The 288,358-nt window shown below is 39.4% G+C and overlaps 5 protein-coding genes, 7 long non-coding RNA genes and 1 pseudogene across 28 annotated transcripts; 9 read left to right on the forward strand and 4 right to left on the reverse strand.

Annotated features, from left to right (window-relative positions):
• The first annotated feature begins 7,529 nt into the window (after positions 1 to 7,529).
• On the forward strand, positions 7,530 to 22,292 carry LOC309505156. The gene is made up of 2 exons (XR_014208334.1): positions 7,530 to 7,762; positions 21,685 to 22,292. It is a non-coding gene; the product is annotated as an uncharacterized lncRNA (long non-coding RNA).
• Positions 22,293 to 47,911: 25,619 nt separating this feature from the next.
• LOC309505166 lies at positions 47,912 to 220,364 on the forward strand. The gene is made up of 3 exons (XR_014208345.1): positions 47,912 to 47,961; positions 147,804 to 148,487; positions 220,221 to 220,364. It is a non-coding gene; the product is annotated as an uncharacterized lncRNA (long non-coding RNA).
• Positions 87,070 to 88,455, forward strand: LOC309505147. Its single transcript, XR_014208327.1, has 3 exons — positions 87,070 to 87,286; positions 87,852 to 87,989; positions 88,253 to 88,455. It is a non-coding gene; the product is annotated as an uncharacterized lncRNA (long non-coding RNA).
• Positions 98,115 to 98,755, forward strand: LOC309505128. Its single transcript, XR_014208305.1, has 3 exons — positions 98,115 to 98,247; positions 98,538 to 98,583; positions 98,703 to 98,755. It is a non-coding gene; the product is annotated as an uncharacterized lncRNA (long non-coding RNA).
• LOC309505103 lies at positions 109,647 to 113,360 on the reverse strand. 7 transcript variants are annotated; one of them, XR_014208266.1, is made up of 5 exons: positions 112,851 to 113,360; positions 112,466 to 112,522; positions 111,793 to 111,955; positions 111,146 to 111,314; positions 109,647 to 110,824 (listed from the first exon to the last, which is right to left on the reverse strand). It is a non-coding gene; the product is annotated as an uncharacterized lncRNA (long non-coding RNA). The 7 variants fall into 7 exon arrangements; XR_014208267.1 differs by having other exon boundaries at positions 109,647 to 110,235; positions 110,394 to 110,824; positions 111,146 to 111,955; XR_014208268.1 differs by having other exon boundaries at positions 109,647 to 110,526; positions 110,605 to 110,824; positions 111,146 to 111,955; positions 112,851 to 113,359.
• LOC309505016 (zinc-binding protein A33-like) lies at positions 123,106 to 131,985 on the reverse strand. Its single transcript, XM_082178368.1, has 6 exons — positions 130,736 to 131,985; positions 129,498 to 129,593; positions 129,117 to 129,347; positions 128,979 to 129,001; positions 128,777 to 128,895; positions 123,106 to 124,058 (listed from the first exon to the last, which is right to left on the reverse strand). Exons 1-6 carry the CDS (start codon positions 131,129 to 131,131, stop codon positions 123,514 to 123,516), a joined length of 1,410 nt encoding a protein of 469 aa, XP_082034494.1. The 5' UTR covers positions 131,132 to 131,985; the 3' UTR covers positions 123,106 to 123,513.
• LOC309505089 (uncharacterized protein) lies at positions 132,529 to 137,447 on the forward strand. Of its 8 annotated transcripts, none has more exons than XR_014208256.1 (10): positions 132,529 to 133,273; positions 133,718 to 133,859; positions 133,981 to 134,799; positions 134,900 to 135,019; positions 135,104 to 135,151; positions 135,218 to 135,301; positions 135,522 to 136,680; positions 136,810 to 136,866; positions 137,196 to 137,224; positions 137,308 to 137,447. XR_014208256.1 is itself a non-coding variant. In XM_082178482.1 (7 exons), exons 3-7 carry the CDS (start codon positions 134,713 to 134,715, stop codon positions 135,561 to 135,563), a joined length of 381 nt encoding a protein of 126 aa, XP_082034608.1. In that variant the 5' UTR covers positions 132,529 to 133,273; positions 133,718 to 133,859; positions 133,981 to 134,712; the 3' UTR covers positions 135,564 to 137,447. The 8 variants fall into 8 exon arrangements, 1 of the variants encoding a protein (XP_082034608.1); XR_014208257.1 differs by having other exon boundaries at positions 135,522 to 136,530; XR_014208260.1 differs by having other exon boundaries at positions 135,522 to 136,402; positions 136,486 to 136,530; positions 136,625 to 136,680; positions 136,810 to 137,447.
• LOC309505099 (E3 ubiquitin-protein ligase TRIM35-like) lies at positions 140,829 to 147,796 on the reverse strand (annotated as a pseudogene). Its single transcript, XR_014211817.1, has 6 exons — positions 147,187 to 147,796; positions 146,597 to 146,692; positions 146,163 to 146,393; positions 146,023 to 146,045; positions 145,823 to 145,941; positions 140,829 to 141,608 (listed from the first exon to the last, which is right to left on the reverse strand). The product of XR_014211817.1 is annotated as an E3 ubiquitin-protein ligase TRIM35-like (transcript).
• On the forward strand, positions 148,972 to 150,101 carry LOC309505106. The gene is made up of 4 exons (XR_014208276.1): positions 148,972 to 149,046; positions 149,210 to 149,487; positions 149,759 to 149,827; positions 149,958 to 150,101. It is a non-coding gene; the product is annotated as an uncharacterized lncRNA (long non-coding RNA).
• LOC309505171 lies at positions 155,866 to 156,754 on the forward strand. Its single transcript, XR_014208349.1, has 2 exons — positions 155,866 to 155,970; positions 156,006 to 156,754. It is a non-coding gene; the product is annotated as an uncharacterized lncRNA (long non-coding RNA).
• On the forward strand, positions 162,831 to 172,239 carry slbp (stem-loop histone mRNA binding protein). 2 transcript variants are annotated; one of them, XM_082178442.1, is made up of 8 exons: positions 162,831 to 162,987; positions 163,682 to 163,795; positions 164,524 to 164,628; positions 164,786 to 164,848; positions 167,264 to 167,413; positions 167,503 to 167,643; positions 168,662 to 168,773; positions 171,743 to 172,239. In XM_082178442.1, exons 1-8 carry the CDS (start codon positions 162,932 to 162,934, stop codon positions 171,800 to 171,802), a joined length of 801 nt encoding a protein of 266 aa, XP_082034568.1. In that variant the 5' UTR covers positions 162,831 to 162,931; the 3' UTR covers positions 171,803 to 172,239. The 2 variants fall into 2 exon arrangements, with proteins under 2 accessions (XP_082034568.1, XP_082034569.1); XM_082178443.1 differs by having other exon boundaries at positions 164,792 to 164,848.
• Positions 174,689 to 190,868, forward strand: ccdc142 (coiled-coil domain containing 142). 2 transcript variants are annotated; one of them, XM_082178285.1, is made up of 14 exons: positions 174,689 to 174,969; positions 175,069 to 175,097; positions 175,180 to 175,236; positions 178,712 to 178,770; positions 178,908 to 178,971; positions 179,713 to 181,149; positions 181,503 to 181,589; positions 181,674 to 181,817; positions 183,094 to 183,257; positions 185,357 to 185,476; positions 186,629 to 186,743; positions 187,552 to 187,729; positions 188,484 to 188,695; positions 190,471 to 190,868. In XM_082178285.1, the coding sequence occupies exons 3-14, from the start codon at positions 175,185 to 175,187 to the stop codon at positions 190,725 to 190,727; spliced, it is 2,889 nt and encodes a 962-aa protein (XP_082034411.1). In that variant the 5' UTR covers positions 174,689 to 174,969; positions 175,069 to 175,097; positions 175,180 to 175,184; the 3' UTR covers positions 190,728 to 190,868. The 2 variants fall into 2 exon arrangements, with proteins under 2 accessions (XP_082034411.1, XP_082034412.1); XM_082178286.1 differs by having other exon boundaries at positions 174,689 to 174,960.
• Positions 191,957 to 198,643, reverse strand: LOC309505012 (zinc-binding protein A33-like). Its single transcript, XM_082178363.1, has 6 exons — positions 198,050 to 198,643; positions 194,421 to 194,516; positions 193,987 to 194,217; positions 193,847 to 193,869; positions 193,647 to 193,765; positions 191,957 to 193,263 (listed from the first exon to the last, which is right to left on the reverse strand). The coding sequence occupies exons 1-6, from the start codon at positions 198,443 to 198,445 to the stop codon at positions 192,719 to 192,721; spliced, it is 1,410 nt and encodes a 469-aa protein (XP_082034489.1). The 5' UTR covers positions 198,446 to 198,643; the 3' UTR covers positions 191,957 to 192,718.
• Positions 220,365 to 288,358: the final 67,994 nt, after the last annotated feature.

A 288,358-nucleotide genomic window follows, 5' to 3' on the forward strand; every position in this document is an offset into this window, starting at 1 on the left:
TGAAAAAGATAGCTTATGTTTTAGATGTATGATTGTTTTATAGATTCAAGTGTTTTTATGGCTCTGTATTCCCCTATTGTTAACTCAATAAAAAATGTTTCATCCTAAATTCTATCTGTTCATCATCAATATATATATATATTTTTTTTAAAGTGCGTTGATATAAGAATGGCTGTATTCCCTAGTTGCTTGAAACTGTCACGAACTGCTCCAAGACACGAAGGTTAGATCCAAATGCAGCTTTATTGGCTGGGGAAATCCAGAGGCGTAATCCAATGTACAGGCTAGGGTCATACACAGGCAGGCAGTCAAAACAAAGAAAGAAACAAAACAAACAGGCAGGGACCAGAGGCAAGAGAGTAATCCAGGGAACAGGGCAAGATATCAAAAACCAAGAAACAAGAAAACCAGGGAAACGCTCAGAAATGCAGTGTAACACTTAACAAGACTTTGCGGTGAGTGACTGAATAAACATGGTATAAATAGACTGAGACTAACAGGATGATGTGACACAGGTGAATGCAATCAGTGAATGAGGTACAGGTGAATGTGATCAGTGATGATGAGTCCGAGCAGTGAGTTATGGGAAATGTAGTTTGTGAGTGATAATAGTCTTATGTGGAGTGCCCTCTGGTGGCTCTCAAGGGCACTCCAGCTGGTGACCGTTACATAGCCCCCCCTTTAAGGAGCGGATTCCAGACGCTCCTAAAACTGTCCAGGAGGGAGGTGGAGCGGAGGCGGACCCGGGGGCGGGATGGAGGGCCAGGCCCGTGCAGCGGAAGAGGACCTGAAGACTCCGGCAGGGCGGAAGGCCAGGGCGGAGCAGGCTGTGCAAGCGACCAGGGCGGAGCAGGCTGTGCAGGCGACCAGGGCGGAGCAGGCTGTGCAGGCGACCAGGGGGGAGCAGGCTGTGCCGGCGACCAGGGCGGAGCAGGCTGTGCAGGCGACCAGGGCGGAGCAGGCTGTGCAGGCGACCAGGGCGGAGCAGGCTGTGCAGGCGACCAGGGCGGAGCAGGCTGTGCAGGCGACCAGGGCGGAGCAGGCTGTGCAGGCGGCCCTTCAGGCGGCCAGGGCGGAGACGACCTTTCAGGCGGCCAGGGCGGAGACGACCCTTCAGGCGGCCATGGCACAGGAACAGACACCGGCTCAGGAACAGGGACAGACACAGGGACAGGAACAGGAACAGACACCGGCTCAAGGACAGGAACAGACACCGGCTCAGGTACAGGAACAGACACCGGCTCAGGAACAGACAGCGTGACAGCGGCCATCTCTGTTGAGGGCTCAGGTTCAGGCATGTCAGCGGCTATCTCTGCAGAGGGCTCAGTCGACGTGGCAGCGGCCATTTTGACCAGAGACACTGGCTCGGTGGTGGCCATCTTGTCTGGAGACACTGGTTTGGCGGCGGCCATCTTGTCCGGAGACACTGGTTCAGCATACGTGACTTGAACAGACTCTGGATCGGCGGCGACCATCTTGTCTGGAGTCACTGGCACGGCGGCGGCCATCTTGTCCGGAGACACTGGCTTGGCAGACGTGACTTGAACAGACACTGGATCGGTGGAGGCCATCTTGTCCGGAGACACTGGCTCGGCGGCGGCCATCTTGTCCGGAGACACTGGCTCTGCGGCGGCCATCTTGTCCGGAGACACTGGCTCGGCGGCGGCCATCTTGTCCGAAGACACAGGCGTGGATTCGGCCATCTTGTCCGAAGACACAGGCGTGGAGTTGGCCATCTTGTCCGAAGACACAGGCGTGGAGCCGGCCATCTTGTCCGAAGACACAGGCGTGGAGTCGGCCATCTTGTCCGAAGACACAGGCGTGGAGTCGGCCATCTTGTCCGAAGACACAGGCGTAGAAAGAGGAAGAGGAACAGATTCAGGCTCAGGATCAGGATCAGATTCGGTCTCAGCGGGACGAGACTCTGGACGGGCGGACGTGACGTGGAACTCTGGCTCGGGCTCGGCAGGACTGTCGTGAAGCTCTGGCTCTGGCTCGGCAGGACTGACGTGAAGCTCTGGCTCGGCAGGACTGACGTGAAGCTCTGGCTCTGGCTCTGGCTCGGCAGGACTGACGTGAAGCTCTGGCTCGGCAGGACTGACGTGAAGCTCTGGCTCTGGCTCGGCAGGACTGACGTGAAGCTCTGGCTCGGCAGGACTGACGTGAAGCTCTGGCTCTGGCTCTGGCTCGGCAGGACTGACGTGAAGCTCTGGCTCTGGCTCTGGCTCAGCGCGCTCTGAGCTTGACGGGACCAGCATCAGCGAGGGCTTTGAGCTGGGTAGGACCAGCGGCGAAGAGGGCTCTGAGCTGGGCAGGACCAGCGGCGAAGAGGGCTCTGAGCTGGACGGGACCAGCGGTGAAGAGGGCTCTGGCTTGGCGGGCATGTCGCTTGCTGTCTCAGGGGCGGCGGGCATGACGCTCTCAGTCTCAGGGGCGGCGGGCATGACGCATACTGCCTTGGCTTCGGCAGATTTGGCGTGAAGTGCGGGCTCGGCTGGACTGGCGTGAAGTGCGGGCTCGGCTGGACTGGCGTGAAGTGCGGGCTCGGCTGGACTGGCGTGAAGTGCAGACGGTGACATGGCGTGCCACGGAAGGAAGCTCTCCAGACATCTGGAGAGTGCCTCTCTCCAATCCAGACCGGAGAGATCAGGGAGCTCCCTCGGGTCGACCTCCTTAGCCCCCAGCCGGTAACACAACTTAATAGCCTCGTCACCCAGAGAGCAAGAGGTAGCGAGAGGAACAAACCCCCAGGTGTACTGGAACAGATCGAGGCTATTCAGGGCCAAGGCCGCGATCTGTCCAGCGAACTCCCGGCTCATGCTGGGAAGATCAGGCGAGATCCGTACTGCTGGATTTCTGGAGGTCATAGCTGCTGGATCTGGGTGTGGCAAAGTCTTCTGTCACGAACTGCTCCAAGACACGAAGGTTAGATCCAAATGCAGCTTTATTGGCTGGGGAAATCCAGAGGCGTAATCCAATGTACAGGCTAGGGTCATACACAGGCAGGCAGTCAAAACAAAGAAAGAAACAAAACAAACAGGCAGGCAGGGACCAGAGGCAAGAGAGTAATCCAGGGAACAGGGCAAGATATCAAAAACCAAGAAACAAGAAAACCAGGGAAACACTCAGAAATGCAGTGTAACACTTAACAAGACTTCACGGTGAGTGACTGAATAAACATGGTATAAATAGACTGAGACTAACAGGATGATGTGACACAGGTGAATGCAATCAGTGAATGAGGTACAGGTGAATGTGATCAGTGATGATGAGTCCGAGCAGTGAGTTATGGGAAATGTAGTTTGTGAGTGATAATAGTCTTATGTGGAGTGCCCTCTGGTGGCTCTCAAGGGCACTCCAGCTGGTGACCGTTACAGAAACATTGTTGTTACTCATAATTACTTTCAATTAATTCAGTTTCCAATTCTAGACATGCCCCTGTGTCTGTGTATGCTGTGTCTCTTCATATTCTACGCAGATTTATGCCAGTAGAGATCCACTTCCAGTAGAGTTTAGGTGTAAGAGATGTATTCATAACAACAACTTGTAAACGTGGAATTTTCTGAGAGCTCCGACTTGTACCATGTGATCGCTGTACCACCTGACCATTTTGTAAATGATAGTGTTGCCATAGAAACACTCATGCTGAGTAACAAATTTGCATACTATCCATCCTAAATAGTATGCAAAACTAGAATTAGTACGTCCCAAATCGCAGTATGTTGAAATGAGTATTCCAAAGATACCCGGATGGTCTACTATTTCCGGTTAAAATTCAAAGTGCAGATCAATGCACACTCTAACGGCTAATATTGCCCACAACCCATTGCGTGCGGGAGGGAGGAGCTTTGCGGTGATGTAAACATGGCAGTCGGATGCAGCAGCGGAGATGCGCCCTCAGTTTTTAAGTGTAAGAATTCAAATGTTTAACCCTAATTAAAGTAATATTTTATTGTCTCGTAATATTAATGGGTTTATCTTGTGCCAAAAAAGTACCGTGTTTATCTTGTAGGGTCCGATGAAGATACTGTGGGGTTCATTGGGGTTCATTTAAGCCTCATTTGGGGTTATCAGGTGTTACGACCACTTGGCTCATACAGTGATCGCAACATAAGAAGGGAGACCACACCGCTTGCTACATTTAACAAAGAGTGTTTATTTAACAGAAAATAGAAGTGTATCAGTAAATGTAATGGTTAACCAAAAGTGTAATGTTCATCAGTAGAATGGAACGGGTGGTGAGAGGAGGTAAGTGCGATAGGGATGGCTGACGCGAAACAGTCGTTCCGAAGCTTTGCGAGATCCCGAAGCGCAGATGTTTCGAAACACTGATCCGAAGCGTGATTCAAAAGACCCATGTCACGTGACTATGGCCAAACGAAGCCTCGAAGTGTTTCAGTAAGTGTTTCATCAGGTGTGGTCCGCCGAATCAGCGTTTGATTGACAGGGTCAGGAACAGACCACACAATCGCACATCTGTATAAAAGTGAAATCAACGCATATTGACCTCGTGGGTTTTTGTGAGAGAAGTTTGATTTTGAGATAGCGGATTTATGGTGATATAGTGACATAGTGCGATTTGATTAGTTATAGGCTATTAGGCTTACATTTAAATTTACACAACACATTGACTGATAGGCTAGAGACAGACAGAGTATACATATAGTGACACATTAATAGATACATAGATATAAATATATATAGACAGTTAGATTAATAGATAGATACATATATGGATAGATTATAGATACATATATAGAGACATAGATTATAGATAGATACATATATAGATAGATTATATCTAGATACATATCTAGGTACATATCTAGATACATATCTAGATACATAGATAGATTATAGATACATATCTAGATACATAGATAGATTATAGATACATATCTAGATACATATCTAGATACATAGATAGATTATAAAATACATATCTAGATACATAGATAGATTCATATAGATAGATAGATAGATTTGGATAGATAGATAAAATGGAGGCTCCCCAGAAGAGATGCTGTACATCTGTGGTGTGGGAGCATTTCCGTTTAGAAACCCCAAATAAAGTGAGATGTTTGTATTGTGATCGGCAGCTGGCCTACTGCAACAATACATCATCCATGATGCGCCATTTGAGGAGAATTTGAAATTTGCGTATTTGCCCAGAACTCATGATCCACTAACTTACTGGAAAGAGAGAGCAGTAATCTTTCCTCATTTCTATGTCCTAGCTAAAAAATATCTTTGCATGCCAGCAACAAGTGTCCCTTGTGAGAGGATTTTTTCAAAGGCTGGAGAAATTATCTGTAAAAAAAGAAGTAGGCTAAGTCCTTCCACAGCAGAGAAATTAATATTTTTTTATAAAAATCTCTAAAAAAGTGAGACATTGTGGCTTGATTTATTTTATTAATATTCATTTTGCAGGACCAAAATAACATTATGCACAGTGAGGAGCCTATAGGTTACAAGCTTCACATAGGCCTATTAGAAAAATACAATAATAAAAAAAAAAATAATAAAATAAATTAATGGCCCGTCAAGGTTGTTTCAGATCAACACCTGCAAGTGACCACTAGGTGTCACCGTTGAGACGGGTGTCGGATTGATTCGAAGCCTCGAAACAATATGGCCCATTTGGTTCAACTGTTTCATTGCTTCACGAAGCCTCGATCTGCCCATCACTAAAGTGCGACAAGCGAGGCAGCCCCCAGCCACACGGACCGACGGCCCGAAGAGGAAAGAGACCCGCGAGCATCCGGAAGGCCTCTTTTAACAGGTCATCCATTAACCTTCAAGACCAGCCTACAGCTCCACCTGTAGGACTCAGACAGACAGACAGACGGCAACCATAAAACACAGACAAACAACAAGCTGCCCAGCAGCACGGCAAAGCCGGTCATGACACAGGCTACAAAACAATAAATAAAAAGGCTCTAGTAACATTACAGTTTCATGCAAGCGTTTTTTTATTTTTTTTTATGTATTTCTTTTGATGTTTCTGTCTTAGATTTATACCTTACTATAAACCCTTATGAAAATAAACACCTTTTACTACAATAACCATAGTTTAACCACACTGACTTATTTGTAATAATACTGTGGCTGTACAAATGTTAACTTTATCAGTCCAACCAAAGAAACATGGTTACTACACTTTTACTATAGTAAAAGCATGGTTCATTTTCATCGGGGTATTTTTGAGTATTATACATAAGTATAAAATACGTTAAACAATAGTTATACTATCAACTTTAAATATTTTAACTCAGAAAATAAGTAGCTTTCGTTACACACATTGCACATGAATGTCAGAACCAACCGCCTCACAAACGACCTGCGTTTGGTTGATCTACGACGACGCCCTGCTTCACTCCTCAATTTGGTAAAACACATTGCAAATGTATTGTGGAAAAAAATATGGGAATAGTAAATAAAATCATATTGGACATATAAGAATGAATGAAATGTAAAATGTTTTGTTAACAGTCGCGGTGTGCGTAACTAGGCAACCCCATGCTCGTTCATGTTGCATGACGTCATCGCAGTATGTCCCAGAACGTGCATACTCTTTTGCTACACACTCAAAAGTATGTACTTTTTCCTCACAAAAAAAGTACATACTTTTAGGTCGTAGTATAAGTAGGCGAATTGGGACTCAGCCTCAATCTTCTAATTATGTAATCTGGGTGACCGCAGTGCTCCACTCCTCCAAACCTAATCAAACACACCTGAACAAGCTAATCAAGGTCTTCAAGATTAGGCTACTAGAAAGCTACACGCAGGTGAGTTTCATCAGGGTTGGAGTTACCCAGACCTCCTTGGATCTATAAATCTTTGGACAGCACTTTATGTTAAGGGATTCAGCAACACATGTTTTCAGTGTAGTTTTGTGTGCCTCACTGTTCCTACTGACTGACTAATTCAGCGCGTGTTCCAGTAGAGTTGATTGTGAGATCACAGGTCGAGAGGATGATAGCTCGAGTGTACTGCTCGTTGAGTGTTGTTTTATTGTGTCTGTCTGCATGTTTGAGCACAAACCATGCTGGAGTCATAGGTGAGAAGATCTTTTAGCTTCATTACACCACCCGAAGAAATGCATAAATAAATGCCTTACAAAATATGATGTACAGTACAATTAGTTGTAATAGTAAACTTATGAACAACATATTGATGGATGTCGTCTTTCTGCATTGTGCTTCTATAACACACCTCACCAGTAGTGGGGTAGGTTGTAATGGCACTCTGTGTCTTTGAAACTAATTGTCAGTTTAGTTATAAATGGTATTTCTACTTGATTTGAAGCTGATAAATGTATGAATATTTTCAAGTTTGAGACGCACACTGCGAAACCCCTGACTTATAAATACTGAAACTATTACAACAACACTCATGTGGTGTCTGGTAAAGCTGACGGTCGTGCTGTGGAGGATGTACTTGTGATCGAGACTGCTCTGGAGGACATTGTTAATTCAACTGAACTAAATGTGAAACTATAAAGTAGAAAGACTGAACTAGTATTTTCTTGTAAAACCTACTCTGATCTTTGACCACTCTTTTCATATCACTGAATGCTGAAAGTCTCATTACTGTATCTTTCTGTCATGTGTCTCTATCACAGAAAAGCCAGGACAGTGTCCAAGCACAAAATCTGGAGGAGGAACGTGTGCTGAGTTGTGTTCCTATGATAGTGACTGTCCGAAACATGAGAAATGCTGCAGCAATGGATGTGGACGTCAGTGTATGGCTCCACTTACAGGTATTTATGTTCTATTAGTGTTTGAGTCAGCCTTCTCGTTATTTCAGTTGGACTTATTTTATCGTTCACCGTGTATTGAGCCGATAGCACAGTTTCAAGCACAGGATTGCTTTACAAATTTAATAGATGATGAATAATAATTAAAATAAAATTATTTCTGTATGTACAACTTGCTGTTCATGCTTTGCGTGTTTTGTGCTGTACATCTAAGACTGAATGTTGTTAAAGGACTGATTAAAGCTGACTATCTGAATCCATGCAGTGAAGCCTGCGTCTGAACCGGCAAAGCCTGCGGTGTGTGCCGAAAACTGCCAAAAAACTCACCCTGATGGCCAATGTCCTGGCCCTAAGGGGGGTCCTCCAGAGCCTCCAGTGAAGTACGTGGCCGAACCAGCAAAGCCTCCAGTGAAGTACGTGGCCGAACCAGCAAAGCCTCCAGTGAAGTACGTGGCCGAACCAGCAAAGCCTCCAGTGAAGTACGTGGCCGAACCAGCAAAGCCTCCAGTGAAGTACGTGGCCGAACCAGCAAAGCCTCCAGTGAAGTACGTGGCCGAACCAGCAAAGCCTCCAGTGAAGTACGTGGCCGAACCAGCAAAGCCTCCAGTGAAGTACGTGGCTGAACCAGCAAAGCCTCCAGTGAAGTACGTGGCCGAACCAGCAAAGCCTCCAGTGAAGTACGTGGCCGAACCAGCAAAGCCTCCAGTGAAGAACGTGGCCGAACCAGCAAAGCCTGCAGTGTGTGCCGAAAACTGCCAAAAAAGTCACCCTGATGCCCCATGTCCTGGCCCTAAGGGGTGTCCTCCTGGCCATAAAGAATGTGGCCATGCATGCAGTTAACGGTGTTGATGTTTACCACTGATGTATGGGATGTTTTTCCTGTCTAACAAATAAATCTCCTACTTTAAGTCTCGATTTATTTTTATTTTCCTGAAGAGTTTCATTTTATATTGCAACAGCTGTTGCCCAAAGTGGTTCACAATAACTAAAAACAAATAACAGTAACAGCAAAATTGTGACATCTTATAAACAAGTAACATGATCTTATAGATAATTCTATCGAAACGGTGACCATTTTAAAAATAGTTATTGGCTCATTTCTTTTGGCTGACTTGAGCATTCTCGCCAGCATTCTAGTAGTATTTGTCACACATACATCACTGAAGCTGATACACACACACACCTTATTAGGGATGCACCGATGCATCGGCTGAACATCGGTAACGGCCGATATTTGCCTCGTTAACTGCCATCGGCCATCGGGAAATAAAAATGACATTCGCCGATGTCACATGGGCGTCAGTTTGGTTTGATATGCTGGGGACAGAGACGCATTCGGAAGTGCATTTTCAGAAGTGCTGGGTACAATGACGCATTTATTTATTTATTTTCTATGAGAAAACTCCTTTTCTCGAGAAAAGAACGACCATGGTGTGTAGCAGAAGAAGCGGCGGAGTATGCACGATCCGCGAGTGCTGAAGACGTTCTGCACGGCTTTGATGGGTGCGCAGGAGGACACAAATGGGCGGCGACTGCTTCTTCCAGTGGCGGGAGCTTTTCCCTCAGCGCCGTCAACAGATAGAGCGTTAACTGTACACACCGCCGCCGACTTGAGCTGCAAAGAAACTCTGGCCTCCCTGTCAAGGACTCTTGTCAAAAAGTACGGGGAAGCTTGACCGCTCTGAATAGTGAGTGAGAGCGCGCGCGCGGTCGGGGCTCTCTCTCTCTCTCTCTCTCTCTCTCTCTCTCTCTCTCTCTCTCTCTCGCAGAAGAGCGCGTGCGCGCTTAAAATTTAATATTTTGGTATGAACATTCACCCGTGTTTTTTCCCTCATAAATGCGAACACGAAAAATAAAATGAATATTATAATGTTTTTTTTGTTGGGTCAGACAATGATTACCAAATTTCTCTCTCATATTGCTCTTCATAACAACTGAAAAAGAACTTATAAATAAGGTTATAACTGTCAACCAGAAAGTGACATTAAAGGTTTTTTTTGTTTCATAAATTGGTCTGATTGAATTTGTGCTCATTCTAGGATAGTGTGATCAAGAGCCGAAAGACTTGTATGTTTCCGTGGCACAAAAGAAGGAATAAATAACAAAAAGAAAAAACATCGGCATCGGCATCGGCCATCAGCCAAGTTGTTATGTTAAACATCGGTATCGGTATCGGCCCAGAATTTCCCAATCGGTGCATCCCTACACCTTATCTATTATTCATTCATATAATTGAAAGTGGCACAAATGAGAATTTATATCTGTTAAGCTTGCAGTTTGGTAACCTGTACCTTCTGCCTGAAGGCATCAGCTCATACTCACAAAACAGGACGTGCTTTGGGTCGTTGGTGATTTTGAAACCCTGTTTCCTCACCGCCTTCTCGAAAAGCTCCTGAAGAGTAGTAGGTGGCATTTGGCCAATTATTTTCCCAGCCCTTTTTATCAATTTTTGGAGCTGTGATTTTAATTCAACGGACAGGTTACCAAACCAAGCCACAATACCATACCGCACAATAGATTCAATGGCTGCCTTCAAGTGCCTTGTAAAACAGTAACATGAACTCTAACGCCGGTTTCACACTGCACGCGTTAGCAGAGCATAAGCAGCGCAGGAGCAGTGCATATGGTGAGCGGGAGCAGGACACGCGCGTTTTGCTTTCACACTAGTAGCGTTTGTCACGCGCGGCGTGTGTACAGACAGAGTACTCTATAATGGGTAAGTTGGCATTGCTTTATTTCGTTTTCAAATACATTTAAGAGAAAAGACTTGTCAAGAAGCTTATTTTATTAAAAATGTCATTTATATATCTTTTGGTTCATCTTTGTTTTTATTGTTCTGGCAACAAGTTTGTTTTTGGACATTTGTTTTCTTTTTAAATTGCTGTTGGTCATTTGATTGACTGTTTAAAACACAATAGATATCATGAATGCACTTTTTGGATAAAACCGGTGTATTTTGGCCATGATCAATGCATTGTCATTTTAATTCAGCGTAAGCAGCGCAGCAAAAATAGACTTGGCGCCGAAACCCCCGCTGCACTGCTGTTCACGCGATGCTCCTGCTTGACGCTCACGCGCTGCTCCTGCTCCCGGTGTGAATGCACTCATTGATTAACATGGACGCCGAAAAAAATACGCGCTGTTCACGCGCCGCTGACGCTTGCGGTGTGAAACCGGCGTCAGTCGTCTTCAGAAATATAGACGCTCACATATCTTTGAGCAAACATACTCCACATGATGGGACCACTGCAACTGACAAATCCAATTGTATACCTAAATACTTAAATGTTGTTACCTGCTTAACGAGTACACCTTCAATTTGAAGTGTGCTGTGATCTCCTAAAGACCTGGGGTCAAATATCATTTCTTTGGTTTTATTTACATTAAGCTAATATTTAATTTAATACAATAATCCTTCCAGTGGTTTGTTTGTCTCCTTTTAGTGGTACAGTACATCTCATTCTGGGTCTCCAGTAGCTCACAGAATATAAGAAGCATATGTTAGGTTGAGTGTAGTGGTAAGGATTATTATGTGCTGCCTTGCAGCAACAGAAACGTTCCCACTGTGAATCCAAAGGATCTGTAGCTGTACGTACATTTTATTTGTGCCTGACATACATGAGTTATGTAGTGGGAAACTGCCGCCAGGCATGTTTGCTGTCTATAAAGTCCATTATATCAGGGTTTGCTATTGTTGTTTTCTCATGTGAGTAACATGTTGTAAAAAAGAAAAAGAAAAAAAAAAGAAGATGATGTGCACAAATTAATTATTTATAATAAAAACTGCAATTTTCCATAAAAAAAAGAAGAATCATCAATTTTGATTTTATGCTGATAGAAGATGTAAAGATGCTATGTATATAAGGCACACCAATCTAAATGTAAATTAAAGTATGAATAAAGATTACAATAATTTCCATATGCAATCACTATATAAAGAGTTTTGTGAGCACTTATCAAATCCATCAGTTTACATGTCAACTTTTTCAGACATAAAACATGATGACGTTGACGTGGCAATGAAAATGACCTATTAATTGTAATTTAAGTGAAATTACTGAACTGAAATATACGAGCTTGATAAAAATGATCATTCTAGAATAAAATTTCAGATGGCACTTAGAGGCTTTTGCATCTGAACTCTTCATATATATATATATCAGGTAACATTTACATGCTGGGTAAGATTAATGGTATAAGTTATCATCATCTCATACATCTATTTTGTAACTATTTTAAGTGCAACCATAACCATATTTTGTCATTAAACCTTTTCAATTACAATATAATGTGCTAACTAGTTTTGATTTGGTATTGACTTTGAAGTGCTACACATTGTAATACAATATTGTCACTCTCTATAGCAATGCTCTCCCACATATTAAGCTATTGTAAGTGCGCTTATTTTCGTCGTTGGTATAAGTGGCAGTGGGTGGAATAGACAAGAATTGTACAGTTTTCAACCATCTTGCTGACAACTTTTTTTTAGTCATTCGGCAGTCTTGTAGCTTGAATCTCTGCAGGAATTCCACCCTTACAAGCTGGACTTCCCCTCATACATTTGTCAGATTTTACTGTCTGGATGTCACTGCAACCTCTATGGCTCATGAAGTTCTCAATGTTGGTTCTTTGGAGAATCGAAAGGTTATCTTTCATTCTTGCTGGGTCTGTTCCATAGAGAAATACAGAGTGTTTGTTTCAAAGAGAACGTTAGGTCACTTGCGTAACTCCGGTTCTCTGGGAACAGAGCAAGGTATCTGACCAAGCTTCCCTACTCGCATAACACAGGGGAAAAGCGTGCTTAGAATGCCGTTTTGGGTTTCATAGCTGTATATATAGAGAGGGGGTGGGCTCCTTATCATGAGCTGTGATTGTAACTTTGAGCTGTGGTGTAATTGGTGCTTCCAAAGTCTACCACGCCTGGGGATGTATAGTGAGATACATCGCACTGTTCACAGAGAATCAGGGTTACACAAGTAACCTAAGGTTTGCTAATAATGTGCATATTTACAGATTTTAACCCTCTGGGGTCTGAGTGGTTTTTGGGGCCCTTGAGATGTTCTGACATGCCCTGACATTTGTGCTTTTTTCAGTTGCATATAAACATATTAATGGCAAAGGTGTAAATTCACTCTATATAGCACAAACAGGGCTACCATAATATGTGAGCCACGTGTATGTACATGTTTTCATTTTTGAGAGAATAATGTTTATGCATGGTTATTGAAAAAACTAAAAACTAAAATTTCTGAAATAAGGCCACAAAACACATAGTAAATATGTGTCAATAAGACTTGACTAATGGATGTCCTCGCCTAGAGTTTTTTCTTCAAAATTATGTGAAAATAGTCTTTCTTTATCGTTCACATAAAAACATACATTGATTTAAATTGATGTAAAACAGGTTTTGCTTGGAAAGCCAATATGCGAGGGGGGCGTGAACGAGGAGTGGTTTACACCTTAGAATACAATGTCCCACCCACTCTGCATAATGATGAGCCATTCACTCAGGTGTGACACAGTGACTGAGCCACAATGCAAGGACAAAAGATATATTTAGAAGAAGACTTATATTGACCATTTAAGATTTTGCTTACATCTATCTTGTAAATATGTTTTGCTATTTTATTAAAAAGGTTACAATTACAACAATAATTACAATTTCAACAATATTTCAAGTGTACTCTTTCTTTGTAAAAAAAAATGATTATAGGCCTACATTTTACCTATGTATTCATTAGTTTGAATATAGTCAACATTGGAACAGCTAACATCTTAGTTGATGACTTTATTTTTGACAAAAATAGATATAGAAATTGCTAAACAAAAGCTTATTTGACGTGGCAGTATATTCTACAGTAAAAACTGTACCCAAATCTAGTCAACAAGATGTTGTCTTTCATATTTCGCCTGACTGTAACGTTGTTTTCATGAAATATTAGGGCATATTGTTAATTTGCAGTTTAATACGTTGCTTATACAAATAGCCTACATTTTATTTCAACATATTTCAGTCGAATTTTCCTTTCCTCAGTATAGCAATACAGTTTGCTAAAACATCATCATTCATTCACACACGCAATTTAAATTTAACTTCCAGCAAAGATGAAGTTGACGATAGGCTATTGATCTTCGCAGTAGGCTAGTGAACGCACCGGAGAAATGCACATTTATTAGGCTACATAGTTTTTTTGTTTTGGATGGTTTTGTTTAGAACCAGCTTTCTGTAAATATATTTCAAATTTTTTAGACATGTGAGGCGAGTAGGCTACGGTCTGGTTAATGATGATCTCCAGTTCAAGCACCTTATGTTGTGATTGCTAGCCTATATTTACTTTAAATCCAGGAAATTTGTTAATGAAAAAATTATAAAAATTAAGATACAATTGATACAAAACGAAATTCGTTTTAAAGAAAGGATTTGTAGTTTCTGTTTTGAGGTCTCTGTGAAAGTTTGAAAGTCTTTTAGTGTGCTTTCAGAGCGCTCGCGTCCATAATGGAGAACTGTCACGTAATATTGTTTTTTCCTCATAAATGCGAACACGAAAAATAAAAGACAAAAGACTTTTAAGTAAAACTTACTCCGAAATTGTGTCCTCGGCGGAATTCGCTCTTCAAAATGCTGCCGTTCGTAGTCTGAGTTACAATCTTCCTCTGAGGAAAAAACCCGGTATCATGCATTCTTCCTCGCTGTCCAGAATCATCTGAAGGGCGTCTTTACTGGAGAAGCGTGCCATACTCAAAACGCGATGAACTATCAGTAAGTCTGATGAAGAAACTGTGTTTTAATGGCATTGATTGGGGGGCGTATGCGATGCATTCTAGATCACCTAAACTATTTACCATTTGAATAGCGCCGGGGGCGGGGCGGCCTCAACTCATTATAGAGATAATGAGGCAGAAGGAAAAACGGTACCTCTCCTTGCTTTCAAACGGATTACATGAGTTGAAAACATTTGTTTTTTATATAAATTACTTCATTTAAAAGAAGAGATTTCAAGCTTCATAAAGACATATCTCACGTGTCTGTGTGAGAAGTATTCGGTGAGTTATTGTTCATTTTCGGACACGTTTCAGAATGGACTACACTGACAGAGAGAAGGCAGAACTCGCTTCGTGTTTATTTTTCTTTATTTGGTGAAAAGCTCAACACTTTGTTTTTATTATGAGTATACACAAAAATAATACACATTTAACAGAATCGATTGATGTACGAAACTCCTATGAAAAATCAAAGTCAACAGAGAATTTATGAGTTTATTTTACACTGATAAAAAAAAAAGCGAGCTGGTATCGCCGGCGATAAATATTAATGAGAGATGACAGAAGTGTTGCCATTTATGATAGATACAGTGGGGAGAACAAGTATTTGATACAGTGCCGATTTTGCAGGTTTTCCTACTTACAAAACATGTAGGGGGCTGTTTACACCTGGCCACTTCATGCGTTTTCTCAGATCGGATAGCTATCTGATTTATCAAAACGATTCCATTTACACCTGGTCACATAAATGTGTTTTTGCGAAACGGATTTAAATCCGATCTTCAATTCCCGCGCTATATGCAGATTTAATGGAGTGCACGTCAGTCACAGTTTCATTTTATTGATCATCAGCTAAAATTTCAAAATCAAAGACCGCATAAGAGAGAGCGGCAACAGCCCTGGTAAGATCATTTCGTTTTTTAAGTATTTACTTAATGATGATGATTGTGTGTTAAGCGTCTACGACTTACTTTCACTTTGATTTGCGATAGTTTGCACGTTGGCTTAATGACGTTGGCTCAGCTTCTCATATGCGGTGATGCGTGTTCCATAGCGTCGTCATATCTGGCTATAACATTACATATAGCCTATAACACGCTCTCACACGTTTATTTTTTTAGCATATTTGGGAGGAGTACAATTTACATATGTGGTTTCAACAACCAGATGCATTTACACTTGTCCAGTTTCGTCTGGAATGCGGCCCAGACCACCTCCTGAAGTGGTTTGAGTGATCGGATTCAAATCCGTCTCGAATGCGTTTCGGAGGGCATTTACACCTGGTCTTTTCACGATCGGATAGTTATCCGATCTGAGAAAACACATGAAGTGGCCAGGTGTAAACAGCCCCTAGAGGTCTGTAATTTTTATCATTGGTACACTTCAACTGTGAGAGACGAAATACACTGTGAAATCACATTTTATGATTTTTAAATAATTAATTTGCATTTTATTGCATGACATAAGCATTTGATCACCTACCAACCAGTAATAATTCCGGCTCTCACAGACCTGTTAGTTTTTCTTTAAGAAGCCCTCCTGTTCTCCACTCATTACCTGTATTAACTGCACCTGTTTGAACTTCTTACCTGTATAAAAGACACCTGTCCACACACTCAATCAAATAGACTCGAGAGCTGTGTAAGGACATCAGGGATAAAATTGTAGACCTGCACAAGGCTGGGATGGGCTACAGGAAAATAGGCAAGCAGCTTGGTGAGAAGGCAACAACTGTTGGCGCAATTATTAGAAAATGGAAGAAGCTCAAGATGACGGTCAGTCTCCCTCGGTCTGGGGCACCATGCAAGATCTCACCTCGTGGGGCATCAATGATCATGAGGAAGGTGAGGGATCAGCCCAGAACTACATGGCAGGACCTGGTCAATGACCTGAAGAGAGCTGAGACCACAGTCTCAAAGAAAACCATTAGTTACACACTACGCCGTCATGGATTAAAATCCTGCAGCGCAAGCAAGATCGCCCTGCTCAAGCCAGCGCATGTCCAGGCCCGTCTGAAGTTTGCCAATGACCATCTGGATGATCCAGAGGAGGAATGGGAGAAGGTCATGTGGTCTGATGAGACAAAAATAGAGCTTTTTGGTCTAAACTCCACTCGCCGTGTTTGGAGGAAGAAGAAGGATGAGTACAACCCCAAGAACACCATCCCAACCGTGAAGCATGGAGGTGGAAACATCATTCTTTGGGGATGCTTTTCTGCGAAGGGGACAGGACGACTTCACCATATTGAGGGGAGGATGGAAGGGGCCATGTATCGTGAGATCTTGGCCAACAACCTCCTTCCCTCAGTAAGAGCATTGAAGATGGGTCGTGGCTGGGTCTACCAGCATGACAACGACCCGAAACACACAGCCAGGGCAACTAAGGAGTGGCTCCGTAAGAAGCATCTCAAGGTCCTGGAGTCTCCAGACCGGAACCCAATAGAAAATCTTTGGAGGGAGCTAAAAGTCCGTATTGCCCAGCGACAGCCCCGAAACCTGAAGGATCTGGAGAAGGTCTATATGGAGGAGTGGGCCAAAATCCCTAAACCTGGTCAAGAACTACAGGAAACGTATGATCTCTGTAATTGCAAACAAAGGTTTCTGTACCAAATTTTAAGTTCTGCTTTCCTGATGTATCAAATGTCATGCAATAAAATGCAAATTAATTACTTAAAAATCATACAATGTGATTTTCTGGATTTTTGTTTTAGATTCCGTCATTCACAGTTGAAGATTAGCTATGATAAAAATTACAGACTTCTACATGCTTTGTAAGTGGGAAAACCTGCAAAATCGGCAGTGTATCAAATACTTGTTCTCCCCACTGTATATCCAGAAACATATATGTTTCCAAGGTGCAAGATCTATGGTCTTGTTTATGAAATGTGATACCGGTTTATTGGAAATTGACAATTCAATTAAATTCTTATTTTATTTCGGAAATATAATATACATAAAGCAAAGTACGCAGGCCCGGGGTGGGTAATCGGGAGAATCGGGAGAATTCCCGGTGGGCCGCTTCACTTCTGGGCCGGTCGAGGATTTTTATTTTATTTTATTTTTTACATTTGTCACGTTAGTTACATTAGGCTACACACGTCCCGCATTCTGACACCGCAGCGCGCAGCCTTTGCATGGGTTGTACCATGTGAGGGAGTTCTCCCCTCCCCTCCTATAGAGTTGGTTGGATCCATAGCCCGTCTTTTCCAAAACGTTTTCTCAGGTAACGTTAGGCTACCGCGGCACCGCCGGCGCCTACCGATAGCTGCCTGGGCCGGCCCTACCGTAACGGTACGCGTCAGGGAGGATGGATGGGAGGAAGAGGCCAGGAGGTAGAGTTGCCAACCGTTCCGTATAATACGGAATCGTCCCGTATTTGACACATAAAAGTCTTGTTCCGTATTGAACTGATACGGAACGCACTTTGTTCCGTTTTTTTTTTGAGAATCAGTGCAAATCCATGACAGACACATAGCCTCTAATGTATGTCAGACTATGAACGAAGACATTTGTAATTTTTCCCATGTTTGTCTATGATCAGCGTAGCGTTTTTAACATCATGGAACATCATCAGAGAGAATGCCCTTTTAATTGGTCGTTTCAGTCATTGTGAGACACGTATCGTAGCAACGATGACGACAAGTGACAACAGCGGGAAATGCAAAAATGACTTGAATTGCTTGAATGCAGCATTTGAGTGAATATTTTATATTTTCTTTATTAGCAGTTTTTTTTATGTATTATTGTTTTGCACTGGAAAGAAAGTTAACTATAATGGAAGTATAATTATAGATATTTGCACTACACGTCCTTAAAATGTTGTCTATTTAAATTAAAAATATATATTTTTTGCACTGGAAAGAACATTCTAGAAGTCTAATTCTATTGAATAAGTTCGCACAAGGCTACAGAAAACTGTTGTGTTTATTTTTCATCTATGTGGTTCAGTCTTGTATATTGATTAGGCCTACTTTGCTATTCTATAAATATAGGCCTAATAAGTTGTATTATAATATGCTATAATATATGAAATATATTTATCTAAATGTATCAATTAGTTTCCACAATATTCAGAATTGCAAGATATAAAGTCAGAATTGTGTGAAATAAAGTCGCAATTGCTTCTTATAAAGTCTAAGTGAATTATTATTTAACCTTTACATTATTTGTTGAACCATGGCATTAATACAAACTACACAATAGTAAGAGCTGAACTGTTGCTTCATTTATCCAATTTGGAAAAAGTGCTAATATTTGGAATTCCACCATGGAAAAAGTGGGCCGGTCTTGGGCCTGAAACTCCCGGGCTGAAAAGTGGCCCCACTCCGGCCCTGAAAGTACGTCAACTGTACCGAATGGTAGACAGTTTTCCACTGACTTAAAGATCTTTCACAATTCCCTAACCTCAATAGAGGACAATTATAAAGTTGTTAAGACATACAGGCTGTTGAAAAAGATAGCTTAGGTTTTAGATGTATGATTTTGATACAAGATGCAAAATTTTGATTTAATTGTTTTAAAGATTCAAGTGTATTTTATGGCTCTGTATTCCCCTATTGTTAACTCAATTAAAAAAATTCTGCCTAAATTCTATCTGTTCATCATCAATATATATACAGGTATATATATATATATATTTTTTTTTTAAAGTGCCGTTGATATAAGAATGGCTGTATTCCCTAGTTGCTAGAAACATTGTTGTTAGTCATAATTACTTGGATCCGCATTGCAAGTCAATCAGCAATTGTAATTCAGTTTCCAATTCTAGACATGCCCCTGTGTCTGTGTATGCTGTGTCTCTTCATATTCTACGCAGATTTATGCCAGTAGAGATCCACTTCCTGTAGAGTTTAGGTGTAAGAGGTGTATTCATAACAACAACTTGTAAACGTGGAATTTTCTGAGAGCTCCGACTTGTACCATGTGATCGCTGTACCACCTGACCATTTTGTCATTGATAGTGTTGCCATAGAAACACTCAATCTTCTAATTATGTCATCTGGGTGACCGCAGTGCTCCACTCCTCCAAACCTAATCAAACACACCTGAACAAGCTAATCAAGGTCTTCAAGATTAGGCTACTAGAAAGCTACACGCAGGTGAGTTTCATCAGGGTTGGAGTTACCCAGACTTCCTTGGATCTATAAATCTTTGGACAGCAATTTATGTTAAGGGATTCAGCTGCACATGTTTTCATTGTAGTTTTGTGTGCCTCACTGTTCCGACAGACTGACTAATTCAGCGCGTTTTCCAGTAGAGTTGATTGTGAGATCACAGGTCGAGAGGATGACAGCTCGAGTGTACTGCTCGTTGAGTGTTGTTTTATTGTGTCTGTCTGCATGTTTGAGCACAAACCATGCTGGAGTCATAGGTGAGAAGATCTTTTAGCTTCATTACACCACCCGAAGAAATGCATAAATAAATGCCTTACAAAATATGATGTACAGTACAATTAGTTGTAATAGTAAACTTGTGAACAACATATTGATGGATGACTTCTTTCTGCTTTGTGCTTCTATAACACACCTCACCAGTAGTGGGGTAGGTTGTAATGGCACTCTGTGTCTTTGAAACGAATTGTCAGTTTAGTTATAAATGGTATTTCTACTTGATTTGAAGCAGATAAATGTATGAATATTTCCAAGTTTGAGACGCACACTGCGAAACCCCTGACTTATAAATACTGAAACTATTACAACACTCTTGTGGTGTCTGGTAACGCTGACGGTCGTGCCGTGGAGGATGTACTTGTGATCGAGACTGCTCTGGAGGACAATGTTAATTAAACAACTAAATGTGAAGCTATAAAGTAGAAAGACTGAACTAGTATTTTCTTGTAAAACCTATTCTGATTTTGACCTTTTTTCATATCACTGAATGCTCAAAGTCTCATTACAAGTTTCTGTCATGTGTCTGTATCACAGAAAAGCCAGGACAGTGTCCAAGCACAAATTCTGGAGGAGGAAATTGTGTGGAGTTGTGTTCCTATGATAGTGACTAAGGGTGTCACGATTTCGATTTTAAATCGAAATCGATCGAAATTAATGCTCAATCTCGATTATCGAATCAAAAAATGGAATCGTCGATGCTGCCACGCCCCATATGTCACGTCAGCTCGGCTTGCCTGTAATAGGTAAAACTCCTTTTCTCGAGAATATTGAAGCCTTTATTTTAAAACGCATTGCAGCTGCACAGCGAGAGCATCATAGCTCGTCTGAGCGAGCTGATTGGCTGTGCTGCGGCAACTGCACGAACCTATGGCGAGTAGGAGCGCTTGGCGCCCTGCCAACCTCGAGCGCGCCAATTTGGACGCGGCTGAAGTGTATAAATTCAGAGAAAACTCGCCAAAGGACTTTAGGTTTAAATCGACTGAAGCGAAGTATCTGATATGAGCGAAATAGCACGGCAAGGCAACGCAGTACTCGTTCCCTTATCTCTAAGGGAACCGAGGTTACGCAAGTAACCAAGTACGTTCCCTTACGAGAACGTTCTCTCGTACTGCGTTGCAAACGCTGTGGGAACCCAATTTAAAACGCCGTGCTATTCGCCTGTGACTGCTCTGAGGAGTCCAGGGAGCCCCAGGACTATAATAGGTAATAGGTTATATTGTTTAAGTTTCCAATTGACTGAAGATATAAGTTATTGTTACATTATGTTGTTAATAAACGTTTTAAATATGACGATGTAGTGTGTGGTACATTGCGAACAAAGGTCAGATATTATTATATTGCATAAAAGTCTAAAAATGGCATAGCTTGTGCTTTCAAAAAAAATTTTTTTTTTAAATCGAGAATCGAATCGAACCGTGACTTTAGAATCGAAAATGTAATCGAATCGTGGATTTGGAGAATCGTGACACCCTTAATAGTGACTGTCCGAAACATGAGAAATGCTGCAGCAATGGATGTGGACATCAGTGTATGGCTCCATTTACAGGTATTTTATATTCTATTTCAGTTGGACTTATTTTATTATTCACCGTGTCAAAAGTATTGAGCCGATAGTTTCAAGCACAGGATTGCTTTACAAATTTAATAGATGAATAATACTTGAAATACAATTCTTTCTGTAAGTACAACTTTCTGTTCATACTTTGCGTGTTTTGTGCTGTACATCTAAGACTGAATGTTGTTAAACGGACTGACTATATCTGAATCCATGCAGTGAAGCCTGCAGTGTGTGCTGAAAACTGTCAACAAACTCACCCTGATGCCCCATGTTCTGGCCCTACGGGGGGTCCTCCAGAGCCTGTAGTGAAGCCTGTGGCCGAACCAGCAAAGCCTGCATTATGTGCTGAAAACTGCCAAAAAACTCACCCTGATGGCCTATGTCCTGGCCCTAAGGGGAGTCCTTCAGAGCCTGTGTTGATGCCTGTGTCTGAACCAGAAAAGCCTGCAGTATGTGATGAAAATTGCCAAAAAACTCACCCGGATGCCCCATGTTCTGGCCCTAAGGGGGGTCCTCCAGTGACGCCTGCGTCTGAACCAGAAAAGCCTGTAGTATGTGCTGAAAACTGCCAAAAAACTCACCCGGATGCCCCATGTTCTGGCCCTAAGGGGGGTCCTCCAGTGATGCCTGCGTCTGAACCAGAAAAGCCTGTAGTATGTGCTGAAAACTGCCAAAAAACTCACCCGGATGCCCCATGTTCTGGCCCTAAGGGGGGGTCCTCCTGGCAATAAAGAATGTGGCCATGCATGCAGTTAACGGTGTTGATTTTAACCATTGATGTAAGGGATGTTTTTCCTGTTTAACAAATAAATCTCATACTTTAAGTCTCTTTATTATTATTTTTTTATTAATTTGCCTGAGGAGTTTCATTTTTATATTGCAGCTGTTGCCCAAAGGGGTTCACAATAACTAAACACAAATAACAGTACAGAAAAAAAAAAAAAAAGAAAAAAAAACATAGACAAGGTAATGATCAAACACCCTTCATGAAGATGCCCAGGAAGTCTTAAAAGATGTGCTTTTAACGTAGCCTTAAATTTCGGTAGTGACTTTACTGACCTTACAGAAAGTGTGAGTTCATTCCAAAGCTTGGTTCCAGCATGAGAACTCTGTCGCCATTATCTCAAGCTGGATTATAAAGTGCCAGCATACGAGAAAGATAATGGTGCGTTCTATTATTGTCAACGAACTGACTCGGCCCTCGGATATGACGTTACTTCAAGCGTTCTGGTATGTTTTGCGCGTCCGAGTCGGAGAAAAAACATGGACGCCACCTGGAAAGCTGTTGCTATGGTAGCACTGGCCGAGTACCAGGCGCTCAAAGTATGTGCTTCACCTACACCACACACAGGAAGAACTCCAAGAAGAGTATGACACAAGACGCTGAAGGTATGCTCATATTTCAGTATGTCTGGTCAAGTTTGAGCCACGTTATAGTAGATCATTTTAGCTAGCACGCCAGCTAGCAGGAAATGAGCTAAAAACAAGACAGAACGCTTTTTGTCGTCATAAATAGATGCACTTAAAAGCTAAAGGTAATGTTTCATGCATGTTTTTGACAACTTGTGCAAGATGCAAACTTTGCTGGCGAACGCAGCGAAAAGTAGTAGACGCACTGTTGCATGAGTTAAAAGACATGTATTAACGGTAGGTTTTTTTTAATCTATTTCTTTTTCTCATTCACGTAGGTCTGTGGTATCAGCTGTGCTGCTGTCCAGACAGCAGATCATCCTCAAGTCTGGAATTGAGTGGGAGGTCATGCAGGATATGGATGACAATACATTTGCCCGTCATTTCCGGATCAGAAGAGCCAGGTTTGAGCAGCTCCTTCGACTGCTTCAGGAGGGGGGCCTGCACAGCGAACACAGCCATGGAGCCCCCCCCCCCCCCCCCCCCCCCCCCTTGCCTGCTCCCAAAAAGGTCCTCATGTTTCTCTGGTATATGGCCAACCAGAACAGCTTCAGAGAGATGTCTGATAAATGTAATGCTTCCCAGTCAGCGACGCACAGAGCCATCCTTCAAGTGCTGACCATCATGTCAGGGATCGGCACAAACTTTGTGTCTTGGCCAAGCGGCTGTGAGAAGAGGATGTCTTAATAATAATAATAATAATTAATTACATTTATATAGCGCTTTTCTCTGCACTCAAAGCGCTTTACATAGAAGGGGGGAATCTCCTCAACCACCACCAATGTGCAGCATCCACTTGGATGATGCGACGGCAGCCATATTGCGCCAGAACGCCCACCACACACCAGCTTACTGGTGGAGAGGAGACAGGGATGAAACTAATCAGTTCAAGTTCAAGTTCAAGTGGTTTTATTGTCGTTCATTCATATACAATTACAGTATACTACAAAACGAGATGACGTTTCTCCAGGACCTTAGTGCTATATTAAGAAAACAATAAAAACAATCACAAATCACAATAAGCTACACAGACTAGATAAAAATTGCACATAAAAACGGGCAATATAATAATTTACTAAAAGACAAGACAAATGGCACATTAAAAAGACAAAGCAGCGCCGAACAGTTCATGGTAGTGCCAAGGTGTTGTTGTGCTTGCTAAAGTGTAAAATGTAAACATACCACTCTCTGAATTAAAATTAATAAACAAAGTTCCCTTAAGTGCAATTCCGGGCATGTGCAAAAAGTTCAATACCACATAGTAAACACACAGAATGTGTGTTTATTTTATCAGTTATTGGGTATTTAAAAGTCTAACTGCTTCAGGGTAGAAGCTGTTACCCAGTCTGGTAGTGCGGGCCCGAATGCTCCGGTACCTCCTGCCAGATGGCAAGAGATTGAAGAAACTATATGAGGGGTGAGTGGGGTCTCCCACAATGCTGGTTGCTCTGCGGATGCAGCGTTGTGTGTAAATGTCTTTGATAGATGGAAGAGAGACCCCGATGATTTTTTCAGCTGTTCTGACTATCCTCTGTAGGGACTTTTGATCCGCAGTGGTGCAAGTCCCAAACCAGGCAGTGATACAGCCACTCAGGATACTCTCAATAGTCCCTCTATAGAAAGTTGTTAGTATGGACGGTGGGAGGTGTGCTTTCCTCAGCCTTCGCAGAAAGTAGAGACGTTGTTGAGCTTTCTTGGTAATTGAACTGGTGTTAATGGACCAGGTTAGATTCTCCGTTAAGTGAACACCAAGGAATTTGATACCTCTGACAATCTCCACAAGGGAGCCATCGATGTTCAGTGGGGAGTGGTCACTCTGTACTTTCCTAAAGTCAACAACCATCTCCTTAGTTTTGTCCACATTCAGCAACAGGTTGTTGACTTTACACCAGTCCGTTAAACGCTGCACCTCCTCTCTGTACGCTGACTCGTCGTTCTGGCTGATGAGACCCACCACGGTCGTATCATCAGCGAACTTGATAAGATGGTTCGAGCTGTGCTTTGCTGCACAGTCATGAGTCAGCAAAGTGAACAACAGTGGGCTGAGTACACAGCCCTGTGGGGCCCCAGTGCTCAGTATGGTGGTGGTGGAGATGTTGTTCCCAATCCGGACTGACTGAGGTCTCCCAGTCAGGAAATCAAGGATCCAGTTACAGAGGGAGGTATCCAGGCCCAGTACTTTCAGCTTCCCGATCAAATGCTGAGGAATGATTGTATTGAATGCTGAACTATAATCAACGAACAGCAATCGGACATATGAGTCCTTTTTTTCTAGGTGAGTGAGGGCCAGATGAAGAGTGGTGGCGATGGCGTCATCGGTTGAGCGGTTAGGACGATACGCAAACTGCAGTGGGTCTAGTGTGGCGGGCAGCTGGATCTTAATGTGGCCCATGACGAGCCTCTCGAAGCACTTCATAATACATGATGTGAGTGCAACGGGACGGTAGTCGTTGAGGCAGGACACTGAAGACTTCTTAGCTATGGGGACGATGGTGGTTGCCTTGAAGCATGTTGGAACGACGGCGCTGCTCAGAGAGATATTAAAGATGTCGGTAAGAACATCCGCCAACTGGTCTGCACATCCTCTGAGCACCCTGCCCGGAATATTATCTGGTCCCGCAGCCTTCCGCGGGTTGACTCTGTATAAGGTTTTCCTCACATCGACCGATTTGAGACAGAGCACCTGATCATTGGGAGCAAGGGTGGTCTTCCTCGCCACCACGTCGTTCTGTGCCTCAAACCGAGCATAGAAGTTATTCAGCGCATCTGGGAGGGAAATATCCCTGTCACAGGCAACTGATGGTGTCTTGTAGTTGGTCACGGCCTGGATTCCCTGCCACATACGCCGCGTGTCGCCGCTGTCCTGGAAATGAGTTAGAATTCTCCGACCGTGCATGCGCTTTGCCTCTCTGATGGCCCGAAACAGTTTGGCCCTTGCAGTACTAAGGGCCGCTTTATCACCTACTCTGAAAGCGGAGTCACGTGTGTTCAGCAGGGAACGCACCTCCGCAGTCATCCACGGCTTCTGGTTAGAGCGTGTGGTGATGGTCTTGGAGAAGGTAACATCATCAATGCACTTACTAATGTAGCTGGTCACTGATAATGTATATTCTTCCAAGTTGGTAGAGTTGTCATATGTTGCAGCTTCTTTAAATATATGCCAGTCAGTAGACTCAAAACAGTCCTGGAGAGCATAGATGGCTCCTGCTGGCCAAATTTTCACCTGTTTTTGAAGTGGTTTTGTGCGCCTGACGATCGGCCTGTATGCTGGAATAAGAAAAACAGAGATGTGATCTGAATAGCAGAGTTGGGGGCGGGGCTCCGCCCGGTACGCGCCTGGGATGTTTGTGTAAACAAGATCAAGCATGTTCGCCCCTCTCGTTGCAAAGTCCACATACTGATGGAATTTAGGAAGCACTGACTTGAGATTCGCATGATTGAAATCTCCAGCGACAATAAACAATCCATCAGGGTAAGCATTCTGCAATTCGCTAATAGCCCCATAAAGTTCACCGAGCGCTTCCTTGGCATTTGCGCTTGGGGGAATGTAAACACCGATTACTATAACAGAGGTAAATTCCCGTGGTAAATAAAAAGGTCGACTCCTGACAGTCACAATCTCTACCAGCGCTGAGCAGTAGCTAGAGACTAGCACAGAGTTATTGCACCATTCCGTGTTAATATAAACACACAAGCCACCTCCGCGAGTCTTACCGCACAGAGATGCATTTCTGTCGGCACGAAACGAGGCGAGCCCATCTAGCTGAATGGCGGCGTCCGGAACTCTGTCGCTGAGCCACGTCTCTGTGAAAATAAAGACGCAGCAGTCTCTAAACTCCCGCTGCGAAGTTTGCTGGAGCCGAATAATGTCCAGTTTGTTGTCCAAAGAACAAACATTCGAAAGCAAGATAGATGGGATAGCCGGCCGGCTAGGCTTTGTTTTTAGCCTAGCATGGACCCCCGCTCTCTTGCCGCGCTTCCGTTTCCTCGCGCACCGCTTACGTCGTCCTTTCCCCCGGCTACCGGCGTTATGCAACACCGAGGGCTGGAATTCTGGCCTCCGCAGCAAGCCGAGGTTGCGAAGCTTCTCATGCAGATCACCATCCAGCTTGGTTATAGTATGAGTCTTGTATTTAAGCAATGTCTGGCGATGGTAAACACAAATGCTGGTCGCTACGATATCCATAATGCCGTGAGAAAATAGACTAAGTAATAAAAATAGCACATTGAGGATCTGGAGTGGCCGCTGCGCACTACCGCGCCGCCATCTTGGATCGCAGTTCAGTATATGAGGATGATTAGGATATACGTCTTCAGGCAAACTCTTCAGGCAAATTAATAAAAAATAATAATAAAGAGACTTAAAGTATGAGATGTATTTGTTAAACAGGAAAAACATTAGGATATGCGTCTTCCAGCGCATCTCTGGCCTCGATGGAGTCATTGGGGCGATAGATGGTTGCCACATCAGGGTCCAGAGCCCACCCATCAGAGGAGGGGATTACATCAACAGGAAATCCTACTACTCTGTCCTCCTCCAGGGAATTGCCAATGATGATGGCTGTGATGAACACCCATAGGATGGCAACGAGTAGTTGTGACTATGGTTATCTAATGAATGTCTATTGTCTTTTTACACCTTTTAAACAGTTTCAGTGTCAATTTTCTCCCCTTTTAAGTCATACCTAGAACTATCCTAAACCTAAAACCCACAGAGTTAGTCTAGATAGATAACACTCTTTTTTCTTAGTAGAGTAGAGTGGTGCTACATCATGTGATGTAATGTTTATGTATTTCTAGGTGTTGTAATACAAAGTGTTAAACCTTAACTTAATGCTTCATTGTGCTTCACAGGCCAGTGAGGTGTTTTTTGTAGCTGAAAAGACTGGTAACATTCAACCATGACAAGGCTTGGTTAATATCAAAACAATATTTTATTGAAATGACTTGAGATAATTTAAATTGCACAGAACTGTGCTTTGTTTCCTTTTTTTGTGGTCATTCACAAACAGCATCCTGGCAGTCTGGGCCACTGACAAAAATGTATTAAATAAATAAAATGTATAACGGCATGTAAACAATTCAACCCATACCAACATACATTAACATGAAAATAAAAATAATAATTTTACATCTTCTCCACCATCTGGGCAAGAAACCTCTGGAATCCCTCCTGGGATTCCTTCATTTGTGCCAGGGTCTCAGCGTGGCGTCTTTGGGAGGCCCCTTGGGAGGCTGCCTCGGACTCCCTAAGATATGCCAACAGCTCATCCTACCTCTGGTGCTTGCGTGGCCTTCTTGGGGTTTAAGGAGGCATGGTGGAAACAGTGGGATGAGGAACACAGGAGGACGGAGGAGGTGATGGAGGGCTGGATGAGGAGGGGGAATTGGTCAGACGCACAGGTGAGGGAGCACTAGTGCAGTGGTTCCCAAAGTGGGTGCCGCGGCACCCTGGGGTGCCGTGACAACTGGCTAGGGGTGCCGCAGAATCGCAGCTTTATTTTCCAATTTAAACAGCCTAAAATAACTATCGTACCATATAATAACCTTTTACAGCCACGGTTATAATCGTTAACGAAAACGAACGAAAAAAACGAAAACTAGGTGGGAAAAAACGCTATTTAAAACACGCAGCGTATTCGTTCAGCTGCATTTCCTTTCCCTGCTCTCTCTGTCACTCATGCGTCTCTCACATACACACACACACACACACACACACACACACACACACACACACACACACAGCTCCTCCCCTCCGTGCACACCGCGTCTCCATGAGAACGAGTGTTCGTTCGACGTTGAAAGCAAGTTCGCGAAAGGTTGGTCTCTCTATCTCGTGAACACCTTTACACAATCACACATTAAAAAGTGGTATAAAAATATTTTAAATTCTGAATATAAATTTGTCAGTGTGTTATTGTCGACCCGAGAAGCGATTGCGCCTTCTTTAGAAAGTTAACTAGTCGCAAGTTTGAGGAAAAATGCACTTTTTGGTTGTGGTTGTCGATGTCAAAACACTATATAAGCTGTGATTCAAATATTAAATAACCCAAATTACAACAAAAAAAAGACTAAAACTAACACTAAAACTAATAAAAACTAAACGAAAACTAAGCATTTTCAAAAAATTAAAAATAAACTACACTAGCAAACCCACTTTAAAAACTAATTAAAACTAAACTGAATTTGAAAACAAAAAGTCAAAACGAAATAAAAATTAAAACTAATGAAAAAATGCAAAACTATAATAGGCTAACCCTGTTTACAGCATATTTTAAAATCATATCAAAACACCAACATATGCAAAAATATTTGGAGTTGTTTATTATTATTTAAAGAGTTAAGTATCTTTAAATCTGTTTTATTCCAATGATTCTCACATACAGTAGCCTTATTGGTTAAAATCAGTCTGTTGACGTGTGTCCAGACTGATGATTCATCTGAAGGGGTTGTTTCGCCTCATATTATGTCTGTTGTAATGCATTCATAATAAATTCATGCTGCTGTTTATGCTTCATTGGTTGTTTGCTCATCTGGATATAATTGTATATATGTATGCACATATGTTCGTTTAGTTTAATTGGGTTAGGGTGCCGTGGAAAAAAAAAACACTACAAAGGGGTGCCATGCTTTCAAAAAGTTTGGGAACCACTGCACTAGTGGACTGTGCAGGTGAAATGTCTGGTGCAGACACATTGACCTGTAGTGCATCTGGCCTGCGCACATCCAGGCCCATGGTTGTTCCCACAACAGGGAAGACGATATCATGGTGACCTCCCAAGAGGTCATCCATCTCAGCAAAAAAACTGAAATTTACTAGGGCCCCTCCCTGTGGACGAATTATTGTCCTTTACTTTTTTGTAGGCCTCCACCAACGTGTTCCATTTGCGAGCCACCTTGTCTTGCACAAAGGTTTGCTTGAAATGGTGGCTCAGCTTGCCAGTAATATCCTCCCACAGCAGCTTCTTGGACTTCCTGGCCAGCTTCAGGCGATGGTTCAGGTCATGGAGGGACCTGGGAAGGCCCTTACCCTCTGCCTCTGTTTGCAGCCGCATGAGGTCAATTAGGAATAATGTTTGGTCCTTCAAGAAAGTCTCGTTGGCGACAAGTGAGGCAGTGGCAGGCAGTGGGGCGTTTGAAGGCAGTGGGGCAGTGGCTCCCACCTGGCTGATATCTGAATCAGAAAAGAAAAAGAAAGAAAGATGTTAGCACAGCCCTCAGGGTTTAATAACAGTGCTTGTGCATTAGTATCTCACCTGTGCTTTCAATGCACACCAAGTTAACCGAGGTCAAGTAATACGTAATAAGTAATAAGTACAAGTAATAACCAGCTGCTGGGTTGGCTTGTTGTTGAAACAAGGGCCCATGAAAGGGCCGGGTCCTCTCCTGGTCCCAATACAGATCCATCTTCCCATCAATAGACACTAAAAATGAAACACTGTATATTACACTCTGTATCTTTTGGGCAGTATGCTATAATGTACAGTTATCATTCTATCACATTACAAATTGAAATACCAGTTTAACACGTAACATTGAGATTTAACCCACATAAGGCACTTTTCTAGTAAAACCATAGTTTATTTATGTAGGCTACATATAACTATTGTAACGACTGAGACAAGTCAGACACAAGTATTTGTTATAGTTTAACAAATGATATTTAACCCCCTGAGGTCGGCTGTATCGCCGGCGATACCAGCTCGCTTTTTTTTTATTAGTGTAAAAGAAACTCATAAATACTCTGTTGACTTTGATTTTCCATAGGAGTTTCATACATCAATCGATTCTGTTAAATGTGTATTATTTTTGTGTATACTCACAATAAAAACAAAGTGTTGTGCTTTTTGCCAAATAAAGAAAAATAAACACGAAGCGAGTTCTGCCTTCTCTCTGCCAGTGAAGTCCATTCTGAAACGCGTCCGAAAATTAACAATAACTCAGCGAATACTCAGTCAAACAGACATACAGACAGACAGGCATGAAGCTTGAATTCTCTTCTTTTAAATGAAGTCATTTATATAAAAAAACAATTATTCTCATCTTGTGAAATCTGTATTAAAAGAGAGCGATTCCAGTCGAGCTCATCTCATCTCATTACGTTATAATCGGCCCCGCCCACGGAGAGCGCGCGCTATTCAAACGCAAATGGCTGAGGCAATCCTGTGAACGCCCCCATCAGCTCGAGAAAACACACACGTTTATTTAGATCATTACTTGTTTACACCGTCTTGCAGCGCTGTGAGGAATAATACTAATCGAAAATGTCCCTCAGAAGTGCGGGTATATCGAGGAGCGAGCTGAGGAATACAAGTAAGTTTTTTCCTTCTCACGTGAATTTCTTCACGTGGGTTTCTGTTTATGAATGAATAAACGGCACAGATGCGCGCTGTTTACCACAGCTGGCAAAGACAGTTTAAATTTAAATCGCGTGTGTGAATGAATGATGATGTTTTAGCAAACTGTATTGCTATACTGAGATAAGTAAACATCGACTGAATGTTGAAATAAAATGTAGGCTATTTGTATAAGCAACGTATTAAACTGCAAATTAACAATATGCCCTAATATTTCATGAAAACAACGTTACAGTCAGACGAAATATGAAAGACAACATTTTGTTTAGTAGATTTGGGTACAGTTTTTACTGTAGAATATACTGCCACATCAAATAAGCTTTTGTTTAGCCATTTCTATATATAAAATACGATTTTTGTCAAAAATAAAGTCATCAACTAAGATGTTAGCTGTTCCAATGTTGGTTATATTCAAACTAATGAATACATAGATAAAATGTAGGGCCTATAATCATTTTTTTTTTACAAAGAAAGAGTACACTTGAAATATTGTTGAAATTGTAATTATTGTTGTAATTGTAACCATTTTAATAAAATAGCAAAACATATTTACAAGATAGATGTAAGCAAAATCTTAAATGGTCAATATAAGTCTTCTTCTAAATATATCTTTTGTCCTTTCATTGTGGCTCAGTCAGTGTCACACCTGAGTGAATGGCTAATTATGCAGAGTGGGTGTATTCTAAGGTGTAAACCACTCCTCGTTCACGCCCCCTCGCATATTGGCTTTCCAAGCAAAACCTGTTTTACATCAATTTAAATCAATGTATGGTTTTATGTGAACGATAAAGCAAGACTATTTTCACATAATTTTGAAGAAAAAACTATAGGCGACGACATCCATAAGTCAAAAGTCTTATTGCCACATATTTAGTATGTGTTTTGTGGTCTTATTTCAAAAATTTTAATTTTTAGTTTTTTCGATAACCACGCATAAACATTATTCTCTCAAAAATGAAAACATGTACATACATGTGGCTCACATATTATTGTAGTCCTGTTTGTGCTATATAGAGTGAATTTACACCTTTGCCATTAATATGTTTATAAGCAACTGAAAAAAGCACAAATGTCAGGGCATGTCAGAACACCCCCAGGGCCCAAAAAAACGCTCAGACTCCAGAGGGTTAAAACTCACTCTGGGATCTGTGGCCCCATCCCCCCAAACAGGGCAAGAAAGTCTTAGTTACCATGACCACAATCAGATAATTTGGTTTTATGACTGTTAGCAATGTTAGCAATTCATTTATCGATGAACTGATTAACATGAAATTAACATGCATCCCAGAACATTTTGTGAATGATTCACTGTCTTGTGTTGTCTTTTAATACTATTATCTTTTGATACTATTATCTCTTTGATAATATGTATTTTATTATAGAACCAATGGTCAATGTAACCTCACCTATACCATGTTTGGTCTCTATAAATTGGTGCTTTGAAGATCGGAATGATTGTGTACATGATATGCCGATAGCTGCGCAACTTATTAGTATTACAAGAATCTTTCTTAGTTTCGTCATCAGAAACCAATCCAGCTGCACATGCAAATGAACAAAGATTCATCAATCAACCACAGAGGAATTTTCCCGCTTGGAAATTCTACCCTTCTCATTGGTCAAGCAAACCCGGAGAGGTGGGGCCTTTCTCAGGCTTTATTAGAGACAAATTCACAGTGACCCTCCTCTTTCTTCTTCTGGATCTCTACTGCTGCTTCTTCAGGTTGATGTCTGTGGGGACACCCCACTCCCCGGCAGGCTGTGACTACCGCCTGCTATGCTTTCACTTTACCAAAGGAGTCAGACTGTATTTTCTTCAGTCCAATTCAGAAGAAAACTGCAACCTTACCATCACTGAATGGGCAACGATCAACTCTCTTGGCCTTCTTGATACGTTCAGGGTGCCGTGCTGTCCAGCGTGGCCTCAGCAGGCCCCAGGGCAGCAGGCCTCGACTCACAACCAGCCATGTGCTCACTCAGGAGAGAGAGGACTCTCTCAACCACAACAGCATCAAGGACAACCTCAGGAGTTCAACGTCTTCATTCAATGCAGAAGAAGTCCATCGCAACTCCCATCATTTGCCCTGCGTGCTCTCTCCGGCCCAGGGCCGGCAGGCCACAATCTGCCCTCCAGCCATGAGAACAGCGTCGAATTAACCATGCAAATTCATCATATCTTCTCCATCCAGCGGAGAAGAAAACAATTGCAACTTGTACAGTAACATTTTACACTCACGGACCCATCAACGACTTAAATTTTCAACCGCTTCAAAAATTGTGTCCACTGCACAGACCATGCAAGCATCAATTTAATGAGGCGCTCTGAAAATGATAAGCTGATGGTTCTTTTTATAGTTAAATAGATCTCTTCCATAGTTACATTTCCTGCTTCCGGTTCCATTCTATCACTTACCATTTTACCTATGCATGTATGTATGTATGTATGTATGTTTGTTTAGTTTAGTTATGTTTGTGATTTAGTTAATAAAACTTGTGCACAATATGTATTTGGTTCTGATTCTCTGCTTGCAACAAAGTCTGTTTTTCGGTGGCAATGAAAGATACGCTTTTCTTAGAATAAATGAATAATCAAAAGAGTTTGTTGGATGAACTGATTAATTGATTGTAATATTAATTTAGCTACATCAAGTTAATCCAATTAACTGACCCAAATATTAACAATATTTTTTGTTATTATTAATATTTCCCCTTTGAGCTAAATCTATATTACACTATATCGGTTATATGTAGCCTAGTAAATTAGGTGCAAGCCAATCTGTAATAAGGTAACACCTTATCAAAACGCAGCCATTTGAACTTCTAAAATTTTCACTTTATTTCATGTTTTAGTTTATCTTCTGTTAGCATCGCTAGCCACGTTAGAAACACCCGTTTGAAACAAGGCTTCATTCAAATTTGCACTCACAACAAGACCGATTCCCATACCCACAGGCAGTGATACAGACGCAGTAAGGTATTGCAGTAATACGAGTGATTAAAATCGTCATTTAAACAACCAAAGCGGTCCAAAAACAATGAAAACAATTCATACTTACAAGTCACACAGGGCGCAGCCATCTTGGATTCTGTATCGGAATTCTTGCTCAGTGTCCTCACGGTTGTCCGACTTCCGAGCTGGGAAATCTGAGGAAAGTGGGCGCGTTGGTGCGTGTTGCGAGGCAACGTCTGTCTTCCTAGTCGGAACTCCGACACAGATAAATAATAGAACGCACCATAAGAACTGGCAAAATTGTGACACCTTATAAACAAGTAACATGATCTTATAGATAATTCTATCGAAACAGCAACTGTTTTTAAAACGGAGTAATTGACTCCAGCATTCTGTACTTTGAAGACGTGCCAATGCTTTGTTATCAATTCCAAAGTAAAGAGTTGCAGTAGTGATACCAGCTCTCAGTGATATGTTTTGGGTTCCTGCTATGATAACAGTAACTTTCTCAAATGTTTACAGAACAAGCGGGAACCCAGTGTGCCTGTATCTTTCTCTATTGCTGTTCTATTACAAGATAGAAAGTCTAAGGCCTTCAATAGCCGTACAGCAAACCCAACTAATCTGGTGCCTATTACATGTCAAACTAAGATTGCTGTGGGGACAAAAAGTAAGACTGTTAAGTTAGCACTTTTAAACATTCGCTCACTCAAAAATAAATCACTTCTAGTCAACGACTTAATAACCACAAACAACCTGGACTTTATGTTTCTAAATGAAACCTGGCTAGAAGACAGCTGCAGTGCAACAATCCTCAATGAAACAGCCCCTCCTAACTTTACTTTTATGAGTGTCTGCAGAGCTGTTAAGAGAGGTGAGGGTCTAGCTGCTCTTTTTAAAGATATCTATCAATGTAAGCAAATATCATTTGGGAATTACCCGTCTTTCGAATATCTGGGTACTGTGTTAAAAGGTGCTCCTCGAATTTTACTTATCATTATTTACAGGCCTCAGTGCCGGCCCGAGCCTTTTGGGGGCCCTAAGCAGAATTTGATTTGGGGGCCCCCTCCCACCACGCAGAGTCACCTGTGCTTGACGATTATTGACACAAATGTCACGCTATAATGTTACATTATAAATTAATACAATGAGGTTATGTATTAATACAAAATAAATACTTAATAAAAAATAGATACTTAAAGTATTAACTTTTTCTTTACTCTTTTACTAACTCTTGGAAACTTCTGAAAACAAACTGTCACAAAACATATAAAAAAAAATATTTGCAAAATGTCCTCCAACGTTTTGCAACACTTTGCAGTTTGAATGATGTCTTGTATGAACATGACGGAGTATGTTTTTATGTTTCCACTGTTCGATCGCGCCCGCGACTCACACACACACACACAAAACATATTCCAGCTTTGTAATCTTCCACTGTGATGTTTCCAAGCACATTTTTGCGCGGGTGAAGAGGATGATTTTTTCCGTCGATATTGGAACGTTACGTAAGTGAAGTACAAAGCCTATGATAAAGAATAGTTTACCATCCAAATCCATCGCGAATGTTGAAACATTTTGATTCTAATGAGAGAGATACGTGAGCCCAACGCCGCTTACTTTCACTTTCGCTTTAAATTATTTCGTTTTGGCTTGTTCATAGTTATTTTTTTTATTCTTGTTCTGTTCTGAATATCATTACATTTAAAGGATAAATCATTGATCAAATCAAATTTTTGTGACATGGCTTAACATTACCGTGACTTTGCGCACGAGTTGTCTATGAACGCGAGGTTATGCGCATGATTCAAACACTGGCAGACACAGCAGCAGTTGTAAGCAGGTATATTGATCATGAAATCAGAATTTTCTTGTCTTCAATTATTAATCCTTTTATTCATTTATGTCACTTGTTTAAGTTAATTAATATGTAAAAAATAAAAAAATAAAAAAAAACTCGATAGGGGGCCCCCTGGTGGCGAGGGGGCCCCAAGCAGCCGCTTAGTTCGCTTATGCCTCGGGCCGGCCCTGACAGGCCTCCAAAATATTCTCCAGCCTTTGCTGAGGAATTTACAGAACTGTTATCAACAATTACCTCAGAGTTTGACTGTTTTGCCATTGCTGGAGATTTTAACATTCACATAGATAATGCAGAAAACAATATGGCAAAAGAAATCAAAACTGTTTTAAAAACTTTTGATCTGACTCAGCATGTACATGGACCCACACACAATCATGGACACACTCTAGATTTACTTATCAGTAAGGGTCTAAACATTTCATCGATTGTTATTAAGGATGTAGCACTGTCTGATCATTTCTGTATTTTCTTTGATATATTGATCTCTCCTGCCACTGAAGCTAGATCTGTGTCTGTCAAGAAGAGATGCTTAAATGAGAACACTAGTGTACGAAGGCTATTTATGAAGGCTATATCTTTAACACCAAGCATATCTGCTGACTCTGTTGATTTTCTCCTTGATTCTTTTAACTCAAAAGTTAAAAATATAATTGATGATATTGCTCCTGTTAAAGTCAGGAAGAAGAGTGGCAGACAAAAAGCACCTTGGAGAAACTCAACAGCAGTGCAACATATGAAAAGACAATGCAGAAAAGCAGAGCGCATGTGGCGGAAGACAAAACTTGTAGTCCATTATAACATCTACAAAGACAGCCTGCATGCTTTCAATATGGAACTAGGCAAAGCTAGACAGACTTTCTTCTCAAATGTTATAAACAGCAATTTAACCCTCTAAGACCGGCGGGGGCGCCGGCGCTCCCGTTTGCGTGTGTCTGTTTAAGAGCCTATAGAAACTGAAACCAAATGGCTAGCTCAATAATTCTTTTTGCATATAAAACCAGAGATGTAACATGTTCAGATCAAGCCTCCAACATGCTCCTGTTGCGTTGTTTTCACCCTCTAATCAGTCTGTACAAATTGCGTAATATGCGTTTCCAAAAAAAAACACAAAAATGCATTGCACGTCTTTGCACACATGTTCTGTAGATCTGCGATTGATAGTTACGTCTTCCGATGGCTCATTGACGTAGCACGTTCTGTGCACTATGACCCCAGCGTGTGTCGCATGTTGTGACGTCACAAGCTGCGTCATTTGACCATGCGTTTGACTCCCGTTTGACTCCCATTTGCTGTATGTTTCATTCTTATCGTTATTGTCTTTTTGTCATTGCTTCATTTGATCATTTCTTTCACAAATACACTTTTACAAATACAAGCACATTCACACACACACACACACACACACACACACGCGCCCGCGCGTAACGTTATGTCTAAACGGAAGTACACGGACGCGGAGGTTTTGGCAATACTAATTGCGTCCGATGACGATGAACTCTCCGTCTGCTCATCGGCTCCTGATTCCGTTTCAAGTGGGGACGAAGCTGACTTTCTTGACGGTATAGATCCGTCCCAGGACATGTAAGTATATATTTATGAAATATACTTTGCTTTTGAGTTAGAGAATAAACAAAACAAACATAGAATGAACTTGAGCTTATGACGCACCATTTACTCATTTAGTCAGTTCTATATTGCTATATTCTATATTACATTTCTACATTTCTATACAAAAACATTACTTACCATTTTACTTACCTTTTTTGTTGTAGTGTTGAAAATGTTGGAGAGCCATTGGAGCCCTCTGAGCCACCCTGCACCTCTGAGTCACCCAGCACCTCTGAGCCATCCGTGCCAGTTTGCAGAGGGAGAGGTTATGGTCGGAGGGCTAACACCAGAGGCTACAGAAGTCGGAGCCAAGGGTCCCGCCGTGGTAAGGGCTCTACATTAGAGACTGCACCTAATCAATCTGGTGGGTGGAAAACAGAAAAGGACCCTGACCAGTTGCCTAGACCCCCCCATCATTTCCTGCCCAAAAGAAAGCCAGGTGTGCAGCCACCTCTGTCAACTTCTGTGGACAGCCCAACACCCACTGAGCTTTTCAAAATGTACTTTGATAAGTCCACTATCAAAACACTGTGTTCCAACACTAATAAAAAAGCAGCAATAAATATTGCTGCAGGGAAAAAATTCAAGTGGACTGAAATCACTGACGAAGAACTTTACAAATACATTGGCCTCACACTGTACATGGGCATTCTAAAGCTTCCAAAGCTCAGAGATTTCTGGCGTGTTGAATCCATCTTCCATGTTCCCTTCCCTCAAAAGGTTATGTCCAGAGACCGGTTCCTCCACATCACGTGGAATATGCACTTGAGCGACCCTGCAGAAGATGCTGCCAATGACAAAAAAAAAGGCACTGCCGATTATGACTGTCTGCATAGAATACGGCCTCTATATGACAGTTTGCGCGTAGCCTGCAAAGCTGTCTACCACCCTGACAGAAACCTTTCCGTGGATGAGCGCATGGTAGCCACCAAAGCCAGAATCAGCCTGAAACAGTACATCAAAAATAAGCCTACAAAGTGGGGAATAAAACTTTTTGTGCTGTGTGATTGTAGTGGCTACACAGTAGATTTCAACATCTACACAGGGAAGTCCAATGTTGCAAGTGGGAAGGGACTTTCGTTTGATGCTGTGATGTCGCTGGTCAGGAAGGAGTTCTTGGGATCTGGATATCACATTTACTGTGATAATTTTTATACCAGCCCAGTACTCTTTCAGCACCTTTACGACCTGGGATTTGGAGCCTGTGGAACCATCAGAGACACAAGAATTGGTGTCCCAAACACCAAAGTAAATGCGATGTCAAAGAAATCTCCACGGGGATCGATAAGGTGGATCAGACAGGGATCGCTCCTTTTCACAAAGTGGATGGACACACGAGAAGTGAGTGTGTGCACTACTCTGCACACTGCATACTTGGGAGACACAGTGAAAAGAGTGTGCAAATCCAGCAGTGAGTACAAGAAGTTGGATGTTCCAATTCCACCGGCTGTGAAAGACTACAACCGCTTCATGGGGGGAGTTGACCTATCAGATCAGTTGATTGGCTACTATTCCTCGTGGAAAAAAAGCAAGAAGTGGTACATGACTGTACTGCACCATTTCATTGACATTGCTGTCACTAACAGCTACTTGCTGCACAAGCTACTGTGTAGCAGCAAGGAGGAGCAGCCCATGACACACCAGGCCTTCCAAGAACAGTTGTCAGCGGAGCTGTGTGGGGTGTCCTTACAACCAGCACGGGAGAGCTACCAGCACTTACCTGTTGCCATTTCTGGAACAGTTGGCTCAAAAAAAGCCACACAGGGGCGCAGGAAATGTAGGCTGTGTGGGAAAAGCACTCCATTCATGTGCGAGGCATGCAAAGTGCCCCTCTGCGTTATTCTGGACAGGAACTGTCACAAGAATTATCGCAGCTAGAGTTGCCTGTGTTTATGTAGGGATGTTGTTTAGGTCTGAAAAGTAAAGCACAGTTTATTTATTTTATATTTATTTTATTATTAATTGTTCTGACAGGGTCTATTTATTTTATATTTTATCCATTTCAATGTTCAATCAATATTCAAAAGAAAAATGTTATCTGTTTGACCACAAATGAAATTGAATATTTTACATTGCATTTTTCCCCATTTTTTTTTTTTTTTGAATGAGTGTAAAAATGAGTGTATCTTAAAAACGAATGTATGTAAACAGTTCAAATCAATTCTATTTAGTTTTAAATTGTTTTATGCACGTTTTCCACATTGACAAGTTTGAGGTTGAGATTTATCCAATTTTTGTATTGAATAAAATATGTGGGAAAAAAAATATTAAAATTGTTTTTCTTTTTGTTTATTGCACTTTTGATATATTTATCTAGTTACTATTGATTTATTACAAACATAGCCTTCAAATTGGGACAGTAAGGATTATTTTGATGTATGGCATTTGAAAATGCTCAAAAGAATGACAGCACAGCATTTAAAAATACAAAGATATACTCTGGTGGAATTGTTCTATGGCAGGTCATAAAGGGTTAAACAACACACGCACTCTTTTTGCTACTGTAGAGAGACTGACAAACCCCCCAAGCCAGATTCCTAGTGAAATGCTCTCAAACAGCAAGTGCAGTGAGTTTGCTTCTTTCTTCTCTGAAAAAATCAATAATATCAGAAAGGTGATCAGCACATCCTTGAGTTGAACTGAGGTCAGACAGATCAGACCACCTGAGAAAGTAGTAACTATGTCTGACTTCAAAGAAATTGATGGCAAAATTTTGGAAGAAACCGTACAACACCTCAAAACATCAACATGCGCTCTTGACACACTTCCCACATCTTTTTTCAAAAGTGTGCTAAACAGTTTAGAAGCAGATCTTCTAGAAGTGGTAAATGCCTCACTTCTCTCTGGGAGTTTTCCAAACTCCCTGAAAACTGCAGTTGTCAAGCCCCTCCTGAAAAAGAGCAATCTGGATAAGACCATATTAAGCAACTATAGACCGATCTCAAATCTTCCTTTCATAGGCAAGCTCATTGAAAAAGTTTTCTTCAATCAGCTGAACAAATTCTTAAGCTCGAATGGATACTTTGACAATTTTCCGACCGCACCACAGCAGACAGCACAGAGACAGCGCTCATAAAGATAATAAACGATATTCGCTTAAATACTGATTCAGGAAAATTATCAGTGCTGGTATTACTCGACCTTAGTGCTGCATTTGACACTGTCGATCATAACATACTTCTTGACAGGCTGGAAAACTGGGTGGGGCTTTCTGGGATAGTCCTAAAATGGTTCAGGTCATACTTAGATGGGAGAGGTTATTATGTTAGTATAGGAGACCATAAGTCTGAGTGGACATCCATGACATGCGGAGTCCCTCAAGGCTCAATCCTTGCACCACTCCTGTTCAACCTGTATATGCTCCCAATGAGCCAAATAATGACAAATAACCAAATTGCTTACCACAGCTATGCAGACGACACACAGCTGTACTTAGCCCTATCGCCTAATGATTACAGCCCCATTGACTCCTTGTGCCAATGCATTGATGAAGTCAACAGTTGGATGTGTCAAAACTTTCTTCAATTAAACAAAGACAAAACTGAAGTTATTGCGTTTGGAAACAAAGATGAAGTTCTCAAAGTGAACGCATACCTTCACTCTAGGGGTCAAACAACTAAACATCAAGTCAGGAATCTTGGTGTGACACTAGAGTCAGACCTTAGTTTCAGTAGTCATGTCAAAGCAATAACTAAATCAGCATACTATCATCTGAAAAATATTGCAAGAATTAGATGCTTTGTTTCCAGACAAGACTTAGAGAAACTTGTGCATGCTTTCATCACCAGCAGGGTGGATTATTGTAATGGACTCCTCACTGGCCTTCCCAAAAAGACCATAAGACAGTTGCAGCTCATACAGAACGCTGCCGCTAGGATTCTGAGCAGAACCAGAAAATATGAACATATCACACCAGTCCTCAGGTCTTTACACTGGCTCCCAGTTAGATTTAGGATTGATTTTAAAGTATTATTACTGGTATATAAATCATTCAATGGCCTAGGACCTCAATACATTGCAGATATGCTCACTGAATTATAACCCAACAGATCACTCAGATCATTAGGATCATATCAGCTAGAAATACCAAGGGTTCACTCTAAACATGGTGAGTCTGCTTTTAGCTATTATGCCAGCCACAGCTGGAACCAGCTTCCAGAAGAGATCAGATGTGCTCCTACAGTGGTCACATTCAAATCCAGACTCAAAACACTTCTGTTTAGCTATGCATTTACTGAATGAGCACTGTGCCGCTGTTCGTCCGACTGTTTTTACTGTACTGTATTTTTATTCTATTTTTCTAAACTGTTTTAATTATTCTTATTTCTTTTAATTATTTTAATTTCTCCTATGTCAGCAGGGCATTTAGCCCGTAACTGTAAATGCCCACTCAGAAGGTGATAATGTGAAAGTGACGTGTATTAATGTGGGTCTGAAAGTAGAACAGTATTTAAATGACGATATTAAAGTTTTCGTCTGAGAAAGAATGTGAACGCAGTGCTACAGAAAGTGAAAAGAACGTGTGAGTAAATGAGGGAGAAAAGAAAGTTAAAGGAAAGTTGATAGATGGAAGTCGTAAGAAGATTGAAGGTTAAAAGAAGGTTGAAAGATTTAAGTCTTAAGGGATTCCTTTGAAGGAAAGATCTATAATAATATTCTTTTATTTTTTTATTTTTTTATTTTTTTTAAAAGTACTGTATTTTATTTTATTTTTCTAAACTGTTTGAATTATTCTTATTTCTTTTCATTATTTTAATTTCTTCTATGTAAAGCACTTTGAATTGCCATTGTGTATGAAATGTGCTATATAAATAAACTTGCCTTGCCTTGCCTTGCCTTAGTGCGTACAAAGCTCTCGCTCGCACAATCTGCAGGGGCGATCTCAAGGATGCTTACTTTAATATAAGCATCTACCCAGCGCACTGGGAAATATATCAGTTTTTCCTTTCAGAGCGAAGTGTACACATTTTTTACTCTTCTACTGCATTCCCACTGCTGAGTCTAATTTCTCCCACCCTGGACAGAGTTAGAGAAAACGAATGATCTATCCTTCTGATAGCCCCTCGTTGGCCGGGGAGGCTGTGGCTGGCAGAGATTGTCCAGCTGGACCTGCACTGTCAGACACACTGCACTGGCAAATATTTTACCCACACCCGGAACAAGTCGATCGTTGTGTCTACGCCCGTGAAGGGTTCAATTTAAACACTTTTGGGCTTCCGCAGAAAGTTATAAACACTATCCAAAGCGCTAGAGCCCCATCAACTCTATGGCCTTAAATTGCGTTTGTTTGAGGACCGGTGTACTCGTAAAGGAGTCATTACTGTTCAGTGCGCGGTGAGTGATGTACTCTGCTTTTTGCTAAGCTTGATGAACAATGGGAGAGCGTTTTCTATTATTAAACTTTACCTGGTTGCTATTTCGGCTTGTCATGTAGGCTTCGAAGGAGTTTCAGTGGGACGGCACCCTCTTATATGCCGTTTTATGAAGGGAGTGAAGCGTTTGAGACCCCGCGCGACTTTCCAATGTATACAGTTATTAATAAATAAAGTGCTCATAGTGTTATTTCACATAAATTGTCTTGTATGTCAAGAATGTGTTGTGGTGATTTTGGGGATGTGTTTTCAGTTCATAGTTAATTATAGCTTTGGAATAGAAGCGGTTCATGAATCTCGTTGTGCATGATTTGATAGACCTGTAGTGTTTTCCGGATGGCAGTAGTTCAAATAAATGATGGGCTGGGTGATACGGGTCCTTCAGAATGTTGTGTTTTCTGCAGACAACGAGAGGTGAAAATGTCATCCAGGGCAGGTAGCTGTTGATTTGTAATGTTCTGTGCGCTCTTTAGTACTCTCTACAAAGCCTTTTTATCAGCTGCCTCCATACCACACCAGCATACGATATGTGATGCGATCTGGGAAAACCCGTCAGATGTCACGCTGGTACGTTTTCAGTAAGATCTAAAAATAGATCCAATGTCAGTTGTCAAAATTGGGTTTTTATTAAATTATTCTATAACATCTTGACAATCATCTCGGCAAAATTCACTAGTTTAGTGCAGAAAAAGAGCAATTTATAGTGGGAAGCTGAAAAGACCAGGGGCCTCATTTATAAAGCTTGCGTACGCACAAAACGGGGCTGAAAACATGCGTACGCATGTTCCTGCGCAAAAGGTGGGATTTATAAAGAAAAACTTGACGTGAAAATATGCGCACCTACACGCAAACTCTGACCCATGCGTACGCACATTTTGAAGACAAAGCAGTTTGGCGACACTGATGGTGAGTTGAGGAACTGACTGCGGATAAAGGGAATTAACCCTTTGCAAAATGGCAAAATTTACTTTGACATATTTAAATATTTACAAAATTTACAAGTTGCTCATAGGTCCCGGTTACAACAAAAAATACAAATAACATTAAATCACCATTATGGGTCCTAAAGATACATACATGCATGTTTAGTTTAAAGACATAAAAGGAACTATATGCTGAAAGTACGTAAATTAAATTTCTTTCACTTCCATTCTTAAATGGATGTAGGCCTATCACTCATTATGTGATTAATGTGATAAGGTGTAAATGATTAAATCTGATCGCTGAAAACATAAATAGCCTACTGCAGCAACACTTAAGTGCATATTGTATGATGGATGCGCTGGCACTGCTGGAAGACTATGCCAATGGCAGACTTCGGAGGGAAAGAGTATTCAGGGACCGTGAGGATTTCCTAGCCCATGATGATGAGTGGCTAATAAGCCGCTTTAGATTTCCTAGAGCCATGCTCTTGGATCTGTGTGCTGAACTTGGCCCAGCATTACAAAGACCAACAACACGGAACCGCGCCATCCCGGTACCAAAGTACTTTCAGTTTTAGGATTTTTGGCAACCGGGACATATCAGCGGGAAATAGGCGACAGGTAACTAAGTGTACTTTTTTTTTTAAGCAAAACCTTATTGATTTTAACATTCCTATTAATTTGTCATAGGTCTGGGATTTCACAGCCATCCCTAAGCTCATTAATGCCTGCAGTTTTGAAAGGGATTATTCATATGACGAATCGATACATAAAGTTTCCTTTCACTGTTGGAGAACAGGCCAATATCAAAAGGCAATTTGCAGCAATGTCCGGTTTCCCAAATGTAATCGGCGCAATCGACTGCACTCATATTGCTATAAGGGCTCCATATGTAGATGAATTCATTTATGTGAATCGCAAACATGTGCATTCAATAAATGTGCAAATTATATGTGACGCCAACTTGACTCTAATGAATGTTGTGGCACGATGGCCTGGTTCTACACATGACTCTTTTATTCTAGCGCATAGCAGTGTAGGGAATTGACTTAGGGCAGGTGCCGTTCGCGATGGCTGGCTTCTGGGTAAGTAAATGCATATAATTGTTTTTACATACAGATGGTGGACAACCAGAATGCCTATTACCGCCGCGCCAGCTGCCGCGGCGAAATCACCGCGGCAAAAATAAACCAGCCGCATTTCAAAGTCGTTCCCGAAATGACCGCCAGGTGGCGCAAAGGGACATTGTGCAAAACAGCAGCAATTGCCGTATTTTAAAATGTAAGTGGGTTAAATATAAAACCCTAAGCCTAATAGGCATATTGTTCATATATATAAATAGGCCTATTAGGCTACAACAGAATAGAACCAAAGATAGAATCAATTTTAGAACTGAAAAAATAGAATCAAAAGTTAAAAATAGAGACAATATTAGCAGCAATGACGCTGAATATTTTTACTATTCTATTGAGGAATTAGATAAATGAAGAGCTCTCGTGAGCGATACAATTGCATAGTAATTTATAGTGATTTCAAAAGCAGTCCTTAAAAAAAAAATACATGGAGTAGTGTGGCATAATTTTTGAGAGATTACGCGGAACGCGTTTTAGTTAAGATCCTGGTTTCAATGCCCTTATATAGGCTAGGCTACTGCTTAAAAAAATGTCACAACGCGTTTTGAGATTGTTTTGAATTAAAAATTGAAGTTTAAAATGTAGTGTTTTGGCACACCAGGCCGAGTGGCGTTACACATTGTTAAAAAATCAGGTTTTATTCTGGCATGTTGAATTGGCGTTAGAATTTTTTTTAGATTTTAGATTTCGTTAGATTTTTTTTCTCATAACAGCTAAAATAACTTAATATATGCCTTGTCTTAATATGACTTAATATAGGCAATAGGCATATAATAGCCTATATAATAAATTAGCAAAACTTGGCCACTAAATATTTAATTTTCAATTATTTTAATTATCACAATTAAAGTTTTAATTTTATTAAATTGAACAAGCAGCATTTAATCAAATATTCTAAAAGATGTATTATTAATAATAATGTTATTTCAACATAATATTTCGTTTTTTCGACATAATATGTGCGTGCAACAAGCAAGATGTGTATTTGTAAATCCGGTGATGCGTGCATTGATTTTTATCAATAAACTAGTGTTTTCTGACAGTGTCGACTGCAAAGATGAAGTTGACGATCGCCATATTTGTAGTGAACGCACCTAGAGAGAAATGCACGTAAAGACATAATCAGAGAGTAGCCTTTTTCTTTTCGTTTTGAATTATTTCGTTTGAAGACATTTCAAGCTTTGTGTATTTGATGTATTTATCATGTCTGTGTGAGGCATACGCTGAGTTTCGTTAAGTTAGGAGGATGAGATGCGCTCCAGCTGACGTGCAATGCAAGTGACCGCGCGGGCGCCTCCATGATTAGTGTCTGTTATATTTGCTTCTCTTACTTATCTCTTAAATCCAGCAATTGGTTGATGAAAAATTTATAAAAATTAAGATACAATTTATAGAAAACGAAATTCACTTTAAAGAAAGGTTTTCTACTAAACAAAACTTAATGAAGTGGTCAAAATCATGTCTGACCCACTCCATATCCATCTCTCGATATAATGCATCCTATCTTACTCGTGCTGTTCACTTTTCATATTCAACATAGATGGAAAAAAGTAACATTATAATATTTTAACAAATATGATACTAAATGAGATTATTTAATGGCTACAACAGTATAGTAGGCCTATAGACTCTATTTGTACAAATTGCTGCACATTAATTTAATTAAATGAAACCTTGTAACGAATTCACACTGTAGGGTAGACTGTGTACAGTTGAGACACCTTAAATAACTTGCGTTCGCAGCAAGCACAAGTTGTGATTTTTGCTGTGCACTTGCATATTAGTGTCAGCTGGGAAGGAAATATAGAGACCAGACCTCTTGGAACTTTAATTGAATACATAGCGTTGGTAAAGCATACTGAAATTACATCCCTACAAATGTATTAGGCCCTACTGAAAATAAATGTATCGAATTTAAGCAAAGTAGCCTAAATGTTAAGACTGTAAGCCCTTTGCTTTTTTCGTAGCCTATAAAGGATTCTTATAGCCGACTTTGTGTTAATTTAATCTGTAGAGGATTTTTTTAACTCAAACATTAACACTGAAATAAATGAAACAAAAATTTTTTAAATTTTTTGGCACACCACGACGAGTGGCGCTATGCATTGTTCTAAAGCCAGGTTTTATTCTAGCATGTTGAATTAGTGTTCGACAAACGCGGCGGCGCTTCTCGCTCGTGTGAGCGAACACACACTGGAACGTTAGGCCATATCGGAACGTGTGAATCGTGGCAGAGTGGTTGAACTTACGTTACGATCATTTAGATGACACGGGTTCGAATCCCGAACTAACTTAGACTACTGATATTTTTATATTAGCCTATTAATGCATTTTATAGTCTATTGTTGATGCAGAGAGATTTGTCTATAGTTCTAAAACATAGTTTTTTGCTTATAGCCTATTTACAAAATAAAATCACCATGCATTTCCATTTTACACTAAGGAACAAATATTATACATGACTTTACTTCTGTAGCCTATAATAATTCCAATCGTAATTTCAAAAGCAGTTCTGTTAAATATATATATATATATATATATATATATATATATATATATATATATATATATATATATATATATATATGACGTTTAAACAACAAACAATAAAATCAGAACCAGTATTCTGTTGCTTTCATGGTTCCAGTGGCAGTAATGCATCCACGGCTTTTCAAAATGTCACAAAGCGTTTTGAGATTGTTTTGAATAAAATATTGAAGTTTATAATTAAGTGTTTTGGCACACCACGACGAGTGGCAAACTCTTTGTTTTGTTTTGCAAACTCAGCTAGCCTGTGGGGGGTTTGGAGAAGGCAATAGTTGCTTTATCGTGGGGGTGCAGGACAGAGGTGTTAATGTTCCGTCTTTCATATGGAGAGTGTAGGAGCCAGCCTGGGGTGCGTTTCCCGAAAGCATCGTTAGCCAACTATGGTCGCAAGTTCCGTCGTTATCAGCATAGTTCAACGATTTGGTGTTTCCCGAAACCATCGTTCAAACGAACGTTCGCAAACATCATCGCAAACTTGTGTGGTTGGAACGACAGCTCTCGAGCTGTCGTTAAAAGCATAGTTTCTAGTTTACATTAGATGTAGACTGAATAAATCCTTATCTTTAGCAAAATAAGCAAGCTGACATTCAGTACAACCCGTGTTATTTATTTAGAATACATACAAATGTAATTTATGTCTTTTAGTTTGTCAAGAGATTTAAAGCACCGTTTTTGAAGACTGCGCATGTGCGAACGTGCTCTACTATGTAAGAACGAGCCAAATATTGAGTCTGGTAATAAAGCAAAATAACTGAGAAAAAATAGAAATGGTCTTCAGATGCCATGTCTGTAACTTATATGACAAAATCTAGCGTTAATTCGATCTCAAACAGATTAATTAAAATAAGTTATTAGTCCACCACGTGCGAGACGTCATAAACCAACGTGGTTGAACGATACTTTGCGACAGACGGTTTCGGGAAACAGTCGTGACTAGCTAGTTGATTTCTCCAACGATGCATCGTACTATGGTAGTTAAGCAGCGAGCTATATAGTTGTACGGGAAACGCACCCCTGATGAGCAGGCAAAGGCAAAATTCTAAGGATTAATCTCCAAATCTCCAAAAGTCCATAGCCTATGTACAGTAGGCCCTATATCTTATACAATTTTATATTGTAGTTTTATTGATTGTATTTAAAGGTTTTCCACAAACAATTTCAATTTAGCAGCTCTTTAATTCGCGACCCACCTCGTTTTATTGTAAGGTGAATTCAGCAAGGCATGTTGTATCTTTGAAGGAACAAAAGCTATTTGTTACAGTTTTTTCTTCGTGATTTGTGTGGATGACACACAGCGACATATGTATTATCAGCTGTATGGTGTTTTTTTACGCTGAAATGCTTAATTTCGAGAAAGACCCGCCGCGCGCAGTGAGGGAGACCAAACTTACTAAAAAAATATCCAGCGCGAGAGAGGCAAAGAAAAACGCCTGTTCTTAATTTATGTTGCTTTGAACTTTTTTCGTTTTGTACCTTTTTAATTTTTTAATTTAGCTGCAATTTCTTTGACAATAGAAATTTAAAATGTTGCAAGAATAAGATTCTGTGTTTCTTATTTTGCATCACAAAGGGAATAAACTATCGATGCAACCCTGTTTAAATAAATAAACTGTCCCGAAACTTTATTCATAGCCTACCTTGAAATGTGCGATGGGTTTTCAAACTTAATTAATTTTCTTTTACATTTTCATTGTTTATTTTTTAATTGAAAGCAATACTGTATTGAAAGTATTTTTCTGATTTGTTCGATCTGTTTTGAAAAATGTCTTCCGTTGCTATGGCCGGGTATAACTGTCAGTCATCTCAATCTCGTGAATGATTCACACACACACAAAAAAATAATTTAGCAGATTTATATTTTTACATATTCAATCAGTCTCATTTTTGTTCAAATAATGATATATATATATATATATATATATATATATATATATATATATATATATATATATATATATATATATATATATATATTATAAACAGATAGGAAACTTATCTTTTAAAATGCCGCAGTTGCTGCTGTTTTGCCCTGTCACTTGCGCCACCCGGTATAGCCTATTGTCATTTCGCGAACGACTTTGAAATTCGACTGGTTTATTTTTGCTGCGGCAGTAATAGGCATTGTGGTTGATTATTTATTAAAGAATTCAATTGATAATCATAACAACAAGTAAGCCTATTTAATTCTGAATATAACAAAGAATGCTTAAACCGACTAACATCGGTTAGTAGCCTAACTGCAAGTCCTGAAAATGTTTTAATTTTACGGTAAATTATTTTAATTTATTTCACTGTTATGTTTCAGTTAATAAATCTACAAACACATTAAAATAACACGAAGTAAATGACAAGTAACCTATTGACATAGCCTTTCTAAATTATAGAAAAACTGGGCACACAATGTTAACGTGTGTCTACTTTTTTTTAATTGAATGAATTTGAATTCGTTTAACCACAAGATTTATCTTAAATTTATCTGTGACCTCAAATCAGATTACTGCCGCTGCAGATTACGTCATTAAGAGAATAAACTGACACTTTTCAAAGTCTGTGATTACAGCGCCACTCAGCGGTAAAAGGCTGCAAATACACATCCCAATTTTGCCGCCGCGGGAACGGCGGCGGTAAAAGTCTCATTCTGGTTGTCCACCATCTGTAACAGTTAAAGCCTATTGTACAAATAATCTGTTATACTTTACAGGTGACAGCGGTTACCCGCTCAGGCGCTGGCTACTCACCCCATTCTCAAACCCTCAGAGCGCAGAAGAAGTGCGCTTTAATGATACCCACGCTCGTGCGCGCTCAGTAGTTGAGAGAGCCATTGGCCTCCTCAAGTGTAGATGGCGTTGCCTTGATGCTTCGGGTGGTAGACTTTTATATCAACCAAAAAAAGTATGCCAGATCATCATGGTGTGCGCTATTTTACACAACATTGCACTGATGAATGGTATCCCTGTTCCTCCCGACCTACCACAACACCAGCATGAAGAGCCTGACCCACACCCCCCTCCCCAACAACAAGGACATCATCAGGGAGCAAGGCTCCGTCAGGAAGTAATGCGCCATTTGTGAAGAACAACAGTGCAAAGGTTCATTTTTTAACAAGATCTTTTAATGTAGATGCAATGTCACCCAGCACAACCCTTATTTGCTTAAGCTCATCTGCGATTACAGTAATTGCATTAATGGTGTCTCTCTGTGTCTGCAGAACAGCCTCAGTCAGCACCCGGCCACTTCCAGCCGTGCCATACGGTCGGGACGCACTTGTGCTGGGGACCTCGGGAAACTCCATAGCCCCTGCAGACTCTGCGCTGGGAGTTTCGTCACACTGGGCTCCCGCAGACTCTGCAAGAATAAGGACTAAACCAATTGTGTAATTTATTTTGTTTAATTGAGCACACAAGCAATAAAGTTCTTTACCTGGTTCCCCTGTATCCAGCACATCTGTGTCTCCCTCCCTCTCAGACACAATGCCACACACACTGGTTTGGCCGAGAATCGAGGCCATTCGGGTCTCCATTGGGGACAAATCGGGGGCGCCTTTGCCCCCACCAGTCGCACACACACTCTGTCGGTGAGAGGCAAGCCGTTTCTTTGCTCCCACCTTAAGATCGGACCACTTCTTTTTTACATCTGGAACCGTCCTGTTTGCCGAAGCAACTGCGTTTACCGCAGCAGTGATGTGTTGCCACTCTAAATAAATTTTTTTATTGGTATTTCCACTGCTGTGGCCACCAAACAAAATAGCCTTCCTTTCATCCACCTCACTCACAAGAACCTCTATTTCTGCCTCAGAGAAATTTCGCTTCTTGCCCTTGCTCTCCATTGCTGCCATGATTTTGTTTTTAAAAAACACAAATTTCCTTGCTCCTTTTAATATGCATGGCCAATGAGGTAATTTGCATTGTCTATATATGGTTGAATGTGGGCGGATAAAGGGCGGTAAATGATTTTTTTTTGCGTGCGCAAATTATCAGGTAGGCTGTGATTATAAAGTGAAAATTGCGTGCAGGTGTGCGTACGCATGGTCTGAATCTGAATTTTTTTTGCGTACGCTATTTTTGGCTTTTGTGCGTACGTAGATTTTTAGTAAGGATCCGACGCACAGTTTTATAAATGAGGCCCCAGGTCTTCTTTTCACTTGATTTTTCAGTTGTTGGAGATTAACATAGCATTTCTTTTAACCTTTGTGATGTTTTCCTGACAGAGGATAAAACACCTTAACCCTCTGAGGTCGAGAAACGCGCCGACGCGTTTTGCTGGATTTTTTTCACATAGCAGCAACATAAACTTAAATTACTCTGTCATTTATGGTTATACAGAAAAAAGAAATATAAAAAAATAATCTGTGATATTTCTACTTTTGTATGTGTCCACTTACAATCAAATCAAAACATTGTGCTTTTGTAAAATAAAGAAAATAAACAGGGTGTGCGTTCTGCCTCTCCGTCGCGGTGAACTTTTTTTTCTTGAGCACGTCTATAAACTGAAACAAAACTCAGCGAATACTTCTCACACATTTATGAGCCATATACCTTTATACACATTTAAGTGTGTACTTTTAAATGATCGGATTCAAACTGAAAACAAATATTCTCTGTTTAAGTAATTTGTATAAAACCAACAGGATGTCCAGTATCTCAAACGCTTGCTAATTACTTTTTAATTCGACACGCCCACTCGCGCAAAAGTGATTCACATGCAAATCTCCACATGCAACGCGAACGCCCTCGTTACCTCAAACACAAAACACCAAAAAACTTCACAAGTCTCTGCTTTTCGTCGAGTTTGGAAGACACGTCTGAGCTTACATTGGATTTACCTAAGAAGAAGAAGAACGCGATTTGAAGACAAGAAAAATGTAAGGTAAGAAATTCTTACTTATTAGTTTATGGTATTGTTGCATAAACTTCACATTGCAGTTGAACTGTTGCTAGATATATGGTGAATATTATACTATTTAGACCCGTGTTTACTGTTAAATACTGTTTGTGGATATCTGCTCAAACATAGATATGTATAACCATAATGTTTAATATTTTGGAGCGCGCTGTGGGTTTGAATGTATCATATTTTGGAGCGCGAGCGCGTTTGAGTGTATCCTATTTTGGAGCGCGCTGTGCGTTTGAATGTATCATATTTTGGAGCGCGATTGCGTTTGAATGTATCATATTTTGGAGCGCGCTGTGCGTTTGAATGTATCATATTGTGGAGCGCGCTGTGCGTTTGAATGTTTCATATTTTGGAGTGCGCTGTGCGTTTGAATGTATCATATTTTGGAGCGCGCTGTGCGTTTGAATGTATCATATTTTGGAGCGCGCTGTGCGTTTGAATGTTTCATATTTTGGAGCGCGCTGTGTGTTTGAATGTATCATATTTTGGAGCGCGATTGCGTTTGAAAGGAAAAATGCACCAAACATTAGGCTTTATGTTTTTACTATTATCTCATTTCATATCATCATAACGAATGGAAACATTTGAAGTAACATATGATAATCAATACATTTTTCTCTAGCGTAGTTGTTCTTGAAATCTTTTGGAAGATTTAATTTATTGTTATTATTTTATGCAGCACTGCGTAGCCTATGCCTACAAGGCACAACAAACCTGGTGTTCATTATATATTGTTGGAAACGTGTGTGTGTGTGTGTGTGTGTGTGTGTGTATTCTGTGAATTTTAAAAAGAAATTTTAACCAGAAAAATCTAAAATCTATTCCCAAAATCGTGCAGCCCTATAGTTTCTCTTGATATCAGTATGTTCACAGTTCTTTCTTTTTTTTTCTTTTTCTTTCAGGGACCAGATGCAACTGAGTCCTGCTGACTTCAACATTCACATGAGTCTCTGTACATGAACATGGTAAAGTGAAAATCAAACACCTTGGAAATGAAAGGTATGTACAATGTTTTTAGGAATGGCACAAAGGTCTCTGTCTTTGGATCATTGTTTTCAATGTGCTCTTTTGTCATTTGTTGTGTATTTTTGGATTATGTTGTGTTGTAAATAAATCCAAACAATCTAAAAGCCATTCTTTTTTAAATCTCATTCTTTGTGCAAGGTTGCTCTGAATGACAGGGCCTGATCGCTCCTAATAGGGCAGTTAGGGGAGTGTCTTTGTCTTTCTCAGGTGTTGAAGGCTTACATAGCCTATTCATGAGATGATCACGCCTTTTCGCATAAGGCTTTTTCACACAAAACACGTCTTAGAAATTTAAAATCAATATATTGTCTTATCTGAATGAGCAGTCAGGGTGATTTTCACATAGTTTTGGAGCAAATATTCTAGGCTACGTCATACAATTTTCAAAAGTCTTGTGAAGAAATAATCAGTATGGGTTTCATGGCCTTGTTTCAGTGAGAATTTTTTTGGGTATTTTCACAAACCACGCATAAATGTCATTATCTCAAAACTACAAACTTTTACATACATGCTGCTGATATATTATTGTAGCAGAGTTTGTGCTGAATACAGTGTAATCAGACTTTAGCCATGAAAATGTCACAAGTAACAGAAAAAAACACAAATGTCAGAGCATGTCAGAACACCTCCAGGGCCAGAAAACAGCTCAGACCTCAGAGGGTTAACATGAACTGTAAAAGCAGTTAACCTTCCCTGATTGAGCAGAGGATAAATCTTCCCTTACTTTACAGAGAATGACTCTTCTCTGGCATTGCAGAGGATAACATTAACACAACCTTCCCTGATTAGAGAGGATAAACCAACTTCCTTGACTATATGGAGGATGAAACACTTCTCTGTCGACACAGAGGATAACCACATGTAGTCAACAGAAAGAGAAATACTTTTACCAAAAACTCCAATCAAGCAAAAATATTTCATTAAACGATTTATTTGGTGATAAACAGGGAACATTCCATACAAATAAAGCACTGAATTGATCTGTAAAAGAACTGCAGCATAGGTTCGGCAAAATCAACGTCATGACTTAGATTGGCCATCATGGTGACCGTGACCGCGACCACGACCACGACCGCGGTGACCGTGATGGCCGTGATGACGGTGGCCATCATGGTGACCGTGACCGCGGTGGCCGTCATGGTCTCCGTCCCACTCAGGCTGCTTTGGCGGTTCAGCCGCAGGCTTCACTGCAGGCTTTGGAGGTTCCGCCGCAGGCTTCACGGCAGGCTTCACAGGTTCCGCTGCAGACTTCACTGCAGGCTTTGGCGGTCCCGCCGCAGGCTTCACGGCAGGCTTCACGGCAGGCTTCACAGCAGGCTTTGGAGGTTCCGCCGCAGACTTCACTGGAGGGATATAGAGTCATCTTTAGTCTGTCCTTTCTCCAATCATGAATATCAAGTATTACAGAGTGAATTGTATTTTAAATATTTATCATCTATATTTGTGTAAAGCTATTCTGTGAAACTGCTATATGTGCTAAATTTCAGGTATTTTTGTCATGGAGTAGGATGACAAAAGAATTATAGAAGACACTTGTGGCGGGGGCTTGAGACACTTCTCAAACTTTATAGGTCTCAAACTTGAAAATATGCATATTTATCTGCTTAAAAAAAAAACATAAAGAATACATTTATCACTAAATTGTCAATCAGTTTTAAAGACAAAGAGTAGCGAGGTGTGTAATACAAGCAGATAGGAGACATGGACAGTTAATATGTTTTTCATAAGTTTACTATTGCAACTAAATATACTGTAGCTACATGTTCAAAAGTCATATTTTGTAAGGCATTCATTTATGCATTTCTTCAGACTGTGTAATGAAGCTAAAAGATCTTCTCACCTGCGACTCCGGCGTGTGTTGTACACAAACATGCAGACAGGCACAATAAAACAACACTCAACCAGCAGTACACTCGAGCTGTCATCCTCTCGACCTGTGATCTCACAATGAGCTCTGCTGGAAAACACGCTGAATCAGTCAGTAGCGACAGTGAGGCACACAATACTCCAATGCAAACACGTGCTGCTGAATCACTGTATACAATTTTCTGAAAACGCGTTTTTAAAGATCCAAGGAGGTCTGGGTAACTCCAACCCTGATGAAACTCACCTGCGTGTAGCTTTCTAGTAGCCTAATCTTGAAGACCTTGATTAGATTGTTCAGGTGTGTTTCATTAGGTCTGGAGGAGCGGAGCACTGCGTTCACACCAGATGTTGTAATAATAACCGTAATTAGTATTATGACTAATGCCTTGTCCAAATACCCACACTTACGGTCTTTGCACTTGACCACTTGTCTACTTGCATGACATATTCCTCTATTTGGCCCAAGTGTTCAACTTTTGATTACTCGATTGAACACACTTATAGGCTTGCAAAAAATTCAAGTGTTTATAGAGTTTTTATTTATTATATTTTCAATACTTTGCATAAAAAAATAATAATAATAAAAATAAAAAACGTATGTACATGTCTGTTCAGTAGTCGCTATGTAACTAACATAAAACACAAATTTTAAATTGTGATGCTTCTAATTAAGTGATGAAAATAGTTGCAAATGTTGTACAAAATAGGCCTACACATATCATACTCATCTTTGCACCAATAAAATGTGCAACACTATGTTTTTACTACCAAATTATATGTATCTAATTAAATTATAGTGGACTGTTTACCTCGACATCTTGCGATTTCGGGGCACATGAGCCTCGAATACCTCGAATCAGTGTGGGTTTCCAATTCATTCTCTTTTATTTACACATTTAAAGTTGAATAAAAATAAATAATGTACAGGATTTTCTTTCCTTTTAAAAAATAAGTGAAAAAAGTTCAACAAGAATATATCATTCTCATTCTCTCAAGAAGAGAAAACAGCCTGTCCATCCTCTTCCTACTCTCCTGTGCTCTCCTCGCCTCTGCCACCCTCTGTAGTTGCATGTCTTCTCTGATCAAGTCCAAAAACTCGTCCTCTCTGTCTCGCCGCCTTCGTGCTAGTGATGCTGGTGTTCCTGGTGCTGATGCTCCTGGTGCTGCTGGTGCTCCTGGTGCTGGTGCTGGTGCTCCTGGTGCTGGTGCTGCTGCTGCTCCTGGTGTTAAGTACAAGGAAAGATTCCGACGAGAAGAGTTTTCTTGATGCATGAAATCAATTTATTGCCTATTACTATACAACTCTAAGTTGCGCGGGGAAAGAGGAATGGGAACAAAGGCAGTAGGGAGTCTCTTTGTGCGCGCACACGCTCCGCATCCATGGTTCCTTTATCCTGGGGAACCCCAATGAACCACGCCCACTTCAACAGGGTATGTCCATATATGGAAACGTGCTTCACACTATATAATGACCCCTTTACTGACTGGGGGGACGTCTCCATTTGTAGAGCTAAATAAGCTGCAACGACAATTGTTAGGGACATGCAATATAGCCATAACATACTCCAGCCCGATGAACTTGTCGTTAGTCAATGTTCATCCACTTCTAACGGGTAGAGTAATTGTACAGGTCTCCTAAACACAAATCCAGACGGCAATCGGACAGCACATGATCTGATTTTACCGTCTCTTCCCATGAAAGTCTCGTCAATCCGTCCCATCTTCCACATATGCTTGAGTTGTTTATAATCATGAATCAATACAACATCTCCAATTTTAAATGTAGATTGTTTAAATGTGTTACTCACATGGTGTGCAGAACGAAGTTCCATCAAATACTCCTTCTTCCATCGATTCCAAAAATGAGTACCCAACCTCTGCTGATACTGTAGTCTCTTGTTGAGCTGAATGGCAGTCGTTTTCAACAAACTGGAATCATGTAACGGATAGGAAGGAAGGGTAGTAATCCTTTGTCCGGTCAGGAAATGAGCAGGTGTGAGGGGCGAAGGTTCACTGCTATCTGTGTGCAGGTAGGAAAGAGGGCGGGAATTATCACAGCCTCCACTTCACAGATCAGGGTTTGGAGTTCCTCAAAATTGACCTCCCCAGTACTTTACGTAGGCACGTCTTAACCGATCTCACCAAATGCTCCCACATGCCACCCCACCAAGCGGCGCGCTCCACGATGTACTTCCATCTAATCCTCTTGTCTGCAAACAATTCCTGTATTTCTTTCCCGTTTACAGGAATTTCAAATCCTTTTCAGCTTTCTTTAAGGTCTTAGCGTTATCAGAATAAATAACACTGCAGATACCACGTCTGGCAATAAACCTAATGCATTATCCTATTCATTTCCTGGATCCTCAGCTTTCGGGGATGTCCCCACCAATCTCAAAATCAAACCTACACCTATGCTTGAACGTGATGTACAACCATCCACCTCTTTTGAGAACACAGCTCTGTCAAACAATGAACAATGGAGGTCTGCTAATGTCTCACATCAGTATGTCCAAGATCCGGTTCAACAACCATCTGAGACTACCATTAATGAAGCCTAATCCACTAATGATCAAGCCCACTTGACTTATCAAGATTAAATGGACGTTCTAACTACCGTCGCTCAGAATCAAGACCGATATAAAAATTTACCATTCAGTGAACCTTCTCATGGCATGCTGTCACAGGATCAATTGCCATTGTCAGCTCCAAATCACCAATATTCACAATCGACAATCAAGCAGACAGAAAAACTGAACAAGACTCGGAAGCGAAAGGCTTACTGTAAAAAAATGGCACAAAGAAATGGTTCAGAGGCAAGGTGTTTATGACAAAAGAAACTGGCTGTACGTAAAGTCTCATGATGGAAACAAGAAACCTTTTGGTGGCTTATCTGTATTAGCTGTGGGAGATTATTATCAATTACCACCTGTGGGAAGAGCAAAACCACTCTGTGTGTATGAGGACCATGTGCTGGACTTCTGGACAGATCATTTTCAAATGATAACTATGACTCAGATCATGAGACAGAGAGATGATCTTGCATACGCTGAGCTGCTCAACAGACAGAGTAAAAAAGAAGCACGAGAAGCTGAATGATGCAGACAGGTGCATGTTAGAAACTGTCATAAGATCCTTCCCTGAAGAGTGTCCAGCTGATGCATTGCACATCTATACAACCAATAAAGAGGTAGACAATCACAACACTGAAGCCATATCCGCTCGCTTTTCAAATATCATTACCATAAATGCACATGATTACAAAAAAGATCCCCGAACAGGAGAAATGAAAAGACAAGCGGCACCATTTAAAGGAGACAGTCGTGACCTTATTGACACACTACAGATTGCTATTGGTGCACGAGTGATGCTAACCAGAAATATTGATGTGGAAGATGGACTGGTTAATGGCACTTTTGGCCAGGTGGCCAAAATAACAGCTCCGACCCGAGATGGATTGGTTAAATTAATTGGTCTTCATTTAGATAATGTGACTGCTGGAAAGAAACATCGCATTCGAAGACAATTTCCCATGAAGCTTGCTTTAGCATGCACCATCCATAAAGTGCGAGGAATGACAACTGATCGCGCTGTTGTATCTCTGAAGCACATATTCGAATCAGGCATGGCATACGTTGCACTCAGCAGAACAACATCACTCAGTGGACTGCACATTACTGACTGAATAAAATCTTCTGTAATCCAGAAATAAGTGCCTCCTTGGAGAACATGCCAAAAGCGGATTTTCATAGTATCCAGCCCATCCTACATATTGTACAGGATTCCAAACTGAATTCAGCTCTTAAAATCATTCATCATAACACTTAGGGACTGGAGTGTCATATGGATGATTTAAAATGCCACCATGAGCTTCTCTTGGCTGATGTTTTGTGCCTCACTGAAACACACCTGTCAGGCTCAGCTGTTCCTGCTCATCTACAATCTACAAACGCAACAGGCATGCATCCTACACAAACTATGTACATTTGGCAAACAAGAATGGTGGTGGAGTGGCCATTTATGTGAAGAACAGCTTTCAAGTTTGTCCTCTGATGTACAGTATATACAGAATGTTACTGACTTGGAATATTTGGTTTTGAAGATACAAGCCCCCAAACAAGCACTTCTTGCAGTAATCTACAGACCACCAAGTTATAATTTTGCAGAGTTTTTGGCACATCTGAACGCCCTCTCGACATCTCTGGAGATCATCGATTTCAAGCCTCTATGGCGTAATGATATGACGCAGCGCCTGAAAATAGTCAACCCTATAGTCTACCGAGCTGGGGACTATTTTCAGGCGCTGCGTCATATCATTACGCCTGCTGAACTCATGGTACGGCAGCAAAGTTTCTTGATTATTACGCAGGAATGAGAGTATAGTTCCTAGCCATATCAGCCTAGAAAATCGCAACTTTTCATTTTCCGTCGGTCTTAGTACATGATGTAACTACAGAAGAGTCAAGTTTTAAATAGGAAAAATATCTAAACTCTTTGGTCATTTTTTTGAGAGAGATGCTAATGGTCTTGTCCCATTCAATGATCTATGCTAAGCTATGCTAAAAGTGGTACCACCAGAGTTGTAAAATGAGCCTATTTCCAAAAAAAGTGGAGTATCCCTTTAATATACAATTTAAGAACGCCACCTAATGGACAAATATATAATTTAATGAAAATGGATCCTACAGGTCAGTAATGTGAGACACCCCCTATATCTAGGCAATGGAACACAATTGTGGTCATATGACCATTATGTTTTCAAGCCCCTTCCATTTCCCCTTGGCCATGAAGGAGAGGACCTCATGGTGCTGTCGTAAGCATGTTTTTTTCACCCAAAAATTTTTTTTGCATGTAAAAGTAAATTTTCTTGCTTTCAACTTAATCAACTGTTGTGCCAAAGCAAATTGATTCAGGTAAAAAAACGTATATCATACATGTTGATGAACTACCAACATATAAAACCATGTGATGATGCTAGCTGAAGATAAGCCTGAATTGCTAAGAGAGATCGTTTTTTTCTAAAATGTGGCGGTGGGGTAAAGTGAGACAAATGCTGTGGGGTAAAGTGAGACATGAGGCACAAGTTAAGTTTAGTCTTAAACATATTTTAATGTAATATTACATGACATATGTTTTATTTTTAATGTCATAAACATAATAGAAAAGCCATCATGCCAAGGCAATACACCAGGAAGAAAACCTGGGGCAAAACTGCCCTCGAGGAGATGGAGAGTGCAGCCGCTAAGGTCAAGGAAGGAAAGAAGTCTATAAGAGCAGCTGCAAGAGAGAGTAATATTGACAAGTCAAGCCTCCTAAGATTCATAAAGAAAAAAAAGAAGGGGGGAAGTAAAATCAGTAGCCTGGGGTGCAGTAGCTTAGGCAAAGAGGTGGAGCACCTTCTCCGTCTCACCTTGTCCGAATGGAGCTTTTGTCCCCTCCTCGACAAAACCCCCAAGGTCCGTTTTAGGACCGAGGTCGCTCCGACAGGAGCTTCGCACTCTCCCTGGGAGCCTGCTAGGGAGTAAAGTCAGCATGGGAATCTCGTCCATCTGCAACCTCACGGACACTGTCCATTTTTGTTTTCGGAGGAGGACCTTCCTCCACCGCTTTTTCTCCAGGGGTGTCTCAACCCCCTGGAGTCGCTTCGCCGTTTACCCAGACCGACTGTTCGACATGCATATGTTTTACCTTTGGGATCAACCGAGAAGCCCCGGACAGTGAACCGCGATGCGCAGGCTCCCTACACACGGGTCTCACTCCACTCGGGCCTAGGCTCGAGACAACACGGCCACTCATAGGGCGCATGAGGAACCATCCACCGGGGGCAGGGGCAGGAGGCATCTGGATCGAGGCCGTAACCGGGAAGGGTGCTTTCAAAGCGGGGGGAGGCGCAGAGCAAAGTTTGGCTCTTAAGACATGCCAGGGGGGCCCCAACTAATCCAAGCCTCCCGACGCGCCCGCTGCCATCTTTGCGGACATCCGTTTCAGATGGGCCATCTTAGTCTCCCGAGGTCAACGCGCAAATCGGGGAGGAGCAAGCTGCTCCATCCCCGGGTGCGTCCGAAGCCCCAACCGACTGGGCACCCCGACTTGACGGCCCGAAGGAGAGGGTGTGCTCCCCTGGGCCCCAGGCAACCCGGAGGCGCCTGTTTTCCATTACCTAGTCCGATAAGAGTGTCGTCTCCCTCCTCTACAACACCCCGAGCGTCCGTGGTTGCCAGCAGGTGTACGGATCTGACTTTGACTGGAGATGACCCACCCTCCCTGGGGCTGGCCCGGGAGGTCTGCGAGCATGGAGCTCTTCTTCAAATACAAGATATTTTTGGACATTTTTACAAGGAGGAATATCCTCCAGTGTGTCTTTCACCCCTAGCTCACCCAGGACGGTGCACATTCACCGGTGTGCACGCCCTGGCACCGAGGGACTGGGTGTCCAAACCAGACCCTATTTACTGGAAGTTTCGCCCGCACAAAGTGCACTTTCCCTGGGCTGGGTCAGGCTGTTTCCCCATCCGGTCTGACCACCACGTCTAGTCCATGTTCCTTGTCTGAGCGGAGCATTGTCCCTCCTCCACAAAGACCCAAAGGTCCGTTTTAGGACCGACTTTGCTCAAGACGGAGCTCCAGTGGTGGCGGACAAATCCGAATCTGGCTCAGGACGGGCCACCCTTCCTGGGCTGGCCAGGGGAGGTCTGACTGCATTGAGTTTTCCAAATGTATCACAATAATTTGGACATTTTTTAGGAGGAATTTCCTCCAGTGTGCCTTTCACCCTTAGCACGCCAAGGGCGTTGCACCTTCACTTGGATGCGCACCGGTGGGTCATGATTCTGTTACTAGTCCGACATTAGTTCTGGAATGTGTGGTTGTCAAGCTAGCTGTCAAGATTCTTACTGTTACAACATGTGTTGTTATGGAAGTTTCAGAGTGGAAAAAGTAAGTGGATCAGTTTACCCCCAGCTGGTTCACTTTACCCCCTTGATTTCTCTGGTCTGTCTCAGTTTACCCCTAAGCTGGGGTAAAGTGAGACACAAGACCACTTTTTTAAAAACAATCATATTTTCACTGCCCTTCGTCCTGAATACATTCTAATAATTTCCATTGCTAGGAAACATCCTGAATTAATGGGAAATGTGTAAATTTGACTGATATATCATTTTAGCTCGCTTAGAGGGGAACAAATGTAAAAAATGTCTCACTTTACCCCACTCTCCCCTATTCATGAGATGATCACGCCTTTTCGCATAAGGCTTTTTCACACAAAACACGTCTTAGAAATTTAAAATCAATATATTGTCTTATCTGAATGAGCAGTCAGGGTGATTTTCACATAGTTTTGGAGCAAATATTCTAGGCTACGTCATACAATTTTCAAAAGTCTTGTGAAGAAATAATCAGTATGGGTTTCATGGCCTTGTTTCAGTGAGAATTTTTTTGGGTATTTTCACAAACCACGCATAAATGTCATTATCTCAAAACTACAAACTTTTACATACATGCTGCTGATATATTATTGTAGCAGAGTTTGTGCTGAATACAGTGTAATCAGACTTTAGCCATGAAAATGTCACAAGTAACAGAAAAAAACACAAATGTCAGAGCATGTCAGAACACCTCCAGGGCCAGAAAACAGCTCAGACCTCAGAGGGTTAACATGAACTGTAAAAGCAGTTAACCTTCCCTGATTGAGCAGAGGATAAATCTTCCCTTACTTTACAGAGAATGACTCTTCTCTGGCATTGCAGAGGATAACATTAACACAACCTTCCCTGATTAGAGAGGATAAACCAACTTCCTTGACTATATGGAGGATGAAACACTTCTCTGTCGACACAGAGGATAACCACATGTAGTCAACAGAAAGAGAAATACTTTTACCAAAAACTCCAATCAAGCAAAAATATTTCATTAAACGATTTATTTGGTGATAAACAGGGAACATTCCATACAAATAAAGCACTGAATTGATCTGTAAAAGAACTGCAGCATAGGTTCGGCAAAATCAACGTCATGACTTAGATTGGCCATCATGGTGACCGTGACCGCGACCACGACCACGACCGCGGTGACCGTGATGGCCGTGATGACGGTGGCCATCATGGTGACCGTGACCGCGGTGGCCGTCATGGTCTCCGTCCCACTCAGGCTGCTTTGGCGGTTCAGCCGCAGGCTTCAATGCAGGCTTTGGAGGTTCCGCCGCAGGCTTCACGGCAGGCTTCACAGGTTCCGCTGCAGACTTCACTGCAGGCTTTGGCGGTCCCGCCGCAGGCTTCACGGCAGGCTTCACGGCAGGCTTTGGAGGTTCCGCCGCAGACTTCACTGGAGGGATATAGAGTCATCTTTAGTCTGTCCTTTCTCCAATCATGAATATCAAGTATTACAGAGTGAATTGTATTTTAAATATTTATCATCTATATTTGTGTAAAGCTATTCTGTGAAACTACTATATGTGCTAAATTTCAGGTATTTTTGTCATGGAGTAGGATGACAAAAGAATTATAGAAGACACTTGTGGCGGGGGCTTGAGACACTTCTCAAACTTTATAGGTCTCAAACTTGAAAATATGCATATTTATCTGCTTAAAAAAAAAAAACATCAAGAATACATTTATCACTAAATTGTCAATCAGTTTTAAAGACAAAGAGTAGCGAGGTGTGTAATACAAGCAGATAGGAGACATGGACAGTTAATATGTTTTTCATAAGTTTACTATTGCAACTAAATATACTGTAGCTACATGTTCAAAAGTCATATTTTGTAAGGCATTCATTTATGCATTTCTTCAGACTGTGTAATGAAGCTAAAAGATCTTCTCACCTGCGACTCCGGCGTGTGTTGTACACAAACATGCAGACAGGCACAATAAAACAACACTCAACCAGCAGTACACTCGAGCTGTCATCCTCTCGACCTGTGATCTCACAATGAGCTCTGCTGGAAAACACGCTGAATCAGTCAGTAGCGACAGTGAGGCACACAATACTCCAATGCAAACACGTGCTGCTGAATCACTGTATACAATTTTCTGAAAACGCGTTTTTAAAGATCCAAGGAGGTCTGGGTAACTCCAACCCTGATGAAACTCACCTGCGTGTAGCTTTCTAGTAGCCTAATCTTGAAGACCTTGATTAGATTGTTCAGGTGTGTTTCATTAGGTCTGGAGGAGCGGAGCACTGCGTTCACACCAGATGTTGTAATAATAACCGTAATTAGTATTATGACTAATGCCTTGTCCAAATACCCACACTTACGGTCTTTGCACTTGACCACTTGTCTACTTGCATGACATATTCCTCTATTTGGCCCAAGTGTTCAACTTTTGATTACTCGATTGAACACACTTATAGGCTTGCAAAAAATTCAAGTGTTTATAGAGTTTTTATTTATTATATTTTCAATACTTTGCATAAAAAAATAATAATAATAAAAATAAAAAACGTATGTACATGTCTGTTCAGTAGTCGCTATGTAACTAACATAAAACACAAATTTTAAATTGTGATGCTTCTAATTAAGTGATGAAAATAGTTGCAAATGTTGTACAAAATAGGCCTACACATATCATACTCATCTTTGCACCAATAAAATGTGCAACACTATGTTTTTACTACCAAATTATATGTATCTAATTAAATTATAGTGGACTGTTTACCTCGACATCTTGCGATTTCGGGGCACATGAGCCTCGAATACCTCGAATCAGTGTGGGTTTCCAATTCATTCTCTTTTATTTACACATTTAAAGTTGAATAAAAATAAATAATGTACAGGATTTTCTTTCCTTTTAAAAAATAAGTGAAAAAAGTTCAACAAGAATATATCATTCTCATTCTCTCAAGAAGAGAAAACAGCCTGTCCATCCTCTTCCTACTCTCCTGTGCTCTCCTCGCCTCTGCCACCCTCTGTAGTTGCATGTCTTCTCTGATCAAGTCCAAAAACTCGTCCTCTCTGTCTCGCCGCCTTCGTGCTAGTGATGCTGGTGTTCCTGGTGCTGATGCTCCTGGTGCTGCTGGTGCTCCTGGTGCTGGTGCTGGTGCTCCTGGTGCTGGTGCTGCTGCTGCTCCTGGTGTTAAGTACAAGGAAAGATTCCGACGAGAAGAGTTTTCTTGATGCATGAAATCAATTTATTGCCTATTACTATACAACTCTAAGTTGCGCGGGGAAAGAGGAATGGGAACAAAGGCAGTAGGGAGTCTCTTTGTGCGCGCACACGCTCCGCATCCATGGTTCCTTTATCCTGGGGAACCCCAATGAACCACGCCCACTTCAACAGGGTATGTCCATATATGGAAACGTGCTTCACACTATATAATGACCCCTTTACTGACTGGGGGGACGTCTCCATTTGTAGAGCTAAATAAGCTGCAACGACAATTGTTAGGGACATGCAATATAGCCATAACATACTCCAGCCCGATGAACTTGTCGTTAGTCAATGTTCATCCACTTCTAACGGGTAGAGTAATTGTACAGGTCTCCTAAACACAAATCCAGACGGCAATCGGACAGCACATGATCTGATTTTACCGTCTCTTCCCATGAAAGTCTCGTCAATCCGTCCCATCTTCCACATATGCTTGAGTTGTTTATAATCATGAATCAATACAACATCTCCAATTTTAAATGTAGATTGTTTAAATGTGTTACTCACATGGTGTGCAGAACGAAGTTCCATCAAATACTCCTTCTTCCATCGATTCCAAAAATGAGTACCCAACCTCTGCTGATACTGTAGTCTCTTGTTGAGCTGAATGGCAGTCGTTTTCAACAAACTGGAATCATGTAACGGATAGGAAGGAAGGGTAGTAATCCTTTGTCCGGTCAGGAAATGAGCAGGTGTGAGGGGCGAAGGTTCACTGCTATCTGTGTGCAGGTAGGAAAGAGGGCGGGAATTATCACAGCCTCCACTTCACAGATCAGGGTTTGGAGTTCCTCAAAATTGACCTCCCCAGTACTTTACGTAGGCACGTCTTAACCGATCTCACCAAATGCTCCCACATGCCACCCCACCAAGCGGCGCGCTCCACGATGTACTTCCATCTAATCCTCTTGTCTGCAAACAATTCCTGTATTTCTTTCCCGTTTACAGGAATTTCAAATCCTTTTCAGCTTTCTTTAAGGTCTTAGCGTTATCAGAATAAATAACACTGCAGATACCACGTCTGGCAATAAACCTAATGCATTATCCTATTCATTTCCTGGATCCTCAGCTTTCGGGGATGTCCCCACCAATCTCAAAATCAAACCTACACCTATGCTTGAACGTGATGTACAACCATCCACCTCTTTTGAGAACACAGCTCTGTCAAACAATGAACAATGGAGGTCTGCTAATGTCTCACATCAGTATGTCCAAGATCCGGTTCAACAACCATCTGAGACTACCATTAATGAAGCCTAATCCACTAATGATCAAGCCCACTTGACTTATCAAGATTAAATGGACGTTCTAACTACCGTCGCTCAGAATCAAGACCGATATAAAAATTTACCATTCAGTGAACCTTCTCATGGCATGCTGTCACAGGATCAATTGCCATTGTCAGCTCCAAATCACCAATATTCACAATCGACAATCAAGCAGACAGAAAAACTGAACAAGACTCGGAAGCGAAAGGCTTACTGTAAAAAAATGGCACAAAGAAATGGTTCAGAGGCAAGGTGTTTATGACAAAAGAAACTGGCTGTACGTAAAGTCTCATGATGGAAACAAGAAACCTTTTGGTGGCTTATCTGTATTAGCTGTGGGAGATTATTATCAATTACCACCTGTGGGAAGAGCAAAACCACTCTGTGTGTATGAGGACCATGTGCTGGACTTCTGGACAGATCATTTTCAAATGATAACTATGACTCAGATCATGAGACAGAGAGATGATCTTGCATACGCTGAGCTGCTCAACAGACAGAGTAAAAAAGAAGCACGAGAAGCTGAATGATGCAGACAGGTGCATGTTAGAAACTGTCATAAGATCCTTCCCTGAAGAGTGTCCAGCTGATGCATTGCACATCTATACAACCAATAAAGAGGTAGACAATCACAACACTGAAGCCATATCCGCTCGCTTTTCAAATATCATTACCATAAATGCACATGATTACAAAAAAGATCCCCGAACAGGAGAAATGAAAAGACAAGCGGCACCATTTAAAGGAGACAGTCGTGACCTTATTGACACACTACAGATTGCTATTGGTGCACGAGTGATGCTAACCAGAAATATTGATGTGGAAGATGGACTGGTTAATGGCACTTTTGGCCAGGTGGCCAAAATAACAGCTCCGACCCGAGATGGATTGGTTAAATTAATTGGTCTTCATTTAGATAATGTGACTGCTGGAAAGAAACATCGCATTCGAAGACAATTTCCCATGAAGCTTGCTTTAGCATGCACCATCCATAAAGTGCGAGGAATGACAACTGATCGCGCTGTTGTATCTCTGAAGCACATATTCGAATCAGGCATGGCATACGTTGCACTCAGCAGAACAACATCACTCAGTGGACTGCACATTACTGACTGAATAAAATCTTCTGTAATCCAGAAATAAGTGCCTCCTTGGAGAACATGCCAAAAGCGGATTTTCATAGTATCCAGCCCATCCTACATATTGTACAGGATTCCAAACTGAATTCAGCTCTTAAAATCATTCATCATAACACTTAGGGACTGGAGTGTCATATGGATGATTTAAAATGCCACCATGAGCTTCTCTTGGCTGATGTTTTGTGCCTCACTGAAACACACCTGTCAGGCTCAGCTGTTCCTGCTCATCTACAATCTACAAACGCAACAGGCATGCATCCTACACAAACTATGTACATTTGGCAAACAAGAATGGTGGTGGAGTGGCCATTTATGTGAAGAACAGCTTTCAAGTTTGTCCTCTGATGTACAGTATATACAGAATGTTACTGACTTGGAATATTTGGTTTTGAAGATACAAGCCCCCAAACAAGCACTTCTTGCAGTAATCTACAGACCACCAAGTTATAATTTTGCAGAGTTTTTGGCACATCTGAACGCCCTCTCGACATCTCTGGAGATCATCGATTTCAAGCCTCTATGGCGTAATGATATGACGCAGCGCCTGAAAATAGTCAACCCTATAGTCTACCGAGCTGGGGACTATTTTCAGGCGCTGCGTCATATCATTACGCCTGCTGAACTCATGGTACGGCAGCAAAGTTTCTTGATTATTACGCAGGAATGAGAGTATAGTTCCTAGCCATATCAGCCTAGAAAATCGCAACTTTTCATTTTCCGTCGGTCTTAGTACATGATGTAACTACAGAAGAGTCAAGTTTTAAATAGGAAAAATATCTAAACTCTTTGGTCATTTTTTTGAGAGAGATGCTAATGGTCTTGTCCCATTCAATGATCTATGCTAAGCTATGCTAAAAGTGGTACCACCAGAGTTGTAAAATGAGCCTATTTCCAAAAAAAGTGGAGTATCCCTTTAATATACAATTTAAGAACGCCACCTAATGGACAAATATATAATTTAATGAAAATGGATCCTACAGGTCAGTAATGTGAGACACCCCCTATATCTAGGCAATGGAACACAATTGTGGTCATATGACCATTATGTTTTCAAGCCCCTTCCATTTCCCCTTGGCCATGAAGGAGAGGACCTCATGGTGCTGTCGTAAGCATGTTTTTTTCACCCAAAAATTTTTTTTGCATGTAAAAGTAAATTTTCTTGCTTTCAACTTAATCAACTGTTGTGCCAAAGCAAATTGATTCAGGTAAAAAAACGTATATCATACATGTTGATGAACTACCAACATATAAAACCATGTGATGATGCTAGCTGAAGATAAGCCTGAATTGCTAAGAGAGATCGTTTTTTTCTAAAATGTGGCGGTGGGGTAAAGTGAGACAAATGCTGTGGGGTAAAGTGAGACATGAGGCACAAGTTAAGTTTAGTCTTAAACATATTTTAATGTAATATTACATGACATATGTTTTATTTTTAATGTCATAAACATAATAGAAAAGCCATCATGCCAAGGCAATACACCAGGAAGAAAACCTGGGGCAAAACTGCCCTCGAGGAGATGGAGAGTGCAGCCGCTAAGGTCAAGGAAGGAAAGAAGTCTATAAGAGCAGCTGCAAGAGAGAGTAATATTGACAAGTCAAGCCTCCTAAGATTCATAAAGAAAAAAAAGAAGGGGGGAAGTAAAATCAGTAGCCTGGGGTGCAGTAGCTTAGGCAAAGAGGTGGAGCACCTTCTCCGTCTCACCTTGTCCGAATGGAGCTTTTGTCCCCTCCTCGACAAAACCCCCAAGGTCCGTTTTAGGACCGAGGTCGCTCCGACAGGAGCTTCGCACTCTCCCTGGGAGCCTGCTAGGGAGTAAAGTCAGCATGGGAATCTCGTCCATCTGCAACCTCACGGACACTGTCCATTTTTGTTTTCGGAGGAGGACCTTCCTCCACCGCTTTTTCTCCAGGGGTGTCTCAACCCCCTGGAGTCGCTTCGCCGTTTACCCAGACCGACTGTTCGACATGCATATGTTTTACCTTTGGGATCAACCGAGAAGCCCCGGACAGTGAACCGCGATGCGCAGGCTCCCTACACACGGGTCTCACTCCACTCGGGCCTAGGCTCGAGACAACACGGCCACTCATAGGGCGCATGAGGAACCATCCACCGGGGGCAGGGGCAGGAGGCATCTGGATCGAGGCCGTAACCGGGAAGGGTGCTTTCAAAGCGGGGGGAGGCGCAGAGCAAAGTTTGGCTCTTAAGACATGCCAGGGGGGCCCCAACTAATCCAAGCCTCCCGACGCGCCCGCTGCCATCTTTGCGGACATCCGTTTCAGATGGGCCATCTTAGTCTCCCGAGGTCAACGCGCAAATCGGGGAGGAGCAAGCTGCTCCATCCCCGGGTGCGTCCGAAGCCCCAACCGACTGGGCACCCCGACTTGACGGCCCGAAGGAGAGGGTGTGCTCCCCTGGGCCCCAGGCAACCCGGAGGCGCCTGTTTTCCATTACCTAGTCCGATAAGAGTGTCGTCTCCCTCCTCTACAACACCCCGAGCGTCCGTGGTTGCCAGCAGGTGTACGGATCTGACTTTGACTGGAGATGACCCACCCTCCCTGGGGCTGGCCCGGGAGGTCTGCGAGCATGGAGCTCTTCTTCAAATACAAGATATTTTTGGACATTTTTACAAGGAGGAATATCCTCCAGTGTGTCTTTCACCCCTAGCTCACCCAGGACGGTGCACATTCACCGGTGTGCACGCCCTGGCACCGAGGGACTGGGTGTCCAAACCAGACCCTATTTACTGGAAGTTTCGCCCGCACAAAGTGCACTTTCCCTGGGCTGGGTCAGGCTGTTTCCCCATCCGGTCTGACCACCACGTCTAGTCCATGTTCCTTGTCTGAGCGGAGCATTGTCCCTCCTCCACAAAGACCCAAAGGTCCGTTTTAGGACCGACTTTGCTCAAGACGGAGCTCCAGTGGTGGCGGACAAATCCGAATCTGGCTCAGGACGGGCCACCCTTCCTGGGCTGGCCAGGGGAGGTCTGACTGCATTGAGTTTTCCAAATGTATCACAATAATTTGGACATTTTTTAGGAGGAATTTCCTCCAGTGTGCCTTTCACCCTTAGCACGCCAAGGGCGTTGCACCTTCACTTGGATGCGCACCGGTGGGTCATGATTCTGTTACTAGTCCGACATTAGTTCTGGAATGTGTGGTTGTCAAGCTAGCTGTCAAGATTCTTACTGTTACAACATGTGTTGTTATGGAAGTTTCAGAGTGGAAAAAGTAAGTGGATCAGTTTACCCCCAGCTGGTTCACTTTACCCCCTTGATTTCTCTGGTCTGTCTCAGTTTACCCCTAAGCTGGGGTAAAGTGAGACACAAGACCACTTTTTTAAAAACAATCATATTTTCACTGCCCTTCGTCCTGAATACATTCTAATAATTTCCATTGCTAGGAAACATCCTGAATTAATGGGAAATGTGTAAATTTGACTGATATATCATTTTAGCTCGCTTAGAGGGGAACAAATGTAAAAAATGTCTCACTTTACCCCACTCTCCCCTATTCATGAGATGATCACGCCTTTTCGCATAAGGCTTTTTCACACAAAACACGTCTTAGAAATTTAAAATCAATATATTGTCTTATCTGAATGAGCAGTCAGGGTGATTTTCACATAGTTTTGGAGCAAATATTCTAGGCTACGTCATACAATTTTCAAAAGTCTTGTGAAGAAATAATCAGTATGGGTTTCATGGCCTTGTTTCAGTGAGAATTTTTTTGGGTATTTTCACAAACCACGCATAAATGTCATTATCTCAAAACTACAAACTTTTACATACATGCTGCTGATATATTATTGTAGCAGAGTTTGTGCTGAATACAGTGTAATCAGACTTTAGCCATGAAAATGTCACAAGTAACAGAAAAAAACACAAATGTCAGAGCATGTCAGAACACCTCCAGGGCCAGAAAACAGCTCAGACCTCAGAGGGTTAACATGAACTGTAAAAGCAGTTAACCTTCCCTGATTGAGCAGAGGATAAATCTTCCCTTACTTTACAGAGAATGACTCTTCTCTGGCATTGCAGAGGATAACATTAACACAACCTTCCCTGATTAGAGAGGATAAACCAACTTCCTTGACTATATGGAGGATGAAACACTTCTCTGTCGACACAGAGGATAACCACATGTAGTCAACAGAAAGAGAAATACTTTTACCAAAAACTCCAATCAAGCAAAAATATTTCATTAAACGATTTATTTGGTGATAAACAGGGAACATTCCATACAAATAAAGCACTGAATTGATCTGTAAAAGAACTGCAGCATAGGTTCGGCAAAATCAACGTCATGACTTAGATTGGCCATCATGGTGACCGTGACCGCGACCACGACCACGACCGCGGTGACCGTGATGGCCGTGATGACGGTGGCCATCATGGTGACCGTGACCGCGGTGGCCGTCATGGTCTCCGTCCCACTCAGGCTGCTTTGGCGGTTCAGCCGCAGGCTTCAATGCAGGCTTTGGAGGTTCCGCCGCAGGCTTCACGGCAGGCTTCACAGGTTCCGCTGCAGACTTCACTGCAGGCTTTGGCGGTCCCGCCGCAGGCTTCACGGCAGGCTTCACGGCAGGCTTTGGAGGTTCCGCCGCAGACTTCACTGGAGGGATATAGAGTCATCTTTAGTCTGTCCTTTCTCCAATCATGAATATCAAGTATTACAGAGTGAATTGTATTTTAAATATTTATCATCTATATTTGTGTAAAGCTATTCTGTGAAACTACTATATGTGCTAAATTTCAGGTATTTTTGTCATGGAGTAGGATGACAAAAGAATTATAGAAGACACTTGTGGCGGGGGCTTGAGACACTTCTCAAACTTTATAGGTCTCAAACTTGAAAATATGCATATTTATCTGCTTAAAAAAAAAAAACATCAAGAATACATTTATCACTAAATTGTCAATCAGTTTTAAAGACAAAGAGTAGCGAGGTGTGTAATACAAGCAGATAGGAGACATGGACAGTTAATATGTTTTTCATAAGTTTACTATTGCAACTAAATATACTGTAGCTACATGTTCAAAAGTCATATTTTGTAAGGCATTCATTTATGCATTTCTTCAGACTGTGTAATGAAGCTAAAAGATCTTCTCACCTGCGACTCCGGCGTGTGTTGTACACAAACATGCAGACAGGCACAATAAAACAACACTCAACCAGCAGTACACTCGAGCTGTCATCCTCTCGACCTGTGATCTCACAATGAGCTCTGCTGGAAAACACGCTGAATCAGTCAGTAGCGACAGTGAGGCACACAATACTCCAATGCAAACACGTGCTGCTGAATCACTGTATACAATTTTCTGAAAACGCGTTTTTAAAGATCCAAGGAGGTCTGGGTAACTCCAACCCTGATGAAACTCACCTGCGTGTAGCTTTCTAGTAGCCTAATCTTGAAGACCTTGATTAGATTGTTCAGGTGTGTTTCATTAGGTCTGGAGGAGCGGAGCACTGCGTTCACACCAGATGTTGTAATAATAACCGTAATTAGTATTATGACTAATGCCTTGTCCAAATACCCACACTTACGGTCTTTGCACTTGACCACTTGTCTACTTGCATGACATATTCCTCTATTTGGCCCAAGTGTTCAACTTTTGATTACTCGATTGAACACACTTATAGGCTTGCAAAAAATTCAAGTGTTTATAGAGTTTTTATTTATTATATTTTCAATACTTTGCATAAAAAAATAATAATAATAAAAATAAAAAACGTATGTACATGTCTGTTCAGTAGTCGCTATGTAACTAACATAAAACACAAATTTTAAATTGTGATGCTTCTAATTAAGTGATGAAAATAGTTGCAAATGTTGTACAAAATAGGCCTACACATATCATACTCATCTTTGCACCAATAAAATGTGCAACACTATGTTTTTACTACCAAATTATATGTATCTAATTAAATTATAGTGGACTGTTTACCTCGACATCTTGCGATTTCGGGGCACATGAGCCTCGAATACCTCGAATCAGTGTGGGTTTCCAATTCATTCTCTTTTATTTACACATTTAAAGTTGAATAAAAATAAATAATGTACAGGATTTTCTTTCCTTTTAAAAAATAAGTGAAAAAAGTTCAACAAGAATATATCATTCTCATTCTCTCAAGAAGAGAAAACAGCCTGTCCATCCTCTTCCTACTCTCCTGTGCTCTCCTCGCCTCTGCCACCCTCTGTAGTTGCATGTCTTCTCTGATCAAGTCCAAAAACTCGTCCTCTCTGTCTCGCCGCCTTCGTGCTAGTGATGCTGGTGTTCCTGGTGCTGATGCTCCTGGTGCTGCTGGTGCTCCTGGTGCTGGTGCTGGTGCTCCTGGTGCTGGTGCTGCTGCTGCTCCTGGTGTTAAGTACAAGGAAAGATTCCGACGAGAAGAGTTTTCTTGATGCATGAAATCAATTTATTGCCTATTACTATACAACTCTAAGTTGCGCGGGGAAAGAGGAATGGGAACAAAGGCAGTAGGGAGTCTCTTTGTGCGCGCACACGCTCCGCATCCATGGTTCCTTTATCCTGGGGAACCCCAATGAACCACGCCCACTTCAACAGGGTATGTCCATATATGGAAACGTGCTTCACACTATATAATGACCCCTTTACTGACTGGGGGGACGTCTCCATTTGTAGAGCTAAATAAGCTGCAACGACAATTGTTAGGGACATGCAATATAGCCATAACATACTCCAGCCCGATGAACTTGTCGTTAGTCAATGTTCATCCACTTCTAACGGGTAGAGTAATTGTACAGGTCTCCTAAACACAAATCCAGACGGCAATCGGACAGCACATGATCTGATTTTACCGTCTCTTCCCATGAAAGTCTCGTCAATCCGTCCCATCTTCCACATATGCTTGAGTTGTTTATAATCATGAATCAATACAACATCTCCAATTTTAAATGTAGATTGTTTAAATGTGTTACTCACATGGTGTGCAGAACGAAGTTCCATCAAATACTCCTTCTTCCATCGATTCCAAAAATGAGTACCCAACCTCTGCTGATACTGTAGTCTCTTGTTGAGCTGAATGGCAGTCGTTTTCAACAAACTGGAATCATGTAACGGATAGGAAGGAAGGGTAGTAATCCTTTGTCCGGTCAGGAAATGAGCAGGTGTGAGGGGCGAAGGTTCACTGCTATCTGTGTGCAGGTAGGAAAGAGGGCGGGAATTATCACAGCCTCCACTTCACAGATCAGGGTTTGGAGTTCCTCAAAATTGACCTCCCCAGTACTTTACGTAGGCACGTCTTAACCGATCTCACCAAATGCTCCCACATGCCACCCCACCAAGCGGCGCGCTCCACGATGTACTTCCATCTAATCCTCTTGTCTGCAAACAATTCCTGTATTTCTTTCCCGTTTACAGGAATTTCAAATCCTTTTCAGCTTTCTTTAAGGTCTTAGCGTTATCAGAATAAATAACACTGCAGATACCACGTCTGGCAATAAACCTAATGCATTATCCTATTCATTTCCTGGATCCTCAGCTTTCGGGGATGTCCCCACCAATCTCAAAATCAAACCTACACCTATGCTTGAACGTGATGTACAACCATCCACCTCTTTTGAGAACACAGCTCTGTCAAACAATGAACAATGGAGGTCTGCTAATGTCTCACATCAGTATGTCCAAGATCCGGTTCAACAACCATCTGAGACTACCATTAATGAAGCCTAATCCACTAATGATCAAGCCCACTTGACTTATCAAGATTAAATGGACGTTCTAACTACCGTCGCTCAGAATCAAGACCGATATAAAAATTTACCATTCAGTGAACCTTCTCATGGCATGCTGTCACAGGATCAATTGCCATTGTCAGCTCCAAATCACCAATATTCACAATCGACAATCAAGCAGACAGAAAAACTGAACAAGACTCGGAAGCGAAAGGCTTACTGTAAAAAAATGGCACAAAGAAATGGTTCAGAGGCAAGGTGTTTATGACAAAAGAAACTGGCTGTACGTAAAGTCTCATGATGGAAACAAGAAACCTTTTGGTGGCTTATCTGTATTAGCTGTGGGAGATTATTATCAATTACCACCTGTGGGAAGAGCAAAACCACTCTGTGTGTATGAGGACCATGTGCTGGACTTCTGGACAGATCATTTTCAAATGATAACTATGACTCAGATCATGAGACAGAGAGATGATCTTGCATACGCTGAGCTGCTCAACAGACAGAGTAAAAAAGAAGCACGAGAAGCTGAATGATGCAGACAGGTGCATGTTAGAAACTGTCATAAGATCCTTCCCTGAAGAGTGTCCAGCTGATGCATTGCACATCTATACAACCAATAAAGAGGTAGACAATCACAACACTGAAGCCATATCCGCTCGCTTTTCAAATATCATTACCATAAATGCACATGATTACAAAAAAGATCCCCGAACAGGAGAAATGAAAAGACAAGCGGCACCATTTAAAGGAGACAGTCGTGACCTTATTGACACACTACAGATTGCTATTGGTGCACGAGTGATGCTAACCAGAAATATTGATGTGGAAGATGGACTGGTTAATGGCACTTTTGGCCAGGTGGCCAAAATAACAGCTCCGACCCGAGATGGATTGGTTAAATTAATTGGTCTTCATTTAGATAATGTGACTGCTGGAAAGAAACATCGCATTCGAAGACAATTTCCCATGAAGCTTGCTTTAGCATGCACCATCCATAAAGTGCGAGGAATGACAACTGATCGCGCTGTTGTATCTCTGAAGCACATATTCGAATCAGGCATGGCATACGTTGCACTCAGCAGAACAACATCACTCAGTGGACTGCACATTACTGACTGAATAAAATCTTCTGTAATCCAGAAATAAGTGCCTCCTTGGAGAACATGCCAAAAGCGGATTTTCATAGTATCCAGCCCATCCTACATATTGTACAGGATTCCAAACTGAATTCAGCTCTTAAAATCATTCATCATAACACTTAGGGACTGGAGTGTCATATGGATGATTTAAAATGCCACCATGAGCTTCTCTTGGCTGATGTTTTGTGCCTCACTGAAACACACCTGTCAGGCTCAGCTGTTCCTGCTCATCTACAATCTACAAACGCAACAGGCATGCATCCTACACAAACTATGTACATTTGGCAAACAAGAATGGTGGTGGAGTGGCCATTTATGTGAAGAACAGCTTTCAAGTTTGTCCTCTGATGTACAGTATATACAGAATGTTACTGACTTGGAATATTTGGTTTTGAAGATACAAGCCCCCAAACAAGCACTTCTTGCAGTAATCTACAGACCACCAAGTTATAATTTTGCAGAGTTTTTGGCACATCTGAACGCCCTCTCGACATCTCTGGAGATCATCGATTTCAAGCCTCTATGGCGTAATGATATGACGCAGCGCCTGAAAATAGTCAACCCTATAGTCTACCGAGCTGGGGACTATTTTCAGGCGCTGCGTCATATCATTACGCCTGCTGAACTCATGGTACGGCAGCAAAGTTTCTTGATTATTACGCAGGAATGAGAGTATAGTTCCTAGCCATATCAGCCTAGAAAATCGCAACTTTTCATTTTCCGTCGGTCTTAGTACATGATGTAACTACAGAAGAGTCAAGTTTTAAATAGGAAAAATATCTAAACTCTTTGGTCATTTTTTTGAGAGAGATGCTAATGGTCTTGTCCCATTCAATGATCTATGCTAAGCTATGCTAAAAGTGGTACCACCAGAGTTGTAAAATGAGCCTATTTCCAAAAAAAGTGGAGTATCCCTTTAATATACAATTTAAGAACGCCACCTAATGGACAAATATATAATTTAATGAAAATGGATCCTACAGGTCAGTTTCAAATGAGTGTGAAGTTATCATTTGCAGCTGTTTTTTTATTTATTTCAGATACATGTATTTCACTGATTCAGTGAGATAAGGGACACAACATGTTTTAGATGTTAGTTTTTATTAATTAGTAATACATCATCACTAACTGATATATTTATAGACAAAGGTCTCAGCTAATGCATGTAAAGGAACAAGTTTTTTTGAAAATGTTTTTTTTTTCAAAAAATGTGCATGTATTCACTTCGTAACTTAAATGGTCAACTCTGTCAGACGCATTAAAAAGCATGCTATTTCAATCTGATTCATGCAACAACTGTGTAAAGTCTTGAATTATGTAATAATGGTGCTCAGTAAAAGTGAAAAAAAATTTTTTTTATTATTTACTGGGTTAGGGTTATTATGAACAATCCAGTTCCTAAATTACTTAATTCCCTATCCTCCTTTTTAATATTAAACATATAACTAAGGTTCTTAGGTAAATCAGACATATCATGTAGTTCAGTTGATGTTTAAATATTTTAACACAATAAATGGAAAATAATAAAATATATTTCTTTCACAATTAACAGAAACCTGTGTCTGACAGTGTTAAATATTCACGGAGTTGACAAAGGTTCAACTGAGGTTCCAACAACTGATTGACAAGACAACAAACTAAGGCAACTAACAAATTTTTAAGCTAATATTTAATTTAATTTAATACAATAATCCTTCCAGTGGTTTGTTTGTCTCCTTTTAGTGGTACAGTACATCTCATTCTGGGTCTCCAGTAGCTCACAGAATATAAGAAGCGTATGTTAGGTTGAGTGTAGTGGTAAGGATTATTATGTGCTGCCTTGCAGCAACAGAAATGTTCCCACTGTGAATCCAAAGGATCTGTAGCTGTACGTACATTTTATTTGTGCCTGACATGCATGACTTATGTAGTGGGAAACTGCCGCCAGGCATGTTTGCTGTCTATAAAGTCCATTATATCAGGGTTTGCTATTGTTGTTTTCTCATGCGAGTAACATGTTGTAAAAAAAAAAGAAAAAGAAAAAAAAGAAGATGTGCACAAATTAATTATTATGACCGCCGCTAGCGTAGCTAGCCGGTCATATAGGGATTGTCAAAGTTTTTTATTTTTTATTTTGGTGGGCATTTTGGTGGGCATGTAGCCCCACTAGACTTCTAAGGAAAAATTTCGTTTGGTCCCCCCCCGCGCTGGGCCCCCCCAAACCCCCAAAAATGCAGTTTTTCCTAAATAACTACCTGAACCGTGGCACCGAGGATGAAGACATTTTTATGGTATGTTGGTCTACTAGACTTTTACGGAAAAATTTCGTTTGGTCCCCGGGGGCCACTTCCCCCCCCCCGCGCTGGGGCCCCCTTAAATTTTTCGTCAACGATACCAGGGACACCGAAACACCGGGGAACATGAAATTTGGTGGGCATGTAGCCCCACTAGACTTCTAAGGAAAAATTTCGTTTGGTCCCCGGGGGCCACTCCCCCCCCGCGCTGGGCCCCCCCAAACCCAAAAAAATGCTGTTTTTCCTAAATAACTACCTGAACCGTGGCACTGAGGATGAAGAAATTTTTATGGTATGTTGCTCTTAAGGGCCCACATCAACCTAGCCCATAATCACTCATTTGTGATTTGCGCCCCTCCCATAAAAAATGAAAATGCAATATTATTCTGCTTTAATCGCCCCTATCTTCAGTGGAGATGTTCAGAACTGCACCATATTTCATGTGTATGATTAACTTGACATCCTCTGGGGGTATCCTCTGCTAAGTTTTGTAGAATTTCATCCATGGGGTGGTATAAAATAAATTCATTTATGTGCACATTTAGTGACTGTACACTCATCGGCCTGTAGATGGTGCTGTTGAGCGAAGGGTTGCTGGTTTAGGATGATACTGTCACACACACACATGCAGGAATACAAACAAACGCAAGCATGCACACACACTGACATCCACACGCACAGACACACACCCATTCACACACATACAAATCCACACACACACAAGCACGCACGCACGCACAATTACTTTTTTTTAGGTATATACATAAACACGCAATACAGCCAAATTACTCCACGTCATTTATTTTTGTGGAAAGCCAGTGCAGGCCTGAGTGGCGGTCATATTTTGTACCGCGATGCGGTACATCTAGTTTATAATAAAAACTGCAATTTTCCATTAAAAAAAGAAGAATCATCAATTTTGATTTCATGGTGATAGAAGATGCTATGTATATAAGGCACACCAATCTAAATGTAAATAAAAGTATGAATAAAGATTACAATAATTTCCATTTGCAATCACTATATAAAGAATTTCACGAGTTCACATCTACATATAATAAGTACAATAAGTTTATGCGTATTTGCCGTGCTGTCCGGGGGGGAGGGCTCCGAGCTCGGAGTTAGGCTCGAACCCAGAGTACTCCCCCCAGTTGGTAAGTGTAGATGGAACTGGAAGTGAGGAGATGGGGTGGAGGAGGGATGCTGACAAACTTTCAATGAACAGAGATAGGTCTGCTGTGAATTTATACTGTCATTGAGTTGATTACTGATTAATCTCCAGCTGAGCATAATTTGGTTAATTATCTGAACCTGCTCCTCCCGAACTTTGTTAATAAAACATAATTTCACGAGTTCACATCTACATATAATTAGTACAATAAGTTTATGCGTATTTGGCGTGCTGTCCGGGGGGGAGGGCTCCGAGCTCGGAGTTAAGCCCGAACCCAGAGTACTCCCCCCCCCATAAAAGCCAGGTGAGCGCAGGACAGCAATCGTAAAATGTGGAATTAATCCCCCCAAAAAGTGCAGGGCATGAGAAGGTATTTACTAAAAACGAGCTTGACTGTTCGACCGGGAGGGCTCTCGCGACATCCGACGGGAACTTGGATGCTCACGGCATCGGACGGATAAGCCCATTCGGCAGTTGAACTGTCAACTCGATGACGCAAGATTTTTACGAGCATGATTTGAGAAAGAGTTTAGCCATTCAACTGGGAGGGCCCTCGTAGCGCCCGACGGGAACTTGGATGCTCACGGCATCGGATGGGTAGGCCTCGCCAGCGGAAGGGAGGGCGCCCGCTGGACTCTGTCGGGGGGCTCGACCGGCGCTTCGAAGGGGGCTGGGATACGGGAACAGAACCCTCGCGGCCCGACGAATGGGGAGTCCACACAGCGACACGAGCGCGGCCGTCCCACGACGACTAAGACGGGCAGACTCTCACTGCGATTCGAACGGAAGGGCTCGATCAGCGCTTCGGAAGGGGGACAGAGCCCGGCCCTTGAACGAGGAGCCGTTACGTGTGCGAACGGGGGAGCCTGCCATTGTTTGTAAAAATACGCTGTATTGTAGATGTTTATTGTATCGAGCTTGAACGCAGTGAACCAAATGATACTGGAAGTGGGTTGGAACTTGGTACTGGTACTGAGAGTGATAATGGATGGAGCGCAGCAGGTGATGGAAATGAATGATTTAATTATGGCTTGGTGAGCGTTTTGATGTGGAAGCGGCTGGATCTGATGTAGGTTTTGAACGCTTCTGATGTGGGCCGAGTGGGGATTTGAACATTGAATGTTTATACTGCAGTAAATAAAACGAGTTGTACAGTTGGATGGGGGTTGGCGGATTGAAAATGTAAACGAAGTGACCTTTTTGCTCGATCAGTTTACTACTTGTTTAATGAAGAAAATATGGTTCCGATATCTACGATCTGTAAATCTGAGATTGAAGGATGGGTATTTGAGTCGACGTTAGATGTGATAGTCAATTCAGAGCGGTGGAGAAAACCGAAGACAGCTAGGACAGACGTGCTTCCAGTGCGCAGATGGAGTTGGTGGAATGGTATGCGAGACAGTGTTGGAATACATTTGGTGAGTATGTCAATTGCAATAGATTGACTGGTATCCGGACGAGTGGGATAAGTTCTTGAATCCTTTAATGAGCAGGGATGTTTGAGATTTATTTATGGCGGGGGCAGGCTTACCGTAGACTAATTTATTGAAAACTGAATGCTGGTTAGATAGCTCTTTTAGCTTTTTTATGCTTCTGACACCAACGTCCTGAATTTCTGGAAAGAATAATGGGAGAGAGTCAGCGATTTGATTTTGTGCTCCTGGAACGTGTTTGGCAGTTATTACCAACTGATCAAGCGGAGTTCCAGATGAGGCATCTGAGGAGTGGCAATTAACGCGGATGAGTAAGAACGACTTTTGTTGATGCAGTGCATAGGTTTAGTTTGTCGCGATGGACCAGGATTCTGTTAGTTGACCACTTTCCCCCCTGGGAAAGCCGTGACGACGATTGGAAGGAGCTGTCAATGGCTTAAATCAAGGGGGAGAGAGATGTAATCGTAGAAAAAGGTTAAGCCATTACGCTGATTAGAGTAAGTTATCCATAAACTTAGGGCGAGGAGGTGCGTGATGAAAGGGTGGCCTTGCGGAATTGTGTATAGCATGGTTTAGGTGGCTGAGCGGCGAGAAGAATTCACGTTTGGAATTATTTGGGCAGTCTATGAGGTTGGACGGAAGGACTGCCTCCGCTGTGAGACCGATGCTTGCAGAGAAGAGAAAACAGATGCATGCAGTGTCCGCTGGGAGACCAATGCTCGCTGGACAGAAGAGAAAACTTAGATTCATGCTACAGTACATCCTCTGGGAGACCGAAGCTCGCTGGACGGAGAAAGGCTGAAGCAGAAGACGAGATTAGCCAGAGAAACAGTTCTCCTGCTGGAGCAGACGCATCCCTGCTAGCAGTAGAGAAAATGAACTGGAGTAACAAATCCTGTGGGAGCAAAGGAAACCTCACTGCTGTGGCAGTAGAGAATTAGCCAGAGAAACAGAGCTTGCGGGAGCATAGGAGACATCATTACTGCGGCAGGGGAGAAAGTAGCTAGAGTAACAGAAATCCTGAGGGAGCAAAAGGAACCTCATTGCTGTGGCAGTAGAGAATTAGCCAGAGAAACAGTTCCTGCAGCCTTGTTACAGCAGTATAGAAAATTAGCCAGAGAAATAGAGTTCCTGCGGGAGCAGAGGAGACATCAGTGCTGTGGCAGTGGAGAAAATAGCCGGAGTAACAGAAAACCTGTGGGGGCAGAGGAAACATCACTGCTGTGGCAGTGGAGAATTAGCCAGAGTAACAGAAAACCTGCAGGAGCAGAGGAGACATCACTGCTGTGGCAGTGGAGAAAATAGCCGGAGTAACAAAACCTGTGGGGGCAGAGGAAACATCACTGCTGTGGCAGTGGAGAATTAGCCGGAGTAACAGAAAACCTGCAGGAGCAGAGGAGACATCACTGCTGTGGCAGTGGAGAAAATAGCCGGAGTAACAAAACCTGTGGGGGCAGAGGAAACGTCACTGCTGTGGCAGTGGAGAATTAGCCAGAGTAACAGAAAACCTGCAGGAGCAGAGGAGACATACTGCTGTTGCAGTGGAGAAAATAGCCGGAGTAACAGAAAACCTGTGGGAGCAGATAAGACATCACTGCTGTGGCAGTGGAGAGAATAGCCGGAGTAACAGAAAACCTGTGGGGGCAGAGGAAACATCACTGCTGTGGCAGTGGAGAATTAGCCAGAGTAACAGAAAACCTGCAGGAGCAGAGGAGACATCACTGCTGTTGCAGTGGAGAATTAGCCAGAGAAACAGTTCCTGCAGGAGCAGAGGAGACATCACAGCTGTGGCAGGGGAGAAAAATAGCAAGAGAAACAGAAATCCTGTGGGAGCAGGGGAGACACTGCAGTGGCAGTAAACAAGATTAGCTAAGGGAACAGAGCTCCTGCGGGAGCAGAGGAGACATCACTGTTGCGGCAATGGAGAAAAAGCCGGAGTAAGTTAAAACCTGTGGTAGCAGAAGAAAACATCACTGCTGCGGCAATGGAGCAAATAGCCAGAGTTACAGAGAACCTGTGGGAGCAGAGGAAACATCACTGCTGTGGCAGAGGAGAAAATAGCCAGAGTAACATGAAACCAATGAGCTCCTGCAGTGTGTGGATGAGCAAAGGGAGGAGGAGAGTGGGGCTTGGAGAGCCGATGGTCATCTTTTTTGTGCGTTAATCTAAGACGCGATGAAGAGGAGGTTAAAGATGAAATCCTTGCAGGATTATGCATTTCTGTTGTTTAAGTGGCAGAGCACAGATATCAGTTTGCTTAGAACGATATTGACTGTCTGAGAGGTGGACGAGATCAGAAAGTCCCATTCATTCATTCGCCGTGAGGACTGGAGATCAACTGTGTTCAAATTAATGGCCAGGATTCGATGAGGCTGAACGCATGGATTTAACCTGCGTTTGGAATCCAGAGCTTAGCCAAACTGTGCAGGGCTGAAAGATCAATTATTGAACGTTTGATGATTAACAACGTCAAAGTACACTCTGATTTAGATAACGACTGTTCGTTTATCTGTTGCTGGTTTCTAAGGAGACAGCTTACGTAAAAGACGACGCTTTGCATGAATTTTGTTTAGGCACTTTGTGTTTGTTTAATTTAAGGATCACTAAACTATTGGTGTGAAGCACATTGCTTGTAACCATGTATAAAAACATTTATGCTATAACTAAGTTTCTACGCGATTTATGCAGATAAATTGCAGGACATAGTTAACGATATAAGTTAGGTTAAAGATTCTGAGCGCATGCGTTCAGCACGTAATGCGCAAGGCCGCGAGCTACTGTAGGCCTACTTGTGAGTTTTAGCCACAAGAAAGCAGCGCATTAATGACAGAAAATAATTTGGACCGACACCATTTAAAACGTGTTCCCCTCATTATAACTGAACAACTGAATGCGATGCGAAATTTAACCACGGAGCGGAGCGCTCGCGGAGTTCAGCCAATGGGGTTGAGAGCGTAGGCTGGCCGACCGGTACTGAATCTGCGGCGCTGCTCTTTGAGGGCCTGCGGCTTCGGCCTAGAGCTGCTGGAGAAGCCCGTTCTTTCGCGTGAAGAGGGCGGCATTGCCCGTAACGCGAGCATGGTGCTTTGCAGGCCTTATAACCAGTCTCCATGGCAGGAAAAACATTACTTGAATGATCTGGTTTAGAAAAAATAAAAATGCGGAAGAAGATCGCTGGTATTTCGCCCGTGGCGGCAATGACCCGTTTATTTGGCTTGACGCCCGCAATATAACACCCGAGGATTCTGGCAAATATTCCAAAAGGACAGAAAATTCATTCATTGGCTGGGAGCGCTTGATTCAGACATGTTGGGAAGATAGAGCGCAGCCAAATGCTGACAAACTTTCAATGAACAGAGATAGGTCTGCTGTGAATTTATACTCTGTCATTGAGTTGATTACTGATTAATCTCCAGCTGTGCATAATTTGGTTAATTATCTGAACCTGCTCCTCCCGAACTTTGTTAATAAAACATCATTTTGTGAGCACTTGTCAAGTCCATCAGTTTACAAGTCAACTTTTTCAGACATAAAACCTGATGGAGTTGACGTCTGACGGAGTTGACTAAACTTGAGTCCACCTTAACCACGTTTTATATAGTGGAGCAATTTTGTTTTCTTCCTCTGTTGTGACTGCCTTTATAAACATTTTTTTTAAAATTGCATATTTAACAACTATTTACAGAAACTACACCAGGATGATGGAGTTCATTCAGCACGCAAGCTCCACTCATTTAGAGGGGAGGGAGCCACGTTCAGACATTTCATAAATGTACACATAGTTTGTTCATTTGAACATTTGGTCACTTCGGTCGGGTACCAGATCTAGTTGAAACACGCAGAAATCTTGCTGGTAGAAAAGAGGGCATCTTCAACACCGTCCTACATACAGTCGAGCAACGTTGGACTAATGAAATGCAGAGCGTGGTAATAATAAGCAACAAGCATATTGGTGCATACAACATTAAACCAGTTTTTATGAGTAATAGATATTCACAGCTGCCTCCTTATCATGAGCTGTGATTGTAACTGTGAGCTGTGGCGTAATTGGTGCTTCCAAAGTCTATCACGCCTGGGGATGTATAGTGAGATAAATCGCACTGTTCACAGAGAACCAGGGTTACACAAGTAACCTAAGCTTTGCTAATAATGTGCATATTTACAGATTTTAAGATAATGACGACAGGAGTGAATGAGATGAAATATTATTGAGAGATGATAGAAGTGTTGCCGTTTATGATAGATATATCCAGAAACATATATGTTTCCAAGGTGCAAGATCTATGGTCTTGTTTATGGAATGTGATACCGGTTTATTGGAAATTGACAATTTAATTAAATTCATATTTTATTTGGGAAATATAATATACATAAAGCAAAGTACGTCAAATGTACCGAATGGTAGACAGTTTTCCACTGACTTAAAGATCTTTCACAATTCCCTAACCTCAATAGAGGACAATTATAAAGTTGTTAAGACATACAGGCTGTTGAAAAAGATAGCTTATGTTTTAGATGTATGATTTTGATACAAGATGCAAAGTTTGGATTTCATTGTTTTATAGATTCAAGTGTTTTTATGGCTCTGCACTCAATAAAAAATGTTTCAGCCTAAATTCTATCTGTTCATCATCAATATATATATGTGGGTGGTAGTGGCGCAATGGATAAGACACATGCCTTTGGTGTGAGAGACCCGGGTTCGAATCCACTGTGAGACACCAATGTGTCCCTGAGCAAGACACTTAACCCCTAGTTGCTCCAGAGGCGTGCGACCTCTGACATATATAGCAATTGTAAGTCGCTTTGTATAAAAGCGTCAGCTAAATGAATAAATGTAAAATGTAAATATATATATATATATTTATTTTTTTTTATTTTTTTTTAAAGTGGCGTTGATATAAGAATGGCTGTATTCCCTAGTTGCTTGAAACATTGTTGTTAGTCATAATTACTTGGATCCGCATCGCAAGCCAATCAGCAATTGTAATTCAGTTTCCATTTCTAGACATGCCCCTGTGGCTGTGTATGCTGTGTCTCTTCATATTCTACGCAGATTTATGCCAGTAGAGATCCACTTCCAGTAGAGTTTAGGTGTAAGAGGTGTATTCATAACAACAACTTGTAAACGTGGAATTTTCGGAGAGCTCCGACTTGTACCATGTGATCGCTGTACCACCTGACCATTTTGTCATTGATAGTGTTGCCATAGAAACACTCAATCTTCGAATTATGTCATCTGGGTGACCGCAGTGCTCCGCTCCTCCAAACCTAATCAAACACACCTGAACAAGCTAATCAAGGTCTTCAAGATTAGGCTACTAGAAAGCTACACGCAGGTGAGTTTCATCAGGGTTGGAGTTACCCAGACTTCCTTGGATCTATAAATCTTTGGACAGCACTTTATGTTAAGGGATTCAGCAACACATGTTTTCAGTGTAGTTTTGTGTGCCTCGCTGTTCCTACTGACTGACTAATTCAGCGCGTTTTCCAGTAGAGTTGATTGTGAGATCACAGGTCGAGAGGATGACAGCTCGAGTGTACCGCTCGTTGAGTGTTGTTTTATTGTGTCTGTCTGCATGTTTGAGCACAAACCATGCTGGAGTCATAGGTGAGAAGATCTTTTAGCTTCATTACACCACCCGAAGAAATGCATAAATAAATGCCTTACAAAATATGATGTACAGTACAATTAGTTGTAATAGTAAACTTATGAACAACATATTGATGGATGTCTTCTTTCTGCATTGTGCTTCTATAACACACCTCACCAGTAGTGGGGTAGGTTGTAATGGCACTCTGTGTCTTTGAAACTAATTGTCAGTTTAGTTATAAATGGTATTTCTACTTGATTTGAAGCTGATAAATGTATGAATATTTTCAAGTTTGAGACGCACACTGCGAAACCCCTGACTTATAAATACTGAAACTATTACAACAACACTCATGTGGTGTCTGGTAAAGCTGACGGTCGTGCTGTGGAGGATGTACTTGTGATCGAGACTGCTCTGGAGGACATTGTTAATTAAACTGAACTAAATGTGAAACTATAAAGTAGAAAGACTGAACTAGTATTTTCTTGTAAAAACCTACTCTGATCTTTGACCACTCTTTTCATATCACTGAATGCTGAAAGTCTCATTACTGTATGCTTCTGTCATGTGTCTCTATCACAGAAAAGCCAGGACAGTGTCCAAGCACAAAATCTGGAGGAGGAAAGTGTGCTGAGTTGTGTTCCTGTGATAGTGACTGTCCGAAACATGAGAAATGCTGCAGCAATGGATGTGGACGTCAGTGTATGGATCCACTTACAGGTATTTATGTTCTATTAGTGTTTGAGTCAGCCTTCTCGTTATTTCAGTTGGACTTATTTTATCGTTCACCGTGTATTGAGCCGATAGCACAGTTTCAAGCACAGGATTGCTTTACAAATTTAATAGATGATGAATAATAATTAAAATTAAATTATTTCTGTATGTACAACTTGCTGTTCATGCTTTGCGTGTTTTGTGCTGTACATCGAAGACTGAATGTTGTTAAACGGACTGATTAAAGCTGACTATCTGAATCCATGCAGTGAAGCCTGCAGCTGAACCAGCAAAGCCTGCAGTGTGTGCCGAAAACTGCCAAAAAACTCACCCTGATGCCCCATGTTCTGGCCCTAAGGGGGGTCCTCCTGGCCAAAAAGAATGTGGCCATAAAGAATGTGGCCATGCATGCAGTTAACGGTGTTGATTTTTACCACTGATGTTTTTCCTGTCTAACAAATAAATCTCCTACTTTAAGTCTCTATTTATTTTTATTTGCCTGAAGAGTTTCATTTTATATTGCAACAGCTGTTGCCCAAAGTGGTTCACAATAACTAAAAACAAATGACAGTACATAGACAAGGTAATGATCAAACACCCATCATGAAGATGCCCAGGAAGTCTGAAAAGATGTGCTTTTAACATGGCCTTAAATTTCGGTAGTGACTTTACAGAAAGTGGGAGTTCATTCCAAAGTTTGGTTCCGACATGAGAACACTCTGTCGCCATTATCTCAAGATGGATTATAAAATGCCAGCATGCTAAAGAGATAAGAACTGGCAAAATTGTGTGACATCTTCTAAACAAGTAACATGATCTTATAGATAATTTATACCGAAACGGTGACTATTTAAAAAATACAGTTATTGGCTCGTTTCTTTTGGCTGACTTGAGCATTCTCGCCAGCATTCTGTACTTCGAAGACGTGCCAATGCTTTGTTGTCAATTCCAAAGTAAAGAGTTGCAGTAGTGTGTACAAAGCTCTCGCTCGCGCAATCTCAAGGATGCTTACTTTCATATAAGCATCTATCCTGCGCACAGGAAATATATCAGTTTTTCCTTTCAGAGCAATGTGTACACATTTATTTTTTTTACTCTTCCATTCAGGCTCAGCCTAACTCTGCATGGGTTCAGCAGGTGCAGAGAGTCAGCGCTGAGACACAATGAGCTCAGAATATTTGCTTATCTGGACGATTTTCTCTTATGCGCTCAGTCACATGAGTGTGTAAGAGATCACAACGTCCTCCTGTTCCACCAGTCCAGGACTGCAAAAGGTGTGGGGAAAGCAGTCATTCGCGGCGGCTGCAAAGTCCAAGTCCGCTAACCATCCAATGTCAATTTATTTGAATGTGGCCAAAGCCACTGAACCTATTAGTTCCTCTTACCACCCTGAGAGGTCACTGTGGCTAAATCTCTGGAGCATTGGGGACAGGGATAAATTCCACTCCCGATTCCACCACATTTGTTTCCCCACCCGCGAAGAAGCGGAGGATGTGGAATTTGGCCGGGCAAATGGTTCTAAGTTGTGTTCGGCCCAGTTCAGCTTCCCCTCAACACACAATGTTCTGTGGATTGCTGACAGTCCAGAATACTCATCCACCAAAAGAATGTGGTCTGATGGGCACAATCACAAGTTCTCAAGTGTATTGTCACAAAGCACATCTTTTACATGGGTTGTTTGGGACGCTTACATGCTACAGCCTCACATGTGAGCCACGTCTCTGGGTGTAACCGCCCGGAGTAAACTAGTGTTTTTCCTTGATGCCTCGCCACAGCCAATCACGCTTCATGATTATTGGCTCACAGATATTGACGAGATTGACCCCTTAGGTATTGAAATTTGGTACGAACAACAAGCCGTTTTTTGATACTCAATGGTATCGAGTCAATTCGGTCGGTGCCTAAAAAGTATTGAACTCGATACCCAGCCCTACTTTTACCCCCCTCCATTTTCTTCAGAGGAGCAGAAATTGCACACTTTGTGTCCTGTTCAAGTGCTACGGCATTATGTAAACAGGACACGATCATTCAGGAAGAATGATCAGTAATTCGTTTCATGGACCGATCTCATAAGCCGATCTCCTCGCAGCGCCTTTCCCACTGGATGGTGGAGGCGATTGAATTGGCCTATACTTCTATGGGTCTTCATTCCCCAGTGGGCTTAAGGGCTCATTCTACAAGGGGTATGGCTACCTCAGGGCAGTGTTCAAGAGGATTTCGGTATGAGATATTTGTGCAGCGGCAAGCTTGTAGAATTGAAATAATCCAAGATATTCGAAACGAACAAAGACATTTGCTTGACTGTTTTTCTACCCCCTCTTTCCAACACAAGGGCCATTTGGAGTTCCCAAAGACACAGATAGTGATCAAAGCCTGTAGGGCAATATGTGTGTACAATATGTGGGTCGATGAATTGTCACACCTTTAGTAAGGTGGGGGAAGTGTAATTATCTGATTGGTCAGTTTGAATGTCTCACAATTGGGTTTTAGTCACATGGTCGGGAAAGGATAAAAGAAGATTGAAACTGTTGCTCTGTCTCTTTTATGCTCTGGCTCTCTTCTTCTCTGGATCCCTTTATTGGGGCTCTCTCTCTTTACATCCTCTTTCCTCTTACTCTCTCTCTCTCTATCTCTCAGGTAACATTTACATGCTGGGTAAGATTAATGGTATAAGTTATCATCATCTCGTACATCTATTTTGTAACTATTTTAAGTGTAACCATAACCCTATTTTGTCATTAAACCTTTTCATTTACAAATAATGTGCTAACTAGTTTTGATTTGGTATTGACTTTGAAGTGTTACATATTGCAATGCAATATTGTCACTCTCTATAGCAACGCTCTCCCACATATTAATGCTAGTGCTCAGTTGTTTACATAACGTAATACGGCAGGCGTACCCCCGTGCGTCATAGCGTAAAGCATCACTGTCGTAAACCTCATACAGCACATCTTAAACACTACATCACTCCTTTTTTTTTTTTTTTTTTTTTTTAACAACTAGATCCATTACTGTGGACATACGCGACTGCCTGTAACAACAACATTAATACAAATGTAAACATGTAATTCAAACCTGCGCTAGAACAGACACATTCAGGTAATTTATAAAGTGTGCTTAGACTGAACAGTATCAAAGTGCAACAGTACTTCATAATCACTGAAGTACAATCTTATGCATTGTGCAACTGGTTCTGAAAAAAAATAAAGAACAGTCATTAGGGGACCTTTAGATTGGTCTTTAGACAGAACAGTCATTCAGAAACCTCTAGTCTAAATCTATTGCTGGATCGGGTGTGAAAATTCTTCACACAAGCTCATAGTCATTGAGGTATGATGGACGCTGACGGTTAACTCGAAAAGGATACCTTGGTTTCACAGCAACAGTGTCCTCATTATCAACAATTCTCTCATTCTCTTCATTCTGACCTGTGGGCGCATCTTTTGTCTTTGAGGTTATTTTTTTAAAGAAAGATGAATTCCTTGTTATGGAATGTCCATCTCTGGTTGCTGTGACCATGGAGCCCTTGACTTCTGCCACAGCATATGGCTTGATGTTGTATGGGGTAGTGAGTTTGTTTTGCTTGGGTTGTTGGTAGAGTACCTTGTCACCAGGGGTGAATGTGATTGGCTTGGCACGACGGCGCGTGTCTGAGTGTAACTTCATCTTTGCTTTTGCATTAGTGTCCCGCTCTCTAATGATGTGATCATCATTGCATTCGCAGGTCGTGGTGATCAATGGGATTTTGGTGTGAATTTTGCGCTTAAACAACAATTCAGCAGGTGACGCCTCCGTGGTGCTGTGTGGTGTGGCGCGATACTCACGGAGAAACGTGTTAAGTCTCTGTTTCCACGGGGTGCTCTGTGTCTCTGCCACACGGATTGCTTTTCCAAGCGTGCGCATGAAACGTTCTGCTGTTGCATTTGCTTGAGGCCAGAGAGGTGTTATTTTTCGAGGATGGAAACCTAGATGGCCTGCAAACTTGGAAAACTGCTCACTGTTAAAAGGGGGCCCGTTGTCTGTTTTTAGAACTCTGGGAATACCAAACATCGAGAACACTTTATCGATGATTGGGATGACTGTGTTGGCTGATCTTACAACTTTAACAACTGGGTAGCGAGAATATTCATCTATGACAACTAGTAGATATTCTCCAGTTGGAAGTGGCCCGTAGAAATCTGCACTGATGTTCAGCCAGGGGGCTTCTGGCAACTCAGACATTCTCAGTGGCTCGGACTGTGTTATGGGCGTGTTGGCTTGACATGCTAAACAGCTCTTGACCGTCAGTTCTGCTTTCTGGTCTATGTTAGGAAACCAAACTTTTGACCTGAGCAGTGTCTTAGTCTTTACAATGCCCTGGTGTCCTTCATGGGCTAGCTGTAATACTCTGTGCTCGAGGGATGCAGGGATGACAATTCTCGTACCTCGCAGGATGATGTCATTGGTGTGGGACACCGTGAGCTCCCCGCTAATCTGTCTGTACTTCTTCAGTGTTTCAGCATGTTGTGTGTCACCTGTAATTTTGTGCCATGTGTTGTCTCTGATATGGGCACTAACCTTTTGCAGGATTGGGTCTTTAAGTGTTTCGTCTTTTATCTCATGGAGAGTCATAGCTTTTGGTGTGGCATGCTCAGCTACAAAGTTGACATATTCCTCTGCCACTTTCACAGCTCTTGTGCTTTCGCTCGTCTGCGTCATGATGGGGTGACGAGAGATGTAATCGGCAGGGTTGTCTGCACCTTTTCTGTATTCTACCCTGAAGTTGTAGGGCTGTAGTCTCAGTCCCCATCTCTCGATCCTTGCAGGTGGTTTTGAACGAGGGTTGTTCCATATGACCTCTAGAGCTTTGTGGTCAGTGACAAGGACGAATGGGTTGCCATACAGGTACAAATGAAAGTGTTCACAACTCCACACAATAGCCAGTGCCTCCTTTTCTGTTTGTGAGTACCGTCTTTCTACGTCGCTGAGAGCACGGCTGGCGTATGCTATGGTATGCCTCTCTCCCTTTCCATCCTTTTGGTAGAGAACAGCTCCTAGACCGACTGGACTAGCATCTACTACAAGCTCTGTGTTTTTAGCTGGATCAAAGTATGACATTACCATGTTGCTGGTCAGGCTGTCTTTGATCGTCTGTAGTGCTCTGGCGTGCTCAGGGGTCCAGTGCCATGGCGTGTCTTTTCTGGTCAGCTCACGTAGTGGTGCAGAGATGGAAGCGAAGTCTTTGATAAAACGAGCGCTGTAGTTCGCCATGCCCAGCAGGCTCCTGACTTCAGTCTGGTCTTGTGGATCACTCGCCTGCTGGATGGCAGCAATTTTTTTCGGGTCAGCTGAGATTCCACCAGCTGAAAAGATAAATCCAAAGAATTCAAGTTTGCTTTTGTTAAACTCACATTTCTTTCTATTGAGTGTGAGCCCTCGGTCTTTCAGTCTCTGGAACACAGCTCTGAGGCTGTCGTCATGGTCTTTCTGTGTTTTACCATACACAATGATGTCATCACTCAGATTCTTTACTCCTTTGATGCCCTGCAGCGTCTGGCAGATCGCATTCTGGAACACCTCTGCTGCTGAAGATATCCCAAAATTCAGGCGCTTGTATCGTCTCAAACCAAGGTGTGTGGTGAAGGTCGTAATGTACCTGCTGTCAGGGTGAAGTTCTAGCTGATGGTAACCAGCAGTCAGGTCAAGCTTGGAGAAGACTGTAGCTCCATTCAACTCGTGAATTACGTCATCCATGGTGGGAGTGATGTGGCGTTCACGTTGTATGGCGATGTTAGCCTGTCTCATGTCGACACAGACTCTAACCTTGTCCGGGTCCTTTGGCTTGGGTGGTGTCACAATGGCGGAGACCCATGGCGTAGGGCCTGTGACTGTCTCGATGACATCGTCATCCTCAAGACGTTTTAGCTCCTCTTCGACCTTCTGTCGGATGTGAAAAGGCACTCGCCTATGTGGCTGACAGGTTGGGTGAATGTCAGTGTTGATGTGGAGCTTCACCTGTAAGTTTTTCAGCATGCCAATGCCCTCAAACAGCTCTGGGTGTTTCTGCACCAACTCATCTGCTACTGTTTGGCCGGTTGTAGTGGACACAGTGTTAATGATCTTGATGAGGCCTAGCTCTTTAGCTGTGTTGTATCCTAGCAGAGAGCAGCTATCACCCTTCATTACATAAAACTCAGCTGTGGTTTCCTTATTATCTGTCGCTGTGTTACATGTGAATGCACCGGTTATGGGCAGTGGTTCAGTGTTGCCATATGGGAATATCTTTATATCAGCTGGGCTGAGCTGTGGGCATGGCCTCAGTGTACGGAGGACTGATTCGCTAATAATGTTCACTGCAGCCCCGGAATCGATCATTACTGCAATGTTTACACCATTAAGCCAAATGTGTGTGCGTGGTTGAGTGGTGTTCTTGTTGCTACTGGCAGCAAATACATACGCTTCATCACTACTAGACGAGTCATGTGTGGTACTTTGTGTTGTGCTGGTGATGTTATAGACTTTCTTGTGCGTTTTGTGGTGCTTACTGTTGTCTTTGTGCTTTATTTCAAAGTCTTTTCCAGGTGTCCGTTGTTTTGTCCTGCACTGTTTGGCGAAGTGATTTAGTTTACCGCAAGCTTTACAGTCTTTTCCTTTTGCTGGGCAGTTTCCGTCATGTGGATCATTTCCACCGCAATTCCTGCACTGGACGTTAGGCTTAGCTCTCCCGGCGCGTTGGCTGGTAGCTGTTCGCCCGTTCTGATGCACTGCATTCACTGATGCGGCTACACTGTGCTCCATGCCGGCTGCTTGTTGCTCTGACAGTTCTAAAGCTCTTCCGTATTCGAGAAGGTCATCTAGGCTGTTTTCGGGTTCTCTGAGCGCTCTTCTACGCAGCCTGGTTGAACTGCAACTTTGGATCAGCTGTGCTTTTATTTCATGGCTTACGTCGGCAAACTCACAATTCTTTGCTAGCATGCGTAGTCTGGTACAGTATGTATCTAAGTTCTCGCCTGGCTGCTGTACTGCCTTTCGGAATATATATACTTGATACTGGGCATTCTTTTTAGGCGTAAAATACGTGCTTAGCTTCAGCTTAACATCAGCAAACTTATCTTCCTCTGCTGCTAGCGTGTCATAGATGTCATGAACGCGCTCTCCCGTCAAGTGCAGTAATAATGCTTTCTGTCTCGCATCTCCGGTAATGTTCACTGCTGTATTATAGTTTTCAAACCTTTGCATCCATTTTGTCCAGCGTGGTCCTACTGAGCTCGGATCCGTTTCGGTATTTCGGTATTTTTTTTGTTGTTGTTTTTTTTAATTTTTTTTTTATTTTTTTAATCTTTTTCGTTGTTTATCCTCGTTGCCAATGTGATGTTCTCGTTCAAGTATTTGACAAGAAGCAGACGTGTGCACTCAATATACTTTACTGTGATATCAGACAGGTATTACACAGACAGCCATCGTTCCTCGTGGGCTTAATGCTAGTGCTCAGTTGTTTACATAACGTAATACGGCAGGCGTACCCCCGTGCGTCATAGCGTAAAGCATCACTGTCGTAAACCTCATACAGCACATCTTAAACACTACACATGGCTCTTGTCTTTGTTTTATAGGTTTAAATTCCCTCCAAACATGATTTATAATGTTGATGAAACAGGTGTCACAACAGTGCAGACACCAAAGCCAGTTGTGGCGGAAAAGGGAAAGAAACATGTGGGGGCCATCACATCTGCCGAAAGAGGAGAGCTTGTGACTGTGGTCTGTGCAGTCAATGCTACTGGGAATGCAGTGCCTCCCATGTTCATCTTCCCAAGGGTTAGATACAAAGACCATTTCATTACAGGAGCACCTCCAGGATCAATTGGTTCCTCCACCAGATCTGGCTGGATCAATGAAGACACCTTTGCTGAGTTCCTTGAACATCTGGTTCAGCATACCAAGCTCTCCTCTGACCATCCCATGCTGCTCCTCCTTGATAACCATGAGGCCCATATTTCACTGAGGGCACTGGATTTAGCAAAGAGTAAGGGGATTGTCATGCTCACAATTCCACCCCACACATCTCATCGCCTGCAGTCTCTGGACAAAAGTGTCTATGGTCCATTCAAGACCTATTACAACAGAGCTCTTGATGGTTGGATGAGATCTAACCCAGGCAAAACAGCCAGCATATACACATCCCTGTATGTGTGAACGAGGCTTTCATGTCGGCAATGACACCACGGAATATCTCTTCTGGATTCAGGTCCACAGGGATTTTTCCTTACAACAGAGATATTTTCTCTGATGCAGAGTTTGAACCATCCATGGTGTCAGACAGGCCGAACCCTAATGTGCTGTCTACTTCTGAAGAAGATCCACCCATGGCTTCAACTTCCACCTCTGCTGAGTTGCCTTCACAGGCATGTTCAACATGTGGGACAGATTCACTCCTCACCTCCCCTGGATATGTGTCTCCCACTGAAATTATCCAAAAGTCAGCAGCCTAGGGCACAGACAAAGAGAAAGCGGGTGAAGACAAGGATCAAAAGAAAAAGAAAAAGTCCAAGAAGAAACAAACCAAGAAAAAAACCCCAGTGTACAGCAGCTCTGAGGAGAGTGATGTTCCCATCCAACTTGATGACACTTCTGAGTGTGAGAGCTCCCAGGATCAGAGTAGTGAACCAGACATCTCAGATCTGTCAGTTGGTGACTTTATCATTGTGAATTTATCATTGCGACCAATGCAACAGCTACCATTATATCGGCTTGGTTGAGAGCCTTGAGGGAAATGAAGTTAATGCAAGATTCCTTAGTAGAATCCGAGGGAGCACTGGCAAAGACAAAGCCACCTTTGCATTCAAAGAAAATGATGTGGGATCTGTCCCACTGAATGATGTGCTGAAGAGGCTTCCTCAATCTCAAAAGGTTGGAGGAACTGCAAGGAGGGAGCAACAACTCATAAATCCCAGCAACCTTGATGGATGGAATGTTTTTTCATTGTTCTGAGGTCTGGAAGTTCAAACTGTTCCTTTCTTCTCACAAGTTCAAAACTGTGAAATTGTTTAACAAAATTGTAAATTAGAACTGAACACACTGGAGGGACGCTCTTTCTGCCAAACACATTTATATATATATATATATATATATATATATATATATATATATATATATATATATATATATATATATATATATATATATATGTGTGTGTGTGTGTGTGTGTGTGTGTGTGTGAGTGGACATGACTTGATTTACAGAATAAGAAATACAGCATATAACCATATTTCTTGCTCCTGAAAAAATATGCTGGCCGTCCTTGTTTGAAAGGTTTGAAACTATTGTTCACCAATACAAAAAATAAAAGATTAAAGGGAAAATTAAACTTTAATTGGTTTGTTTTGTGTTATTTGAGGTAGCTTTAAAAAAAAACACACACACAAAAAACATTGTTTGGAAAGGTAAGTGTATTATTATTGTTTTTTGTTTTTTTAAAGAGGCAAGTAATTTTTTTTTATTATGCTTGCATTAAAACGTGAAAAATAGTATGGTAAATTTGCCCCCAGATGGCTCAATTTACCCACTGACTGGGATCAACTTACCCCTAGCCTGGGGTAAGTTGAGTCACATGAACACTTTTTTTCTGAGGTCATATTTTCAAGGCTCTTTGTCATAGGTGCATTCTTATATTTTCAGTTGATTGGCAACATCCCAAATTAACAGTAGATGTCTTCATTGTACTTCTGTCTCAGTTTCCCTTGCCTGGAGATCCACATAAGTAAAAACTGGGTCATTTTACCCCACTCTACCCTACTGATTGGCTGCCATGAAATGGCAGGTCCCTCCTAATGTAGCAGGGTTTCCGGCTGTCAACGGCAGCTACTTCTTGCTGCCAGCTGCTGATTTTTTCGCTGAACCCCTACTGGGATTACTAGTGTTGATGCAGGGACTGTGTGACTCGGATTTGTGTCTGAAAATATATTTGTACACCTGAACTACTGAATGTACTTCACCAATTTCAATACATAATGATATCTATATGGTTATCTGGACGTTGGTAAAGTCATCGCTACAGTAGAGAGCGCGGAAAAAAAATTAGTTTGCGAATCGATTCAAATGAATCAGTTCATGAGACTGACCGAATCACACGTCACCGCGTGACATCACGCTCGCTCTTCTTCGCTGGTATGGAAGAGCGCTACAAATAGCGGCGCACTCTTTAGTTCGCTCCCTCACTCCGCGATGTCTCAGTGGAAGAGAGCCAGAACACATGAAGATGAGAAAGTCAGAATGCTACAAGAAGGTAAAACATAAATAATTTTTTGCATACAATTTGTAGAGTTACATAAGTGTTCGGACAGTTTTACAGTTTAATCTATGGCGTCTGAAAATGCTGACGTGAGCAGGCGCGGGTTTCAGCAGCACGTGGTTGGTTTTTTCCTCGAATTTGATTTGAAATTTGAAATTCAACAACTTTAAAACAGTGTTTTTGAAGTGCCAAATCTCCCGTGGAGCTTGTAGTTAAAACTCCTGTGTGAAACCAGCACTACTGAATATGTATTGATCATGTATGTTGGTCTTTTGTTATTTCAGGTGGCTGAGTGTGTTGTGCGGTGACCCCAGATGAAGCGTCTCTAATGTAAGTGTGTGTGTGTGTGTGGACCCAGCGGTAGTCATATGACAGGCCAGCCCGTGCCTGAGCCAGTGTTACTCTGCTCTGTGTGTGTGTGTGTGTGTGTTACAGACCTGTTGTTACAGGTCACAGTAGACCCCAGAATACCTTCTTCCAAATTGCCAGTTGTGTTGAGCGGTAAGTGTTTAGTTGTCCATCCATCCATCCATCTTCTTCCGCTTATCCGGGGCCGGGTCGCGGGGGCAGCAGTCTAAGCAGGGATGCCCAGACTTCCCTCTCCCTAGACACTTCCTCCAGCTCTTCCGGGGGGACACCGAGGCGTTCCCAGGCCAGCCGAGAGACATAGTCCCTCCAGCGTGTCCTAGGTCTTCCCCGGGGTCTCCTCCCAGTGGGACATGCCCGGAACACCTTCCCGGGAGGCGTCCAGGAGGCATCTGGAAAAGATGCCCGAGCCACCTCAGCTGGCCCCCCTCGATGTGGAGGAGCAGCGGCTCTACTCTGAGCTCCTCCTGAGTGACCGAGCTTCTCACCCTATCTCTAAGGGATTGCCCAGCCACCCTGCGGAGAAAGCTCATTTCGGCCGCCTGTATCCGGGATCTTGTCCTTTCGGTCATGACCCACAGCTCATGACCATAGGTGAGAGTAGGAACGTAGATTGACCGGTAAATCGAGAGCTTCGCCTTGCGGCTCAGCTCCTTCTTCACCACGACAGACCGGTACAGCGACCGCATTACTGCAGAAGCTGCACCGATCAGTCTGTCAATCTCCCGTTCCATCCTTCCCTCACTCGTGAACAAGACCCCAAGATACTTGAACTCCTCCACTTGAGGCAGGAACTCTCCACCAACCTGAAGCGGGCAAACCAACCTTTTCTGACTGAGAACCATGGCCTCAGATTTGGAGGTGCTGATTCTCATCCCAGCCACTTCACACTCGGCTGCAAACCGTCCCAGTGCATGCTGAAGGTCCTGGTCTGATGGGGCCAGCACGACAACATCATCCGCAAAGAGCAGAGATGAAATTGTGTGGTCCTCAAACCTGACACCCTCCGGCCCCTGGCTGCACCTAGAAATTCTGTCCATAAAAATTATGAACAGAACCGGCGACAAAGGGCAGCCCTGCCGGAGTCCAACATGCACCGGGAACAAGTCTGACTTACTGCCGGCAATGCGAACCAAGCTCCTGCTCTGGTCGTACAGGGACCGGATAGCCCTTAGCAAAGGGCCCCGAACCCCATACTCCCAGAGCACCCTCCACAAGATGCCGCGAGGAACACAGTCGAATGCCTTCTCCAAATCCACAAAGCACATGTGGATTGGTTGGGCAAACTCCTATGAACCCTCCAGCACCCTGGAGAGGGTATAGAGCTGGTCTAGTGTTCCACGACCGGGACGAAAACCACACTGTTCCTTCTGAATCCGAGGTTCTACTATCGGCCGTATTCTCCTCTCCAGTACCCTGGCATAGACTTTCCCGGGGAGGCTGAGAAGTGTGATCCCCCTATAGTTGGAGCACACCCTCCGTTCCCCCTTCTTAAAAAGAGGGACCACCACCCCGGTCTGCCAGTCCAAAGGTACTGTCCCCGACCGCCACGCGATGCTGGAGAGGCGTGTCAGCCAAGACAGCCCCACAACACCCAGAGACTTGAAGTACTCGCCAGATCTCATCCACCCCCGGTGCCTTGCCACCGAGGAGTTTCTTGACTACCTCAGTGACTTCAGCCCGGGTGATGGACGAGTCCACCTCCAAGCCCTCAGCCTCTGCTTCCTCAATGGAAGACGTGATGGTGGGGTTGAGGAGATCCTCAAAGTATTCCTTCCACCGTCCGATGACATCCCCAGTCAAGGTCAACAGCCGCCCACCTCCACTGTAAACAGCGTTGGTAGGGCACTGCTTCCCCCTCCTGAGGCGCCGGACGGTTTGCCAGAAACTTGCCAGGCCGACCGGTAGTCCTTCTCCATGGCCTCACCGAACTCCTCCCAAGCCCGATTTTTTGCCTCCACAACCACCCGGGCTGCAGTCCGCTTGGCCTGTCGGTACCCGTCATCTACCTCAGGAGTCCCACAAGCCAGCCAGGCCCAATAGGACTCCTTCTTCAGCTTTACGGCATCCCTTATTTCCTGTGTCCACCACCGGGTTCGGGGATTGCCGCCTCGACAGGCACCGGAGACCTTATGGCCACAGCTCCGAGTGGCCACGTTGACAATGGAGGTGGAGAACATGGTCCATTCGGACTCAATATCTCCAGACTCCCTCGGGATCTGGTCGAAGCTCTGCCGGAGTTGGAAGTTGAAGATCTCTCTGACAGGGGATTTGGCCAAACGTTCCCAACAGACCCTCACAGTACGTTTGGGTCTGCCGAGTCTGTACAGCTTCCTCCCCCGCCATCGGATTATGCTTGAACAAGGTGTTCGTTATGGACAAGCTGTAACTAGCGCAGAAGTCCTATAACAGAACACCACTCGGGTTCAGATCAGGGGGGCCGTTCCTCCCAATCACGCCCCTCCAGGTGTCACTGTCGCAGCCCACGTGGGAGTTGAAGTCCCCCAGTAGAACGACAAAGTCCCCAGTCGGAGCACTTTCCAGCACCTGGAGGCCCGACCACCAGGCACTCGCATACGAGCCCCAACCCCGGGCCTGGCTCCAGGGTGGGGCCCCGGCTGCGCCTTGCTGGGTGATGTCACGGTCCTCAAATTTATAGGCATCATAAAGAGTTTTTGATTATTTGTGTCCATTTAAAGTCAGCATGAAAGTAAAGTGGCCCCTTTCCTTAATGCACAAAATATAGCGGTCACAGTTAGGGACAGTATACATTTCATTAAAGTCTATTACTTTGCATAAGACAAAATATTAATAAATAACTGTAAACAAATGCAAAACATGAAAATAATCCAATACATTGGGATTATAAACAGGTGAGATGCCTTTCATTCTTATATATTTATAGTATTTGTACTTCACATTAATACACATTGAAAATATAGTCCCAAGGCCTGTTTTCACAGACGGCTTAGATTAAGACAGGGTTAAGCCTAAATTCAATTAGGATATTTAAGAAGCTTTTATAACTGTGTCATAGAATAAAAACATTACTGTTGTGCATCTTGAGAGAAAATGGTGGCACTAACATTAAGATGTACTTCCGTACTTCTGTACTTCCTTCGCCAGCTGAAGAAGTTCAATCTGCCACAGGAGCTGCTGATCCAGTTCTACTCAGCTGTCATTGAGTCTGTTTTAAGCACTTCCATCACTGTCTGGTTTGGTTCAGCTACCAAATCGGACATCAGGAGACTACAACGGACAGTCCGGACTGCAGAGAGGATTATTGGTGCCCCCTTGCCAACCCTCCAGGACCTGTACTCTTCCAGAGTGAGGAAGAGAGCAGGTAAAATCATCACAGACTCCACTCACCCTGGTCACCCCCTGTTTGAACTGTTACCGTCAGGACGGCGACACAGATCACTGGCCACAAGAACATCCAGGCACAGGAACAGTTTCTTTCCACAGGCCATTTCCCTTCTGAACACTTAACATGCCCCCCAAGGCATATGCCTGTAAGTGCAATACTCCCACTGTCTAGTGCAATATTCTCTTAACTCAGGTGATATTTATATTTATATTTATATTATTCATACTACTCAAAATACTGTAAATATGTTCATAATCTGTAACATGCACTAGACTCCCACTGTCTAGTGTAATATTCTCTAACTCAGGTGATATTTATATTTATATTATTCATACTTCTCAACATACTGTAAATATGTTCATAATCTGTAAATGTTTATTCAGACTAAACCCAACTGTGACCCCTTTTTTTACTTTTTATTTTTTTTAATATATTTTATTCTTAGAATTTGTATTACTATGTTTCTTGTTGTATTTGTATTTGTATATGTGCACTGGAAGCTTCAGTACCAAGAAAAATTCCTTGTGGGTGCAAGCACACTTGGCAATAAAGCTCTTTCTGATTCTGATTCTGATTCTGAAGATGCATCAGAGCAATAAGGTATTTGGCAAGCATATGTTTGTAGTTGTAATATGAAGGAATATTGATGCTACTAAAAGTTGTATGTCTCTAATGTTTGACTCAAACAAATCCACTTTTGTGTTTTGTTAAATTTTTCTACAAATAGCCTTCACTGACACGGATGACGAATATGGCATTAATTTCACTGTTTTCACTGAAAATCACTGTTACGTTATTCCAGCCATTCTCAAACTGTGGTCCGCGGACCACTAGTGGTCCGTGAGGGTACTGCAGGTGGTCCGTGGAAAGGCTAAATAAAATATAAAATAATATTTTACCAGGAAATTCCCATAAAAAAAGAAAAGTAAAAAGAATATGTAGGCCTATATTGATATAACATTTTAATTAAATTGTCAAGTTATTGTGTGATTACTAAAATAGCCTAGTGGTGTTCGGCCGTGACATTCAAGTTCAGTGCCGTTAGAACCACAACATTGGTTCGGTGGATAGCAACAGGTTCTCTGAAGAGAAAAGGGCAGAGGCAAATATGTTCTCATTATCACATCACACGCATAGCCTTTAATGGTTCGTTCACAACGGACGAAATTTCGCTTCAAACTTTTGTTTTTACGCGCGTCAATTTCGCTCTCGACGCGCGAATTGATACAAAGTGGTCAAGCGTATCACTAGACGCGGCAGGTGCGAATTTTACATAATCCCTTTTTGAATTTGACGCGCTATTCGCGTCCGGTGTGTGAACGCACAGTTAGGCATAGGCAGTTTATATGAAACGAAATGTTTATAAATGGAATGAATAAGGCCTGTTATTATTTAATTTCCAGTTAGTTTCTTGATCTCGCGTTTCTGAAATGTTTTGCAGATGTGCTGTTAAGTGGACAAACTTTTTGAGGACTTGTAAAACTCTGAAGATTAATAATAATAATCCCCTAAAATCGCCAAAGGTTTTGAAATGTTGACTATATTCCAGTGTTCTTATTACTGTATAGATTTCATACTACATTGCTATGGAAATAAGCCTGTTGTTCAAATGAACCTGATTATGCCCTGGGCGCTTGAGTAGCCTAAATAAATAAATTAAATATGTGGCAGCCGTTGTGTGCAGTAAACTTTCCTTTAACAAGCCTGTGATGTGATGACCAGTTATAGTTTTAGTGCTAGTAAGCCTATTTAGAGGTGCAGATTAATTCAGGTAGGACTGTGTGTAGACATATTTTATTATGTGTATTATGAGGTGGTCCGCGAAAATTCTTGATTACAAATAGTGGTCCACACACTCAAAAAGTTTGAGAACCCCTGCGTTATTCGAATTGTTCAAAATTTGAGTTTTTAGTTAGAACGTTCACATGTTCTGAAATAGTTTTTTCTTGTGTGGTTTGGTGGGTAGAGCAGTTCTGAATTGCTATACATATATGTAGTGTTGACTCATGTCATTTGGTTACCAGGTGTCTATTTGGAGTCTCCAAATGGCCTTTAAAAAACAAACAAAACAAAAAACACCTAGACATTTCTTGAAATAAAAACTTACAGAAACTACATTTTTGGGAGTATCATCCTCAAATTTGAATCAAAACATGGTCAGACATTCAGTTTTATATTTATGGTAGTTTCAGGCCTTTGACATCAAAGTCTCATACATTTTACCCTAAGTGAAGTTCATTCAAAGAAATTGTTTGTCACGTTCATGTATAGTTTACCTTGTTTTACTCTGTTCCTATACTACTTTGAGTTATTATGACTCTTGGGTAACAAAATTTCATGTGTCTAGTTTAAAAAAGACCAGTGTTATGAATATAGACCATAGGGTTTAAGAGCTGCAGACATTTTTATTTGGGTATGTCGTTTTCAGAAAATTCTCAAAAATAGGGGTGCATATTTAGAGGAGAGAAGCAACTTTAAGGATATTTACCACCGGTTACATTAGGACTCACGTCCACATCACTGATCCAACTGTAAATGAGCAGACAGACCCGCATTCACAGCATCAATGTTCAACTTGTGTTTGAAATGCTGCGTCTACAGTGATTGATTTCTGACACTGAAGTCAAAGCTTAAAACTTTATTCTGAAGAGCATTTCTGAGAAGTCTTACACATACAGCTGCGATTTGTAATCAGCTGAATCAAGTATTTTGCTAAGCATGTACAGTGCGTGCAGAATTATTAGGCACGTTGATTTTCTGATCATATTTTATTCCCAGGAACATTTTGCCAATTCCAAACCATATTAATCTTAATAACTACTTTTAATTTTGTATTTAATCATTTACAAGTGATAGGCTGGAAATGAAAAACACCTTTAACCCCCTGAGGTCGGCTATCGCGCCGGCGCGATAGGCTTGTTTTTTTCCTTATCAGTGCAAAAAATAAAAATATTTTTTAGCTTATATGCTTGTGTTATACATCAATCGATCCTGTTAAGTGTGTATTTTTTTTGTGTATACTCATAATAAAAACAAAGTGTTGTGCTTTTCGCCAAATAAAGAAAAATAAACATGATGCGAGTTCTGCCTCCTCTCTGTCAGTGAAGTCAATTCTGAAACGCGTCCGAAAATGAACTGTAACTCAGAGAATACTCAGTCAAACAGGCATACAGACACACAGGCATGAAGCTTGAATGCTCTTCTTTTAAATGAAGTAATCTTTATAAAAAAACTAATATTCTCAGTTTATGTAATCTGTATGAAAAGAGAGAGATGTCAGTCATTCTCTTCTCAGCTAATTATTTTTAATGTGACTCCGCCCACGGAGAGCGCGCGCTATTCAAACGCAAATGACTGAGGCGATCCCATACAAACTGTGAACGCCCACATATCAGCTCGAGAAAACACATCAAGTTTATTCAGATCATTGTACTTGTTTACACTGTCTCGCGGCGCTGTGAGGAATAATGGAAAATGTACCTCAGAAGTGCTGGTATTTCGAGGAGCAACGGATCCTGAGAATACTGTAGTAAGTTTTTTTCATTCTCAAGTGAATCGCGTTTTCTGTGTGTGAATGAATGAATGGCAGAGATGCGCGCTCGCAAATATGTCGAAATATGTTGAAATAAAATGTATTTGTATAAGCAACGTATTAAACGTATATATTTCTTATATAAACGAAAGACCTATGTTACAGACATATGAAAGACAACATTTCGTTGACTAGTTTTGGATAGATTATACATTTTTACTGTAAAATATTTGCCACCTCAAATAAGTTTTTGTTTGCCAATTTTTGCTCATATGTTAAATATAGTATGTTTTGTCAAAAATAAAGTAATCAAATAATATGTTATTAGTGTTTTTCCCAATGTAGCCTAGGCTATATTCAAAGTAATGAATCCTTAAAGGGATACTTCACCGTTTTTTCATATTAAACTATGTTATTCCCTTAACTAAGACGAGTTGATACATACCTCTATCGTCTCAGTGCGTGCACTAAATCCCTCTGTCTTGCGGCGAAACTTTGTTAGCCCAGTTCATTTAATATGGGCCAAGCAGAGAAGCTACCAAACACCTCCACGTTTTCCCTATTTAAATACAGTTACTCGCGAAGTGTAACTCGACCTAGGACGGTGACACAAAACAAAACGTTGCGCTTTTCTAAGCGTGTAAAATGGATAACTATTTTGTATGGCGGAATACCATAGCAAGTGCTTGTAAGCACTTCGACTTGGCGCAGTAATATCTTCACTCGTGAAAAATCCTCTCACCGGCCCCCGCTCCCTCTAGTGAAGATATTACTGCGCCAAGTCGAAGTGCTTACAAGCACTTGCTATGGTATTCCGCCATACAAAATAGTTATCCATTTTACACGCTTAGAAAAGCGCAACGTTTTGTTTTGTGTCACCGTCCTAGGTCGAGTTACACTTCGCGAGTAACTGTATTTAAATAGGGAAAACGTGGAGGTGTTTGGTAGCTTCTCTGCTTGGCCCATATTAAATGAACTGGGCTAACAAAGTTTCGCCGCAAGACAGAGGGATTTAGTGCACGCACTGAGACGATAGAGGTATGTATCAACTCGTCTTAGTTAAGGGAATAACATAGTTTAATATGAAAAAACGGTGAAGTATCCCTTTAAAGAGGCTACATGCGATTTTCTGAAATTTAAACTCGCGACTGACACCTGTGGCCACCTGACATCTGCTCGCTCTCGTACGTGCACACTTCACAAGTCATCCGCTGCAAAGAAGTCAACATTATGTTTACAGAGGTAAGAACAGTCAAATACATATATTGTTTGAGAAACTAAGTTTGTTTGCTGACTAGCGGTGGTGGCAGAGTGATCTGAAACATTTAACATGAACACGCTTGACGTCACATCCGCAGACAGCGCACGAAAAATCCGACCCGACAGAAAATAGGAAAAATAGGATACAGGCTTATAGGTGCACCCACTGTGAGCTGACAAGGTGTCAGTATGCTCATCAGGAGATGTTTGAGTCATAAATGGTCAAATAAAAAGGCTATTGTTATGTTTATTTTGGGGAAAAAGTTGCATGTAGCCTTTTTAACTTTGAAATATGTATGATATAAAATGTATACTTTAGTTTTTACAAAGAACGATTGCACTTGAATTGTTGTTGTAATTGTAACCTTTTTGATAAAAAATATATTTACAAGGTAGATGTAAACTTTTCTTTAAATAATTTTTATTGTGTTTTATTAGTGACAAATTTGGGGAGAGGATACATATTCCAAAACTGAAAATACAGTATGAGAATTAACTGCACAATTACTAGACATGGAAAAATAAAATGAGATGCTTCCAACTGTGAACCTATATATATAAATATATATATATATATATATATATATATATATATTAGGGCTGGGAATCGATTAAAAAAAATTAACTAATTAATTGCACAATTTCTGTAATTAATTGCAATTAATTGCGCTTCCCCCAAGCTTGTAATCATCAATATTTAAACTTAGAATCACCTAATTAAACAACACAGGAAAAAAAGGGAACAGAAAATAGCCCTATATTAAAATATTAAACATCAATATATCAATATATTATTCTTTTTCAATAATCAATCAACAATCAATTTAACAGATTATTATTATTATTATTATTTTATTAATTATTAAAACAAAATATAGTCCTACAAAGCTATTATTACCAGAGCATGTGATCAGAGCAGGTCATTTTACCATTGTTGCCCAGCATGGCTATACCAGCTCAGCAAACAGAAGTCAACAGAGAAATTTCACGTTACTTGAGTGGACTTTACTTTTCCAGTGCTTAGTACATGATTGAAGCCTTTGGGCCGTTAACGACAGAGCCGCCGACACACACACACACACACACACACACACACACACGGAACGGAGAGCTCGCCGCTGCTGGGCCATTAACGACAGAGCGAGCCGACACACACACACACACACACACACGCGCGCGCGCGCGGAGCACAGAGCGCGCCGACCGACCGACACACACACACACACACTCACGCGCGCGTGCGCGCGGAGCACAGAGCGCGATGCACATACTGAGCGGAAAAGACCCGCTCATGAAAGCAGCCCGAGAATGAAACCTGACCGCCGAACATGGAGGGGCGGGACGGCATATTTCGGCCTTTTTAATAGCAGACGCAACAGGAAATCATTAAAACGAGGCAAAAAAAAAAAGTGCTGCGTCAATTGCGTTATTTTTTTTTAACGCGTTAAACATTTCAAATTAATCGCAAAGATTAACGCGTTAATTCCCCCAGCCCTAATATATATATATATATATATATATATATATATATATATATATATATATATACAGTGGCGTAACTTTGCTTTGAGAAGTGGTGGGGACACCGCTCAACTCCTTTTGCTATTTATTTATTTAATAACCGAATTTACTTGGGGACTGAGTTCAGAGTTGGAAATGCACTTAATTTTCACTTTGATGTAGGCCTACACATGCATCACATTCACAAATGTGTCTATAAACATCCGAATAAGCAAAACGTAACACATTCAGAATGTGAATGTTACGTTTTGCTTATCACACAACACAACACATAGGGTAGCTAAAATACGCAAGATAAATATGGTGAACTTACCATTACATGGTCAGCTCAGCTGCAGGCTGCAGCGTTTTCATTATTGCACAATTGTGTGTGTGTGTATTACGATTCATTCTACTTTGCATTACTTACATATTTTCTCAATACCAGCCGGACAACTTGCTAAAAGCAGGTGTGATCGATGCACGCGCTGAACATGGAAGAATCAACATTACGTCAAGAGTCAAGACAAGCCCACAAAATGTTTCCTCATCCAATCAAATAATTGAACCAATCCTGAACTACGCAAAACCTTGTGTAAAACATGAATGAGAGTTAAGTTGTGTTTAAAATGGTTAAACTATCTTTATTAATTAAATAATTAAATAAATGAAATTGTTTTGACGAATCTTTTTTTATTACGTTTTTATAAAAGCTCTATTTTTTCCTCCCCCACCCCACATGTAAAGGCTAGTTAACGGCAGATGTTGCAACCTATAGCATAAATGTTAAAACATCAACAGAATGTCCAAAAGAAAGTGTGGAAGTGATATAAGAAGCTTTTTAGTGAAGCAGCCACGCACAGTAAGTTACTTTGCTTAACACGAAAACATTATTTAACTTACGTGAATAGACATACTGTCGCTAATGTTTTTTGGCGGCCACTGGAGCGCGCTGTGATTTAATACAAAACTGAATTAAAGGACTATGAACTAAAGACTTGTATACTTAATTGTTTTAATTGTGGAAATCCCAGTCATAACATAGAATTGTCCTATTGCCTAAAAGTGATTTAATTATTATTCTGCCTTCAATGATGGACAAATGCAAATATATTGCTTATGATTTGCAAATGTAAACATTTAGATCCTGGGTTGAACTAGTAATTTCCCCCCCAGAATCAGACAAATGTGCCTACTGACAATGAACAAGAACAGGGAGCAGAAAATGTAGAGGTAAGGATAAGACTAAAATACAGTATTAACATTGTAGACTACAAATACATTTTAAATAAAATCATGTTGCAATACATATTTTTACTTTAATATTACTATAAACATTTCACATAGTTCACATAAATTAGATTATTAAAACTATCCCCCCCCCCCCCCCCCCCCAAAAAAACAATAGAAAATCATTCACATACTCATTTATAATTAGTCATGTATAAATTAAATTCATATTGCATTTTTAAATAGCTATAAATAATTAGAAAACACTTAACTATGTAACACATAACAACTATTTACAAAATATGAATTCATCAATGCTCATGTAAAATTGCTAAAAATGTAATGAACTATCTACAGAGGCAGGCAGCTGATAGCTTGGGTGAGGCAGGGCAAAACTTGACTGTGGAGATCACACAGTTGCAGCAATCAATACAGCCAACTCCTTCCATAGAGCCAGGACAGCAGGCACCTGAAATATACAGAACAACTGAACCATTTCAGCCTGATCCCAAATTCATTGAGGTTCAGAAGTTGTCAAACAAAACTCTTAGATTTCAGGAGAGCTGGTTTAAGAGCTTCTCATGGCTGCACTACTGCTCTGAACTTAAAGGGGTAGTGTGTTTTTACTGCTTCAATGCCTTTTCCGAACAGACATCCACACTGGCCAAAAATACAGAGCAAGCATTCGTCTCTCAGGGTTTCAGGAACTGGAAACATGGTCCAGAAGCTTTCGAGAGACATACAAAAAGCAAAGCTCACAACATTGCTGTGAACACATTCATACACTCTGAAAAATCTATAAAAGTGCAACTGTGCAGCATTTCATCAAAGGCACAAGAGGAGGCCAGGTTAAATTTGTCAAAAATAGTAAATGCTGTTAAATACCTGACCCAACAAGGCTTGCCTCTGAGGGGGCACAACCAAGAGGAAGGAAATTTCCACCAGCTTCTCCTTTTCATGGCAGAGAGTGATCCTGGTCTGGCAAGCTGGCTCAAACGCAATCACTGCTACACAAGCCCTGCAATACAAAATGAAATAATGAATTTAATGAGCAACACCATAATTCGTGGAATTGCACAGGAAATTTCTGCTTTACCAGTAGTGCAGTATTCAATAATAATGGATGGGACGCAGGACATTAGTGGTGTTGAGCAAGTGTCTATCTGCATACGTTATGTTGACACAGACCTGGAACCTAGAGAGGAGTTTGTTGGCCTTTATGAAGCTTCTTCTACAACTGGTGAGCAAATAGGCAGGATTGCCTCTGATGTTCTCCTCCGTCTAAACCTTCCCCTTTCCAGTCTGCGTGGTCAAACCTACGATGGAGCAGCAAACATGTCTGGGCATTTGTCAGGTGTACAAGCTCACATCTGCAGAGAGCAACCACTTGCCACTTTTGTTCACTGTGGCCCCCACTGTGTGAACTTGGTCACACAAGCAGCCTGTTCAGCCGCACCAATAATTCGCGATTCTTTGCAATGGATACATGAGCTGGGCTGTTTGTTTGGCCAGTCAGGCAAATTTAAAACCATTTTTAAGTCTGTGGCAAAATCTACATCTGGCTGCTATACAACACTGAAACCATTGTGCCCAACTAGATGGACAGTGCGAACACCAGCCATCAATTCTGTCCTCACCCAATATGAAGCTGTCTTGACAGCACTGGAGGAAATGGCATCATCCGGCACACATGACACTGCCTCCAAAGCCAATGGCCTTCACGAGCGTTTCCAGAGAGGGAACACTGTCCTTGGACTGCTGTTGGCACAGGACATCATGATAGGCCTTGAAGGCCTGAACACCTCACTGCAAGCGAGAGGAGCAACAGTCGGAGGCATGCTAAGTGCAGTTGAGTGTGTGAAAAATGGCTTTCAGAACAAAAGATCAGATGAAAGTTTCAGAGAGCTCTACACAAAGGCATCTGAGGTGGTAACATCACTGGACCTTGAGGCGATAAAAGTACCACATTTTAGAAGGCCTTCTGCAAGACACGCTGGTCCAGCTCAGCCTTACAGTCCAAATACAGATGAGGAGTACTATCGTGTGCAGTTCTTCCAAGTTCTTGATACAGTGATGACACAGCTGACACGTCGATTTGAGCAGGAGGGTCTGCGCAACATTGTCATGCTTGAAAACGTCCTGATCTCTGGGCAAGTCAACAACACTGTTGAACTGTACCCTGAGCTGGAATCCCGGTCCCTAAAGGTGCAGATGGCCATGTTTCGCACAAATTATAAATACCAAAGTTGTACAGAAGTGGTCAATATTTTGAAGAACATGGTACCTGAGGTCCGTGGACTCTTCAAGCAAGTGGAGACTCTGGTCCGCTTACTTCTCGTAGTTCCTGCATCATCAGCTGAGGCAGAGAGAAGCTTCAGCGCTCTCCGGCGCCTGAAGACATGGCTTCGATCAACTATGTCCCAGAACCGTCTGAACAGCGTTATTGTCTGTCATGTTCACAAAGACAGAACAAATAAATTAGACACAACAAAAATAAGCCAGGGATTCATAAAGGCCTCAGAGAGACGTGCTCAGGTTTTTGGTTCATTTTAGTGGACAAAGCTAACTAAACCTAAAGAGATTTAGTTCCTCTAGAGTACTCTGATACTCTGCTTTTTTTCCTGCTTTTTTTTTACATCCATTACAATATTATTTTATTTCTTATTACAGTTCATTCTGATGTGTTCATAAACATACCGATGTTATTGTTTATTGTTAATAAACAAGATTACTGTTGACTTCTAACAAAAGCATGTATCTTTGTTGCTCAACATTTTGTCATACTATACATTTTCATCTTTATCACTTATTAAACACTTAAAATACTATGTAGCGTTACCTTAGAAGCAAACATATATAAAATGATATACCAAAAAAAGTAAATACAATTGGAAATAAATAATAATAATAATGAAATAACAATAATAACATTCTATGGTAGCACAAACTTAGCCTACCTCTTTAGTCCGCACTTGTGATGGAATCGTGGAAAAGGCTGACATCAAACGGTTTCACTAAAACGATGTTACAGAATTAAAACATTAGTTAACAATAAAAGCCAATTCATTGCATTTTTACTTTCAAGAGGACTGACACCTATATGAATCTGTATATGATTCTTACCACCACTAAATCGCATTTGCTAACGTTAGCTAACGTCAAGCCTAAACTGCTTCACGTGCTCGTTCGTTAGTAACGAACGAACCGTTACTAACGTTACTGAATTAAGACGAGTTTACAAAATGAATTATTTACTTCTTACATAACTTAATTTTTTCATATAACACTTCATGACTTGTGATAATAACCGTGACTTTTTAATAATGCCTCAAGTGAACTCACCTCGCTTCGTGGTTGAAGAAGAACTGTCGTCCACCTTCTAGTCATCACTTGATCACTTGATGACTAAAGTGAGTGATGATTTGACTTGTGGACCAGAGATATTGTCCAATTAATCTTCTCAAAAATCTCAAATAAAATATTTCAACCTTGAAACAGACCTTGATACGAACATCGTAAAAAGAAAGGTACAGGAATCTGTAGACTTAGGAAAGGAAACTACATATCCCAGGACGCATATCGCGTGTCTCGCGATAGTTTCACAACGAGACTTAATATTCATCTTTGAGGACGTTGAAAAGCTTCTGACCGGCGGAAAAATGTGTTAATTAAATGAATGAATTAGATTACGAAGAGTGACGATTTGTAGATGGTGCTTTTCCTTTAATACATACCTTACGCAATCTATTTTTCAGTTACTTTTTAAAAGTGGTGGGGACAATATCGAGCCTGGTAAAAAGTGGTGGGGACATGTCCCACCCGTCCCACCCGTAAATTACGCCTATGTATATATATATATATATATATACATATTACTCTTGCATTTTTTCTTGTGGCTCAGTGACACACCTGAATGAATGGCTCATTAAGTATGCAGGCCCCATTGTCTCCTCAGGTGTGAACCACTAAATATGCATGATCGTTGACGCCCACTCGCATATGGCCTTTCCAAACATAAAGTGTCTTGCAAAATTTTAATCAATGTATTGTTTTATGTGAATGATTAGGTAGGATGATTTTCACATCATTTTGAAGAAAAAACTCTAGGCGACGACATCCATTAGTCAAAAGTCTTATTGACACATATTTAGTATGTGTTTTGTGGCCTTATTTCAGAAACTTTAGTTTTTAGTTTTTTCAATAACCATGCATAAACATTATTCTCTCAAAAATACAAACATGTACATACATGTTGCTCACATATTATGATAGCCCTGTTTGTGCTAAATAGAGTGTAATTACACCTTTGTAATTACGCCCCCGCGTTTTGCTCGTTTTTTTTTTTTAGCAATGTAAAATAAGCTCAAACTGCTCTGTTAATTTTGATCTTTCATTTTCGTGTTATACATCAATCGATCCTGTTCAGTTTCTATTTTTTTTCTGTATACTCGCAATAAAAATAAAGTGTTGTGCTTTTTGCCAAATAAAGAAAAATAAACATGATTCAAGTTCTGCACTCTCTCTGTCTCTGAAGTCCAATTTGAAACGCGTTCGAAAATTATCTGATACTCCGTGAAAATTCAGTCAAACAGGTAAACATACCCACGGGCATAAAGCTTGAAATCGCTTCTCTTAAATTAAGTAATTTATATAAAAAACTAATATTCTCAGCTTGTGAAATCTGTATTAAAAGAGAGCGATTCCAGTCGAGCTTATTAGAGCTCATTCAAATGTAATGTAACCACGCCCCGGAGTGCGCGCGCTATTCAAACGCAAATTTTGAGAACCATTTCAGACCTGTGAAACGCCCACATCAGCTGTAAACACATGCAGCGCGCCGCGAGTGAGGCATAGCCTACCTAATAATCCTGGAGAAAAGTTTCCTGAGAACAGTGCTGATATGAGGAGCAATAGATGAGGAGTAAGGTAGGCTAGTTATCTTTTCTCAAGTGTTATGTGGAATAACGTTATAGAATAACGTTATGGAATAACGTTAGTGTAGGCCTATGTAAACCGCAAAAAGATGAATCGCGTTTCTATAATATGAATCGCGTTTCTGTGAGATGAATGAAGGGTACATATTTGTAAAGACTGTCTAGCCTAAATATGAATCGCGTGTCTGTGTGTGAAAGAATAAACCGCTTTAATCAACTAAAATGCTTTGCTATAGCCTACTGAGATGAGTCAAAATCGAATTGCAAGTAATTAAGCATAATGGGTGGGACATTGTATTCTCAGGTGTAAACTACTCCCCCTTTACGCCCCCCTCGCATATTGGCTTTCCAAGCAAAACCTGTCTTACACAATTTAAATCAATGTATTGTTTTATGTGAACGATAAAGCAAGACTATTTTCACATAATTTTGAAGCCAGAACTCGAAGTGAAAACATCCATTAGTCAAAAGTCTTGTGGACACATATTTAGTATGTGTTTTGTGGTCTTATTTCAACAACTTTCATTTTAATTTTTTTCAATAACCACGCATAAACATTATTCTCTTAAAAATACAAACATCTACATACATGTTGCTCACATATTATGCTAGCCCTGTTTGTGCTATATAGAGTGAATTTACACCTTTGCCATTAACATGTTTATAAATAACTGAAAAAAGCACAAATGTCAGGGCATGTCAGAACATCTCAAGGACCCCAAAAACACCTTAGACCCCAGAGGGTTAATATGTTTATAAGCAACTGAAAAAAGCACAAATGTCAGGGCATGTCAGAACATCTCAAGGACCCCAAAAACACCTTAGACCCCAGAGGGTTAATATGTTTATAAGCAACTGAAAAAAGCACAAATGTCAGGGCATGTCAGAACATCTCAAGGACCCCAAAAACACCTTAGACCCCAGAGGGTTAATTCAGGTGTGCAGAATTATTAGGCATGTTTTCTTTTACAGATAAAATAAGTCAAAAAAGAGATTTAACAAAAACTGAAAAGTCAAAAAAAGTTAAATGCCCATGATAAGAATGCAATACTAATGCAATACTAGAGATTGCAGTTAAGGCATGACCATTGTAAAGTGAAATGCTCATTGGGTCAGCAGGGTCAGACAAATACAGGTGGAGAAGAAAAGACACGTTAACTGCAAAATAATTAAGAATTAAGGTGAAGAATTAAGTGTGAAACCATCAGGAACCCTTTAGTCTCCACTGCCACCATTTTCCAGAACTCCAACCTACCCGGAGTCTCCAGAAGTGCAAGCTGTCAGGATCTCAGAGACTTGGGTTAGGTAAAGAATCCTAAAAATGACCCCCACTTAATAAGAATCACAAGCTGAAGTGTAATAAAATACATGAAGACTGCTTTTTTATAGCAGGGGTCGGCAAGTACGGCAATTTTTTTTAGCCAGTAGATGGCGGGCCAGCTACACAGAGTAGGCCTATGGATACAAATTAAATACTTTTATATAGGCCTATAATCGCGGAATATGATGGGTCCGTCACCGTCCGTGGATCATTCGTTCGATCGTTTTTTCAAATTAAAACCAAAAATAAAAAGATGAAAAACGACTTGTTTTTCCATTATTTATTTCCTGAACTAAAATTAAAAAACGAATAACAATGGGTTTTCTGATTTTCTGATTGTGCTCAGATCAAAAATAGAAAAAATTAATTACTGGATTAGACAAATTTAAATTTTGATTTTTAATTTAACACCTTAGGCATATATCAAGGAAATCATTTTAAACAGATCAAGTACTATTGTGGTACCAGATTACAGCCATTTTAATAAAGGTGTGAATAGCAATCATACTCATTCGCTTACAGTCCGACTTTTGAACTTTATTCCTTTTTTTTTTTGTATTATTATTATTTCGGTTCCTTGCCACTGTTGCCTTTGGATTGCTCAGTTGGGGATATTTTGGGGATATTTAAATTAATTTTATTAATTAATAAATTCCTCTTGAAACAAACTTTGTTGTATTATTTTAATTGAATACTGTGAAGCTGCTTTGATACAATCTGTATTGTGAAAAGCGCTATACAAATAAACTTGACTTGACTTGACTTGACTTGACTATTCGGGACACACACATACACACCTAAGGTTTAAGGAGTTCTGCGCGGGACCGTTTTTTTTCTGTCCCGCTCCCACAAGGTTCTATTCAGCAACCGCTTAAAATACACTTTTTCGCCCGCTTTATTTCCCGACCTGACGGTTCCGCAAAATTTAGATCTTGTTTCCATAATCTCACATTCAAATGTCTCTAACGGCAAGAATGAGATTAAGTAGCCTATAATAAATGCTATACAAAAATTGTGTTCGTGTCAATATAAATATTAGGCTATTTTAACATTGTACTGTCAGCAGAGGAAAAAAAATGCCACAGAAAAAAAAAATGAAATATAAATAGCCTAACATAAATTAAATAGGACAAAGCCTATATCACTCAAATTTCTAAGCAACATAAACGAAAATCATATTGCCCTACTGACAAATGAAGTAGGCTATTTTCTGCCGAACTATTTCAAACATCCTTGCAAAAAAAGAATGTTGTTGACTGACAATGGTTTCTCCTCAGACACCTACAGGTGGTCAGAATTAAGTGCGGATACGCTGTCAAAAGATGTCGGGAGTGGGCTATTGTCAGTCAGACCGCCCGCTCCGTCCAAAGTACACCAGAGTTCTGACCGCTACCGTCTTTTGACGCGCGAATGGACACAAAGTGGTCAAGCGTATATAACTAGACGCGGCAGGCGTGAATTTGACGCGCTATTCGCGTCCGGTGTGAACGCACAGTTATACTTTAAAATGTAATCCCGCGCCGCATGATTCCCTATGGGTGTTTCACACAGTATGCGGCGGTGAAATCGCCGCGCGACTACGGCTTTTCTCAAGTAGTGGAAGAGTTTTGTGCAGCATTTAGGACTACCAAAATAATCCGGCGGGCCAGAAAATATTGCTGGCGGGCCAGTTTTGGCCCGCGGGCCGCCAGTTGTCGTTCCCTGTTTTATAGGCTTTATAGACAGACAGATTGAGAGTAGCCTAACTCTTGAAGGACCAGCACCACATCCTCTTGTACCACTGTTTGAAGAATTCATCTTCCAGAATCTGACAGTAATTTTGGGAGTTCATTTTTAGTCCATCTCTGCAAAATGGACTTCAGGGTAGGAGATGGACTAAAAATAAACTCCCAAAACTTCAAAACGAAGATGAATTCTTCAAATAGTGGTAGAAGAGGATGTTGCTGCTTATATATATACACTCTAAACAAAAATGGTGCTAAATAGCACTAAAAGTGGTTCATTGGCTTGTAATCATAGGGGAACCACTTTAAGTGCCATATAGCACCTATCTTTAAAGGTGCTATACAGCACCTTTGTCAAATGGTGCTATGTAGAACCATAAGAGGTGCCATATAGCACCTTGATTGTTTATAATTGCTTCAACAAAAATGGTGCTCAACAGTACCCAACAGTGGTTCTTTGGCTCGTAATAATAGCGGAACCTCTTTTGGTACTATATGGCACTTAATTTTCTTTGAGGAATGCGGCGCTCGCGCTCGCTCACGTGCACCTGACATCAGGCCCGTCGCCAAGGGGGGGCATTGGGGAGGCAGTACCCCCCCAAATGACTCATTGTACCCCCCTAACGACTACATAATCTTGATTTATTCATTCGTTATTATTTGTGATCATTTTCACTTTCTTATGGCTCGTTTCCACTGAGCAGTACAGTACGGTACGGTACGGTACGGTACAGTACGGTACGGTTCGGGTCTGTTAACCATGATCTGGCTAGCGTTTCCACTGCCAACAGTACCCTTACTTGATAGGCGTGGTGTTTCGATCGACGTCTTTTTCGCGCGAAGAAGAACATAGTAAACTACAATGGATGACATATACAGCAGATCTTGTTCTTGCTCCTCGACATGTTTGTCACAAGAAGACAAGCGCCGACATTAGGCTTTTCTCAATATTAAGTACGCAAAGTTTGTACTTGCCATGTGCGACTCCTATATGCAAATGGTACAGCGCGTTCTTAAAAGCGTCACTCAGCTCGCTCTGCTACTCCGGTTATCTCTGTTACTCTGTATGTACATTTTAAGCAACAATAAAATGAAATATGTTATAAAACACTACTCTGCCTCTTTTCGTTTTCATTTAAATAAATTAAACATTATAGGGACACAAATGTGGTTCATGCGCAACGCATATTGATTATTCACTGCACGTTATACGTTATTCTATTTATAACAAAACGAAATTTAAAACACAACCCTAACGTTACCTCTTTTCGTTTAAATAATAAAAACAATTACACATATTACAGGCAATATATGCATTTGTACAAATGTTGCAATAAACATCAGTGATAATCTTGTAATAAGAAAATGACAAGAAACCATATTTCTTTTTGTAAAATTTCAGTTTTATCAATAATAGCCAATATAAAAGTTTAAGTAAAAGGTACAAGAAGCTATACAATAAGAAATAAAGCAAACAATTCAGTCAAATGTCCAAATGCTGCGCTCTAGTCTAACATTACAACAGTAAAGTTAAATACAAATAGCCTATAATATGAAACTAAACTTAGCCCTCAGCCAAAACGATTGACAGGGAACGAATTATATATTCACGAGACCAAAGATCGCCCGTTAGGTCTGCACAAGACGAATTATATCTCATGTTTAACCACTACCGTCGGAGTCATCGGCGAACGTCAGAAGAACTAACTTAGCCGAGGAAAGGCTCATCCAGCCGGGAAACATGAGCGCCGAGCGCCCGCTGATCGCATGGATCTCACAACCGGGGAAAAACAAATCATCTTTATAAATAAACCACAGATTTGAGTTTTAAACAACTACATTCTCGCCTGAAAAACTCTTAAAATTACATTTCGTGACACAGTAACAGTAGTATTATATTAAACTGTATATTAAAAAATGGCGCTACTTATGTTGTCATTCCCCTGGTAGCACGCGCAAGTGACGATTCTCTGTCAACCAATCAACGTTCTGCAGTGAGCCTAGCTCCACCTTTAAGTACCGTACCACTGTGCTAGGTACCCCAACGAAAGGGTACCCAAAAAGTGGTACCATTCTCAACTTTTGGCAGTGGAAACGCAAATAAAAGGGTACCTACCCGTACCGTACCGTACCGCTCGGTGGAAACGCGCCATTATAAAATGATTTCAGCAGAAGTTAGCTCACAGGAACAGTAATCTCTACAACGGTAACACTAGAAATGCATAACACATTATCTTCAGAAATGATTCAGAAAATTAATTATTCAACGCATTATTGCACAGAAGGTAACTTGAAAGATAATTATATTCATAAAGGACTGTTAAAACATCCCAAAACAGCGCCCAAACCTTGCAAAGACCTACCTCATCAATTATTCAAATACAACAGCCAATGGCAAGTCTCCAGCAGCACACCTTTCAATATGTTATTTTTGTGTTAGTACTTTTATTTATTCAAATAAAATATGCAGTTGTGTGTAAGTATATATATATAAACTAATTCTCAGCTCTTAGATTCCGTCAATTTTATTACGAAATTCCGACAAAAATACGTTTTGGCGCTTGTAAATGTGACGTGACAGATCACTGAGCGCCTCAGTTCAAGTGCACGTGAACCGATCATCTGTTACTTTTTTATAAAGTAGGCCTATACATAATATCGACCACTTAGTGTTTTTCAACCACTGAAAGAGGTCAATATATAACAGCAGGAGAACAATTATGTCACATAACGTTACATTTACCTCAGGAAAAGCCATTTAATGACCATAGCATGTTAATTGAATACAGTGCCGGCCCGAGCCTTTTGGGGGCCCTAAGCAGAATTTGATTTGGGGGCCCCCTCCCACCATGCAGAGTCACCGGTGCTTGACGATTATTGACACAATGTCACGCTGTAATGTTACATTATAAATTAATACAATGGGGTTATGTATTAATACAAAATAAATACTTAAAGGTGCATTGCGCAAGTCTCTGAGTTTTTGCAGAACTATGCCCCCTCTGGCGGCAAGCGAAACTGCTGTGCACGCTCACGGACAAAAGTTTTCTTTTTTTTATCTTACGTGGAGTTTGCGTTGGTGTTTGAAATGAACTACAAGCCGGTCTCTTAGAATCCATCTTCTACGGAGAATGGCGGCGTATACACAAACCTGCCAGACAGCCAGGTGAGCGTGCCGTGAACGCGCATGACGTCACGCCCAGTCTCAAATTCCGGCCCGAATCCCTCTTATTTATTTTACTTTACAGGATTATAGAGACAATCTCAGTGATCAGAGAAGGGCTCATTCAGCCCATCAGGCAATTGTTTAAGCATGTATGGGTTAGAAAACGGGTATTTTTAACTTGAAAAGTTGCTTAATGCACCTTTAATAAAAAATAGATAGCCTACTTTAAAAAGTTTTAACTTTTTCTTTACTCTTTTACTAACTCTTGGAAACTTCTGAAAACAAACTGTCACAAAACATATTAAAAAAATTATTTGCAAAATATCCTCCAACGTTTTGCAACACTTTGCAGTTTGAATGATGTCTTGTATGAACATGACGGAGTATGTTTTTATGTTTCCACTGTTCGATCGCGCCCGCGACTCTCTCTCACACACACACACACACACACACACACACACACACACACACAACGTATATGCCAGCTTTGTAATCTTCCACTGTGATGTTTCCAAGCACATTTTTGCGCGTGTGAAGAGGATGATTTTTTCCGTCGATATTGGAACGTGAGTGAAGTACAAAGCCTATGATAAAGAATAGTTTACCATCCAAATCCATCGCGAATGTTGAAACATTTTGATTGAGAGAGATACGTGAGCCCAACGCCGCTTACTTTCACTTTCGCTTTAAATTATTTCGTTTTGCCTTGTTTATAGTTTTTTTTTAATTATTCTTGTTCTGTTCTGAATATCATTACATTTAAAGGATAAATCATTGATCAAATCAAATTTTTGTGACATGGCTTAACATTACCGTGACTTTGCGCACAAATTGTCTATGCACGCGATGAGGTTATGAGAATGATTCAAACACTGGCAGACACAGCAGCAGTTGTAGGCAGGTATATTGATCATGAAATCAGAATTTTCTTGTCTTGAATTATTAATCCTTTCATTCATTTATATCACTTGTTTAAGTTAATTAATATGTAAAAAAAAAAAAAAAAAAAAATCGATTGGGGGCCCCGTGGTGGCGAGGGGGCCCCAAGCAGCCGCTTAGTTCGCTTATGCCTCGGGCCGGCCCTGATTGAATAGAAAAAATAGCTAGAGAGGAGATTTTGCTGAGCACTATATTACATATTTATTATATTTTTACTTATGCCATTAAATACTTATTATAACAAAAACTGCATTATATTTAATTTAATTTGTTATTTTTAACCTTTAATAATACCAGCAGATTAGGCCCTCTATGTTTACAGCATTAGGTCGAGATTATTTATTTAAATAAAATGTAAAATAAACATGTATCCAAATTAGTTGATATTGAATCAAAATCGGAATCAAATCACAAGAATGGAATTGAAATTTTTGTTTAGCAATAATAAAAACTGTATACTACCAGTACAATGTAAACATTGTAACATTGTAACGTGTTGTGTATGTGACGAAAAATGCAAAACACAAAACAAAAATAGGCTACTAGCTAAATATGGAAATGTTAAGAGAAAATAAACAGAGACGTTGAGATCATACGGTGAAGTATTTTATTTGAATAATTGAACAAAACAAGACTATTGTGGTCTATTTTAGTTCTAGCCTAATATGGGTTGTTGTTTTGGTCTGTCTCAGATCATTAAAAAAAGTGTGCCCCCCTATGAAAATTAAATGCCCCCCCATTTGGTTTGATCTGGCGACGGCCCTGCCTGACATGCACAGTGCACACTAATCGGCGCGTACGTTTTTATTTAATTATATATTTATTTATTATGATTTTTTTTTTTTTTTACTTTCAAAATGACAGAATTCAACAACAAGTTCATGACACATTTTCAAATTGTGTAAGTATAAATTTAAACACGTTTTTAAACATAACTTCTCTCGTCACTCATTTGTTTAGCCTAATTATTTGACTAGGCCTACACAAATAACAAAAAGCAGTTAATATATGAATATAGGGATAAAAGCGTCTGCTAAATGACTAAATGTAAATGTAAATGTAAAATATAGCTTTTTATTGAAGTTTGTGACTTAATTTCAGTAGGCTATATATCTGACTTCACATCCACACAAATTTTTTCTGTGGTCAAAAAGTCTTGTGTGGGGGCCCTGGAATATATATAGGCGGGACTTGTATTCAGGAAAATCACTATATTTTAATGTCGTTTTTCTAATCCTATCACCAACTAAACTAAGAGAGCCTTTAAATAACTGTAGGTGCTTAACAGGTTTTTTGTATGGTAATGGTGCCATATAGCACTTTAACCACCCCAAAGAACCGCTAAAGAACCGCTGAAGAACCAAACTGGGCTTAACAGGTTCTTTAAATGGTAGTGGTGCTATATAGCACCTTAACCACCGCAAAGAACCCCTGAAGAACCGCTGAAGAACCTTTTTTTTTTTGTGTGTAGTATTAAGTATAGTATTTTTTTTTTTTTTTTTTTTTAAGCCTTGCCAACAGAACAAAAGTCTATTAACAAAGACTGCATCATTTTATAGTTAAATGGCCCTGGGATAAAAAGAAATTGGCAGTTTTATTGGGTTTCAATGGGGACATTTTTGTCCTTAAGGTCCTGAGTGTAAATATTTTGTGTACAATGTGGAAAGGAAAGGAAAGAAGAAAATTCTAATAAAAATTACACACTTGTGCCAAAATTGATGCAGTTGGCATTAGCACAGGATTTAAAAAAATATATAATTTAAACCCTGAAAGAGACAAACATGTCCTTAAGGAAACACAAGGGTTAAATTGGTTCTAAACTTTACATTGAAGTGTGATTGATCAATGAGACCCTTTGATTACAGTGTTATTATTGAAGCATAATTTGCAAAACTGTATTAATCTAGAAGCAGAATCAGATTTAACTGTGATTTTCTGCTGTAATAAACAGTTTAACTGGTAAGATCCTCAGAGGAGAAGTTGTGCAGAGATTAAATAAGAATGGAAAGACAGTCTCTGTGAAGGATGTCCTGAATCTGCGCAGACAGTCTTTAGTTACAGGATCAGAGAATGACACTGTTCCTCTGTCATAGTCCAGCTGAACTCTCACACGCTGAAGCTTCTGTTTAACAGTAAAGACAGTGAGGCGTTTCTCTGGGGAATGTGAGATGTATTTGCTGTTTATGTAATCCACACGCCAGACATTAGACTTAAAGAAATCCTTTCCCTTCCTTTGGTTTGATGCTGTTGTTATTCCAAGACCCCAGCATGTATTGTCTCCAACCTCCACATCCCAGCAGTGTGTTCCTGAGTTAAAGCCCTCAGATCCCAGGACACATGCAAACCTGTCAAACCTCTCTGGATTATCAGGAAGTGTTTTATCTTCATCACTGAACAACACCCTGGTCAGATCAGCAGAGAGTGTGAGATGAGGATCTGCTGTGTTTGGATCCAGAGTCAACGGAGCTGCAAAGAGAATAACATCAGATTACAGGATGAGATATGATGTATTAGAAATGTAAATGTTAAAACATTTTTCTTTTGTTGAAAGAGATCATAAATCATACTATCATAACAATGGTCTCTCAGTTACAGAATGGATTGAGGATTCAGGTTTAATATCAGTATTCAATAAACACGATTGTATCCTAATATATAAACATAAACCATGAGGAATAGACTTTTCATTATGAGTTCGCTGTAGGATCTGATGATTTTCTGAAATACAGTTAATATACAAAAGGCCCGCTATGAGTCAAACATGTATATAGTTAACATGGGAACATCCCTTATTACGTCCAGTAGGTGGCAGCCTGCCCTTACTCAAGTTCTCTGCAAGTATTGCATCAGCCGTAACGAAGACTGCGTTATGAGGAAATTGATAGAATCTCCAATCAAGTGTGGACCGTTAGTGCTTGAGTACTGAGAATTTACCCTGTTCTAATTATTCCTTCTCTCTGTTTATTTAGAACCACACACATACACAGAGAACTACAGAATTGCATATTGTTTATATTGCAACCAAAGGAAGAAATCCCTTTATGCCACACCGTGCTGATTGCTGTTTCTTTATCCTAACTATTGAAGTAAACCTATATCAACCTGATTCTGTCTTCCTGAGTCGTGACTGACATCCTGTAGCGAATGCAACATATTACCACCTGATTGAGTCACAACTAACCCTTCCTAACATTATGGTCCTTCGAGCCGGATGTGATTTGCTACAGTGACAGTATGGTTGATGAGTATCAAAGAGGAACTGTTCCAGAGTATGTACGGCCAAACTGCCAGAAACGTCATCCTGCTTACTTTGACGATTTTGAAGTGGACTATGGAGGTTGTCAACCAGGTAACAAACATCCTCAGCACTTAAGCACAGCACGGTATGAGCACAGACGAGAACAGGAATCCAGTGGGAGCAAAGAAGGTATACAACAGATGGCACCTCGTACTCCACCTAGAGACATAAACCAGTCATCAGAGTCGACATCATATCCTTACCTTCCAGATTCAAGGCCACAATCCTTCGCAGCCTCACAGTATCGGACTGCTACCTGAGGCCTCTACTCCTGTCCATGAGCAATCAGCTAACGTTATGCCTGCCCCACACATCAAGCTCAAAGGTCAACTATGTACCAGTGCTCCGCCTACCTTGTATGAAAGATCTGCCACTTTTGACTTGCATGTTTCTCCTTCATATGTGGTTTCCCCTTCATATGTGGTTTCCCCAGATCCTTATTCACCACAAGCAGGGACTTCACGTTATTCCTTCAGTGGCATGAGTCGTGGTGCTAAGGACCCCAATTATCCCTTGCAGCAGCCGAGAGATTCCCTGACTGAGCCACTTAGTGCTACAGACATGATGGTTCTGATTGATAAAATGATGGGTCAGTTAAAGATCATGAAAGACGAAGTCGCGTCAAAGCATGACACCCCTAGAGGACCAACACCCAATCATCCACAGCCTTATAAAGAGCCTTACTGGTTAGAGCAACCTTCCATTATCCTAATATATAAACATAAACCATGAGGAATATACTTTTCATTATGAGTTCGCTGTAGGATCTGATGATTTTCTGAAATACAGTTAATGTACAAAAGGCCCGCTATGAGTCAAACATGTATAGTTAACATGGGAACATCACTTATTACGTCCAGTAGGTGGCAGCCTGCCCTTACTCAAGTGGAGACCCAGAAGCCTTTGAAAGGTTTGCATTACAAATTCAAGCCCTTGTAGGACTGCTGAAATCCTTAGGACCAGATGGGGATGCTGAATTGATGTGTGGGTCCCACGTAGTTCGCCTGCTGACCAAGTTGCCACCTGATTTAAGAGCTGCCTTCAGGGGACAAATGCTGCCTCATCAAGCCTCAACATTTACACTTACAGCGTTCTCCAAATGGTCGCAGTCTGAATCGTGGTGTCAGAATAGTGATTTGTGGGAAACATTCAGCTAAAAAGGGATGGACAAAGCAAAGAATTGAGAAACGCAAAGAGCAAAGGTCAAGACCAGCTACTGTACTGCATGGAGCAGGCAGTTTCACCCCAAATAGTACTTCCTCTCCAGTCAAAGCAGCCACTTCACCAGAGAGGCAGGTGAAAAGTAAAGCCTTTTTTCCCTACTGTGAGACTACAGACCATTTCCTTAGTCAGTGCCTCAAATTTCAGCAGCTCACGACTGAAAAAGTGAGAACCTGGATTCAAACAAACAAGCGCTGTTGGAAGTTTGGAAGGACACATTTAGCTGCACAGTGCAATCTGAAAAACACCTGCAATAAATGTAGAGGTAAACATTTGCTCATACTCCATGACATCAATTACAAGGAAGTCAAAGATACTGTGCCAGCATCAAGTTCCACAGCTGAAACTTTATATCTGGACAGACCTGGAACAGATAACCGGGTCCTGCTGAAAGTAGTCAGAGTTCTGTTGAGATATAAGAACTGCTATCCTTGACGATTGATCCCAACGCTCCATCTTGTTACTTTCTGCAGTCCAGCAACTGAATCTGAAAGGTGACGAGGAGGAGTTATCCATTAGAACCATCCATCAGAAAGTGTCACGTTTAAAAGGCTCAACAGTTTCGTTCAGCATATCTCCAGTGGCACAACCACATAAGACATACCATATCAAGCAAGCCTTTACTGCTGATCAGCTAGGGTTATCTCACGAATCCTACCCGATGGAGTCACTCGTAAACAAGAACAAACACCTGAAGGGTCTTCCTATCCAGTCCTTTGAGAAGATTCACCCACTCCTTCTGATTGGTGCTGATCAGCCTCATTTAATCACCCCAATCGAGCCAGTTCATCTTGGACCACCTGGCGGGCCAGCCGCCATCAAGACAAGACTGGGTTGGACACTACAGGGTCCAGCAAAGCTCCTTCTGAATCCTCTTCATCCTCAGCAGATCCTTTTCATATCGGTGTCATCCAAGCAAACGGAGCTGATGAGAAATGTTGTGAAGTTATGGGAACTGGACATTCTTCCCTACCGTAATGAAAAACTGGTCACTCGCTCCAGGGAGGATCAAACAGTCCTTGAACTCCTGAACAAAGGAACTGTCAATTGCAATGTTATTAGAGTGGGGGGAAGACTTCGACGAGCTGAGGCACTCGACATAGCAACAAAGCACCCAATTTTCCTTGATCCCAGTCATGCCCTTACCAAGCTTATAATTCAAGACTACGATCAGCAGTTGAAACATCCAGGCCCAGAGAGAGTTCTGGCTGAAATTAGAAGGAAGTTTTGGATTCTGCGTGGTAGAGAGGCCATCTGCAATCACCAATTTTGATGCACTGACTGTAGGAGATGGAGAGCCAAAACAGAAATCCCACAAATGTCAGACTTGCCTGTTGCTCGACTTCAACTATTTAAGCCTGCATTTTACTCTACTGGAAGGGATTGCTTCGGGCCCTTCTCGGTTAAGATTGGACGGAGAGTGGAGTTTTATTATTAAAATAATAAAAATCTTGAAACAAGATTATTTTCCTTACCCCACTGGCAGATAATTCTGCTTGTTTTAAGCAAAAACTCACTTAATTTTGATTAAATCCCCCTTAAAACAGGACATAATATCTTATGTCATTTTACTCATCTAGTAAATACATCTTGATTTAAGAATTTTTAGATATTTTGACTGGAAACAAGACAAAAATACTTAGTAAGAAAAGCATTTTTTGCAGTGTACTTCCTGCTATCCCTGATGACACAGAAACCTCATAATTGTAGACCATTTATCAGGGACAAATTTAGTTCCTAAATTTGGGGGCGGCTGTACAAAAGGCCCGCTATGAGTCAAACATGTATATAGTTAACATGGGAACATCCCTTATTACGTCCAGTAGGTGGCAGCCTGCCCTTACTCAAGTTCTTTGCAAGTATTGCATCAGCCGTAGCGAAGACTGCGTTATGAGGAAATTGAAAGAATCTCCGGTCAAGTGTGGACCGTTAGTGCTTGAGTACTGAGAATTTACCCTGTTCTAATTATTCCTGAGTGGTTTTAGTTGGTGTGTGTCAATGACGATATGTAAGTGCACTGTTTATTATTAATGTTTCTTTGAGAGTTTCTAGCAGCTATTCAACATTGTAATATGTGCCAATTCATCCTAATGCTAAGCTAATTATGACTGTTTGTGAAAGATGTCAATTGTATAATATTTGTCTAGCGTTAAGTGACTATTCAATCTGATTATTCTCACTGTAATAATGTAATCACTACAACTGATTACTTTATTATGAGAATTGTTGTTCTCTTTCGGTTATATTATTTTAATATATTCTGATAATATTGTTGTAATGTCCTAGCTTATGAGCATACTGTTGTACTAATTTGTGATGATACTATTGCAGTTAGTAATTATTCCTTCTCTATGTTTATTTAGAACCACACACATACACAGAGAACTACAGAATTGCATATTGTTTATATTGCAAACTGTTTCTTTATCCTAACTATTGAAGTAAACCTATATCAACCTGATTCTGTCTTCCTGAATCGTGACTGACATCCTGTAGCGAATGCAACATATTACCACCTGATTGAATCACAACTAACCCTTCCTAACAGTTCAGATTCACTTGGTAATTCAAGTGATTATTAAATATATTTCTATCAAATGTTAATGTTGTGTGTGTTTATATCTGAACTATCTTCTGCACTGGTGTCAAATCTGCCGAGACTCACTGTGTTGGACAGTTTCCAGCATCTTCTTCCAGACTCTGAACGGCAGGTTACCCAGATAACGCGACACATGAATCAAAGCTCCAGAACTCATCCGTGGATCCGGCTGTGAGATCTGGACTCTGAGGAAAGGTGTCAGGAGTCAGAACTGCAGTGAATTTGAGTTCAGATCCACTGAGAGAAGAGATACGAGCAGCTCACTCACCTTTTCATTGAGGTGTTAAAGCTCTGGAAAATAGAGTTTCAAAACATTTTAATATCTTATCAAACACTCTCATTGTCAATGAGTCTCTCTATACAAGTTGTTTTATACACAAAGAATGAAGCCAGATTGATTTGTCACCTTTAGAAACGAGACGTCATTGTCTTTCATCATCTCCTCCATGTCTCTGATTGTGTGTGAAAGTGCTGAGATGTGTGTGTTCATCTCCTCCAGCTTCTCCTTCATCCTCTGCTTCTTCTCCTCCTCTTCCTCTCTCAGTGCAGTGATTGTAGCTTCTTCTTCGTCTCTGAGAAACTGATGAAGCTTCTCAAACTCTTCTTTAATCTGACGCTCTGTGTGCTCAGCTTGAGACTGAAATCAAATCACATTCACTTCAATCATCTCAATCAACACAAATCTCGGATACCCGACATATAACGGATCCAGAAGCAGAAGCTGCTCGTCATTTACAGAAATAATCAACTAATGTAATGAAAATGACTCTTGATTCTGTTTCCTCACATTGATGTGTTGAGCTGTTTTCTCAAACTCTCCTTTCTTCTTTTCATTGTGTTGAAGTTTCTGATGTAAGGACTTCAGTGCTGTATTGAGCTCCTCCTAGAATTGAACAAAAATGCATGAAACACCAGATTACAGTGAAGAGAAGAAAATACAGTGATATGATCATACAATTCTGTGCAAAAGTATTTACTCTCCCACCCTGATTCTGTTTTTGTGTAAATCTCATACTAAATTGATTCAGAAATTAAAACTTACCATAAAACAAAGGCAACCTGAGTGAACACAAAGTACAGTTTGTAAATGACAATGCTATTGAATGAAGCAAAAAAAGTTATCCAATACTAACTGTGCCTGCGTGATAATGTATTTGGCCCCATAGTTACTAATTCCTAAAATCTCTGAAACTGTATTTATAATGTTGTTCAGCTGGACTAAACACAGCCAGTCCTGATCACTGCAGCCCTGTTCAATCAAATAAACACTTAAATAGGACTTTTTCAACAGCATGAAGTTGGTTAAAAGGTCTTAAACAGTAACACACTATTGACAAAGGTGAAAGAAACTTGAGGAATAATGATGAAGACGGCGATTGAAATACATCCGTCTGTGATGGATTACAAAGCTAATTCAAAGGCTCTTGGACTCAAAGAACCACAGCGAGAGCCATTATATCCAAATGGAAAAAATTCGGCACAGTAGCAAACCTTCCCAGAAGTGGCTCAAAGTCACCAAACGGCCAAGAACAACATTGTAAGAACTGCATTTTCTTATTTTCTATCAGAAAATGCTTAAGCACAATATCCTATCTTTAGTCTGCAAACTGAAGCTCAAGCAACAAGACAATGATTCAAAGAATAGTAAGTAAATCCACCTCTGAACGGCTCAAAAAAGTACAATTAGCACGAGTTGACTTGAAACCAATTGAGATGATGTGGCAGGACCTTAAACAGGGAGTTCATGCTTGAAAACCCTCCAGTGAGGCTGAACTAAAGTTGTCCGCTCAATTGTGCAGTTTTTTTGCAAAATAATGATATCTATGAAAAAGGCTCCACTATTTAGTATGAGACAAAAAAAAACAAACATAAGAAATCAGGATGGGCAAATACTTTTACAGCACAGCAAATGTCATATAAAGTTGAGTAAAATGACATTGAAATAGTAATGCATGAATGTGATGATATCTATGTTTATGACTAATTATTGTTCTTTACATGTGAAACAAGAAACATTTGTCTTACCTTATATAATGAAACCACTTTACTAATGGGTCTGAATTTATGATTGTTATGTTTTTGTGAAATAATACACACTAAACACACCGGCTGTTTGTCCTCCAGACAGAAGAGTTTGAGTTTCTCACTGTGTAAACTGCAGATCTCCTCAGATCCTGATGAACGTTTCTCATTTCTCTCCTTCAGGAACGACTCACACAAGTTTTTTAATGTGAGATTAACTGGAGGATCATCTCTTGAGGATCTCCTCCTGCAGACAGGACACTCCTGAGTTTTCTTAGTTTTCCAGAACTGTTGTAGACACTCTTTACAAATACTGTGACTACAGGACAGAAAAACAGGAACCTTGAAGATTTCACAGCAAACAGGACAAATATAATCATCTTCAGCTGCTGAAGCCATTTTCACCGTTTGAGTTGCAATGAGAATCAAAGATCTGCTGTCTGGTCAGAAATGAACTTCACAAAAGTCCTTCTGTAAAGTTTTTCTCTTTGTTCTCCATTGATTGATTATTCTTTATTGCTTTTGTTGAAACAAAGTCGGTGTGACAGAAAGGAGAAATAACAAGTCAGTCTCTTCCTGGTTAGTGTTGTAAGAGGGAGGAGTTTATGATCACCTTTGGGTGTGTACAAACAGGTCAAACAGGAACGTAAGAATTTCTTCAGGTAAAATGTATTCAAAATGGACCTGCATTGAAATGTTAAAAAATATTGCTGTAAAACTTTGAATAAAACACAAAAGAACAATTAAAATACAAAACCATTAATTATAAACGACCTCAGAATGCTTATACATGCTTTATTTATTGCTCTTTATTTGTCAGAGAGTTTCTCCAGGTCTGTCATGATCAAATAAAATAAAATTTTCTTTATGTAGCACATAAAAACAACAGTAGTTGGCCATTGTGCTGTACAACAGAATAAATATCTCTCTCAAAAAAAACAAAAAAGAGCACAAGGGGAGTTTACATCAAAAAGACTAGTGATGGGGACGAGACCGCCTATGCCGAGTCCGAGTCAAGACCGAGTCTTTGAAGGGTCGAGTCCGAGTCGAGACCGAGTCCGTTGGTTTTCAAATTCAGTCTAGTCCGAATCAAGACCGAGTCTTTGAGGAAGCAAGTCCAAGTCGAGACCGAGTCTTTAGGAGTCAAGACCAAGACCATAAAAACATGTCAGTTTTCATATTCATGATTTAATATCACCCCAGTTAATAATCAACAGTTAGGCCTGCAGACTAAGCTAGATTGGGAATTGTTTAGAGGAGCAGTCTTAACGTCTTAATATGGACTATGCTTTTACTATCATTAAAAAATAAAACTACCACATGCATCATCTTCTGCCTATTTTTCTAAACTGCTTCAACAGTGCTGCTCTGTCATCAACATGTTAAGCCCACCCTGACTTTTTTAATCATAGTTAGGACATGCAGAGCAAATTACATTTTCTAGTGGTATGTATTCTAGTGGACTAGTGATGGGGACGAGACCGCCTGTGCCGAGTCCGAGTCAAGACCAAGTCTTTGAAGGGTCTAGTCCGAGTCAAGACCGAGTCTTTGAAGGAACAAGTCCGAGTCGAGTCCGAGAAAGCAGAAAACGGTCCCGAGACCGGACTCGAGTACTACATCACTAAAAAACACCAATCATAAAATTCAACATTAATGTTCTGTCATGCTCAAATCTTTGTCAGTGTAATGGGCAGGAATAAAGATCTGAGTGACTTTGACAAGGGCCAGATTGTTATGGCGAGGTGACTGGCTCAGAGTATCTCTGAAACTCAAGGTTTGTGTGTCGCTCCCGGTCAGCAGTGATGAGGATTTACCAACAGTGTCCGAGCCGGGGACAAGGTGTTGGACACCCAAGACTCATCGATGGACGAGGGCAATGAAGGCTATCCCGTCTGGTCCGAGCCAACAGAAGCTCTAGTGTGGCATAAGTCACACACAACTTTAATGATGTTATGGGAAGAAGAAGTAGTTTTATTTATATAGCGCCTTTCCATCGCTCAAGGTCGCTTTACATGGGAGGAATGTGTCACTCACAACACACAGTGCATCACATTCTGCTGCGTATGGGGCCAAAGACCAATCAGAGTGCCTATGATGACCCCTGTCCACCTTCAAAAGAGTCTACAATGTGTATGAACATAATTCATGTGCCTGGGAAGCAGCTGATCACAGCAGATGTGATGTCAGGAGCTCCTGTTAAGTGGACTGATAACTTTAGTGATGGCATAAGGCCCAATGAAACGGGGAGCCAAATTCCGAGTGGGCGCCTGAAGGGGTAAATTGCTTGTGGAGAGCCAAACTCTCTGTCCACACACATACCTGGGAGCTTTGGACCGGCGACGGTTGGCGATACGACGGGTGCGTTCCCTGGTCCGGCAAAGAGCTGACCTCACCCTCCTCCAAGTGCGACGGCAGCGCAGTATAAAGGCCTGGACCGAGGGAACGGCGGCATCGGGTTCCTGAGAGGGAAACAGAGGCGGGTGGTAGCCCAGATAACAAGAAAATGGGGACAGGCTTATTGATGAGCTTATGTCACTGAAGGTGAGGTGTTGTCTTGTTTACCTTTTTTTTATTACATGGCTTGGTTGAATTCTAATGTAGAATGCGGTCTGTTATTTCTTGATAACAGACGCTGCTAAGTATAACACACTGTTGCCATGAAAAACAGAGCGTTGCTATGGACGCAGGATTCTAACCGTAGAGACGGAACAGACTATTTTCTTTAGCGGAAGCAATACAATCGTTTTTAAATCAATAAACTCCTTTTTAAATCAATATTTTGTGTCAAATTATTGATGTATTTGGTAGGTAGCCATGTAATAAGCGGGATAATGTAGTGCGAGGCGGTTGTTATAGCGAATACAACCCCGACAGGCTGATCAGGACCCCGACGCAAAGCGGAGCATTATCCCTTACATGACAGTATTCTATTGTCATTGTTTATTTCAAATAAATAGTGAGTGTTTTTTCATTTTTTTTTCATAGGTGGCTGCTGTCCGACGGCTATGTGCATCTTTTGGGTTATATACCAAGGGTTCAAAGATGGACCTCATAATGAGACTGAGAAGTGAAATGCAAAGCAGATCATCATATGACAAAATTGTTCAAAAGGTTTGGGGTGCATCAGGTTTGTATGCACTGATATATCTTAATTTATAATAGAAAACATGAACATAGATTTCTTTATTTCTTTAATGATTACAGCACTTAAAGTAAAAAATAATAATGTTAATCAATCTATCACTTAGGTGGCTGGGCAGTTGTTATGTGTCGTTAACAGCATTAAAGTCCTGGTGAGGGCTTAAAGTCCAAGGGACTTCACTGACATTTTGCTGTCCTGGAAACACCTTCCCAACATAACCACTTTGAAAGAGGACTTTCCTCTCATGCAGATCTCCGTAATCCAAACACGATTCCTTTCAGCCCACATGAAAGTCGGCTTTTGGAGCCAAATGATACCAATATTGCAGCAGCAGAAGAGGGAAGACTTCAAATTTCATTGAAATGGCTCAAAGAGAAGAAAATGCCTGCTGATGTGAATGGGCATCCATTAACTGGCTCATCTGATCACTATGTACTTTCTGACAGATTCCATGAAAACAACACAAAGGATCCCCGTGATAAACTTCGTAAAATACAGCTTGTGCCTGAATTGGCTGGAAGAGTTCATTCTCAGTGTGCGGAGCAGTTGTTTTCTCAAATGAGAAAAAAACAATTACTTTTAAATGTTATGAAGCCAACAAACCACGTGTTCCTTATGTGAAACCTGTTGCACCATGTTGCAATAGACACTAGGTTTGCTGAACAGCTTACCAAGGCTGTTGGTTGCATTCAGGTTGTCCTGGACAAGCATGGCCAAGCAGTTGTAATGTCATTATCACATTTATTGGCTTTTCCAGAAATGTTATTTGGCACTGGTGTTAGATGACACTCACATGCTTTATTGCTAGGGACTTTAAGTAAAAGCACAGTTGAAATGGATGATGAGCCAAGTACAGACTGTGACATGGCTGAAGGATGTAATGCCCAACAAGACCAGCTGGGAGCAACCATTCAGCGAAGAAAAGGTGCTTGCTCTATGAAAGTTGAAATCTTATAAGCTGAGGAATGAGTAGCCTCAAACATTTTGTAATGAATGTTGATATTTATTTATTTTTTTATAAATAGCTCACACGTGTTTTAGACCCAGAGCAAAATGGGAGTGAACATGTGGCACGTGTTTATTCTACAACCCTGATGCGAACAGAGTTTCAGACCTTGGGATTGCAACGCAGTGTGGAGGCAACAGTTAGGATCATCTTAATTTTCTTTGATCAAATTTACTTTTCAAAATGTTTCCTGTTTTTAAGTGAAGCTGCGGTATCTTAACAGATTCTGAATTGCTGTTTCAAGAAAATTGAAGACCTCAGCAAATTGCAGGTAAAATTTATTTTTTTAAAAATGCAAAAGGCTTTTATGAAGAAACGTGTATGTTTCTGTTATTAGGGCATCCCAGTCTGGATGTCTAACAGCTATGTGAATTCAACGCTGATTCCCCCACTTTGTGCAGATCCCACGTTACATATCCCTGTAAGCAATCATATTTCAACAGTGTAATATTTTAGTTATGATTTGTTGATGTTTATCATACATACTTTGGATTTCATTGACTGTTTCGATGTATTACTGCTATTGACATTTTATATGTTGCATATGAGATGTTGTAAGCATTCTTTCAAAGCAGCCAAAAAGATTTCACAGAGCAAAATAAACATTATACACCATTTTGTATTATATTTATTTCTGATAGGTTGATGTTTCTGCAAAAGGCTGCATTCTATTTCCATCGTGACGCATGTCACACTGGATGCTTTGAGTAAGACATCAAGACATTTTGATGTTAAATTGATTTCTGTATTTTGTGTTTTTAACAACCATTTTCAGATTTTGTGTCCAAAGCTGAAACAGGTGTTTTTTTTCTTGATTCTCTCTGCACGAGTGGTTTGAGTGATGGAAGATACAGTCAAGTGTACAGGTCTTTTACATAGCTCAGTAGTTCATGTTCAGAAGTTCCAGTTGAACAGTTCTTGTTCAGATGTTCTCAGCGGCTGTATGGTGGTTCATTTCTAAACCATTCAGCATTTTTCTTTTTTTCTTTTTTTTTCTTGTGGGAATGATGTCTGATGATTATTAAAACATATGAGGTCATTTAAGTTTATTAAAGTTGAAAGCACCCAAACACTTATAACCAATCAACAGTAAGGGGCGTACACAATCAGAATGGGGGACTGTGTTGTATAGTGTGTTCATGAGTTTGACAGTAGAGCTATAAAGATAGGGGTGAGATACCTTTTAAGTAGGGGTGTGTTTTGTTGATTTAAAATTTCAACATAATTTCTCGGAAATCACTTACTGCATCTTTAAATGTGAATTTAAACAATGTGAATTATAAGCATCATTTTATGGTCGCTTATTTGGGTATATTTTAATAGGAGGGTTGCTCAGACCTCCTGTAAGGATCTTCCAGTAAGTTTATGAATCATCACTTATTCTTCTAGCACACAATTCAATGAATTACTGTCTTGCTTATTTGCTTTTTTCCTTACTCCATTTCTTTCTTTGCTTGCAAACCTTACCCAGGAGATTTCAATGCAGCATTCCTCCAATAATTGTGGAGTCTTTGTGCTCATGGTGAGTTTTTATATGACAGTAACAGCAGTTTCATTTAGAAACCAAATAAAAAGAGGTCTAAACAAGTAGCCTTTGAGTTTCAGTATGGCCTGTACATTGCTCTGGATGTGGCTTTTGACTTTTCAGAGGTGAGTTTTCAGATCTTTGTTCTACACATTTGTTTTGCAAGCCAGTATAAAAACAGATTTTTTAACATTGTAGTAATGGCTGCTTTCTTCCAAGGCTAATATGTCAAGAATAAGGAAGTGGTGGTGTGTACTGCTGCTTGAAGGCTCAGGGTAATTTCTAATTCTAATAGAAATTTAAAGTAATGACATTTAGCAAATCTCTCTCTCTCTCTCTCTCTCTCTCTCTCTCTCTCTCTCTCTCTCTCTCTCTCTCTCTCTCTCTCTCTCTCTCTCCTACAGATCGGAAAAGGCACAGAAAAGATGCTCAGGTTGAAGGCCTGTGTGAAGTCAAATCTGGTATGTTAAACAGTTTAAAATATAAAACATGTAATAAATATATTAAAAACATGGCCAGTGAAAATTATGAGAATGAAAACACATTAGGGCTTAAATGACTTACCCATAATGATTGAAAAAGAAATCAAATCAGCAGTTTCTTGGAAATTGAAATGTTACTTTGATCACATGTACAAACGTTTTTTTTAATGCACATATAAAAACTTAGTGAATGTGGAATTTGTAGTTGTAATTTCATAGATATAAACAATACTACCAATTGTCATTTACAATTTTAGAAAGATGTACGTATGCTTTGCATTCTTTTTTTTTCCTTCTTTTTTTTCCAGCCATGGACCTAACAGGAGGCCTTGCTGATGTATGGTTGAATATTAATTTATTTATTTTTTACTATTTTTGGAGTAATGTAATATTTAATATTTTTTCCATGTTTTTTTCCAGCTACCACCAGAGGTGCTCAGACACATTCTTCTAGATGTTGTTTATGAAGGAGACAAAGCATTTCACACTCTGTCAATAGTGTGCAGAAAGTTTAATGAAATCATCAACCATCCAGGTTTTCTATAAAAATAAAAAATAAACTCACTTTGCCTTGCCTGGGTATGTATATGTATTACTTTTATGAAATGAACAAATTAAGCTAATATATTCAATTCAGTTTTTTTGCGTTAATTCAGGGGTTTTTTCCCACTTTGTAGGTATCGTTGACTGGAAGTCTGTCAGTCCAGATGTGAGGAAAGAATACAGGGTGGAGTTTAAGCTCACCAAGTGTGATGCCTATGGATTCATCTACAAAAACACCACTGGATATTCCGGCAATGGAAAGAAGGGGGTCTTCACTGCGTTCTGTTCAGACAAAGAGTTTGATGGCTTCTGTTCTATGGACTGCTACTACAGTATGAATGAGTGAAGGAATGTGTTTTCTTTGTGTTTTGACTCTGAACACAAGCCATTGATGACAGAAATTCACTTGACATTTCAAAAAATGAATTGTTGAAAAATGACAACTGAAAACTGAATAAATGTTTTTTGGATAAAATGGTTTCTGTTTTGCTAAATTGGTAAATGTCACATATATTTTTGTCTTTATCCAGCAAACATTGTTTTTTTGGTTCATATGCACTTTTAAATTAAAGTATAAAACTAGTGTGACTCTAATAGTGTCAGGAGACATTTTTATCTTTAAAATCATAATTTAATTCGTTTTTAATTATTTATTTTAATGATTGATCCACTATAAGCCCTAAAAAAAAAAAGTTGCGGTGGTGATGACGTCATGTAACTCGCGCCATACAGAAGTTTCGAAGGTAACATACTTTTGAATGTAATATTCTCAATATCATTATCGCTATTTTTACAGTGAAAGAAAAGTATTTGGTCTTATAGAATTATTTGTTGGCCAAAGGTGATTAAGTTTATGGCTCGCTTTTATGCGGAATAGGAAGCTTTCGCATCCAATTGTAAAGACCTTTTGGCACGCCCCATCCCTTTCCTACCTTATGGCACGCCCATTGCTCCAGCCTGCAGTTATCCCTACTAGCTGTTTCCAGGTACGAAACGATGGGATGGCTCGCCAGTCGAAACCAGGGATAAGAATCCACAGCCAGGACAGGATTCAGGATCACAGCAGCAAATTTTCAGACACTCACAAAAGAGAAAAATAAAACACACACACAAAAAAAATTTGTTCAGATCCTATCATATCAGTGTCTTTTCTTCTGGTCACGTTCAGATTCACAACGCACTCTTCTCAAAGCGTGAACTTTTTAAAGAATTAATACCTCATAAATCTACTTCTCAGCTTGTTAATAATCTATTGCTGGATTATTAAACAGTTTGTTCTCAAATCACTCAATCGCATCTGCTCTCACTCTTGTGTCGTTCGCAATCTCTCGTGTCTCTCATACATTTCTGCTTGTACGCGATCTTCTGGAAACTTTCCAACAGAGGGCGGAGCTAACCTTTCACCTCACCAATCAGGAATTAATTCAGGAACTTTTTCTATCTTTTGGATTTATTTATAATAAAATAAATACATTTTACTTCATGTTCTTTTCAGTTTTATAGCGATATAAATAAAAGAATACTAATTATTAATATTAGTGACCCGAGTTAATGACCTGGGTTACACTGCACTCTAGCAATCTCGGCTGTATTTTTCATTACCATTTCTTCAAACTTCAAAAAACGGTTGTTTAAGCCATTAATGGCTTTTAGGATGTCAGCATTTGAAACTGTTCCCTCTTCTTTGCTGCAGACCTTCTTGGGATTTGGGCTTTTTGTGTGAGAATCAATTTTCAGCCTCTATATCCATTATCAAGCCTTCCTTTCTCACCTTCTTGTCATCTCTCTTTGAGATCTTAGCACACGTGTCCTGGTTTAGCAAAACTTTGGTTTACAGCGCACTGCGCACGTGTCCTGGTTTAGCACAACTCTGGCTAACAACGAACAGTTCGTCAGCTAAATTGCTATTTCACAAAATTTGACCAGTTAAAGTCCTTTTATTCGGGCGAATGAACTTACTGAATGCAAGATCAACGCTCCACTCCTTCGTTTATCGATAATACAGTCTCATAAATCATTGGTACTCGGTCAGAGTCTCAGAGCTCAGAATAAGACATCTGCACAGGTCGCCATCTTGGACCAACCGAGATATTGGCAGAAGTAAGAGACTGTAAGTTTTGAACACTTATATCTTCTAAATGTGAGTTTTGTCATTGTTTTGGAGCACACTAGCTTATAGATACCCTTAAGGCTAACATTCATATTAAAAGCCAAAAAACTTCTGTTTTAATTTCATGGGGGCTTTACTGTCCTTACCAGTGTCCTAATTAGTGAACACAATATACTGATTCACCGCCTAGGGAAGTTAGGGAGCTGATTGAGACGCATCGGCAATCTATTGATATTCCTGCAGTTCCCGGATGTGAAATGTTGAATTTTCTGTCAAATTTGAAACACTGAATTTGCAAAGCGAAATTAAATGGACCTAAAATTGCCTGTCGAATATTATAGGTTGTATTTTTAAACAGAATGAACATTTTGGAAGTAAAATCTGAAAGGTAATATGGATTATTGAATTTTTAATAATGAAAATGTTTGTAAAATGTTTTAAATTGAAATATTCACATCTTAAAAATAACCTACAACCATGTTGAATTTCAGCCCATAAATGCCTAAAAATACAATGCATTAAAATGCAAGCACGGTTATTGCAGTGCATATTTGTTTCAATTAGTGCAATTCAACAAGCTTTTTTGTTTAAAAAACATTTGGCATTACTTTACTTCCATAGACTGTAGATCACAGTTAGTTCTAGCTTTCTTGTAGTGAATCAACTAAGAGCAAAGAAACAACCACAGATGAGCTACAATAGCAGACAGAGCTCTACTACTAAACTCTTAAGACTTATTAGTTAATTTCCCCAACATTGCTCTAATACTGAAATACTGTGATGGACTGATTCTCTAAAGCCGATGACAGAAGATCAATGCTGAGGTTATCTATATATCTCAAAATCTAATGACACCAGATTCAACTAATGATCACAAAAGTAGGACTCGTTTTTCTTGTATTAAAGAAGGACAAATTAGTCTTTAAAACCGAAAGCCCCATTAGTTTTCCATCAGTCTCTACATGATGTACATATTACTCTTCCACCCTCATATACGGATCAAACTACATCAACGACGTAATTCGCTGCTACTGTCGTAAATTTTTCCCTAAACTTAACTATCTGGGTTGTCTCCAATCGACATTCCCTAACGTAGTCTACCTCTTTAATCTAACTCACCTGCTGCGCAGCAGAAATTGACAGACAGACTTCAGCAAATGTCCTTTGAGTTCTTTATTTACGGCCGGGAGAGTACTCGAGCAATTCTCAGAGAATCTCACCCAAGCAAAATAATACATCAGGTTTTATAGGACAAAGACAGACACATCAAAAATCTCTTGACAAACTAAAAGACGTAACTGACATTTGTATGTATTATAAATAAAAGACACAGGTTGTACTGAATGCCAGCTTGCTTATTTTGCTCAGGATAAGGATGTATTGAGTCCACATGTCATGTAAACTAGAAACTCTGCTTCTAACCACAGGTCGAGATCTGTCGTTACACACACACAACTCTGTGATGCTGTTTGAGAATGTTCGTTAGAACGATGGTTTCGGGAAACACCGACTCATGTGATCTGGATTAAATATTGGAAACATGGTGAAAGCAGGAAGATCCAGATCTACAGGAGTAACGTTTACTGACTATTGACCGGTAAGATCCTCAGAGAGTCTAAACTCAAGAAGAATGGAAAGAGTGTGTGAGTGAAGGTGGTTGTGAATGTGTGTAGATGTGTGTTAGTTACAGGATCAGAGACTGACACCCTTCCTCTGTTATAGTCCAGATACACTCTCACACGATCAAGCTTCTGTTCAACACGAAATCCAGACTCAATAACACATCCATAATCCACACACCAAACATCACTGTTGAAGAAATCACGTCCCTTCCTCTGGTTTAATGCTGTAGTTACTCCAATTTTCCATTCTAAACACTCTTTAACCTCCACATCCCAGCAGTGTGTTCCTGAGTTAAACCCCTCTGAACCCAGAACACACTCATAACTGTCAAATCTCTCTGGATTATCAGGAACAGGTTGATAGTATCCGCTGTTTCTCACACTGGTCAGATCATCAGACAGGACGAGACATGGATGAGCCGTGTTTGGATCCAGAATCACAGGAGCTGATGAGACACAATCAACAGATGCTTTTATTCTGATCTTCATATCATCATCAAGAGTGAACCCAACACAGATTATTATGAATTATGACACTTTGTGATCAAACACATCAGACATTTTCCTCTGGTCACTGTCAGTGCTGATATTAGTTTAATTTTTATTTAACAGCCTCAACTACAAACATTAAATATGTGATTCAGACATTTGTGTCCCATCAAGAGTTTATAAAAATACCAATAAATGTTGTAGATGAAAAACTGTAAGTGTGTGTCTGATCTTCTGCAGCATCTGATCATCTTCATTTCATTGGCAAACAGTTTATTCTTATTGTCTGTTCTGTTTGACTTATTAACTAAAAATTATGTTTTATTAATTATACTTATTAATTAAAAATTACTAATGATGTTGGCTTGAGAAATTAATTATTATTAATCTGAGGCTAAATGTTCCAATTGTAACTCCTAACAACCAAATTAGGCTCAGACCTTCACACTGTTCTGACTCAGGTTGCTTTATCTTTTATAAATGATCAGACTTACGGTTTTCCTAAAAATGGCTGGAAAAAATGACAGACTCATTGACAGAATCTTCAAATCCATTGAAGTGCATCATTTTGCATCTGGTGTGGTGCTTATATATATAGTATTAAGTATAGTATATTATGCATAAAAAAATTGTCTTGTTATTCCTTCAATCATTATGCATGAATATATAAACAGCTTCTGCCTCAGTGCATTCATATGTTTCAGAGCTCGAGTTATAGGATAATATACATATGAACATATGAGGATTTCACTGGCAAGAAGATTACTAAAATGTGTCAATACTTTATCTTGTCTTACATATTGTGAACATGAATTTAAACATACTTTGATTATTGTATGACTTGTTTAAAAACCGTATTCACTTTATAGCCCTTAATCCTGTAATTGTGGACAAATGTGGGCACAGAGGACTCAGGTGTGATCCTATTTTTTATTTTTTATAAATTTTATATCACGGTCTTCGATAAAATTTTGTCTATCCATTTATGGTGTGTTTTTTTTTTATTTTGGGGGTATTTTAGAATTTATTTACTTCAAAAAGTACCACATTTTCTATGTAAATTATGCTTATTTTTATGTTTTATTTTTTATATTTTTTTAACTACATTAAAATATCATTCCAACAAGTTCTTAGAGCTAAAACCTAAAGATGAAGTGACTTTGCTGTCACCTGGTGTCTGATTTTGGTATTTTAAATTAACAAAAAACAATATCATCAATAGCCACTAGATGGCTATAGTACTTAATGGCTGCATATATAGGCTGAACTCTATGAACCACTGTATAAAATTAATTTGACCTCTTACGTTTTTGACTATTACAAGTTAAAATTGTAATTTAAAAAAATATATATCTGTGTTAGGTGAGACTATACAAAGATGCCAAAATATGCTTAGATAAATATGAAATGTAATATGAAATATGAAAGGAAGACAAAGTCGTAGATCATTTATCATTTATTTCAAACACAAAACATCAAATTTAAATAACTAATTAGTACCAAACAGGTAAGAACATACATAAAATAACTAAATAAGTGACAAAAAAAAAAAAAAAAAAAAGCCCAGCTCTGTCATAGGCTCATTGAATGCATTGTTTGTGTGTGTGTGTGTGTGAGAGAGAGAGAGAGAGAGAGAGAGAGAGAGAGAGAGAGAGGGTGATGAGCCAGGTGGATGATTGGATACAAAAAAACATGGTCAGACATTGGCTCATTCAATTATTTGTTTTTGTATGTGTGAGTTTATATATATATATATATAAGCCCAGCTCTATCATAGGCTCATTGAATGCATTGTTTGTGTGTGTGTGTGTGTGTGTGTGTGTGTGTGTGTGTGTGTGTGTGTGTGTGTGTGTGTGTGTGTGTGTGTGTGTGTGTGTGTGTGTGTGTGTGTGTGTGTGTGTGTGTGTGTGTGTGTGAGAGAGAGAGAGAGAGAGAGAGAGAGAGAGAGAGAGAGAGAGAGAGAGAGAGAGAGGGTGATGAGCCAGGTGAATGATTGGATACAAAAAAACATGGTCAGACATTGGCTCATTCAATTATTTGTTTTTGTATGTGTGAGTTTAGATATATATATAAGCCCAGCTCTATCATAGGCTCATTGAATGCATTGTGTGTGTGTGTGTGTGTATGAATGTGAGTTTTTGCCATGATGAGAATGTTGTACAGGATCAGCCCTTCATTTGTGTGTATGTTAGATATGCATTGTATTGGATCTATTGATTTATTTTTACAAAAAAAACAAGAATGCTGCTCTAAATTACAGTTTTTCCGATTCATTTCTATGGGTGCCCATTTTTGACCCAAATACAAGATTAAGGAGGGGGGTTTTTTTCACCCACTTAACATTGTAGAATTGAGTCAAAAAAAAATGGTGTGTGTTCAGGAGGCAAACTTAGGAAAAGTAGCCAAGTCTTGTACCGCTCAGATCAAGGGAAGTATTTTTTTTAATAAATCAAAATGATGTTGCACACATTTGTCCAGAATACGGTTTTAGGGTTGTTTAATGGTTACTGAATTTATAATAATAATAATTACTTTGGGATTTACAATACAATTATTTTTCTTTATCAACTATTACATGCACAAATGCAATTTTTAGTACATATACACAAACCTCACAGCAACACAAACACAATTATTACACAATAATTTATCCAACTGACTCTAATATGCAGAAGCAGAAAAAAGTAAAAAAGTGAGTATTCGCTTTATAAGCCAAACTTGAGAAAACGGCACCATCTTGTAAAAAAAAAAAAGATTTATTTAAAAAAGAAAAGGCCAACAGAACAAAAGTCTGTTAACAAAGACTGCATCATTTTATAGTCAAATGGCCCTGAGATAAAAGAAATTGCCAGTTTCAATGTGGAAAGTTTTGTCCTTAAGGTCCTGAGTGTAAATATTTTGTGAACAATGTGGAAAGAAGAAAATTCAAATTCAAATAAAAATACACACTTATGCCAAAATTGATGCAGTGGCATTAACACAGGAAAAACATATATAAAAAAACCACTGAAAGAGACAAACATGTCCTTAAGGAAACACAAGGGTTAATTTGGTTCTAAACTTTACATTGAAGTGTGATTGATCAATGAGACCCTTTGATTACAGTGTTATTATTGAAGCATCATTTACAAAACTGTATTAATCTAGAAGCAGAAGCAGATTTAACTGTGATTTTCTGCTGTAATAAACAGTTTAACTGGTAAGATCCTCAGAGGAGAAGTTGTGCTGCCATTATATAAGAATGGAAAGACAGTCTCTGTGAAGGATGTCCTGAATCTGCACAGACAGTCTTTAGTTACAGGATCAGAGAATGACACTGTTCCTCTGTCATAGTCCAGCTGAACTCTCACACGCTGAAGCTTCTGTTTAACAGTGAAGACAGTGTAGGGTTGCTCTGGGGATTCTGAGCTGTATTTGCTGTTCATGTACCGCACACACCAGACATTAGAGTTCAAGAAATCCAGTCCCTTCCTTTGGTGTGATGCTGCTGTGGTTATTCCAAGACCCCAGCATGTATTGTCTCCAACCTCCACATCCCAGCAGTGTGTTCCTGAGTTAAAGCCCTCAGATCCCAGGACACATGCACACCTGTCAAACCTCTCTGGATTATCAGGAAGTGTTTTATCTCCATCACTGAACAACACACTGGTCAGATCAGCAGAGAGTGTGAGACGAGGACCTGCTGTGTTTGGATCCAGAGTCAACGGAGCTGCAAAGAGAATAACATCAGATTACAGGATGAAATATGAAGTATTAGAAATGTAAATGTAAAACACATATAAAGACTTTGTTGAAAGAGATCATAAATCATGCAATCATAACAATGGTCTCTCAGTTACTGTCAGAATGGATTGAGGCTTCAGGTTTAATATCAGTATTCAATAAACACTATTGTATCCTAATACATAAACATAAACCATGAGGAATAGACTTTTCATTATGAGTTCGCTGTATGATCTGATGATTTTCTGAAATACAGTTCAAGTAATTTTTAATCTATCTATCTATCTATCTATCTATCTATCTATATATATATATATATATATATATATATATATATATATATATATATATATATATATATATCAATATATTTCTATCAGATGTTGATGTTGTGTGTGTTTATATGTGAACTATCTTCTGCACTGGTGTCAAATCTGCTGAGACTCACTGTGTTGGACAGTTTCCAGCATCTTCTTCCAGACTCTGAACGGCAGGTTACCCAGATAACGCGACACATGAATCAAAGCTCCAGAACTCATCCGTGGATCCGGCTGTGAGATCTGGACTCTGAGGAACATTCAGGAGTCAGAACTGCAGTGAATTTGAGTTCAGATCCACTGAGAGAAGAGATACGAGCAGCTCACTTACCTTTCCATTGAGGCCTTAAAGTTCTGGAAAATATAGAGTTTGAAAACATTTTAATATCTTATCAAACACTCTCATTGTCAATGAGTCTCTCTATACAAGTTGTTTTGTGCACTAAGAATGAAGCCAGATTGATTTGTCACCTTTAGAAACGAGACGTCATTGTCTTTCATCATCTCCTCCATGTCTCTGATTGTGTGTGAAAGAGCTGAGATGTGTGTGTTCATCTCCTCCAGCTTCTCCTTCATCCTCTGCTTCTTCTGCTCCTCTTCCTCTCTCAGTGCAGTGATTGTAGCTTCTTCTTCGTCTCTGAGAAACTGATGAAGCTTCTCAAACTCTTCTTTAATCTGACGCTCTGTGTGCTCAGCTTGAGACTGAAATCAAATCACATTCACTTCAATCATCTCAATCAACACAAATCTCCGATACCCGACATATAACGGATCCAGAAGCAGAAGCTGCTCGTCATTTACAGAAATAATCAACTGGAATCCATTATATTAAATATCTCAATTTATAACGGTATAAAGTGATCCTCCAGCTGTAATGAAAATTACTCTTGATGCTGTTTCCTCACATTGATGAGTTGAGCTGTTTTCTCAAACTCTCCTTTCTTCTTTTCATTGTGTTGAAGTTTCTGTTGTAAGGGCTTCAGTGCTGTATTGAGCTCCTCCTAGAATTGAACAAAAATACATTAAACACCAGATTACAGTGAAGAGAAGAAAATACAGTGATATGATCATACAATTCTGTGCAAAAGTATTCACCCCCACCCTGATTTCTTCTGTTTTTGTGTAAATCTCATACTAAATTGATTCAGAAATTAAAACTTACCATAAAACAAAGGCAGTCTGAGTGAACACAAAGTACAGTTTGTAAATGACTGTTATTTACTGAAGCAAACAAGTTATCCAATACTAACTGGGCCTGCGTGATAATGTATTTGGCCCCATAGTTACTAATTCCTCAAATCTATGAAACTGTATTTATAATGTTGTTCAGCTGGACTAAACACCGCCAGTCCTGATCACTGCAGCCCTGTTCAATCAAATAAACACTTAAATAGGACTTTTTCAACAGTGTGAAGTTGGTTAAAAGGTCTTAAACAGTGACACATCCAGACTAATTACTGTTCTTTACATGTGAAACAAGAAACATTTGTCTTACCTTGTAAGATGAAAGCACTTCACTGATGGGTCTGAATGTGTGATTGGTGTGTTTCTCTGAGTCTCTGCACACTAAACACACCGGCTGTTTGTCCTCCAGACAGAAGAGTTTGAGTTTCTCACTGTGTAAACTGCAGATCTCCTCAGATCCTGATGAACGTTTCTCATTTCTCTCCTTCAGGAACGACTCACACAAGTTTTTTAACGTGAGATTAACTGGAGGATCATCTCTTGAGGATCTCCTCCTGCAGAGAGGACACTCCTGAGTTTCCTTAGTTTTCCAGAACTGTTGTAGACACTCTTTACAAATACTGTGACTACAGGACAGAAAAACAGGAACCTTGAAGATTTCATAGCAAACAGGACAAATATAATCATCTTCAGCTGCTGAAGCCATTTTCACCGTTTGAGTCTCGCAAACTAAACTTTACTTTCACTTCCTGAACGACGGTTTTCAAAAATGAATCACAATGAGAATCAAAGATCTGCTGTCTGTTCAGAAATGAACATCACAAAAGTCCTTAAGTAAAGTTTTTTCTCTTTGTTCTCCATTGATTGCTTATTCTTTATTGTTTTTGTGAGACAAAAGTTGGTGTGACAGAAAGGAGAAATAACAAGTCAGTCTCTTCCTGGGGTGCGTTTCCCGTACAACTATATAGCTCGCTGCTTAACTACCATAGTACGATGCATCGTTGGAGAAATCAACTAGCTAGTCACGACTGTTTCCCGAAACCGTCTGTCGCAAAGTATCGTTCAACCACGTTGGTTTATGACGTCTCGCACGTGGTGGACTAATAACTTATTTTAATTAATCTGTTTGAGATCGAATTAACGCTAGATTTTGTCATATAAGTTACAGACATGGCATCTGAAGACCATTTCAAATTTTTCTCAGTTATTTTGCTTTATTACCAGACTCAATATTTGGCTCGTTCTTACATAGTAGAGCACGTTCGCACATGCGCAGTCTTCAAAAACGGTGCTTTAAATCTCTTGACAAACTAAAAGACATAAATTACATTTGTATGTATTCTAAATAAATAACACGGGTTGTACTGAATGTCAGCTTGCTTATTTTGCTAAAGATAAGGATTTATTCAGTCTACATCTAATGTAAACTAGAAACTATGCTTCTAACGACAGCTCGAGAGCTGTCGTTCCAACCACACAAGTTTGAGATGATGTTTGCGAACGTTCGTTTGAACGATGGTTTCGGGAAACACCAAATCGTTGAACTATGCTGATAACGACGGAACTTGCGACCATAGTTGGCTAACGATGCTTTCGGGAAACGCACCCCTGGTTAGTGTTGTAAGAGGGAGGAGTTTATGATCACATGTATTCAAAATGGACATGCATTGAAATGTGAAAAAATAATGCTGTAAAACTTTGAATAAAACACAAAAGAACAATTAAAATACAAATCTATTAATTATAAACAACCTCAAAATACTTACACATGTTTTATTTATTGCTCTTTATTTGTCAGAGTGTTTATCCAGGGGCCTGTACCATGAAGGTAGCTGAACAAACTCGAGGTTACAGGATTAGTTTTGAGTTGACGAAACCAAACCGATGCAATCAGGCTTTATTGGTACCATGATGCAGCTCATCAACTTTCTCTGTCAACTCAGGCTTTGATCTTCAAGCTATGATTACTCCATGCACGCGTGCACATAAAAGAGTGACGTCGACACTGAACAACCAATCGCGGGTAGAGCGAGAGCGATATATTTTTCCGCGGAGGAGCAAGAGATAATCATTCAGAATTACGATGAATGTATTTCAAGCTCGAAACAATACGGTCTCTGCTGCCAAAGCAAGAGAAGACTGTTGGAGAAAGATTGCTGATTGTTAATGTGTAAGTTAAACAAATACGTTCTATATTTATGTAAAATTATGTATATATATGTATGTGTACTGTAGCCTATATGTGTAATATAGCCTATAGCCTATTTTTATAATATATATAAAAATGTGCATGTATGTAAGAGATTAATATTCATTGATTTTTAGATTTTTAGATGCAACCCCAACTCCAAATGTTCTTGGCAGCAGATAAAGACAAAATATAAAAATATAATTCAAAGTGGTGAGTATTTACCTCAACCTTTTATTAATTTTGTGAACATTTTATCACAAACACTTGTTTGCAGCAAACAGAAATAAAGAGTTAAATTCAGTAAACCAGAATACACTGTGGCGGAGGAGTTGGCTCTGAGTAGGCAATAAGGGACGGCCGATTATGGATGTGATTACAGGTGCTGTACAATCTGACCCTGGTGCTGGCTCCTCTAAGCAAGTAAGTATGTGCAATACATTACTACTTTTTTAAAGTTTTAAATATGGCTGACTGTATGTTCTCCATTAGAGGGAAATACAGTGTCGCTGTTGAAGCCAGCACACATACACAGTCTTTTATTTATTAGGGTGGAGGAAATGAAGACACTCTGTCTGTGTGTTCTCAGACAGTTGCTGATGTGAATGCACTGGGCTTTTTATTATGGCAAACATTTGAATGCGTGGCATAAAAAAGGGACTGGCCCTTACACTCTACATCTCTTTTATTGTAGGATTTTTCACAACCTGCCCCAGAAACTGAGGCCTCTACCCCAATGGGCTTCAGAAGAAATGTGAACAAGGTAAGGATTTAAAACCCTTGACATAAATTACAGTCAGTCCTGTGTTTGTAGGAAGTCAAGGAACTTTTTGTGATTTGATGAGCCTCCAGAAACTTGTAATGATCATGTTTGTGGTGGAATTATGTTTCAGGTGGAAACAGACTCAGTCAGGGCCCTGTACAAAAGGAGTCTTGAACTAGACTGCACACTAAAGGAGACTTGAACTAGACTGCACACTAAAGGAGACTTGAACTAGACTGCACACTAAAGGAGACTTGAACTAGACTGCACACTAAAGGAGACTTGAACTAGACTGCACACTAAAGGAGATGGACTGTGAGCTGAGGAGGCTAAAAAAAATAAAAATAATAAAAAATAATTGGAGATCAAACAGCTGGATAAAACTGATCTCAGTATGTGAACCTATTTAACCAAGTAACACTTTAGTATGAATATTTATTAATGCAACTTTCTCTTGCTCTCTTTCTCCCTCCCATTCCACAAAACCAATAAAACAGTTTGAGACCTATCTGCAGTTTCAATGTGCTTTTATTAAGTGTAATATTGTATGGTGATTGCATCTACATCTGCACCAGCTGGGTGGTCAAGTGTGATCGGGTCACACTCATCGGGGAGAAGCTGTTTTTTTGGTGTTTCTCGCTCCTTTCTACTGGTGGCTGTATTGTGCAGAATGGCACATGCAGCCACTATCTGTGATGCCCGCTCTGGTGACTCTTAAGCGCCGAACACAGTTGAAATGTGCCTTTAGGAGGCCAAAGGTCATCTCGATCTTCACTCTGGTTTTACTGAGGGCCACATTGAAGCGGTGCTGTGGCCCTTTCTGAGGGTCATGATAGGGGGTTATTGTGTAGGTTTTCTATCTCAGTTCAAATTAGCAGTGTTTTGTACTGTACAAAATTTAACTTGCTTTCTTCAAAGCGCTGACACAACACGGACTCATGGAAAATTTGTGAGACAAGCACTGGAGTCAAGCCATTTGGCATCCAAACTTGTGATCATACGTTCATGACCACAAGTCGTCTGCAGATGAAATGTTTAATAGATCATTGTTATATCTGTTAATGTTATTAATTTAAAGATTAATCTCACAGAAAATAATCTCACATATTCACATCATCTCTACCTGAACATTAAGGCTGTGATAGGACTTCCTATTAACATAATCTGCCTCATGTTTCCCTAGAGCAGTGGAGATTGGAGCAATAGACTGCATACATGTTGCAATGACTCTAGGGAATCCTATCATAAGATTAACAGAATAATAATAAAAAAGATTCAAAATAATTCTTAACATGTATTATTGCATGGTATTATGGTACATTTGTGAAATTTGCTGAAATTTGTGGAAAACAAAATTGTTCATGTGATGTCACCCTATCAATATATCTTACCGGCAATTTTATAAAAGCCCTCTTTTATGGACATGGTCGATAACTGTCCGGGGAACACTATTAATGAAACTATTCATGTACTCCTGCAGAGCGAGGACCACCTTACGAATGGTTCGACAAACATATGTTTCCCCTATAGCTTCTGTGAGTCAATCACCGTGCGGTGCAAGTATGTACCACTTGCAAAAAAACGCAATGCAACACCATTTGCGTTACAGTAAGTGCATGAATTCGACGTGTTAAATTCTTTATGTGCGGCTCAAGAAGTTCGCAAAGATAAGACATTCCTTCCGCGGAAAATCTGTATCTTTCATACAAATAACTATCAGGAAAGGCAAGGGGATTTTGTCTGGCTAAAAACTCTTTCTCTAAGAAGTGCTCGTCAAACAATTTGCGCTGAGATGTCACAGGATTTGGAAGAAAAGGTGAAGTCATTGCAACAGACACTTGGAATAAGTTACGTCACCTATATGTTTCTTTGCTCTCAGCTGATTGGTCAAACTTCAGTCTGAGATCTTGAATCCAGAACATAACCTGCCCCGGAGCAGGTTAGCCGTGCGGCGTAAGATACCATGGCAACGAACACCGATTAAAGCCAAGCTACTTTCATAGTACCTAAAACCCAGGGTTGGCGGAAACTAAACTGAAACATAGCTGGCTAGCCACCTAAACCGGCTTCATGGTACAGGCCCCAGGTCAGTCATGATCAAATCAAATCAAATTTTCTTTATGTAGCACATAAAAACAACAGTAGTGGCCATTGTGCTGTACAACAGAATAAATAAAAAGAGCGCAAAGGGAGCTTACATCCAACATTAATGTTCTGTCATGCTCAAATCTTTGTCAGTGTAATGGGCAGGAATAAAGATCTGAGTGACTTTGACAAGGGCCAGATTGTTATGGCGAGGTGACTGGCTCAGAGTATCTCTGAAACTCAAGGCTTGTGTGTCGCTCCCGGTCAGCAGTGGTGAGGATTTACCAACAGTGTCCGAGGAGGGACGAACACACACCGGCGACAAGGTGTTGGACACCCAAGACTCATCGATGGACGAGGGCAATGAAGGCTATCCCGTCTGGTCCGAGCCAACAGAAGCTCTGGTGTGGCATAAGTCACACACAACTTTAATGATGTTATGGGAAGAAGAAGAAGTTTTATTTATATAGCGCCTTTCCATCGCTCAAGGTCGCTTTACATGGGAGGAATGTGTCACAACACAGTGCATCACATTCTGCTGTGTATGAGGCCAAAGACCAATCAGAGAGCCTATGATGACCCCTGTCCACTTTCAAAAGAATCTACAATGTGTATGAACATAATTCATGTGCCTGGGAAGCTACAGATTCAGTGTTTTTATAATGTAGGGGGCAGAGCTTCAGATTCTAGAGAGCATTTGATTGGACAGAATTTTTTAATTTTTTTATTTTTTATTATGCAACAATAACAAATATAAAAACAAGACAAAACAGTAATGGACAATAGTAGACAATAATGAGAGTTACAAGACAAAACCACAAAGAATATTAAATTAGCTTGAATGTTTTAAACCATGACAGAGTCTTACAGAGTTTTTAGATTTCCTCAAGGAGTTTTTTTGTACTGAAATCCACGTATTTACACCAACATCGTCATGGTGGAAAACTCGACAACACTTAGCAAACCAAGGTAAGAAGGCAATGCTTTCTTTATTAAGGTTTGTTTGTAAGCATAAAAGTAGCTGTAACCAAGTGTTGTATTTGTTTGACCACATGGTTGCACCCATATTGTATTATGGATCTTAGATATGGGGTTTTGAGCCAGTGGAGTGTATTGAGAATGTTTAGTTATCCTTCTGTAAAACACTCCTGTGTGTCAGTACATCTACCTATAGATTACAATAATTACAGATTCTCTCTGTAATTAACTAAAAAAACGTTGGGTTATTTTTTAAATATCTTTAATATCTTAACATTTATTGGGTCATTTGTTTATGACGTTGGTTTATTTTTAGTTATAACCTAACAGTTGGGTTAAATACGTTCGCGCTTCGATGGTTCAAATATAAACGGTCCAGTCAGTGACAGTCAACAGACATCTCCTGATTGTGAAAGGTAGGTAATCGCGTTTTATGATGTTTATAACTTTTATAACATGAAATAATGTGTACTGAAACGTTAAATATATCTTAGAACTGTTTTTTTTTATGTTATCGTTCACTTTTGTCATTTTTTTCATTCTCCGGATCAGATCGATTGTTGTTAGCTATCCCTGTTTTTTTTCGCTAGCATTAATAACGTCATTAAAACGTTAGCCGAAAGATTGGCAAAACCGTTTAGAAATTGTATTACCTTACGTTAATAAATGTATACCGATAAACTAAAGTAGGTAACATTAATCAGTATTTACGCTGCACGGACCGTTTATCAGCTCGGACCAAGCGTGCCACACAAGCAGGGCGGCAGGGTTTCATAAAATATTGAAGTTTCCCCGGGCGCCGCCATTGATTAGCAGACCATCACCTGCTGTTAGCATTCCATTGACTCCCATTCATTTTGGCGTCACTTTGACAGCGAATAACATTACATCTGAGGCGTTTAAAGACTCCATTTGTCCATTATTTATTTCTAAAGAAACACGAAAATGTATAAAAGGCTCCATTACCTTGTAGCTTACGTTATGGCCCCGTAGAAGCAGTTTTTGTAAAAAATAGGCTAACGATTGCGTCATAACCACGCGACTCTCTGTCTCACAGTAGAGAATTACCGTATGGACAGGAGGAGAAGCTCGCGGGCAATCAGGGGGACGTGGAGGCAAAATGACAAAGTAATTAATCAGAATACTTAGCAAAAGTTTCTCCTGCTCCAAGCTCATGGACAGCTCCTACTCACGCTCTCCGTCTCTGCAAGATTCGAAAGGGAATGATTTAGATTTAGCTCTTGGCACAGCTACTAGAAGACAGACGGGTTGCTCACGTCACATCTACGTCGTCAAGTTCAGTTTGAGTCTTGAGTCCAGGGGCTCGTTCTTCGTACGTTGTTTATTACATCCGAGATCAAATGACACATCCAAGATGATATCATCGTGCTAATCATGATCTGGCTAACTCGGTTCTTCGAACACACTTGCCGGATAGGATTAGTATCGCTGGATTGAGTTATCTGAGATAATAGCGCGTTCATGCGCTGGTTGAAAAGGGGATATGTATCGATAGTAGAAACATTGATCAGCAACGCTGCTATTGGCTGCTCAGCGTGGCCAAAGAGCGCACTCAGTTTTTCCAGAGCCCGTCTACGGAGAGCCTTGGCACTTCCTATTAGCCCCATTGTATCGATCTTGGTTGCAGTTCCATTAGAATTCCACTGGAGGTGATCGCGGGCGAGTGCAGACTGAATGAGAGTCTATGGGGCTAGACGGCTAAATGTGTCTCTTTCACCCCATTGCCGTTGAGAAATCTCAGATTTTATTGTAGGTTTTGCAAGTTCAACATGGGTTATAGGTCGAAAGTTGAATGAACGAGTACTTATTTTTTTTCGATTTCTTACAGGTTGAGTTGTTGTTGCCCATAACACGCTAGCATTCTGCTAATGACGTCAGCATTCTGACGTCATTGACATTTTAAAAGACTTTTTAAACCAAATAAGTGACTCTAAAAAATCTAACACCCAGCAATGTGTAATTTCTTTGCATCTCCTTTCGAATACAATATTAAAATTACTAGACAAAAAATTAGGCTATATCCTGAGAAAAGTGGATTTTGAGAGTTTTTCGCCATAGACCTCCATTCATTCTGCACTCGCCTGCGAGCGCCCCCGCATGGACAGAGACGTGTTACTGCAGCCAGTCCAGAAACCGGAAGTAAGCAGAGAGTGCCAATTCTCTTCCTATTAGAGGCATTCTCTGGTTTTTCTCCTCAGCAGAGCAAGAACTAATAGTCAAAGTTTATTCAGAATTTTTATGTTTTAATGCAAAATGCCAGGGAACACCTCAAAGTCTGCAAAAGCCAGGAGAGAGGGCTGGCAAAAAGTAGCAGACAATTTAAATCCGTTAGATGTGGCCATGTTAGATGTTTTTATCACTTATTAGCCTATATTTTTGTATTTGAATAATTGCATAATTACTTTGTTCATTGTAATGTCAGAGTCACCACACTAGAACATGGGAACAAATAAAAGTGAAGTACAAAAATATTCTACATAATGGTAATTTTTAGTTATATTATAGTCTCTTTTATAAAAGGCACTGCTAAATAAATGGTTGTCTGTTTATAAAAGCAACCAAGAAAAAGGCTGAGAAAAAAGAAAGAAAAGATCTTAGTAGCCTACACTGTAAAATAATTTTTGCTGCATTAAATTAAGGCCGTATAGTCATTTCAACTGTTAAATCTTGAGTAATGATGAATTGCTTTGACTTGTGAAAGTGAAAACTGATAAACTTATGTTAATGTAAAAATATTTTGCCATGAGTTATTGATCACATTTTTCCTGAGTTCATTGTAATGACATTGTGTTTTCCTCTTTTGTGCACTTTTACATAATACACCAACACTTGTATCTGTTCCCAAGAAAGTGGTGGCTGAAATATGTGCAGTAAGTGGACATTTTCTAACTTTCCAAAGGAAAGAAAGTATAAGACTTTGTAATGTCCATTTGTTTCCATTGCACTGGACAGTGAATAAACCCTCTCAGATAACTGTCATATGGAGGAACTAGCCTACCTGCAAGTGCATAAATAACTTTACTTCATTTATACTTGTATGCTTTATGACTGCAATATAAGTTGCAGGATTCCACATCTACAGAAAGGCCTACAGAAGAGTCTGCACAGAGGAGACATAGGCCTACAGGTGGGCAGTGTATAGCCAACTTTTCCTTTTTATTTGTTGCATGAGGCATGTGTCTAATATCTCTTGTTGCAGGCATTTGAACACTGGCTTTTCTTTACAAAGAACAATTTAAATAAAACTCAAGGAACTAAGCATATATGTCTTTTATTAAACATTTAATGAAACGTTTTTTTTTTTTTTGGCAATGTTGTGTAATATGGCACATGCAACAGTGTCCCAGGCCCTGTCAGGTGTGCAACCCTCAGACTTATCAGACACTGAAATCTTCCCTTTAGTTAGCCAAAGTTCATTTCATTGTGTGCCCTTGTCCTGGCTAGAGCTGCATTGTAACTGGTTTGGGTCAGGGAATGGGGTCATAAAACACCTTTCTGTTCACATAATCCCCTTCATTGAGGCCTTGATGGCAGTCTATGGTACCAATCACGTTAGTGAAGCCTGAGTGACATACTGTAATCGGCATGGTCATGATTGCATGATCTTCATAAAAAATTATGATAGGCAAAAAAAAAAAAAAAAAAATTGCTTTAAAAAAAAAACTGCTTTACAACATTGGGTCTTAAGTGGCTTGGAAATGCCACAAAAAAACCTAAAACTGTTTTTTAAACCTAAAAGCGCCAGGTAAACTCCGAATGACACGACAGACAGCACTTTCCATCAAGTTCTCCGCATCTCCAATAGTGTAAAGGAAAGAGCCACTCGCAAATAATCTTAGGGCAATGCAAACAGTTTGTGCTGTAGTTAAAGCCCGACTCCGACAAGTCGAAAATAATGTGCGTTTCCAACAAATTAATAATGTAAACGACAATCTCACGAGTCACAAGAAAAAAATATATCTCAGAAAGTGCACTATCGCGCTGCGCTGGACTTCCCGTATCAGCTCCGCTTATGAAGCCGGGATCTAATCCTGTTTACATGAAATAAGCCTGCTCCCGAGCAGGTTTAAGCTTACGGACCTGTTGCTATGACAGCAAGTCCAGGATGAGCGTCGAAGAACCAAACAATCCAAGATCATGCCAAATCGTCAACAATCAAATCCAGCTAACTGAGTTAGCGACGTACGAAGAACGGGCCCCAGGGCTGCGTTCCAGTCCAAAATTGTCATGCACTTCACTCGCTAACTTCCCTCCGTCTCGTTCACTCGGATGTACGTCATTGCTTACATTGCACGAGTGCCCACTACTGGCGGAAACTGCAATGGGCTGAATTGGAACGTCCTAAGCCCTTGATCACTTGGAATCAACTAAAGAGTTGATTTATTTATTTATTTATTTTTTTGAATTTGTTTAATGCAGCATCCAAATGTTTATAGGTGTGTGTGGTGTAACGCTGTCAGAGTTTTAAGTCTGCCCAGGATGAATAGAAAAGACAGCGCAAACGGACGGTAGTTCCACGAGTCTTTATATAATTCCTCTCAGTTAAATGCACTCCTCTCATACATGTCATAGAGCGAATATTAACAGGGGAAAAACTATGGAGGTATTTTTGGTGCAAAACTACTGAACGCCTGTGACAGTGGAATTTGTAGTTGTAGAGAATAGCCACACATGTGTATCAGTAAATTTGAAGTCACAGAGAGAAATGTTTTAAGAGTTGCAAACTTGTAGACTTTTTTTTATCTTCCACAAACACAACACAACAGTTACACCTTCTCAAATTCTTCATTGCAGGTGCACAAATCCTATTCTACAAATTACAAATTAAGAAACTCATACGCTCACATTTTTGCTACAGTTGCTGCAGTGAATATGGTGCAAAACGCATTTACACCCCGCATCAAGAAATGTGAAGTCACGGAGAAATTTTGCTCATCTGCAAATCAGTATGTGAATTCATCCAATGAGAGTTGCACACTTGTAGAATATTTTCTCACAAATGTCTTGTATATTTTTCTTGCACAAACACAAGTACATAACTACAGCTGCTTGAATCTGCTGCGACGAATCTCAAACACTGTTTTTCGCTTTCAAGTGACAAGTTTCGCGCGCTCTCCCTTTTGCACCAAGTGCACCGTGAAATGTGGGGCAAAAGTGAGTTGTGCATCTGTAGAGGCAGTGGGCGGAGCCTACATGAATATTCATGAGTTTCCCGGGCATGCGCGTGGAACTGCTCATTCTAGTTCACGCTCCTCGTTTCTCAGCAGGTTTAATGGATTATTTCAAAAAAGGTAAATATAGTTTCAGCGCGAACTTAAACTACAATTGTGTATCGTTTTGTTAAATTCATAATGTTTTTATTAATTCGTCACTGACTGAATGATTGCTGGCATTCACTTCGTGTAGGCCTATATACAGTAGCTACAGCAAACTTCAACTCGCCGTATAAATTGCACTTTGCGAAGCTTTAAAACTGTGGCTTTTACTAATTGTTATCATTTGTTGATTGCAATAAATTAAATAAACCCTCATAAATGTATCTGTGGGCTAACACTTTTTAAAATATATATAATATATCCTGGTGTGATTGTTCTTAAATTCTTGTTCGTTTAAATAAGCCAAATCATTTAAGACCAAACTCAAGCATGAATGTATTAAAGCAATACTCATTTCACGGTGCACTTGGTGCAAAAGGGAGAGCGCGCGAAACTTGTCACTTGAAAGCGAAAAACAGTGTTTGAGATTCGTGGCAGCAGATTCAAGCAGCTGTAGTTATGTACTTGTGTTTGTGCAAGAAAAATATACAAGACATTTGTGAGAAAATATTCTACAAGTGTGCAACTCTCATTGGATGAATTCACATACTGATTTGCAGATGAGCAAAATTTCTCCGTGACTTCACATTTCTTGATGCGGGGTGTAAATGCGTTTTGCACCATATTCACTGCAGCAACTGTAGCAAAAATGTGAGCGTATGAGTTTCTTAATTTGTGATTTGTAGAATAGGATTTGTGCACCTGCAATGAAGAATTTGAGAAGGTGTAACTGTTGTGTTGTGTTTGTGGAAGATAAAAAAAAGTCTACAAGTTTGCAACTCTTAAAACATTTCTCTCTGTGACTTCAAATTTACTGATACACATGTGTGGCTATTCTCTACAACTACACATTCCACTGTCACAGGCGTTCAGTAGTTTTGCACCAAAAATACCTCCATAAAAAACACTCTGAAAACACGCTACAAATAAGAGTAGAAAGTAAACACAGTAAATTAAAGGAGCAGTCGGTAGAGCGGTCATCTCTCTCCTCTCACGAGCAATACTCTTTTTCCCACTGCGCATGCGCTCACTTGAACAGCACGCATACAATAACGTGTCATGTTAAAGGCATATACAACATTCATGTCATGAACACTATAACATAAGGTGGCCGTTACAGTGGGTTGTTTTAAATAAAAAAAATATAGAATTAATATATCATAGAGTTGTTTGTTGTGGTGGTGATTAGACGAGATCTGTGGTGACATCACAATCGTACTGCATTGTGGGACATATAGGTGCCTGAAGTGTACATATGAAGTAGACTCGCTCCCTCGGTCAAAATATATGACCATATATATATGACTGGTCCTAGTATAGGTCATAAGTCCCGCCTCCCCGTGTTATTCAACGGGACTTGAGACCAACTAAACAATTTAATTACACTTCAAATATCTTTTTCCCGAAGGTGGTTTCTGTCATTTACTGTAGTTTTTATCACGCTGATGTAAAAAAAAAATTTTTTTGTGTGTGTGTTTGACAAAAACTACGATAAAACCTGTTGGAAAGCATCTTTTGCAGCGATTTTTGTGTGAGCATATCAGTGAACACCCCTGACCACTCGGTGAGTTTCACGTCTTTGTAAACGAAAGTTTAATGCGTTTTTTGGAAGGATTGTTCCAGTGCCCATAGGCTGCCATTCTGTAGGTGGGGGGAAAGCGAAATAAACCTAAAATTCTCGGGACAGCAGCATGTGTCCAAATTTTTATCTTAACCGTTCTATTTCATCAGAAACGATCTGTAAACAGGGCTTTAAGTGTAAAATACCGAACTTGTCCTTTAAAGCCCAATCAAATCAAACCTAACCTATTCTACAATTAATTATAGATTTTCCCCATTCCAGTGAGGTTTATATCCCCTCATGGGTCAAGGTTAATGGCACAGTATATATATTGAAATAGTGTACTGTATGTACAGAGAGGGTTTTGTGTGTGTGTGTGTGTGTGTGTGTGTGTGTGTGTGTGTGTGTGTGTGTGTGTGTGTGTGTGTGTGTGTGTGTGTGTGTGTGTGTGTGTGTGTGTGTGTGTGTGTGTAGGCACATCTGTGTACGTTTTTAATTTATGTGCACGCATGTTTTATGTTAATTGTTTGTTCTATTTATTATACACGTGTATATTTACATACTAGGCTCACTAATATTTATTACATTCATAATTGAATACTTAAAACATATTTATTGTGTTTATACTCAAATAAAAAAAAAATCTATTTGAAAACAATGTGCATTTTATTTATTAAAATAAGGTAATAAATAAAAAGAAATATTTAACTCAACTGTTGGGTTATTTGAACCCAACTGGAGTTTAACCCAATGCATTGGGTTAAAATAACCCACAGTTGGGAAGGTGCTACACCACCACATAGTTGGGTTATTCGTTGGGTTATTTTTAACCCAACATTTTTAAGTGAGTAACTAATACCTGTGATTGAAGACGAGAAGCATTTCTTGTATGATTGTTCTTTGTACATGGATCTGTGTAAGAAATATTTGGGTGATCTCACACTTGTCGGTGAAGTTTGTATTGATATGTCACAGGTTTGTGAGTCGATGCATGCATGGAGATTGGCATTGTATGTATGTCATGCTATTGTGACATTGAGGAACTATGGGCCGAGAGGCCATGTATTCCTGAAATAAATTTGATTTGATTTGATTTGATTGATTTAACAAATTTTGAAAAGTCAACCCAAAATACTTTGCAATACGCTGATTTCACGCAGCCGCCATTTTGAAATCGAAAGTGAGGCTCCGGTGGGAAGAACCCCGGAAGTAAAGATAAACAACAATGCCTTGGATTACCAACCTGAAGCTGCTGCCGCGATTTACACTATTGGATGTTAATATTCAATATAGGATATGTATATAGTTCATTCCTGCTTCTTTTTTTACATTCTGAATTATATATATATAAAAAATATTTTATTTATAAATGAATTTCACTGTATATAGTCTACTCTAAAGTATGAAAGAAATGTTTGTACATTTTTAGAATTGACACAACATCATTAAACACAACAATACGTCATCGCATTCACGACTCTCCTGTGATTAAAGGCGACACTTCCGGTTTTCTTCCCACCGGAGCCTCGCTTTCGATTTCAAAATAACGGCTGCGTGAAATCAGCGTATACACACACAGTCCCAAAACAAATGATTAATTGTCTCTTCAAACTGACAACAAAAGGAGCACATGGGGGCAAGTATATAATTAATTGGATAGCAATTGTGAACAATTTTCATAGAGACTTCAACAACTTGCCGAATCTTACAGAAGCCGGAAATCTTCTCGTATTGGACAGAAGCTGAAGTGCAGAGTGATGTCATCAAATCATTGATCCATATTGGCGGAAGTAAGAGACTGTAAGTTTTGAACACTTATATCTTCTAAATGTGAATTTTGTCATTGTTTTGGAACACACTAGCTTATAGATAGCCTAAGGCTAACATTCATATTAAAAGCCAAAACATTTCGATTTCATGGGGGCTTTACTGTCTTTACCAGTGTCCTAATTAGTGAACACGATATACTGATTCACCGCCTAGGGAAGTTAGGGAGCTGATTGAGACGCATCGGCAATCTATTGATATTCCTGCAGTTCACGGATGTGAAATGTTGAATTTTCTGTCGAATTTGAAACACTGAATTTGCAAAGCGAAATGAAATGGGCCGAAAATTGCCCGTCGAATATTATAGGTTGTATTTTTAAACAGAATTAACATTTTGGAAGTAAAAATCTGAAAGGTAATATGGATTATTTAAGTTTTAATAATGAAAATGTGTGTGAAATGTTTTAAAAATACAATGCATTAAAATGCAAGCACGGTTATTGCCGTGCATATTTTTTTTCAATTAGTGCAATTCAACAAGCTTTTTTGTTTCAAAAACATTTGGCATTACTTTACTTCCATAGACTGTAGATCACAGTTATGTTCTAGTTCCTCATTCCTGCTCCTATCTCATACCCACTATTTCCAATGAAAGGTGTTTATCTTCATAATGTTTTCTTGGAGTGGATCAACTAAGAGCAAAGAAACAACCACAGATGAGCTACAATAGCAGACAGAGCTCTACTACTAAACTCTTAAGACTTATTAGTTCATTTCCCCAACATTGCTCTAATACTGAAATACTGTGATGGACTGATTCTCTAAAGCCGATGACAGAAGATCAATGCTGAGGTTATCTATATATCTCAAAATCTAATGACACCAGATTCAACTGATGATCACAAAAGTAGGACTCGTTTTTCTTGTATTAAAGAAGGACAAATTAGTTTTTAAAACCGAAAGCCCCATTAGTTTTCCATCAGTCTCTTCACGACGTACATAATACTCTTCCACCCTCATATAGGGATCAAACTACATCATTTTTTTAAAGAGAAAGGGGCTCCAAACAGTCCTTTGTGGGCTTTGTCTGTTTGGATTCCCGCCACAGCTTTCTAAAGCGGAAACACAGGGCACTTGCGTCATTTTACGCGAACAACTCTTGATGTGATCTACACACCATAGACTGACAGAAACAAACCGTCCCGATGATTTGAAGATCGAGGGATATGGGCGTGTCTTTATGCGAGATGCGTCACTAGCGCCGCCCCTCAAGTGTCACGTGACCTGGATGTTGACGTACACTGCGGGACGTTGGCGCGGTTTAATCCAAACCCGGCTGCTGTTCATACGCGCGGTTTATAATTTTCACTTGCAGAAATGTCTGAACAGCAAAGATACAGCTACGAAAACGACTGCAAACATGACGAAAACAGGTAAGAAGTTCAAACCTTGGTGTGTGTGGTCGTTTTTACTTTTCATGGTTTATGACTTTATAGCTGCACGGTTTGCTAGCATAGCCAGACACTAAGTAAGCTATTGTCTTCCGGAGTGCAACATTTAGTCTATTTTGGGTCATTAAAGCATGCGTTTTTGCACCTCTTTTAACTTATTCCAGTTTTTCCCCCATGTATCCCTAACTCTTTTAATAATGGACGCATTTCTGCAGCTAGTGAATGAGGTGGAAGTTCTCCCGCCTTCGTTTGGAGTGTAAATGAGGATTTGGCGCCATGAGAACATTAAGATTTTATCACCGCATTCATGAAAACTATATGATTAAACATTAATATCTCTCTCGGTGTGCCTGTTTTATTCAGTTGTTATATTGTAGTGAGCAGTGTGTGTTGACAGCAGATTATTTTATGGCGCCTTGAAAACAAAGACTAACTAAAACATTAATATTAGCTTGTTTTAGATTTAAAAAGTTGCTTATTGGTGCAAAAAGATATTTACAGCACGGCAGATTTTGTGGCCAAGTGTGTATAATGATTAATGTTTTTGCATGAGTTCATTTATTTACTAAATACATAAACTTCTCATATTTTAATGCATGTACAATGTTCAGATAATGTGTAAAAATCATTCTTCTTTTTTTAATGCTTCTGTTCATGTCTTTTGTCTTGATTGAAGGAACAAAGGCTCTTCCCGATGGTCCCAGTGTAGGAAGCGCGGAGCAGATGGTAGTCTGAGGAAAGCTGAAGAAGATCCGGGCAGAGAGCAGAGATGTTCACGCAGACCCGAGAGGTGCGTTCAGATCCCTATAACCTGTGCATGACACACTGCTTTCTCAACAGAGCCAACTTTACTAATTTAATTAAATTGAATCTAATCTCATACTGGCATTCGAATGATGGTCAGTTAAAGGGGTAGTTCACCCAAAAATGAACATTATCCCATGATTTACTCACCCTGAAGTCATCCTAGGTGTATCTGACTTTCTTCTTCCAGACGAATACAATCAGAGTTATATTAAAATATCCTGGCTCTTCCAAGCTTTATAATGGCAGTAAATGGTACCTTAAATTTTGAGGCACAAAAAAGTGCATCCACCATCATAAAAGTAATGCATGCGACTCTAGTAAAGGCCTTCTGAAGCAAAGCCATGCTTTTTTGTAAGAAAAATATCCATATTTATAACTTTATAAACTATAACCACTGGCTTCCGGTAACGACCATACGTGAGTCCAGTTCCGGTGGAAGAGTGACCTCTGACCTCTGCTGATTTTATGATGCATGTATTCACTTTTTAAATCTCGCCCCCCATTCGCTCCCATTATAAAGCTTGGAAGAGCCAGGAATTTGTTTTAGTGTAACTCAGATTGTGTTCGTCTGAATCTGAAAGAAGAAAGTCATATACACCTAGGATGTCTTCAGGGTGAGTAAATCATGGGCTAATGTTCATTTTTGGGTGAACTATCCCTTTAATTTGTCGTCACTAAACGGGTCTGACGTGATGTAATGTTTGTGTGCAGTTTCACGACCCCGGAGAGCGAGGGTCCGGTGTCGAGAGTGAAGAGCTGGGGTGACGAGGTCGAGGCCGAGGAGATGCGCTCAGACGTCCGGCGCGATATGCATCGGTCCGTTTCCTCGCTTCATTCATGCTTTTCAATCAAATCAGATTTATATTACACGCAGGACCATTTTTCTTGGCTAAATATACGTTTGATTTATGTGAATGTACAGGCGTAATTGACCGCATTGATAATCCGTTAATTGGTGATTTCTGTTTTCCAGATACAGGAGGAGGATTCTTGCAGTGGATGTTCCTCAAAGAGACAGAAAAATCTCATCTGGAAGGTTTGTGATTGTAACATGTTCAGTGTTTACGTCTCCATAAAGCTGGTGCAACTTTCCCATGTTATGATCCTCTCTGCTGCAAATCCTATGTTGATTCCTCTGAAGAGCGTAAACACTACGACTGTGTAGATGTTTGTCTGAGCATCTTGACCAGCTCAGTGCAGGAACATCGGCTCAAACAGTGCTGAGAGTTTGGGCTGGTTTGGTGAACAATGGCAGGTTTTTATTTCTTTACGTAAAGCTCTGATATACTTTAAGCAAAAACTAAGAACAAAATCATGTGAGGTCATTTCATGCAAAATTCAGGCCATAGTGAAGTTTGTTTCGGGAGTTCAAAACCGCTTGCTAAAGTGAACTGTCCAGAAAAGTTTGCTCCCATTGGTCCGAATGGTGATGTAATATGTGGGTGTGGCTCTGAGGCTCCGCCCTCTTTGAGGTGTAAATCTTCTCCGAGTCATTTCTTCTGTTCAGTCCGTCGAGGTCAGACACGAGCAGACTGGAGAGGCACTTTATAGTAAAAAATGAGGTTGTAATTCTAATTGAAAGCGACAGTTTTTCTCACGTTTCATTTTCTACAGTAAAGTGCCTCTCCAGTCTGCTCGTGTCTGACCTCGACGGACTGAACAGAAGAAATGACTCAGAGAAGATTTACACCTCAAAGAGGGCGGAGCCTCAGAGCCACACCCACATATTACATCATCACCATATGAACCAATGGGAGCTGGAAGGGGTTTAGCAGACAGAGCGAACTTTTCTGGAAAGTTCACTTTGGCAATTGGTTTCAAACACAAAACCAACTTCTTGGCCTGAGTTTGATCGAAGTGATGTCACACCAGTTTGCTTGAAGTAAAACAAAAAAACAAAAGCTTTATATTTCAGATAAATGCTGTTCTTTTGAACTTTCTATTCATCAAAGAATCCTGAAATAAAATTTAATAACTGTTTTCAACACTGATAATAATCATAAATGTTTCTTGAGCATCAAATCATCATATTAGAATGATTTCTGAAGGATCATGTGACACTGAAGACTGGAGTAATGATGCTGAAAATTCAGCTTTGATCACAGGAATAAATTACACTTTACTATATATATTCACATAGAAAATTGTCCCGGATTGAGTCGTAACTAGGGCTGGGTATCGATTCAGATGTTACAATTCGATTCGATTTCGATTCGCAAGCTCTAATTCGATTCGATTTCGATTCGCAAGCTCTAATTCGATTCGATTTCGATTCGATTTTCGATTTCGATTCTCGATTCGATTTTTCCAATTTCGATTCTAAATTAATTTCGATTCGACTCACTCAATGAATATTAAATACAAATCCTATATTTATTAAAAAAAGAAAAAGAAAAGAAAAAAAGTGAACAAGTTTTCAAGTGTTTAATTAATAAAAAGAAATTAAGAGCTACAAACCTGTATATTAAACTCTTTTTATTTTAGGTACACTTGGGTACATTAAAACAGAACCCAACTCTATATTTCAAATGCATACAATGAATAGACAGGATTTTGATGCAAGATGAAAATTTGATGCTGAAAATTGGACAAGTCAGAACAGTCGCATGTCTTGATCAAACAGGTTAACAATCCTCACATAAACCCACATATAAAAACGTTGCATATAATATAATATGTGCCCTTCCTGTCTAACAGCTAGGCCATACAGAAATTGAATACAATTATCAAACAGTCTGTGTTGCATTAATTATAAATTATATATTGACTAATCAAAGTTACAAAAGTTCTTTATTCAAGAGCAGTGAGTGTTTTTCTCTGTTCTCTTTGTTCTTTGATTAACTTAAATGACAGAGATAATTAGTGGCTACAGTGTACTGTCCCTTTAAGACCAGCCGCTGTTGACAGAGACGCGGAACTCACACGCGGACTCATTCTCTCACGAGGCACAACTCTTCACGTTCGTCATAAGACTGCTCTTATGTTATAAAGATACTCGACAAAAATACATTTTGGCATAACGTTAATTGTGTGTGTTCTTCGTTCAAGCGCGAAAGATAATTCTATTCTGTGCTGTCTTGTGCGCACGCACGATATCATCGCAAGTTTTTCTGTCACAGTCACGACAGCATTTTGGCAGCATTTTGGTCATATAGCCTAATTGCGTATAGGCTTGTCATAGCGATTGCGATATGATTAAACGTGCAGCACTAATTGAGGTTATTTTATGATTTAGATAAAACTACCATAAAATCTCACAACATTAGCTATAAAATTGAGTTTGCAAGCCTATGAACAGTGGAGGAAAACTAATACATAAAGATGGAAAAAAATCGATTCTTGGCGTTTGAGAATCGATTTTGAATCGACCACATTTTAAAAAACGATTAATCGAAAAATCGATTTTTTTGCCCAGCCCTAGTCGTAACCCGAGCTTTTCTTGTTCCCCCAGTTCAGACTCCAGAGACTCTCGAGACTCAAAAGATTCTCCGGGTAAAGGCGACATCGAGACCGACGAGACCGTACTCGTGCGCCGCCAGAAGCAGATCAACTACGGGAAGAACACTCTCGCGTATGACCGATACATCAAAGAAGTGCCCAAGTGCGTGACATCATGATGTAGTGATCTGCTATGAGCTCTCGCATATAGTCTTGTTGTCAAAGTATTGAAGATTATTTTTATGATTTTAGGCCTATGAGAGAGCAAGGTGTTCATCCGAAGACTCCAAACAAGTTTAAGAAGTACAGCCGGCGCTCGTGGGACCAGCAGATCAAGCTGTGGCGGGTCAAGCTGCACGCCTGGGACCCCCCCGCCGGAGACCTGCAGCAGATGTGAGATCACACACCACTGCCACACTGACCTCACAGGAAACACACCGTTACAACCCTCTATGTGTGGTAAAAATGATCGATGCGCACCAGAAAACGTGGAGGGAAGCGCTTTTGAGTACCAATGTTTTTTGGGACACGTTTACTAACTGGAGTCGGATTTTTCTCCATCTCTGGGAAGGTATCAATCATGATTAGGGCAGCACGATATAACGTTCTAGCGTCGATATCGCGATGTGCGTGTCCGCAAGCATATCACATCGCAGCATATGTGATGTCATGCACGTATACGGATTTTAGTTGTTCAGTTTCGTTACAACCCTCGACACACACCGTGAGCAATAGAACCGCCATTGGCTAGGACATTAGTCATTTTAACTGAACTTAGGACTGGTGGTGGAGCTCTGAGGATTGAGGAGCTGCTGGGTTCATGAATATTAATCACTTTGTCAGCGTTTGCTCGAACTGATGTGCTGAAATAATAACAGGGATGAGCTCAGCCCAGTGCATTAGCTCCGCCCACTAATGGAGAAACGGGCTTAAAAGCTGAATAATTCCAAATGAACATACAAACATATTCTGCATGGTATGTAAGTCTCTCTCTCTCTCTCTCTCTCTCTCTCTCTCTCTCTCTCTCTCTCTCTCTCTCTCTCTCTCTCTGCGCGTGTGTGAGAACACAGTAAAGCGACTTCAGTTTACGGTACATCAAATACTCTGCGCATCCACTGCGCTGCATTGAAGTAGTCCAGATGGCTTTACGGAGAGCGAAGCGCTCAGTCAGAGTGTTCAGCGAGTGAAAATATATCCATGCTAAACTTATACTTAGCCTCAAACACACACACTGGCGAGTAAAATCTGAGAATTTATCAGCCAATGTCTAATAATAGATATTTAGTTGCCCCAGAGTGAAGGTTTAGTCGCATATGCGAGTGATTTACTCGTATTATATAGTTATAATATAGCAACACAATGTTTGAGAGTTTCCAGTGCTCGTTTACTCAGTGTTGTGTTTCTGTGTCAGAGAGGAGATTGACTTGGGGGAAATCATGGACTTTGAGTTGGATGTGGAGTGTTCTGCGGATCCTGACTCCCAGTGTGCATCAGCCAACGCAGCGGCACTGTCTCTGACGGAGGTAAGATTCCCAGTCCAGTTCCCAATACTGAAGTACATCACGTCACACCCACCAGGAATACACTTTTGTGTGATTTAAAAATGGTGGTAATTTCCAAGATTTGGTGAAAACCTCATTATATTGTGGCATACGACATTAACTGGGTTCCTATGGAAGCTTGTCTCCGCCACAGGAAAATAAATAAAAAAGGTAATTGCGAGTTTATATATCGGGATATAAAGTCAGAATTGTGAGACATAAACTTGCAATTCTGACTTCATAGCATGCAACTGGGAGATATAAACTCAGAACTGCATGATATGATATGAAGACGCAGTTGCGTGTTCTAACTTGTGAGATATAAACTTGAGAAATAAAGTCAGAATTGTAAGGTGATAAATTTGCAATTATCTTTTAAAATGTTTTATTCTGTGGTGGAAACAAGCTTCCATGGGTTCCCACGCAGTTTGGAATTTGATTTGAGTAATTTCCAGGTCTGGATAAGTATGGAAAAATATTTGTTTTATTATTGGGACTAGTGTTGTCACGATACTAGAATTTCTAACTTCGATACGATACCTTGAAAAAATATCGATATTCGATACCATTTTCGATACCACGGAGAAAAAAACTGCCACAATATTACGTTTTTATTTTTTTATTTAAAGCTAAATATAACAAGTCTAGAACATGACAATGAGGGATATTTTACATGAACAAAAATGTCCTGAAGTAGTGCACTGGTTCAAAAGCATTAATGCTGGTTAATACATTAACGTTATTTGATGAACAGATTTAAATGCAAACGTGTGTGCATTACACGCGAAAACAATGCTATTGGTGCTTTTAACAATACAGATTGTGTCAAAGCACTTAACAGTATCAAATTGGAGGATAGAGTGTCAGTAATGTATAATAATAAGATAAAACATTACATTTTCAGTTAAAGGCATTGAGCTATTGAATGACATCTTTGAATTCAATAATGCAGTTTAGTTTAATTAGTATCTGTGTAATCAAATTGATGATAAGATATGAAGGCAAATTGCAGAATTAAATACTAATTTTTGAATAAAGTTAAATAAGCACAAGTTAATTTACATTTGACCACAGTTAAAATATTTAACGTTACTTGTCTAAGATTTCTCAGTCCGATTATATTAACTTTAAGAATTACGGTGTAAAAACGAGACAACACACACTCATATCAACAACAATACTAGGCCATCTTGGTTAATGTTTCAGAAATGTTAAAATGAGAAGAGTTACCGACCTCTCGAAATTATTTATATAGATCCCGGTGTCGGTCTTTCAGGTGCTTTGCTATATTAGGCCCCGATCACACTAACGCGTTTTTCAGGTTCGAAAACGCGAGGCACACAGCACTCATCACACCTGACGGCACATAGCACTCATCACACAGAACGAGCAGTGCGCTGCGTTTGTTATGTTGCTCGGCAACCACTGAAACAGCTGTCCTGTCAGTCAAGTAAACGTCAAATCAGCCTTTTATTAACTTTATTTACTTTCTGTTAACATTGTGGTAGTTACGGTTCGTGAAGTCGTTAAGCTCCTGGTAACCCGTGAGAGCACCACAAGTTTATCCTCCATCATCGCACTCTCCGGGCGTTCAAGCAACTAGCTTTCATCATTAAAACTGAAGGCCCGCGAGGCGCAGCAGGCGCATAAACAGCGCGCAGAACACTCGCTGGAAACCAGTTTAAAATAGGCGCCTCTCACTGCAAAAAACGCGTCAGGTGTGATCGACCCCATTTACTTCACTTTTGCTATTTAACCAGAGCGAATGAGACGAGTGCGTGTGGTGTTTATCAACGCGCCTTTGGAGAGAAGTGAAAGTGACAGCTCGGCTAGTATCGATACTTCAGGAAATTAGTATTGGTACCGTTCAGATATTTCAGTATCGATATTTATCGAAATATCGATATTTTTGACAACACTAATTGGGACTATTATATAGGACTATTGACCTTATTGTTTTCTAAGATGTCAAATTAAGAATTTCTAAAATTAAATGCATCATATCATGCGCATGTTTTCACTTTGAGAAAACCAATGAAAAGAACAGAAAATAACTATTTATAGATGACTGTACTACACTGCAAAATATGCTTTTCTTAGTATTTGTCTTGTTTCTAGTCCAAATATCAAAAAAATAAAAAATTAAATCAAGAAGCATTTACTAGATAAGTCAAATTACATAAGAAATTCTATCTTGTTTTCTGTAAGAAAAAAAAAATCTGAATTGAGTTTTTGCTTAAAACAAGCAAAATGATGTGCCAATGGGGTAAGAGAAATAATCTTGTCTTCCATTAGAATTAAGATTATTTTCCTGTTATTACTGTTTTAAGCAAAAACTCAATTTTGAATTCCCCTCCCCCCCCAGAAAACAATATGTAATTTGTCATTTTACTTAATCTAGTATCTTGATTTAAGAATTTTTTCAGATATTTGGACTGGAAACAAGACAAAAATACTAAGTAAATATTTTTTTTGCAGTGTATATACCAAATGTAATGCTGTAAATAATGCTGTATAAACCATTTATGTTAAATATGGTCTGAAAAATCTAGTATGGAAAATGTGTAGGAACCCTGTATTAGCCTTAGGATGTCCGGCACTAGATGTACAATAGTCATACATTTTTCAAATGTTTCTTTATCACACCAGTGCAACTTTGAGTAGTTCTGTACTCTTTTCCAGTTAAATGTGAGTTATGCAGGATTGCAAAATGTGGCATTTGGTTGATTGTGTGTTGTGTGATCATGGCCTCAAGCTAGAAAAGCTCAAAGCGTCACTAAAAAAAAAGGTAATTTATTTTTCTTCTGTCGTAATAATGCATCTATAATGCGATCGTTAAACAAAAATGGCCATGGGAGAGGCATGAGTACTCGGGAGAGACGCGTCATTACCAGTTTTAGTCAGAATTTGAGGTTTTGAGTTTTTCCTAAGCATGTGCTCTTGTCCTGCAGGACTCGTTCACAGGAACCCCTAAGAAGATGATGAAGATGGAGGACGCGGAGATGTCCTGAGATCCGAGTCTCCGTGAGAGAGATCCCGAGCATCTGAACCGTTTTAATGCACTGTTGGTCTCACTGTTTGCTTGAGGATGACTGTCGAATGCTTCAGGTTCTGCTGTGTTCGTGATGCCACAGGGTTCGACAGCTTCTTAAAGAGGAGGTTTCGGCATCGGCACCGGATTCTTCGTTCTCTCCACCTTTTCCTTTTTGGGGTCTTTGAAAAGAAAATGTAAATGTGTAAATGGAGTTGTTTGGCTTTCTGTGGTGGTGATCCAGCGCTCAGTGAACCGTCTCTTGTATTTATCAGTTTGTTGAAACTCACAGCGAATTTCCAATGTTAAGTAGTTTGTGATTTTTAAATGTGTATTTTTTTTTTTTTAAAGAATTTCTTTTGATTTGTTAATTTCTATTTTATTAAGAACCTTTTGAAAATAAATATTAAACTGGAATGACCATATAATATTTGTGAGTTCTTTGTCTCGCTGTAATGAGTGTGTTCTACAGGAAAACAACTGAAGATGCTGGACTTTCTCAAGACCCTTTGAATTAAACTTAATGTAAGTCCACTGTTTGCAGGAACCCTGTGGATTCCAGTGTTTGGGAAGTAAATGAATGCTTTTACTGTCTAATGTGGGTGTCTTCAGTCTTTAAGATCCCTAAATATGATTCCCTAAGTTTTTAAAGACTTTTATAGTTTTTAATAAGACTTTAATTTTAATTATTCTTAGTTTTTAAAATGTCCTATATTAAGATCATTGCTCAAAATATTATTTTATGCAGTTACATCATTTGCACCTATTTTTTGTATTACTCAATATAATTCTGTACTGTTATACTGCATGTGTTCATTTACTTATTTTAATCTATTTCTTTTAATCCAAAAACGAGGTTTTCTCCATTAATTGTAACCAATCAAAAAGCGATTGAGATTCGGGAAGCTCTCTGATTGGTGGATCGTGGGTGAGTCGTAGCATGACGCTACAACATAACAACCTAACACAAAATCATGTGCTTTGCATTTTTGCATGATGATAAATTTAATTTTAAGTAATTAGCTCCAAAATCATCAGGCATAAACATAAATCGGCGCCTATGCTGGAACCTTATTGTGTTCAATACTGATTGTCTTTATTATTCTGCCATAAGTGTATGGGCGCCAGACTCAGAGACCGTAAATTGCAGAGACCTCAAACTCATCTATAAAAATGTTCAGCCATTTTACATTTTCTTTAAAACTTTTTCGAACTTGACATCTTCACCAAAACAGGCACACAGCAGCTAAGCGATATTGCTGGCAAAAAGTAATAAAAATAATTTTGATTAGTTGAAGCAATGCAAAGATATAAGTTAAAGCAATGGACATTTTTACAAGTTGACATAGGCTACAGTTTATCTGCTGATGCAATGCCCAACTTGACACACATACACAACAGGACTGGACTACGGAGCCCCTAAGGGGCCCAATTTGTCAACCCGATCTCACGGTAATGCGTAAGTATTTTACGAGGTGGCTAATTCGTACGAATTTATATTTGAAAAGTATATTTTTAAAGTCACCAGGAAGGACCAACCCTAACACCGAAACTTGCCCGTCACTTGGGTCTATAAACAAATCGTACGAAAACGAGTGAGGGTGTACGAATTGGCCACCTCGTAAAATACGTGTACTGCTCTGAGATTGCGTTGTGGAAACGCAAAAGCGCTGACTTAAGTCAATATTATTTTTGTTCACCATGTCACTAGAGGCTTCGTAATATTCAATTCAATATTCGTAATATTAGGGCACACTCAAGGTTCACACAAGGTGAAATTCCGCCAATATCGCTACAATAAATAAATAAAAAATAATAATAAACATAACTCTGAAGTTCCGAAAATGAATAAAAACTATTTTAAAGATATTTTTTTATGATAATCTAAAAACTTCACCGTTAAAAAACGTACACCTAGTCCATTTGTAAGAGTCAGACCTTTACCAAATTTTGCGCACATCAGTTCTATGCTGACAAAAAAAAAAAAAAAGTTATCAATAGAATTACGAATCTTAAATAGTTTAGGAGATAGGCCTACAGTTTTTATGTTTGTCAGGTATGATGATTGATGACCCATTATGACTATTGGGCTATGCCTATATTTTTGTGTCCTCAAAAACATCTGAGAATAAGTCATTCTGAGCAAACACGCTTTAGTTTCATAAATTATGATGTTCGATCGGCAAAAAGCGAATTCTAAACTATCAGCCATTTCAACTGAAAGCTGTGATATTAATGTTGTCTACTAGAGGGAGCCACAGGATCAGGGTTACCCTCTCAGCGAAGATTCAAGCTGTTAACCCACGTCATAAGACACATTTGAATCGATGACAGTTGTTGTTACTGTTCTTTCAAGCATTTCATAGAAAGAAAGAAAGAAAGAAAGAAAGAAAGAAAGAAAGAAAGAAAGAAATAGTCTTAAAAAAAGATTCGATACAATTCGAATTAAATTTTATTTGAATTTACACTGTTTCTCTCTAAACATTTCCACAGACCCGTAGCCTCTTCAACCACACTTTTAAAACCCCTGAAACCAAAGACTTTATATAAAATGACTTATGAAGCCCGCTTTCTCATCAGTGCTCCAGTTTAGCGCCATTCGCTTCTGCCTCAATCCTACGGATTCTCTTCTGTCTAGACAGTAGTGTACACTCTCCTTGCTATCCAAGTCTAATGGAAAAAAGAGTAACATTTTAGGTAGGCTACATCTGAATATTATTTAACTAAACAAAACATTTTAGAAAACACTTCTGGGCATCAGTTGTGTATTTTGGGCGTCATAAACGCTGCTGTCTAAGTAGGCAGCTCGCTAGGTAATGAGACACAGTCAGAATCAGCGTTCTCTACTCTCATTGGCTGATCTTCTCATGCTATGCTAAGTTCGGGAAATGTGCTTAACTGAGGATTAACTAACCTGTTGCCACCAACATACCCCTCGAAATAGGCGTCTTCCTATAATAGGAGTTGAACTGAATGTTTGTCGTGTGCACTGATTAGCGACTGTTACTATTAGCGGGCTGTACTGGCCAGTTAACTTCAGCTAGCCTGTTAGCATCAGAGTGTATTATAATGGAGGACTTTAAACCAAAACACTGGAATAAACCACGACCTGGAGCTTTCCTGTGGGTTCAGTGACAGGTGTGTATTGTGTTGTTTACGTGTAATGTCATTTATACTTAGCAAGGCTGTGTATTGAATCATTCTTCTGCTAAATATTAATAATTTGCCTTTATTTACGCGGATTAGAGATGAAAGATGCCCTTTGAGATGAACAGGTAAGCTCTCAGATGTACTGTTGTTATGATTGTGTTGTTTCTGTGGTTTATTATGTGATATATATTGTGTGTGTGTGTCCAGGAGAGATGGCTCAGTCATCAGGAGGATCTCAGGAGGAACACACTCACACACACACAGGTGCCAACTTCACCTTTTAATCTCTCTTATTGCCTTTAAAACGGGATACTGGCACAGTCTCGCTAATACCAGCTTTATAGGTCGCACTTGTAACCTTCCAAATTGCCTTGAATTTTCTTTGGCTAATGTTGACTTTTGATTGTTGCATAAACTACCTGTCAAACGTCACCTACAATACCGTTCAAAAGTTCGGGGTTGGTAAGATTTTTTTATGTTTTTGAAAAAAGTTTGACATATGAAATAATAGGTAAAGTATGATAAACATCTCAGTTTTATTCAGAGACTCAAATTGAGCAAAAAGCATGAATTTTGGTGCGGATATTGATATGGACAAGATTAAATTCTGATGGGACTGAACTACATAGTACCTTTAAAATGAAGATTTTAAAAGTAAAGTTTATTAAGAATGATAATCTAGAAGGATATCTTGAATACTTTTGGACTTACAAGCATGACAACTTTAGAAAAGGAATATTTATGGGACTCGGACAGGAATGTTTTATGCAAGTGAGTTGATAGAAAAACACAAGATATACATTTCTAGTTTCAACATTGTGTTCTTTAGATATTCCTCTTTAAATGCAACAAGTATCAGCTGTATGCAAAGTGACCCACATTTGGTTTTTGACCACTGAAAATGTGTCAACTTTACTCACTGAGCCGCATTAAGATCTCCATATCTCTGGGATTGAACCATATAGGGCCTTTAAAATGAAGATACCAAAATAAACGTTTGATAAAACCAGAATCTAAAAGGATGTTAAGATATATATATATATATATTTTTTTTTTTTCTAGAGTTACAGGCGTCCAAACTTGAGGCAAAAAACACAATAAGTGATTTTTTTCCATTTTTGAACTGTCACTGTTGGCATATAATGCAACAAAGATTGATGAAGTCAACAGATTTTACTAATAGATCTACCAATCTCTGTGTAAAAATTAAATAACGATGCCGCCATCTTTCTAAAGTAATTTTTACACCCCTGTAATTTGGCTCCAAATCTCAGGTTAAAATGGTACTCAGTAAATCTCAGTAAAACACAGTAAAAAAGTCTGTGACTTTTAATATTTTGGCTTTCATCGCTATTTATATTTGTCTTTCTACCGAAAAAAAATTACATAAATAACAATATCTGCCAATAATGTCTTAGTAAGATCATATTTAAATGATCAAAGTTCTGTAGTTTTAAAACATATAATGCAATACAATACAATGATGATTGAGAGATGAACAAATAAACCTTCCTCAAAAGCCTGATGATCACATTTGACACACCAGGCGTTTATGGCTCATTTAGTCTGATATAGTGAGAAAACGGAGGAAAAAACAGCTCAATTTTATTTAGAGGCTCAAACTGAGCAAAAATACGCAATTGTGCAGATGCTGTTTTGTTTTTGTTTTTTTTATGGACAAAAAGTAAGATGAAATTCTGATGCTTGTAAAGGAAATCAATGAGATCTTAAAATGCATATCAGTCGTCAGTCTCTGCCTATAATAAGATGATCTTGAAATGCTTAGTTTTATGATCTAAGCTCTGTAGTTTTAAAACATAATGCAATGCAATACAGTGATGATTGAGAGATGAACAAATAAACATTTTTTAAGTTATACTTGAAGGCCTTGTACATGCTAAAAGTATGAGCTATCGGATAGATGACAGAAGGCTTGTGGAAGGGTTTTCTTGCAAAGTTTGGATCGTGTTGATCATTCAGTATCAACATGATAAATGGATCAACATGATCATTGATGTTGATACAGTTGTAAGGGTTAAGCTCACCAAAGCTGCATTCATTTGATCAAAAATACCATAAAACTACAATTTATTGCCATTTTAAAATAGCGGTTTTCAACGTGAATATGTTGTAAAGTGTAATTTATTCCTGTGAATATACTCAAAGCTGAATTTACAGCATCATTACTCCAGTCTTCAGTGTCACATGATCCTTCAGAAATCATTCTAATATGATGATCTCGAAACATTATGAAAGAACAGAAATGGAAGTAGCGACCCAAAAATACAGCATTGAACGAGAAGGACACAATGATTTTTTTGTGCTGCTTTCATGTAGGGAAATTCTGATCAAAAGATTAAAAGTTCAGGGCTGCGTTTCCCGAAACCTTCTTGACGCTACGTCGTTCTTAAGTTACACCTTAAGCTGTACCTTATCGTTAATACGTGTTTCCCGAAACGTTCTTAGTTAAGCATACCTTCTGTAAGTCATGCGTTCGTGAGGTTGGTCTGGACCACTCTTAGCTTCACCTTATCACTGTTGCAGGGCTATACGAATATAATCCTGAAGTTTTAATACACCCAGACAGTGTTCAGTTAGGCTAATTCAAGTGTTTTCATGCAAAGAATAAAATTGTCATTACACTGATTGTTGTTAGATTTGTATTATGTTATCCAAAGGTACATCAGCTGGCAAACCATTAAAGGCATAATAGTCTAAAGGGAATGATAGTGGTGGGGAGTTTGCTCAAACTATGTCAGCGAAACATCGCATAGTTGTGCTAAAAGACGGCGCCATCCAGTGAAAGCATAGGCTACTGTCAGTTAAGTCCTATTCAGACGCTAATTGTTTCTCATGGGCTCGTAACAGGGGTTAGTCAGTGATTTTAGTGCCGTCCGAATCCATAATATCAGTGTTTTTTCTCACTCAACCTGTGTAAAAATCCCTGACCAAATGACCTACAGTTTTTTGACAAACAGGTCGTGTGGGGATTTAATTGCCGTCTGAATCCACATCTCTGAGTTTACAAGAAGAGATTCAAAATTCATTGTTTAAATCCTTTTTGATCACTGCCGAGCACCGTACATAAGATGTACACTTTTATTACTGAAATGCTGGAAAGTATTTACAAGAACAATATTTCATTGCAGCTCCACCTCAGCGAACAAAAATGGGAAAGAGATGAAAGCACGTACAAATTTGAAATGGTTATTATGGCAGCAATATGTGATACAATTTTAAAATATGTAGGCTAGGCTATTATAGGCTATTATAGTTTAGATAATTTTTTATAATATCCCATGAGTCCTAATAAATGCAATTTCGACTATTTCTGAAGTGCTTCTTTTATAAAGACCGCCGCTTTCTCACATAAACAGCCCCTGCACGAGAGAATAACTGATTCCCGAGCCGTCGACATCAGCAGATTCAGCAGCATCTCCACGGACAGCACCGGGTAACGTCGCACGTAAGAAGGCGTATCTTAAGCAGCTTCCTACCATATGGTTCGGGTAACACGCCTATACCTTTAGTTAAGTTATACTTTGAGTCGTCGTAGCGCGCTAAGAGACAACGCTATCGGGAAACGCAGCCCTGATCATTCAGTCCAGTACTGAGTGTTGAAACCTTTGACTAGTGATGTCCGTTTATATTAAATGATCAAACCGGATCAGTAGAAGCCAATCAGTACCATTGAAGTCTCAACATTTGCTTGTTTTCTGACTTTCCTGATCCCAAACAGACAAAACGGACGGCTGTGCTGCTGACAGTCCTGAAAACCAGCGTTCGGATCATGGACAGGTCAAGACCCAACGACTCTCAAACACACCTGTGTATTACATCATTCACAGCATAAATCTCTCTCGAGTTATAAACCAGCAGACAAGGCGTCCTCACTCGTGTGTTATTGATAATCATATCTTTGTGTGTTTTTACAGAGCAGGCCAAGTGACCTTTCAGAGATACTTCCAGAGGAATACATATCAAATGACAAATTTGATGGTAAGTGAGATGGTAAGCCTTCTTGCACATTCAGGAAATACAAATAGATTACAGAAGTAAATATCATTTGAATGCAGAGGTCGTGACTCATTATTACTCAATAGAGTGCATTAGCCCAACTTAAGCAGTTTTTCCATTCATTTCTCCCATAGGGATTTTAAAAAAAGTCTTTGTTAAAGCGTTATGAGCCATGAACCAATCCAACCAGCTACGAGGAGAAGCATAACATTAACAATTTTTATTTGAAAGCAAAAAAAGTATTTGAAAATCAGACAAAAATACAAAGGTACAAGACTGATCTTAAAGGGTTAGTTCAGCCAAAAATGAAAGTTCTGTCAGTAATTATTCTCCCTCATGTTGTTCCAACCCTGTAAGACTTTCGTTCATCTTCGGAACACAATTTAAGATATTTGTGATGATAATCTGAGCGCTGTCTCACTCCTCCATAGGCTTCTAGGCAATTTCATTCTGCCGGCCCAGAAAAGTTAGCAAAGACATTGTTTAAAATAGTCCACGTGACTACAGTGGCTCAACCATAAGTTTATCAAGCGACGAGAATACTTTTTGTGACCTTTTGTAGGTTCCAGTCCTTGATTCTGAGGCTTTAATATTTGTGTTGTGTGGTAATACAATACTCCTCGTCGCGTCGTGCCTAACAACGCCCTTCAGCCGTGACTTATTCACGACACTAGCCTCTTGTACCTTATTGCTAACTTATTGTGCCTCTCTGTGTCCTCCCAGCTTCCTGGTACCAGGGTCCGTTCACCAGATCCCTCCAGAGGGCAGAGGCTCTGTTTCGCACGCGTTTAAACCCCAGCCTGAAGTGGCTCATGAGGCAGAAGAGCAGAGACGGCAGCTGGGACTCGGAGAGCGAGAGCTGTTCCTCCAGGAGTGTCCAGCGTTTGGGTCAGGCGTTACAGAGCCTCGGCTCTCAGTGCCTCACGCTCCACGACCCGGCGTCAGGAGCCCGTCCCTTCGGCTGCGTCACAAACCTCTCTGTCTCCTCGTCCCCTGAGGAGTTTCTCCATCACCCTCAGGCTTCAGCCTTCATCCAGCATTACTGCCAGCTTCAGCACCTGATGGAGCAGAGAGCCCAGCTGCTGTTCCTCAGCGAATACGCCCGGCGCACACACCTAGCCTCTTGTTTTGTAACTCAACTAGGCTCGGTTTTAGAGCGGACTCGTCTCCTGTTAGCCGACAGAGAGCAACCGAACTCCACATGGAGCCTCAGCCTTAAAGCTTTATGTCTAGAAATGCAGGTTCACGTAAACCACTGGGATCTCCTCAGGACTAAAGCTCGAACTGATCACAGTCTCCGGCGTGTGCTTTTCACCCGAGTCGAAGCGCTCGCGTCAATGCGGCGAACGCTAAATCTGTTAGGCTCACAGGCGGTGTTTTTAATGGAGCAGTGCATTCACACGGCTCTCCGTGCCCTAGCCGAGGCCCAGCCGGATCGCGTGCCTCGAGACGCTCTAGTGGACCTGCTGTGTGCCGTCGAGCTCTTCAACCAGATCCTTCAGGACAAGAGGAGCTCAGGGCTCGACTTCGGCTCAGACTGGCTTCAAAACGCCAGACCGTTCCCCGTCGAGCGGCTAATGATGGTTCTGGCCCGGAGTCAAGCGAAGAAAGCCGCCGAGCAACTTTACACATGGTCTTCCCAGCAGAGTAACCTCCTACATATCGCAAACAACCCTCGAGTTGTATCCTCACCCGCGATAAACACACACATCGAAGCTGCTGTTGACGAGGCGTCCCGGAAACCCGTTCATAGCCTCTGGTCCTCGAATCTTCCCTTCGCTTCCTTCATCTCTCGAGACCGAGAGTGTCTCGATACTCTCTTTCAAGTCCTAGTGACTTCCACCAATCTCTTAGCTTCGCATATTCCCAGGAAACCTGCGTTGGATCTGGAGGACTCTATGGTGATCTGTCGACGGGCCAGTGAAGGAGAGGAGAGGCATCTGAACCGACCCAGAATGCCCTGCAGGACGGTCTGTGTGGATCTGGGGCAGATCAAGCTCTTCTCTCACTATAAGGAGCTGCTGTGGAGGGAGTTCGGGGAGGCAGTCGCACGACACTTTCGTTATCAGTCGTGCAACAGCGCTCTGGGAAGCCTCAACCTGTGGAACGATGAGGCGCTGGTGCTTTTGGTCTCGTGGCTCAGGCATTCGTGTGTGGAAGGTACTGATGGGGTTGAATGTGTGTCAACTGTCAATCAAATGTGTGTAATGTGTTTTGAGAAGATATGAAATGCTAATGGTTGAATCTTTTGCAAAGAAATGGCTGGGTCATATTTCACATCATAATTGGTTACACTTTATTTGGTAACACTTTATTTTAAGGTGTCATTGTTACAGTGTAATTATACATTTAACTACTGAGTAATAATAATTAACTATATGTACTTACATAGGGGTTAGGGTATAGGGTTTGCATTTTCTGCATTGAGGTTTTGACTTTTTTGTTATTCTGAAATCAAAGTTGTTTTCAAGGTTTGTTTTACATCTTTTTCCATTCCTTTTGTGTCTTTCTAGACCTTGTTCCAGAAGAATGTAAAGAAAGTTTGAGCAATTTCTGCTCTCGTGTTTTGTCGACTGCCGCCTTCACACGGTGGGATGAGAGTGAGTAGTGTTTATCTTCACATTATGACCCCTCAGATGAGTCTTCGGAGGTGAGAGTGGTGTTGTTGTGTGGTTGTGTTGCAGTGATGTGTTTGTCGCTGGGCTCGGGACTGAAAGAGAAGTGTGTTCCTGCAGTAACGCATGAGAGATGTGCGGTGAGAACGGCCACTATGGATCTGATCCTCCAGCTCTTCCCTCCTCTTCACACCGTCCTGAAGCTCCTGCCCGGTAACTTCACACACACACTCCTGTCATCTTCAGTCTGATCAATGTCTGATAGACTACTAGGGTTGTCATGATGCTACACTAATGTTCAAAACTTTGAGATATTTAATGTATTTGAAGGTCTCTTCTGCTCACCAAGGCTGCATTTATTTGTTCAAAAGTACAGTAAAAATTGTGAAATATTATTACAATGTAAACCCGCTGTTTTCTATGTGAATATATATTAAAGTGTAATTTATTCCTCAGATCAAAGCTGAATTTTCAGCATCATTACTCCAGTCTTCAGTGTCACATGATCTTTCAGAAATCATTCTAATATGATGATTTGATGCTCAAGAAACATTTATGATTATTATCAATGTTTAAAACAGTTGTTGCTGCTTCATATTTTTGAGGAAACTGATATATTTATTTTTCACGATTCTTTGATGAATAGAAAGTTTTCAAGAACAGCATTTATTTGAAACCTTTTGAACATTATAAATGTCTTTACTGTCACTTTTGATCAATTTAATGCAACTTTGCTCAATGACAATATTAATTTATTAAATAAATCTTACATATGCCAAACTTTTGAATGGTAGTGTACATCATAATTTTACAGCAAAAACTAGAATGGTATATAACTAAATAAAATAAATATTATCAAATTACATTAAAATTAGTGCTGGGCAACGATTAATCATGTCCAAAATAAAAGTTTGTGTTTACATAATATATGTGTGTGTACTGTGTATAATATTTTTTTATATATAAATACACACACACATGCATGTATATATTTAAGACATTTTTGCATATATACTGTAAATATATTTATACATAATTTATATTATATACAAATATAAATATTTTACATTTAAATTGTATATAAATGCATGTATTTATATATACAAAATAATTACACACAGTACACACACACATATATTATGTAAACACAAACTTTTATTTTGGACACGATTAACGTTGCCCAGCACTAATTAAAACATATTTTGATACATTTTTCTGTTAAACATTGCTTAGAGTTTTTCCAGATAATTATTTAACTATCGTTAATAAAATAAATACCAAAGAAACAGATTACAAGCAATAATACAAATAAAATAAATAGCAAAATAATTGCGTATTGTGAAAATAATTTCCTATATTTTTATATATTATGATTTTAATATTGCTTCTGTAACGAAGTACCAGTATTGTTTCTGTCCCTAGTTTGGCCAGTGTTGAAGGTGCATGAGATCCCTGAGCTCATCCCGTTGGCACTGATGTGTTTCCCCAGGTGAGCGTGGATCCAGGAGTCTTCGGGAGACTCATCTGGGGCTGTTGTGTAGGTCAGTCGTCACTGTCCAGGCCTCGACTATCTGGGTCATGAGTAAAGCCTACCAGTTTCTGGCCTCCTGGTCCCTTGATAAGTTCCTGCTGGTCACACAAGGAGATCTCAAGGTAAATAAAAACACTCACATCCATGCATTTATATCCGTCTTTTTCTGATAAAGGATATATATTTTAATCTAACATAGGTGTGTGAATTAAATAGACACTGATTCTTATTAAAGCTGTTAAGGTTATTCAGTCAAGAGCAGTGAGTGATTTTCTCTTTGTCTTTTGTTGTTTGATTAACATTAATGACAGACGGCAGCAGGTTTATTAGGCTACTGTCACTTTAAGAGCGAATGCACTGATCCAATATACTGACACGCATCCGAACTGTTTCCATCCACTTAATTTTAAAGGGTTAATTCACCCAAAAATGAAATTTCTGTCACTAATTAATCGCCCTCATGTTGTTCCAAACCCGTAAAACCTTTGTTCATCTTCAGAACACAAATTAAGATATTTTTGATGAAATGTGAGAGGTTTCTGAACCCACATAAGCAGCAAAGTCATTGCAACATTCAAGGCCCAGAAAGGTAGTAAAGACATCGTTAAAATAGTCCATGTGTCTTTCAGTTGAGTATTAAATATACAACTGTATAGTTTGAAGGGCTGTATTACTGTATGGTTTGCATTATTTAGTAATTTATTATGTTGCTTCCCAATTGATGTTTTTTCTTTTTTCGTGTAATGTTTGCTGCTACTATTGTGGATGTAATTTCCTGTTTGTTTGTTTAAAAAATTTTTTTTTTTAAATCATTAGTTGATTGTATTTGATTTACAGGATTTTGGGTACCAAAATTGCTGTAATAAGTCCATGTGACTACAGTGGTTTAAATGTAATGTTATGAAGTGGCGAGAATACTTTTTGTCTGCATACAAAATTGTCTTCAGAAGAGAAGTGAAGAAATTGTTGAATAAAGTTGTTATTTATGTTTTTTTGCGGACAAAAAGGATTCTTGTCGCTTCATAACATTAAGGTTATTATAGTCACATGGACTATTTTAACGATGCCTTTACTAAATTTCTGGGCCTTGAAAGTTGCAATGACTTCTGACTTTCTGAGAGGTTCAGAAACCTCTCCCATTTCATCAAAAATATCTTAATTCGTGTTCAGAAGATGAACGAAGGTCTTACAGGTTTGAAATGACATGAGGGAGAGTAATTACTGACAGAAACTTCATTTTTGGGTGAACTAACCCTTTAAGATATTATTGACTGTGTTTAAGTAAACCTTGTGTGTATTTGACAGTTATAGCAATAAGAAGATGTGATGAAGTGTGCGCACGCTTTCAGTGTCCACGCTCAGAAAGCTCAAGTCAGAATAGCATGTGAATAAAAAGCTCAACTGGCGAGGCTTTTAATGCGTGCTAATAAAAAAATATCCTGATGGTGAAGAACTGCAGTCACGTGAGCCTAGCTACCGATCATTTAAGTTTCTTTACTCTTCTTTACTCTAAGATAATTTAGTTTCTTTACTTTTAATGAAGATTATTGTGTGTTAAGCGTCTGCGTCTAGCCCTATTCGGATGGGACTAGTTTAACATGTTAAATGTGGGGCAAAGTCATTATTACCAGAGCTTCTCTGTGATTTTAGTCCCATCCGAATGTGCATCTCAGTGATCATAGTCCCATCCGAATGTGCATCTCAGTGATCATTACGGACAATGTCAGTAAAGATTCCGGCGACTTTTCCCGTGCGAATAGACCCACTGTAAATATGTACGTAAATATTCCGTAATTTCCTGTTTAAAAGTAGTTTTCCGTGGTTTTTCAAGTATGGAGACGCTTGAAAAAGCATTCAGTTTACATGTGGTTTCAACAACCAGATGCATTTACACTTGTCCAGTTTCGTCTGGAAAGCGGCCCAGACTTCCTCCTGAAGTGGTTTGAGCGATCTGATTCAAATCCGTCTCGAATGCGTTTCGGAGGGCATTTACACCTGGTCTTTTCACGATCTGAGAGCTATCCCATCACAGAAACACATGAAGTGGCCAGGTGTAAACAGCCCCTAAATGTGCTATGAATGTGAATGTACAGTGTGTGTGGTCACAATACTATAATCCCTCTTCAAAGGCAGATCGTGGAGACATTTTCATCGTTCACAATCTAAAAATCATCGTATCACACACCCCTAATGTGTAGCATGTGTTTGTGTCTGTGGTCAGGATCTGAAGGACTCGGTGGAGAGCCTGGTCCAGCTCGCTGGAGCCGTCGGCAGAGACTCAGATCAGCGTCTGATAGTTCAGCACACAGCCTCGCTCTCTCAGGCTCTCACACATCTACAGGTGAGGAAGTACAGCATCGTTACACAGTTCCTGCATAAAGACCCGTGCACACCGGGGCGATTATCGCGCGCTTTTCGCCGACGTTTAACGCCTCGTGACTAAACAAAGGGCGCCAATGGGAGTATGCACACCGACGCACAAAACGGCAGGTGTAAAAACTCCTTGGGTTCTTTTTTATTAATTTTTTTTGATGCGCCGCATTAAAAACTGGTCGACCAATGAGATTAGCGCTTTTGTTCACGTGCCTGGAGCTGCTGAAGTTACAGTTCTTGGCATACACGTAATAAATATTATGTCTATGGTACTTGGTGGAGCTCAAGCACTAAATGGTCTTGCCGAGCACACATTGATAAAAGACGACGAGGAAGATGCAACGAGGCCAGATGAATGTAGAGCTACTGGTGTCTTTGGTGTCTGAACACAAACGCCACAGCGACTACGAAAATCTCGATAAGAGGGAGTTGTTATGGAGAGGAGTCGCAGATCAAATAGGATTCAGAGAGTAAAACCTCACTCAGCGCATCGCCAGTGAAAATCGCTTGGGTGTGAACACAAAGACGCGCCGAAAAACATCTCGAAAAATGACAATTCTCACATCTTTCCAAACTTGACTTTCTTTCCTCTTTGGAACATAAAAGAAGTTTTTTTTTTTTTTTTTATACAATGAAAGTCATTTGTTTAATTTCTCATTTCATTTTTCAAAATATCTTATATGTTTCACAGAAGAAAGTAATCATGCAGGTTTGGAAGGATTTGAGGGTGAGAAAGTGATGATAGAAAATAAATTTTTTGTATGAACTACCATTGGTATGATGAAAAATTGAAACATGTAGGCCTGGTTTCACAGACAAGGCTTAGATTAAGTCAGGATCAGGCCTTAGTTCAAATAGGACATTTAGGAAGCTTTTATAAACACAATGCCTTAGAAAATACATCACTGGTGTGCATCTTGAGACAAAACAATGGCACTGACATCAGAGCAAGTTGATTTCAGTTAAAACAACTCGAACATACATTTTTGTCTGGGATTATCTTCAGCCTTGTCCATGAAACCGGGGGCAAAATTGCGCTACCATTCAAAAACAATAAAAAATGATAAACGCATTTGAACAAAAATCTGTGCTTTCTGATTCAGTTTGTCTCGTTTTGCAGGATTTCTCTGATCTCGTCCTGAGGACCTTTTCTATGGACTGTAAGAAAATGTCTGTGGAGATCTTCGAGCAAACCATGCCGTCAGCAAAACACTGGAGGATCAGTCACAGAACGGGTACAGACGCATGAGTGAACAGGGGCTTTCGCACCGGATAGTTCTAGGAACTTAGTTAAAGCAACGAGCCTCCAGGATGGTTCCCCGAGAACTAATGGTTCCCATAGGAATGTTTTCCTGGTTGCGTTCGCACCGCCAGTAGGAGCTCTGAAGTGACGTAAGACACACTTGTTGTTCTGACCTTTATTTTGACGGCGCTGAGAACACCAGTCTGAGCTCACAGCGCTCACATTCTCCGTGTTCATCAGTTCACGATCTGTCTAACAGTCTAATACGTTATAGTTAAACTGTTATACATAAATAGACAGTGATGAAGAGTTATTAGCGTATGTCGTGTGGTTGATGTCCAGTGTTGCTGAGCAGAAACACATCATGATCATGTTTCTCTTGCTCTCCTCAAAGTCGCGTTGGGTTTTCTCCTCAGTGTAAAGGTTAAGAGGCTCATCTATCACTGTTTTACATGTAGTAGAGTTAGTTTCTGGAGTAAATATATAGACTATAGTCTGTGTGTTCACAGCCTTTTTAAAAATGGCCAATCAGCGAACACTGACATCACTGTAGTTCCTATAGCGCTGGTTTAGACCGACTCTGAAGGAGGAGTAAATTAGTTCCTCCAAAGGAGTTTCTAGAACTAACATCGTTCCTAAATCCTGCGGTGCGAACACGCCGACATCAGGGAACTTCCGCCAGCAGCTCTAGGAACTATGAAGAGGTTCCTCCGGTGTGAAAGCCTCTAATGCCAGTCCTCAGTGTATTGTGTCTGTGCTTGAGAACCTTTAAATCCTCCTGTGTGTGTGGATGTCTTCAGAGTTTCCCAGCAGGCCGAGTGAGTATGCAGCGTGTGCGGCTCAGAGCGTGATCGGCCAGGTGATGGAGAGCATTCAGACCCTCCCCGATGAAGCTCGTGTTCCTGCTCTCGCAGAGGCCATGACCGCCTTCATGGAGGCCTGGATGGAGCACATACTCAAGCAGAAGATCAAGTTCAGGTGGGTGGACACACTGCCAAAAAAGATACACTTTATTTTGATGGTCCAACTACAAGTAACTACAAGTAACTACAGGTCAACTAACTCTCAATAGAGTAGACTGTGAGGTTAGGGTTGGAGTAAGTTGACATGTACACTGCGGTTCAAACCTTTGGGATCGGTAAGAATTTTTAATGTTTTTAAAATAAGTCTCTTCTGCTCATTAAGGCTGCATTTATTTATTTAAAAATACAGAAAAAAACTGTAATATTGTGAAATATTATTCTAATGTGAATCATCTTGTTTTCTATGTGAATATCTAGTAGTGTAATTTATTCCTGTGATCAAAGCTGAATTTTCAACATCATTACTCCAGTCTTCAGTGTCACATGATCCTTCAGAAATCATTCTAATATGATGAGTTGATGCTCAAGAAACATTTATGATTATTATTCATGTTGAAAAACAGTTGTGTACATTATTTTTTTTTTTTTTCAGGATTCTTTAATGAATAGAAAGTTCAAAAGAACAGCATTTAACTTTCTATTCATCAAAGAATCCTGAAAAAAAAAAAAAAGTTACATAACTCTTTTCAACATTAATAGTATTAGAATCAAATCATAATTTGTGAGCAGAAGTGACGACTTTTAAAAACATGAACAATCTTACCGATCCCAAACCTTTGACTGTCAGCGTGTGTATGTGTGTGTGGTGGAGTAATGGACTGGACGCTAGCGCTTCACTGTGTGTTAACGTGATCTGATCCTTCGCACAGCATTCAGGGAGCTCTGCAGCTGAAGCAGGACTTCGACTCGATCCGAGACCTCGTTCGCTCAGAGGAGTACCGTCTCTCGGAGGAGCTGCTCCAGAAGCTGCTGTCCCTGCGTGTGTTTCATCAGGTGGATAATGCGATCGTGTGCCTGCTTCAGCAACCAGTGGCCAAACCCTACCTGCCCCCCCGCAGCTGGGAGCCCTTCAGACACTGCTGTGAGTTCACTCACACAATCATCACTCAACACAGAATTAAAGGGGTGGTTGATTATGATTTGACTTTTCTAACTTTAGTTAGTGTGTAAAGTTGCTGTTTGAGCATAAACAACATCTGCAAAGTTACAACACTCAAAGTTCAAAGCAAAGGGAGATATTTGCTTTTAAAGAAATTGCTTTTTAAGGACTATATCAAACAGCCGGTATAGACTACACGAGCTTCCTCCTGTGTTAGTGACATCACTAACCCTAAAATTTACATAAACCCCGCCCCCTTAACACGATTTATAGATTATCAATGACTAGAAGACAGTTAACTACACATCGGCAACATAAATTCATCAACTAACCATTCAGAAGTGTCCTGTTGCTTCTACATGTTGTCACTTCTTATTGAGTCTCTCCATTATTGTCTGACTCTGGTTGGAACATAAAAGGCTAAACGTTTTTGAAATTTTCAGTGTGTGTCTGTGTGAGGTATTTGGAGCTGCTAACACACACACACACACACACACACACACACACACACACACACACACACACACACACAAGCTCTTGAAGCTCCGCCCTCTGTGCCGGGAGCAGCAGCTCATTTGCATTTAAAGGGACCGACACAAAAACGGTGTGTTTTTGCTCACCCTCAAAAAGTGACAACTTTAACATGCTGTATAAAAATATCTGTGGGGCATTTTAAGCTAAAATTTCACATACACACTCTGTGGACATCAGAGACTTATTTTACATCTTGTAAAAAGGGCATTATACCACCCCTTTAACATTCATCATTCACTCACCCTCCTGTCATTCCTAACCATGTGAGTTTGGTTCATCTTTCATCTTTGAAACCAAATCAATCTAATTTTAATGAAACTTGAGCAGTATCTCCTTTGAAAGTCCAGGGGTCTCATTTATAAAACCGTGCGAACACCAGAACCTGCGCAAAATTCCCTTTATAATCCCAGTCAGTGGAAGATTGTGGCACGTGCGTCTCCTCCCAGAAATAACCATATATGAAGCTTACAATGCCTCGCTTTCTTCATCTGCATATAATTTGCATATGGAATTTCATTGATAAAAATAATTTAGTATTCTATCCTTGCCTGGTTTTTGAATAAATAAATCAAGTAGTATAATATAGCTGCGAGCAGCGATGACGGGCCCAAGCCGGTGGCACCGCCACCCTCGTGCCTTTATACCCGAGCATAAAAGAGCCTACTTCCATAGGAATTCATTGAAAACGCTCGCTCTGCTCCGCACCATTATCAATGTCCGTGCGGACGAACATATTTTACTTTCGTTCTTAAGTTAGCGATTTAAAAGCCCCCAGTGGTGTCACACGTCGATTAACCGGTGGTAAAATATTCTCAGTCACATACTGAGAGTAGTATATTCTCTAGTATATTTTTAGATACAATAGGCCTACCTGATTATCACCTTCTCCCTTTCAGGGCTTGGGCCCTAAATACATTTCAAAAAAAGTTTTTCTCAATCTTTTCCAATGGCCAAATAGTATTTTTTAATTGCTTTATATTTTTTATGGAAACAGATTTATTTGCACAAAATTATTTTCTCAGACCATTAATTCTGCTGTTATCATTCGCTAAGCAAACATTAAAACACAGCATGCCACAGAAAAGGAGTGTTCAAAAGCACTACAAATATTTATTTATAGATTTGTTTTATATTAGAAATATATTATAGTTTAAAGTAATTTCTGACAGAATTGTCATTTCTGGGTGAACTAACCCTTTAACCCCATGTGCCGTGTCCCTCAGGCCCGAGCAGCGCTCAGGTGATGGATCAGGCGGCGGGAGGTCTCCATAATCTGGAGAGCATGGATGTGCAGGCGGCGTGGCACCAGGCTCTGACCCAAGCCGAGAGCTCGCTGACCCCAGACCTGCTGACCCCCCCGCCCGAGTCCTGCGAGCCCTACCTGGCCTCGGCGCAGCAGGAGTGGCTGGACCTGCGGATACACACCGGCTCCCGCTGGAGGCTCCCGGGCCTGCAGTGCTTCACCAGATCTGAGCCCTAGACAGAGACACTGAGAGCATGAGGGGGTCCTGCACTGAGAGCGTGAGGGGGTCCTGGACTGAGAGCGCTCGTCTTTACTGTGGAAAACTCAGAGAAACAATGTTACTGTTCATGCCTTTCTGAATAAAACATATTTCACATATATTCATTTTAATTTTATTTTATATTTTGTCCGTTGCCAAAGTACTGAAATGCTGAATAATTTTAATTGTAATATTTGATTAAGATTTTACTGATTTTTATTTTTTACACATTATTAGGGGTGTAACGATTCCCTCATATCATGATTCGATGCATATCAAGATACTGAACTCACGATACGACATTATTGCGATACTCCAAGACATGATAGAAGATTAACAAAAAAATTTACTGTTGATTAAAAAGCTAAATTTGTGTGTTTAAATGAATAGTCTTGAACTTGGTGTTGGAAACCCAAAGGGCAGTAGAGACACCAGAATAACAATATTCATGACTGAAAATACAGAATTATTTTAGACGAACATGCTTGAACTCTGTCACTGACTAGATATATTTAAAATATTGTCAGCCACTTTTACTGGTAACATCAGACATCTGGCATTATCAGGACACTCAAATATTCCCCCAGCGCATTATTATACATTATATGCAACATTATATATGTAAGGGATAATGTAGAGCGAGGCGGTTGTTATAGCGAATACAACCGAATCAGCCTGTCGGGGTTGTATTCGCTATAACAACCGCCTCGCTCTACATTATCACGCTTATTACATGGCTACCTACCAAATAAATCAATAATTTGACACCAAATATTGATTTAAAAACGATTGTATTGCTTCCGCTAAAGTAAATAGTCAATTCTGTCTCTACGGTTAGAATCCTGCGTCCATAGCAACGCTCTGTTTTTCATGGCAACGGCATACTTATGAACATATGAGGATTTCACTGGCAAGAAGATTACTAAAATGTGTCAATACTATATCTTGTCTTACATATTGTAAACATGAATTTAAACATACATTATTAAGTATTGAATTTATAATATTGATAATTACTTTGGGATTTGAGATTTACAATACAAAATGTTTTCTATTACATGCACAAATATATTTTTTTAGTACAAACCTCACAGCAACACAAACACAATTATTACACAATTTATCCAACTGACTCTAATATGCAGAAGCAGAAAACAGGAAAAAAGTGAGTATTGGCTTTATATGTGTAACGTAAGGAGGCAAGATGTAGAGAACCCAAGTGCAACTTTAATACCAGCGTGATCAAACATAAAACAAAGGCATGAACACTCGAAACAAGAACAAACAGCAGTTACCCCAAAACCATACTAAACAAAGACACAGGGCAAACATGAGGGCTTAAATACACAAGACTAATGACTAAACAAGAGACACCTGTGAACAATGACCCAATAACATCATGACACATCAGACAAGGGAACACACGGCAGGATCACATGACTTTGAACAGGGGATCACATGACAGACATGAAACATGACCAAGACATGAAACGTGACCCAGACAAGACCAAACCGTGACAATAGGCCAAACCTGAGAAAACGGCACCATCTTGTAAAAAAAAAAAAATTATATATATATTTAAAAGAAAAGGCCAACAGAAAAAAAAGTCTGTTAACAAACACTGCATCATTTTATAGTTAAATGGCCCTGGGATAAAAAGAAATTGCCAGTTTTAATGGGTTTCAATGGGGACATTTTTGTCCTTAAGGTCCTGAGTGTAAATATTTTGTGTACAATAAGAAAATAAAAATAAAAATACACACTTGTGTGAAAAATGTATGCAGTTGCATTAACACAGGACATTTTTTTTAAACTGAAAGAGACAAACATGTCCTTAAGGAAACACAAGGGTTAATTTGGTTCTAAACTTTACATTGAAGTGTGATTGATCAATGAGACCCTTTGATTACAGTGTTATTATTGAAGCATAATTTGCAAAACTGTATTAATCTAGAAGCAGAAGCAGATTTAACTGTGATTTTCTGCTGTAATAAACCGTTTAACTGGTAAGATCCTCAGAGGAGAAGTTGTGCAGACATTACATAAGAATGGAAAGACAGTCTCTGTGAAGGATGTCCTGAATCTGCACAGACAGTCTTTAGTTACAGGATCAGAGAATGACACTGTTCCTCTGTCATAGTCCAGCTGAACTCTCACACGCTGAAGCTTCTGTCTAACAGTGAAGACAGTGAGGCGTTTCTCTGGGGAATGTGAGCTGTATTCGCTGTCTCTGTACCACACACACCAGACATTAGACTTAAAGAAATCCTTTCCCTTCCTTTGGTTTGATGATGCTGTGGTTATTCCAAGACTCCAGAGTGTATTGTCTCCAACCTCCACATCCCAGCAGTGTGTTCCTGAGTTAAAGCCCTCAGCTCCCAGGACACATGGATTGTTAAACCTCTCTGGATTATCAGGAAGTGTTTTATCTCCATCACTGAATGACACACTGGTCAGATCAGCAGAGAGTGTGAGACGAGGATGTGCTGTGTTTGGATCCAGAGTCAACGGAGCTGCAAAGAGAATAACATCAGATTACAGGATGAAATATGATGTATTAGAAATGTAAATGTAAAACATTTTCCTTTTGTTGAAAGAGATCATAAATCATACTATCATAACAATGGTCTCTCAGTTACTGTCAGAATGGATTGAGGCTTCAGGTTTAATATCAGTATTCAATAAACACGATTGTATCCTAATACATAAACATAAACCATGAGGAATAGACTTTTCATTATGAGTTCGCTGTATGATCTGATGATTTTCTGAAATACAGTTTAGATTCACTTGGTAATTCAAGTGATTATTAAATATATTTCTATCAAATTTTATTGTTGTGTGTGTTTATATCTGAACTATCTTCTGCACTGGTGTCAAATCTGCTGAGACTCACTGTGTTGGACAGTTTCCAGCATCTTCTTCCAGACTCTGAACGGCAGGTTACCTAGATAACGCGACACATGAATCAAAGCTCCAGAACTCATCCGTGGATCCGGCTGTGAGATCTGGACTCTGAGGAACATTCAGGAGTCAGAACTGCAGTGAATTTGAGTTCAGATCCACTGAGAGAAGAGATACGAGCAGCTCACTTACCTTTCCATTGAGGCCTTAAAGTTCTGGAAAACATTGAGTTTGAAAACATTTTAATATCTTATCAAACACTCTCAGTGTCAATGAGTCTCTCTATACAAGTTGTTTTCTGCACAAAGAATGAAGCCAGATTGATTTGTCACCTTTAGAAACGAGACGTCATTGTCTTTCATCATCTCCTCCATGTCTCTGATTGTGTGTGAAAGAGCTGAGATGTGTGTGTTCATCTCCTCCAGCTTCTCCTTCATCCTCTGCTTCTTCTGCTCCTCTTCCTCTCTCAGTGCAGTGATTGTAGCTTCTTCTTCGTATCTGAAAAACTGATGAAGCTTCTCAAACTCTTCTTTAATCTGACGCTCTGTGTGCTCAGCTTGAGACTGAAATCAAATCACATTCACTTCAATCATCTCAATCAACACAAATCTCCGATACCCGACATATAACGGATCCAGAAGCAGAAGCTGCTCGTCATTTACAGAAATAATCAACTGGAATACATTATATTACATATATCAATTTATATCAGTATAAAGTGATCCTCCAGCTGTAATGAAAATGACTCTTGATTCTGTTTCCTCACATTGATGTGTTGAGCTGTTTTCTCAAACTCTCCTTTCTTCTTTTCATTGTGTTGAAGTTTCTGATGTAAGGACTTCAGTGCTGTATTGAGCTCCTCCTAGAATTGAACAATAATACATTAAACACCAGATTACAGTGAAGAGAAGAAAATACAGTGATATGATCATACAATTCTGTGCAAAAGTATTGACCCCCACCCTGATTTCTTCTGTTTTTGTGTAAATCTCATACTAAATTGATTCATAAATTAAAACTTACCATAAAACAAAGGCAGTCTGAGTGAACACAAAGTACAGATTGTAAATGACAATGTTATGGATCCGGATACTACGGATCCGGACCTGGTGTCCCCTGATGTTTGGCAGAAACGCTTTGAGGGCCAAACACACTGCCTTCATTTCCAGACAGTTGATATGTAAGCTCTGCTCCGTGCTCGACTAGAGAGCCGGAGACAGGCTCGCCCTTGTGCAACACTCCCCAACCTTGGTTGGATGCATCTGTGAAAACCACTTTCCAAGTGGAAATCACCCCCAAGCTCACACCCTCGAGGTACCAGTCTTGAGCCTGCCAGGGAATCAGAGTCTGTAGACAACCGTGATTCACAGGCTGCCTGACTGCCACGCATGGGCTGGCACACGGTGCTTGAGCCAGTGTTGCAGTGGGCGCATACGCAGTAATCCCATACGAAGTACTGACGATGCGGCTGCCATGAGACCAAGATGTTTCTGAAACTTTTTCAGGCGTGAGCACTCGCCTGCAAGACATTGAATAGAGAGCGCGCGCTCCGCTGTGAGGCGCGCCCTCATAGTTGTAGAGTCGATAACTGTGCCCAGAAAGATCACATTCTGGCTGGGACTCAGTTGCTCTTGGATACATTGATTTTGAGACCCAGACATTGCAAATGGCTGAGAATCAGAGCTCTGTGTTGTAACAGTTAGGTTCTTGACTGAGCTAGAACCAGCCAATCGTCGAGATAATTCAGCACGTGCACCCCCTGAAGCCTCAGGGGAGAAAGCACTGCGTCCATGCACTTCGTAAAAGTACGGGGTGCTAAAGACAGGCCGAACGGCAGGACTGTGTACTGATAAGCCTGCCCCTCGAAGGCGAATCTCAAGAATGGCCTGTGACGAGGGGCTATCTGAATGTGAAAGTAAGCATCTTTCAGATCCACAGTAAAAAACCAATCCCCCGGGCGAACCTGCGCAAGGATTTGTTTGATAGTCAACATTTTGAACGGCCGTCTCATGAGAGCTTTGTTCAAATGTCTCAGATCTAATATGGGTCTGATACCGCCGTCTTTTTTCGGAACTAGAAAATAGCGGCTGTAAAACCCTGAGTGCTGTAGCGCGGGGGGGACAGGCTCTATCACCCCTTTTGCTAACAGATTCTGTATTTCGGAACGAAGCACGTGACACACGCTGCTTCTCACCGAAGTCTCTACATCCGCCGGAAACTTTGGGGGTCTGCGAGCGAATTGGAGCGAGTAGCCTCGCTTTATTGTGTTTATAACCCAACTCGGCACACCGGGAATGGCTTGCCAGGCCAGGGCTCATGTGGCTAGGGTTTGACACATGTTTTGGGATGGGCCGCCTAACGCAGGGGGACCTGATACCCTTGTATTGTGATTTGTGCACATACTGAGTGTTGGGCTGACTATAAAGGCTTTCGCCTGGGGTAAAGTCAGGGAAGCAACTGGGAGGGGGCTGCCTAATGAAGGGGGACCGTGAACCCGGGTGTTGTGTGCTTGAAACATACTCTTTTTGTGCTTTATTTGGGTCACCGTGAAAACAGCGTTTGTTTGCAAAGGCGCGCGCAGTGTAGCGGGCCTGTTTACAGTAGTAAAATCTCCAGCCGCCCGAACTAAACAGGGAGCTGTGAGAAGTGTACTGGGCCTTTTCGAGGGTGGTCCGGCTAAAGCGAGACACAAGCCCTCCCTTTTCCCCCCCGATGCTAGGAGGTAGCCGGAGGCCTGGGGTCCGACGTGCCGCTGGGACGAGGGCCCTGGCGCCGAGGCAGCGGGTAGCGTTTAGATGATCTTGATTGACGGCGGGCATCATCCGCAGGGCGGGGCTGAGAGGCCTGCTTGGCTGGTTTCGTTGGCTGCGGAGAGAGCGCGGTCTTGGGCGTGCTCGAGGCCGAGCTGGAGCGCTTAGGCAGGAAGTGTCGTATAGCCTGGGACGACTTCTGTGCCTCAGTGAACCTTTCAGAAAAACCCTTCACCGCCGGGTCAAAGAGGCCGGAACTGGAGACAGGGGAGTCGAGGAACACCGTTCTATCCATGTCCTTGATCTCAGTCAAAGTTAGCCAAAGATGGCGCTCAAGCACGACAAGGTTAGCCATACTCCTCCCGATAGCCTGCGCAGTAGCTTTGGTAGCACGCAAAGCTAAGTCCGTGGCGCTCCGTAGGTCGCAGAAGGACTTGGGTTCCGGGATTCCGGTCCATGGATTGGAGGAGTTTGGCCTGGTAGACCTGCAACACTTCCATAGTGTGCAGGGCCGAAGCAGCTTGACCGGAGGCGGCGTAGGCGTGTCCAGCGAGAGCTGACGTGTTGCGGCACGGCTTGACAGGGTGCGCCGCTCTAGTTCTCCAACTAGCAGCGGTGTTCGGGCAGAGATGAGCGGCCACAGCCTCCTCGAGGGGTGGCAAAGACTCGTAGCCCTTTTCCGCCGCGCCGCCCAAGATCCTGTGCGTGCAGAGTAGGGAGTGCGCCATGTTTTAGATAGTTCTTGGTGTACCTCGGGGAAGAACGGTGCGGGTCTATGACGAGGGGCCTGTTAGTGCCCCGGCAGGAACCAGCCGTCCAGCCGACTCCAAGGAGGCTCCTCGGGGTGAGGACCACTCGAGCCCAAGGTCCGCGACGGCCTTAGTAAGGATCCGCAGCATCTCCGCGTCAGAATTAGTTCTGGTAGCTGCGGTGCTGGCGCCTGACTGAGAAGCGATAGTAGGGTCGACCGAGCCCGACCAATCTTCCTCAGAAGCAGCAATGGAGAGGCTGTCGTTGCGGTCGTCGATAGATCCACCGAAGGAGACTAGGCCCGCCACGTAGGCCTCGCCGTCTTGCGAGAGAGCTAGCCGAGACCGCAGCGTTGGGCGCCGGATAGCGACAGCAGAGCTGCGAAAGGGGAAGACGACTTCTGGGTTGAAGGCAAAATCCGCTGTAGGGCTGCACACTCTAACTGTAGGGCTTGATTCAACGGCAAAGGCTTGCAGAGGACTCAGAGACGTGAAGTATGTCGCTGAAGGAGATGAATCTGCTATAATGGCTATTTCGGGGGCTAATATAGACTCGGTCACGCCCCCTTGGCGGGCTCTGACGTGTGCGCCAATGAGCTAGCCTCACGCCATTACACGTCAGAGCCCGCCAAGGGGGCGTGATCGAGCCCACGCCATTGGCCCACGCCATTGGATGTGCAGTTGCCGCAGCACAGCCAATGAGTGAGCCAGACACTCACTGTGCTAGCTATGCAACTGCAAAATGCGTTTTACATTTTAGGCTTCAGAATTTTGAGGAAAAGGAGTTCCCCCCACTGCGTATAGCTACGCAATAAGAAGTGACCGTTCTCGAAAGGGAACTATGTTTATGACTAATTATTGTTCTTTACATGTGAAACAAGAAACATTTGTCTTACCTTGTAAGATGAAAGCACTTCACTGATGGGTCTGAATTTATGATTGTCATGTTTTTGTGAATTAATACACACTAAACACACCGGCTGTTTGTCCTCCAGACAGAAGAGTTTGAGTTTCTCACTGTGTAAACTGCAGATCTCCTCAGATCCTGATGAACGTTTCTCATTTCTCTCCTTCAGGAACGACTCACACAAGTTTTTTAATGTGAGATTAACTGGAGGTTCATCTCTTGAGGATCTTCTCCTGCAGACAGGACACTCCTGAGTTTCCTTAGTTTTCCAGAACTGTTGTAGACACTCTTTACAAATACTGTGACTACAGGACAGAAAAACAGGAACCTTGAAGATTTCATAGCAAACAGGACAAATATAATCATCTTCAGCTGCTGAAGCCATTTTCACCGTTTGAGTCTCGCAAACTAAACTCTACTTTCACTTTCTGAACGACGGTTTTCAAAAATGAATCTCGATGAGAATCAAAGATCTGCTGTCTGTTCAGAAATGAACATCACAAAAGTCCTTAAGTAAAGTTTTTCTTTTTGTTCTCCATTGATTGCTTATTCTTTATTGCTTTTGTTGAGACAAAGTCGGCGTGACAGAAAGGAGAAATAACAAGTCAGTCTCTTCCTGGTTAGTGTTGTAAGAGGGAGGAGTTTATGATCACTGCAAAAAATGCTTTTCTTACTTTAGTATTTTTGTCTGGTTTCCAGTCCAAATATAAAAAAAATCTTAATTCTAAGTAAAATTAGATAAGATATTATGTCTTGTTTTCAAATAAATCAAATTAAGTGAGTTTTTGCTTAAAATAAGAAAAATAATCTTAATTCAAACAGAAACAAGCGACTTTGACAAGGACCAGATAGTTATGGCGAGGTGACTGGCTCAGAGTATCTCTGAAACTCAAGGCTTGTGTGTCGCTCCCGGTCAGCAGTGATGAGGATTTACCAACAGTGTCCGAGGAGGGACGAACACACACCGGCGACAAGGTGTTGGACACCCAAGACTCATCGATGGACGAGGGCAATGAAGGCTATCCCGTCTGGTCCGAGCCAACAGAAGGTCTAGTGTGGCAGAAGTCACACACAACTTTAATGATGTTATGGGAGGAAGAAGAAGTTTTATTTATTTAGCGCCTTTCCATCGCTCAAGGTCGCTTTACATGAGAGGAATGAGTCACAACACACAGTGCATCACATTCTGCTGTGTATGAGGCCAAAGACCAATCAGAGAGCCTATGATGACCCCTGTCCACCTTCAACAATAACTGAGACAATATATTGTTACACCCCTAATGCATACTAAATGCATGATATACATGATGTATTATAAGGATAATGCAGCAAATGTTTTTTATTAGCTGTAATAAATTGTCATTTGATCTGTTTATTATTTTGCTATGAAATGTTAAAATAATAATAATAATAATAATTATGGTTTATTTGAGGAATTGGAGTCTGAAACTACTGAACTTTTTTTGCCTTATTTATTGCCTTTTCCCCTATCACATTAATAATCATAAATTAGGTGTAATTCGAAAACTGAAAACTGTTTTGAAAATTGACATTGTGTAACACTAAACTTACACTTGTATATTTATTTTTACACTCCTTTTTGAAGCTTGTTTTTGAACATCTTGGGAAAATGTTATGGGCTTTCTCATCAAAATATGACTTTCTGTCACAGAACAGGACATTGATTCATACATGTCCACCGTACAGACACCAGGACTCGCAGCATATTCATCACACAACAAGTGAAATTATAGATCATTATTCCTATAACATATTAGATATTATTATGAAAATATTGCCAATTATTACTCCCATTATTACACTTTTTTTCCATTACATGTTTCCCCAAGAAGACATTAATATGCAAATTAAATAGTGTATAGATGTTGAATTGAATGGGACTACACATTTATGGCCATTTTACCCAAATATTGTATGAAGTAAAATGGTGTATCATTTCATTCTATTAAATATTTTATTACATAGTTGAGAATCATCTTTATTCAAAGTTTGTTAAAAAAATCCAGAAACATAAAAACTCCCAAAATAAAATAAACATAAGTTATATATATATATATATGGGATAAATATGGGATAAAAAATCCCATTCATATTGAATGTCATTAATGTCTTTTTATTTTTTTTAAACAACTGAATCCTGGTGTCACTAGAAGACATAACATGAGAAAATATCTTGTTTAAAAATGTTAAAATAAAAATGTTTTTATGCTCTAAACAATGTAATGACATGTAAAAATACTAAATTCAAAAGAGCTTTTTTTCTGGGTCTTAGGAGGATATGACAGAAGTCTGACAGAACATATATCAAGCATGTTTAATGAGTTTCAGGAGCTTTATGAAGGGCAGTGTAATCTCACATGACCGGAAGATGGCGACAAAACATCATGAAAACACACGGTCAGCTGTGGAGCATTACAATAATCTCTGAACGGACAATATTTAACACACACACACACACACACACACACACACACACACACACACACACACACACACACACACACACACACACACACACACACTCTTGTTGACTCCTTTACCTGTTTATATTTGGTGTTCATTTATGAAAAAATGACAGGAATGATCGAGAACTTGGAGCAGAAATACCAACATTTGTACCAGATGTAAGTTTATACTGTTTATGCTAATTTACTTACGATCTATAATATCTAATTATTTTCTAGTTGCCAATTTAATCAAGTATTTTTTTTAAGTATATAATGACTTAGAATGTCATATTATGAACAAATATAATTTTCCCGCCAAACGTTTAGCCGTTTGTAGCATACATGCTACAACAGAGATGCTAGTTTGACTTATAGCTATATTGTTTGTTTAAGCCTTAATACAGATCATAACATCTGGGAATAAATGTGGCATATCAAACCTGATGAGAAGTGTCCTCACTTCATTATAGTCTTGCGTGAAAACTAATTAAAAGTCATTAACAGACATTATCATCATTAACTCAAAAATGAAAAGATGTCATCAGTTATTTACTCACCTTCATGTTGTTTCAAACCTGTATGAGTTTCTGTCTTCTGCTGAACACAAAAGAAGATGTTTTAAAGAATATGGGTATTCAGAGAGTTATTGACTTCCATAGTAGGACAAATACTATGGAAGTCAGTGGGATCCATCAATACTCTTGTTCTTGTTTAGCAAAAGATTCATACAGGTTTGAAACAACTTGAGGGTGAGTAAATGATGACAGAAATGTAATTTTTGGGTGAACTGTCCTGATTAAAGTCAATGTGACGTTCCAACAATGGAAGACACGAGATCTCCGCGGCTTCATCTGGCTTTAGCTCCGTGAATGACTGACCCGTCCCACTAGTAATTAATTTAAATTGACCATTACGGCTGCGAGGGAGACTTGTGATGAATTTTCCCAATATCACCGGCTCCCCAGAAGGCCCGTCGCACACCTGGGAAATGTATGATAAAGCCTGATTGGCCGTGGAGGAGCTCCCTTCCCAGCATGCACTGCGGCTGAGTTATGGCCGCGCGGGCCACCTCACTGTTTGCTGGCATGTAATTTGAATACAGATTAGTCGGCCCCGGTGTTCCAGTGCTCTGGCATTACCATTACAGGGGACAGTAATTTGAGTGATGAACACACGGGTTATCACAAGGTCATCACCTTCAGCGAGGTGTGTGTGTGTGTGTGTGTGTGTGTGCCAGCCAAAACACTCCTGGAGCCACCAGCCAAGGCCTTCGATAGCATAATTAGTTCCTTTAATTAAGAGGTGAGCCAGCTGATTGAATAAATCCGCTGCTAATGGAGCATCCGATCCCCCGTCCCAATAGCTCGCGTGTGCTTCTCTCCGGCCCTCGCGGGGAGTCGGGAAAATGTTTGCGGATTTCCTTTAAACTTGCAAACTCAATCCATCCTAACCTTTAAAATCTCGTCTGAAGACGTTTTTGATTTCTATGGCTTTTTAAGATTTCATTTTTTTTAAGTGATAGTTGTATGATGATTTGACTGTGTATTGCTATTGTGCATCTGTTGATTTCATTGCATTGTTCAGTCCTTTGCTCTAGTTACAAATGTAACAAACTCTAACAAATGTTGTTTCTTTGCAGAATGAACAGATTTTCAACAGATTCGTGAAGACAGGCTGTGAATGAAACGCTTCACTGTGAAGGTGAGTTAGAGAAATATGTGTTGTTTTATATGTGTCAGCTCCAGTATTAATAACCATGATGGGATTTTAGTCGCTCTATAAACGTGTGTGTCTGTCCTCATCATCTTAAGTCTTAATATATTGGATAAAATATAAAAATATGGTAACACTTTAGTTTAGGGTCCAGTTCTCACTATTACCATAACTAGTTGCTTATTATCATGCAAATTACTAGAATATTGGCTGTTTATTAGTACTTATAAAGCAGTTATGAATGCCTTATTCTGCATGACCATATTCTACATCCCTTAATCCTAAACTTAACAACTCCCTTACTAACTATTAATAAGAAGTAATTAGGAGTTTGAGGCAAAAGACATTGGACCCTAAACTAAAGTGTGACCAAAAATAAATTAAACGTACTTTTTAAGAAAATTTATATTTTTAATATAATCAATGTAATTTATAATTTGATATATATTAACGTAAATCATAAGAACTGTATTAGTTGCCTTTAATCACAGTTTAGTGAACACACGGGTGAATTTACATCGTTTCACTTTGGTTTGAGTGGATGTTTCTTAAGATCAATTCTAAGTGAAAATTCTTCTCAAATATTGTCTTAAGGACTTTTTCTTTCTTCTTAAGAAGAAAATGGTTTTGGTGTTATTCTTGCTGATCGACTCAATATCAAAATCTTTTTACAGATTACCATAATAATCATAATAACAGTCTAATGCTTAATATTTGAACTGAGCTGATAAATTGATTAAACATCTAACCTTTGAGGATCTGAGACAAGTCTGAGGTTATACGGATGTTTACAATGATTTTTAAAAACATTATTTTCAGGAATTCAAATTATTCTTGCGTTTTGTCATTAGAACAATATGTAGAAAAAAATATAAGAATATTCCTTAAGAAAATATTTTGGGAATGCAAAATATTCTTAACTTTATTCTTTAGATATAATAAAATAGCAGTTATAAAGACTTAAAAAAAACAATAATTTATACTTTTGTGCTTCTGGGATCTTTTTCTAATTTAAATATTTCAAACAAAACTTGTTCTTGGGAATATCGTCTTAAAGTCCCCCTGCAGTCAATCATTTTATCCCCTTAAAATTAATCTTTGATAATCAAAATGACATATTTAAAAATGTTCTCCCTGTGGAAAAGTCTTCATGCCTTAAAATAGCCTGAATGTAACTTGACACCCTTGCTTCATTTAGTATACACAGATTCATGAATATGCAAATGAGCCTGGAATTGGTCACATGTTTGCAGGAAACAGGGGCGTGTTTATGTCTTTGGTTCACTGCAGTTTTAAGGAGGAAATACTCAGCAATGCTGTCGACTTATGAATTTACACATGGTTTGTCTTAAAGCATATTAAAAACACCACATAGACACATAAACAACATTAAAAGCTGGATTTACACCACAGGGCGACTTTAATTGATAATCAATGTATAGTGTTGTTGTCCTTTACACGTCTGTCCTTCTTGTTCGACTTTTAAAAAATCCCTTTAACTAACAAAAGCCAGTTTCTCAATGGCATCACCTTCCAGGAAGTGACATCACTTTGGAGGGAAAACAACCATGCAAACATCAGTCAGTGGAATTGATGAATTCTGTGATGATTTTCTGTTTAAATTTTTTTATATTTTTTTTTATCTAAATTAATTTCATCCAGCTGTCAATCTCTTGCTGAGTGAGCTATTGGCTAAATTTAATTTAACCTTCATATCTTTGTTGTGTGCCTGAGCTTGAATAGAGCATGTTTCTGCTATGGCCTTTTAATACAAACACTTCCTGAAACTGCATATTGGATTAATCCTGGGGTTCATAAGGCACTGCAGGACAGGGATGACCCTGCACTGGAGCTCATACTGTAGCTGGAGCTCATGCCCTCGATTACGCGTCGAGTGCATATCTCGCCTCATCATTTCTGCATTTTATGGTGGTTAACACACCTCTTGACTCCTGTGATCTTTTAATCCCTGTGGGCTATTATTATTGCCATGAGCCTCTCTCCCCCCCCACCCCTTATTCCATCATTGGCTTTATCTGTTTAAAGGCTACATGCACCTGTGCTTAATAGATATGCACGAATACGCCATTCTCAACACATTTTTTTCTGGCTTCCCTTTGACTGTTCTTATGCTTCGGTTCGGCTGAAGATTAAATATGTTGAAAGACGAAAGAACATTACAATATTTGAACATCAGCCGTACGCTCGTGTGCTGGAATGGGACTTATCTTTTTGATATCCTTTCTAGCCTTCTCACCGGGAGATAACAGCATGTTATCTACTCCAAAATCCACCCGACATAATTAAACAGCAATGATCAACTGATAGTTATAAAAAAATAAAAGTGTCCTCCTTCAGCAGTCCTTCAGTGCCACTGAAGCGAGACTCGATCTCCTCGACACTTCACACAAAATCACACATCTTCAGGAAGAGTTTTCACCAAGTGCTTTTAAGATTGTGTGCCACACTAAACAGAAATACTGGGATAAAAGTTTATAGTTCAGATAAAAACACTGATGTCTACAGTAGCGATTCAAATAGTTAATCACCCATTGAAAGTAACTTGACGCTTCAAATAAAGATTGTATCAATAATTACACCAGTAGGTGGCGACGAGTGACTGTTAACCCTCTGGTGCTCTTCTCGCGTCGTCAAAAATGACCGATTTTGAAAAAATGTCCAACCAATGAAATTGATTTACTATATTTTAGTTCGGTAATGTTTTTTTATTTAATACTTTGTATTTTTAGGGGATTTTATGGTACTAAATTATATTTACGCTGTGTTTATAATCTATTTATTCACTTTTTGAGCATAGACCTGAAAATGTAATTTCCAACTTAAAGTGTGGTAAATCTTGAATGCTTTAGAGAACAGACTTCAGTTTGATATCTTTTCAAACACGCACTTGGCTGATTATTGCTGAAGTGGAAAAAAGTTAACTTAAAAAAAGTTACAGAATATTACGTTTAGTGTTATAAAAAAATGCACAAAGATACTATTTAAAATTTTTATATGAAATATATATTTTTCAAAAACTTGTTTTACTCTAAAACTGCAAGAAAATCAAAGCCATACATATAAACAAGCTCCAAATTTGAGCCTGATATCTCAAAAAATGAGCTTTCAGTGAGATTTTCTTTGGCCGCAGTACCAAAACGTTCCACTAGATGAAATTCGTCTGCCATTAACTTCCATTAAGCTCATTTTTGACCATGAATTGTATGAGTGTGACTAGTCTTTTCTGGACCATTTCATGTTTTTGAATCCTGTCATTATTATTTTTTTGTGTTCACACAGCAAGTGCCAAAACCTTTACAGAGTTTCGTACCATTTCGATGAAGTAAAAAATTCAAAATAATTTTCACAGAGGAAACTTTTTGCTGCAGGAATTCTATTTTTGCCACAATTTGCTAATTTTCTTAAAGGTGTGTAAAAGTCTGTTCTGCAACACCAGTGACTCTCAAACAGGGACATCTCATCATGACATAAAATTATTCAAATTAATATATTATTAATCATACAATTAATATTAATAGATATGAAATGGTAAAAAAAAATTACTCTTTCCCTGCTATTGCTTAAAAAAAAAAAAAAGTTATCAACCACTAGCAGCATTTTTGATAATTTTCACTGAACTTTCATGTCCCCCATTGTTGTATGAATATCTGAACATGCAATATATCAAAAGAAAGAACAGACCCTCTGCTTTTAAACAAAACAAGCCGTTTTATTCTCGCTTCATGCATTCTTTTTTATCAACACTTGAATATGGGTAAGTTTCATAAAAAAAAATCAACATTTTGAGCAAAAAGCTGAGAAAGTCATGTTTTTGTCAAAGACTACATCCAGATCAGATTCAGAACGATGGAGTAGATCGAGCTCGTCCTGGGTCGACATTTCACTCAGTAACATTAGGCAGTTTTGATTTATATGCTGTTTAATGTTGATAATCTCCTTATTTTACATATGCATCTGCTTACATATGATATCGCCTGTTTCTGCTTCTTCTTCGCCTGTGTTTTGATCCGGAGATTCTGTACTCTTTCAGAAGATGTGTAATAGCGCCCCCTACCGTATAACAGTGAAAACACGGAAAGCCAGAAAATACCGTAAATGGCGGGGAAAGAGTTAATTACTTAATAAAAATAGCTTAAAATAAATGTAAAATATAAACTTATTTAAAATGTAAAAAAAATACATAAAACTAAGAAATCATATCTACTTTTTACCCCCAAAATAAATATTGTTTCTGTTTGTTTTTCCAGTTTCTGACTATAACCACTATAAGCATTTTTCTAGTTTCTATTAATACTACTAATTTCTAGTTATAACCCGGCTGTTGGGTTAAATACGTATGTTGTATGTTTACTTGTGTATTTTGAATTTCTGTACACAATTATGTATATTTACATTAGATTCTAGCCTCCACAATATTTAATTTGTCATTTAAAAATATATTTGTGGAGACATATTTATTGTTTTATACAAATAAACAATCTGTATTTGAAAACAAAGTGTATTTTTATTTATTAAAATAATGTCATAAATAAAAATAAATAGTTAACTTAACTGTTGGGTTACTTTTAACCCCACTGGCTTTTAACTCAATGCATTTGGTTAAAATAACCCACAGTTGGGAAGGTGCTACACCACTCCATAGTTGGGTTACTCGCTGGGTTATTTTTAACCCAACATTATTAAGTGAGCATGCATTTGCTTGAATATGAAATACTTTCCCTGAATCTACAACTGTGGTAATTAAAAACCTCTTCAATCCAACCGTACTCTCCATACAGATCCGTTTTGTAATAGATCATTTGTACATAATTTGTACGAAGCCTCAAATGTTCATATAAGCGAGAAGCGTTTGGCAGCACTGCAGGCAAATGGCCATCAGCAAGTGTTGAACCTAAAGATTGAGAGACGTTCATAAGAGTTATGCTCCTTTTCTCTGACTGTGTAAAATGCATATGTGATTTATTTAACAGCTCTCTTATTGTGTTGAAAATCTCATTTCAATCACACATGGCAGTGCATGATTTAAGAATGCATTGTTTAATGGGCTTGCCATTCCCAAATTTAAACTAATTCAATTAATCAGCAAAGCATTCAGTGTGTGCCTGATGTCTGAAACTCACTTAGGCAAACAAAGGCCTTTTAATATAAATTTTCCACAAGATTTCTTTATTGATTTGGTGCAAAATGATTTGTGTGATACATTCACGCCAATCAATAAAGGCCAAGTCAATAGTGTTTATAAAAAATCATAGCACCATAGATGAAGTGTCAAGCAGCTTCAGCTTAGCATTGACCCACAGCGTATACTACATTGGAAAATACACTCATAAAAATCCACTTGGCACATCATTTCCCGAATGACCTGTTTGATGGGTCTGACCAATACATTGCATTTATTGGTTAACTGATAAAGCAAACTTTTTATACCTGTAATGATTATGGCAGTAAAGTTATAAAAACTTCAGATGCACAGTGGAAGTAGCAAAAGTTTGTGTTGTAAGAAGAGCAGTCCTGTGTTTTTTATTTGTTTTGGCAAAATTATGGTCAGTGGTTATTAATCAGGGGCCCGGGACCCACGACAGAGCCTCAGCACACATACGAGAGGGAATGACTTAAAACTATTCAAATTAGTTTTAATATGAATTAATATATTATTCATATAATTAATATTGAAGTTCCCCTGTAGTCAATAATTGTATCCCTTAAAACTCATCTTTGATCTCCAAAATGACACATTTTAAAAACAAATTCCTTGAAAAAAAGTCTTCATGCCTTAAAATATCTTGAATGTAACTCGACACCCTTGCCTCATTTAGTATGTGCGGTTCTATGAATATGAATATGCAAATGAGCCCCGCCTCCACTCACTCACTCAGCTCAGAGATCCACTGGTTGACGATCACACGTTGATCTGATTGGTTACAAGGTAGTTTGTGACGTCAGAAACACCAGCGATTTCAAAGCGTCTTTGGGTCACTGCAGTTTTAAGGAGAAAATACTCAGCAATGCTGTCGACTTATGAATTTACACATGGTTTGTCTTAAAGCAGATTAAAAACACCACATACACATATAAACAACATTAAACGCTGGATTTTCACCTTTAATAATATTACTCAAAATGATTAAAATTATTTTTTAAAATGTTTTAGCCTATAAAAGATTAAAATGTAGCAGCTTCATCATAATTATAGAAGAAATATCTTACCTTAAAATTTGGCTTCACAAATTGTGTTGGCCAATGAAGGCCTTTGAGTCAAAAGGTTGAGAACCACTGATAGGTGGACTTTGGTGTTTGCAACATGTCCAAGAACGATAACTATATCAATAACTGTATTATCGTCTTCACCAGTGGACGATATCATTCTGTGTATATTAAGCGCTGTAGTTTGGTCTTTAAAACAGGATGGATTCAGATTTTTATTTTTTTTTAAAGTGATTCCAACGTTTCTCTGCGCCGTTATCGTTAAAATCATCCCAGTGTGTGACATTTATGACATCCGCTTCAAACATTACAATGCTCATGATAACTTTCCTTAACTTTATAATAAGTAAATCCACTTCACCAGCTAATCACTCTTCATCAGCGATGCCATAGAAATATACAGAGCTACCACAAAAACAGAAGTTCACACACAAAATACTACACAATTCTGCGCTTGTTTCTCTGGCTCATAAGGTCTGTATCTTTATCGTTATAGTTATCGCTCTTGGTGTGAACAGGCCTTTACATAAAAAGTTACTTTTTATGGAGTAACGCAATTTTAAGTGAGTGACATTACTTGTACGTTAGTTTTCCTCATCTGGGCTGTGCTTGTTTGTTTGTTTGTTTTTAATGACAGAAAACCCCAAATAAGCCCCAGGCTGACGGAAAAGTAAATCCACGTCTGTACAGTAGAGGGCGCTGCTCAAGCTAACCTCTCAGCTGCTCTGCTGTTCTGGATCACAGAAGAAGAAAGTTCAATGCTCTTACTTCAGCAGTAAAAACTAAAACATTAAACACAAATGTGATGTTTAACTAAAGGCTGGAATACACTACACGACTTTTGCTCAGAGTCGGCAGTAGTTGCCGAATGTCTGCGCCGGTCTGCAGATTTTGTGCATTTGGAGTTGACAGAATTCACAGAAAGTCCTTCAGACTCGTGGTGTAGGATGGGCACAGACTCATGGTGTATGACGGGCACAGACTCGTGGTGTAGGATGGGCACAGACTCATGGTGTATGATGGGCACAGACTCGTGGTGTAGGATGGGCACAGACTCATGGTGTATGACGGGCACAGACTCGTGGTGTAGGATGGGCACAGACTCATGGTGTATGACGGGCACAGACTCGTGGTGTAGGATGGGCAGAGACTCGTTGTGTATGATGGGCACAGACTCGTGGTGTAGGATGGGCACAGACTCGTGATGTAGGATGGGCACAGACTCGTGGTGTAGGATGGGCACAGACTCATGGTGTATGACGGGCACAGACTCGTGGTGTAGGATGGGCACAGACTCATGGTGTATGATGGGCACAGACTCGTGGTGTAGGATGGGCACAGACTCATGGTGTATGACGGGCACAGACTCGTGGTGTATGATGGGCACAGACTCGTGGTGTAGGATGGGCACAGACTCATGGTGTATGACGGGCACAGACTCGTGGTGTATGATGGGCAGAGACTCGTTGTGTATGATGGGCACAGACTCGTGGTGTAGGATGGGCACAGACTCGTGATGTAGGATGGGCACAGACTCGTGGTGTAGGATGGGCACAGACTCATGGTGTATGACGGGCACAGACTCGTGGTGTAGGATGGGCACAGACTCATGGTGTATGATGGGCACAGACTCGTGGTGTAGGATGGGCACAGACTCATGGTGTATGACGGGCACAGACTCGTGGTGTATGATGGGCACAGACTCATGGTGTATGACGGGCACAGACTCGTGGTGTATGACGGGCACAGACTCGTGGTGTAGGATGGGCACAGACTCGTGGTGTAGGATGGGCACAGACTTATGGTGTATGACGGGCACAGACTCGTGGTGTAGGATGGGCACAGACTCATGGTGTATGACGGGCACAGACTCGTGGTGTAGGATGGGCACAGACTCGTGGTGTATGATGGGCACAGACTCGTGGTGTAGGATGTGCACAGACTCGTGATGTAGGATGGGCACAGACTCGTGGTGTAGGATGGGCACAGACTCGTGGTGTAGGATGGGCACAGACTCGTTGTGTATGATGGGCACAGACTCGTGGTGTAGGATAGACTCGTGGTGTAGGATGGGCACAGACTCGTGGTGTACAGACTCGTGGTGTAGGATGGGCACAGACTTGTGGTGTAGGATGGGCACAGACTCGTGGTGTAGGATAGACTCGTGGTGTAGGATGGGCACAGACTCATGGTGTAGGATGGGCACAGACTCGTAGTGTATGATGGGCACAGACTCGTGGTGTATGATGGGCACAGACTCGTGGTGTATGATGGGCACAGACTCGTGGTGTATGATGGGCACAGACTCGTGGTGTATGATGGGCACAAACTCGTAGTGTATGATGGGCACAGACTCGTGGTGTATGATGGGCACAGACTCGTGGTGTATGATGGGCACAGACTCGTGGTGTAGGATGGGCACAGACTCGTGGTGTATGATGGGCACAAACTCGTAGTGTATGATGGGCACAGACTCGTAGTGTATGATGGCCACAGACTCGTAGTGTATGATGGGCACAGACTCGTGGTGTATGATGGCCACAGACTCGTGGTGTAGGATGGGCAGAGACTCGTGGTGGATGATGGGCACAGACTCGTAGTGGATGATGGGCACAGACTCGTGGTGTAGGATGGGCACAGACTCGTGGTGTATGATGGGCACAGACTCGTGGTGTAGGATGGGCACAGACTCGTAGTGTATGATGGGCACAGACTCGTGGTGTAGGATGGGCACAGACTCGTAGTGTATGATGGCCACAGACTCGTGGTGTAGGATGGGCAGAGACTCGTGGTGGATGATGGGCACAGACTCGTAGTGTATGATGGGCACAGACTCGTGGTGTAGGATGGGCACAGACTCGTGGTGTAGGATGGGCACAGACTCGTGGTGTACAGACTCGTGGTGTAGGATGGGCACAGACTTGTGGTGTAGGATGGGCACAGACTCGTGGTGTAGGATGGGCACAGACTCGTGGTGTATGATGGGCACAGACTCGTAGTGTATGATGGGCACAGACTCGTGGTGTAGGATGGGCACAGACTCGTGGTGTATGATGGGCACAGACTCGTAGTGTATGATGGGCACAGACTCGTGGTGTAGGATGGGCACAGACTCGTGGTGTATGATGGGCACAGACTCGTAGTGTATGATGGGCACAGACTCGTGGTGTAGGATGGCCACAGACTCGTAGTGTATGATGGGCACAGACTCGTAGTGTATGATGGGCACAGACTCCATCCAGTCGGAAGACATCAGAACATGTTTGATATTTTGAGCCGATTTTAGAACACATATAGTGTGATGCATCGCAAATAAATACTGTACATAATACAGTCACAATACACTGGATAGACAATGGAAATCAAGGGTGCAAAGTCACAAAAAATGGAGATGACTTCCGAGATCGGGTAAAGACAAAAAAGAAGGAAAAACATTGATCATGGATCACGAGCTTGGCGCTTGACGAGTGATCGTGTTGAGAGATTAGGATATAAGAGATGGAGATGCCTTGCATGAATTAAATGTGTTGGAAAACGCAGAATCTGCCGTTTGTGTAGTAAGTGTTAGCATCAGTTTCAGTGTTCACACAGTGGGGTTAACGCTGCTCACTTCACTCTCAGCTCGAAAAATACAGAAATCCTTATACAAACTGAAAATATTGGGATCAAACATTATCTCTTTAAAATATCTTAAATATTCTCACATTTCTCCTCAAAAGGTACAAAAGCTAAAGATCTTAATATGGACTCAAACATCATTCTCATCAAATACTTGCCAGATTGCATGATCTGAGTTATCATGATCATGATCTCTTTGTACTGTATATGTCAACAATTACCTCATTTGCATCTGTTGTTATTTATTCTAATTAATTTTAGGATGCACATCTGAGACAACGTTCTTAATTAAACAGAAAAGCAACTAAGAACTGCATGTGCAGATCTCTGGAGCTGTGAAAGAGAAACCTTTGAGCTATTACATTTTTAATGGATTTTGCTGAATTTATTAGCACTTTGGTTTTGTAATGTGTACAGTTAGTCAATAATATCACCATTTACTGTTAATTTGCACCTTCAACATATTTATATAGTATATAAATACAGTCAAACCAACATTTATTCAGATACCTTCAACATTTCTCACATTATAACAGGTTATTCACTATAATGATGATAAAATATGAGCAGAACTCAGAGTTCTGAGATCAGTGGATATTTGACTGGTTTTGTCCGTCCTACTGTTAGACTGTCTCACACATGAATGATGTTGAATATCTGTCAGCTGTTAAATTTAACTACACAATTAGATAATACCAGTTTAGCTCAACCAATCACCAAGTAATGCTTCATTTTGTTCAGTCTGTGTGTAAAAAGAGCATTAGTTATTAAAGAAAAAACACTTCAGCAAAACATGATCAGCTCAAAGTGTCCCAATCATTTTTGGTCCCAGTTTACTTTATTTTGCTCTCCTCACTTACATAAATGAACTATAGTGTCCTGCACACACTAGTAAAAAAATATAAAAAATTATATCTGATGTCTGAATAATGTTTGGTTTGTCTGTAAATTATTTGATCCTTGTATTCCATATAATGCAATAACTCCACCGAACGCTTGTTTGGGTGTGAGCGAGTAGGCCGAGCGCAGCTGAACTGTGGACAGAGGATTGTGGGAGCCTGTTTCGGGGTCAGTCTGGCCAATTGCACTGGGCCTGCTTGGCTGGGTTCGGTAGGGTAAAGTAATGTCAGCGTGAGGACGATGATAAATTGTGTTTGTTTAAGCCATCATTACATTGTACTTTTCTTCATGGAGGTCAGTATTTAATAACAGTTGGAGTTGATTGAGGCGCGGGCGTCCCCACTGGTCAGCTGAGGTGACGGGCCATGACTGCAAACATGGAGATATTACAGAGCCGGGATGTTGTCGTAATCTCACACAATCTGCTGCCTGCTCTAGTGTGTAATGTCCTGCTGAAAACTTTCGCTCAGGGAGACCCATGAAGGTTGGGGGGGGGGAAAGTGGGCAGAAATCTGGGGGTTAGTTGCTTTAAATTACAGCCGACCAGTGCACTAAGTGAATAACCTCTTCACATCAGCACTTTATAAACTCAGGATTATTCGGTTAAAGTCTTTTCTTCTCGATTGTGACGTATATCCGACTGAAACGCTTCAGGAACAAGAACAAATGTAGTGCGGGGCTTGATTGTGTCTGTCAGGAATTGATTGGATGGTTGTGGTTTGCTATTGGCTGATCTCATGTGAGTGACAGGTTGTAGCCCCGCCCTCGTCATGAGAGAAGAGATGCCGCTTGAGTTATTCTGATTCAAGATTACCAGAAACATGAATTTAAAGCTGCAGTCCGTAGCTTTTTTGGGTTAAAAATTATCCAAAATAAATTTTTGAGCAAGTACATAACCAGCCAGTGTTCAAAACTCTCTGCTTGCCGTAGCTCAATTCAAAATGGTAAGCTTGTAATAATGTTTTTAATTCCAGTGGTACTGGTGGATTTCCGCGGGAAATTCAAGCATGTCTTTGCGTCATTACGTCACATCTGTACACATAAAGAAGGTGTCTCGGCTCGTAGGCTATATTGCTTGTGAGGATGTTGGAGGTGGAGATGTATAGCCTTTTCTCACAGCACTTGATATAATTAAACATCAATTTGATGGCGGATCCAGAAAGGTTCAAATGACAATCACCAACTGGAGGTCACCCGTTGTAAAACGCAAAAGACTTCGGACTTCGGACTGGCTACAGAAATAAAGAGACCTCATGCGAAAACAAGGATAAAGACCGGAAGGGCATTACATGTAGTCACGCAATGCTGATGTTGTTAACATTAACAATTTGAGAACAAAGTATAATTTGCATGGTTTGACGTGATATGATGAGCGATCATTAGATTTAATCGGTGCAATTTAATGCAATGCTTTTTTCCCCTTAGTTGATCAGAACAAAAGTGAATGTTACTTGTTCAGACGACATTTTCCGGTGAAAACACTTATGTTGGTCATACTTCCAAAAAGTAGAATCTGTGATTGCGAATGCCAGTATCCACACCGGCGGCGACTGACAGCCGCACATTCTCCTCAAAACACTGGATTCATCCGCGCTGTGCCGTGCCGAGGCACAACCCACGTAAAGTTGATAATTCCGCGAATAACTGCAATTGCAGATTTCAAACAGAGATGGCGACAAAGAGGAAAAACTGCGGACTGCAGCTTTAACAAAAAGTAATGATGTGCTCGAATAAATCATTTATAATAATTCCATTCCGAGCTCTTTAAAGCAGAATGGATTCTGATTGGCTGTCAAAGTTTTTATCGTTCATCAGTTGAAAAAAATGTTTTTTCCTCTGTGTCATTGTAAATAGGTTCACAAATATATAATGTTGCAAATCTTTTTTTGGTTTGTTTTTCGCTTTGTCATTATGGGGTATAGAGTGTAGATTGATTTGAATTTTTTTAAAGCATTTTAGCACAACATTGTTGGGGTATGAATACTTTTGCCAGGCACTGTGGTTGTGATGTGGACTTCACTATTCTCATAGAATTAGATCAGTTATTAAAACCTTATAGTTATTGGGGACAAGTGACTTATAAAATTATTTGTTATTGAATCATTCATTCAAGAGATTTGTTCAAAAATGCTGATTCAACCAGTAATGAAACACGTGAAGAATTTATGATTGAGTCATTGAATCATTTCAAACCAAAAAATAAATAAAATAAAATAAATCCATTCAGAGTAATTAATTCAAACTATAGTCTCACACAGTCAGATCTATATATATATATATACAGTATATAGCCTAAATATACTTTATGATCAAACTAACGGTGTGATTTTAATGAGCTCATCTGTCGACATGATGCCGCTGAATCTCAGCTCTGCTGCAAACATTTCCACATCACTGTGATCAGAAGCTTTCTGAACTGCTGTTCTCACCGCTGTCAGTTTTGTGTTGTTTATTTTGTTATAGAGAGGAAAGTGTGCAGCACATATTTACATATTCATCTAAACGTCGCTCTCATTAGCGTGGACGGCGTCGGGTGTTTGCTAACAGTATATCACTGTAAAGGTATTCCACACGTCTGTTTACATCTAAGCGAAGAATAAAAAAAGACCTTCGCTGTGAGTATAATCAGGTATTGAATCACGTTCAGTCTCTTGTACGTTACGTGTGCATGAGCGCGAGCAGTAAGTGCTGCTGCAGTTCACTTAACGGCCACCGGTGTCGCTAATAACAAGGGTTTCCCCTTTAACACTGATAAATCGTAACAATCAAAGTGTCAAGCAACTTGCACTGTTGCATTCACAGCCCTGCCTCTGTTCTGGTATGGGATGCCCACACTTCATGATCCATTCAAGCCATTTTTATCTTGTTGAATGTCTTGTTTAACTCGAAGATACGTGACATTTCAGAACTAAAATGGTTTCTGAATGCCATTTCATGTCAATGTGAATCTCCATCTCCCTTGTCTGTCAAAACAGAAGTAGTGAGCAAAGCATGCAAACATTATCTAAAGGCCAAGCTTCTTTCTCTGATACACCACATGTATAAGGGAATCATACCAGCTCTGGTTATGTTACACTGACAGTACCATTACTGTACTCACTTAATAATGATGGGTTAGAAATAACTCAACGAGTAACCCAACTATGGGGTGGTGTAGCACCTTCCCAACTGTGGGTTATTTTAACCCAACTGGCTTTTAACCCAATGCACTGGGTTAAAGTAACCCAACAGTTAAGTTAACTATTTATTTTTATGACATTAATTTAATAAATAAAATACACTATTTTCAAATACAGATTGTTTATTTGTATAAAACAATAAATGTGTCTCAATAAATATATTTTTAAATTACAAACTAAATATTGGGGAGTCTAGAATTTAATGTAAATATACATAATTGTGTACATAAATTCAAAACACACAAGTGTACATACAACATACGTATTTAACCCAACAGCCGGGTTATTACTAGAAATTACCCCACGGTTTTAAAAATTACCCAACAGTTTTGGAAAATAGCCCCACATAGTGACCCAATCTGTGTAACCCAACGTTTTTTACTGTGTCGCAATGCAAACACTAGTGAAGAGGTAACGGAGGGCTAATGGAGGCTTCTCCCCGGGAAACGGCTGTCAGCGGCCTGTCACCTGTTCACTATCCCATCACCATCTAAACAGTGTACTTCTGCTGGGGACATATTCTCCGCTCGAGTGGAGAGTGATGGAGATCTAACCCAGTCATCAACCCCCCTCCAATGATGTGACCTGCCAGATATCCTTTAGCTCCTCCACCACACAATGGTCATCCCACCAGATACACAATAAACAAGCAGATATCAGCCCGTGTTGAGGGGGTTTTAGGACAGGAAAGTGATTCTTTCGAGCTGTCAGATGAAATCATGTGTTTTTCTATGATGGCCAGACACTCAGCCAATACACTTTCACTGACATTTATGAAAACATGGCAGTACTGGTAAAGCTGCTTTATAGGAAATACTATACATAATGTATTATGTATGCAGTAAGGTAAGAGAGGCAGTGCTATATTGTAAATATAGTCACGAGGCAAATTCTTGATAAACATTTTGTGTGCTCAGAAACTGTAGAGTTTGGTCAATCAGAGCAATGTTGTGCCACAGTGTTTTACTGTTCAGGAACACAATATCACTGACCACTGAACTGAGCCGACAGCTAAAGTTTCAGTCTTCTTGCAGTTTTTTTATTATTTTATTTTTTAGATTACCTAGAATATTACAGTATTTATTTGTATTGTGCACCGGAATTTATACAGTATGATATAAGAAGATGCAGAAGAAAAACAGCCCTATAGTACAGAATGATGTTTTGAGCTGGGCAGTGTTTCTTTCTGACCACAACATATTGTCCTAAACGCCACTGGGTTATTAATATGGATTTTTCAGGAAAACTCCAGACAAATTCCTTGGAGGTTCTTAAGAATGTTGCAATTTTTGAAAAAGTAAGTTTGCAAAAATTGTCTTAGAAACATCTTAATTTTCTTTTCTTAAAGGTACACTACGTTTACATCGATACAGTCGATACATCATCAGTTCTTCTTCCCAGACGTGTTTTTGTCTTACCCTGGTTCACTATGGTAAGCCTATATAAGGGTTTATATTTGAGTCCTGATGGGATGGTTTTCACAGGTAAATTGCGTACATGCGTCACTCGTGTGTGTGTGTGTGTGTCTTGTCATATCCGTAAATAGAGTAAAGTTGCTCCGGCTGCTTTGACGTGTGTGTGTGTGTGTGTGTTGTGTCTGGTGTGGAAGTGTCAGGGGTTAGTTGAGTGTGAATAATCTCTCTGTCTTTAGTTATGAGGAATAATCATATTCATCCGCAGTCACACAGAGCCGAAGAACAACCAAAGCAATGTTCTTCTGCAAAATGAATGCAGTTTCATGATGAGCGGTCTGTTGCATTCATGCTCGTCTTTCTTGAAATCTTTACAGCATAGAACACAAAACAGTAATTAATATGATTAGCCTTTGGCTTGACTGTGTTATCAAACAGCTAATAATGTGTTGCTAATGTTACACAAACCATGTTCCCGTTCGCCGTCTCAGTCTGCCTCAGTCGCTGTTAATGATATGCTAAAGTTACTGATTGGTTGATCTGATTGGTTACATGGGAGATTAGTGATGCACCGATGTGAAAATTGTGGCCGATACCGATAACCGATATTAATATTGCTGTTATGGCCGATACCGATATTTACCGATGTCAATATCTCTGTATAGAAAACAAATTTTAATGATTATCAAATAAAGAGCTATTTTCCAAAACACTTTTTTTTTCTTTTTTTTTTACTTTAGAAATGACTGATATTGGGCACCTTTACCTGTGTGCAAAATATGTCACATACGACACACATGCATTATACTGCATTGCATATACAGTAATGTGTGCTGGTCAACTTGTCTAAAATTAAGAAACCCTTAGAAAACAGTAAAAAAAAAAAAAAACAGGAACATTGTGTTAAGATTAAGATAGGCTACTTTATTTATTATTCCAATATCCAAATATGATACTAAAAAATACCACAGGGAAAAGGGCTTCTATTTGTGACGTGCCGTCTTTGCGTTTGAACATTGCACATTTTAAACAGGACACTCATTAACTGAATAAATGTTAGCCAATACAAACATATTTATAGAAAACAGTTGACAATGAATAGACAGGAGTCCAATAATAGCATAACGAATCATTCTAAAAATAATAACAAGTAGCCTAGGCTATAAGACGAATCCGACATGGGCTGTGGTAACAGTAAAACGTCCGTCATTTAACAAATTTTAAAAACACGGATGGATAATACAAAATACTTTCTGATATTTTGACAGAAAAAAAACAAGCAAGAACAAAATTTAAACTTAGCCCGTCAATTTTTCATTTTACAATTATCTTCTCTCTCTGTGTGTGTGCGCGCGCGTCCGTGTTTGTGAGAGAGAGAGCTCGCGCAGCACTGATACAACGGTAGCCTACTTTTTAATCCATAAGTAACGAACGCGCTAGTTTTCATACAAAATAAATATGTAACATAATTAGGTAGGCTACTTTAGTTGTTATTAATACAATAACGTAACACATGAAGGCTACGTTTCTCAACACTGAGAATGAATCAATAAACGCCTGTTTCTCCACTCGCGCTTATCAGTAATCCACAAATCACACGTGCTGTCACTTTTGAGAAAAATCTAATTCGAACGGGTATGAAATATCAAGCAATATATTCAAATATCTACGAGTCAAAAAACGATCAGTCAAAAATGTGTCATGAAGAGGAAAAAAACATAAGTCGCACTGGACTGCGTTAACAATGTTACGGACGGGACAGTTGACGTGAGCGCTCTGAAAGCGCCACTGCTTTAAAACTTTCACAGAGACCTCAAACAGAAAGCACAAAAAGCCTGTCTTTAAATTTAATTTTGTTTTGTATTAATTGTATCTTAATTTTGATAAATGTTTCATCAACCAATTGCCTGGAATGAATTAAATAAGAAGTATAGTAGAAAATATTTAATCAGGGAGTGGAGCGCGTCTCATAAATGAACCGAAATCTACCTGCCTCACAGACCGGAGACAGATATAGAAAGCTTGAAATGTCTATTTTTAAACAGAACAATTCAAAACGAAAGAAAACAGACTGTTCTCTGCTTATGTCATCTGTATGAAATGTGTATTTATCTCAGACACATTCACTACTGCTAAGATCGAGTCAGCATGGTCAACTTCATCTTCAACTTCACACGTCAAATATCGGCCTGTTCACATCGGACATATTTTGACATCGGAACGATACCGATGTGTAAAAAAATGACCATATCGGCCGATATTATATCGGCGGCCGATATATCGTGCACCACTATGGGAGATTGTGATGTCAGAAACACCAGAGATTTCAAACAACGGTAATCGTTCTTTACAATGTCGGACATATTAAAAACACCACATAGACACATAAACAACATTAAAAGCTGGATTTTCACCACAGGGGGACTTTAAGTGCAGCCCAAGGGCATGTAGTGCAAACAAGTCAATGTTATATGTCTATGAGGTGTGTTTAATATGCTTTAAGACAAACCATGTGTAAGTTCATAAGTCGACAGCATTGCTGAGTATTTTTTCCTTAAAACTGCAGTGAACCAAAGACAGTCTCAAACACACGCTTTGAAATCGCTGGTGTTTCTGACGTCACAAACTACCTTGTAACCAATCAGATCAACGTGTGATCGTCAACCAGTGGATCTCTGAGCTGAGTGAGTGAGTGGAGGCGGGGCTCATTTGCATATTCATAGAACCACGCATACTAAATGAGGCAAGAGTGTAGAGTTACATTCAAGATATTTTAAGGCAGTAAGAAAAAAAAATCAAGGAAAACATTTTTAAATGTAATTTTGGTGATCAAAGATGAGTTTTAAGGGATACAATTATTGACAACATGGGACTTTAAGTAATTTCATCGCACATGTCCCTATGTTAGTCTTGCTAAGTGTGAAACCAGAACGCTTGCTTTTGGTAAACTGCAAGTCTGTAACTCCTTCAAGAAATCATAGCGATCCTAATGACATTATCTTTACATCTGTACCATAATCATTTTATCATCATTATATGTATTTTAATGAATTAGTTGACAGTCAAGATGAGTCGATAGCACAATAATGAAACATTTACACTTTGTAGTGTCTGCAGCGTATACCTGTGGAAGGCAAATGACAGCACAATCCCATGGTACAAATGGTTAGTATTTTAAATCATATTAACTCAATTATAGCTATATATTTTATGATTGCCAGGCTCACATTTATCACAAGTGCACTGAATGAGGTTATGTCAAACATCAGGCGCTGAAACTATGACACTTCATTAAACGGCGTCCATAGCGGGGTACTCAATCCCAATCCACCAGAGACTGCCCGATTTTATCAAAAGCCCTGGAAATTGAAGCCATCACTATAAGGTGTCTGGGAATTAAAGCAGTTCAGCCAGCCAGGGAGATAGAGCTTTTACAACACAGATCTGGGATTTTTTTGTTGAAGACATTATGCATTGAAGGAAAGGCATCCTATCGGGAAAGATATTACTGCATTTAGAAAAATCTTTTTTTGAGAAATGGCCGTCCCAGAAATGGTTAGGAGAGACAACGGTGTGATAGTGCTGTGACAAATGTGGCTGAACGTCCACAGGACAGACTGGGATTTGAAAACTTTTGATTTATATCGTCATTTGAACTATATCTCTGTTTGTTTGCCATGGATTAAAAAAAAATAAAAAAATTTATAGTTATTTAATTTGACATACACTATTACAAATAAAGGTTCTTTATTGGCATTGATGGTTCCATGAAGAACTTTTAACATCTATGGAAAATCTCCGTTGGACAAAAGGTTCTTTATTCTGGAAAAAGGTTCTAAAAATATTTCGGTAACACTTTCTATGAAGTCCATGCTTATAAATAAGTATAAATGGGGCCATAATTCATTATTAGTATTACTAAATACTATAAATATATAAGTATTACTATTCTGTAAATATATTTATACAGACTCATTAAGACCTACACTGCTTTACAAGACAGTTATAGTTATGTTTATATTATTTTTATAATTACTTATAAGTCATGCATTTTCTTTTTTAATGCGTATGCTCATAATCCACTATACACTGATTTAATTATACATGATTGAAAATAGATCCAGAGACACTTGTTTGCTGTACCAATTATTTATCAATTATGTCTTTAATGGCTAAAATTTGTATTTGAGTTCATGAATGGTGATTTATGATTTGTTAAATCAGTTTAACAAATTGGATGGAATTATACTTTAAAAATATTGTTGCAGTATTTTGCTAGTTTGTAACATTAAAAAATATCAACATTTTCAACCGTTTGTATTTTTGACTTCTGTTATTTTTATCTCCGGAATTATGAGGAAAATTGCATATGTTTTCACTTTACATAAAGTCATTAATGATGCATTTATAGAGTTAGTAACTGTATTATTATCACTCACAATAAGTATTTATAAGAACACAACACAGCTATTAATAACAATATATTCACTTATTTGACCCAAAATCTGAATTACTAAAAAGTCATTGTAACTATAATATAATAACATTATAGCATTGCAGGTTGCATCTTTATGCATTCATGGAATCATACAACTGACTAATTAATACTTATAAATCAGTGTATAATGGATTATGAGCATACACATTGAAAAAGAAAATGCATGACTTATAAGTAATTATAAAAATAATATAAACATAACTATAACTGTCTTGTAAAGCAGTGTAGGTCTTAATGAGTCTTTATACATGTATTTATAAAATAGTAATACCTATAAATAAGTATAAATGGAGCTATAATTCATTATTAGCATGGGCTTCATAGAAAGTGTTTCTAATAACTGATCACTGGAAGGTTCTTTGGGGAACTGATGGTATTTCAATGGAAAAAAAACCCTTTATTTTTAAGAGTGTACCCTAAAAAAATGTGAAATGCTACCAAACAATCTCCCTTATAATATAAAAAGATTGGTAATAGCGAGTTTGGTTTAACAGATAAAACGGGAATATCATTTATCATCAGGAGCTTGTGCTGCTCCCCTGATTTTGAAGAGCTCAGGTCAAAACAAATGACACGAATGGACAACGAGCCTTTTATTTACCTTTGCCCCGCGCCACAAAGGCCCATTTTAATGTGTGGCTTGTCTTGGCGGGGAAGGTTACACTGTACTCCATTGATTTAACTACCTCAGCCAAATGAATATAGCCGTAACCCAGGACATACATGTAAATTGAAATCAAGCAGCTGATGCATAAAACCACCATGCAGAACACAAACCGTCCCGTAGCCCCTCGCCCTCTCTCCGGAACAATGGCAAGGGAAATGTTTAAAATGGGAAGTATTATACAGCTCATCCAAATGAAGGATGTCCAGAGATGCATATAGACGGCTGCAACAATTCACGTTTGAAAATACACATCAGAATATTTAGATTTATGGCTCATCACTAATTGCAGGCTTTTACTTATTATTTTATGGGGCGGAAAAATAATAACCTAATACGTTTTATCTGTCTGCCACTAAGGTCAGGGTTGAGGGTCTTGGTTGCAGCTTTGTGAATATAGATAGATCAAAAAATAAAGTCAAGGCAATCATCTCTAATAATAGAAAACGTTGGGTTGGGTAAAAAATGTTGGGTTATTTTTTTTTAACCCAACCATTTTATGTAACATAATTAGGTAGGCTACTTTAGTTATTATTAATACAATAACGTAACACATGAAGGCTACGTTTCTCAACACTGAGAATGAATCAATAAACGCCTGTTTCTCCACTCGCGCTTATCAGTAAAAAAAAATTTTAATCGTTGGGTAATTTCTATTAATAACCCGGCTGTTGAGTCAAATACATATGTTGTATGTTCACTTGTGTATAAATGCTGGGTTGTTTTAACCCATTTTTGGGTCAAATTTGGACAAACCCATACGTGTGGTCAAAAATGTAATTTAAAATTTAACCCAACGGCTGGGTTTGTCCATATTTGACCCAAATTTTGGTTGAAACAACCCAGAATTTTTTAGAGTGCACAATTATGTATATTTACATAAAATTCTACACTCTCCAATATTTAGTTTGTAATTTAAAAATATATTTGTTGAGACATATTTATTGTTTTATACAAATAAACAATCTGTATTTGAAAACAAAGTGTATTTTATTTATTAAAATAATATAATAGAGAAAAACAAATAGTTAACTTAACTGTTGGGTTACTTTTAACCCAACTGGCTTTTAACCCAATACACTGGGTTAAAATAACCGACAGTTGGCAAGGTGCTACACCACACCATAGTTGGGTTACTCGTTGGGTTATTTTTAACCCAACATTATTAAGTGAGTTACTATTGGAGTATTTGAACTATACTATTGAACTATACCCTGCGTATTTAACTTGAAGGAGGGACCTGAGCTGAGTCATATTCCTCACAAGTCAAAGTATACTAAATAGACTACAATTGGCATTGTATTGCTCCAAAACAATGAGACTTTGTTTTGTGTATATTCGAACATGCTTATAGAGAACACGCTCACATATGCTCTTCGTCGTAGCTTTTGAATCCCACGTCATTAGTGTCGTCTGTCGTTGTGTTTCAGTTCTGCAGGGCTGTATATATCTTGGAGTCGTTTCGTCCGGAGGTGGAGAGTTATCCCGAGGGAGTTTAATTGTTCCATCTCCTTTGCCCCCGCCCATTTTAAACAGATTGCTAAAACTGTTAATTTGATCAATACCTAATTTTTTTCACCTGCCTCTTTTTTCTCTGTTAAGCAGTGATAAGCGATGGTAGGGTGGCAGGTGGAGTGAATTGTCAGATTTTTTTCCCGCTCTCTGCGGGCCCTTCTGCCATTTGGAGTGATGTAATTTATACCACAGTAGTGGCTCTGCAATTACCCTGTCTATTGCTGTCGACAGTATCTCACTATCTTTTAAATGGATCCAGCTTGACTCGTCCAGCCAGGCAAACAGTACAAATGATGCCATTCCTCATGCTGCAAGTCCTAAAGAGATAAGTTCCTTAAAGAGCGGCCCATTTATCAGTTGATACAAGCAGGATACTTACAAGCCCACTCTATTGTTTAGCTGTTTTGACAGTCAGCCTTTTTCGTCGGGATGGCGGTGGTGTGAAGATCCCTTTTTTCCTTGTAATCATTCCACTGGGGGTGTCAATAATGGGGCTGATTTGTTTCTTAAGGCTTGAGTAGATGGGACGTCTCTTGTTTTCCAAGCCCGTATACAGATTTATATTTTAATGTCATTCCAATGCATGCAGAAATATCTTAACCTTTGGTCCGCTCTGATCACAAAGAAAATTCAGAGGTACTTCCTAAAATGACTATACTGGAGCTCTTCCAAATTAAGGCCAAACAATCTCAAGGTTCATTTGTTCCTACATCACTTCTTGAATTGTGTTTAAAGATCACTAAAGCACTGTAATTTAAGCACTTAGACACACACACCACCATTTATGTCTCCCCATTAACTTGATTATTACACTAATTAATTAGCTGGAGGGAGGAATTTCACAACCAGTTAACAGTCAGATGGCTTTCCTTAAGTGAGAACAATCGTTTTAAAGTAGCGGCTGAAAACTAATCAACGCTGGATTAGAGGAACAACTTGTCCTTGAAGTATTGTGGGTTAGTTATAGAGGATTACAATTCACAGAATGGGCTAGAAACATTAAAAGTAGAGTTGAAAAAGCCAGTTCAAACATCCAAACTCCATTGGGTAAATTTAGATGTGGTAATTACAAAACAAAATTTAAAGTCCCCCTGTAGTCAATAATTGTATCCCTTAAAACTCATCTTTGATCTCCAAAATGATTTTTCCTTGGAAAAAAAATGTCTTTATGCCTTCAAATATCTTGAATGTAACTCTACACTCTTGCCTCATTTAGTATCCGCGGTTCTATGAATATGCAAATGAGCCCCGCCTCCACTCACTCACTCAGCTCAGAGATCCACTGGTTGACGATCACACGTTGATCTGATTGGTTACAAGGTAGTTTGTGACGTCAGAAACACCAGCGATTTCAAAGCGTGTGTTTGAGACTGTCTTTGGTTCACTGCAGTTTTAAGGAGAAAATACTCAGCAATGGTGTCAACAAGGGTTTGGTACCGAACTCTGTTTCAAATTACGTCAGTACTATTCACAGTATCGATTCACATTAATTCAATCGGTGCCAAATTTCGGTACCTGAGAAGAGAGTATAAGACTATTTAAATACGAATCCTGCATGTTCTGCGTGTCTCTGTGTGAATGAGTGGCGCAGATGCGCGGTTTCATTTACCACACACACACACACACACACTGAAGCACGTGTGACGCTCGCTGTGTTTTTCAGCCTCTGCAGTCTCACTATATGAGAACATGAATGCATGAACTTCCTCTCCAGAGCCACTCTGAGAGTCACTAAAGTTAATCAGCATTTTACAGTTTCATTTAAGAAAAACTATTGTTATATCCTTAACACACGGAAACTCAAAGGTCTTCACCACAACCTGTCAAAATAAAAGTTTGGTTTAACTTGATAATATATTACTGTTGTACAATAGAATTGAGATATCTCAATTTAATAATGATACTAACACTAATAATAATAATAATAATAATAATAATAAATTATCAAAAAAAATTTTAAGGAATAATCACACTTTTTCTTATATATGTTGTAATTTTAACAGTATAAAGCTCAGTTGTGCCGCATGTTGTTTGACAAAAAATTTCATATAAAAGATCAATTAAATTAATGTTTTATGTCTTTATTTGATTACTAAAAAAATTCACAACACAAATTTGTGGAAAACAAAACATTTGATTGAATTATTTATTTATTTTTACTAAAATTGTTGTTTTTATTCATATTCAAGCATCACAGACAATGGCAGACAGCGACCAAGGCAGCTCTGGTATAATGTCAATAACACTTCTACAAATGACTTAGTTTCTTTACAGTTATTGAGGTAAACATGCCTAAATGACCGAAAAAGGGTACCGTTGGGTACCGGCACTGAATTGCAGGTACCGATACAAGTTAAAATGTGAACGCCACCCAACCCTAGTGTCGACTTATGAATTTACACATGGTTTGTCTTAAAGCATATTAAAAACGCATTGTGTTGACTGCGTTGAATACCCGATGAAGGCTCTCGTGCCGAAACATGCTGGTATATTTTTGACATGCAATTAACAAGTGTTGCTGGATTGCTTTATTTTAGCGGGCCAGTGTCCATGTCTGTTCCACATGGTTACCTGGTTAAAGACACTTTCTGGATTTAAAATGATCAAGCTGTGTGCCAGCGGCTTTGACAGAAACGGGAACATAAATCTGCTTTCCTCCACCTATCTGACCTGCTTTGCTTTGTGAATGGGATTATGGGTAATAAATCAATTCCATGCTCTAAATTGACCTGATGTTCATCTCACACTCAAGAGTTGTCACAAAAGCGCACACACACACACGGCAGAGCTTTTTACTCCAGACTGAATTTGTGGGATTTAAAAGATTTTGAAAGCACTGGATTTATTAAAAGTAAGTCAGTGATTCGTTTTATAGCGGCTGGAAAAACTCTAGTCGCACCTGATGTGGAAACTGCTTTTCTTCATGAATAGCTGACTGAATATTTCATTGAATGAATAATCATAGTCATTAATGGAAAAAGTGAAGCTGCAGAATAATGACCTTGTGAAAAGGGAAAAAAGAGTCGTTTCAGGTTTGATAAAGCCTCACCGCTTGAGAGGAGTCAGATTGCACCTGTTTTATTATCTGTCCAAGGAAACAAATTTGTGTTTACAAGCTATGAGGCTGTTACAGTGAGCTCTTCTGAGGATTGTTGTCATGTTTGACGAGGTTTGAGAGGTTCATTGTGCCAAGAGTTTTATTTGAAGTAGTTGGCTCCAGGAAAATTGGGAGTAACTTCCCATGAGAAATCATCTTCTCAAAGCACTTTTTTTTTTTGTGGACTCCACACAGTTTGGCATCTTTAATTATGAGGTATTCAGTCTCTGTACTGAGAGTAAGAAGTCTGACTGTGTTGTCGCCTCTCGTTGGCCACAAAGATGCGCTTGAACACACCAAAAGGACTAAAGGCGATTGTCAACTAGCATGTGCGTTCTGGGCCTAATGTAAGTAAACATCTGTCTATATCACCAGGTATCAATAATAGTCTATATTCGGCATTCAAAAAGGGAATCCGAAACTAGGACTGCATAAGAAAAACATTTAAAACTCTTACCGAACCCATTCAGCACTGTAGTATCTCAAATAAGATCATGCATTACTATGACCAAGTCCTTAGAGATGGTCAAAAACATATGTTGTACAGTATATAGCCTATGGCATGTATGATATTAGTTGGGGCTGTGGCAGTTTATCAACAGGTTAAATGCCAAAAATATAGCAATTTGACCTTTACAATAAGATGTACAGTTGTTCAACAGATGCATTAAACAAGGCTTTGTTGAGTACGTCATGACGTGTGTCTCTGATGATCGGCTTGTTGATCGGTTGCAGTGTTTTTTCCCAGCGTGACCTGCCTCCTTTATCCGGCCTGCTCTCTTTATCCTTTCGCCCAACGATACGGCTGGAGTTACTCCGCCGAGATGGTTTGTATTCCACTTCAAATTAAACTGTGGCCGAGAGGCATTTAATCCACAGATTAGGATATTTCTCATTGATAGCCTTTGATTCAGCTTGTCCCTGTTGTCTCCCGTCCTTTCAGCGGGTTTTAAGATCTCTCTGAGCAAGAAAACTGAATTCTGTAGCCATCCGTCAACAGAGGGCTGGAATGGCCTCTCTCCATTATAGTTAATTGAGTTTGTCCCTCCATGTCATCGAATGGGCTTTCTTATCGGAGTCAACAGGGATGTGAGAGTAGACTACCTCTGCTCCAATCCCACACTCTTAATCTCACATGTCAGTCTCAGCGCTGGGCTACGACTGCGAGCGCTCCGCAATAAACGTCCCTCTTCCCACTTAATATTCGGGAAAAGTAATAACGTGTTGTTTATGCGTGGCTGTGGGCATGACGTCAAACTGTGAGTGTGAATGAAATCTCCTACAGTGTGACATGCTATACATTCCATCGAGAAACTAATGGACAACGTTTACATTTATTCAATTATTAGTAACTTTGGTAACACTTTATGTCCTTGTTACATGTTACATGTACTTTACCATAGTAATAACAGTAAATTAGGCATAATTACATGCAACCAACCCTCAACCAAACTCTAGTCCTATCTTAACCCTATAGTAAGCACATGTTGTTAATTAATATTACTCAGTTCTTAAATGCATAATTACACTGTAACAATTTCACCTTAAAATAGTGTAACCGGACATTTTTTTTTTTTAATACAAGCAGAGAAAATTGTACAAATGGAGAACAAAATACGGTTGGTTCACATCTATCACATATGTTTGAGTAATCATTATGAGTGCTGTTTTTATCACCTCATATACTTGAGAATATACAGTATGTAATATTTGTGCTTTTTAAAAAAATAACAAAAAAGGAGAAATTCTGAAAAATCTTGACGCATTTCTTTTCCATATAATGTCAGTTCATAGTGGCTGTTCATCTCCGAATAGCAACAAGAATAGTAAAAGTTCATTCAACTTGTGTGCTATATGTAGACTCTTCTTATGTCATATAATGGTCATGTGATTTGAATCTTTATTCGATTTGATATTCTTTGCTGATATTAAAAATGGTGTGTATTTAGACGTCATTGACTTCGTTTACATGCACCCTTGCACTGCTATTATAATGGGATTTTGGCAATATTGTCATTAAACTTTACTTCATGGAATCAAAATACTTCGATCAAACTACGCCGAATTTAATCGCGATCACAGGCATGTAAAGACATCATCGCTCTGAGGTACACGGATGACGTGTTGTTCACACAACGCACAACTCAGTGACATTATTCTGAAGTTATATTATTTCTAGGGGTGTAACGAGTCCCTCATGTCACGATTCGATACACATCACGATCCTGAACATGATACAATATTTTTGTGATACTCCAAGACATATGATAAAAGATTAACAAAAATGTACTGTTGATTAAAATGCTAAATTTGGTGTTACATTTTGTGTGTGTGTAAATGAATAGTCTTGGACTTGGTGCTGAAACCCAAAGCACAGGACAATAGAGACGCCAGAATAACAATATTCATGATTCTGAAGATGAAAATACAGAATTATTGTAGATGAATATGCTTGAACTCTTTCACTGACTAGATATGAAGACTATGAAGAAGTGCCATCTGAAATTTTCTTCTAGAATGATCATTTTTATCAAGCTTGTATGTTTATGTTCAGATATTTCACTTTGATGGCAATGAAAATGACCTATTAATTGTCATTAAAGTTAAATTACTGAAATTAAATATACGAGCTTGATAAAAATGCTCATTTTAGAAGAAAATTTCAGATGGCACTTAGAGGCTTTTGCATCTGAAGTCTTCATATATTTAAAATAATGTAGGCCACTTTTATTGCTAACATCAGACATCTGGCAAATATTCCCCCAGTGCATTATTATACATTATATTCAACATTATATATAGTAGTTTAATGTAGTACTGACACTAAAACTCTGTAAACTTGAATGTTTTCCTCACACAGTACATTTTATTTTGGGTGAACTGTACACGATACATATTGTTGCATTTTTGTATTGCGATATATTGTGACACGATATATTGTTACACCCCTAATTATTTCTGAATGCGACGGCAGCGTAGGCAACCCCGGTTACAGCGGCATTACGATGTTTAACACGCCGCCGAATAATATCCAATACATCCATAGAAATGTGTTTTCCTTGACGTAAGTGTATTAAAACAGTGGCCGGTAACATGTTAACACAATCTCAGCCTTAGATGTGTTGCCCACGGACCGCCGGCTGAACGTCTGATGCATAAGGCACACCTGGAAGTAAAGATGCCGTGATGCCAAACCCCCTCATGGAAAAAGAAAGCCGTCATGTTTACAACTGTGACAATGAGCGCTTATAATGAGTATCTAAACGCTGGATTGATTTTCAAAAGTGTGAGAAGTTCACAGCATAGACTCTTTAAAATACGTCCAAGAGTTTTACACACCGCTCGGTTATTGTAGGGACATCGACTTTACGTTTTCACAAACCTAAACATGACGCTGAACAAAACGAATTGTGATTGTGATTGTGACTTTGTATATGTACATTTCTGAAATACGTAGACAGTTATCTCTGATAACAGAACACTCTTAATTGTAATATGGACTCATGCACTTTCTGTAAAACTGCTTTGAAATGATGTGTATTGTCAAAAGCGCTATACAAATAAACGTGAATTGTGATTGGTTGCTGTACATGTCAGTCAGACGGCCTTGGCCAATGGAAGTCCAGACCTTCTGCCGCCAGTCTAAAGATCTGCCTACGCGAGACTAAAGGTCCTTGCACACTGAGTCCGAAATTCTCATCTGGAATTTTCTAACGTTAAAAAATAACTACGACCTCACGTTATGTCAATCATGTTTACACACTGCCTCCGAAACTTTCGTCCGTCATAAAATAAATCGGATCGGTTTGATTTTCTGCGTTTTTTTCATCCGTAGCAAGTATTTCGAGAGGTGTTTTGACAATTCAGAGCAACCGAAATATACAAACACGAAAATTTCGGACTCGGTGTGCAAGGACCTTGACTGTGTGTGAGTTTTGTGTTGTGTGAAGAATGGCTTCTTGGAGTTGGTTCTTGCATGTGCCGAAACCGAATGCAGTGCTACAGTGTGTGAGCCGCTTTATCAGTGAACAACGCAACTCAGGCTCACTGTCAAAGCAAGTGTCTGTACCTGCATTTTTACAAAACTCCAAAAACTATGCATTAAATTCACTTCAGTTTCCGGCTGAACAGAACATTAAAGTAAAACACCAACAATTTATTTTCCTTTTCACACAAATTGTGATTACTGGAGCAAATTATCGACTAATAAAAAGGTGTCATGACCTCAAAACACGTTTACCACATAGCGATATTCGTAAACTTGCCCAGTTGCTCACCTGGTACAGCTTGAGAGGCGAAGCGCTCAGGTACGAGTCCCGTGAAACACAAGTGGCAATCAAAGAGCACAAAGACTAGAAACAAGCTAGCAAGGCATGTTGCTTCAGCAAATGTGCTTTTATCTCACGTAACACCATCGGTTAGGTTTAGGGTCGGCTTTAGTGAAGGGGAACGGAAGTTTTCTTCCGGGAACGAACACGTCACAATATTCCTCATTTAAATAATTAATGCGCAGAATAAAGGGGCGGGGCCTGGTTGAGTTAGTTAGTAGTGTGTTAAACTGGTGGTCATGGTAAGAGGCGGACATTTCCCAAACACACTCGAAGCGCTCGACCAATCACAACACACTGCTCCAGCCGACCAATCAGAGCTCAGTGTGCTTTTCAGAAGGAGGGGCTTCATAGAGACAGGAACTAAACTGGGGTGCATTTCCCGTACAGTGACAATATAGGACTGTCGTTAATGACGTCACGTGCCGGTGATGGAGTAACTTATTCTAATTATTGCAATTAATGTGTTTAAAATGATTATAGTTAAGTTACATGAACAACAGAACGCTGTTAATTGTTTAATCGCGTTAACATGCAGTATTTTTGTTAAGGACTTATCTGAGGACTACTTCACTGTCGCTTTGCTCTATTCGATGTTTGATTCATCACGGGTTTCCTCATACGTCACACTCCTCAAACACGGCACTGGTTGTTGGCATGCTAAAATATATGGATTAAATGGGATGAGTGTGAGTATTAGTTTGCTTATTGTGCCCCAAAAAATTATCTAAGTCCACATGACAGAATTTCTATTTTGGGGTGAACTAGTCCTTTAAAAAATGGTGGAACATATACGACACTTTCCCATTTTCATGCATGTAAATGTGAACCATCACGATGTTTGTCAGTGAGCCGTTTATATTCCTCCTGTGTGTGTGTGTGTGTGTGTGTGTGTGTGTGTGTGTGTGTGTGTGTGTGTGTGTGTGTGTGTGTGTGTGTGTGTGTGTGTGTGCTTGTGAGATCTGGCTCGTCTCCAGTCCACCTCCAGCATTGGCGTCCACGATTTGCATGCCGTGTTTGTCTTTGCTAATCATGCCGTGCTCCTCCAACAAGACTTGCAACATCAGAACATGGCTGTTCATCTAATTAAGGTGCTAATTGAATTAAATGACTCCGGTAATGAGTAGACGAGCAGCATAAAAAGCAAAGAGTCAGAACAGGCTAATTAACAAAAGAGCCTGGCTTAATTATAACACTTAAAATACATGCAGCACTGCCCTCCCATATTGTTAATTGGTGCACAGGGAAATTTATGATAATTGGGGTAATGATGGCTGCACGAGGGGCCGTCCCCAAGCCTGCCGGAGTAATTATAAAATACGACGAGTCTCGTGCGCTGCTGTTAATTACTGCTCAGAGGATTCCCTCAGTCTTCTGGTGAGATTTGATTTTGTCTGGTTTCTTTGTGGGTTTTCCCCCGTTTGACACACAGTGGGGTCCAGACTACTGGAGCTCGTTTCTGCCATGCAATAAAGAAACTGTTAAAAATGTATTTATTTATATCTCTCAATTCAGACTAGAACTTGCAATTGTGTGTTTAAATCTCACAATTCTGAGAAAAAAAGTCATATATAGTCGGATATAAGTTCCAAGTTTATAAAAATTTTCGGAATTGCACGTTTATATCTCACAATTCTGACGTTTATCTCACAATTTTCGAGATTAGTCAGAATTGTGAGATATAAACTCGGAATTGTGAGGAAAAAAAAGTAAAAGCAATAATTAAGAATTTTATTCAGTGACGGAAACAAGCTTGCATACAAAACCACACTGAATTTTGTTCACATTTTATCATGGGAATGTGCAGAAAGTTTTAGGATTATGGAAAAAATGGTAAAGTTTTGGTTTAAAATGATATATGAAAATATTTCAGATTTTGCACTTTTTCACAGATGTCTAGGCCACTAATTATTTAGCAACATTGATGATTTGAACTTCTCTGTAAAGACAGTCAATTCTAAAAATAAATCTATAATTTTCAGCTAAACCTTTTATTATGATTATTATGCTGGTATAATATACAGCAGTGGCCAATTTGTTTTTAATGAACCCACAAATTTGATTAAACCATCAAAATATGAAGAATTTTTTTTATTTTTAAATAAGAGGAAATAATAATACAGTAATCTTGATTAAGGTATTTATCTGACAAAATGATTTAGTAATAAAAGGTAAACTAAAGATACATATTTTGTTTTACTATGCACAAGAAAAATGCATAGAAAAACATAAAGCTAACTGGAAAAATGTTGCTTCCCTCTTATTTTTGCATGTGTTCATACTTTCTTTATATGACATTCTGGCCCAAAATCATGCACACACAATTTGGCCTATTTCATTGCATCATTATCACAAACTACACAATATACGTCACTCTTGGATTAATTTTTTTTGTGTGTAAAACGAAATAACAACTGCAAAATAGTACCATTTCCACAGTAATACTGTCGCTATATATATATGTAGGTTTGACGTTTCGAAAGGTTTTCACTGACTAAACGGCAGTGTTTTGAGATGAAAAATGTGTGTTTGGTTAGCGGTTATTTCATGCATTTCTCCGGCGTGCCTCAGATAAGTTATTACAGTAATGGTGTCCACTGGTGCGGTCGGTGGATCCGCTGTAATTTACCTGAGCCAAACACAACACCCTCGGCCCCCAATAATGTCCCTTTATATTTGCGGCCCACAAGATAAAAATCCCTAATGCCTCCGTATTAAAAGAGCTTGCCTCATTTACAAATGTAATTTGAATTGAGGATCGTCTCCCAATATCCCACTCATTTGTGTGGCGATTGAGCAGGCCTGTGTGCGGAGATGTCTCTGTCCCCGTGCGGACTCGGCCCGTCTCTGCGCCGGCTGATGGAGTGATTAGAGCTGTTGGAGATTACTCAAGCAGAGAGACTGTAAATTGGCAAGGATGTTTTATCAGCGCGTGTCACAATATATGAAAGCAGATGTGCGTGCGTGAAGCTGCTCTCCCACATTACGCCGGGCCAATAATTGAGATCTTTTTTTATTCCCGCAGATTACCGCTCTCACTGATCACGCTGTCACGTCAAAGTGAGCACTTCATTCGCCTTGTATGCACGCCAGATCTATTTTGCTTTGGTAATGGGCTGATATTACCGCTGCACAAAGACGATGAAGACATCAGTGTGATAGATAGGCGGAAGATTAAATGGGATCTTTATGACTTCTTTGATCATCAGTTATGACTGCGTGATAAGATGAGTCAAGTTGGGTGCTGATTTGTTCTTTATTGGATGCAAACATTAGCCAGGGGCAGCCAAGCTTGAGCTGATGCTCTCATTTAAGGTGGAACGGCGTGTTTCGTGCCTGTGATGAGAGGAGAGGACCTTATGCGTTTGACTTTGTGCTTGGAAACTGGGGTTTATTACAGGGCCTTGTTTCAGGACTGCATTTTCTTGCTCTTGTTTGAATTTAGCTGCTTATTCACAATCGGCAACACTTTATTTCCGAGTCCTTATGTTACATACTTACCATAGTAATAACAGTAAATTATACATAATTTCATGCAACTAACCCTCAACCAAACCCTAATCCTACCCTAACCCTTTAGGAAGTACATGTAGTTCATTAATATTACTCAGTACTTAAATATATAATTACACTGTAACAATGACACCTTAAAATAAAGTGCAACCTCAAATTTGCATTTGTTTGCGTGGATTTGAAATGCATTTAGAATTTGGTAATATATGCAATATGTGTAATACTCATTCTTGCATTTAAATTAGTCATATGAAACGGTGCACTTACTGTGTACATGCATGTTTTTACATTGCACTTTATTACAGCTGCTATTATGTAATTACATCTATAATTACATTGTAATTACACCTTAAACTTGTCCTAACCTTACCCGTATCCAGCTCAATAGCAGCACACGTGATTACAATACAACATCAACACAATCAGTGCACTGAACCTCACTATTAGTGTTGTTTTTATGCAATACGATAGTAGTTAAAGACACCTAATATAAAGCAGGACCCTGAAATCTACATACTTTTACCTTTGTGGATGCAAATATGCAAATATTGTCTGACGGGAGCGTTCAGTAGCATTTGAGACTTGTTTCAGTGCTTTTTTTGGGGCAATTTTATTTTGTTTTGTTGGGATTGATTTGTTTAATTATTTTTTTGTTTATTATGTTTCACTTTGATTTTAAATTATTTTTTAATTTTTTTGTGCTGATTTTTGGAGAAAATCTGTTCAATGTTTTTATTCTGCAGATTTCTCGTACACTGTAAATCTAATTAGTTAAACTTACTTAAAAAAGCATGCAAATCGATTGCCTAAGTAAAGTGAAATAGGAATAGTATGTTGTACTGACAAATGTTTAGTTAGTATAGTTCACTTACACAAGAGTTTTAGAAACTAAAAAAAGAGTAAATAATAAATACAATGTAATTGTTACCATTGTTCTGGTTTGTAGGCTGAATGTTGAAGTCTGTGTGTGACTCAAACACGGATAATCGCAGGATAGTATCACAAATATAGAGGGATTATATCAATCCAATTAAAAGTTTCTCAAGGTGTTTTATTATTATTATATTATATTAGCTAAAAAAAATAAAAAAATCGTTATTTGACATGAAATATAGTTTTGTCATCTCTCTCTCTCTCTCTCTCTCTCTCTCTCTCTCTCTCTATATATATATATATATACATATATATATATACACTGCCTAAGGGAACACGGATCACCATAATGGTGAGTTAAAACATTTGAGGAAAATCAACATCAATTTATGAAGTCAGCTTTATTAACATTTTAACATATTAACAATTGAACATTCAAGGTGACTTTGGGAAATCAGTGAATGCAAACAGGGAAAAATAACGGCAGAAGTGGAGGAAATGAGTGCAAAGAATTAAGAATTATTAAGAATATCCTTGCCTTTATTGTTTATTTTTTGCTTGACAAAATGGCACTCAAACCAATCAATTAATCTTAACTTGTTTTTTGTTTTTTTGAGCAAACAAGGAATAGTATGTGAATAGTAGATTCCAATTTTGACAGTTAAGGTAAGACATTAAGTAAAGTTAACTAAAAAGTGTTAGTTAGAATGTTGTATTTTACAGTGTGAGCTTCAGGGTTCAGATATTTAGTCCCACAGACTAATTGAGATATTAGCAATAACATGTTGCATATAATATTCACGGATGTGACGTGAACTAAAGGCTATTGGCTGTTTGGCCAAATCCAACAACAAATACGTCAGTGCAGGAAATTAAATGTGCTTTTTCATTGGATGCTGGAACCGCAGTGTGTGTTGGGATGGTTTTTACGTGAAAGATTTTAAAAGAAAACAAACAGTCTATTTAGTCTCATACAATATCCGTCCAGAGTCACATTCACGGCGTTTCCACCTTAAATCTGATGGATTAGACAGGATTTTTCCCCCTGCTATGCAGATCAAGGCTTGGGCACTCAGCGATGACAGATACTAATGTCTAAATCAGCGTCCCAGACCAGACTGGGCTGTTGCTCCTGCTCTCCGTCGAAATGTCACCTGTTCCCATCCACCGATTTGCATAATGCAAAGTTTCTCACTCGTAAAATACAGATTAAGAGGGGCGATGCGGAGGCATTGGTAACTCCTCTGGTGATTAACTCGCTCAGCACTGAAATGTTAACGCTACAGTATTAATTACATGCCCACAGACTGCTCATTCACACCGTAATGACCTCTGAGCGCGCCAGGCCATGTGTTACAATCAAGGTGAAGCGCAGCGCCGGTTAGCACTGGCTTCTCGTTTACTAGTGCAGATCTGCTCTCAGGCTTTCAGAGGCTTTCACTGCAGGATCAGGGCATCTGCAACCCTTTACAGAGATGGGTTAGAGATTTTATACAACTGAGTGGTGTATTTTAAATGCTAAACCCCTAGTGTTAAATCAACATTATCCACACACACTGATAACAAAAAAGATTCTGTGGTGAAGTAAATGCTACAGAAAAAACAAATGTAATTTCTATACATGAAAAAGTTAGTTCAGGCAAGAATTAAAACAACAAAGCAAATCCTATATTAGTCCTCAAATCAGCATTATCCACACAGATTAGTGTTCGATTAACACTGGGAGATTTATACTGTAATAACATGTACATTACATACTTTATTATGATGCACAGCCACTGAAACAAGAGACTTATAGTTGAACACTGATAAAAGTTTGTCTTAGAAACAAATTTTATTCAAAAATTGCTAAGTTTCACAAACAATAAAAAAAAAGGCAAGTAACACATTGAATTTAACTTTAAATTTATCATTAGAAAAACGGAAATAGTATTTTCTTGTAAAACATACTCTAATAAAAAAAATGTATGTGCAACTTTAATTTTTATTTTATTTTTTACAATGTACAGTGGATTTTAATTAACAGCTTAATTTAATATTGTGTTTTTGTTTAACATATATTTTCACCAACAACAAAAAAACAACCAAAATAATTTGAGATCAAAGAATACATTTTCCTTTGTTAAAGACCGCTTTACTATAGTATTCATTTATTACCACCTATTTGACTGGCAACACCCCCCTAGGAAACATAAATATTGCAAAGTTAACATAATAAACCTTTAAACAAACAAAAAAATATATAATATTGTTAATAATAAAAAGAAAGCAGTGTAACAAATAGTATTGAAATCCGAAGACTAAACTTTGATGCAGAACATCAGTTATTGTTGCATTATTAATACTGTACGTATTGCTGATCATTTAACATACTTTATTATGATGCAAAGCCATTAAAACAATGATTTACAGTCACAGTTGTACGCTGATAGAAGTTTGTGGTAGAAACAAATTTTACAAAAAAATCGCTAAGTTTCACAAACAATAAAAAAAAGGCAAGTAACAGATTGAATTTAACATGACATTTAGCATTAGAAAAATTTAAATAGTATTTACTCTAATCATCTTCAACTTTGAAAAATCATTGTTTTACAGTGTACAGTGTATTTTAATTGTACTTCATACATTGGGAAGGACAATGAAACTTTAGCTGAATTCAATATTGTGTTTCTGTTTAACATATTTTCAATAAAAAAAAATAAAAAAAATAAAAATCACTCAAAATAATTTGAGATTAAATCATTTTTTCTCAGTTAAAGACCCCTGTACTAAAGTACTCATTTATTACCACCTATTTGTATGTAGTTGATTATTATTACTCAGTACTAAAATATAACATGTAACAATGACACCTTTCAAATAAAGTGTAACCGAAACAATGATGAATGGTATTAAAATGCAAAGACTAAAACTTTGATGCAGAACATCAGTTGGTATTGTTGGATTATTAATACTGGATTATTGCTGATAATTTAACTGACGCTCGCTGGTGCATCAAATCCCCCAGTGTTTAAGTGGCGTGGTCCCAGTGGTCCCAGTGGTGTGGTGTGTCGGGACTCACTCGTCTTCCTGACAGCCGAACAATGAGCTCCATCTCTGGGCCTGTAAACCCTGAAGACTCCTCGTGTGTGTGTGTGTGTGTGTGTGTGTGCTGACCGCGGCCCACAGCGAACACTTTCCTCTCGGTCTGAGCGCCTGTTGCTCTGCGCTGGGACAGGGAACACACTCGACTCTGAGCGTGAAGCGACACCTGACCGAGGACTCCTGAAACACCAGCGTTATTAAGGCACGCGGGACACCTCTCGTCCCAGCGCTGCATGCTAGGATTGCTGCCGCGCGCCGATAACGCTGGGTGGCTGATAAAGTCCAGGAGTAATGGCTTTTTACTAATGAGAAAAGTGCCGCTGATTATGACGAATAGCCCTGGACCAACAGGCTAAGCTGCGACACAAGCCTGCGATTGTTAGCAGCACAGGTTTAGCATTTCATTATGTACAGCCCCACTTATGTGCAAACCCTGCGCTTACATACACTTTCCCCCGTATTTCAGTTATTGTCCAACGCTTTAGCATTTACAAAATGCGACGCTGCATCAATAAATTGCGCTTCTAGTATGAAATGCATGATTAAAAAAATACAAATAAATGCTGATCAGACAGAAAGGCTGAGTGCATATACTCTCTAAAATATGCTGGGTTGTTTTAACCCAACGCTGGGTCAAACATGGACAAAGCCAAACATTGGGTTAAAAATGTAATTGAATTGTTTTAACCCCACGGCTGGGTTTGTCTATATTTGACCCAAAGTTGGGTTGAAACAACCCAGCATTTTTTAGAGTGACTATATATGTATATATTTCTTTAACTTGGAATTGATTGGTTATGAATCAAAACATCAAGACCATGATGCACAGATAAATACGGCGGTATCTGGTATCGGTTTGCTGACCGGTTTTATTTTTTGATTAGACTGCGCAATAAAAAGCTAAATATCTGTCACCTCTACTCTCTCGGCTGTTTGCACTACTTACCTAGTTTACCATGAAATAATTAATGAGTTCTTTAAAATTTGTGATAAACCAATTAATCAAACAGAGCCATGCATCATTTAATCATGTGGCTGTGTCACACTTAATTTTGCAGTATAAATCACATGTGTTTTTAGACATTTTTGGCTGTCTGTTTGATTCAAAACTCTGAAAATTAAACAATGTTTTAAAACCTTAAAGTGAAAATTTGATGAATCTAATGAAGAAGTGCATAAATGCATAAATAATGTAGGTTTCATTGTAGTCCTAAAAAATGGTCAAAGGTTTACAGTCTCTGAATGTGGAGGAGGCATCAGAGTATACACTGAATATCAGGTGTATGTTTGCACACAAATATCAATAATAGATATGAATGGCTTTGAGGATCCTTTGGCGCTGTCATATACACTCAAAAACAAATGCCATCATATTGATTTGAATAATCCTTACATAATTTAATTGAATAATTGATTGAAAGATTGTTCAGTTTATTCAATTAAATTACGTAAGGATTATTCAATTCAGTTTGACTATTAATGAAATTGCATGAATAAAAAAATACAAAATTAAAAAACATGTACACTGAAAAACACAATAAATAAAAGTTACTTAATTTTCATTTGCAAGTATTTGCATGCATATTTCTCACATATGGAATTAAGCAAAATCTACTTAACTAAATTAACATTTAGTACATTTAACTTGGCCAGTTAAAGTTTGAGTGATTAATATTGTTGGTTTAACTTAAAAAAAAAAAAAAGGTTACCTGGTTACCTTACGATTTTGAGTTCATTGAAATAGAAAAATTGAGTTTATACAGTGAAGGAGATTGGTTTAATCAACAGAAACTCAAAATATTATGTTATCTGAACCACATTAATTATATAAGTTGATTTGACAAAAGAAAAAGTTAACTTTGCAATACCGTAATGCATTTTACTCAAAACTAATATAACACTGAATGAATCCATGCTTTTAAAGTGTTTGCTTTACTAGGAACATCTAAGTACAGTATAAATATTGTGTAGACAACATATCTAATAATGTGATACGCAGAGATCTCAATACTTGCACAATTCGATTCAATTCACATTTGTTATTTGTAAAGCGCTTTTCACAATACGTTTCGTTTCAAAGCTTTAAAAAATACATGCGAACAATAAACAATAACGGTAATGTTCGTCGAATCATGTTTGAGATCATTGAATCTGTGATTTTGAGTAGAAATTGAACTCCAAATGTCACAAAACAGCAAGTTACTAAACCTAACAACAAAAAGCATTGATAAAACAGTGTAAATACAGCTGGAAAACAACTCTTTTGTTCAACATCGCTCTGGATTTTCCTCTCGATTGGTGCATACTCCTTAGTTTATCTGCTAATAACAGCCTATGAAACGAGCCGTATGGACCAGCACCGGCTGAGTGTGTGTGTGTCGGTTTAGACCCCGGGGTTAAACAACTGTTCTGTACACTGAGCTTTGAGAAAACACTCGACGGTTAAGCAAAGCATACATTACGCGAGCGCTAGCTTGTCACTGTCAGTGTGTGAAACGGCAGGGTCAGAGGAGAGGGCAAAGCTCATAAACGGCCCTGAAAGCAGACAAATAATGGGATCCCTGATGTGGAACGACCACTGAAAAGCTTGCTTATGTAAATAAGAGCTGCGATGTTGAAATCCATTATCAGGCTCATTTGCATAATGGGGTGTGCAGGACGAGCCCCGCCCCCCCAAACGCGAACCCGTATCCGACCCGTCTCCGAGATATATCCGTGTGATCCGCTCTCGAAAGGTTTCGGACTCCTCAGATCTCCATATCACCCCTAACAGGCCGACACCGTATTAGCCAATCATCTTTGATAGATGAAGCATGGAAATTAGTGGCGGACTTAAAGTGATAACCACAAGCAGAGCTAACATCCCATTATGGCAGACTTAATTGATGAGCTCATTAGGATCATTATTAGAGAAATTGATTTCAAATAGGCACTTAAATCCTGCCTGCTAAAAAGGTGGAGGAGAAAGCGCTCCACAATGCTCTCTGAATCCCTAAAATACATAATGGAGCAAATAATTTAATCGGCTTTCTTTAATTAATAATTTGAGATGGCGTAATATGATCGCGTAAGCCGTTAAAACATTTATGTGTGGAATCAACATTAATGACCGCTCATTGTGCGTGCGCCGGTAATTTATTAATTAACCGTAATCTTAGGCATTCAATTACTCGTGCGCAATGGGTAATTTAGAGGTGTGTGAAGAAGCACTTCTGAATCGGACACTTCTCCTTACATAAATGTTTGAATCTATTTTTAGAAATGGTCTTTTAGAGATTGTTAACCTCTTGCCTGTTTGGCGCCACTACAGTATTAGGATTCCTGATGTCATGCAGGTTCATTGAAGGTAATTGAAGTTTTATTACACAGTTAAAGAGTGGACACTGTCCATAAACTGTTACTGAAGCAATTACACTGGCCTTTAGATCTTCTTTTACTGTCTTAGTGCCCTGAATTTGTGATTTGGTGTTTCATTCAAATCTGTGGGTCCAGCATCAGTGTTTATTTAACAGATATTTTATATTTTCGGTCTCTCGGGTGTCTTGAAAGTGAGGTCCAAACGCTGTGAGGTCAAACACATGCACTTTCTTTAGGCGTGTGTTTTTTAGCTCTCGATGGGCTTAAGCACACATGAAGAAGATACCAGAAGGCTGTGGATAACTTCACCAGTAAAGGCAGCAGCTCACTGGATGCATCAGGAATCATGTTTTGGTGGTAACTGGAGTGGTAATGTAGATATGTAAATAATGCTATTTTTGTTGTAATTACGAAAAGTATGAACGCAGCATAATCACTAACATTCAACACCTGTGAGTAATCAAACAATGAACCAATCAGAACAAAACACATAAGATCACATAACGGGAGAGGAAATCACATGACTATGAGAAACTACAAAATAAAAGTCATTTTAGTTACAATTTGAGTAATTTTGCAAAAAAAAGAATTAAATGTCTATATTTTTTATTAAGTTTTATTTTATTTCTAGTTGTTTTTGAACATCAAGTTAAACTTAATGAAAATGAGACATGTTGCATTGGCAACTAGCTGAAATAAAGTTTAAATATTTTAAATATATTTTTTAATTTCAAGCAACAAACGTTTTTTTAGTTAACTATATTAACCCTGCTTTGAGGTAAAAGTAATTATTTTATTATGGGCAAAAAGTCCCCCTGTAGTCAATCATTGTATCCCTTAAAACTCATCTTTGATCACCAAAATTACATATTTAAATGTTTTTTTTCCTTGAAAAAACATTTTGTCATGTCTTAAAATATCTTGAATGTGTTTCTACACCCTTGCCTCATTTAGTATGCGCCGTTCTATGGTTATGCAAATGAGCCCCGCCTCCACTCACTCACTCAGCTCAGAGATCCACTGGTTGACGATCACACGTTGATCTGATTGGTTACAAGGTAGTTTGTGACGTCAGAAACACCAGCGATTTCAAAGTGTGTGTTTGAGACTGTCTTTGGTTCACTGCAGTTTTAAGGAGGAAATACTCAGCAATGCTGTCGACTTATGAACTTACACATGGTTTGAGTTAAAGCATATTAAAAACACCACATAGACACATAAACAACATTAAAAGCTGGATTTTCACTTTAACTAATGCTTTATCTGTGTATTTTGTCATTCACACGCTGCTACAGATGAATATATATATAGTTTCCCACTGACTCGAGGGCATTACACACCAACAACACCCTCTTGTGTCCAATGCAACATCTTTAAATTATGCGTACCATTATAAATCAGTGCCATCTTCAAACCACCCCATATTTCGTGTTCATCCCTGAAAGAGTGTTTGGCTGATAGCGCTTGATCCCTCGACACATTCGCCGGGAGGTTCAATGGGAATTTCCAGTTTTCCTTAACTGGCACTTGCCTTGGAAAATGAAGGACAATACAAAATCCTCCATTGAGAGCAATAATACAGACTGTTTTCCACTAGTGGGACATTATCAAGCTGGATTCAGCTGTTCTCTAAGCCACATGAAGTCCATCCTCAACTGTCCCCTCACTTGATTCAACATGGTTAAATTGGTTCCCGAGCGCATTGATATTTCAGCTCTCCATATTGTGCTGCGAGTGAGGATTACACGTTTAGAGGGAACGGATCGTTTGCTGGCATAAAGGTGGTCTTACCCTTATCAGCGGCGAGAAGACTCTCATGCATTCACAACGCTAAAATCCCCTTTAATTGAATTTCTTTTTAGACACACGAGCTTAGAGTTTTTTGGCATTCAATTTTACCTCGCCTTTCGGGATGCTTAAACTCTTCCCGTCATAAAAGCCCATGTCAGAAAAGGGAACTTGCAAATACTTGCCATTTTTTTTAACACCGTCTACCTTCCGTGCCAGTTATTATATCATTTCAATGAATACTTTCTTGAGAAGGGGTTATCAGCTTAAAAAAAAAAAAAAAATATATATATATACACTTCTTTCAAGGCCTGATTTAGTGCGTTTAGAAAACTCTCCGAGGAGATGTTAGCATGCCGACAGGCCACACATCAGGAGCGCGCGCTATAAGCGATGCTATCTCTGCGCTCTGATGTATTTAATGCATTGGCGTGAGGACAAGCGCGAGCTGAATGTATGGCTCTTACAGATGTAGAGCGGGTCACAACATGCTGCAGATTGTGTCAGCCAAAGCTGTTTATTAAGCCAGACCACACCATTCATAATCTGTATCTCTCCTTCACATGCTACGGGGGAGGAATATCATATTTTTCGGCCTATAAAATGATAATGATAAAGAACGATCAGAAGTGCTGGTCTGGTCACTGGCCCACATGTGAAGGAGGATGAGAAAATCTGCACTTGAGCATCAGGCTGTGCTTCTCATGCCATAAAGGGTCAGAACAAAACAATAGTTGTTCCAGTCATGTGTTCATCACGCCTCTTAAAGGTGCAGTGCGTGATTGCTGAGCCCCTAGTGGTTCCCGATGGAGCTGATTTAATATAATGATTGTTTTCAAGCGTGTTTCTCAAAAACACTCCCTCTTTTGGCCTGTTGCTCGAAGCTGGTGGAAACCAAACGAATGGGTTTTGATCACATTCAGTGGGGAACATGTTCTGTTAAATCAGGGTTTGATCCAGAGATGTTTTTGTTAACCTGAAAGTATGTCATAATTCACTTTTCTGCTAAAGATTAAGATTTTGTTATGAAACATCACTAGTTGAAAAACATTTACAAGGCAGGAAAAGACTTGAACGTTTGAGAAAGAAAATCAATGCAAGCGAATCAACTGAATATTTTAATTAATTATTTATATAGTTTAATATCATGTAAGTTTAGCAGTTTTTAAAGTTTTATTAATTCTAAATCTTGCATGCACATGTTTATATGTAATTTAAATTATGCATATTTAATTGAAATTTATTTAATTCCAATTGAATTTGAATATATTTAATTTACCTTAAAAGTTCAAGATTAATTTTCAAAATATAATTGCTTATGTGTAATGCTTTAAGGATATAATATAATTCGGTTACACTTTATAATGTTTCATTAGATAACATGAACTAAGAATGAACAATACTTTAACATTAACTAAGATTAATAAATGATGTAATGTCAACATTTACTAATACATTATTCAAATCAAAATTTGTATTTGTTAATATTAGTTAATGCAAGTAACATGAACAACAATATTTGTATTGGCTAACATTAACAAAGATTAATAAAAACTGAAACAAATGCACAGCTTATAGTCATTTCATGTTATTACATTAACTAATGTAAACAAATGTAAAATGTTGCCTATAATTCACATAAAATAAATATAATGAATAATTACATTTTTGTTTCTAACATGCATTTACTGTGAACTGCCTTTATGTGGAGCAGGGCAGAAAGGGGGCGTGGCTTTATTGCATCAGATGCTTTGCTCACTGCTGATTGGTCCAGTTTTGGTTTGCGATCTGTTACCCAGAAGAAAACGAGGTTAGCCGTGAAAAACAGATCCATATTGAATGCGTGTCACACTTTTTAAGATGTCAAAATACAAATATGCTACTTATAAGTCCGCATATTAAAGAAAAAATAGCATCACCTTTAATTTCATGTCTCGTATGTGTTTTTACAATGGAGACAGTTTCACATTCACTGTAATCAAATGCAAAGGATGAAACAAAAGCCGAAACACATTTGCGTCGCTCAGTAAGTTAGTCTGTGCTGAAAGTATTTGTCTTGCTGAGTGACTGGCTCTTTAATGAAACCCTTGACTGCTTTAGTGTGCAGTGTGATTTAAGCGCTGTATATGAGGCTATGATTCAAAAACTTGGATCTGCATCAGCACTGCGTGTTATCTGGGGCTCTTCATGCACAGTTGCCCAAATGACACTTTAATGGCCCACTGTAAGGGCTACTTATTTTGTATCTGTATCCAGTGGCTAATGATGATAAGGTGGGGGATTGTGGGAAGGTTTGTGGGCAGGCAGACGCTATGTCTTCAATGGTCCCTGGGTTTACAATTTCATGTTAAAGGTTTTCTCATTTTACCTCATTACGCACATTTGCCGTAGTGTTTTTGCATAACTGTGCATGCTCAATCTCCTGAAGGACAGCGAGGGTCAGCGGGTGCGCGTCAGAGCACGCAAGTCTCCTTTTACATCAACACATCCAAAATAACAATACTAATAATGCCATTTAGTATTAGTTGAGTTGGTAAAGAAATTCACGCATGATCTGCAAAACCACATTCAAGCACAAGCCTTTAAATAAAGATATTTTTAAAGAGAGTCATGTTTACCCACACTTTTCACCGGTATATTGTAATTTACATAAATTCATAAGGTCGATGTCTGTAATCGTTTTTGTTGACCTTTCCTTTATTTTGGAATTAAATGTTTTACTCAATAAAAATGAAAAAGACTTGAAGGAATTATATTGTGCTTAAAGAAAATGAATCCTCTTTTTTCTTAAATTTTTTGCTTTATTTGCAATTTTAGTGTTTTGCATGATTTACATTTTCATGACAAGTACATTTTACTCCCATTTTTTTATTACTGTGGGGGAAAAATATATAATTCTCATTACTTCACTGCATTAAATCAATAAATAGTAAAGTATTTGGTTTCGTTAGTATTTGTTTTACTGTCTTTAATGCGTCTTTGGAGTGTTTTATGAAGGTCTTGGTAGTGTCTCGGTCTCAGACTTTGACGGTTCAGTCAAAACCACAACTGAAACTAATGGAGGATTGTGTAATGTTACCAAAAATGAATACAAATGGCCACAACATTCAAGATATGGCTGCATAATAGTTCTTGTATGAGATCTTGATTTTTATATGATAACATATGATATAATTGAGCAATATCACAAGAGCAAGAGAGCTGCGTTCACAAATATGAGCACGACTGCAAACGTGATATTGATTTATACAAACGTTCAATAAACAACGTTATTTTTAAAACATTAATCTGGACGATATTTATGCAGCTGTAATGTACTGATTCATATGGAAGCTTGTTTCTGCCACAGAATAAAAAATGAAAAAGGTAATTGCGTATCGATATCTCGTAATTCTGACTTTAAAACACGCAATTGTTAGTTTATATCTCAATTCTGACTTTATAACACAATTCTGACTTTATATCTCACAATTCTGACTTTATATCTCACAATTCTGACTTTATATCTCACAATTCTGACTTTATATCCCTCAATTCTGACTTTATAACACGCAATTGTGAGTTTATATCGCAATTCTGACTTTATATCCCTCAATTCTGACTTTATAACACGCAATTGTGAGTTTATATCTCACAATTCTGACTTTATATCTCACAATTGTGAGTTTATATCTCAATTCTGACTTTATATCCCTCAATTCTGACTTTATAACACGCAATTGTGAGTTTATATCTCACAATTCTGACTTTATATCTCACAATTGTGAGTTTATATCTCAATTCTGACTTTATATCCCTCAATTCTGACTTCATAACACGCAATTGTTAGTTTATATCTCAATTCTGACTTTATAACACAATTCTGACTTTATATCCCTCAAATCTGACTTTATATCCCTCAATTCTGACTTTATATCCCTCAATTCTGACTTTATAACGCAATTGTGAGTTTATATCGCAATTCTGACTTTATCCCTCAAATCTGACTTTATATCCCTCAATTCTGACTTTATAACACGCAATTGTGAGTTTATATCTCAATTCTGACTTTATAACACGCAATTGTGAGTTTATATCTCAATTCTGACTTTATAACACAATTCTGACTTTATATCTCACAATTCTGACTTTATATCACACAATTGTGAGTTTATATCTCAATTCTGACTTTATATCCCTCAAATCTGACTTTATATCACTCAATTCTGACTTTATATCCCTCAATTCTGACTTTATATCCCTCAATTCTGACTTTATAACACACAATTGTGAGTTTATATCACTCAATTCTTACTTTATAACACAATTCGGACTTTATATCTCACAATTCTGACTTTATAACACAATTGTGAGTTTACATCTCAATTCTGACTTTATATCCCTCAATTCTGACTATAACACACAATTGTGAGTTTATATCTCAATTCTGACTTTATAACACAATTCTGACTTTATATCTCACAATTCTGACTTTATATCTCACAATTGTGAGTTTATATCTCAATTCTGACTTTATAACACAATTATGACTTTATAACACACAATTGTGAGTTTATATCTCAATTCTGACTTTATAACACAATTATGACTTTATAACACACAATTGTGAGTTTACATCTCAATTCTGACTTTATAACACAATTATGACTTTAAAACACGCAATTTTGAGTTTATATCTCAATTCTGACTTTACATCTCACAATTATGACTTTATTGGCAAAGATGAATTTTGTTGTTAGTGATTTCGTCTGATTATTAACAGCTCTATATCGTGTCTTATTATTCTAACGGCATTTATCGATTAAATATAAGACATTTCTCAGGCAGTAGATGCAGATCTTTTAGATGGATTTGAGGAACGCTGGTCTGGTCTTGGTCTCGGTTTTAGGTGATCTTGCCTAAAACTACATCTTTGTATAACATTCATAAGAATGACCCGACATAATGGTCCTATAGTATGCTTCATTTTCTTTTCTTTTCATTTATGTTAAGACATGTTTTCTTGGTAACACTTTACAATAAGGTTCACTATAACATTAGTTAATGCATTACAGTTTTTTCACACTAAACTGACATGCACAGCACAGTTATTTACACTGACACACACAGAGCAAAACCACTTCTCAAGTCTACAAAAGTCTAAACACATTTTCTGCTTTACACACATTTTGGCAATTCAAAATGGCACTTTTTAAACACACTGAACACAGTTCTCTGCATAAGACACAACAATCTGACATAAAGTCACATCATGTTTGCCATTTCAAGATACTGCCATTCAAAATGACACTCCATGAGCTGATTGGCCGATACACGTGTCACCTGACCAAACACCTCAATGCAAAAAAAAAAAAAAAACAGCAACATGTGTGTGTGTATCTGCAAATATTTCTGTGCATGTGAACATACTAAAGATGAGAGTGCTTTTCATTATGGCCAACAGTGTGTAGTTGGTTTGACAAAAATCTGGTAATATGAATGAAGTGTGTGCCATTCCGTGCAAAACTCTGATTTTGATTATGTTATATGTAGTTTTGGTTGCAGTGCTTCATTTTGCAGGATATATGAGGTATTTTGCAGTTTGTGTGTGTGGTTTTGTGAATTGTGTTGTGTTTTGATAAAACCAGCCTAGTTTGCAAAATTGTGTGTTAGCAATTGGAAAAAAACTGTAACTAACATGAACTAAAAATGAGCAATACATTTGTCAAAATATTTATTATTCTTTGTTAATGTTATTTAATAAAAATACAGCTGTTCATTGTTTGTTCATGTACACTCACAGTAACCAATGTCAACAAAAACAACCTTTGATTTCAATAACGTCTTAGTAAATGTTGTAATTAATATTAACTAAGATTAATTCATTCTTATAGTTCATGTTAACTAAGGTAACTAAACTAATGAACGTTTGGTGAAGGGTTTTAAGGTGCCGTGTGTTTCTTATGTTCTCACACATCTGGCACATGCAACAAGAGTCATCTTTAGCGCAATCTTGCACGCTTCCCCGATGCCAATCCCGAACCCCACAGCCCCCCGTGAGCCGATGCGCTCCGCTCTCCCGTTGACATTCACACCAGCAGATCTCGGGTCACCGCCCGGATGAACTGACCACATGCGGCACACATGGAGGCCAAGTGGCCATTTCATCAGAGCTTAATGCAGTCACTCACCTCGGCAGAGTCAAGCCTCCAAAGGCTATGAATTATTACAATCCCAGTCAATCTTGGCATGCTGGCAGAGGGCCCTGGAGTGTGAAGGCTTTTGTCTGCTGTTTAAGTTACCATGGAAGATGAAATAGTTACAGCGCCACCGTGTCCTGGCCCGGCGCTCTCTTATCGGCCTCCGCGTGTATCTTCTATCTTTAGAGAATGTTTTCTCTTTTTACTCACTATCAATGTTGTATAAATGGAAAAAAGGAATCTCATTTCTCTTACTTTGGCAAGGCTTTTCTCAGCGTTATGGAGGAGGTGGCAGTGAGCCATACGCACAACAGGAGAGAGCGCTGAAGATCTGTCAGAGTCTGACACCGCTGGAGAGACCATCAGCAGAGAGGCCTGGCTTTATGTTGAACACACTTCACAACTCCTTAAAGTCTGTTTTCTAAATACACATTATAGATTAATCCATGCATATTTATCTGATAATGTTGAATGTTATGCACAGAACCAAGATCAGCCCTAAACATTTTTTTATTTTTGCGATAACCCATTACACATTTGGATGCAACCTTAAATGTGTGTGTTTTAAATCGGATGTGTCATGATTCGGGTCGCTACCTATAACCCCCATTTGGGCAATAAATGACATACCCGAAATAAAAAGGTTTCTGCTCATAAGTCATTCTGGATAGACACATAACCAACTTGAGAGTTTACAGTTCAAGACTCAGAATTACTCAGACTGTTATTAAAAATGGAGATATATAAATGTAAAAATATATTTTGAAATGTCTAAATATATGATGTGACTGTGTTGTATAAACTTGGAAACACAATAAAGCTGAAGCCACAAGTGTGGTCATGCTTCATTTCAAATCTGAGGATGCTATCTCTAAAACTATGATTTTTATTAAACATTTTATAAGTCCATGTCATCTGAGTTTTTAGAGAAGGCTAATAATTATTTAATTTTTTTTTTACAATTTTTTTCCCTGTAAACACATACTTGCTGTCTATTGACTAATGTCTGGCAAAGGTGAACTTCTCCATTCATGCTCTATTGTTGTCACTCAACCAACTTGTCACACTTGTGCCGTGAATAAGACCTAATCTTCATCATTCTTCTTTTGTTTGTATTCAACATTTATAGCCTTTATTCTGGCATCACATGGCTTGCCCATCAACACCACTCTGATCCCGCTATACTGTACATTAATCCTCCAATTATCTGAAGTCTTTCTGGAAAACAAACAAAAAAAACATATTCCTGGACCTTATGTGAACTCTAAACAAATTAGTTTATGCAATAGAATATTCTAGAATATTAGAGCTACATTAGCATCAAGCTACATAACACGATTTAAAATATATATTACACTTTTACTCAAAACTCTCTTTACACCACCATCGAGTGTTTGTATTTACTTCCGATCGCGATCTGATAAGCAGTGTTCGGTGAAAGTTACTTTTAAAAGTAATGTGTTACAATATTGCGCTACTCCCTAAAAAGTAACTTATTGCGTTTACTAGTTACTTTTTATGTGAAGTAATATGTTAAGTTACATTTGTGTTACTTTTTCTCACCTGGGCTTGCTTTCTGACTTAAGGTCCAGTCACTGCGGCACATTCACGTGTCCAGCTTGAACATGAGTGATCTGAGTGGGACACTCTCTCGCCCTCACGCTCAAAATGACCCGAAACCATAAAATGATGCCCAAAAAAATTTTTTAACCAGAAAGCTTATTTCAATTAATTTTGATACGATTTTTTAATGACATTTTTAATTATTATTATTTTATTTACCTTTTAAATAACTAGATTTTATCAATAAATAAATCAATCATCTAAGCACATTCCTCACATTCTTTCAACTTAAATTCAAAATATCTTCATGCATAACCCTTTTAATTCAGCTCAAAATATCTTACATTGGGTGTCTTTACCGACTTCTTGTGGAAAAATAATGATTAGTTAGAATTTTGAGCATTTTGGGGTTTTTCTTTGTGTACTGAAGCACTTAACCCTTACCTAGCCCTAACCCTAACCCTAACCCTAACCCTAACCATTCATTCCTAAGGGGGTCAAATTGACACAAAACTCCTCGAATCAAAAAATGTCTAGTCCTAAAAGTCCCAGGGTCTTGGAACCGTCCGATGAACACTCAATTTTTTTAAACGTACAAAAAAAAAAGAGTTTTGCATCAAAATGATCCGAGGGAAGGATGAGAAGCATGTGTGTTAATTTACAACTGTGTCCGAATGCTCTCATTTTTGTTCACTCTTTCACATATTTCAACAAATTTAATTATAAATCCAAAATGTAAAAAATATGCAATCTACTCCACTTTCCTGCAATGGTGAAAACCTCCAGCTTTAAAGTTTTGAATGCAGTGAAATTCGCATGAGCTTGAACTTCCGGTCTCCCGCATTCACATGCGTATGAATGGAAATCAATGGATGGAAAGTGTAGTGTGCCTTTAGAGACATTATTGTCTGTGCATTAGATCCTCATCAGCAACAACAGTCAGCCTGTACCATCATTGCCAAGTGTAACTTTGCTAATACACACATATGAATTCAGTGCACATTGCATGTGTGTAAAAAGATACACAGTACCGCATTCTTACACACACATAGATAATTTCTATTTTTTTCTTCTTCGCACTGATATTCCTCATGTAGGATAATCTCAAATTGGATCTGCACTGTGAATTTTTTTTTTAATTATCTGTGAAGCCTGGTCCTTTTGAGCAAAATAATTCTGGAGTTATGAGGCAGAAATCATGACCCTCATCGCTGCTGTGCTTCTATATCTCGGTGTGGTTTTAACGTTATCTCTTGCTGTAAGTGCTCGACGCTTCCTGATCTTCAGCCGGAGTGTAAAGAAAGTTTGCCATTAATCTGCTGTCCGCTGCACTGTGTGCATGCACTCGTCACGGCAGATGCCATGTTTACAGAGGAACTGTAGACACATGTGATGATCAGTGTGTCACTTTGTTAATAGATGTCATTTATTATTAATTAGGCAGATTTCTACTATGTGCAAATAACGTTAGAGGCTTTTTACATTAAGCAATGTAAATATACCAAATACATTTTTCTTAAGTGTAAATAGTAAATGTTATTTATAATAGTGGCAGATTCTATTTAGATCACGGATGGGGAAAAGGCGGATTCAAACTCGGTTCTGTCTTGGCAAGACTTCACCGCTGGCAAAATGGGCTTTTAATAAAACGTAGCTGCCTATGCAGTAGAAAGGCGGAAAACGTTTTAAAATTGGTGCTGCCTGACTAGAAAAAAATGAAAAAAAGGCCCTTTTGCAAAATAGTTAGAAAAACTTCAACACCCATAATGCACTGGGCATGTTGCCGTCCGAGGCCACTCCCACCAGTGTGCTCTGGATACGCTTACAGAGTCAAATACCGCCTTGCTTTAGTAGGAAATATCTCCTTAGCAAACTTTTAGTCACAGTGGTGTCGACTTGTGTTGTTCCCAGTGCAAGAGTTCAAAGAGATCATTTAGCGGGATTGAGTTACTGTCTGTTTCAGTGAAGGATCGAGTGTGTTGTAGGCATTGGATAAAGGCTTCAAAGAATCGTGAATGCGAAGAAAACGCCGCCGTTGTAGTCAACATTTCAGACTGGGTGATCATGAACACAGTGTTTTAGGCCAAACGGAGGTGAAAAACTGAAAGAAACTGTCAGTCCTGCCCAACCCCCTATAGCAAAACAGTTAAAGGAGTAGTTCACTTTAAAATGAAAACTAGCCCATGATTTACCTACAAACATACGGATTCAACTTAAGTCTAAGCGCAACTTATGTGACGTACTGCTGATATTTACGCTACGCCATGACCCTCATTATGACCCGCAGTACGTAACAACTTGGCGACCAACCGAGCCTGGGAAAACCCAGACAACTTCCGGCAAATTTAGATTTGCTCTGCAAGTAGTCTGGCAAAGAGCCCATTCAAGATGATTTCTAATCCGTCAAAATCGCGGCACCAATCAGAAACGTTGAGGCGGGCTTTACACAATGATGATCGCTCTGATTGGTTTTAGGTCTATCCAATTGCGCCCAGAGGCATTTGAGCGACGTCCGTTGGTGAAGCGACCTCAACTTTTAAATGCATTATTATATTCAAATTGCAAACACATGAGGGACAGTCTCCATGAAAGACCCACTGGCAGATGAACATGCTACTACTTTTCTCTCCGAAACGGTAGGAAATGAAATTAGCTTTAATAGAGGATTTTAACTGTGACAAGATGATTGACAGGGCAGTTTACGTGACAGGATAAACGAGACAGATCCGTCCGATAAAGATGACGAAGTAGTGTGTCCCAAAGCTTGCCTACTTTTTTGCTACACATTCAAAAGTAAATACCTTTTCTTCACAAAAAGAGAACATACTTTTATGGCGTAGTGTAACTTAGGCGAATTGGGACGCAGCATATGGCTTTACACGATGACTATCGCTCTGATTGGTTTTAGGTCTATCCAATTGCGCCCAGAGGCATTTGAGCGACGTCCGTTGGTGACGCCCCTTTGGAAATGAGTTATTAATGAAGCTTTGCCAGACCATAACTCAGTTACTACTGAGAATGGTCTGGTTTTAACCAGGCTACGACCAACCCAGAACACCCGAAAAATGCATAATGCATAAAATTCAGAACACAACTGTTCCAATGACCCTGTAACTCCATCTTTTTAAGTTTCCCATAATTCTCCAGTGTCTAAACAGTAAAACTTCTCTGGTGAGAACTTAAGTCGTAATAATGACGATTACTTATCAATATACTATGTAGAAATCCTGTTGTGTCCATGTGTTTCTTTGCTGTGGATTGCTACTCACTTAAAATAATGTTGGGTTAAAAATAACCCAGCGAGTAACCCAACTATGGGGTGGTGTAGCACCTTCCCAACTGTGGTTAAGTTAAGTTAAAGGACAAGTTCGGTATTTTACACTTAAAGCCCTGTTTAAAGATCGTATCTGATGAAATAGAACGGTTAAGATTAAAATTTGGACACATGCTCCTGTCCCGAGAATTTTAGGTTTATTTCGCTTTTGTGGACCTATTTTGCCAAACGCGTCACACCCGTGATTCTTCCGTTGAGAGCTTGAATAATAGACACTCCAGCCCAGTTGGTGGCGATAATGCACCTTTGCCAATTGCAAGCAAACCACAGGCATTTCATTGAATACACAGAAGAAGCAGAAGAAGAAGCGGCGGAGTAATACCGTAAAGGTGCTGCGGTCTCACAGCACGTCCTATTAAGTCAATGGAGTTGGACAAAAACTACGATAAAACCTGTTGGAATGCATCTTTTTCAGCGATTTTTGAGGGAACATATCAGTGAACACCCCCTGACCACTCGGTGAGTTTCACGTCTTTGTAAACGAAAGTTTAATGTGTTTTTAGGACGAAATAAACCTAAAATTCTCGGGACAGCAGCATGTGTCCAAATTTTAATCTTAACCGTTCTATTTCATCAGATACGATCTGTAAACAGGGCTTTAAGTGTAAAATACCGAACTTGTCCTTTAACAATTTATTTTTATTCATGACATTATTTTAATAAAAAATACACTTTGTTTTCAAATACAGATTGTTTATTAATAAATATTAATAAATATGTCTCAACAAGTATATTTTTAAATTACTAACTAAATATTGGGGAGTCTAGAATTGAATGTAAATATGCACAATTATGTACACAAATTCAAAATACACAAGTCTACATACAACATACGTATTTAACCCAACAGCCGGGTTATTACTAGAAATTACCCAACGATTAAAAAAATTACCCAACATTTTGGGAAAATAACCCAACATAGTGACCCAATATGTGTAACCCAGCGGTTGGGTTAATAAAATAACCCAATGGTTATACTGTGTAGTGAGAGCAGCACTATCGAGTGAATCCTGGCTGCTGGAGGAATATTCACATCACATTAAGCAGGATCAGATCGGCCAGAGGACACTATTCTCCAGAAGCCAGCGGGTTTAGTGCTTTCATACAAAGAGCAAAGGCTCCAGATTGATTCATTGATCAACTGTTTTAAGAGCACTTAGATAAAAATCCACACACCGTCCGATAAATGCAGCATCAGTTAAAGAAGAAGACTTAGACTCCACAATTACACCTTAACTGTAAAGGGAAATGTTTAGTATCTCACCCGATACATGAACAGTCACATCTAGATCAGCCATTTAGGCTCAGTCTGAAGATCTACTTTTATGTTTGTGTTGAAGTTGGGCCAAGGTGTTCTGGGAGGTTTCAATGGCATCGCTATTTAATTGTCAAGGTGTTGTGAGCTGGTTTCTATACAGTTGCTGGTGTGTTGTGTGTGTGTGATGCTTGCTAAGATCACTTTAATCACTGCTTCTCTTTAACATAGCAGCAAAACAAGTGTGTAAAAAAAATGCAATGTAAAATCAATACCATCACAGAAGCTTGGCTTATCAGAAAGACCTTCACCTTACGGCTCTTTGTGATGGTGTTGTAAGTCTTAGTCCAATTTTCCCCTTAAATACCTGTGGCTGATTAGCCATTTAAAGCTCACTTAGCATATTTGTCTCTCTTACAGTATTTGGGATATTTTCACTTACTATATCATTGTGGAAAGCAATTTCATTAACGGCTCTTTAGTCTCACATTAAGTAAATGTATTCATGGTTTAGCAAGTACCACAGATGCCAAAGTTTCACTAGTTCTTTAACCCAGAACATTCCTTCTACTTTCAAAACATTAAAGGGTTAGTTCACCCAAAAATTACAATTCATCATTTACGTTATACCCAAATTTCTTTCTTCTGCAGAACTCAAAATAAGATATTTTAAAGTTACCCTGTGGTGAAAATCCAGCTTTTAATGTTGTGTATATGTGGTGTTTTTAATATGTTTTAAGACAAACCATGTGTAACTTCATAAGTCGACAGCATTGCTGAGTATTTTCTCCTTAAAACTGCAGTGAACCAAAGACAGTCTCAAACACACGCTTTGAAATCGCTGGTGTTTCTGATGTCACAAACTACCTTGTAACCAATCAGATCAACGTGTGATCGTCAACCAGTGGATCTCTGAGCTGAGTGAGTGAGTGGAGGCGGGGCTCATTTGCATATTCATAGAACCACGCATACTAAATGAGGCAAGGGTGTCGAGTTACATTCAAGATATTTTAAGGCATGAAGGCATTTAAATATGTAATTGATATTTGCGATATCTTGATAATAATTGATATAATGAGTTTTAAGGGATAAAATGATTGACTACAGGGGGACTTTAAAGAATGTTGGGAACCAAACAGTTTTGGTGACATTTCTTTAAAATGTCTTATTTTGTGTTCTGCAGAAGAAAAGTCATACAGGTTGGAACAACATGAGGGAGCGTAAAGGCCCCGATATACTTCAAACTAAATCGAAGAACTGGTGTGACACAATTTCAAACAAAATCAGGCCAAAACGAAGTTTGTTTTGTGTTCGTTTCGGGAGTTTGATACTGCTTGCTAAAGTGAACTGTCCGGAAAAGTTTTCTCTGTCTGCTAAACCCCTTCCAGCTCCCATTGGTCCATATGGTGATGATGTAATATGTGGGTGTGGCTCTGAGGCTCTGCCCTCTTTGAGGTGTAAATCTTCTCCGATTAATTTCTTCTGTTCAGTCCGTCAAGGTCAGACACAAGTACAAACTTGAACACACTGGAGAGGTAAACACACTTTCAGAAAATGCTGTAATTCTAATTGAAAGAGACACCGTATTTCATGTTTAATACTGTAAATTCAGTCTATTGTAGACTTTACTGGAGTGCCAAATCTCAGAGCTGGTGTAAACATATCCACCTCGCTTCAATCAGATGCTTTCTGAACGGCTGTTTTCTCCTTTTTGTTGTGTTTATTGTGTCATTGAGAGGAAAGAGCGCAGCACATATTTACATATTCATCTGAACGCCACTCTCAGCAGCGCGGACGGCGTCTGGATGTTTGCTAACGGTATATTGTTGGTTACGTGTTTCAAACTTCTTTTTACCCCAAAGTGAAGAACGAAAATGAACTTCGCTGTGAGTATATCAGGGCTTGAATGATGACAGAATATATATTTTTAATCAGTGGTTCTTAACCCTGGTCCTGTTGGACCCCCAACTCTACATTTTGTATGTCTGTCTCTTATTAAACACACCTGACTCATCAACTCATCGGCTAGTTAATGGAGACTTCAAGACCTGAGATGTTTGTCAGGTTAGAGAAACATTGAAAATGTGTACTTCTGGGGACCAGGGTGGGGAAACACTGCCTTAGATGGGTCCATTGGATTTGCAGGTTTTCCGTTTCCTAGCCTAAAGGACTGAGTGACTAAAATGAGCTACGAGCAAAATCCCGCACTTCCAATCGGTCCTTTCAGCCCATCCCGTCTTCAAATGATCCGTGATATCTGCAGCTTTATGCCTGCTGTGTACCGTGCCTTCTTATCTCCATATAGGGTCTCGGTCAATAAGCAATTAGCATTTTATGACAAACTGCTCACCAACATCAGGGGAGGCTGGCAGGTTGCCATCGCAGATGATTTTTATAGAGAGGATTCAAGTCATGTCTGGGAGACAGAAGTCAATGTTTATTACCATGGCAATTACATGCCCTCTAAATATCCATAAAAGATAATTTAACATGAGATAGGCAATTAGGCTGATGTTTACTCACTAACAAAAGAGGCTAAAGAATGAATGCTAAAAGCACAACAGCATGTGTTTCACTGGAACTATGTTCAGGCATGTTCAAGCTGTCAGTTTTTACACGTTCATTTATTATAAAATGTAATTAATCATGACCCCGACCCGTACGTCCGCAATAAGGAACTTTCCTACTATCAGAACAACTTGAGTTTATCTTCATGTTTTTGCGATCTTGCAGTCAAACTGACGAAATCAAGTGAAAAAAGACATAACTTAAACTATTTTCATAGTATTTCATTTATCTTTTACGAAACATATATTTGCATCAATTTGCATCATTTAAACTTATTTTGTATTACTTTAAATTATTATACTTACATGTATTATAATTAAACCCATTAACTGGTGGGACATTTGCCATTTACATATTTACAACAATAATATCTTAGACAAAAACCTAAAGTAATCTTGACAAACTAATAGCTAACTCTAGTTTTCATATTTGGTGATGTTCAATACAAATTACAGAGGAGCAGCAATTCATTAATTTGCAACTAGAATATTTTCACTCATAAGGCGTGTTCAGACCTTTATTTTGAAATTGTGATGGTCAAAAAAAACTGTTTGTTTTAATGCCAAGAGTTCGAAAGATGCAAAAAAAAATTATAATTTAAAAATAGAATGTAAAAATAGAAATTGAACATTCTAAAAATGTTAGGTAGATTCGCATTTGCGATGTGTTTTTTACACATATCTTTTATGTGTTTTACATGTACACTGCCAAACTGCCCATACTACTTCTGAATAGGATGTCTACTTCATGAATTGTATAAAAATGATGGAAATATATGTTTCAGATCACTCAAACCATATATGGAGGTGCACTTCTATGGCCAGTAATGGAGTCTGGCTGTAATCTAGAGGATAAGTGTGGGACTGCACCCAAACAAACTCTTTACTGAAAGCTCATTTTTTAAGATATCAACCTAAACATTGGAACACAACTTGTTTAGATTTCTGGCTTTGATTTTCTTGCAGATTTAGAGTAAAACATTTTTTGTAAAATATTTATATAAATTATAAAATGATAATTTTACATTTTCCTTTCATTTAATTTTTTTAATTTCAGTTTCATCTTTTTTTTTACTTCTACAAAACTCTGCCAAGTGTTGTCTTTACAAAGAAACCGAATACAAGTCTGTTCTCCGAAGTATTCATGATTTATAACTATTTAAGTTGGAAATGTTATTTTGGGGTCTATTCTCCAAAAATGGAACTGACAGTTAAGAGGTTAATTATATTTTACTTATATTTAATTTATAATTGGCTATTTATATTATAAAATATAGTATAATAGTATAATATATAAGTACAATATATTTATTATATCGTACTTGTATTTTTATTATATATTTGTTAGGCCCTATATATTTATTATATTTAATAGATTATACTTACTTTCAATTTCTTATTAAAAAAATACTCCCGGAACCAATATTTTCGTTAGGCCCTATTTATTATATTCATATATTTTATTTATAATACTTATATTTAAAATATTATACTTCATTAAAAAAAAAATACTCCCGGAACCAATTACATTTTTATTATTATTATTTAAAAAAAAATTGTATTATTAAAAAAAAAAAAAAAATTTAATGCCATGAGAACAAGAGGTATTACATATTCACAATATTAAATTAACATTATCTGCCAGGAAATTAAAGAAAAAACTCAAATAGAAATGAAAAATTTAAATCCAGAGCTTTCAAAGCATTGCATGTTTTCAGCGCTTTTTTGTTTGTTCCAAAAGATTTACATATAAATTAGTCATTTTTACTCCCGGAACCAATGCACTGTATCATAATAACGCACGTTTAAGCTGTAACAGCAGCGCTCGAGCTGATATGAACAAAACCTGACAATCATGATATCCAGCACCATTTCAACATAAACATAAAACATTTTTTTTTTTTTTTCAATCACAAAACTCTGTGTTTCCTCCGTCCGCCGTAAGGCCGTAGCAGCAGAAGCCAGCGTCTCCCGAAAGCTCCAGGCGAGCTCTTATTCCCCCCCGGCTCTGAGACCGGCCCACCCGGCTGCTAAATAGCAGACTGACAGCAAAGGAATAATTCACAAGTGGAGCTAATCAAAGGTGAAAAGGGAGAATCAGTAAACGTCGTATCCTTTTGCCACTTTCATCAATCCGGCTAACTGAATTTGAGCTAAAGCTGAGCAAATTTTACGGGGAAGGAAATTAATATGTAACACATCTGAGGTCTGGCCGGAGCCGGTGGAATTGGAAAAGTCTGCATTATATCACAGGGGCAGATTATTGGAAAGACAATTGGGGCCGTCGGTGTAATCAGAAAACAGTGAGGTGTGTCTATCTTATGATGGCACTGTGACCTAGCGGGCTCATGGCCAAGGAAATTTTTTCCCCCTGTTTTTCGATTCAATCACCGGGGCCATCCGCCCTGCTGCGTGAATCTGTTGGCCCCGCACACATGACAGTATCAATTCAATTACCCTGAAAATGGATACATATTCAGGGTCTAAGAGAGAGCCTGAGAGAGCGCGGAGGGAAGACAAAGAAATACACATTTACCCCCGTAATAAGTTTCATTTGGAGTCGGTTTGAAAACAATTCGCCTGTGCATTTGTCCCTGTCAGATCATATTATCCGCAAATGAAGTTTACAAAATATCAATTCAATTTCTATAACCGAAGCCTGTAGCAAAACACACAGGGCTGTGAATTGACCATATCATAACATCTGAGGGGCCCCTGGTGGCTTTCAAATATTTCCAGTCAGAGGCAATCAGAGCTCGCGCGGCTCATGCTAATCCGTTCAATTTCATCCTTTAAACCATCCCTTTTCCCCCATAAACACGGGGACCAGGGAAGGGTTTGTTTCGGGGGCTTCTTTGGGCTGGTTTATGCCCTTTTGATCATTCATCTGTGTCCCTCTTTATTTAGCCTCAACTATGATATTTGACTGAATAACAGCATTTCGGTTCATATCGAGCGGTGACGCTCACACACACCTTTATTAAGAAGCAGGTGGTGCAACAGAAACTATGATGTGACTGAAACATACAAAAGGGCAACTACTGCTAATACACTGATGCACTTGAATAAATTATGCCAACATTTCCACAAACCTGGGAAAAAAAAGCAAATGCATGTATTATTGCATTAAATATTCGGGATCAGTTTACAATAAGTTTCCATGTGTTAACGTTACGGAGCTTCTGTTGGTTACACTTTACTTTAAGGTGCCATTGTTACAGTGTAATTATATATTTAAGTACTGAGTGATATTAATTAACTACTTACTATAGGGTTAGGGTAGGATTAGGGTTTGGTTGAGGGTTAATTGCATGTAATTATGCATAATTTACTGTTATTACTATGGTAATGTAACATATAAGGACACTGTGAAATCAAGTGTTTCCTTCTGTTAATTCAGTTACGGTAACGCTTTAGATTAGGGAACGCCTTCACTATTATCTAGGAGTTTTCCCTCATAAACTGTTTAATTATGGCCTATTAATATTAAGTAGTGGTTATGTTTATGAATTAAGGGATGTAGAATATGTTCATGCAGAATATAAGGCATTAGTATGTGCTTTATAAGTACAGCCAGAATGCTAGTAATATGCATGATAATAAGCAACTTTAATAGTGAATATGTGAAGAGTTCAGATGCAGAGTGCCATCTGACATCTTCTAGAATTATCATTTTTATCAAGCTCGTATATTTAAGTTCAGTTATTTCACTTAAATGACAATTACTAGGTAATTTGCATTGCCATTTAAGTGAATTTACTGAACTTAAATATACAAGCTTGATAGAAAATGATTATTCTAGAAGCAGATTTCAGAGGCTTTTGCATCTCAACTCTTCATGTGTTTCCTAATCTAAAGTGTTACCTCAGTTAATGTTCCTTTCAACGTTTATTAATGCATTATCAATAGTTGGATCTGTTAATGTTATTTAATGGACATGAACTAACAATGAACAGTTTTATTTTCATCATAATAATAAATCCTGTAACAAACGTATTGCTCATTGTTAATGTTAGTTAATGCATTAATGGGACCTTGTTGAAAAATGTTTCACTTGCTTGCATTTTCATTAAAGTACAGCAAGAACATATCCAGAGCAGTTAGCTGATGCATTATAAAAATCAAATGTTTTTTAGTTTTTTTGAAGTAACATGAACATTTCTGCTGGGCAGAATTCATAGTTGAGGTCATTAAACGGGATTTAAGTGGTATTTGTGACTGATATGCGAGCGTATACGCTCTCGCTGCGCGGCGTATTATTAGTCATCTGGAGAGTGATGGGCTACATTATCTTTCCATTACTTGTTTTTAGCGTTATACACACTCCCACTTTTCCAGGGAGGCGCTAATTTGCGAATTAAAGATGTGAAGTTTCCTGGATCCGTCTCAGTGGGAAACCGATGTCAGGTTATGAGATGTCTCACAGATGCAGCCTGTAATTGCAGTCGTCTCAGTCTCATGCTCCGTCAGTGAATCTGAGTGTCTTTAAAAATGCTGTTTAACAAATCAATTTCAAAACGCTTACCTTGTAAAACAGTGCGATTGTTCCAGTCACTCCTGATCAGGCAGTGCTGAGTGTTCATCTATTAGAGCTCTAACAAACAGGTTTGCAGAGGAGCAGTGTGGAAATGCGTAATTGGAAAAATATCAAGGAGTCGACATGGATGTAACATTTTTATTGATTTTTAGAAACCTCTCTTTGCTTTCTGCCCAAGGCTTATATCATTAACAATCCTCTTCTGCCGCTTGTTCTGTTAAAATGCCTTACTTTTACTTTTTTCGTTTAGACAAAGCAATGCAAATGGACGAAGAAATTATTGAACGCCTCTAATGGTAGACATTTTTTCTCAAATCAGATATTTTCAGGAAGACCGTCTGCACTATTAATTGCAGGTGATCAATAAGATTTGAGTGTGTTCTGCATGAGTTGGTGAGGACAGAGCCGTATCCACGAATGTGACGAGGCTTTCCCAACATATGCAGGAGAAATGGAGGAGCATCATCTCGCTCTCCGAAGAAGCGCCCTGTCGAGTCCTGGTGCAGAACTGGGAGTATGAGTGAATACTTCCGGCTTTCCAGTTACAATTTGAGTAGCCGGAGCATCCAGACTGAGACGCATCTGTGAAAATCTGATTGGAAACGCATTTCAAACCACCTAAAAATGTGTGTTGAATCAGATTTGGAGAAAAACAAAACAGATTTCATGTGTTTTTTTTGCTGTCCATACTTTCAAAAACTCATCTGGATATGCAAAAAATCTGATTTTTGCCGGCAGTCTGAACATGGCCTGAGATACTGTACCTTGTTTTGGCCAAATTCAGGCAGAATCACATGTGTATTTCATTGAGAATGTGATCAAACAAGCTCAACGGAAAAGTATTGATAATAGATAGGTACAGTAAGTGTAATTAAATTGACTATTTTGCCCAATATTTGTGTACTTTGCATTGTTTATTAAAGTCCCCCTGTAGTCAATCCTTTTATCCCTTTAAACTCATCTTTGATCCCCAAAATGACATATTTAAAATAAAAAATTTGAAAAAAATGTCAAAAATTCTTGAATGTAACTCGACACCCTTGCCTCATTTAGTATACGCGGTTCTATGAATATGCAAATGAGCCCCGCCTCCACTCACTCACTCAGCTCAGAGATCCACTGGTTGACGATCACACGTTGATCTGATTGGTTACAAGGTAGTTTGTGACGTCAGAAACACCAGCGATTTCAAAGCGTGTGTTTGAGACTGTCTTTGGTTCACTGCAGTTTTAAGGAGGAAATACTCAGCAATGCTGTCGACTTATGAAGTTACACATGGTTTGTCTTAAAGCAGATTAAAAATACCACATAGACACATAAACAACATTAAACGCTTGATTTTCACTTTAAACGTACCTTTACCTACATGCACTTTCCAGCTGAGATGAACATTAGAGGCAGTAAAACACCACTTTTATTCCTTTTCACACAAATTATGATTACAGGAGCAGATTATCGATTAATAAACACTTATTTTCGCGTTGCATGATTTGTAAACTAATAGACAAGTGATGTTTAAACTTGCTCAGTATCTCATCTGGTACATTACACTTGTGAGTCCTGTTAAACATGTGTCATGATCACGGACCTCAGAGACTTGAAGAAGCAGATAACATGGCATGGTTGCTTCAGCAAATGTATTTTTATCTCATGAAATGTGCAAGAAGCAACATAATTTTGCAGAAATCTCATCACATGCATGTTTTTCTCAACCTGTAACTTGCATCACCCCGGTTCCCTTGACAAAAACATTGGCTTTTGGATTATTGTAGAAAATAAGCTCTGTGACCAACACAAGTCTTGTAAGTTTTGTTCATCATGATGATAATCTTCACAAATAAACACAACTTTCACGAATTTTAAAGCCTAAATCCAGTCGGCAGCTCAAAAAGCGAAATAAACTACACTATAGTCGCACAACTTCACCACCATTGAGCTTCAGTCAACTCTTTAAGTCTTTATACAAATCACACATTTTCCCTGAGAGTCTGAGGTAGAATAGTTTGTAAGTGCGTGATTATAAACACAACGGCGATGAGTTTTCAGCGTTCGGTGTGATGGTGTTTAGTGTCCCTCTGTAGTTTCATTCAGCCACTTGTTAGCAACCGCATTTTACAAGAAAGAAAGCTTTAAAAAGGAGGGATTTACTGGTTTTATGTTACAGAATAAAATGTGAAAACATCATTATAAGTGCTTATTTCAGCCATTTAACCAAAACCCCATTCAAAAACCCCACTGACTTCAGGACAATGTCACCAGACGTGCTAAAAAGCAACTCGTTTTGGGTTCTGGCCTATAATGATACGGGTTACTGCCACTTCTGAGGTTTCACTATGGTATGCACTGCTGTCTGATAAGGGAGCTGCCTATGTAGGCAATGAGGCGTCGGCATTGAATTTGGAAAAGAGCCATTGTTTTTACTTGCTAAGTGATTTCAGCCAATGAGGATGTCTGGGGTAAAATACCAATGCATGCATTTACTGCCTCTGACAAGTTGGCTTAACAGCCGGCGAGTGATTATTGGCATTCTTATAATATTAGTGTCAGCATGCGTATCCAAAACGACAGGTGTAGCATATCTGGCAGTGCTGTACGACTTTCCTGAATCACGGCCAAATAACAGCAGGGTAAATTTGACCTGAGAGGCATTTGCATGTTAAGTGTGGTCAATCTGAATTGATCAGAACCAAATTAAATGCAGTGGGTTTCAATATTTTCCCTGTTCGCACATTAGCCTCTCACCAGCAACATATGGATGTATTGAATTCAGATTAGTAACCTAAGCATAGACTTAGACAAAGAGGAACTTATCTTTAATTAAAATCATGAAACGGGACCTTAAGTCCTATTCTGAAGGTTCTGTTGGGTTTGAGTAATTACAAGGCCAGAGGTTTGTGCGGTGTGTGTGTGTGTGTGTGTGAGTCATGTGACTAGCGAGAGGGGGAAGTGATGCGTCATCAAAGGAATCCAAGTAAAACTCAAACCTTAAAAAATACACTCAGTTAAGAAATACATTTGAAGAAACACCCGGAGAACAAGAACGGATAAGAATGTAAAAATGTGTACCTTGAAATGCAATGTAAGTCGCTTTGGATAAAAGCGCCTGCCAAATGCATAACAATTCAAAACAAATTTGGATCATCAAGAACATGCACATTGATCCAGCAAATCTTGATTTTCTTCTAGTCTGATCATGTTGTTTGTTCTTCAATATCATTCAGATTGAGCTGATCTTCGAGTCCAACTTTGGTTTGATTGAAGGACGTAGACAAGGCTGTGTGCTATGAACAGATTGGTCTGTGCGATGAATAAATGCACCACTGTAACACGCGTGCGATACGGTTTTGCATGTTCACACCACAGCCGCTTTATAGCGTGAAGTGATTGTTGTGCTTGTTTGTGTGTGAGATTGATGGCGCACTGCTATTATACTTGGTAATTGTAGTCTATTGTGTGAGTAAAACTGGGAAATGGAGTTGTCCAACTCCATTTCCCAGAATTCCTAAGTAACACACCCATTATTTCTACGCAGCTGCTAGTTGACGAGAAAATGAAGCGATATTTTCAAGTGATCCACGAAAAAATTATTTTTTAACAAAATAAAAAAATAAAAAAATAAAAAAATTTTTTTAAATGTACCTCTTAGTTTCCATTTTTTTTAAATGCCATAGACTTGTTTATTCATACAGTTCACTGCAGTTATCAGATGAAATGAACATTCGAGGCAGCTAAAGACCATTTTTATTCCTTTTCACACAAATTATAATTACAGGAGCAGATTATTGATTAATAAAGACTAATCACGTTGAATTAGCGTGTCGTAGGCGGAAGTACCGACCTAGTGTTTACAAAGCGAACGTGCAAAGACTAAGTCAAGCGCCATTTACAAAAATAAATAAATGAAAACAATGATATCGGACGATTCAACGTGATTGCGTAATGTGTGTCGCATCACAGCGAGTGCAAGACCAGCATTTGTGGATAAAAGTATATAAATGTTTATTTCTGTTATAAAATGTCCGCTGGTTTGTCTGGATAAGACTCTTATTCCTCGGCTGGATCGTGTCGAGACTTTGAAGCTGCACTGAAACTCACATTTGGACCTTCGACCCGTTGGACCCCATTGAAGACACTATATGGAGAACAATCCTGGAATGTTTCTCAAAAACCTTCATTTCTTTACGACTGGAGAAAGAAAGACATGAACATCTTGGATGACGTGGGGGAGAGTAAATTATCAGGAAATTTTAATTGAAAAGTGAACTAATCCATTAATAAACACAGTCTGGACCAACCAGCTGTCATCATCCCCTCCCTCTGCTCTTGAAAATTGCTCTTGAACCTTTTAAACCAATTACCACTAAGGGGAAACATGGCAAAATGTGTTTAAGAGTCTTCAGTGCAGTAATGTGACTTATTGGCATTGCCTGCAAATAGGATAATTTCAGAAATTTAGCCTCAATGAGCTTCCATCGCTTTCCCTGATTTATTGACAAGTGGGCATTGGCTCCCGCTCAGGATAATTGGAGAAGCCATCTCATTAGATGGGAGAGTTTGTGATCTGGAGCAGATCTCGGGTGAGAAGATAATTAATTATGAGTGCCGGTGCCATTATCACGTGACGAGCCGCCGGGTTTCCCAGGAGTCGACCCGTCCCGTCCCGACTTCAGCGGAGCGCAGTCAACGGTGGCTGATCACTGACAAGTAATTAACAATGTCAACAGAATGGAGAGATGGGATTTACATTAATTATTTCATCAACACGGTGATGATCTTGTAGCAAATCCAATTGCAGAGGAAAGGTTAATTAGTTGGCTTTGCGTAACATCAGAGCGGCAACCGTGCTACAACCCATACGGTTCTAACCGCGAGTCGGATAATTAATTCACAATGTAATTGTGATTCTTGTGGCATGAAATGTTGAAATATTAGCTTTACTTTCAGTTGTTGTTTTGCATGAGAAAAAACATTCCATTGATGGCCTGGACTGTAAAAATGTTTTTGTTAAATTTACGGTAAAAAAAAAACAGCAGTTGTGGTTGCCAGAAATTTACCGTAAAAAATACAGTAGCGACATTTAAGGTTTTACAGACTTACCTTAAATTTACAGTAAAAAAAATTTATAATATTTTATTAACTGATGTTAATTTACTGACCTATTGAAGTACTAATATCTGTTTTGTACCATTGTAAAACACTGAAAACCACCAATCACAGTGGAGATGAGAGTCACATGATGAATCAAAGCTCATCACAAGCAGCTTTTCCACAAGACATTCAATACCAATATATAGAAGCTGCACAGTGTCATACACACACACACACACACACACACACACCATCATGGTAACACACATGACATTTTAAAAATGTAGCATTAATTTAACAACATTAAATGTAACATAAAACCCTAATGTACATAACTGATTAGAAAAAAAATATGAAGAAACAGTTATTTCAACAAAAATACATCAAATGTGAAGTGTCACGCAGGGAATGTCACTTTACGGTATTTTACTGTAAAATTACATTAAATGTACAGTTAGATCTATCACAGTTATATAGTACGGAAACTTTCTGTTAACCAATTAACAGTTTTCCACCGAAGCATTTTTACAGTCTTTTACCGTTAAAATCACGATATGATAAAAAATATTTTTGTTTACAGTGTGCAGACTTTGAACATTTTCTTTTATGAATCATCAGAGCTGGCGTTTAGTGCGACCGCGAGCGCATGTGGAAAAGCTGAACTCTGTAATCTGCAGATATTAAACGGCTAAAGTTAATTAGCCTTTGCCATTGTCCCGGCCCGGCTCTAGGTGGTAATCTAGTGAGGAGCGAGAGGTGAGACCCTCCATTCATCCCGCGGTCGGGGTAAATTCATCCGCCATACAACTACGCCACATCAAGTGTGAGCCGTCCGACACGTAATTCGCTTTATCTCTCGCGGCTGGTACGAGAGGCGCGGGGGCTAAAAATAACTAATTAGAGGAATTACCGGGAAGTAGGATGTGTCGGGGAATCAGCAGACTTTTAATGTAAAAAGAAATTTGATCAATAATGAGGAGACTTGGAAATCCAGGCCTCTTAACATTAACAATTACTGTGATTAACAATGATACTCACAACTCATTTTTCATTGCAGAGGAGACGAGATAAGCTTGTTTATATAGACTTGCTTTTCAACCAATGAGTAATTTATCATGGCGAAGCCCGTGAAAGCACATAACAGCCCACAGCAATTAAAACCTTCCCGGTGACCTTGTGACAAGCAAAGACCTGAAAGTCCACAGGAAAGTGTGTGTGGGGGTTCGGGCCGTTCACACACAGCTGATGGCCTGAATGTACAGGACAGGACAGCTTTCTTTAAACGGAGAATTTTCAGATTAAATGGACATTTTAAAGTAAATCTATGTTTCATGTGTTATTCATATCTATAACATTAACTATATACAATACAATCTCACTGTCAACATGTCCAGGTCATAAAGAAAATGAAGAATATTTTAGGAACATTAACATTATATTCATGAAAATTAACCACATTTTCATTACTGTAATGTGAAAAATAGTGATATATAATTGCATGACCTTTAAAGATGAAGTGTGGGTAACACTTTAGTTTACAGTGTGCTTGTTACATGTTACTATAGTAATATTATGCATAATTACATGCAACCCAAACCTAAAGGCCCGTTCACACCATAACTAACAATAAAGATATAGTACAAAAACAATCTGTTAAGGTGTAAGGGAAGGTCAACAGTGTAATTACATAATTACATAAATTCTGGTTACACTTTATTTAAGGTTTCATTGTTACAGTGTAATTGTATATTTAAGTACTCAGTAATATTAAGCAACTACATGTACTTACTATAGGGTTAGGGTAGGGTAATTATGCATAGTTATTACTATGTAACATGCGTAACAAGGACACTGTAAAATAAAGTGTTACCTAAATTAATTACAGCTGTAATTACATGCAGGGGTTTTCAAAATACAAGTAGAGTGTAAAAACATGTATGTACACAATAATTCCATTGTATCAAAATATTAATTTTAATGTAAGTACATAGTACTTAAAGGCAGTTAATATAAAGTGGGACCAAACAATTATTTTAAATGTAAAAGAGTCACACCACATCTGTAACACAAACATCTGTAAAATAAAGCCTAAATGAACTGTAACTGTGGTGTTTTTTTAATTTTATTTTATGTGAAAATACTTACCAGCTCAATATCCAGAGAAGGCTATATAAATAAACCATAACCTATAGTTATATAAGTAATAATGTATATATATATATATATATATATATATATATATATATATATATATATATATATATATATATATATAACACTGGCTCATCCAGGGGTGTGAGTTTAGGGCGAGACTATCTGTCCAATCAATAAATATGACCCAGTCTTGTTTTCATAAGAGTTTGATACACTTTACAATAAGGTCCCAATAGTTAACGTTTGTTAAAGGGTTAGTTCAACCAAACCCGTAAGACTGTCGGGTTGCACTTTATTTTACAGTATGTGCACTGTACTGTACTTACCTAAGAAAGTGCTGGTTATATAAGGTAACTACAGGGGTTACGGTTAGGTTTAGGGGTAGGATCAGGGTTTGTACCTAGTTATTACCCAGTTATTGTAATTACTGTAATAGCAAACGTACATGGGGACCAGCGCTGTATTATAAATTGTTACTGACTTTCGTTCATGTTTGAAACACAAATGAAGATATTTTAATGAAATCTAAGAGATTTCTGTCGCTCCATTGACAGCTACGCAACTACCGTTTTGACTCTTCAAAAAGTTCATAAAGAGATCGTAAAACTAATGCGGTTTAGTCCAAATTTTCTGAAGAGACTTGATCGCTTTATGTGCCGAACAGACTGAATTTAAGGCTTTAATTCACATTTAAACATAAAAACCCTTAAGTGCTTTAACTAACAATGAGCTGTGCATTCGTTACAGCAACTTGCTGTAAAAACACAACTATTCATTGTGAGTTCATGTTAGCTCAGGTCCATTAAGTAATATTAACAGATGCAACGTTTAATTTGAATAATGCATTAGAACATGTTGAATATAATATTAACGTGGCGAACAGAACCTTATTATAAAGTGTATTCTACAGTAAATGAAAGATCATTTATAGTGATCCTAATTCACCAGCGCTTCTTCAGAGAGATATTCCAGCATGATTTTGTATTTTTTTTTAATATCATCTCTTCGCTCACCCTTAATTTGGAAAGCCTGTGCTTCAGAGCTAAAACATGAATTGTCATCCTAATAGAGTTCCTTTACAACCATTCATTTCACTCCGTTGAGCCGGGCTGGATCTAGAAAAGGTTATCTCACCCGCAGAATAGGTTCAATTTTAACTCCATGAGACGGACCTGCAAGAAAATGAATCTTAAGGGATTCGCTCAGCTCTCTTGTTCACAAAGTCATCTCTGAAGAGAGAAAGCAAGTTTGGGACTGAGTGCACTTTCTGGATGACTGACCAGCGCGAGTCTTCTGAAGCCAAAATCACTGTGTGAGGGAACTGTAAAGCTCAAGCTATTTTACACTGGAACAACTGATTTAGTTTGGGCTGTTTGGTGCGACAGCCATTATTTACTGTGCCACAAAAAACCGAGAGCCTTTATCTGTATTGCTACAGGCTCAGCCAAAGCGTTTGGTCCGAATGCGCTCCTTTTCTCGCGCGCAGATGTGAAAAGAGTCGTGTGTAGTAGTCATGACTCGCACAATACCGCAATATGAAGGTCGAAGCTTTTGACGCGGATCACTGAAGCGAGTGTTTGCTAGCCATGTTTGGACCAATTCATGATTGACTTTTGGCATGTAAATAGCAAAAATGATAAGCTACCGTTTTATATTCCAACAATTAGAAATAAATAACGTCTTAACAACGGCACAAAGACGTCGCTCGCCCGCTTGAGATTCCATTATAGACAGTCTGCGCCGGAAAGTAATGAGCCATAAAATTTAATTCAGAAATGATATTACCAAAAAATGATGGAGCGATAGCAGGACACAAAGAGGCAGCAGGGCCAGTGCTCATCTTTACATTTGGCTCGGTGTACTTCTATTGATCCCGCAGAATCACTTAATATTGCCCGGGATAACACTTTTCCCCTCCCACTGAGAGGCTACAGAGCTCAGGGACTCACAGCGCTGAATTGACCAATGTGTCTCTGTGTAATTACAGGGATTTCCTTATCTCCCTCTATTTGCTGAAGCTATTCCGCTGAAGAAAGGCTGCTGCTAATGCCGGACCCTTCTCATATCTCATTTACATTGGCCGCTAATCCCGGCTCCATCTCGGTGTGAGATAATGACATTAGCTTCTCTCACTCGCTCTCTCAGAAAAGACCCGTAAATCAAAGCTTCTGGCATGAAGGTTCAGGCTCAGATGCGTAAATAGCGAAGGGATTTTCGCACTTTTGGCCCTGCGAGCATTTAGAAAGTAAACTCTTGTTAAACACACTTGTCATTCTCTCACTTTAGTCTATTTAAGATGCTCACTCACATTGTGCATGTAATGCATTATAAAAGTATTATTAATGCACTTAATAATGCATCATAGAATCTCATGAATAATTGAAACCAGTACATTAGTCCTTTTGTTACGCCTTTAGAAAGTAAACTCTTGTTGAACACACTTCTAATACTCTCACTAGTCTATTTTATGTGCATGCATTATAAAAGTATTATTAATGCACCTAATAATGCATCATAATATCTCATGAATAATTGAAACCTGTTATAATACATAAGTCATTTTGTTACGCCTTTAGAAAGTAAACTCTTGTTGAACACACTTCTCATACTCTCACTAGTCTATTTTATATGTGCATGTAATGCATTATGAAAGTATTATTAATGCATTAATTATGCCTTGTAATGCACTTTATAATGCATTGTATGATCTCATGAATAATTGAAACCACAGTTTTAATGCCTTATGTTACACCTTTAGAAAGTATAGTGCATTAAAGCACGACAAACAACCAATTTCAGAAAAAAAACAAGGAATCTGCAAATATTATAATGTATTTTAACTTTGGTTGCTATTATTAATAAAAAAAACATATACATACATTGCATTATACCGTACAGTATGAGCTGTGCATTACTGAAAACTGTAGTTAGTGACGTAATCCATTACAACACACTTTTTAGGTAATATAATCTGATTACTTTTAGATTACTTTTGACATAACTCATTTATCATGTTGATTTGAAGAGAATCATATTGTAGCATATTGATATAAAAATGCAAAGAGAAGGAGCAATTATCCCACTCTTTAATAACAACATGAAGTGCATTAAACATACGCCAGGCTTTCTCAAACTGACCTGACGTTTCAATGAGAAGAATTAGGGAGAATCAGTGATTTATGAATAATTTACTGCCAATATTAAGTCATCATGTAATCAATAAAGAAGTAACTGTACTCTGATTATGAGTACTTGAAAATGTAATATAATTAATTACAAGTATTTCATTTTAGGAATCTGATTATGTAATCCAGATTATATGTAATCAGTTACTGCCAGCACTGATTATGAATACATTTATAATGCTTTATACAGTGTGTAAAGGCTAAAGTGTTAACTTATCAGTTATAAATAATAATAATATAATAACTTAATAATAATAAACCAATATGATATTAAATATCCACTGCGGTACAAACTGTGGTAACTAGCCTCAGTTAACTCCAATAAGTTTATAAAATATTTACTCAAAATTAAAAATAGATAATCAATCTTGGATAGATTGGATCAGAAATGGCACAATGAGTAACGAACACTTCTGTCGCAAAGTGAACGCAATTATAAGTCAAAATCAGTCATCTCAAAATTATGAAACACTAATATTTTGCCTTATCACTATAACAAAACACTGAATAACCAATAGGTGAGGCTTTGGGTCTGAGTTACTAATGTTATTTTTTTTTTTTCATAGGTTGCACATTTTAGAGTGGCCTTTTATTGTGGCCAGCCTAAGGCACACCTGTGCAATAATCATACTGTCTAATCAGCATCTTGATATGCCACACCTGTGAGGTGGATGGATTATCTCGGCAAATGAGAATTGCTCACTAACACAGATTTAGACAGATTTGTGAACAATATCTGAGAGAAATAATCCTTTTGTGTACATCTTTGAGTTAAAAAACAAAAGTGTTGCGTTTATAATTTTGTTCAGTATATGAGGAGTTTCTGGGTGTTTCTCCCTCATTTCTGCTTCAAGCTCTTGATAAACTGTGGCATTTCTTTGTTGTTTAGAATCCAGAATTCCCGTAATACTTTTGTCTTTTATGAGTTTAATAAAGAACTCTGTCTCGTCTTCTGTCCAAATATACCACGCCGACTTTCACGAACATCATGATCGACTGTAACGTACGTCAGGTGTCTGTAAATGCACAAAAACTGTTTCCATTGAAGTTTTGCAAAATATTTCGAGTTGCCTGAAAATCCACCTCATATGAGCGTAAAACTTTTGTACGATATGTGGGAGTTTTTGCTAAATTGACGTGTTTCCATTGGCCGTATTTCAATTCGTGCAGTTTGAAGGGAAAATGAAACGCGGCTAGTGATTGGCTCTTTTATTTGGAAGGCGGGACTTATTCCGCCGTTGCACTTTCTCACATCCATAAGTAATAGCAGTGCACCATCTGAGTACATCTAAAGTCTTTGATTTGCGTATAAAGAATGAGTGGGGATCTGAAGAGAGCATTCAGTGTCTTCAGAAGAGCAGTGAGTATTACTGCCATTAATTCCTGTATTTGTGTGGGGAACGCTGACCCCTGAAACGAGACCGATGCGGTGGAGGACCAGTATCACCAGCAGATCCTCTTATCAGCAGCGGCTGGTGTGTGTTATTTATGAGCAGATCAACACCAGCGCTAATGAAAGCCCTTCCTCATGACCCACTGCAGATTAATACACCACTTTACACTCAATACATCTTTAATTTCAGAATTACATCCTGAGTTGTTGTGTGTTCATTAGAGATATCTACACCTGCTAGAAATATCCAGCGCTTAAACATGCACTCCATCACTAATAACTTATTTAAGAGACCGAGAATTAAAGTGTAAAATGCATTAGCCTTTTTTAATATCATGGCTACTTGAAGCAACTGCTTTATGAGGATTGTGTGTATTTACTAGTCAACATTTCTCAGTTTTACTGCGCAATATTTTCACAATTTTGAAAAATTCTGTTTTATTATAAAACTAAATATGTAATGTTTTACAAAATACAAATGCATACTTTCACTCAAGACATTTACATTGCTATACATGAATCCATATTTATGCTTATTTATATGGTAAACATGTAAACATTTTACAGTATAAGCTCTCATTAGTTAATGCATTAACTAACAATGATAAAAACTACATGTACTTATAGGTTTATTTAGGGTTAGGGTTTGGTTTAGGCTTAGTCACATGTAATTACGCATAATGTACAGTTATATGTAACACTGTAAATAAAGTGTAATCCCATATATTATTATTTTTATTAATTTTGTCAACAACAATAAAACGCACAAGAACAATACAGATACAAAACAACTTTTTCCCACCCCAGCATATACAAAAACTTAACAAAAATAAAATTACAATAATTTTTTTTATCAATAAATAACAACTAAAGTAAATAAATAAAAATAGATAACATATCTTCAATTATTTGTGTATAATTTAGAGGCTTTTGCATCGGAGGTCTTCATATATATATATATATATATATATATATATCAACTAAACAAATAAAATAACAATAATGATAATAGTAAAAGTAATAATAATAATAATAGTAAAGTTATATTATTTAATTATTATTATTATTTAATATTAATTATATTATTATATAATAACCCCATATATTTTTACAGCATTTATTAACCTTTGTTTATGTAAGTTAATAAAAATGTTGATGTTTATGTTAGATCACAATGAACTAATCTTTTGATCTTAAAAAAGTATTATTAAATATTGAGATCAACATTAAGATTAATTAATTGTAGAAGTATTGTTAGTTCATGTTAACTAATGTAATCAAATGAAACCTTATTGTAAAGTGTTACACACACAATTAATTGCACAATTATCTTGCATTGTATATTGTTTAATTATTAAAAATCAGCATTATTTTCATCCTAAACTGGCATGGGAAGATATTAATTGAACCATAAACCATATGTTTGCTAAACTATACTCAAGCTCAATTTAAAGCAACTTTCACCTGCTAATTGAATTCATAAAAATATCAGAATTAATAGTAGGAGGATTTCACACCTCATGAATTCATATTGAGTTTTTATTAAGACACTTTCTGAAAACAAAAGAAAACATATACACAATAGCTTTAGGTCAAACTCTAAAAATTGATTTTTTTTAAAAGGTTTTTTAGATTTACAAGTCTATTAATTGATAACAGCTAATTAATGGAAATGGAAAGATAAAACGCTGATTGTTCAGACGGACTAGAGTATTGACCATTCTCGTAGCCTAAGGGCTTTTCGCGTGACCTCACCGCGACCTGGATGCCAAGCGTACATCCCAGCGGAAAAATATCCATACTTCTCCTGTATCTCCCGACCTGAAACATATTTAACGACGGGTCATTCGAGGAGAAACCGTACAACTTGCTACTCCCACAAATATAGATTAATGAAGAGTCCGAGAGATGAGAGCTGGGGAGAGGCTAACAAAGGCTTTCTGATGGATTGTAGCGCTGTATTCATGAGATTCAGATGAAGCAGAACAAATGTTCATTTGTCAGATGTGTGTGCAGGTATTCTGTACTCCCATTCAAGTGTAATGTATTAAACCGCCCTCTTGCGCACAGTGCGGATTATGAGCTTTTTCTACACAGATGAGCCCTAAAAAGCAGCCATCATCACGGAGACTGATCAGGGCTACGCTCGTGAAACACCATTTGCGTCTAATGACTTCAGAGTGACAGAACGAAACGTGCGGCCGTGGGGACGTCAGGCCTAGAACATTACCCAGAATGCATTTCAAATTGAATCCCAACTATCTGAGATGCTGATATGAGTTTTTAGTTATTGCTGAGGCAAGCATCACTATTACTTTCGCTCATGTTTAGAGTTAGTGAATTGAACAAACCCCTAACTTTAGTATTAACCTTAAGTGTGTCGTTCGTCCTGCGCCGTTTGTGCCGGAGACATGCGTGATTCCTCAAATCATGTGACTTGTTGAGGAGAGGTGTGCCACTGACTGTCGCCAGGCGAAAAATCACTTGTGTTCAAAAGATTGGAGTCGGTAGGATTTTTAAATGTTTTTGAGCATTTTTTTTATCAAGGATAAAGTAAAAAAAAAAAACCCTGTAATTTTGTGTAATATTATAAAAAAATGTAATAGCTGTTTTCTAGGGGCGATTCATATGACTAAATTCTTGTTTCACGATATGAGAAATTTTATTTCACGTAACGATATATATCACAATATAGTTATTTTGTGTTATTTTATTTCATTTTTGTTATTAAAAATAAGCAAAAATAAGCAAATTACACAGTAAAGAAAGTTGGGTTATTTTTTTAACCTAGCCATTGGGTCACTGTGTTGGGTTATTTTCCCAAAAATGTTGGGATGTTTTTAAAATTGTTGGGTAATTTCTAGTAATAACCCGGCTGTTGGGTTAAATACGTATATGTTGTTAGTTCACTTGTGTATTTTTAATTTATGTACACAATTATGTATATTTACATTAAATTCTATACTCCCCGATATTTAGTTTGTAATTTAAAAATATATATTTTTTAGACATTTATTGTTTTATGCAAATAAACAATCTGTAATTGAAAACAAAGTGTATTTTATTTATTGAAATAATGTCATAAATAAAAATAAATAGTTAACTTAACTGTTGGGTTACTTTTAACCCAACTGGCTTTTAACCCAATGCATTGGGTTAAAATAACCCACAGATGGGAAGGTGCTACTTGTACACCACCCCATAGTTGGGTTACTCGTTGGGTTATTTTTAACCCCACATTATTAAGTGAGTACAAACAATAGGACAAATACAATATAACAAAAATATGAATTAAACAAATTAAGTTTTTCTGGTACAATAAGTTAATTTAACATGCAGTTAGATTTAGTTCAGACATTTAATAATCAAATGTAAAAAATAAATATTGCTTAGTCTTCACTGTATGAATTAAATATAAACTTATTAAAGCTAAAAAAGTTATTCAGTCAAGAGCAGTAAGTTATTTTCTCTTTCATTTGATTGACATTAATGACAGGTTTATTAGGCTGCTGTCACTTTAAGACCAAACGCACGGATCTAATATACTGATACACATCTGGTTTACACACAACTGTTTACTTTCACCTGACACATAACCGTCTGTGTTTACATGAATACTGCACATGATGGGCATTCTGACATAATTGCGTGTGTATTCGACCATTCAAGCGCAATAAGACGTGAAAGAGACCTAAGAACTGAATTCACGATCTCAGGCGTGTGTGAGTCAGAGCGAGCAGCGCTTTGAGTTCTTTCTCACTGTTATCGTGATTAATAACACTTTTTAACATCGAGCGCGTCCCGCTCTTTATATTCTCATTCATGTATTTCATCACTCTGAAGTGTCAAAGTGCTATAAGCCGTGATATACACGAAATAGCAAAATCCTATAGCCATTTTGTACCGTTGTAACGATATCGTCATACCGCCCAGCCCTGTGTGTTTTCTATGTGAATATCTAGTAAAGTGTAATTTATTCCTGTGATCAAAGCTGAATTTTCAGCATCATTACTCCAGTCTTTAGTGTCACATGATCCTTCAGAAATCATTCTAATATGATGATTTGATGCTCAAGAAACATTTCTCATTATCATCAGTGTTGAAAACAGTTGTGCTGCTTCATATTTCTGTGGAAACTGTGATACTTTTTATTTTTCAGGATTCTTTGATGAATAGAAAGTTCATCTTGAAATGCTTTCTTTCACTCTCATAACAGAATATAAAGGCTGTTAATGTCTGAATGAAAGCGTCTGCCATATTGTCTTAAGTACGACGGGTTTGTTTTAATCCTTGGCTTGTTTGGCATTCACAGATTTATCAACCGCCATTTCTTTGAGACGCTCTGAAAGGACGGCCCGGCCTCAAAGGAGCTGGAAAGAAAATATATAGTATGTATTAAGTAGTGTCTTTTGTGCAGGAAATACTTTTATCGTCTGATCTTAATAACCCTGACCATCATTTAGGCCAAATAAGTCCCTTTTAACTCTTCTCTTTCTTTGCTCTAAAGGCATGGCTCTAGCTTTAATTATGACATATTGATTTTGTAGTTAAGCCTTGTTTGGCTTAATGAAATCTTTTGTTGGCCCTAATTCTGTCTTCCATTGTTCCCCCGAAGCGCTTTGATTTTCGTCCTCACCTTTCTTGCGCCGTTTGAAATATTTAATCTCTTTTTGGTCATCGTCAACGTCAATGGCTCCCTTAAAACAGCCAGTGCTGCCATTTATCTTCAGTTTCCGAAAGCTCGTGCATTGACTCCTGGCCGATCAATTTCCTAAATGATGTAATTATCTGCTAGTCTTTTTTGCACATTTAAAGTTGAGGGTTTATTTTAGATCAATTCAGACCACTTTGTGTGCAAATTGCACAATTGCATTGCCTTCAGATTTCTCACAAATCCAATTGGGATTAAGGCCATTGGAGTGGAATGCTTAATGAGTGCTTTCTTCTTCTTCTTCTTCTTCTTCTTTGACTCTCTCGTGCTTTTTCTTTCTGCTGGATGGCAAATAGGTCGTCCTCCATTTGTAGACTGGGAAATATGCAACAGTGGCTCTGCAATTAGGCTGAGAGTAAGTTGTAAATGTGGCATGAATTTGTGTCCCTGGCCTGACTGTATATCGCATCTTATTTCAGGCCCGTCCACAACAATGATGAAAACTATAATCATAAAGATATTGTTCTAAAAATTGTTCTTAATATAAAGTACTCACTTAATAATGTTGGGTTCAAAATAACCCAACTATGGGGTGGTATAGCACCTTGTGGGTTATTTTAACCCAATGCATTGGGTTAAAAGTAACCCAGCAGTTAGGTTAACTATTTATTTTTATTTATGACATTATTTTGATCAATAAAATACAAAGTTTTCAAATGCAGATTGTTTATTTATATAAAACAATAAATATGTCTCAACAAATATATTTTTTAATTACTAACTAAATAGTGGGTAATTATATACATAATAACATAAATTCAAAATACACAAGTGAACAAACAACAGACATATTTAACCCAAAAGCTGGGTTATTACTAGAAATGACCCAACAATTAAAAAAAATGACCCAATGTTTTTGGGAAAGTATAACCCAACATAGTGACCTAATGGTTGGGTTAAAAAAGAACCCAATGTTTTTTACGGAGTAATAGAGTCCACAGCACGGCACAGAGAAACAATATAGTTGGAATCACTTTTTTTTTCCTGCTGATGAACAATAAAAACATTGACAGCCAATCAGAATCCATCCTGTTTTAAAGAGCTCGAGCATTTAAAGCAACAAAGACAACAATACTGAGAATAAACAGAACGATATCTAATATAGTTATGGTTATAGTTATGGTTCTTGCTGTGGATGGGCCTTATTGCTGCAGTTTATCTGTCTTCATGTAGGAAGTGTTTTTAAAAGACACTTAATATTCAGGTATATTATTGATTTGACTGATCTGACACTATCGTTGGACACCAACACTGACTAATAACACTACTGTCTTTTTAGAGCTGCTTCAGTGATGTCCGGCCTGGGGAAAATGACATCTACTGTATAGCCTTCAATTAAATTCAATTCACATTTATTTGTATAGCGCTTTTCGCAATACAGCTTCACAGAAAATGCATTACATTACAATTTAGAGTGATCTGTTATCAGAGGTGACTGTGTCAAGTTATGTATTTCAGAAATGTACATAATACAAGTTGTAAACATAATGATTACAATATATAGAAAATTTTGCATTGGTGCATGTTGATTCAGAGTTTGTGTCATCTGATTTATTTAAATATTATAAAATTTTATATATTTAAAAGTCTCTTAATTTCTTAATGTCTTAAAATATCTTGAATGTAACTCGACACCCTTGCCTTATTTAGTATGCGCGGTTCTATGAATATGCAAATGAGCCCCGCCTCCACTCACTCAGCTCAGAGATCCACTGGTTGACGATCACACGTTGATCTGATTGGTTACAAGGTAGTTTGTGACGTCAGAAACACCAGCGATTTCAAAGCGTGTGTTTGAGACTGTCTTTCTGGGGGGTGTGGCGCAATGGATAAGACACATGCCTTTGGTGTGAGAGACCCGGGTTCGAATCCACTGTGAGACACCAATGTGTCCCTGAGCAAGACACTTAACCCCTAGTTGCTCCAGAGGCGTGCGACCTCTGACATATATAGCAATTGTAAGTCGCTTTGTATAAAAGCGTCAGCTAAATGAATAAATGTAAATGTAAAATGTAAATGTCTTTGGTTCACTGCAGTTTTAAGGAGAAAATACTCAGCAATGCTGTCGACTTATGAATTTACACATGGTTTGTCTTAAAGCATATTAAACACACCACATACACACATAAACAACATTAAAAGCTGGATTTTCACCACAGGGGGACTTTAAGAATGCGCGCGTTAAAGCGAGAGCTTTTTATGTTACTATGTTTAAGATGATGAACACAGTCGCTGTATGACCTGAAACTCAGAACAGTGCAGTCCTCCATATGTGTGAGTTCAGATGTGGTTTCCTCCAGGAGGTGTCGAGGCGTCCCAGAGGGAGTGTCAGGCTCCGGCTCTGGTCTGGTTGGTCCGGGCCGGTGTGGGGGGGCTCCGGAGGGAAGAGGGGACTGCAGGCCACTAAATCAGTGCACGCTTGTCAACATCCTCGGGCTGCGGGAATTACTCAAGTGAAAATAACAAATGGCTGTCATTGCAGAGCCAAAAACCTGTGATTATAATTATCACATCCCCAGTGACCTTGCATAAACTTTAATCTCTCTCCAATGGAGCATTTAAATAGCCTGTATCTACTGGCAGGGGGACCAGCGGTGCCGGGCCACTGGAACACACGGGATCAGTGATTCCCGAAAGAGCTACGGCACGGGCACATGCTCCGGGTCTCTTTGTGTGCCTTCCTTCCTCCGCTGCTTATTTGGCACTTGTGTGTGTGTGTGTGTGTTTGCGGCAGTTTCATAGTGACAAACCAGGAGAAACGGAATGTGGGAAAGTCACGAGATTATCACTCGGTCTCAGATGTTTCTCCACACAGTAAAAAAACAAAAACATTTTTTTAACCCAACCGCTGGGTTACACTTATTGGGTCACTATGTTGGGTTATAAAAAAAAAAAAGGGTAAACCCCCTTAATGAAATAAAATGGATATTAGAAATAAAATATACATTTTATTTTTACACAGTAAAAAATGTTGGGTTGTTTTTAACCCAACCATTGGGTTACACATATTGGGTCATTATGTTGGGTCATTTTTAAAATCGTTGGGTAATTTCTAATAATAACCCGGCTGTTGGGTTAAATACGTATGTTGTATGTACACTTGTGTATTTTGAATTTATGTACACAATATTTATATTAAATTCTAGACTCCCCAATATTTAGTTTGTAATTTAAAAATATATTTGTTGAGACATATTTATTGTTTTATACAACTAAACAATGTGTATTAGAAAACAAAATGTGTTTTATTTATTAAAATAACGTCATAAATAAAAATAAATACTTAACTTAACTGTTGGGTTACTTTTAACCCAATACACTGGGTTAAAATAACCCACAGTTGATAAGGTGCTACACCACCCCATAGCTGGGTTATTTTTAACCCAACATTATTAAGTGAGCAGTGATTTCACCCTCTGGTTTCTCTCGCTTCAGAAGCGTTGTTGCACACACTCGAGATATCTCAAGATGAACTCATGCACTGCCATTCAAAAGCTTAGATTTTATTAGTATTTAGAAAAATACTTTTATTCAGTGAGGAATGATTAAACTGATCAATAGTGACAGTAAAGACATGTATAATGTCACAAAAGATTTCTGTTTCAAATAAATGCTGTTCTTTTGAACTTTCTATTCATCAGAGAACCCTGGAAAATAAAGTGTGTCACGGTTTCCACAGAAATATGAAGCAGAATCAGTTTTCAACACTGATAATAATCAGAAATATTTTCTTTGAGCAGTGGTTTAGTGATGTCCGGAGAGGAGATTGTTTTTAATGACCCTAAGTTTGATTAAACTATCAAACTATGAGGAAAATATTTTAATTATGAGGGAAGAACAAAACACTAAACTTGGTCATAAGGTATTTATCTGACAAAATGATTAGGCAAACTACAGTTACAGGTTGTATTTACTGTAATATGCAACAAATGCATAGAAAAACAAAAAGCTCACAGGAAAAAGCCTATAATCAGTTATTAATATTTGGTCGGTTTTCTCTTGTTTTTGCATGTGTTCATAATTTCTTTGTGTGGCAGCCTGGACAAAAATTATGTCACACAATTTGTCACATTTCATTCAAATAAGACAATCGCACAACTATGCAATAGACTTACTACACTTATTTACCTTTTTCTTGGCCTAATTATATTTTTTCTGTCTCATCAGTTCCTCATCCCACCGGAGAGGGTAAAAGTTTTGGAAAGACACATTTTGCCTCGTCGTGAAGGAACAACACGGCGTCGCTCATGGCAGATATGAAATATGAATGTAAAACACTTTTCATCAAATTCTTCAAAAAGTAAATGATTCCCCATTCATATTAAAGCCATATTACTCATATTACTCTTATTGTATATCAACAATTGTCTTATTTGTGGCTTTTTCATCTCTCCAAAGAATTTTCGGAGAAACAACCAGTACTAAAGGGGAAACTAAAACAAAACATGATGCCTTGGCCTCTTATGATGATGTTTCAGGCTCTACTAGAACAGGTTTTCCTGCTTGAATGTTGATTATTTTCCTCATATTCTCCATTGTTGCGGCTCCTCTCTTCCCAGTCTGTCAGTAACGCTCTGTTTAGTTCCTGTCTCTATGAAGCCCCTCTTTCTGAAAAGCACACTGTGCTCTGATTGGTCGGCTGGAGCAGTGTGTTGTGATTGGTCGAGCGCTTCGAGTGTGTTTGGGAAATGTCCCGTCCCTTACCATAACCGCCAGTTTAACACACTACTAACTAACTCAACCAGGCCCCGCCCCTTTATTCTGCGCATTAATTATTATAATGAGGAATATTGTGACGAGTTCGTTCCCGGGAGAAACTCAAGACTACAGTGGAGGCGTTTCAGGAGTTCAGAAACTGACACTGATATAGAGAAGAACTTCTAAGCTGTACAATGTCCAGTTTGGACAGTGCACAGTTCTTATTTAATATGTGTATATAAGCAGAATCATACAGTCTAACCCCTTCCTAAGAATGTTAATGTTGTTTTAAACCTCTTGATCCCAATGTGATCCTGCGTGTGAACATGTGAGAGTCTCTGCTGATAGTCAGTAATGAGTCTGGTGTGGCCCTCGACGGTTCAGCAGGGGCCCGTGTGTGTGTGTGTGTGTGTGTGTCGGCCTAATTGATAGGAATCCCTCTGTTCCAGGCCGGCATCATTACTGCATGATTAGCTCTGATTACGACACACTAACGACCGTGAGGATCACTAGGCATGACGAGGTGGCCTTACAATTAGCAACAAGATTTTATTTTCAATTAAACCCATCGTGAAATCAGTCTGATCAGCAGCTTTTTTAACAAAAATAAAGCTCTTGTCATGATTATATTTACATGGATTATGCAGATCCCATGAGGTCTTAGATGAATCAGATGGCATTAATTATCAGCTATCTGCATAAACTAGTCCACTTCACAGTTTGTTCTAGTCAAGAAACACTCATTTAGACAAGAAGAGAATATTTGACGGACATGTAAAGCGACCAATCACAGTTCATTCTGTCATTTATGGGCGAGTTTGCTTTAAATAGTTCAGTTATTATCGTTTACTATGACTTTATTTCCAGGCAGCTGATAAAAACATTGCACTCTGATTCAGCCAATCAGACAAGAGCTTGCCAGATTATGAAAGTGCTTATCATTCCTGTTTGTGTCACATGGTTAGTAAATAGACTCGGTCTCACATTTTTTACTGCATAGGTTTAGTTTTCTATTGTTTCTGTGTCCTCTACAGCTTTAATACCCACTCTCAGCTCTGGGTTTGGCTTCATTGCTGTAATATTACTTACAGTAAAAGATGACATGTGATTTGGCCGTTTGCCTCAGTGAATCTTGCTGTTGTGATTTTGAAGTTTACAAATCAGGACTTCTTTAATTGGCAAACATGTTTAAACTCAATCATCAGTCAATGGCCACTTGAGAAGAAAGGCCAGGCATGATGCCCCCAGAGCATGTGTTCAGTCCTGGAGCAGGTGTGGATCACACAGACAGGTGTAGATCAGACAGACAGGTGTGAATCAGACAGACAGGTGTGGATCAGACAGACAGGTGTAGATCAGACAGACAGGTGTAGATCAGACAGACAGGTGTGGATCAGACAGACAGGTGTAGATCAGACAGACAGGTGTAGATCAGACAGACAGGTGTGGATCAGACAGACAGGTGTAGATCAGACAGACAGGTGTAGATCAGACAGACAGTTGTGGATCAGACAGACAGGTGTAGATCAGAAGGTGTGGATCAGACAGACAGGTGTAGATCAGACAGACAGGTGTAGATCACACAGACAGGTGTAGATCAGACAGACAGGTGTAGATCACACAGACAGGTGTAGATCACACAGACAGGTGTAGATCAGACAGACAGGTGTGGATCAGACAGACAGGTGTAGATCACACAGACAGGTGTAGATCACACAGACAGGTGTGGATCAGACAGACAGGTGTGGATCAGACAGACAGGTGTAGATCACACAGACAGGTGTGGATCAGACAGACAGGTGTGGATCACACAGACAGGTGTGGATCAGACAGACAGGTGTAGATCACACAGACAGGTGTAGATCACACAGACAGGTGTAGATCAGACAGACAGGTGTAGATCACACAGACAGGTGTGGATCAGACAGACAGGTGTGGATCAGACAGACAGGTGTAGATCACACAGACAGGTGTGGATCAGACAGACAGGTCTAGATCACACAGACAGGTGTGGATCAGACAGACAGGTGTGGATCAGACAGACAGGTGTAGATCAGACAGACAGGTGTGGATCAGACAGACAGGTGTAGATCAGACAGACAGGTGTAGATCAGACAGACAGGTGTGGATCACACAGACAGGTGTAGATCACACAGACAGGTGTGGATCAGACAGACAGACAGGTGTGGATCAGACAGACAGGTGTAGATCACACAGACAGGTGTGGATCACACAGACAGGTGTAGATCACAGACAGGTGTAGATCACACAGACAGGTGTGGATCAGACAGACAGGTGTGGATCACACAGACAGGTGTGGATCAGACAGACAGGTGTGGATCAGACAGACAGGTATGGATCAGACAGACAGGTGTAGATCACACAGACAGGTGTAGATCAGACAGACAGGTGTAGATCACACAGACAGGTGTGGATCAGACAGACAGGTGTAGATCAGACAGACAGGTGTGGATCACACAGACAGGTGTGGATCAGACAGACAGGTGTAGATCACACAGACAGGTGTGGATCAGACAGACAGGTGTGGATCAGACAGACACATGAGTGAAGTGTTTGACAGTGACATCTTCCACTAGAGGGCAGCAGACTGTACTGTAATGTTTAACTGGAAACACTCAGAGATTTGATCCTTATGACTCATATGGTAATGTGAATGAACTTCAGTTACACCTGAAACCAAGTGCAGGTGTTGTTGAACGATTTTCATCTGTTTTATCACCAAATGACGATCATTTCCATTAAGGTCCCATTAATTAATATTAATGCATTAACTGACAACAAACAATGCATTTGTTACAGTATTTATAATCTTTGTTATCATTAGTTAATAAAAACACAACTGTTCGTTGATAGTTCATGTTAGTTCATGCCCATTAAATCATTTTAACAGATGCAACATTTAATTTTAATAATGCATTAGTAAATGTTGTAGTTAACTAATGTAAAGTGTTGCTATAGTCATAAATGCAATAGCATAGAAAAGCAATAACAAATCTCTCTTTAACACGTCACATGATTTGAGATGTCATTAATGTCTTATGTGTTTTCATTTATGCCATGCACCTTCTCACTTAATAATGTTGGGTTAAAAATAACCCAACGAGTAACCCAACAATGGGGTGGTGTAGCACCTTCCCAACTGTGGGTTAATTTAACCCAGTGTATTGGGTTAAACGCCAGTTGGGTTAAAAGTAACCCAACCATTAAGCTAACTATTTATTTTTATTTATTACATTAATAAATACACTTTGTTTTCAATACAGATTATTTATTTGTATAAAACAATAAATATGTCTCCACAATTATATATTTAAACTACAAACTAAATATTGGGGAGTCTAGAATTTAATGTAAATATACAGAATTGTGTACATAAATTCA

This window comes from Leuciscus leuciscus (genome assembly GCF_965113295.1).
Source record: "Leuciscus leuciscus genome assembly, chromosome: 8".
NCBI lineage: Eukaryota > Metazoa > Chordata > Actinopteri > Cypriniformes > Leuciscidae > Leuciscus > Leuciscus leuciscus.

Excerpts from the sequence above, each read along its gene's own strand:
- LOC309505016 (XM_082178368.1), bottom strand. The coding sequence starts at position 131,131 with ATGGCTTCAGCAGCTGAAGATGATTATATTTGTCCTGTTTGCTGTGAA. Across the intron at positions 129,594-130,735 it reads AAGTGGTTTCATTATATAAG|GAGGAGCTCAATACAGCACT; the intron begins GTAAGACAAATG and ends GTTCAATTCTAG. Across the intron at positions 129,348-129,497 it reads AAACAGCTCAACACATCAAT|TCTCAAGCTGAGCACACAGA; the intron begins GTGAGGAAACAG and ends ATTTGATTTCAG.
- LOC309505089 (XM_082178482.1), top strand. The coding sequence starts at position 134,713 with ATGATGAGCCAAGTACAGACTGTGACATGGCTGAAGGATGTAATGCCC. Across the intron at positions 135,020-135,103 it reads AACGCAGTGTGGAGGCAACA|ATTCTGAATTGCTGTTTCAA; the intron begins GTTAGGATCATC and ends GTATCTTAACAG. Across the intron at positions 135,152-135,217 it reads AAGACCTCAGCAAATTGCAG|GGCATCCCAGTCTGGATGTC; the intron begins GTAAAATTTATT and ends TTCTGTTATTAG.
- slbp (XM_082178442.1), top strand. The coding sequence starts at position 162,932 with ATGTCTGAACAGCAAAGATACAGCTACGAAAACGACTGCAAACATGAC. Across the intron at positions 164,629-164,785 it reads GTCCGGCGCGATATGCATCG|ATACAGGAGGAGGATTCTTG; the intron begins GTCCGTTTCCTC and ends TCTGTTTTCCAG. Across the intron at positions 167,414-167,502 it reads TACATCAAAGAAGTGCCCAA|GCCTATGAGAGAGCAAGGTG; the intron begins GTGCGTGACATC and ends TTATGATTTTAG.
- ccdc142 (XM_082178285.1), top strand. The coding sequence starts at position 175,185 with ATGGCTCAGTCATCAGGAGGATCTCAGGAGGAACACACTCACACACAC. Across the intron at positions 178,771-178,907 it reads AGCGTTCGGATCATGGACAG|AGCAGGCCAAGTGACCTTTC; the intron begins GTCAAGACCCAA and ends GTGTTTTTACAG. Across the intron at positions 181,150-181,502 it reads CAGGCATTCGTGTGTGGAAG|ACCTTGTTCCAGAAGAATGT; the intron begins GTACTGATGGGG and ends GTGTCTTTCTAG.
- LOC309505012 (XM_082178363.1), bottom strand. The coding sequence starts at position 198,445 with ATGGCTTCAGCAGCTGAAGATGATTATATTTGTCCTGTTTGCTATGAA. Across the intron at positions 194,218-194,420 it reads AAACAGCTCAACACATCAAT|TCTCAAGCTGAGCACACAGA; the intron begins GTGAGGAAACAG and ends ATTTGATTTCAG. Across the intron at positions 193,870-193,986 it reads ATGACGTCTCGTTTCTAAAG|AACTTTAAGGCCTCAATGGA; the intron begins GTGACAAATCAA and ends AATGTTTTCCAG.